This window comes from Oncorhynchus kisutch, linkage group LG13, assembly GCF_002021735.2.
Source record: "Oncorhynchus kisutch isolate 150728-3 linkage group LG13, Okis_V2, whole genome shotgun sequence".
Lineage (NCBI taxonomy): Eukaryota > Metazoa > Chordata > Actinopteri > Salmoniformes > Salmonidae > Oncorhynchus > Oncorhynchus kisutch.
The window spans coordinates 27926655-28215012 of record NC_034186.2 but is presented as its reverse complement, the minus strand read 5'-3'; the positions used below and the strand labels follow the sequence as shown (position 1 = coordinate 28215012).

At 43.6% G+C, this 288358-nt stretch overlaps 9 protein-coding genes and 1 non-coding gene across 22 annotated transcripts in view; 6 read left to right on the top strand and 4 right to left on the bottom strand.

The window, feature by feature from the left end:
• LOC109902667 (predicted GPI-anchored protein 58) overlaps positions 1-3222 on the top strand; it is a 10407-nt gene extending 7185 nt beyond the window's left edge. Inside the window, exons 4-5 of the mRNA XM_020499227.2 lie at positions 607-770; positions 973-3222. Of these exons, the coding sequence (XP_020354816.1) occupies positions 607-770; positions 973-1017 (209 nt within the window). The 3' untranslated portion in view covers positions 1018-3222. The remainder of the gene's footprint in view (positions 1-606; positions 771-972) is intronic.
• Positions 3223-3312: 90 nt separating this feature from the next.
• LOC109902668 (uncharacterized) lies at positions 3313-8268 on the bottom strand. Of its 9 annotated transcripts, none has more exons than XM_031785936.1 (12): positions 8168-8268; positions 7200-7281; positions 6956-6998; positions 6678-6841; positions 6467-6548; positions 6146-6344; positions 5936-6009; positions 5706-5782; positions 5490-5590; positions 5315-5403; positions 4978-5124; positions 3313-4319 (listed from the first exon to the last, which is right to left on the bottom strand). In XM_031785936.1, the coding sequence occupies exons 2-12, from the start codon at positions 7263-7265 to the stop codon at positions 4162-4164; spliced, it is 1200 nt and encodes a 399-aa protein (XP_031641796.1). In that variant the 5' UTR covers positions 7266-7281; positions 8168-8268; the 3' UTR covers positions 3313-4161. The 9 variants fall into 9 exon arrangements, with proteins under 9 accessions (XP_031641796.1, XP_020354821.1, XP_020354818.1 ...); XM_020499232.2 differs by having other exon boundaries at positions 8172-8267; XM_020499229.2 differs by having other exon boundaries at positions 7200-7319; positions 8168-8216.
• Positions 8269-8296: 28 nt separating this feature from the next.
• mmachc (metabolism of cobalamin associated C) lies at positions 8297-10715 on the top strand. Its single transcript, XM_020497572.2, has 5 exons — positions 8297-8430; positions 8803-9003; positions 9526-9678; positions 9854-10030; positions 10262-10715. Exons 1-5 carry the CDS (start codon positions 8341-8343, stop codon positions 10412-10414), a joined length of 774 nt encoding a protein of 257 aa, XP_020353161.1. The 5' UTR covers positions 8297-8340; the 3' UTR covers positions 10415-10715.
• Positions 10716-21388: 10673 nt separating this feature from the next.
• Positions 21389-21504, bottom strand: LOC116353189 (U5 spliceosomal RNA). Its single transcript, XR_004202557.1, has one exon. It is a non-coding gene; the product is annotated as a U5 spliceosomal RNA (small nuclear RNA).
• A 9066-nt stretch (positions 21505-30570) lies between these two features.
• On the top strand, positions 30571-74865 carry lrrc52 (leucine rich repeat containing 52). Its single transcript, XM_020499663.2, has 2 exons — positions 30571-31922; positions 71692-74865. The coding sequence occupies exons 1-2, from the start codon at positions 31274-31276 to the stop codon at positions 72018-72020; spliced, it is 978 nt and encodes a 325-aa protein (XP_020355252.1). The 5' UTR covers positions 30571-31273; the 3' UTR covers positions 72021-74865.
• Positions 74866-93219: 18354 nt separating this feature from the next.
• Positions 93220-100701, top strand: ccdc190 (coiled-coil domain containing 190). The gene is made up of 5 exons (XM_031785932.1): positions 93220-93460; positions 94318-94518; positions 96676-96878; positions 96994-97126; positions 99321-100701. Exons 2-5 carry the CDS (start codon positions 94451-94453, stop codon positions 99844-99846), a joined length of 930 nt encoding a protein of 309 aa, XP_031641792.1. The 5' UTR covers positions 93220-93460; positions 94318-94450; the 3' UTR covers positions 99847-100701.
• Positions 100702-116091: 15390 nt separating this feature from the next.
• LOC109902669 (protein zyg-11 homolog) lies at positions 116092-127960 on the bottom strand. Of its 2 annotated transcripts, XM_020499234.2 has the most exons (18): positions 127533-127960; positions 125880-126045; positions 125476-125687; positions 122141-122458; positions 121821-121934; positions 121603-121719; positions 121371-121511; positions 121062-121238; positions 120844-120908; positions 120616-120715; positions 120460-120510; positions 120135-120296; positions 119945-119992; positions 119556-119753; positions 119425-119477; positions 119229-119326; positions 118936-119115; positions 116092-118849 (listed from the first exon to the last, which is right to left on the bottom strand). In XM_020499234.2, exons 1-18 carry the CDS (start codon positions 127533-127535, stop codon positions 118833-118835), a joined length of 2220 nt encoding a protein of 739 aa, XP_020354823.1. In that variant the 5' UTR covers positions 127536-127960; the 3' UTR covers positions 116092-118832. The 2 variants fall into 2 exon arrangements, 1 of the variants encoding a protein (XP_020354823.1); XR_004202361.1 differs by having other exon boundaries at positions 118936-119326; positions 127533-127956.
• Positions 127961-127983: 23 nt separating this feature from the next.
• On the top strand, positions 127984-129788 carry coa7 (cytochrome c oxidase assembly factor 7). The gene is made up of 3 exons (XM_020499235.2): positions 127984-128380; positions 128582-128722; positions 128987-129788. Exons 1-3 carry the CDS (start codon positions 128275-128277, stop codon positions 129427-129429), a joined length of 690 nt encoding a protein of 229 aa, XP_020354824.1. The 5' UTR covers positions 127984-128274; the 3' UTR covers positions 129430-129788.
• A 4347-nt stretch (positions 129789-134135) lies between these two features.
• On the top strand, positions 134136-280544 carry ralgps2 (Ral GEF with PH domain and SH3 binding motif 2). Of its 4 annotated transcripts, none has more exons than XM_031785928.1 (19): positions 134138-134271; positions 175228-175333; positions 175671-175772; positions 180863-180913; positions 195245-195328; positions 198790-198879; positions 199029-199121; positions 200406-200532; positions 255080-255217; positions 255289-255379; positions 255525-255728; positions 255896-256047; positions 261538-261592; positions 262025-262102; positions 263146-263251; positions 264377-264469; positions 273816-273921; positions 276039-276130; positions 276208-280544. In XM_031785928.1, exons 2-19 carry the CDS (start codon positions 175286-175288, stop codon positions 276235-276237), a joined length of 1740 nt encoding a protein of 579 aa, XP_031641788.1. In that variant the 5' UTR covers positions 134138-134271; positions 175228-175285; the 3' UTR covers positions 276238-280544. The 4 variants fall into 4 exon arrangements, with proteins under 4 accessions (XP_031641790.1, XP_031641788.1, XP_020354825.1 ...); XM_020499236.2 differs by having other exon boundaries at positions 134139-134271; positions 175668-175772; XM_031785929.1 differs by lacking the exon at positions 262025-262102 and having other exon boundaries at positions 134139-134271; positions 175668-175772.
• Positions 203714-251192, bottom strand: angptl1a (angiopoietin-like 1a). Its single transcript, XM_031785931.1, has 7 exons — positions 250884-251192; positions 230227-230486; positions 229818-230146; positions 229269-229560; positions 206183-206376; positions 205156-205426; positions 203714-204943 (listed from the first exon to the last, which is right to left on the bottom strand). The coding sequence occupies exons 2-7, from the start codon at positions 230432-230434 to the stop codon at positions 204756-204758; spliced, it is 1482 nt and encodes a 493-aa protein (XP_031641791.1). The 5' UTR covers positions 230435-230486; positions 250884-251192; the 3' UTR covers positions 203714-204755.
• Positions 280545-288358: the final 7814 nt, after the last annotated feature.

Here is a 288358-nt window from a genome sequence, read left to right as displayed (position 1 = left end):
GTCTAATAAAACCACACACACTAAACCTAAACGGTCCAGTCGTCAGTCCCATGACTGGCTATGTCACTTGCCAGACAGAGAGATGATTGTGGGGTGGTGGTGCTGATAGTACCCTTAGATGTTTAGGAGGGAGTGTGTGTGTGTGGGGTGGGGCAGACTTGTGCAGGGAAACAAAGAACAGCATAGCTTTTGTTGGGATGCCAGTTCAATGCTGGGTGCATCAGTTTAGTCCTATGCCCAGAAAGCCCCGGGCTTGCTCGCTCTCTCTGCCACGACCCTACAATCAAGTCTGTCTTATTCTCTTTGTAAGACATCCTGTTAATAGCTTGTGTTTATATTTTATAATATGATATATTCAATATTTTAATATATTATGTTATATATCACAGGAGGCTGCTGAGGGGAGGACGGCTCATAATAATGGCTGGAACAGAGCAAATGGAATGGTATCAAACACATGGAAACCATGTGTTGGATGTTTTGGATACCATTCCACTAATTCCACTACAGCCATTACCACAAGTCCGTCCTCCCCAATTAAGTTGCCACCAACCTCCTGTGGTATATATGTATATATAGTATAATATGTTCCCCTCACCCGAGCAGGGGAACCAGTGTTCCATAGTGGTGGACCTGCCCTGGACCCTCTCCTAGCTGGACTAGTGTCCGTCTTCATCGTCACTGCAGCCATCATCACCCTGCTCCTCTTCATCAAACTGCGACGACGGGATCAGCGGCCTGAGTTCCGCAGGCTCCAGGACCTGCCTATGGTGAGACAGTAGAACACAAGTGGTTAGGTGACGAGACAGTGTAACGCTTTAATAAGACCTGAAGACTTGCGTAAGCATCAGTCTTCTTTTGTGAGCTATTACACTAAGTAGCCATTGTTAGCATTAGCGTTTACTTCACTCACCACCTGTCATCTTGACCAGCGCTCACCATTTACATCCTGTTGTGTTTTCCCCTGTTTAGGATGATATGATGGAGGATACTCCCCTGTCCATGTACAGCTACTGATGATGATGGAGGACACAGTCTGACCTGATGGAACAGCCAGACCCCCACAGACCTTCTCCCTCTGAACTGGGGCTGCGTCTCTATAGTCCAACCTGGCCTTCTCTCCTTGTCCCCTGTCCTCATATCCTTTCTTTTATCCGCACTGACATGAGACGTGGACTGGTGAAAGCCAGTTGCTGATAGGCATCCTCCATATTGCTTTTATCGACCCTGTGTTTTCAAATCAGTGCAGATGGAGGAGATGAGGAGAGGGAGGCGCCATTTTAGACCATTGAGATGCATCCCTGGCGTTCCCTCACCACCTTTGTGTCTCTGTGAGCAACAGGGGGTTTCTGTGTGAGTGTGACCAGCTCTTTTCCTGGTCTATGTGGATCCGAAGTTTCATCAGCAGCATTCCCACTTCTACATTCTACCTTCTATATTCAAGCGTGCACTCTGTCAGCTGTGTTTTGGTTGAGTGTTCGGTAACGAGGGATCCTCTCTTTCATCACTAGTTAGAGGCTACTTGTGCCTGGCTATATAGTGTTGTACAGTACGGTTGCACTTTACGTTACAGAGGACATGTATGTGTGTGTGTGTCTGTGTGTGCGTGCGTGTCTGTGCATGGTTGAGCGAGCATGCACGTGCGTATGTGGGGTGGGGGGGGTGTGGTTTGGGGGTATTTAAGTTGAGCGTTTCCATGGAAACTAGTTCCTCTCTAAAGATCCTGCTTGTTATTGTTCATTTTGTTTCTCTATTGGGAGTCTCTGGTGGTGTTAGTTCATTGGGCTAACACAGCCTTGTGGCCTGCAGACAACCTGGGTTCAAACCTGGTCAGTCACACTTGTAAGGGGGAGGTTGTCTCTCTGAGTATCTTTAGTACATTTATCTTTATATAAAGCCTGAATGGACTCTTCCACCCCACTAGAGCTATTTACAGAGTACAATACAGAGAAAACCATCCTCAATGGCGGCTCAATACATTCCATGCCTGTTAGAATTCTACATTTCAAAGCACGTGTTGTGAACTCTTAGGGCTGGTTTGTCTGTTACTGTAGTTCTCACAGCCAGGCCCAGACCTATGTTCTAACATGTCTTAGTGAGGAAGAGCCTTGGGCAGATTCAGCAGCAGTGTTTCCAACTGAATTTGGCCAGTTGTCTTTCAATACAATTCATTCATTGGTTTAATCATGTAGCTACCTGACATGAGGGTAACCTGTTGCCCAAGTCAGTCAGTGCTAGCCGCTACCATTAGCATGCAGTCCATTAACTGTCTCAAGGGAAGGGGACTCTGATAAACTACTCCATGAACACAGACATTGTAAATGTATAGCACGAGGTCAGAGAGAGAAACTCTTTAATGTGAGGCTTTTGTGACATAATGAGCATAATGCTCCATTGATGTGAGGGGAATGCAGTCTGTGTGTTAGTCTGCGTGTGTTAGACACACAGGAGAAAAGAACACCCCCTCCCTACCCCAACCTCTATTGGGGAGACTTGAGTTGAAGCCATAGGCCTGTATTGGAGACAGTATATATGGCACAGACAAGGGGGTATGGCACAAAGCAGGATCAAAGAGTTGGCCAGCTACATTTCATAATATTCTGAATTAACTTTACATTCCAACTTCATAAAGGTAGACTTGAAATCAAACGACATGGTATAATTGACTCCAAAGTTGACATTTTTAAACAAATTACAAAAGCAATAGTTATGTCTATTTCTGAATATTTGTCAAAGTTAGCTAATTTAGGGCTAGATTAAATCCAGACTGCTGAAGATACGCGTTATAGCGCGATTGATATGTAAAGGTAATTTCCAATTGAGCCGACGTATGTTGCGTTTCCCGTGAATGGAGTCTCCATGAATGCGGAACCATTGCCTTTAAATTTCAATCACGCTATAGTGTAGATCTTCCACGGTCCGGATTTAATCTAGGCTTTAGTGTTCCTGCTTGGGCTACCAGATTAGTTTGTTGCAGACTCCGCTGACGTTTGTTGTCTTGCCAGTTATCTGCATCAACGGGACTTAAGTCAGAGTTGAAACAGAGTGGTTCTATTTGACTCCATGTGGAGTGGAATGGTAGTTTATTTGCACCCATGTATTAGTAGTCCCTTATATGAAGTGCCAAAAAGTTAACTGGTTGTATTATAAGGTTGATATGTTTTACTGTTTGACGTCGATTCTGGAGTGATGATGTTTTTTGATTAAAGATATGAAACCATCCTCGTTCCTCTCTAATTACAGATCTTGGTTGTTGGGCTGCGGTGGCTGACGCACGCACACACACACTAACAAAAGTAACTACAACAAATGAACTATTTTATTACAGCTCTTTATCCAGAATTTTATTGCAGAAGCCCAAAATCATCACATTTGTTTTACAGGCCGTACAGTGAGTCAATGTAACATTTAAACAAGCAGCGGTCTAGTACTTGGCTGTGTGTGATAGAACTGTAAGAGAAAGCCCTGAATCATCCACATTAAAACTTGTCATCACTATCTCACGCCTTCCCCATTGCCCCCTCCATTAACCCCCCTCTCCCCAGCCCATCTGTGGTCCCTCACCCCGCTCCCCACGAAGGGGAATGGAGCATCTGGCTAGACAGTCTCTAACTGCTGAAATATTAAACAGACCGACTCATGTTACATGGCACGACTTGTCTGTGGTCCAAAGGCGAGGGGGAAGAGAGGCCTGGGCTGCATTTCAATACTTTACAGTAAATAGATAAAAATACAGTACCAAATAAGAGAGAGCACCTCACTGATTTGCATCAGCCTTAGATAGTAAAAGTAAACATCAGTCCACCATATGTTTTATTAACGGACTCAAAAACACCAGTGATCATCAAGTTGTATATCGTCAGTGAAATCAAAGCTTTCCCCAGATGTAATTCATTAAGACAATCACAGAATGCTGCCACACTGTTGAGTTAAATACTATTGGTGTGTAATGCAAAACACTATTGTACACCTTTTCCCAAAAAACACTGACACAAGACAGAGCATAATCTCACAGGAGTTTTTAAAATAAGGGGCTTTCTTTTTCTCAAGCAGAGTTCAGCCTTTTCATCATCCTCTTTAGTCAGGGTTTGAGGTTTGTGCCCAAAAACTTCTCAAAGAAAGAACTCATAGCATTCTAGAACACTGGCATGACAAAGCCTCTCAAAGGTCATTGAGGCTGAGGTCGGGGGGGCTGTCTGACCCCAACTCCAGGTTTCCATCATCATCATCATCATCGTCCAGGCCACTTCCTGGTCCTCTGAGGTCATTTCCTGCAGAATGGGAGCTCTGATGTACCCGAGGTACTGCTAGAGGAGGAGCTGAAAGAGAGAAGAACTGTCAACGTGTGTGTATGTGTACTAGTCCCAAGGGTTTTAGCAGTAGTGTTCCCGTAAGAGAGATTGGGATCAGACCTCTAAATGTTTCCCAGAGCAATTGAGGCACATGCGGACAGGATAATTAGATTAGATGATGCCACACACACACACACACATTACAGGAAGTGTTTAGGATCCCAACCAAACACACACACGTTTCTCAAACTGCTGACCAGCAGACATGGATGGAGAGGAAATGAGGGATTCTCGGTCCTCTCCTCAGGCAAGCAGAGTTACAGTCAGTCACATAACACACATTCAATGGAGGTCACTGGTGTGTGTCTTACATGAACCCACATCCAAAAACTACAAGAGTTCACTCTTCCTTTGTACTAGATCTATGGTGCGAACACACAAATCAGGTAGGCACGCATGCACACACAGACACATGTACACTGTTAAGCCAGCCTCCTGTTCCTTGGTGAGTCAGACATGTTGTGATGAGTCACTGAAACGGTTAGATCTACAGCCCAAATGTACATATGTGGTGTGTATGGGAGAGGGTTACAACACTTTCTGTTCCTCTGAAACAAACTGGACCCATAATGGGACTCATTCTGCTCCTCACTGACAGGAGCAAAGTGTGAGTGTGTGAGTATACCTGTGTCTCTGTCATCCAGCCAGGACAGGTCATCAGAGCTGACCTCAGCCAGACTGGGGGTGGGACTGAAGTCGTCAGAGTCCGAGTCTGGCGCCGCCTTTTGACCCCTGGCATCTTTACAGCGGGAGAAGGCAGCTAATGCTGGAACTGGAAGGGGGGTTAATAGACAAACAGGGTTATACTACTCAGGTGAGTAGATGTGTGTGTGTGTGTCTCTTACCTGCTGTGTGTAGTGTAACAGTAGGTGTGTGTCTCTTACCTGCTGTGTGTAGTGTAACAGTAGGAGTGTGTCTCTTACCTGCTGTGTGTAGTGTAACAGTAGGAGTGTGTCTCTTACCTGCTGTGTGTAGTGTAACAGTAGGTGTGTGATGTCTCTCCCGGAGAATCAGACTCCTGATCTCATCCTTCAGCTCCGATACAGTTATCCTGCAGGACACAGTGATAGCATTACACACACACACACACACACACACACACACACACACCACACACACACACACCACACACCACACCTGATCTGGCGGACCTCCTGCTCTGTGTGTGTGTATTGAGAAACAGTCTTGGCCAGGTCAAAGCTGTGGTTTCTGTAGCTGTCTGTTAGTTCCTCTAGTGTCTGGGGAAAGGCAAAGTATAGAGGTTAGAGGTCAGGAGACAGAGAGAAAACAAGTCACTCAAATTACCTTCTTTAATTATTCAATCGTTAATTTAATTCCTTCATTCATTAATACCTTGCAGCTGTGTTCATACTGCCTCCTCGTCTCTCTGGCCTCCGACTGCTGAAGAAACATGTCCTCCTCCTGCCTCCCTGTCACACACACACAAATACAAACACACATACGATGAAAGAAAAGGAGTAGGAGTAAGCGAGACTGTGCTTGCCCTCTCAACAGCTCTGAGTCTGAGACATGTGTAGTCCTGCAGAAAAAAAACTGAGAACAAGACTGTATGTGAGACTCACTGAGCTGGGTTTTGAGTGTGTCCACCTCTCTCCTCAAATGATCCAACTCCTCCCTTCGCAGCTTAGAGCAGAAACTATAAAAGGACAACAATCAGCTTTCACCAAACCGGTATGGTCCATATTAAGGGCTAATGGTTGATTTGGTGTTGGGCTACACATACAATAATGATCACCTGATCCTCACAGGTGAGTAAAACCCTGCCCCCTCACCTCTCCTCCAGGTTGCCTTGTGATGTGGCTCTGGTGATGTGCCTTCTCAGAGTGCTGAGCTCACGGCCCACATCTCTCCTCCACTGGTCCATCCTTCTCTCCACTTCTGGACTAGTCATCCCTGACCCTCTCCTCTCTCCATCCCTTTCTTGTTCCCGCTCTCTCTCAGTTGCCTGCTCTCGCAGCCTGCGAACCTCATCTGAGAGATAGAAGAATAACACATCTACAATATTCGATCAACAAATCAATCACTCAACCAATCAGGATTGGTATATTGAGCAGTAAATGTTAGTGTTGTGTGATAACGATAGGTGTATGTACCTTGTAGTGCCTGTATGTGGCGCTGCTGAGAGTGTCTCTCTCTGTCCATGTCATGAAGACTTTGGGTCAGAGACTCTATGGCCTGGCAACCATTAGAACAAAAAGATTAGGAGGAAGAAGAAATTAGCTAAAATGTAGGGCTATTTATGCACCGTTTATGTAATAAAAATGATAGTTATACATGAACACAAGTATGCGCACACGCACGGACCTGGCTCTGGATCTGCAGTTGTGATTGGACGGCTGCCAGGTCTGCCCACTGCACAGCGGAGGAGGGAGGGGGGAGGAGAGAGATGGAGGACTTGGGGAGAGGGGGGAGACGAGGGAGCTCCAAATTTGACACACTAGCCACCTCCCTGACTGGATAGAGATCTACTGAGTTAGCGAGAGACAGAGAGGATAAGAAGGAGCAGAAAAAGAGGAGGAATCACCAACAGAGAAAGTGTGTCACAGTCAGCCATCTTAAAGACCACAGAGATCTCCCCTCACCTTCTCTTCCTTTTGGATAATTCCCTGGCGTGGTCAGTCTCTCCTGGGGAAACATGAACCCCGTCAACACACAGTGGGGAAAGTACATAGGGTATTTATGAACTTCAATGTTTCTATCATATACTGTAAAACTAGAATCTAGCTAACTGCTAGGAATCAGCAGTCAACTCTTCTGATGAAGCCCTTGGTAATGCACTGCCACGTATGCATAATTATGTTATAGTGCCATCTACTGGCTACTCACCCTCATCTTGGCAACACTGCCATCAGCTGCTGAGAGGATGGAGCTCAGCTGGTTGTCCCAGTTCATCTCAGTCAGGGTTGCTCTACTCAAACCATAGGACAAGGGTGCCAAGACTGATGTCTGAGTATTTATGGCACAAAAGTTATAGCACTTGCCCTCTACCTGCAGGGTATCTTGTCCATGCTCTGCTCAAACTGTCCCTCTAAATCCCTACATAATCCAGTATTCATTCATGTGTTCTTCTGCCCACATCTCCACTGTCAACTTTTTCATCTCAAGTGAAGTTTTATTGTACACAAGTACAGTGAAATGCCTTTATTGCTCTTTCCCTACAATGAAGTAATCAATATCAGTAGTACTGTAAAAACCATTTTTAAAAACAAGCAAAATGATAAACAAATAAATGAAATAGATATGGTACACGCATGAGATTAGCCATTGCATTGGCCAGTATTTTATAACTAACGTGTGATGCTGTAACTCTAGACGAGTTGGTTGGTTGCTGAATGATGATGAGGTGGCTAACACAAATCAATGACACTTCATTGACAGATGAGTTAACACAGCTAATAGTCGCTAGCTAAGTACCGTTGCAGGTGGCTTTGTGTTTGTGTTGTTGCTAACGTTGCGTTCGAATTTGACAGTCAGAGGCATTGTTTGCAATGCATGATTGACTGGCTAGTTAACATTCACCCTAGTGATTTGTTTATACATTGAACACGATGGCGACGTTCGCATTACTGTTGATTTGCCCATGGCACCAAGTACTCAAAATCACAAATCAATCAGTGCATGAACAGAAAGCTGGCTAAAGGTCGATATTTCAGCGATGGATGAAACAATTCAACGGTTGGTTAACATTACAGAACATAATATACAATATACATTATTAAAACATTGAGCAGAAATGTACATTATTATTATTATGATTATTATTATTATTATAAGCTAGCTAGCTAGCTACTTACGTACTGTCCTGTTCCACTTTTAAATCCTCGACAACGTGATTGCGTATTATTTGTTGCCCTAATGGGTACTGGGTATTGTAGTTGATAGATTAAATACTTACAACGCGGAAGTAAGAGAGTCACGTGATAGAGAACACTATTTCCCACAAACCAACACATTTCAACATTCAGTGATGGCGCTGCCCACGGTCAATGTGGAAGATGTGAGAAAAGCTTTGAGTAATCATCTGTCAAAGTTGGGGTTTGAAGTTTATCCACTGAAGGTAACGTTAAGGCCGCTGTTCCATTCGAGCTATTTGTTAAAAGAATTTGCGTCAAACTTTAAACGTGGCCCTTTTTTAAATATTGTCAGACTGTCAGTGAACGTGTCGTCAATTGTTAAACTAGTGAAGTTGACAAGCTCCAATTCAAAGTTCGTACACGCTTTCTCAGCCATGCCTTGTTCATATGAAAATGATAAAAGCAGACCATACTCGACTGTAGTCTGCCAACAGGTTTGGGACTTATGGCACAGGTGATAGTATATCTGTCCAATAACGACAGGGTTGTTGAAACGTGTCCCTTCCTGGCTGTTCCCCCTCAATTGCTACAAAAGTTACCCACATTTTTATTCTTTGTTGTGCATGTGTTCCCAGATTGGCTGGTACAATGTAGTCCTGCCCCCCTCTCTCCATCTGTCCTACCCTGATGACACCCTGGGAGCGGTGGTGCTCAGCACTCCAGCCATGTTTGAACAGGCCTTCCTGCCCTTCATGGAGAGCAGGGGCTGGAAGGGGGTGTCTGCAGACCCCATAGACCAGTGTGTCAAACACTGCATCAACAACACAGTCTCTGAGGTGGGTGGGGGGGTGGGGCGTCACTCACTGCATAAACACCTGGGGTGTTGATGGAGTGATGTTGAAAAACGTTTTGAAACAGTTTACTCCAAAAGGAAAATGTTTTGCAACAAAAAGAGTTTGTATTGAGAAAAATTCAGGTAGGTCGTCTCTCCCCGTTTCGTTCCGTTTACTCTGTTTGCTTCCGTTTAGATTTCATTACAAGACTTAATTAACACAGTCTCTGAGGTGGGTGGGGGGGTGGGGCGTCACTCACTGCATAAACACCTGGGGTGTTGATGGAGTGATGTTGAAAAACGTTTTGAAACAGTTTACTCCAAAAGGAAAATGTTTTGCAACAAAAAGAGTTTGTATTGAGAAAAATTCAGGTAGGTCGTCTCTCCCCGTTTCGTTCCGTTTACTCTGTTTGCTTCCGTTTAGATTTCATTACAAGACTTAATTAATACACACACCCTTGGGCCACACTTCACATCACTCTCTCCCCTCTCTACCTCCCCCCATCTCTCTCTCTCCCTCCTGTAGTGTTTTCCAGGTCTGAAGGTAGATGTGAGTTATGACTATGAGATGCTGCCCAGCAGGAAGCCCAAGTTCCTGGCCCAGAGCGCTGCCCATGTGGCGGGAGCTGTGTACTACTACCAACGCTCCGACATACCTGACCACCCCTGGGGGGAGAAGGTGAGTGACAGGTCCAAAGGGGTTATTCAGTCATTAATTTACTAATAAATTGATAAATAGGGTGCTGTATGTTCTTTGGTTCACAGATGGCCAGTCATTTGTATTACTTATAAAACTATTTATACTACCTCTTTGTCTTCCTCTCCCCCCTCCCTTCCTCTTGTCACCTCTACAGAAGATGTTTGGTGTGTGTATACACCCGCGTCTGGGGGGCTGGTTTGCTATCAGAGCTATGTTAGTGTTTGTTGGGTCTGAGGTGGGTTCGGAGCTGCAGCAGACAGCTCCTCCAGACTGTGTTCCTACCAGGGAGGATAGGATACAGCTACTGGAGGACTTTAACCTCAGATGGCAGGTAGGATTTACACTGTATACTATAGTAATAACTATTGATCAATAATATGGTTGGCAGATAGCCCTGCTACAATATACTGGATTAATAAGTATAGATCAACAATAAGGATAGCATGGCAGGTAGGTCTGCAACTATATACTGTCTATATCAATAATGGGTGCAAATGATGCATATTAATAAATATAATTATGTATGATTCATTTAAAGAGAATATATAATCTGTGTTGACAGGACTGGAGTTACAGAGATATCGTCCCCCCAGTCCAAACCTACTCCCAGAAACAGAGAAAATACTTCTCCACCCCCCCAGCCCAGCGACTAGACCTGCTCACAGACTGGGGCTACCTGACCGGGGGAGAAGAGGACAACACACAGGAGAACTGACAGATGATAACAGTGAGAGGAGACGCTACAGTTAGACTTGGCTGGCTCTGAACTAACTGACTCTGGTATGGTTTGAGGCCATTTTGGACATGCAATCCCTACATGCTCATTGGTACTGTGGTCTTTCTGTATTCACAGACAGTGTTCCACTGTGAGAGCTAATGTACTTTATCTGCCTATTGGCCTATGAAGCTACTATAATGTTTAGTGTTAGATGGTAGAGTGAAAAGAGATCTTTCATGGAAAAGCAACAATAGTGCGTTTAAATGTGGTAAAGGACTTAATAAATGCACAAACATTTGTTATTGTTTTGATAATTTTTCAGTTGTACTGTGAAATGACAAGTTCTCATTTGCAACTGCGACCTGGCCAAGATAAAGCATAGCAGTGTGAACAGACAACAGAGTTACACATTGTGAAAACAAACAAGTCAATAACATAGTAGAAAAAAAAGAATCTATATACATTGTGTGCAAAAGGCATGAGGAGGTAGGCAATAAATAGGCCATAGGAGTGAGGAGTGAATAATTATAATTTAGCAGATTAACACTGGAGTAATAAATTATCAGATGAACATGTGCAGGTAGAGATACTAGTGTGCAAAAGAGCAGAAAAGTAAATCATTTTTTTTTTAAAACAGTATGGGGATGAGGTAGGTAAATTGGGTGGGCTATATACCCGATGGACTGTACAGCTGCAGTGATCAGTTAGCTGCTCAGATAGCAGATGTTTAAAGTTGATGAGGGAGATAAGTCTCCAACTTCAGAGATTTTTACAATTCGTTCCAGTCACAGGCAGCAGAGAACTGGAAGGAAAGGCGGCCAAATGAGGTTTTGGCTTTAGGGATGATCAGTGAGATACACCTGCTGGAGCGCATGCTACGGGTGGGTGTTGCCATCGTGACTAGTGAACTGAGATAAGGCGGAGCTTTACCTAGCATAGACTTGTAGATGACCTGGAGCCAGTGGGTCTGGCGACGAATATGTAGCGAGGGCCAGCCGACTAGAGCATACAAGTCGCAGTGGTGGGTGGTATAAGGTGCTTTAGTGACGAAACGGATGGCACTGTGATAAACTGCATCCAGTTTGCTGAGTAGAGTATTGGAAGCTATTTTGTAGATGACATCGCCGAAGTCGAGGATCGGTAGGATAGTCAGTTTTACTAGGGTAAGTTTTGCGGCGTGAGTGAAGGAGGCTTTGTTGCGAAATAGAAAGCCGATTCTAGATTTGATTTTGGATTGGAGATGTTTGATATGAGTCTGGAAGGAGAGTTTGCAGTCTAGCCAGACACCTAGGTACTTACAGATGTCCACATATTCTAGGTCGGAACCATCCAGGGTGGTGATGCTAGTTGGCCGTGCGGGTGCAGGCAGCGAACGGTTGAAAAGCATGCATTTGGTGATAACGAAGGCTATGTTCTAATCCTGCCCAGTTCTCCCGTAGTCTACTGATGCCAGGAACAGTCCCACTAGAACAATGTCTCCAAATGTGCCACTTCTGGGACGACACACACATGTTAAAGCTTGTGTGTTGTCTTATCTCCTGTGGTGTATATGTGCGCAAACACAACCCTACTGAATAGCCACACCAACCCCAGAGTACTGGCCAGATGCTGCGACACATACACACAATGGTTAGCACCATTTCATCTCCTAACTATGAATACTAATCATCAAGCTAGCATAGTTTACTGAACCACCCCTACTATACAACCTATACTATTTGTGTGTTGTTGTACTCACAGAATGCTGCAGGCCTCCGAGAGCCAGATGGACAAATAATGTAGGGATACAGTAACATTCACAATTTACTCCCTTTGTTATACACCCTCTTCTCTGGCCAGCACAGTTGTATTCTAGTTGTTAAATCATTTCTGTAGTGCAGCCTTCCTCACTCATTCTCTCTTGTGGCTAAGCCCTCTGGTTAGGTTGTCTATAGCAGGGCAGTATGTAATTCATGTGGAGCAAGGTTCAATTGAACTCTACACTACCCAGCATACCAAAATTGGTTCCGTGAAAGTTCCCAGAACATTCGTTAGGTTGCGGCAAATGTTCTCATAACACAAAAACGGTCCAGTTGTGCTGATGATTATAAAATGTTTATATAACATTCACTTGATGTTGAAAGAATGTTCCCAGGACGTTGCGCTCACATTTTGTTGCCGTAGTATGTTCTAAAAACACTACTTGTGCATTGTTATTACATTAACTGGAAAACGTAATGAGAACGTTTGGGGACTGTTCCAGATGTTTTGCACAACATGTTTGTGAATATTAGAGGAGACAATTCCAAGGGTATTTCATTTAAAACTAACAAAAGAAATGGTTATCAAAACATTCTTATATCATTCTTGGGATGTTATGATCATAATGTTAGATAAAACTAAAACTTAATGGGAATCTTAGCACATGTCCTGGGAATGTTCCTGGTTTGCTGTGTACATTCTGTCATCCACTGTGCTTTCCATGGCAGCCATCTCAGTTTTAAAGAGCCTTATTACCATCCTTTACAGTACTGCGTGCAAAATCTCTGGGGTGAAAGGTGTGTGCACGCACACACACTCACCTGCAGTCATACTAGTCATGCAAGATCATTATTAATGGGTACACAGTCTAGGGTGTGTTTGCTCTGCCATAAATACACCACTGATAGGCCTGACTGATTCGAACCAGGGACTGTAGTGACGCCTCTTGCACTGAGATGAAGTGCCTTAGACCGCTGAGCCACATGAATAAATATATTTCAATGAGTGAAGGCTCCTCAGAGGAGGAAGGGGAGGATCATCCTCAGTGAATTTCATAAAAATAGTGAAACAATGAAAAAGGTTATCCTTTTCCTGTAGATACAACTATACCAAATATATCCATGTCACCAAATAATTTATTAAAATACACTGTTTTGCAATGGTCTAGAGAAGCCTCAGCAGCACACTGTAGGATAGCACCATGATGTAGCTGGAGGACAGTTAGCTTCTGTCCTCCTCTGGGTACATTGACTTCAATGCAAAACCTAGGAGGCTCATGGTCGTCACTCCATTCCATAGACTTACACAGGACATCCTCCAACCTATCAGAGCTCTTGCAGCATAAACTGACATGTTGTCCACCCAATCAAAAGGTCAGAGAATGAATCTAGTACTGAAAGCATAAACTACAGCTAGCTAACACTGCAGTGCATGAAATATGGTGAGTAGTTGACTCACAGATCACCAACCATTTAGAATCCCACCGTACCTTCTCCGCTATGCAATCTGGTTTCCGAGCTGGTCATGGGTACACCTCAGCCACGCTCACGGTCCTAAACAGTATCATAACCGCCATCGATAAGAGACAATACTGTGCAGCCGTATTCATCGACCTGGCCAAGGCTTTCGACTCTGTCAATCACCGCATTCTTATCGGCAGACTCAACAGCCTTGGTTTCTCAAATGACTGTCTCGCCTGGTTCACCAACTACTTCTCACAATTCAGTGTGTCAAATCGGAGCGCCTGTTGTCCGGACCTCTGGCAGTCTCGATGGGAGTGCCACAGTGTTCAATTCTTGGGCCGACTCTTTTCTCTGTATACATCAATGATGTCGCTCTTGCTGCTGGTGATTCTCTGATCCACCTCTATGCAGACAACACCATTCTGTATACTTCTGGACCTTCTTTGGACACTGTGTTAACTAACCTCCAGACGAGCTTCAATGCCATACAACTCACCTTCCGTGGCCTCCAACTGCTCTTAAATGCAAGTAAAACTAAGTGCATGCTCTTCAACCGATTGCTGCCCGCATCTGCCCGCCTGTCCAGCATCACTCCTCTGGATGGTTCTGACTTAGAATATGTGGACAATTACAAATACCTAGGTGTCTGGTTAGACTGTAAACTCTCCTTCCAGACTCACATTAAGCATCTCCAATCCAAAATTACATCTAGAATTGGCTTCCTATTTCGCAAACAAAGCATCCTTCACTCATGCTGCCAAACATACCCTCGTAAAACTGATCATCCTACCGATACTTGACTTTGGCGATGTAATTTACAAAATAGCCTCCAACACTCTACTCAACAAATTGGATGCAGTTTATCACAGTGCCATCCGTTTGGTCACCAAAGCCCCATAGACTACCCACCACTGCGACCTGTACGCTCTCGTTGGCTGGCCCTCGCTTCATATTCATCGCCAGACCCACTGGCTCCAGGTCATCTATAAGTCTTTGCTAGGTAAAGCCCCGCCTTATCACAGATCACTGGTCACCATAGCAGCACCCACCCGTAGCACGCACTCCAGCAGGTATATTTCACTGGTCACCCCCAAAGACTATTGCTCCTTTGGATACCTTTCCTTTCAGTTCTCTGCTGCCAATGACTGGAACGAATTGCAAAAATCACTGAAGCTGGAGACTCATATCTCCCTCACTAACTTTAAACATCAGCTGTCGGAGCATTGCACCTATACATAGCCCATCTGTAAATAGCCCATCCAACTACCTAATCCCCATATTGTTTTGTTTTTTTGCACCCCAGTATCTCTACTTGCACATTCATCTTCTGCACATCTATCACTCCAGTGTTTAATTGCTATATTGTAATTACTTCGCCTATTTATTGCCTTACCTCCCTAATCTTACCTCATTTGCACACACTGTATTTCGATTTTTTTTCTTCTTCTATTGTGTTATTGACTGTACGTTTGTTTATTCCATGTGGAACTCTGTGCTGTTTGTGTCACACTGCTTTGCTTTATCTTGGCCAGGTCGCAGTTGTAAATGAGAACTTGTTCTCAACTGGCCTACCTGGTTAAATAAAGGTGAAATAAAAGTACAAAAAATAAAAGACAGAGAAAGACAATAGTTGAACAGTTTTGAACAAATTCATTTCTTTCAAAATTAAGGACAAGTGAGAGGGAGAGCTATATTTGGTTGTATTTTTTTAAAACTTTCACTTAGTTAGCGAATGCAGCTAGCTAGTTTAGCCTACTCAAACATGGCATCAAGGGATGTTATGTTAGCTATCCAACACGGGAAGTTTTCCAAGTCAAGGTAAGCTTTTTGTTTATTCATTTATTGCAATCGGAGCCCGCCTGTGTAACTGCTTTCTGACTGTACTCTGTACTGCATGATTGTAGCGGGTTTACTAAGGCCTTAGTTCTAGTAGCTATGTTGACTATGACATGACAATGTAGGCTGTGTGTAGAGATTAGTGGTCATGATATGAAGGTTTGGCTTGGAAAGTATTTTTCACCTGGTAATAGACAGCTGATGGGTTGTGCACTGAACTCCACAAGCGAGGGGGAAAAGGTGAGAGGAGGAGAGCGCGTAGATAGTTGCGAGAAGGAATTATACAGTATAAACAATGAGCAAAGTGATCATGCTGTTTTTTGTGGCTCCTATGAAAGTGAACTGTGTTTGCGTGTGATCAGGGGTTTATTAATTCTGCCAATTCGGTTAAAATGTTTCTTAAAGAGAACAAACCGGGTTAAACATACCTGAATGTGTCCAATAGAAACTCTTGTTTGCAACTGTTGGACTAATGATTGCACCCTAGATCAGCTAGATGCAGGCAAGAGTGTGCAATTTTGCTATTGAATGTGTCACTGCCTGTCACCTTGACTACGGACAATTCTCTCGACCTGTGCACCTACGTTGTAAACTTTAATTCACAGGCTAGGTTGTAGCAATCTCATTTTGGGGAATATTCAGAGGTGGAAACTTTCCGTGGGAATATATGGGAATTAAAGAAAATAGATGAACATTTATATATTAATACCATTTAAATGTAACGTTTTTTGCATTGGATATATTTACCATATCATATGGAGACAGAAACATAAACCTTATCATAAGTAGACATAATTGAGAATTATTAAATCCTTCCAATAGAAATAAAAGAAACAATTTTATTACAAAATGAACTTTAATTACATTAGTTGACTTCACATGGGATGATTTCACTGAACATTCAATATTTCCTTTCTTTTGTTGATCTCCAATGATCCACCGCATCTCGCAAAAACGATAGTCTGGAAACTAAAACTTTGGTTGTCTTCCACTCAGGCTTCCATGTCTTCTCCCTGGACCTCCTCAATGTCCACATCTTGAACATCAGACTCGGAAGCTTCATCTTCACTGTCACTTTCCAACCTTGTTGAGGATGGCTCGTTGTCAAGCTCAAAAAGCCTAAAATTTGACTGGATGGCCACCAATTTTTCAACCCTTGTATTGATCAGCCTGTTGCTTTGGTGTGTGTTTTTTCCCAAACAAGGACCAGTTGCGCTCTGAGATGGCTGATGTTGGTGTGGATTTGGAGGATGATGGAGGCAACAGGGGAAAGAGCCTCAGATCCACAAAGTCCCTTCCACCAGGTGGCTGATGAGATATGTTGGCACGACTGCCATATTGCATCTCCATCCCAAAGCCCTTGCTTGGAAGTGTACTTCACCAGACTGCCAAGAACCTTGCCCTCATCCAGGCCAAGGTGGTGAGACACGGTGATGACACCATAGGCCTTGTTGATCTCTGCACCAGTCCGAATACTCTTGCCAGCATACTTGGGGTCCAACATGTATGCTGCAGCATGTATGGGCTTCAGGCAGAAGTCTTCACGCTTTTTGATGTATTTCAGAATGGCAGTTTCCTCTGCTTGGAGCCACAGTGAAGTGGGCAGGGCAGTACGGCTTCCTTATCTTACATCTGTCTGAACATCAGACAGGATGGTATTGTCTCCCCCAATCTGTGCAATGGCTACTGCTATAGGTTTCAGACTGCTTACCACTCTCTCCCAAAATACATCATCCAGGAGGATCCTCTTGATGGGGCTGTCCATATCGACAGACTGGATATGGACATTTCTTGGAGAGACTCCATCCCCTCCAGGAGACGGTCAAACATGATGACAACACCACCCCAACGGGTGTTGCTGGGCAGCTTCAATGTGGTGATCGTATTCTTCTCACTTCGCTTGGTGAGGTAGATTGCTGCTATAACTTTGATGACCCTTCACATACCTAACCATTTCCTTGGCTCTCTTGTATCCATTGTTTTCAGTGCCAAGATATCCTTGAGGAGCAGATTCAATGCATGAGCAGCACAGCCGATGGGTGTGATATGAGGGTAGGACTCCTCCACTTTAGACCAAGCAGCCTTCATGTTTGCAGCATTGTCTGTTACCAGTGCAAATACAGTGCCTTGCGAAAGTATTCGGCCCCTTGAACTTTGCGACCTTTTGCCACATTTCAGGCTTCAAACATAAAGATATAAAACTGTATTTTTTTGTGAAGAATCAACAACAAGTGGGACACAATCATGAAGTGGAATGATTGCAGCTCATCTGCAATGTAGAGACCTGTGTGTCTGTTTTCCTTGTGTCTGTGCTCTTGTAGAATACCGGTTGAGGGGTGGAGATGATGTAGTTAATTATTCCTTGCCCACGAACATTCGACCACCCATCAGAGATGATTGCAATACAGTCTGCTTTCGCTATGATTTGCTTGACCTTCACTTGAACTGTTGAACTCTGCATCCAGAAAAGGAGTAGATAAAGCATGTCTGGTTGGAGGGGTGTTTGCTGAGCGAAGAACATTCAGAAATCTTTTCCAATACACATTGCCTGTGAGCATCAGAGGTGAACCAGTTGCATACACAGCTTGAGCAAGACATTCTACATTTCTCTGAGTACGTTCCTCCATTGAGTCAAAAAAAACTTCTGATTCCAGGAGGACCATAAGCTGTTGCTATCGATAAGGTGTCTGATTCATCATTTCACCTCGAATAGAAGTAGAGGGACTTTTGTCAGAAGTTGCTTGTTGTGAGTGCTGAGGGAACTTTATGCACTTGCCCAGATGAGTCTGCATCTTTGTTGCATTCTTCACATATGATTTGGCACAGTATTTGCAAATGTACACAGCTTTTCCTTCTACATTAGCTGCAATGAAATGTCTCCACACATCAGATAGTGCCCGTGGCATTTTCCTGTAAAGAATGTAAAAAGAAAAATACAATTCCATGTACAGATAAGTAGTTAAGCTATTAGATTAAACAACTCATTTTGTAAGATAAATGTTTTAAAATTAAACATGTATGGAAACAGGGGAATTAACACTCCTCAGTTAGCAGGCTCAAGCAAGCTGAAACTAACTAGCAGAACTTGTTAACAAGTTAGAAATGATTTAAACACACTTTGCTGTAGGCTACTATTTACTAGTTAACAAAAAATCATATATGTCATATAAAATATATTCACCCCACCCAGTATTATAATCAAAACTTACCAGAAAGCATGTAGCCTTGACTCAGACAGTGTAGTAGCGTGGGCTCAATAACATCTCATTAGTGTGCAAGATCTTGAGAATCAGCTGTACATGTCATGGAAGAGTGCACTGTGCATGCAGAGGGTTGCAATTCCATTGAATTGGGGATAGTTTAACCAAAATATGCCACAAAACCTAGAATTGCCTTGTGTATCCCACAAAAAGGTTACATTTTTAGCTAACTTTTTTTGATGAATTTAAGCAAAAAATCCCCAAATTCCCAGGCCTAACTTCCCATTGAAAAATTCCGGAAAAAGACCGGAAAGTTTTCCGATCCTTTAAAACCCTAGGTACAGGGAACATTTGAGTATCATGTATTGACCTAAACCTATCAATGTTACATTGAGCTGGGTGAATGGAATATGAATGACAGTCATCCAATATGCTGTAATAGAAATAAGGCCATGCTCATAAAATAAATCCTCCTTTCTCATCTTAAATTGTACGGACCGCCACTGATTTCTCTTGTGCAATCAAAACATGGGGTTTCATTTTCACTCTGTACTCTATTTTAACTCTATATGTCTTTTTAGACCAATATAAATGATTCCCCCTTAAATCACCATTTGATCTCATCCATTTAGATTCAACTGCCCATATAATAAAAATCTAAAACGTGAAAGAGACAATTTACATGAATTGTAAATTAATCAAATCTTAAGTGACCAAATCCATTTCTGAGTAATCAATAAAAAAAAATACCAAGAGATCATACATTTGGTATTGGTTTTATATGGAAAATAATTAGTTTTCAATAACCAAATGTGTATTTTAATGTTTCTTTTGGGAGATATTTATTTATTGATAAGATTGTATTTTTTTATTTCTGTCACACACGATCTATGCTTCAAAGCCTTGGAATGAAGAACGCTTAATTTAGGAATGCATTCTAGAACAATTTGTCAATGAGTGCCATAGAGTTGAGTCCTGGGTAACTACATACATGGAGTGTGTCTGAAGTAGGCATGTCAACAGAACTGGGAGGATCAACAGAAGTGGGTGTATTGAAAGTTAAATCAGCCACTTGGGCAGATTTGTTGCCACTCAAGACTGTTTTGCGTGGCTGATTGGGCCGCATGATGAGTCGATTGCTGAATACTTAACACTTTTTCTAACCTCAACTTCCTCCTAACCGGCCACGTTAATTATCCTGACCTGCTATGCATTTTTGCTCACACAAACCCGTAACCTCATTTTCTTAACCTGCTGTGCATTTTAGCTAAATCGAATGCCCGAGCTGACAAGGTAAAACATCTGTTGTTCTGTCCCTGAACAAGGCACTGTTCCCTGGTAGGATGTCATTGTAAATAAGAATTTGTTCTTAACTGACTTGCCTAGTTAAATAAAGGTCCATTTAAAAAAAATCATAGAATTTAAATAGGATCTCTATGATCGCCATCTAGTGGCGACGTCACAATATCAATGTAGATTATTGCATCAAATTATGAATTGATAAGGAATGCTCATGTTTCTTGAATTGCTTGATTGTACAGTTAATTATTTCAGCTCTTTAGCAGTATTCAGCCCAGTTTTGCAGTTTTCAGCAGTGATGGAAAGAGTACCGAAATAATCTACTCAATTAGAAGTACTATTATTTTAGTGATATTTTACTCAAGTAGAAGTAAAATTACTGGTGTAAAGATAATAATAATAATAATAAATAAACTACTTATAAAAGTAAAAAGTAGCTCATTTTAAAGTACTCAGTAAAAGTAAACGAGTGATATAAACTGTAAAAAAAACAGCTGATGTTGATAATTAGCTAATTTAGCTGAGAATTGTTACACATGATACTTTCCATGCCTTAAATTGAAAAAGGAAGAGTAAATTAATCTACAGTAAACTAAGTACATTTATTTTATCTGTATGTTTAAAAAAAGTCAAATATACTGTTAACATTTTCAAATAAATTCTGCATTCAAGGAATTCTAATGCATTTATAAATCTATACAAAATAAAATGCATAAACAAAGTTGCCATACTTCAATATACTATTTACGCCTCTGTTACTTATTCCTTGTCCATGGGACTGGCTGACATTCACTCAATCACCCATTCACACTCTTTCCCTAACTCACTCCCTCTTTCACTCACTCCACCAGTGGTGGAAAGAGTACTGAAATATCCTACTTATGTGGAAATACTGTTACTTTAATGACATTTCACTTAAGTAAAGTAAAATCACAAGTACTCGGAAAAGCTACTCAATTACAGTAATGAGAATAGTTGTAATTAGTTACTTTACACCTCAGTTAAGTTTTCAGTATAGAAACCTTTTCTTGCTGTTTTACTGGTCTCCTGGTGATACATTGGAGCAAATATGGACTCGACATCCATCCAACGGTCTTCATGGGTCGAGTGTTAACTTGATGAGCAGGTAAGTGTCATTATACAGCAGATGGAGAAGACCTGTCCAGGCATAAGCGACAAAAGCGGTTGCTTAGTGTCCCAGGGCGCCAAAAATATGTAGAGCTGTAGAAAGCTTGCTTTACAACTGCAACATTTTCTCTAAGAAATTAACTTTAAAACGTACAATGGGGGGGACAACCATGAGCTGTGACGTCAGATGGAAGTTCACAAATGCAAGACAGTATGTGGATACAGCACACAGGCAAAACACTAAATCTCAGAGGATAATCACAAAGACTGGAGCTGTGAACAGTTTGTTATTAACAATTATTGGAAGCCCAGCCGTGAGGCCAGGCATCAAAAAATTTGTTGATACTCATAATGTTCCTCTCCACGGAAATCTTTAGTAAAAGGCGAAAGATTTATGCGATCTGAAGAGAAACCAGAGTGTACTGCTGACTGTAAGGACACTGTTCCGACCGAGTTCTCGGCCTTACTATTCACAATTGTGGGTTAATGGAAAACAACAACAAAAATCTTAAAATCGCCGATACAACACACACAGATATTACAGTTCCCCAATACAAATTAAGAGTTAAGTGTTATAAGTGTCATTGCTTGGTAAGTTCATTCATTCTTTACACAGACGAAATGCACGCTGGGCATTATCAGATCACTCCCTGGTTTGCCCCGTTCAGTCCTAAAAAAATAGTATAATCTGCAACGCCAGCGTAATTTCAGCAAAAAGGAGAACATCTTTGTCTTAAAAGTTTAGCTACCATCAAAAGTCTACTTTCAAAGTTAGAAACAATTTGCCACCGGAACGAAATACTATAACACTTCTACATCGAGCATGCGCCGTTGAGACCCGCAAGCAACTTGTTCACAAACCAGGCGTGAGAAGCAGGGAGGAGCGGCGGAAAAAAATATTAAAATCAGAACATTTAACTGGTGGGCTTTACAATTGCGTGTAACCGCTGTCTGCAACAATGTGTCAATTTAGAAGTCCAACAGTAACTCAACGAAGAAAACGTTTTTTTTGTTAAATAGTCTAGCAACCTGTTAAAACAGTTGTTTGATTTATGGATTACCTACTACCCTGAAAAACACAGCAAAGCATTGGATATCGCTTAATTAGCTCACTAGCCCAATAGGCCTAAAGAAAAGTCTACCCAAATCACTTAAACACAATTATTTTCAAAGGCAATACCTTATGCTGAATGGCTTCTTATTCAATTTCTACTTAAAATCAAATTGTTTTCTAGGAACATGGATTTTTATATATAATATTGCTAAAGCATGTTAACATGGTGCATTTTTGGGGCAAACTAAATTCTTCATGAATGGATCACTAGCTGTGATGGTTACATTAACAGCTTTGATTGATTTTATAAAGTGCACTTCTGCTTTGTCCTTTAGATGGCATCATCCCATTCACAATAACCTGGCATTCTACAGTCGCTGTTACTGAATTTTACTCCACACTCTCTAGAGTAACTCTTTACCCATAACAGTCGGCCTTCTCTCTCTCTCTCTCTCTCTCTCTCTCTCTCTCTCTCCTCTCTCTCTCTCTCCTCTTACTCTCTCTCTCTCTCCTCTCTCTCTCTCTCTCTCTCTCTCTCTCTCTCTCTCTCTCTCTCTCCCTCCCTCTCTCTCTCTCTCTCTCTCTCTCTCTCTCTCTCTCTCTCTCTCTCTCTCTCTCTCTCTCTCTCTCTCTCTCTCTCTCTCTCTCTCCTGAATCAGCAGTTCTCCAGCTCCATGCAGCAGCCTGCAGAGAAACAGAGTACTGGACTTAATTATACATCCACAACTAGCCCTTGCCTTTCTCTATCACTTTCTCCCTCTCTCTCTCTCCATTCCCTCTCTGTCCCACAACCAGCCGCTTGCCTTTCTCGATCACTCTCTCTATTTCCTTCTCTCTCCCCTACGACCAGCCCTCTGATTCTATCTCTCTCCCTCTCTCACACACACCAGACAGACTGACAGGCATGCACACACACACCAAACAGACTGACAGGCATGCACACACACACCAAACAGACTGACAGGCATGCACACAAACACCAAACAGACTGACAGGCATGCACACACACACCAGACAGACTGACAGGAATGCACACTCAACAGACAGACTGATAGGCATGCACACACACACCAGACAGACTGACAGGCATGCACACACACCAGACAGACTGACAGGCATGCACACACACACCAGACAGACTGACAGGCATGCATACACATACCAGACAGACTGACATGCAGGCACACACAAACCAGACAGACAGGCAGGCAGGCAGACAGACTGTCTATCTGTCATCCAGGTGTTTATTGGTCATCTATCAGCAGGTAGCCTCCATAAATCCTCTAACATAGTTTCATCTCATCTGAACATGAGTTAATACACAATCTGGAGCAAGCCATGCACACATACTTGTTTGAGACAATGCACTGTGTTGAGGTAAGGGTTTTCCGTGCGGCTGCCCCCGTCTAGTCTGACAGTGAATTATTAAACACGTCTTTGCAGCTTACGCATTTATACAGCCCACCTGAGTCCAGTGACACAACAAATGCCAACATGTGTGTGTACGTGCGTGCATGCGTCTGTGTGTGTGTTTGCCCTCACTGCATGTGATATCAGTTAGTTTCCACCTGTATAACCTTTTTTAAATCTGTATTGCTGGAGTACACTATGTTAAAGACACTATAGCGGAGAGGAGAGTGTGAAGGTGCGCTTGTGTGTGCGTGCGTGCATGTGTGTGTGTGTGTGTGTGTACACTGAACTCTCCCTGCAGGGTTACCCAGTGGAATTCTATGAGTGAATCTGAGAGGGATCTTTGGTTTGGACTTGCATTGGGTTCAGTGTTTTTTTTTCTTCTCCTCTGCTGGTGAACTTTTGAGTGTGTGTAATGTGCACCTGAATGGAAAACTTAGCAAGACTGATAATTGCTGTGTGTGCCTATGCCTGTGTTTGTCGTGCTTGTCTGTGTGTGTGCGTGTGACACTGATCCTGATGTCCTCTCACTGACACAGCCAGTCTGCCTCTCACCAGGACACCACCAGCCCTGCTGACAGACAGACAACACATTAAATGCTAACAGGACATGGCAGACACACCACAGACTGGGAACCAAAGAGAGAGAGCGTGACTCACTGATCCTTGCTAAGTGACCTTAAGACAGAGACTGACCTGCAGAGACTCAGAGAGGCTCTGACACTGACCTCAGACCAGCCAGAGGTGACAGGAATGATACCACACAGCAAAGACACAACCCTATGTCAGAGAGAGGAGGATGTGGAGGAAGATGAGGAGGAAGAGGTGTGTCCTGTGTGTTTCATTGAGTTTGACAGTTGTCTCCACCCGCCTTCCACATTACCCTACGGTCACACCTTCTGTTGGCCTTCCCTGCTGCACCCTAGCCTGGCAATGTCAGGACGGACATACTGGCCTCTCTGCCGACACTTTCTGGGTCCACTTTGTCTCAACCTGCTATTGGCTGTGGCTTCTCCAGTGGGCTGGGTCCATTTCCTCTATAGTCCCCAGTGTCAGTAACAGACTGCAGTACTCAGGGGGAGATAAACATAGTCTCACCCGTCTCCACACCCATTACTTATTTTTCTTCTTCTCTCTCAACTCTTTCCTTTCCCATTTTCCCTCATCTCACCCTCCTCCTCTCCTCAGACCCTAGCCCCCTCTAGGGTATCGAGTTCTAGCCAGGGAAGAGGTTGTGAATGTGGGGGTAGGACTCTCTGTATGCTGCTGTAAAGCTTCCATTCAATCAAAGCCTTAGGCTGGAGTAGGGAGGGAGGCCAAGTGAGAGGGCACGATGTTGGGTCTGAGTCAGACAGCGAGTGGCCTTTCTGTCAGGGGGATTTCACTGCTCTGCTCAGGGCAGATCTCTCTCTTTCTACAGCATGACTGACCCTCACGTCTGAACTTTCATGTGAGACATATGAGACTGTAACTCCACACACATACAAACGCACTTAGCACACACACCTAAACACCTACACACACAGAAGATATACACGCGTACTCCCTCGCACACCTGGAGCTTTACGGTATGCTTTATGCATGTCATTACTCATCTGGTTATCCATACAGAGAAACAGAGCATGTATTCAGACACTGGTTCATCTGTTTGTATACAACCTCAGAGCATATGAAACAGTGGTGCCTGCCTGCCGCCCGGTGTTTGTGGGGGTTGGGCTGGTGTTATGGGAGCGCATTCTCCACCAAACTAAACAGAAACAGGGAGCACTAGATTAACATACTCTGATGAAACCGTGGAACACACACGCCGCTCATCTGGGCTAGGGTGCTGGTCTACACACGTCTATACTAATGAAGTCTGTGTTTTCCCAGAACTGCTACCTATTATTCACACAGATGGAGGATTTAGCCAGTCAGCAGAACATTTGGGAAATGTTTCACATCAAACTACCTTTATGAGGACCAAACCGGAAACTATATCTGAATTACAGTAAAAGGAACAATGTTATGATCATGGGTTTACTAGCTACCCTAGGTCTTCTTAAGTGGCCTGTGCATTGCTCTTCAGCTCTGGATTAAATAAACCATTTCCATGCTGTCGGCTAAATAAACAGTCTATCTGTTTGGTTTGTATGCATTACATTTTCTCTGATCACAGACAATGTGCTGTCTTGTAACCTTGTATGTTTCTTCTATTGCAGTGATTATGTATAGTGTGTAGAGGTATAGTGCAGTGTTTAATGTATAGTAGTGTATAGTCTAGACACATATATTGCAGTTCATGTTTAGTGTAGTAATCCGAGTGAGTGATAGACGCAGTTGCTCCTCTTCCAATTACATTAGAATGATGGAGATGAACACATGCTCACAAAGACAAGAGTCAGAGCCTCAAAGAGAACAGGAGGGAAAGAGGAACGGAGATGTAGAGAAGAGAGATAATTACTCAGTTAGAACCAAACAAAGAGAGAAAGAGCTGTATTTCTCATTTTGAAGAGATTGAGTGAAAGGCAGAGATAGATAGAGGAGAGGGTGAGTGATGACTCTCTCCACCTCCAGTAAGGCCAGCAGAGTGGACCCCTTCAGGCCTAGTGCCAGAGCCAGCATCGTCCCTGTGACAGACGGCACTGCCCCCACCTTCATTAAATAGTGAAGACGTCTCACTGCCCAACTCACCCGACACCCTGACAAACACACACACACACCCAGACACACACACATATACCCAGAGACACACATACACAGACACCAAAAGGAAGAGAGAGGGTTATCAGCCTGTAGTGGGTGGACTAGACGATGGAAGGAAAGCGAAGCATTACTGTAACTGTACCTTAATAGACGTTACACAATCATATGAATCACTGGTATACTGTAAGTGTTTATAGTTAAGGGGTTAGGGTTGTGACTATTCCACGGCAGTCTTTTAGATACTGTTATGTGTGTGTGTGTGTGTGGGGGGGGGGGGTGTTAACTGTAACTGTATATGCCCTTGCTGTTAATACTGTCCATTAGCAATAAAGCACCGTCATAATAATAATAATATCTCTACCATGCCAGAGGGTGGTGTCCTATTACTGCTGGATACTAGGTGTGTGTGTGTGTGTGCAGCCAGTGCAAAAGATCCACTGCAAAATTTGACATCCATCCAGGTAAGCAGGACATCAGGAGATGACTTCGAAACCAGCCGCGAGGGCCAACAGTGGACGTTATTACCATCACGTAGGCTTGAGTTCTGGACGGGGTGGTGGTTGGGCATAAGCTGCGAGCTCTGGCTCTGAGGGTCGCATTTTCAATAGCAGATCTAGGCACTCTTTCATATATTGTTTTTACCTTAACCCTTACCTTAACTAGGGCTATTGCAGTGACCGTATTATCGCCACACCGGCAGTCACTAGTGATGAAGGCAGTCAAATTCCACATGACCATTTAGTTACGGTAATTAGGCTTCTCCAAACTCTGTTGCTGCTGCTGGTCATTAGTAGCCTACCAAACTTTCTAACTGCCTGGTACTCCGTACTCTATTGTCGCTCTAATCACTCGGCCATCAATGTAAATATAATCAAATATCTAATCAAACACTTCATGAGAGCCCCTAAGCTCATGTTGTGCAACATTGGTACCGTAGCGCCAAGTCTAGGTCCAAGATGCTTCTAAACAGCTTCAACCCCCAAGCCATAAGACTCATGAACATCTAGCCAAATGGCTACCCAGACTATTTGCAGTGCCACCCCTCACCCCCTCTTTACACCACTGCTACTCTCTGTTGTCATCTATGCAGTCACTTAAATAACTCAACCTACACCGATCCTCGACTTCGGTGATGTCATCTATAAAATAGCCTCCAACACTCTACTCAACAAACTGGATGCAGTCTATCACAGTGCCATCCGTTTTGTCACCAAAGCCCCATACACTACCCACCATTGCGACCTGTACGCTCTCGTTGGTTGGCCCTCGCTTCATACTCGTCGCCAAATCCACTGGCTACAGGTTATCTACAAGTCTCTGCTAGGTAAAGCCCCGCCTTATCTCAGCTCACTGGTCACCATAGCAGCACCCACTCGTAGCAAGCGCTCCAGCAGGTATATCTCACTGGTCACTCCCAAAGCCAATTCCTCCTTTGGTCGTCTTTCCTTCCAGTTCTCTACTGCCCATGACTGGAACGAATTGCAAAAATCTCTGAAGCTGGAGACTCACATCTCCCTCACTAGCTTTAAGCACCAGCTGTCAGAGCAGCTTACAGATCACTGCACCTGTACATAGCCCATCTGTAAACAGCCCATCTATCTACCTACCTCATCCCAATACTGGTATTTATTTATTTATTTTGCTCCTTCGCTCCCCAGTATCTCTACCTGCACATTCATCTTCTGCCAATCTACCATTCCAGTGTTTACTTGCTATATTGTAATTACTTCGCCACCATGGCCTATTTATTTCCTTAACTTACCTCATTTGCACTCACTGTATATAGACTTTTTGTTTTCTTTTGTTCTACTGTATTATTGACTGTATGTTTTGTTTATTCCATGTGTAACTCTGTGTTGTTGTATGTGTCGAATTGCTACACTTTATCTTGGCCAGGTCGCAGTTGCAAATGAGAACTTGTTCTCAACTAGCCTACCTAGTTAAATAAAGGTGAAATAAATAACATGTACATACTACCTCATCTAACCGGTACCACCCTGTATATAGTCTCACTATTGTTATTTTACTGCTGCTCTATAATTACTTGTTACTTTTATTCTTATCTGTATTTTTTTTTAACTGCATTGTTGGTTAGGGGCTCGTAAGTAAGCATTTCACTGTAAGGTCTACACCTGTTGTATTCGGTGCACGTGACTAATAAAATTTGATTTGATTTCTATAGGCTATGTAATTGTGGGAGAAAACAACAGAGTGATGGCCGCTAATAAAAAGAGGAGGATCAGCTTTCTATAGACTAGGCCTACTATATTTATTTCTCAACTTTCCTAATATTAAGCACATTGCTTATCTTTACAATCTGGCATGAAAATAAACCACGGGGAAAGGCGTCATCCATTCGCTAAGTGCAAAGATTACATGTATTTTTTTCCACTGCCCCTTTCGATATGCATGATAATGGTTCATTCTACATCAGAACAAATGTCACACATATATTACTTAGTATATGAAAATGATGCCCAGCATAAGAAACACATCTTTTTTAAATAATTTGTTCAATCATGTAGCCGAGCTCATATGTTTTAATAAGATTTGTATCACAACTAAAGTGGCCAAATAACAAATTAAAATGAAGGACATGAATCCGGTGTAGAGCTTAACTTGCATATACTGTATAAGCAGCGCTTGAGTTTTAAGTTTGGGGAAGATCATTTTTTACTGTAACTGTGACTAGTGTTTTTGTACATGTGGACAGTTCATCTAATATCTTCAATATGCACCTCGGAATTGGATAAGGATGCGGGCAGTTGCGTCCCCGATGTGTCTGTCTTAACTTGTAGCCTGTTAGAAAGACCAGATCAGTTGACGGAGAGGTGTGTGTGTGTGTGTGTGTGTGTGTGTGTGTGTGTGTGTGTGTGTGTGTGTGTGTGTGTGTGTGTGTGTGTGTGTGTGTGTGTGTGTGTGTGTGTGTGTGCGTGCGTGCGTGCGTGCGTGCTATAAATTGAATGTGTGGATTTTTGTATTGTGCATTACGGCCACAAAGAGGCATTATCAAGTGCTTGTCAAATTGTGAATAAGAGACTATTGGAGTTTGTCCAGCCTGCGCAAAACACTAAGCACTTCAAGCAACTTTTTTCTAATCATCATTAGTCTCTCATCAAGCTATCCTACAATGTATTAAAAATCTAAACATATAGCCCAATGTTTGTAGAACAACTAAAGTTACATTAATAACTCTAAATTAAGCATAAAGGAGTACCTATTTCTTTGTTAACCGCTTGACACAGAATAGAAACCTCAAATCATTTGGAGAAAATATTGATATTTTATTCAGCTTTGTTCAATTCTATTCTTCATACTATAAAATAATGCCATGGAATTCTAAGCAAATCTTGTCTGCTAAATGAACTAGCGTAGCCCACAGCCATTTGCATAGCCACATCAGGACCAAACATAGGGACAACTCAGAGTACTCTTTTCTTTTGAAATAGACTACATTTTCTTTTTTATCATGCTTCTTCAGACCTGTCTAAAATAAATAATGGATTTATTGTGAAGGTGTTGGCTATATTACATGGATTTATTAGACTTTTTAAAATGTAAGCCAGAAGATGCTGAATGTGTTGTTAATTAACGCTCAATTACCGTTAGACCAACAGTTATTTGCTTGACAGTCACAGGCAGCGCCAAAGCCCTAACCTTAATCATTCAAAATTCATCCCTAAACTTAACCGTGGAGTTGATTTTGTTTTAACCCTATCCCAAATTTGATGTTTAGGGACACTTAGTCTTACTTTCTTACCTACAGTATATCTCCCTGGCATATTACATCATTTATGCAGCAGCATATAAGACATTTTTGGACTCACCTTGTTGTAATGTGCTCACTTGAACAGGAAGGTGGTGCGGTACGGTGGTCCTTCGTGGGTAAATTTTGTCATCAAAGAAAAAGAGACCGTGTTTGTATGCGGCTTTATTAACTCAGTGATATATATGTTTTACATTGTTTTCAAACTGATATGTGACTCATATTAATGCAAAAATAGCATGCAAATCAGGCAAGCCCCCCCCCCCCCCCCCCCCCCCCCCAAAAAAAAAAGAATATATATATATATATATATATTATTATTTTTGTTATTTCTATTTTGATAAAAGCCACACCTGCCCTGAATGACGGGGCGCCACTGTATGGCTCCCCCAGTGATTTTACCCATGTGCCCCTACTGAACACCTGGTTACGTCACTAAGTTGTGTGGCAGCGAATCACACACACAGTCTGACTAAGAGACTGCTGACACACACACACTGCAGCCCCCCCCCCCCCCCCCCCACCACCACCACCACCACCCAGCTGCAAAAAGAGAGAGCGAACGAGAGAGAGCAGAGCAGCGAACACACACATGCAGCCAGACCAGCCGAGCAGGCAAATGAGGGATGGACGCACTTCCATTCGCGCTCCGGAATAACGGATTAGCAAGTGACATCGCAGAACAGACGGTGATTATTGAACTATTACAAATCCATTAAAACAGGCAGTATTACACACCACTCTCTTTAGTAGGAAGCGCAGGAATCACTTCCTGGAATTTCACCATCCAGCAGTTTGGAAACTATAAACGAACAATGCATTCTGCCGCAGACAACTAACTTAAAATAAATACATACCGAGGCAATAACAGAAAAGAGTGACAGACTCTCTTTTATCAAATATTTCTCTTCTCTCTCTACTCTCCTTTCAGGAGAACCTGATAAGCCTCAGCGATTCTCACCACCCGACCAGCGCGTCCGTCAGTAGGGTCACCTTCGTAATTAACACGGGCGCCTTGTGGACGTGCGTGTGAGTGAGCTAGAGACCGTTATCCATTTGGAGCGAGAGGGGAAGAAAGAGAGTCTGGATATAACCACTATCCAATCCTCCAGACAGCAGCAGAAGCCGCAACCGGACTCGGTCCTCCAGAGTAGCCATCTAGCCGCACCCCCAGTCCCGCAGCCCCATGCAGGATGCCCGGAGGGGAGCGCTGGTCCTGGGGTGTCCTCCTGGTCCTACTCAGCCCGAGTTCATGACACCCTGGGCTGCTTCATCATGCGTCTCCTACCCGCTCCAAGCGCTCACTCTCTCCGGCTACTCTTTCTCTTTATCTTCGTGATGGGGGTGGCCCCTTCCCCGGCTCTTACAGCAGGCTGCCCTGACAGGTGTGTGTGTGACGACCAGCTGGTGGTCCAGTGTGCCGGGCAGGAGCTCACCCTCTTCCCCAACGACCTCCCTCTAGCTACCCGCCAACTCATCATCTCCAACAACCGCATCGGAGAACTTCCAGCATTGCAACTCAATTACCTGTCTGATCTAGTATACCTGGACGTCAGCAACAACACCCTGATGGAGATCTCAGAGTCCACCTTCGGGAATCTCCGGAAGCTGGCCTACCTTGACCTGTCCTTCAATACACTGACCCAGATCGAGGACCGGACGTTTGGACCGTTGTCTAGCCTTGTGATGCTACGGCTAACAGACAACCCGGGGCTAAGTGAGATCCACCCGGATGCGTTCTCAGAGAACATGGCTCTGCAGGTGCTGGATGTGAGCAGGAACAACCTGACGACGCTGAACATCAGCTCTCTGATTGCCCTGCCCTCTCTGCGCTCCATGGGGCTCAGTGGAAACCCCTGGAGGTGTGACTGCGAGACGGAGGACCTCTGCCTCTGGGTCCAAATAGAAGGATTCAAGTTCCAAGGTGAGAATGGGGATGGAGAGGTCAAGGGGGCTTTGTGTGTGCGAGCATGTGAACCACTGTACAGAAAGCAGGATTCAAGTTTGGGGATTTAAGTGATTCTGTTTGTTTATAGAATATGGGTGACCTGTGCCAGTGTCTTGCTCATGTGCTCCTATAAATGTCATTTTATTTGCCTACTGTCTTTAATTCAGCTGCAATAAATGTCTAGCTTGACAGATGTTCAGAGAAAGTGCAGTCCTAACACTCAGGTGGTGTAGATGGATAAGTTATTAGACCTATAGCTTAGACTGTTGACCTGCACTGTGTGTTTTGTTGTTGTACCATTCTGGCGAGTAAACAGGCAGTTGTCCTCTGCTGGGACGTAGAGCCAGAGATGCTCCAAGGTCTTATCACTGCTTATCGTCGCATCAAGTCATTTAGCTAATTTGATGGTGGGCGCTCAGTCAATAGTCCCTGACTGACAGCCCACTCAGGGACGCCAGCACTGTTTTCACAACACACACACACACAGAGTCAGAGCTAGAGCCTGAGCCAGGGTGAGTAACATCACAGGAGCACAGGGATTGGTTTGGAAGTCTCAATGATCAGAGGACTTCCACACCCCATACACAGACTCTCACTCGTTCACTCTCCCACTTTACTCTGTCACTCCCTCCCTCTCTCTCCTCTCTCCCTCCTCTCTTTCCTCTCTCTCTCCCCCCCTCTCTCGCTCCCTCACTCTCCTCTCTCTATTTCTTACACCCTCTCCTCTCTCCCTCCCCTCCCCAGTCTTTCCCTCGCTCCTTCGCACCTGTCCTTCACATCACACCAATGACTCTCCCAAAACTCTGCAGATATGCAGACATTTTCATCCTCAATGTCTATTGAATTTCCACACTATCTTTGCCAAGAGAGCAGGACTGAGAGGAGGCCTACAACGACATCATCGCTTCTCCTGTCAGTTAGCCTCCTCTCAGAATAGGATCCTACTGATTTAGGTCTACTAAAGAGAATAGAACAAGTATAATAGCCCTACTCACTGGAGGATAGTAGTCTAATTACTGGCACACAGATCAGTGGAGCATCCCACCATTCATCTACTATGTGAGAATGTAGCCTTCATGAAGAGCGTTGAGCATTTTGGTACAGGGGCTTGTCGGTGTTCCAGGTTCAAGCCTGAGAGGCCAGGGTAGAGGTACTGACTAAGTCCACTATCAGTGTCAGCGCAACTCTCTATCTGTATCTGTGCCATTGGTTCTCTCCTCCACATCTCTCATCACTCCTCCTCTCTCGTCGTTCTTCTTTGACCATTCACCCTCCATGCAGCTGCATCAGGTCCTGGTTACAGGGAGTTACTGGTACTTTGAACTTGACCAGACACCATGCAGAGAAAGAAGGGATGAGATATTGTTTTTATGTACAGTAATGTTGAGATGAAGCATCTCTCCCTTCTCTCTCTCCCGTAGTATGGGATTACATGGATGTCTATTGATATTGCAGCCATATCCATGTACACTAACCAGAGTGACAGTCGGAGGAGAGGGAATGGGGTCAGGAGAAGAGGGTGCGTGTGTGTGTTTGTTAGCGGTTGGTGTATGCGACTGTGTGTCTTCGTTGTTTAAGATGTCTCATGTTATGACTGCAGGGCTGAGAGTGTAATGTAAAGAGATTCCCGGTGTCTTTAGCTCGTCCTGTGAGTGTGTGCGTGCATCCGTGCGTGCGTGTGTGTTCCACCTGGGCTCCCCATCTTCTAGCACGATTAATCAGAGCCCATTCAGAATTTGTCCCTTCCCCTCTCCTCCCCCTTATCTCACTACTGTATGCTATGAAAGGGATTCATCACGCTAGCATAGCAGATGTGAAGTAGCTAGCCAATTATACAGTGACGTCACCTTCCCTGAGAAGCCTCGGCCAACCAAGAACATGGTTAGCAAGCTGCTTGGGGTGTATGTTGTGTTTTTGTGAACGGGGGTTCACGTTGCGGATTGGCCGTACAGGGATAGACTCGTGTTACACTTTCTGAAAGGAGAAGGCTCCCCAACAAACTTTATTTAGTGTGTGTGAGCGTGCATGCGTGCATGTGCTCGCATGTCTGTTCTTTGGTGGAAAAAGTACCCAATTGTCATACTTGAGTAAAAGTAAAGATACCTTAATTAATAGAAAATTACTCAAGTTAAAGTGAGTCACCCAGACAAAAACTACTTGAGTAAAATTCTAAAAGTATTTGGTTTTAAATATACTTAAGTATAGAAAGTAAATGTAACTGCAAAAATATACTTTAGTATCAAAAGTAAAAGTATAAATAATTTCATATTCCTTATAATAAGCAAATCAGACGGCTCAATTTGGCTCAAATGTGAAAAGTACACTATTTTCTTTAGGAATGTAGTGAAGTAAAAGTAGTCAACAATATAAATAGTAAAGTAAAGTACAGATACCCCCCAAAACATGACTTAAGCAGTACTTGAAAGTATTTTTACTTACTTTACCCCACTGCGTGTGTGTAAAGAATGTGTCACTTGTGTCCGTGTTAACATGTATTTACACAACCAGCCAACAAAGTCACAGAGTGCCGATGGGGAGAGAGAGAGACCGTAAATCATTCATTATGATCAGCAGTCAATGATACCTTGAACAACTACATACATTATTAACCAGATGGAACAATCTTTGGATTCCCTGCATTGTTCAATATTTTATTTCTTTAGAGTCTAAGACGTTGGTTGCTAAGCTGACATGTAGAATTGTTTAAGATGGTCATACTATGGATAATTTAGCTAATTGGTTTGGAATTTTAGGAACCTTTTAGGTATAAAAAAAATATATAGATTTTGGTCTTTACTACTAAAGCCCATGGAAACGCATTGAATACATGCAGGTAGCCTGGCGGGTAGGAGCGTTGGGCCAGTAACTGAAAGGTTGCTAGATCGAATCCCAGAGCTGACAAGGTAAATATCTGTCGTACTGCCCCTGAGCAAGGCAGATAACCCACTGTTCCCCGGGCGCCGAAGACGTGGATGTCGATTAAGGCAGCCCTTCGCACCGCTCTGATTCAGAGGGGTTGTTTTAAATACGGAAGACACATTTGTGTTGAATGCATTCAGTTGTACAACTGACTAGATATCCCCTTTCCCCTAACACATTCATTAATGGCAAAAGGGACAGTTAACAAATAAATCATAAGAAAAAAGGTTTTTAAGCGTCTGTCCTAAATCTTGGAGATATGAAACAACTCAGGAAATATATATACACTACCGTTACATTTTTGGGGGTTACTTAGAAATGTCCTTGTTTTTGAACGAAAAGCTTTTTTTCCCTCCATTAAAATAACATAAAATTGATCAGAAATACAGTGTAGACAGTAAATGACTATTGTAGCTGGAAACGGCAGATTTTTAATGGAATCTCTACATAGGCTGACAGAGGCCCATTATCAGCAACCATCACTCCTGTGTTCTAACGTCAACAGTGAAGAGGCGACTCCGGGATGCTGGCCCTCCAGGCAGAGTTCCTCTGTCCAGTGTCTGTGTTCTTTTTCCCATCTTAATCTTTTCTTTTTATTGGCCAGTCTGAGATATGGCTTTTTCTTTGCAACTCTGCCTAGAAGGCCAACATCCTGGAGTCACCGCTTTACTGTTGACATTGAGACTGGTGTTTTGCGGGTACTATTTAATGAAGCTGCCAGTTGAGGACTTGTGAGGCTTCTGTTTCTCAAACTAGATACTCTAATGTACTTGTCCTCTTGCTCAGTTGTGCACCGGGGCCTCCCACTCCTCTTTCTTTCTATGTGAAGGGAGTAGTGCACAGCATTGTACGAGATCTTCAGTTTCTTGGCAGTTTCTCGCATGGAATAGCCTTCCTTTCTCAGAACAAGAATAGACTGACGAGTTTCAGAAGAAAGTTTTTTGTTTCTGGCCATTTTGAGCCTGTAATCGAACCCACAAATGCTGATTCTCCAGATACTCAACTAGTTTTATTTCTTTTTATTTCTTTTTATTTCTTCTTTAATCAGGACAACCGTTTTCAGCTGTGCTAACATAATTGCAAAAGTGTTTTCTAATGATCAATTAGCCTTTTAGCTAATTAGCTAATTCAACGTGCCATTGGACACAGGAGTGATGGTTGATGATAATGGGCCTCTGTACCCCTATGTAGATATTACATAAAAAATCAGCTACAATAGTAATTTCCAACATGAACAATGTCTACACTGTATTTCTGATCAATTTTATGTTATTTTATTGAACAAAAAAAATAGATTTTCTTTCAAAAACAAGGACATTTCTAAGTGACCCCAAACTTTCGAACGGTATTGTACATATGACAGCTTCGCACACTCTTGGCATTCTCTCAATCAGCTTCACCTAGAATGCTTTTCCAACAGTCTTGAAGGAGTTCCCACATATGCTGAGCACTTGTTGCCTGCTTTTCCTTCACTCTGCGTTCCAACGCATCCTAAACCATCTCAATCGGGTTGAGGTTGGGTGATTGTGGAGGCCAGGTCATCTGATGCAGCACTCCATCACTCTCCTTCTTGTTTAAATATCCCTTACACAGCCTGGAGGTGTGTTGGATCATTGTCCTGTTGGAAAAACAAAATATAGTCCCACTAAGCCCAAACCAGATGGGATGGTGTATCACTGCAAAATGCTGTGGTAGCCATGCTGGTTAAGTGTGCCTTGAATTCTAAATAAATCACAGAGAGTGTCACCAGCAAAGCACACCCACACCATCACACCACCTCCTCCATGCTTCACGGTGGGAACCACACAGTCCTGATTCATGCAGTCCCCTCTGAACAGATGATGCTGAGATTTGTCTGTTACTTGAACTCTGTGAAGCATTTATTTCGCTGCAATTTCTGAGGCTGGTAACTCTAATGAACTTATCCTCTGCAGCAGAGGTAACTCTGGGTCTTCCTTTCCTGCGGTGGTCCTCATGAGCGCCAGTTTCATCATAGCTCTTGATGGTTTTTGCAACTGCACTTGAAGAAACTTTCAAAGTTCTTCAAATGTTCCGTATTGACTGATCTTCATGTCTTAAAGTAATGATAGACTGTCGCTTCTCTTTGCTTATTTGAGCTGTTCTTGACATAATATGGACTTGGTCTTTTACCAAATAGGGCTATATTCTGTATACCACCCCTACCTTGTCACAACACAACTGATTGGCTCAAAAAAGAAGGAAAGCAATTCCACAAATGAAATTCTAACAAGGCACACAGTTAATTGAAATGCATTCCAGGTGACTACCTCATGAAGCTGGTTGAGAGAATGCCAATAGTGTGCAAAGCTGTCATCAAGGCACAGGGTGGCTACTTTGAAGAATCTCAGATATAAATATATTTTGATTTGTTTAACACTTTTTTGGTTACTACATGATTCCATATGTGTTATTTCATAGTTTTGAGGTCTTCACTGTTATTCTACAATGTAGAAAATATTTAAAATAAAGAAAAACCCTTGAATAAGTAGACATGTCTGTAACGGCAGATCTCCTCTTCGTCTGAAGAGGAGTAAGGATCGGACCAAGATGCAGCGTGGTAAGTGTAAGATTCCACACTCCAAGACTGCTTCCATCACGTGGACTGGGATATGTTTCGTATTGCGTCAGACAACAACATTGACGAATACGCTGATTCGGTGAGCGAGTTCATTAGAACGTGCGTTGAAGATGTCGTTCCCATAGCAACGATTAAAACATTCCCAAACCAGAAACCGTGGATTGATGGCAGCATTCGCGTGAAACTGAAAGCCCGAACCACTGCTTTTAATCAGGGCAAGGTGACCGGAAACATGACCGAATACAAACAGTGTAACTATTCCCTCCGCAAGGCAATCAAACAAGCTAAGCGTCAGCATAGAGTAGTATAATCTCAATTCAACGGCTCAGACACAAGAGGTATGTGGCAGTGTCTACAGTAAATCACGGATTACAAAAATAAAACCAACCCAGTCACGGACCAGGATGTCTTGCTCCCAGGCAGACTAAATAACTTTTTTGCCCGCTTTGAGGACAATACAGTGCCACTGACACGGCCCGCAACTAAAACATGCGGACTCTCCTTCACTGCAGCCGACATGAGGAAAACATTTAAACGTGTCAACCCTCGCAAGGCTGCAGGCCCAGACGGCATCCCCAGCCGCGCCCTCAGAGCATGCGCAGACCAGCTGGCTGGTGTGTTTACGGACATATTCAATCAATCCCTATACCAGTCTGTTGTTCCCACATGCTTCAAGAGGGCCACCATTGTTCCTGTTCCCAAGAAAGCTAAGGTAACTGAGCTAAATGACTACCGCCCCGTAGCACTCACTTCCGTCATCATGAAGTGCTTTGAGAGACTAGTCAAGGACCATATCACCTCCACCCTACCTGACACCACTCCAATTTGCTTACCGCCCAAATAGGTCCACAGACGATGCAATCTCAACCACACTGCACACTGCCCTAACCCATCTGGACAAGAGGAATACCTATGTGAGAATGCTGTTCATCGACTACAGCTCGGCATTTAACACCATAGTGCCCTCCAAGCTCGTCATCAAGCTCGAGACCCTGGGTCTCGACCCCGCCCTGTGCAACTGGGTACTGGACTTCCTGACGGGCCGCCCCCAGGTGGTGAGGGTAGGCAACAACATTTCCACACCGCTGATCCTCAACACTGGGGCCCCACAAGGGTGCGTTCTGAGCCCTCTCCTGTACTCCATGTTCACCCACGACTGCGTGGCCATGCACGCCTCCAACTCAATCATCAAGTTTGCGGACGACACAACAGTGGTAGGCTTGATTACCAACAACGACGAGACGGCCTACAGGGAGGAGGTGAGGGCCCTCGGAGTGTGGTGTCAGGAAAATAACCTCACACTCAACGTCAACAAAACTAAGGAGATGATTGTGGACTTCAGGAAACAGCAGAGGGAACACCCCCCTATCCACATTGATGGAACAGTAGTGGAGAGGGTAGTAAGTTTTAAGTTCCTCGGCGTACACATCACAGACAAACTAAATTGGCCCACCCACACAGACAGCATCGTGAAGAAGGCGCAGCAGCGCCTCTTCAACCTCAGGAGGCTGAAGAAATTCGGCTTGTCACCAAAATCACTCACAAACTTCTACAGATGCACAATCGAGAGCATCCTGTCTGGCTGTATCACCGCCTGGTACGGCAACTGCTCCGCCCACAACCGTAAGGCTCTCCAGAGGGTAGTGAGGTCTGCACAACGCATCACCGGGGGCAAACTACCTGCCCTCCAGGACACCTACACCACCCGATGTCACAGGAAGGCCATAAAGATCATCAAGGACAACAACCACCCGAGCCACTGCCTGTTCACCCCGCTATCATCCAGAAGGCGAGGTCAGTACAGGTGCATCAAAGCTGGGACCGAGAGACTGAAAAACAGCTTCTATCTCAAGGCCTGTTCTATCAGACTGTTAAACAGCCACCACTAACATTGAGTGGCTGCTGCCAACACACTGACTCAATTCCAGCCACTTTAATAATGGGAATTGATGGGAAATTATGTAAAATATATCACTAGCCACTTTAAACAATGCTACCTAATATAATGTTTACATACCCTACATTATTCATCTCATATGTATATGTACAGTGCCTTGCGAAATTATTCGGCCCCCTTGAACTTTGCGACCTTTTGCCACATTTCAGGCTTCAAACATAAAGATATAAAACAATATTTTTTTGTGAAGAATCAACAACAAGTGGGACACAATCATGAAGTGGAACGACATTTATTGGATATTTCAAACTTTTTTAACAAATCAAAAACTGAAAAATTGGGCATGCAAAATTATTCAGCCCCTTTACTTTCAGTGCAGCAAACTCTCTCCAGAAGTTCAGTGAGGATCTCTGAATGATCCAATGTTGACCTAAATGACTAATGATGATAAATACAATGCCACTTTGTTTACATACTCATCTCAAATGTATATACTGCACTCAATACCATCTACTGTATCTTGCCTATGCCGCTCTGTACCATCACTCACTCATATATCTTTATGTACATATTCTTTATCCCCTTACACTTGTGTCTATAAGGTAGTAGTTTTGGAATTGGTAGCTAGATTACTTGTTGGTTATTACTGCATTGTCGGAACTAGAAGCACAAGCATTTCGCTACACTCGCATTAACATCTGCTAACCATGTGTATGCGACAAATAAAATTTGATTTGATTTGATTTTAAATTAAGGTGATCTGATTAATACCATAGTGGAGAGTAGAGAGTGTGACGGTGCGCTTGTGTCGGCGTGTGTGTGTGTGTGCGCGTGCGTTAAGGAATTATTCAGCCTAGTTGATGTGATGAAGAAAGGTCAACTATTCTTAGTCAACCTCTCTCTCTCTGCCAGATATAGCTGTCTTTCTTCATACATCTAAAGAGATGCTGATTTTTATTTTTTTTACCAAACAATAGAAGTGCTTGAAGTGGAATGAAAAAGTGGCCGGTACTCATTTAAATAATATTTTAATCATGTTTTACAGCCGGTATTCTATAAGAGTTGCTACTGGTGAGCACCAGTCCGATTCAACAACTGAGGTTGACAGAAATGTTGTTTTTAGCCATTTTGCTAAAGGAAGAGCTGTCTTCTTACTTCAGTTCAGCTACATGACATTTGTTTGGAGGGCAAAAGGGCCTTTTCTCAGAATAAGCAATCAAGAGCATAACCACATCAGTGGCTCTCTCACACACATGTAGTACACAAACACACACACAAACAAGCATTCATGCACGAGCACACAGTACAGCTACTCACACACATCCATCCATAATTCTAAGAAATTTGTTCTGCATCGATGAGGTTGGGAGGAAAGATTAAAAACAGAAAGATAAAAGTAGAATCCTCCTCCTCCATAGGATTACCATATGTACACACACACACATGGCGCACACACACACAGTCATAATTGGGGTGTTATAAATAGCTGTGTTTACAGTCGGAGCAGGAGTCTGCCTTCCAGGTTAATACGTCACAACCCATATCAGCTCTCTCTCTCTGTCTGTCTGTCTGTCTGTCTGTGTGTGTGTGTGTGTGTGTGTGTGTGTGTGTGTGTGTGTGTGTGTGTGTGTGTGTGTGTGTGTGTGTGTGTGTGTGTGTGTGTGTGTGTGGTACTTGAGTATGTTATGAAGTGTGTGTGTGTGTGTGTGTGTGTGTGTGTGTGTGTGTGTGTGTGTGTGTGTGTGTGTGTGTGTGTGTGTGTGTGTGTGTGTGTGTGTGTGTGCGTGTGTGTGTGCGTGTGTGTGTGTGTGGTACTTGAGTATGTTATGAAGTGGTGGGACTCTGTTATCTGACTTCATTGCTGCTTTCTCTGAGTTGAGACAGATGAGGGAGAGAGTGTCAGTGATTATGTTTCAGGAACGTCATTTTTCCAGCACTCCAGTGAAATGTAAATGGTCTTGTATTTAGCTCTGCTGTGTGTAATAATTTGTCTGGAATGCAGCCGGTGATTTGGCACAGTGCAGCCCAGCTCTGCTATCACACAGCAGCTCTAGGTGTTCAAGCCAATGTGTGCGTACTGTGTGTGTGCCCACAAACATGATTTATGCTTGTATGTTAGTGTTTGTGTGTGTGTTACTAGCTTGCTTGCTTATTTGTATGATGAGTGTGTCTGTCCACACATAGAGGCTCTTTGGTTTTACTGCTCAGTGAGTGTCCGTTCGGTTGGTCTAGTCCAACCGAACCGCTACGACTGGCACTGCTCACTCTGTCAAGGTCACACACACAGTAATGGAAGGAGATCATGGTTAACCATCTAAAACTGCTAAAACGTGTGTGTGAGTGTGATCCTGAGTCATAGCTGCTTCAGTGTAGACTCAGCAGTATTGACATTACTCTACTCTGCAGCATACACACCCATTTAGCTTTTAGCATACTGTAGTCTGCTACTATACTCAGATGTCCCAGGTTCCAAACCTGCCGTCAGAACTGGAAAAAGGTGGCACACTGACATTCAATTGTATTTCATAAGAGGTGCTGGTATTAAAGCAGTAGGCTATTCGAGATTATTGTTCTCCACAGCAATCAGCACCAACCCACTCTAACATTTATGGTCAGACAGTCCAGTGTTGACAGTACTTAGACCTCAACAGAACCAATTACCCTTCTAACTCACCAGTAGACCACGATATGCTGGTTGTGACTTTAACTTTTGTTAATTAACTTGGGGTCAGACTTCAGGTTGGGGGTCAGAGGTCAGGGATCAAGGTAATCTGCAACAGTATGAGAGGTGATCAGTCTTGTTATTTTCCTATTATGTATTGAGCCAAGCATTATTGAGCCTGTAGTATTAGTATGGGACTTCAGCCTGTAGGTTTATTCAGGGTCATGTTATGTAACCTTATGCATCTCTCCCTATTAGTCCAGTTATTGCTGCTGCTGCTCTGTACTGTGGAGCCAGGAGTTAATTTAACAAGCATGTTAATGACTACTTTACCCTAGATTAGGGAGGGAGGGAGGGAGGGAGGGAGGGGGGGGGGGGGGTGGCGGGGGAGAGAGAGCGTGCATGCGGGTGTGAGTGTGTGCATCACTGCTTTTGGATAATAACCTTGTTTGCTATGTTTTGAAGATGAATTATTGCTACAAAATTCAAACAATATGACCTCATTACCAGTTCAACACAGACTGTCTGTTGCACTGAACACGAGCCACTCTCAGATGGAGGTCAGCAGCAAGGTATCAACCCAGGGAAATAGAAAACAAAGATCAGCACTGCTCTTATTTCTCCTACTATTTACTGACCTGCTCCCTGGACACACACACATGTAAACACACGCTTGCACGCACATATTCATGCACGTACACACACACACACACACACACACACACACACACACACACACACACACACACACACACACACACACACACACACACACACACACACACACACACACACACACAGCCCTGGGACCAAATCAGATCCTCAAAAGTTTCTACAGCTGCACCATTGAGAGCATCCTGATGTTGCATCACTGCCTGTAATGGCAACTGCTCGGCATCCGACCGCAAGACACTACAGAGGGTAGTGTGTATGGCCCAGTACATCACTGGGACCAAGCTTCCTGCTATCCAGGACCTCTATTCCAGGCGGTGTCAGAGGAAGGCCCTAAAAAGTGTCAAAGACTCCAGCCACCCTAGTCATAGACTGTTCTCTTTGCTACCACACTGCAAGCGGTACCGGAGCACCAAGTCTGGGACCAAAAGGCTTCTAAACAGCTTCTACCCCCAAGCCATAAGACTCCTGAACATCTAATCAAATGGCTACCCAGACTATTTGCATTGCCCCCCTCTTTTATTCTGTTGCTACTCTCTGTTATTATCTATGCATGTCACTTTAATAACTCTACCCACATGTACATATTACCTCAATTACCTCGACAAACCTGTGCCCCCGCGCATTGACTCTGTACCGGTTCCCCCAGTATATAGCCTCGCTATTGTTATTTTACTGCTGCTCTTTAATTATTTGTTACTTTATGTCTTATTTTTTTGTATTTTTCTTAACTGCATTGGTGGTTAAGGGCTTGTGAGTAAGCATTTCACTAAGGTTATAGTCGGCGCATTTGACAAATCAAATTTGATTTGACTGGTCATTTGAAAGTGGTACACTTCACAGGGCCAGTTTAGCATGACAGTGACTGTTCAGGGGTTAATAGTAATAATAGCCATTCCAGCAAACATTCCAAGAACATTAGCTACAATTCCCATTAAGTTCTAGATATATAAAACCCTAACATTAGAATGATAACATCCCATCCCATCTTTTTTGATGTTTTAAATGAAATATCCTTGGAATGTTCTCCTAACAGTCACAAAAATGTTGTCCAAAAATGTTGTAACATCCAGCGCAGAACATTCTGTCACGATCGTTTGTAGAGAAGGACCAAGGCACAGCATGAATACAGTTCCACATAATTTATTAAAGTGAAACTAATAAACAAAGCAAGAAACAAACAACGAACCGTGACTACAGAGATGCTACATACACTAACTCAGAATAATATCCCACAACCCACAGGTGGAAAAAAGGCTACCAAAGTATGATCCCCAATTAGAGACAACGATTACCAGCTGCCTCTAATTGGGAATCATACAAAATCACTAACATAGAAAAACAAAACTAGAACCCCACATAGAAATAATAAACTAGACTAACCCCCCAGTCACGCCCTGACCTACTCCACCATAGAAAATAAGGAATCTCTATGGTCATGACGTGACAGTACCCCCCCAAAGGTGAAACCAAAAGGGAGGGTTGGTGCAGGACGAAGAACCCTCTCATCCCGCGGATCCGCCAGCATCAGGGCGGACCGTGCGGGCCGAAGAACCCGCTCATCCTGCGGATCCAGCCATGGACCCAGGCTGAACACTGTGCCTGGACTGGACCTAGATGCCGAGGAAGGCTCCTGCCATGGAGCGGGACTGGACGCCGTGTTTGGACTGGACATCGGCTTAGAGGAAGGCTCCTGCCATGGAGCTGGACTGGACACCGTGTTTGGACTGGACATCGGCGCAGAGGAAGGCTCCTGCCATGGAGCTGGACTGGACGCCGTGTTTGGACTGGACATCGGCGCAGAGGAAGGCTCCTGCCATGGAGCTGGACTGGACGCCGTGTTTGGACTGGACATCGGCTTAGAGGAAGGCTCCTGCCATGGAGCTGGACTGGACACCATGTTTGGACTGGACATCGGCGCAGAGGAAGGCTCCTGCCATGGAGCTGGACTGGACACCGTGTTTGGCCTGGACATCGGCTTAGAGGAAGGCTCCTGCCATGGAGCTGGACTGGACACCGTGTTTGGACTGGACATCGGCGCAGAGGAAGGCTCCTGCCATGGAGCTGGACTGGACACCGTGTTTGGACTGGACATCGGCGCAGAGGAAGGCTCCTGCCATGGAGCTGGACTGGACACCGTGTTTGGACTGGACATCGGCGCAGAGGAAGGCTCCTGCCCCGGAGCTGGACTGGACACCGTGTTTGGCCTGGACATCGGCTTAGAGGAAGGCTCCTGCCATGGAGCTGGACTGGACACCGTGTTTGGACTGGACATCGGCGCAGAGGAAGGCTCCTGCCATGGAGCTGGACTGGACGCCATGCTCGGACTGTGCATTGGCGCAGAGCAGAGCTCCTGCCATCCCTCGTTGAGGGATGTTCCAGACTGTTGACCGTCGCTGGAGGTTCCGGATCTTGGACCGTCTCGTGAGGTTCCGGACCTTGGACCGTCTCGTGAGGTTCCGGACCGGGAAACGTTGTTGGAGGTTCCAGACGCCGGAAGCTCCGGACTGGGAACCGTCGCCGGAAGCTCTGGACTGGGAACCGTCACCGGAAGCTCTGGACTGGGAACCGTCACCGGAAGCTCTGGACTGGGAACCGTCACCGGAAGCTCTGGACTGGGAACCGTCGCCGGAAGCTCTGGACTGGAGATTGTCGTAGGAAGCCTGGTGCGTGGGGCCGGCACTGGTGGTACCGGTCTGGTGACACGCACTTCAGGGCGAGCGCGGGGAGGAGGCACAGGACGTACCTGACTGGGAAGGCGCACTTGAGGGAGAGTGCGAGGAGCAAGCACAGAACGTACCGGACTGGGGACACGCTCTTCAAGGAGAATGCGAGGAACAGGCAAAAGGACGTACCGGACTGGGGACACTCACTTCAGGGAGAGTGCGAGGAAGAGGCATAGGACGTACTGGGCTTAGGAGGCGCACTGTAGACCTGGTGCGTAGAGCTGGCACAGATGGTGCCGGAACGATGACACTTTGGGGTGGGGCACATGGGGTGCTCGCACGGTGAGTGCCGGGAGCTGGCGCAGGACGTACTGGGCTGTGGAGGCACACTGGAGACCTGGTGCGTAGAACTGGCACAAATTGTACTGGAACGATGACACACTCCGCACGGTGAGTGCGGGGAGCTAGCACAGGACGTACTGGGCTGTGGAGACGCACTGGAGACCTGGTGCGTAGAACCGGCACAAATTGTACTGGAACGATGACACACTTCACACGGCGAGTGTGGGGAGCTGGCGCAGAACGTACCGGGCTGCGGAGGCGCACTGGAGACCTGGTGCGTAGGGCTGGCACAAATTGTACCGGAACGGTGACACACACTTCAGGGTGTGTACGTGGAGGAAACACAGGACGTACCAGACTGGGGAGGCGCCAGATGCGTGAAACCGGTGCAGATGACACCGGACTGGTGTCACGCTCCTCAGCACACCCGCTCTGCAGCACTCTCATCGCCACCACCTCTCTCCGGAATCTTTCGTTGAGTTCCTCCTTCGACTCCCTGACGGTCTCTGGCTCATTCCTCGGCTCCGCCGACCACCCCATGTTCCCCCCCCAAAAGAATTTGGGCTGTCTTTTGGGCTTACTCTGTGGCCGTGAACCCCGGCATCGTCGCTGTCCTCTCTTCTCTCCCTGCGTCTGCTTCCACGGAAGGCTTTCATCTCCAGCCATAATTTCCCCCCAAGTCCAGGATGTCTTCTCCTCCTTTATCTCCTCCCAAGCCCAGGATACCTTCTCTTCCCGGGCACGATGCTTGGTCCTATTGTAGTGGGATATTCAGTCACGATTGTTTGTAGAAAAGGACCAAGGCACAGCGTGATTACAGTTCGACATCATTTATTAAAGTGAAACTAATAAACAAAACAAGAAACAAACAACGAACTGTGACTACAGAGGTGCTACATACACTAACTCTAAATAATATCCCCCAAAACACAAAACAACTGTCCAGTTGTGTGGATGATTATCCAGCTGAATGTAACTACATGTAATCTACATAATCCCCAAAAGTAATTATTTATCATGAGAGGGTCATAAGCAATAACTAGTAATGCTGAAAGGAAGGTTACAATCTCACCTTTCTGGTAAAATGTTTTAAAAATTGCTGAGGTGTAGTCACTTTTGAGGACACAATCTCAAGTACCCAGGACAAATGTGTTTTATGATGTATTTCCTAGTCAACAAGACTGTATGAAATTACTTAAATGCTTTCTAAATATTGTATATTCAAGTTATTCAAATTATAAAATGACTAACTATAAGATTTCACCTTCCTTATAAACTCAGCAAAAAAGAAACGTCCCTTTTTCAGGACCCTGTCTTTCAAAAATAATTCGTAAAAATCCAAACATCTTCACAGATCTTCGTTGTAAAGGGTTTAAACACCATTTCCCATGCTTGTTCCATGAACCATAAACATTTAATGAACATGCACCTGTGGAACAGTTGTTAAGACACTAACAGCTTACAGACGGTAGGCAATTAAGGTCACAGTTATGAAAACATAGGACACTAAAAAGAGGCCTTTCTACTGACTCTGAAAAACACCAAAAGAAAGATGCCCAGGGTCCCTGCTCATCTGCGTGAACATGCCTTAGGCATGCTGCAAGGAGGCATGAGGACTGCAGATGTGGCCAGGGCAATAAATTGCAATGTCCGTACTGTGAGACGCCTAAGACAGCGCTACAGGGATACAGGACGGACAGCTGATCGTCCTCGCAGTGGCAGACCACATGTAACAACACCTGCACAGGATCGGTACATCCCAACATGACATTTGCGGGACAGGTACAGGATGGCAACAACAACTGCCTTAGTTACACTATGAACTCACAATCCCTCCGTCAGTGCTCAGACTGTCCGCAATAGGCTGAGAGAGGCTGGACTGAGGGCTTGTAGGCCTGTTTAAAGGCAGGTCCTCACCACATCACCGGCAACAGCGTCACCTATGGGCACAAACCCACCATCGCTGGACCAGACAGGACTGGCAAAAAGTGCTCTTCACTGACAAGTTGCGGTTTTGTCTCACCAGGGGTGATGGTCGGATTCGCGTTTATCGTCGAAGGAATGAGCGTTACACCGAGGTCTGTACTCTGGAGAAGGATCTAGGTGGAGAGTCCTCCCTCAGGTGGTACCCTTCCTGCATGCTCATCCTGACATGACCCTCCAGCATGACAATGCAACCAGCCATACTGCTCATTCTGTGCGTGATTTCCTGCAAGACAGGAATGTCAGTGTTCTGCCATGGCCAGCGAAGAGCCCAGATCTCAATCCCATTGAGCACGTCTGGGACCTGTTGGATCGGAGGGTGAGGGCTAGGGCCATTCCCCCCAGAAATGTCCGGGAACTTGCAGGTGCCTTGGTGGAAGAGTGTGGTAACATCTCACAGCAAATCTGGTGCAGTCCATGAGGAGGAGATGCACTGCAGTACTTAATGCAGCTGGTGGCCACACCAGACACTGACTGTTACTTTTGACCCCCCTTTGTTCAGGGACACATTATTCCATTTCTGTTAGTCATATGTCTGTGGAACTTGTTCAGTTTCTAGAAACATGGACTGACTGAGCAGAGATTACAATCTGGCAGTGTGGAAGTGGCAGGACTGAGTATTTCTATTGGTCTTGATTATGGAACAGGTTGCAGCTGGTTGGGATCTGCTCTGACTACAGCACACCTCAAATCAAATCAAATCAAATGTAATTTGTCACATACACATGGTTAGCAGATGTTAATGCGAGTGTAGCGAAATGCTTGTGCTTCTAGTTCCTTCAATGCAGTAATAACCAACAAGTAATCTAACTAACAATTTCTAAACTACTGTCTTATACACAGTGTAAGGGGATAAAGAATATGTACATAAAGATATATGAATGAGTGATGGTACAGAGCAGCATAGGCAAGATACAGTAGATCTTATCGAGTACAGTATATACATATGAGATGAGTATGTAAACAAAGTGGCATAGTTTAAGTGGCTAGTGATACATGTATTACATAAGGATGCAGTAGATGATATAGAGTACAGTATGTACGTATGCATATGAGATGAATAATGTAGGGTATGTAACATTATATTAGGTAGCATTGTTTAAAGTGGCTAGTGATATATTTTACATCATTTCCCATCAATTCCCATTATTAAAGTGGCTGGAGTTGAGTCAGTGGCAGTGTCAGTGTGTTGGCAGCAGCCACTCAATGTTAGTGGTGGCTGTTTAACAGTCTGATGGCCTTGAGATAGAAGCTGTTTTTCAGTCTCTCGGTCCCAGCTTTGATGCACCTGTACTGACCTCGCCTTCTGGATGATAGCGGGGTGAACAGGCAGTGGCTCGGGTGGTTGTTGTCCTTGATGATCTTTATGGCCTTCCTGTAACATCGGGTGGTGTAGGTGTCCTGGAGGGCAGGTAGTTTGCCCCCGGTGATGCGTTGTGCAGACCTCACTACCCTCTGGAGAGCCTTACGGTTGTGGGCGGAGCAGTTGCCGTACCAGGCGGTGATGCAGCCCGCCAGGATGCTCTCGATTGTGCATCTGCAGAAGTTTGTGAGTGCTTTTGGTGACAAGCCGAATTTCTTCCGCCTCCTGAGGTTGAAGAGGCGCTGCTGCGCCTTCTTCACGATGCTGTCTGTGTGAGTGGACCAATTCAGTTTGTCTGTGATGTGTATGCCGAGGAACTTAAAACTTGCTACCCTCTCCACTACTGTTCCATTGATGTGGATAGGGGGGTGTTCCCTCTGCTGTTTCCTGAAGTCCACAATCATCTCCTTAGTTTTGTTGACGTTGAGTGTGAGGTTACTTTCCTGACACCACACTCCGAGGGCCCTCACCTCCTCCCTGTAGGCCGTCTCGTCGTTGTTGGTAATCAAGCCTACCACTGTTGTGTCGAGTTGAGGCGTGCGTGGCCACGCAGTCGTGGGTGAACAGGGAGTACAGGAGAGGGCTCAGAACGCACCCTTGTGGGGCCCCAGTGTTGAGGATCAGCGGGGTGGAGATATTGTTGCCTACCCTCACCACCTGGGGGCGGCCCGTCAGGAAGTCCAGTACCCAGTTGCACAGGGCTGGGTCGAGGCCCAGGGTCTCGAGCTTGATGACGAGCTTGGAGGGTACTATGGTGTTGAATGCCGAGCTGTAGTCGATGAACAGCATTCTCACATAGGTATTCCTCTTGTCCAGATGGGTTAGGGCAGAGTGCAGTGTGGTTGAGATTGCATCGTCTGTGGACCTATTTGGGCGGTAAGCAAATTGGAGTGGGTCTAGGGTGTCAGGTAGGCTGGAGGTGATATGGTCCTTGACTAGTCTCTCAAAGCACTTCATGATGACGGAAGTGAGTGCTACGGGGCGGTAGTCGTTTAGCTCAGTTACCGTAGCTTTCTTGGGAACAGGAACAATGGTGGCCCTCTTGAAGCATGTGGGAACAGCAGACTGGTATAGGGATTGATTGAATATGTCCGTAAACACACCGGCCAGCTGGTCTGCGCATGCTCTAAGGGCACAGCTGGGGATGCCGTCTGGGCCTGCAGCCTTGCGAGGGTTAACACGTTTAAATGTCTTACTCACCTCGGCTGCAGTGAAGGAGAGTCCGCATGTTTTCGTTGCAGGCCGTGTCAGTGGCACTGTATTGTCCTCAAAGCGGGCAAAAAAGTTATTTAGTCTGCCTGGGAGCAAGACATCCTGGTCCGTGACTGGGCTGGTTTTCTTCTTGTAGTCCGTGATTGACTGTAGACCCTGCCACATACCTCTTGTGTCTGAGCCGTTGAATTGAGATTCTACTTTGTCTCTGTACTGGCGCTTAGCTTGTTTGATAGCCTTGCGGAGGGAATAGCTGCACTGTTTGTATTCGGTCATGTTACCAGTCACCTTGCCCTGATTAAAAGCAGTGGTTCGCACTTTCAGTTTCACGCGAATGCTGCCATCAATCCACGGTTTCTGGTTAGGGAATGTTTTAATCGTTGCTATGGGAACGACATCTTCAACGCACGTTCTAATGAACTCGCACACCGAATCAGCGTATTCGTCAATGTTGTTATCTGACGCAATACGAAACATCTCCCAGTCCACGTGATGGAAGCAGTCTTGGAGTGTGGAGTCAGCTTGGTCAGACCAGTGTTGAACAGACCTCAGCGTGGGAGCTTCTTTTTTTAGTTTCTGTCTGTAGGCAGGGATCAACAAAATGGAGTCGTGGTCAGCTTTTCCGAAAGGAGGGCGGGGCAGGGCCTTATATGCGTCGCGGAAGTTAGAGTAACAATGATCCAAGGTTTTTCCAGCCCTGGTTGCGCAATCGATATGCTGATAAAATTTAGGGAGTCTTGTTTTCAGATTAGCCTTGTTAAAATCCCCAGCTACAATGAATGCAGCCTCCGGATAAATGGATTACAGTTTGCAAAGAGTCAAATAAAGTTAGTTCAGAGCCATAGATGTGTCTGCTTGGGGGGGGGATATATACGGCTGTGATTGTAATCGAAGAGAATTCTCTTGGTAGATAATGTGGTCGACATTTGATTGTGAGGAATTCTAAATCAGGTGAACAGAAGGATTTGAGTTCCTGTATGTTTCTTTCATCACACCATGTCTCGTTAGCCATAAGGCATACGCCCCCGCCCCTCTTCTTACCAGAAAGATGTTTGTTTCTGTCGGCGCGATGCGTGGATGAAACCTGCTGGCTGCACCGCCTCCGATAGCGTCTCTCCAGTGAGCCATGTTTCCGTGAAGCAAAGAACGTTACAGTCTCTGATGTCCCTCTGGAATGCTACCCTTGCTCGGATTTCATCAACCTTGTTGTCAAGAGACTGGACATTGGCGAGAAGAATGCTAGGGAGTGGTGCACGATGTGCCCGTCTCCGGAGTCTGACCAGAAGACCGCCTCGTTTCCCTCTTTTACGGAGTCGTTTTTTTGGGTCGCCGCATAGGATCCATTCCGTTGTCCTGGTTGAAAGGCAGAACACAGGATCCGCTTTGTGAAAATCATATTCTTGGTCGTACTGATGGTGAGTTGACGCTGATCTTATATTCAGTAGTTCTTCTCGACTGTATGTAATGAAACGTAAGATGACCTGGGGTACTAATGTAAGAAATAAAACGTAAAAAAAACTAAAAACTGCATAGTTTCCTAGGAACGCGAAGCGAGGCGGCCATCTCTGTCGGCGCCGGAAGTTTCGCCCACACAATCACACACACAGAGAGGGAGAGAGCACTGGGGGAGTGGCGCAGGTCAAGTAGACACCAGATGAGCACTAGAGGGCGTGGCAGGAGCAGATGTGACAGTTGTTTTGTTTAAAATCTATAAATTATTTTACATGAATGGCTATAAATTGATCTCTGAATGTGCTACCGTGATGACACCACTCTCTCCTGCTGCGCTACAATGTAAGGATTGCAGGCATGTGTTTTGTCAGTGACTGTGACGTAGGGTTCAGCCAGGAGTTGGACAGTCGGAAGAACAAATTAAATGGTCGGAAGGACATCCCAGCTTCAGGTAGTTTCAGATTTCACATCCTACATCACACAGGCTCAGCAAATATACTACTATGTCAATGGGAACCAGGGCTATCGCTTAATGCAAGCCATTTCAATCTGAGGTGTCCACAGGTCAATTTATAAGCGAAAATGTCGGCCGGAACCAGTACCAGAACCACGCAGGTCCGCTAAACAGGGGAATTTAAACAATATTTCTGCCTCCCAAGTGACGCAGTGGTCTAAGGCACTGCAGTGCTTGGGGCATCACTACAGATCCGGGTTTGATCCCGGGCTGTGTCAAAGCGAGGCGTGACCGAGCAACGCACAATTGGCCCAGCATTGTCCGAGTTATGGGTGAGTTTGGAAGAAAATATCTACAGTTTTAAGAAAATATCTACAAAAAAGTAAGAGAAGAATAACAAATAATTAAAGAGCAGCAGCAAATAACAATAGCAGGGCTATAAACAGGGGTACCGGAACGGAGTCAATGTGCGGGGATATCGGTGTCGAGGTAATATGTACATGTAGGTAGAGTTATTAAAGTGACTATGCATAGAGAGAGTAGCAGCAGCGTAGAAGGGGGGGGGCAATGCAAATAGTCTGGGTAGCCATTTGATTAGCTGTTCAGGAGTCTTATGGCTTGGGGGTAGAAGCTGTTAAGAAGCCTCTTGGACCAAGACTTGGTGCTCCGGTACCGCTTGCCATTCGGTAGCAGAGAGAACAGTCTATGACTAGGGTGGCTGGAGGCTTTGACAATTTTAAGGGCCTTCCTCTGACACCGCCTGATATAGAGGTCCTGGATGGCAGGAAGCTTGGCCCCGGTGATGTACTGGGCCGTGTACAGTCGTGGCCAAAAGTTTTGAGAATGACAAATGTTAATTTTCACAAAGTGTGCTGCCCCAGTTTGTATGAGGGCAATTTGCATATACTCCAGAATGTTAGGAAGAGTGATCAGATATATTGCAATTAATTGCAAAGTTCCACTGCATTTCAGCCCTGCCACAAAAGGACCAGCTGACATCATGTCAGTGATTCTCTCGTTAACTCAGGTGTGAGTGTTGATGAGGACAAGGCTGGAGATCACTCTGTCAAGTTCAAATAACAGACTGGAAGCTTCAAAAGGTGGGTAGTGCTTGGAATCATTGTTCGTCCTCTGTCATCCATGGTTACCTGCAAGGAAACACGTGCCGTCATCATTGCTTTGCACAAAAAGGGCTTCACAGGCAAGGATATTGCTGCCAGTAAGATTGTACCTAAATCAACCATTTATCGGATCATCAAGAACTTCAAGGAGAGCGGTTCAATTGTTGTGAAGAAGGCTTCAGGGCGTCAAATAAAGTTCAGCAAGCGCCAGGACCGTCTCCTAAATTTGATTCAGCTGCAGGATCAGGGCACCACCAGTACAGAGCTTGCTCAGGAATGGCAGCAGGCAGGTGTGAGTGCATCTGCACGCACAGTGAAGGTGAAGACTTTTGGAGGATGGCCTGGTGTCAAGAAGGGCAGCAAAGAAGCCACTTCTCTCCAGGAACAACATCAGGGACAGACTGATATTCTGCAAAGGGTACAGGGATTGGACTGCTGAGGACTGGGGTAAAGACATTTTCTCTGATGAATCCCCTTTCCGATTGTTTGGGGCACCTGGGAAAAAGCTTGTCCGGAGAAGACAAGGTGAGCGCTACCATCAGTCCTGTGTCATGCCAACAGTAAAGTATCCTGAGACCTTTCATGTGTGGGGTTGCTTCCCGGCCAAGGGAGTGGGCTCACTCACAATTCTGACAAAGAACACAACGATGAATATAGAATGGTACCAACACATCCTCCGAGGGCAACTTCTCCCAACCATCCAGGAACAGTTTGGTGACGTACAATGCCTTTTCCAGCATGATGGATCACCTTGCCATAAGGCAAAAGTGATAACTAAGTGGCTCGAGGAACAAAACATTGATATTTTGGGTCCATGGCCAGGAATCTCCCCAGACCTTAATCCCATTGGGAACTTGTGGTCAATCCTCAAAAGGCGGGTAGACAAACAAAACCCCACAAACTCCTAGCATTGATTATGCAAGAATGGGCTGCCATCAGTCAGGATGTGGCCCAGAAGTTAATTGACAGCATGCCAGGGCGGATTGCAGAGGTCTTGAAAAAGAAGGGTCAAATAATGTTGGTCCTGGTCAGTTCCTGGATGGGAGACCAGATGCTGCTCGAAGTGGTGTTGGAGAGCCAGTAGGAGGCACTCTTCCCTTTGGTCTAAAAAAATATCCCAATGCCCCAGGGCAGTAATTGGGGACACTGCCCTGTGTAGAGTGCCGTCTTTCGGATGGGACATTAAACGGGTGTCCTGACTCTCTGAGGTCATTAAAGATCCCATGGCACTTATCGTAAGAGTAGGGATGTTAACCCTGGTGTCCTGGCTAAATTCCCAATCTGGCCCTCAAACCATCACGGTCACCTAATAATCCCCAGATTACAATTGGCTCATTCATCCCCCTCCTCTCCCCTGTAACTATTCCCCAGGTCGTTGCTGCAAATGAGAACGTGTTCTCAGTCAATTTACCTGGTAAAATAATGGATAAATAAATAAAATTGAGTCTCTGCATCAACTTCATGTAATTGTCAATAAAAACCTTTGACACTTATGAAATGCTTGTAATTATATTTCAGTATTCAATAGTAACATTTGACAAAAATATCTAAAGACACTGAAGCAGCGAACTTTGTGGAAATTAATATTTGTGTCATTCTCAGTCATTCAGTCAACTTTTGGCCACGACTGTACACCTACTCATTCAAGGATTTTTCTTAATTTTTTACAATTTTCTACCAGAATAATAGTGAAGACATCAAAACTATGAAATAACACATGTAGTAACTAAAATAAGTATATAAATGAGATTCTTCAAATAGCCATCCTTTGCCTTGATGACAGCTTTGCACGCTCTTGGCATTCTCTCAACCAGCTTCACCTGTAATGCTTTTCCAAAAGTCTTGGAGTTTCCACGTATGCTTAGCACTTGTTGGCTGCTTTTCCTTCACTCTGCAGTCCGACTCATCCCAAACTATCTCGATTTGGTTGAGGTCGGGGGATTGTGGAGGCCAGGTCATCTGAGGCAGCACTCCATCACTCTCCTTCTTGGTCAAGTAGCCGTTACACAGCCTGGAGGTGTGGTGGGTCATTGTCCTGTTGAAAAACAAAAGCCCAAACCAGATGGGATGGCGTATCGCTGCAGAAGGCTGTGGTAGCCATGCTGGTTTAGTGTGTCACTGACAGTGTCACCAGCAAAGCACCCCCACACCATCACACCACCTCCTCCATGATTTATGGTGAGAAATCATCCGTTCAGAGATCATCTGTTCACCCACACCACGTCTCACAAAGACAAGGAACCAAAAATCTCCAATTTGGACTCCAGACCAAAGGACACATTTCCACCGGTCTAATGTACATTGCTCGTGTTTCTAGGCCCAAGCAAGTCTATTTTTCTTATTGGTGTCCTTAGTAGGGGTTTCGTTGCAGCAATTCGACCACGAAGGACTGAGTCACACAGTCTCTCCTGAACAGTTGATGTTGAGACGTGTCTTAGTCTTTTACATGAACTCTGTGAAGAATTTATTTGGGCTGCAATTTCTGAGGCTGGTAAGTCTAATGAACTTATCCTCTGCAGCAGAGATAACGCTGGTTCTTCCATTCCTGTGGCGGTCCTCATGAAATCCAGTTTCATCATAAAGCTTGATGGTTCTTGCGAATGCACTTGAAGAAACTTTCACAGTTCTTGAAATGTTAAAGTAATGATGGACTGTCTTTTCTCTTTGCTTATTTGAGCTGTTCTTGCCATATTATGGACTTGGTCTTTTACCAAATAGGACTATCTTCTGTATACCCCCCCCCCCCCCTACCTTGTCACAACACAACTGATTGGCTAAAAAGCATTAAGATGGAAAGAAATTCCACAAATGAACTTTTATCAAGGCACACCTTTTAATTGAAATATATTCCAGGTGACTCCAGAGGGTAGTGAGGTCTGCACAACGCATCACCGGGGACAAACTACCGGTGCCGACAATCTGATTCCACACTTCAAGATTGCATTCGATCAGGTGGATTGGGATATGTCGCATTGTGTCCAACAACAACATTGACGAATACGCTGATTTGGTGAGCGAGTTCATTAGAAAGTCCATCGGCGATGTCATACCCACAGCAACTATTAAAACACCCCCAAACCAGAAACCGTGGATTGATGGCAGCATTTGCGCGAAACTGAAAGCGCGAACCACTGCTTTTTACCAGGGCAAGGGGACCGGAAACAAACAGTGTAGCTACAGTGCCTTGCGAAAGTATTCGGCCCCCTTGAACTTTGCGACCTTTTGCCACATTTCAGGATTCAAACATAAAGATATAAAACTGTATTTTTTTGTGAAGAATCAACAACAAGTGGGACACAATCATGAAGTGGAACGACATTTATTGGATATTTCAAACTTTTTTAACAAATCAAAAACTGAAAAATTGGGCGTGCAAAATTATTCAGCCCCTTTACTTTCAGTGCAGCAAACTCTCTCCAGAAGTTCAGTGAGGATCTCTGAATGATCCAATGTTGACCTAAATGACTAATGATGATAAATACAATCCACCTGTGTGTAATCAAGTCTCCGTATAAATGCACCTGCACCGTGATAGTCTCAGAGGTCCGTTAAAAGCGCAGAGAGCATCATGAAGAACAAGGAACACACCAGGCAGGTCCGAGATACTGTTGTGAAGAAGTTTAAAGCTGGATTTGGATACAAAAAGATTTCCCAAGCTTTAAACATCCCAAGGAGCACTGTGCAAGCGATAATATTGAAATGGAAGGAGTATCAGACCACTGCAAATCTACCAAGACCTGGCCGTCCCTCTAAACTTTCAGCTCATACAAGGAGAAGACTGATCAGAGATGCAGCCAAGAGGCCCATGATCACTCTGGATGAACTGCAGAGATCTACAGCTGAGGTGGGAGACTCTGTCCATAGGACAACAATCAGTCGTATATTGCACAAATCTGGCCTTTATGGAAGAGTAGCAAGAAGAAAGCCATTTCTTAAAGATATCCATAAAAAGTGTTGTTTAAAGTTTGCCACAAGCCACCTGGGAGACACACCAAACAACATGGAAGAAGGTGCTCTGGTCAGATGAAACCAAAATTGAACATTTTGGCAACAATACAAAACGTTATGTTTGGCGTAAAAGCAACACAGCTCATCACCCTGAACACACCATCCCCACTGTCAAACATGGTGGTGGCAGCATCATGGTTTGGGCCTGCTTTTCTTCAGCAGGGACAGGGAAAATGGTTACAATTGATGGGAAGATGGATGGAGCCAAATACAGGACCATTCTGGAAGAAAACCTGATGGAGTCTGCAAAAGACCTGAGACTGAGATTTGTCTTCCAACAAGACAATGATCCAAAACATAAAGCAAAATCTACAATGGAATGGTTCAAAAATAAACATATCCAGGTGTTAGAATGGCCAAGTCAAAGTCCAGACCTGAATCCAATCTAGAATCTGTGGAAAGAACTGAAAACTGCTGTTCACAAATGCTCTCCATCCAACCTCACTGAGCTCAAGCTGTTTTGCAAGGAGGAATGGGAAAAATGTTCAGTCTCTCGATGTGCAAAACTGATAGAGACATACCCCAAGCGACTTACAGCTGTAATCGCAGCAAAAGGTGGCGCTACAAAGTATTAACTTAAGGGAGCTGAATAATTTTGCACGCCCAATTTTTCAGTTTTTGATTTGTTAAAAAAGTTTGAAATATCCAATAAATGTCGTTCCACTTCATGATTGTGTCCCACTTGTTGTTGATTCTTCACAAAAAAATACAGTTTTATATCTTTATGTTTGAAGCCTGAAATGTGGCAAAAGGTCGCAAAGTTCAAGGGGGCCGAATACTTTCGCAAGGCACTGTATTCCCTCCGCAAGGCAATCAAACAAGCTAAGCGTCAGTATAGAGACAAAGTAGAGTTGCAATTCAACGGCTCAGACACAAGAGGTATGTGGCAGGGTCTACAGTCAATCACAGATTACAAAAAGAAAACCAGCCCCGTCGTGGACCAGGATGTCTTGCTCCCAGACAGACTAAATAACTTCTTTGCTCGCTTTGAGGACAATACAGTGCCACTGACACGGCCCGCTACCAAAACCTGCGGACTCTCTTTCACTGCAGCCGACGTGAGTAAAACATTTAAACTTGTTAACCCTCGCAGGGCTGTAGGCCCAGACGGCATCCCCAGCCGCGTCCTCAGAGCATGCGCAGACCAGCTGACATATTCAATCAATCCTTATCCCAGTCTGCTGTTCCCACATATTTCAAGAGGGCCACCATTGTTCCTGTTCCCAAGAAAGCTAAGGTAACTGAGGTAAATGACTACCGCCCCGTAGCACTCACTTCCGTCATCATGAAGTGCTTTGAGAGACTCGTCAAGGACCATATAACCTCCACCCTACCTGACACCCTAGACCCACTCCAATTTGCTTACCGCCCCAATAGGTCCACAGACGACGCAATCCAACCACACTGCACACTGCCCTAACCCATCTGGACAAGAGGAATACCTATGTGAGAATGCTGTTCATCGACTACAGCTCAGCATTTATCACCATAGTACCCTCCAAACTCGTCATCAAGCTCGAGACCCTGGGTCTCGACCCCGCCCTGTGCAACTGGGTACTGGACTTCCAGACGGGCCACCCCCAGGTGGTGAGGTTAGGTAACAACATCTCCACACCACTGATCCTCAACACTGGGGCCCCACAAGGGTGCATTCTGAGCCCTCTCCTGTACTCCCTGTTCACCCACGACTGCGTGGCCATACACGCCTCCAACTCAATCATCAAGTTTGCGGACGACACTATAGTGGTAAGCTTGATTACCAACAATGATGAGATGGCCTACAGGGAGGAGGTGAGGGCCCTCGGAGTGTGGTGTCAGGAAAGTAACCTCACACTCAACGTCAACAAAACAAAGGAGATGATTGTGGACTTCAGGAAACAGCAGAGGGATCAGCCCCCTATCTGCATCGACGGGACAGTAGCGGAGAGGGTAGTAAGATGGTTTTAAGTTCCTCGGCATACACATCACGGACAAACTGAATTGGTCCACCCACACAGACAGCGTTGTGTGAAGGCTGAAGAAATTCGACTTGTCACCAAAAGCACTTACAAACTTCTACAGATGCACGATCGAGAGCATCCTGTCGGGCTGTATTACCGCCTGGTACGCAACTGCTCCGCACACAACCGTAAGGTTCTCCAGAGGGTAGTGAGGTCTGCACAGCGCATCACCGGGGGGAAACTACCTGCCCTCCAGGACATCTACACCCCCCGATATCACAGGAAGGCCATAAAGATCATCAAGGACAACAACCACCAGAGCCACTGCCTGTTCACCCCGCTATCATCCAGAAGGCGAGGTCAGTACAGGTGCATCAAAGCAGGGATCGAGAGACTGAAAAACAGCTTCTATCTCAAGGCCATAAGACTGTTAAACAGCCACCACTAACATTGAGTGGCTGCTGCCAACATATTGACTTAACTCCAGCTCACTTTAATAATGGAAATTGATGTAAAAAATGTATTACTAGCCACTTTTAACAATGCCACTTAATATAATGTTTACATACCCTACATTACTCATCTCATATGTATATACTGTACTCTATCATCTACTGCATCCTGCCATCTTTATGTAATACATGTATTACTAGCCACTTGAAACTATGCCACTTTTATGTTTACATACCCTACATTACTCATCTCATATGTATATACTGTACTCGATACCATCTACTGCATCTTGCCTATGCCGTTCTGTACCATCACTCATTCATATATCTTTATGTACACATTCTTTATCCCTTTACACTTGTGTGTATAAGGTAGTAGTTGTGGAATTGTTAGGTTAGATTACTCGTTGGTTATTACTGCATTGTCCGAACTAGAAGCACAAGCATTTCGCTACACTCGCATTAACATCTGCTAACCATGTGTATGTGACAAATCAAATTGGATTTGATTTAATTACGTCATGAAGCTGGTTGAGAGAATGCCAAGAGTGTGCAAAGCTGTCATCAAGGCACTTTTTTGGTTACTACATGATTTCATATGTGTTATTTCATAGTTTTGATGTCTTCACTATTATTCTACAATGTAGAAAATATAAAAAATTATGAAAGAAGATGAGAGAGTAGCTGTTCTTAAACTTTTGACTGGTATGGTATATACTTTAAAACAATATCTATTTTTGTGTGCAAAAAACATTGACCTGATGTTACAAGAACATTCCCAGAACACATTTCGTCTGTTCTTTTAAGGCTCCCAGAATGTTTCATTAGGTTGTGGGAACAGTCTGCTGGGAACATTGTGGGGACATCGCAAAAGATATGTGTCCAAAACACAAAAACTGTTCAGTTGTGCGGATGATCATACAATGTTAAATTTAGGGTGCAAAAAGCATTCACCTTTGTTATAAGAACGTTCACTGAAGAAATGTTTCAGTTCATAAAAGTTCATAAAACATTTCTTTATGTTGTGGGAATATTGTTGGGATATGACAGGAGATTGTGCTGACGTTCAGATAATGTTTGTATCAGGGTGCACAAAACATTCCTTTGATGTTGCAAGAATATTGACAGAACTGAGTTCAAAGGTTCTCAGAACATTTAATTAGGTTGTGGGTGCATTACAAGAGAGAGGTTCCCAAAACACAAAATATGCTCAGGTGTGTTAACATTAATACAATGCTTAAATTATGTTGCATAGGACATTACCTTAATGTTGTAAGAATGTTGACAGAACACCTGGTCTAAGTTCTTTAAAGGTTCCCAGAACATTTCATTAAGTTATGGGAGTTGTCTTGGTTGTTGCAAGAATATTCTTGTGATATTCATAAAGGTTGCACTGAACATTCCCACAATGTTGCCCAATGTTCTGATGACGTTCATAGCATATTTGTTTTATGTTTAACATAAGATTCCATTGATGTTCACGCAATATACATTTTACCTTCTCTTAGAGGTCCTCAGGACATTTAAAGAACATTTCTAAAGTGTTATTGAAGTTTTACCTACTAATACCACAATATTCTCAGCATGCAAATTTGTAGCTCGGTAAAGCAAATTGGAATACACCCCTAATATGCTTCACGGTTGGGATGGTGTTCTTCGGCTTGCAAGCCTCCTCCTTTTTCCTCCAAACATAACAATGGTCAATATGGCCAAACAATTCAATATTTGTTTCATCAGACCAGAGGACATTTCTCCAAAAAGTACAATCTTTGTGCAGTTCTTAACCGTAGTCTGGCTTTTTTATGGTGGTTTTGGAGCAGTGGCTTCTTCCTTGCTGAGCGGCCTTTCAGGTTATGTCGATATATAGGACTTGTTTCACTGTGGATATAGATACTTTTGTACCTGTTTCCTCCAGCATATTCACAAGATCATTTGCTGTTCTGGGATTGATTTGCACTTTTTCGCACCAAAGTACGTTCATCTCTAGGAGACAGAACGCTTCTCCTTCCTGAGCGGAATGACGGCTGCGTGGTCCCATGGTGTTTATACTCGTGTACTATTGTTTGTACAGATGAATGTGGTACTTTCAGGCTGACTTCTTTTGATTTTCCCATGATGCCAAGCAAAGAGGCACTGAGTTTGAAGGTAGACCTTGAAATACATCCACAGGTACACCTCCAATTGACTCAAATTATGTCAATTAGCCTATAAGAAGCTTCTAAAGCCATGACATAATTTTCTGGAATTTTCCAAGCTGTTTAAAGGCCCATGTCACGACTCCCGCCGAAGTTTGCTCCAGTGCCTGTTCGGGGGGGTGCTCGACGGTCGTCGTCACCGGCCTACTAGCCGCCACCGATCCCTTTTCATTTTCTGTTTAGTGTTTGTTGCACCTGTCAGAACTGTTTTGGCTATTCTTTTTGTTATTTTGTATTCAGTGTTCAGTCAGAAATAATATTAACACGTACCATGCTGCACCTTGGTCTTCACCTTCTTCCTCTGAATGCCGTTACAGCCCAGTCATCTTGGTGTAAGTCAACTTCTGACCCACTGGAATTGTGATACAGTGAATTACAAGTGAAATAATCTGTCTGTAAACAATTGTTGGAAAAATTACTTGTGTCATGCACAAAGTAGATGTCCTAACCGACTTGCCAAAACTATAGTTTTGTGGAGTGGAGAAATTTGTGGAGTGGTTGAAAAACGAGTTTTAATGACTCCAACCTAAGTATATGTAAACTTCCGACTTCAACTGTGTGTTGACAACCTGCAGGGCCTGGTTCTCAAGCCAGGTTTTTTATCCTCTGCACCACCAGGAAAGCTCTACTATTTGTTCAGTATATAGCCATGGCAGTATGTTCAATCAGGAATTCATTGTTTCTGTTTTAGCCTTAGACATTACTAAACCAGGAAAATACTGCTACCTGGGTTATTCACCATCCCTTTATGTGCTGCATACTTCTGGGCACATATTTACAAGGTATCCAAGACTCTGAGTGCGGATCTAGGGTCACTTTTGATTTTCAGATGATAAAAAATAGAACAGGGGCGTCAAGCGTCTCAAAGTAGGGATTATATCGGGTGCATAAAAAAGTGGAACAGTCCATTTTTACAAAGTTTATTTTTTTTTATGTTAGTCTAAATTCTGTATGCTATTTGGTTAACAACATTGGACAAAAATATAAATGCAACATGTAAAGTGTTGGTCCCATGTTTCATGAGCTGAAATAAAAGATCCCAGAAATGTTCCATACGCACAAATATCTTATTTCTCTAAAATATTGTGCACATTTGACATCCCTGTTCGTGAGCATTTCTCCTTCACCAAGATAATCCATCCACCATAAGCTCCAATGTTATTTTAGAGAATTTGTCAGTATGTCCAACCGGCCTCACAACTTCAGACAAAGTGTATGGCATCGTGGGCGAGCGGTTTGCTGAAGTCAGCGTTGTGAACAGAGTGCCCCATGGTGGCAGTGGGGTTACGGTATTGACAATGACACAATTGCATTTTATCGATGGCAATTTTGAATGCACAAAAATACCGTGACAAGATCCTGAGGCCCAACAGATGCGTAACTGTATTTCCAGTCATGTGAAATCCACAGATTTATGGCCTAATGAATTTATTTTAATTTACTGATTTCCTCATGTGAACTTTAACTCAGTAAAATTGAAGAAATTATTGAATGTTCCGTTTATATTTTTGTTCAGTATATTTTTCCAACTATTTAGCAGTCTTATGGCTTGGCGGTAGAAGCTGTTCCGGGTCCTGTTGGTTCCAGACTTTGTGCATTGGTTCCGCTTGCCGTGCGGTAGCAGAGAGAACAGTCTATGACTTGGGTGGCAGAAGTCTCTGACCATTTTTAGGGCCTTCCTCTGACACTGCCTGGTATATAGATCCTTGATGGCAGGGAGCTCGGCCCCAGTGATGTACTGGGCTGTACACATTACCCTCTGTAGCGCCTTGCAGTTGGATACCAAGCAGTTGCCATACCAAGCAGGGATGCAGCCTGTCAAGCCCGTCATGCAGCCCGTCAAGCCCGTCATGCAGCCCGTTAAGCCCGTCATGCAGCCCGTCATGCAGCCCGTCATGCAGCCTGTCAAGCCCGTCATGCAGCCCGCCAAGCCCGTCATGCAGCCCGTCAAGCCCGTCATGCAGCCCGTCAAGCCCGCCATGCAGCCCGTCAAGCCCATCATGCAGCCCGTCAAGCCCGTCATGCAGCCCGTCAAGCCCGTCATGCAGCCCGTCAAGCCCGTCATGCAGCCCGTCAAGCCCGTCATGCAGCCCGATGCTCTAAATGGTGCATTTTCTTGCTCTCTTCACAACTGTGTTGGTGTGTGTGGACCGTGATAGATCCTTAGGGATGTGGACACCGAGGAGCTTGAAGCCTCAACCCGCTTGACCCTCCGTCATGGGTGAACATGGAGTACATGAGGGACTAAGCACTCACCCCTGAGGGGCCCCCTGAGAATGTTGTGGTAATGTTAGGTCAAACTTACAGTGCATTTGGAAAGTATTCAGACCCAGTCCCCTTTTCTACATTTTGTTACGTTACAGCCTTCTTCTAAAATTCATTCAATTATATTATTTTCTTACCGATTTACACACCATACCCCATAATGACAAAGCGAAACGGGTTTGAGACATTTTTGCAAATTTATAAAAAATAATTAACCTTATTACATAAGTATTCAGACCCTTTATTCAGTACTTCTGAATACTTTCCGAATGCACTGTAAATATAACATTTTCTAAATGTTGTTGAAATTTCCTGTGAATCTCCAGGACAGCTGAAAATGTGTATTGCGTGAAATCAATGGAATATTGTGTTTAACCTAAAGCAAATATGCTATGAATGTCATAAAAGCGGACTTATTTGGAAATTGTGCTACATTGGGGGAATGTTCTGTAACATCCCAGACAACTCCCATAACTTCACTCAATATTCTGGGAACCTTAAAGAACTTAGACCAGGTGTTCTTTTTAAAATATATATTTTATTTAATATTTTATAAACAATACAAAACATATACATACAAACGACAATATCAACTATATCTCACCTTCCCAGACCCACAAGCACACACACCTCCATCTCCAGCTCCCACATCACTTTCCGCCACATGGCCTGAAACGGCACCATTTATTTTCTCTCCATAGCACAAGGACTTAAAATATTGAATTAATAGATCATTCTTCCATTGTGTTATGATTGATTCATTTCCACGTTTTTAATATAGTTTTTTTTCAAGATGAGTGAAGAGGAGGATCATCCAACCCATCGGGTATATCCTTACATTATGTCTGATGTATAATAAATTCTATACATTAGTTTATACTGGACGAAGCTTACATTTTCGTTAACTGTCATTTCGTTAGTTATGCTGCAACTTTCCCTCCATCTTGTGCCAACATCAGTTATTTTTAAGTCTTTGTTCCAATAGTTCATGTTTTTTTCTAAGAGATTGTCAGTTGGATCTGCTCTCTGCAAGGTTTTCTATGTCTTCCACATCATATGAACATCCTTTTCTGACTCAAATAGGATTTACTCAAGGTTGCTCTGATTTCCAAAAGATCTCAAATCAAAATGTCATGATATGGAACTTTTAAGTTGCATATATTTGAGACTATCTACATTGGTCAGTCGAAAATTACTTTTGAATTCTGTCATGGAAATAAATGTACTTCCTGTTACCAAGTCATTTATGGTTTCTATGCCTTTAGTTTTCCATGTGGACCAATTTATAGGTGAATTCTGAAAGCTATCCAATGATTGTTCCATAAAGTTGTGTTTTTCGGAAATGATTTTGGATCTTGTAGAATAGGTTTCATTTTCTTCCATATTGTCATAGTGAAATGTGTTCTAGGAACGTTCTTGTAACATCAGGTGAATGTTTTTTGCACCCTAAAATAAACATTATAGAATAATCTGCACAACTGGACAGTTTTTGTGTTTTGGGAACATACTGTATCCTTTGCGATGTCCCCAGAATGTTCTCACCAGACTGTTCCCACAACCTAATGAAACATTCTGGGAGCCTTTAAAGAACAGATTAAATGGGTTCTAGGAATGTTCTTGCAACATCAGCACCACTAAACACTTTTTGTCTTATGAGAACATATGCTGAGACCTAACGAATGTTCTAAAAACTTTCACAGAACCAATTCTGGTTTGCTAGATGAGTCATGTTAATAATGATACTACAGGGCTGAGGGGACAGGTGGCTCCTCCTGGATTGTATAGATAAAACATGTATGTAGATTGGTGTACAATACAATCCAGTCTGGATGTGAGTTACTAATAAACACTGCTTCTTCTTCTACTCAGGGTCAGCCATCCAACCATACTATGGTAATGATGATTAATAGTATAGTCCTGTCACAGCTTTCCAGTAGGGTATGAGTACATTGAGGCCCTGGAAAGATGACACTCTCTCTCTCTCTAACCTGTGCTGTGGTTTTCAGTTGTGTGAAGATAGAAGAGGAGTCCGACAGTCACTCTAACTGATGTTGTGTTTTAGCAGTAGTATGGAGTAGCTGAAAGCCTCTTCAGTGTGGGAGCTGTTGTATAAGTCAGTCTCCTCATGGTTGTGTTATAAAGAGAGATACTGACAGTGAAGCACAGTGGTTTGGTTCATTCTCTACGTGGGCAGAGATTGACAGAGAGAGAGAGAGATTGACAGAGAAAGCTAGAGAGAGAGAGAGAGAGAGAGAGAGAGAGAGAGACAGACAGACAGACAGACAGACAGACAGACAGACAGACAGACAGACAGACAGACAGACAGACAGACAGACAGACAGACAGACAGACAGACAGACAGACAGACAGACAGACAGACAGACAGACAGACAGACAGACAGACAGACAGACAGACAGACAGACAGACAGACAGACAGACAGACAGACAGACAGACAGACAGACAGACAGACAGACAGACAGACAGACAGACAGACAGAGAGAGAGAGAGAGAGAGAGAGAGAGAGAGACAGAGAACTATACAGAAAGAGAGAGATGAAGAGACAAAGAAAAACAGACAGAGGGAGATAGCCTGAAACAGACAGTGGACCATCCATTCTGGGGCGTCTGTTTGTAATGAAGATGAGATGGCCCGGTTGAGTGGTGGCTGTGATGTGATGTGATGTGTGGATGGGGGTGGGGGTAAGGGGGCACAGCAATCCCGTCTCCCCTAGGGCTGAAGCAGGCGTGTGCGTGCATGCAAGAGATGACGGGTTGTCAACGGGACAAGGCCCCTCACAGATTATGACAGAGTGACGCGAGGGACAGCCAATGTGATCTAATACACACTGGAGAGAGCGAGAGAGATGGAGAGAAAGAGGGATAGAGAATGGGAGAGTGGAGGGAGAAGGAGAAAGGGAATGAGATGAGATGAGCAAGAGGGAGAGAGGAAGATCCATAAAGAGCCGGTGTGAGTGCAGGTTTTTGCTCCAGCCAAAGAAGTAACCCTGCAATGGATGTTACAGTTCCATTATTATGTCAATCATCTGATCGGTTCACAATCAATAACAAGTTGCGGAATGACAAAGGACCAAAACCATACCATGAGCTTCAACTACTTGCTCCTGGCCAACTGAGCTGAGTTGGTCTACCTCATATTTGTCTGTGTGCCGGGGCAAGGTAAGGACTAAGCACATCCTGCCTAATCAGAATAAGAACTTGCATAATGTTGCCTAGCTAACTCAACGTCATCATGTGCCAGTCTATTTCTGCCCAGACAGGCAAAGCTTAGGTTACAATCCATGTCTGATCTGCTCTGTCGGATCCTGACCTGCATTAAACTCAGAGCAAGTCCCTGACACATACATACACACACACACACACACACACACACACACACACACACACACACACACACACACACACACACACACACACACACACACACACACACACACACACACACACACACACACACACACACACACACACACACACACACACACAGACACACACACACACACACACACACACACACACGCACACCTGTCCAATCAGAGATATTAGACAGCTGTCCTCAGCTACAACCTCATGGCCTTGTTGAATATAGGATGCATTTCGGTTGGATATGAGAGATGTCCTTGATTAACCATTTAAATATATCCAGTTTATATGGAAGAGCTGATTGTGGATTTACACTATAATACATGCTACATGACTACCGAGGGCTACAGATATGACACTGTTAGTGCTGGGGGTCAACTCTACAGTTAGTCTCTCTCTCTTCTCCTCTCCCATACTCAGCCAGGTCAAATGTGATACAAGACAGTATTCAAAGTCCGTCCATGTCTGAGGACGTTGGGAGATGACATGGAAACTGGCCACTAGGGACAACAGTGAGCGCTATTATCCTCAAGTGGGGGTGGGGGGCATACGCATCTGCCTCTGATTCCAAAGGTTGTGAGTTTGAATCCAGCAATACAAAGCTGTTTTTTATATTTTTGTTTTTAGCCTATCCCAAACCTTCTGCCCAGTTGGAAAGCTGAGGTTACCCTCCATGTCTGATCTGACCTGCTAACCTTAAGAATGTGGAGTTAATGCCTAAACTTAACCTTAAACACGTTGAGATTTGACATTCGGAACAGCTTCTAAATTGTCATTTGAGAAAAATGGATCAACGTCTAATTCTGACATAAGATTGTGAGAGCTGATAGCACATAGCGTTCTGTCTCTTTCTCGCTCTCTCTCTCTCTCTCCATCATTCACCCCCTCCTTAAGACCCCTGTCGCTATTGGAAGAGGAGTGCAATTTAATTAACATCATTAACAGTATGAATCCATCAGTGCCCCGTTCACAGACACACACACACACACACACACACACACACACACACACACACACACACACACATACACACACACGCAGACATGAACACACGGACACATGCCCTCAGGCACGCATATGTGCACACACACACACACACTTTAATGTCTAGGAAGAAGAAAATAAAAGTTCTCTGTCTTCTTTTTTGGAAAGGACAAGTAAATGCAATTCAACATGAGAAAGGGATAGTGGAGGGAGGAGAGATGGAGGGAGTAGAGATGGAGGGAGGGGGGTTGAGAGAGAACTGAAATTATTAGGCAGTGCATATCCAGTTCTCTCTGCATATCCAGTCTTCCTCATCTGACACCTTCCCACTCTCTCCCTCCCCTCTCTGGGAGGATCAGCCAGTGACAGAGGTGACCCAGTCTGTAGGGTCTCCTCTCTCCTCACACATCACTGTCTGTAATGGTTTGATTTGACAGAGGTGATCCAGTCTTTAGGTTCTCTTCTCTCAAAATACACATCACTGTCTGTAATGGTTTGATTTGACAGAGTTGACCCAGTCTGTAGAGTCTCCTCTCTCAAAACACACATCACTGTCTGTAATGGTTTGATTTGACAGAGTTGACCCAGTCTGTAGGGTCTCCTCTCTCCTCACACATCATTGTCTGTAATGGTGTGATTTGACAGAGGTGACCCAGTCTGTAGGGTCTCCTCTCTCCTCACACATCATTGTCTGTAATGGTTTGATTTGACAGAGTTGACCCAGTCTGTAGGGTCTCCTCTCTCCTCACACATCATTGTCTGTAATGGTGTGATTTGACAGAGGTGACCCAGTCTGTAGGGTCTCCTCTCTCAAAACACACATCACTGTCTGTAATGGTGTGATTTGACAGAGGTGACCCAGTCTGTAGGGTCTCCTCTCTCCTCACACATCATTTTCTGTAATGGTGTGATTTGACAGAGTTGACCCAGTCTGTAGAGTCTCCTCTCTCAAAACACACATCACTGTCTGTAATGGTTTGATTTGACAGAGTTGACCCAGTCTATAGGGTCTCCTCTCTCAAAACACACATCACTGTCTGTAATGGTTTGATTTGACAGAGTTGACCCAGTCTGTAGGGTCTCCTCTCTCAAAACACACATCACTGTCTGTAATGTTTTGATTTGACAGAGGTGACCCAGTCTGTAGGGTCTCCTCTCTCCTCACACATCATTGTCTGTAATGGTGTGATTTGACAGAGGTGACCCAGTCTGTAGGGTCTCCTCTCTCCTCACACATCATTGTCTGTAATGGTGTGATTTGACAGAGGTGACCCAGTCTGTAGGGTCTCCTCTCTCCTCACACATCATTGTCTGTAATGGTGTGATTTGACAGAGGTGACCCAGTCTGTAGGGTCTCCTCTCTCCTCACACATCACTGTCTGTAATGGTGTGATTTGACAGAGGTGACCCAGTCTGTAGGGTCTCCTCTCTCCTCACACATCATTGTCTGTAATGGTTTGATTTGACAGAGTTGACCCAGCCTGTAGGGTCTCCTCTCTCCTCACACATCATTGTCTGTAATGGTGTGATTTGACAGAGGTGACCCAGACTGTAGGGTCTCCTCTCTCCTCACACATCACTGTCTGTAATGGTGTGATTTGACAGAGGTGACCCAGTCTGTAGGGTCTCCTCTCTCCTCACACATCATTGTCTGTAATGGTTTGATTTGACAGAGTTGACCCAGTCTGTAGGGTCTCCTCTCTCCTCACACATCATTGTCTGTAATGGTGTGATTTGACAGAGGTGACCCAGTCTGTAGGGTCTCCTCTCTCCTCATACATCATTGTCTGTAATGGTGTGATTTGACAGAGGTGACCCAGTCTGTAGGGTCTCCTCTCTCCTCACACATCATTGTCTGTAATGGTGTGATTTGACAGAGGTGACCCAGTCTGTAGGGTCTCCTCTCTCCTCACACATCATTGTCTGTAATGGTTTGATTTGACAGAGGTGACCCAGTCTGTAGGGTCTCCTCTCTCCTCACACATCATTGTCTGTAATGGTGTGATTTGACAGAGGTGACCCAGTCTGTAGGGTCTCCTCTCTCCTCACACATCATTGTCTGTAATGGTGTGATTTGACAGAGGTGACCCAGACTGTAGCGTCTCCTCTCTCCTCATACATCATTGTCTGTAATGGTGTGATTTGACAGAGGTGACCCAGTCTGTAGGGTCTCCTCTCTCCTCACACATCATTGTCTGTAATGGTGTGATTTGACAGAGGTGACCCAGACTGTAGGGTCTCCTCTCTCCTCATACATCATTGTCTGTAATGGTTTGATTGACAGATACAGTGGCAATGGCAGCAGCCTCTTAGTCCCTTAAGTTGTGATGAGCAGTAGGATGAAGTCAATTATACACACTGATTTAAGGTCAGAAAAAAAATCTAATGACGAGAGAATAAGAGCGAGAGAGAGAGAGAGAGAGAGAGAGAACAAGATAAAGAGCAAGAGAGAACTGGTGTTTAATTTGTCTCTGCTCATTTTCATCTTTTTTTAATTAGAAGCCAGCTGTTAACAGATGCCAAGAGAAGGAAAACAACACTATCTGTCCTTGTCTTGTGTTTCTATGAAGGCTGGTCAAATGCGTGTGTGTGTGTGTGTGTGTGTGTGTGTGTGTGTGTGTGTGTGTGTGTGTGTGTGTGTGTGTGTGTGTGTGTGTGTGTACTAGATGTGTCCCAGACCTGCATTACCCTGAGGAAATCTATAGTGTCTACAGATCATTTGTCACTAAGGTTATTACAGCTTTGTGTGAGTGAGTGTGCTGCATTGTGGTCATTTCTATTATTTCCCCCCTCTCTTTCCCTTCTACGTCCAACAAGCTCTATTATTTCCCCCCTCTCACTTCAGAATTAGACGTGCATCCATGTTACTCAAACTTCAAATGTCGTAGTGGTTAAGTTTATGCATTAACTCTGAATGGTTAAGGTAAGCGTTAAGGTTTGGGATAGGCTTAAAACAGCTTTCTATCCCTGAATTCGATCTTGCAACATGCATCCTCCATCCCTGTCCACAACGCCCTAGCATTGAAGGTAACAGAGCTCACTGTTACCCCTATTGGCCAGGGGCACTAGGGAAGGAGGGATTTTCTTCCGACAAGGGTCAGACAGCTAAATCTCTCTTTTCTCTCCTTCTCTTGAGATGGCTAACTCTTTCTTTCTTATCTCTCTCCTTCTCTGTAGACGAGGGCCAGACAGTGTGCCAGGGGCCTGCAGAGCTGTCTGGGCAACGGCTGGCTGAAGTGGGCATGCAGCTGAGGGCAGACTGCCACCAGGGCCTGGGCTACTGGGACTACCTGTTCTTCATCGCTATCGGCTTCGTCATCTTCAGCGCCGGCACCGTGTCGGCATGGGTGATGGGTGTCCTCATGGTGCTGTACGAGAGATACAACAAGAGAAAGGGGGAAGACATGGACAGTGATGACGAGGAGGAGAGACATATGGGGGGAGGGATGATGGGGGGAGGGAATCAGGGGAATGGGGATGTGAATAAGCCTTGCATGCAAGTGTGATTGAGTTATGAGGAGGAGGGGGAGAGGAAGAGGGGATGGGACTCTGAACAGCCGGAAGAGAAGAGGCGAAAAAGGCAGAAGAGGAAGAAGAGAGGATACGAAGAGCTATGGAGTGAGACGGAAGGACACTGAAGAAAAGAAGAGGAATGGAGTCATTTGAATAAAGGACACTGGGACTTTGTACTCTGTAGAAAGACAGTCCTGTCTTTCAGGACAGACATTTTACCCCGTGTGTGTGTGTGTGTGTGTGTGTGTGTGTGTGTGTGTGTGTGTGTGTGTGTGTGTGTGTGTGTGTGTGTGTGTGTGTGTGTGTGTGTGTGTGTGTGTGTGTGTGTGTGTGTGTGTGTGCGAGTGAGAGAGAGCAATAAGGGGAAATAGGCCTTCCACTTCAGGACTACAGAGTGACTTCTGAACTATTAAGAGCAATAAGCCCCCCACTGTTACATCACACACACACACTCATCACAGATGGTAAGAGCTGGTTTCTCTGGTAAATCAAAAAGACCCTGGAATAGTGAATAAACCGGTACACACACAGTTTGTAAGTCTACAGTATGTTAATATTCTAGTTCTGCCCAGAGTTAGCTACGGTAACTGGGGCAGAACCATTGCACAGCATCTCTCTCACCAGGGGGAACAAGTGATTCATAGGTCTAGACAAACCCTGCCCCTCCTCTGTCTCCCCCACCTCCCTTCTGTCCACCTCAAACTCTTTAGCACAGAGCATACACATGAGAATAGTGTGTGTGTTAGCCAGGTTATTTCCAGTGTAGTTGATGAGAGCAGCAGTGTGTGTGTGAGCCAGGTTATTTCCAGTGTAGTTGATGAGAGCAGCAGTGTGTGTGTGAGCCAGGTTATTTCCAGTGTAGTTGATGAGAGCAGCAGTGTGTGTGTGAGCCAGGTTATTTCCAGTGTAGTTGATAAGAGCAGCAGTGTGTGTGTGTGAGCCAGGTTATTTCCAGTGTAGTTGATGAGAGCAGCAGTGTGTGTGTGAGCCAGGTTATTTCCAGTGTAGTTGATGAGAGCAGCAGTGTGTGTGTGAGCCAGGTTATTTCCAGTGTAGTTGATGAGAGCAGCAGTGTGTGTGTGAGCCAGGTTATTTCCAGTGTAGTTGATAAGAGCAGCAGTGTGTGTGTGAGCCAGGTTATTTCCAGTGTAGTTGATGAGAGCAGCAGTGTGTGTGTGAGCCAGGTTATTTCCAGTGTAGTTGATGAGAGCAGCAGTGTGTGTGTTTATATGTGGGCATAGAGCATTAGGAGGATGTCAGCACTACGTTTCACTGGGTGGGTAATTTGTAATCACACTCCGTGTCCCTGCCTACTGAGACGCATCCACACTGACACACATGCACTCCTCTCAAGGGCACAGCTAAAGTCAGACCCTCAGGCCTGGAAACATTAACACCCCTCTTTCCATCCATCTTTCCATCCCTCTCTCCATCCCTCCACACGCGGGAGATGAGTCCATAGCTGTCACTACATGCACCCACACATGCGAACAAGCAGGCACACAAGCAAGTAGACACTCACATACTCATGCACACACACAGACACTGACACACACACATTAACATACGCACACAGACACACACACATTAACATACGCACACAGACACACACACACAAACATACGCACACATGCACAGACACAGATACACAGCTCAATTGTCAAAGCTTTAGCTGGTCAATATCAGATGATAGATTTATGAGCAGCTAAACCATCTCAGCAGACTCACAGCCTCAGGACAGATTAGACTGCTGTTCAGGTGTCTGTTCCATGTATTGGGGGGCTGATTTTATGTTGACAGGGCCAGAAGGGGTACGTGTTAACTCCTGAGAGGACAGAGCAGGGTATAAATACTATCACTGAAGGAGCAACAGGATCAGGGGGATTTGGGGTGTGTAAAGGGTGTAAGAGGTGTGGGGGTAAAGGGTTTGAGTCCAGTGGTTGGTATGTAAGGGTGTAGAGAGGTCATGTAGGGGGGGTGTGTTTACAAATGGAAGGCTTGGGTATGTGTGTGTGTGTGTGTGTGTGTGTGTGTGTGTGTGTGTGTGTGTGTGTGTGTGTGTGTGTGTGTGTGTGTGTGTGTGTGTGTGTGTGTGTGTGTGTGTGTGTGTGTGTGTGTGTGTGTGTGTGTGTGAGGGTTCTCTCTCGGTTACAGAACTGTTGTTGCGCAGTGAGTCGCCAAGGGCAATGTACTAGAATCTTGCTGATGTCAGCAACTGACCAATAAGAGTATCCTCTGGCACCTGAGGCCCCCTTTCATCCCCCGAGAGCTCTGTGTGTCTGTGTGTGTGTGTGTGCATGCTGTGACCTCAGCCAAGGTCCTGTGAGTGTATCATTGTGTGTGGCTCTTGCTTCTGGTTGACTCAGGGGTGAGGGGGTTGGTATATTAAACAGCCATCAACGTTCATGCATTGTTGCAGAACGTCATGATCTTGCCATCAGATAAGGGCTGCATCTCAAGTCTACAGGGGCTTCCTCTACTTGTCTCCTCTCCTTCATATGCACTAGTGCTTCTCTAGGGACTTGAAATGAAGGAGACGAGACAAGAAAAGGAATCTTAAAACTGTAAACTGTTGCACCTGAGGAGAGCCGTCATAGAAACCGATTACTGATAATAATAATAATAATAATAATAATAACAATATTAATCCTGTTCAGATCCGAGAGTAAAAAGAGAGAAGTAGATCTCTGTCTTAGCGCTGTCAGTGCCATCAATAATCTAGTGATATTGGTGAAATGATCCAGTTACTTACGTGTCCTTAAAAATTGCCTTTAACAAATTACAAAAAAACTTTTCGTTGTGTTCAAATGTGTAGCATATTAAAAACTTTATAGCTTATTGTTTTATTGTTTTTTACTTTCCTAAAACAATAATTGTCCACCTTACGGTTCAGCTGTCCAAGATTAGAGCACTAAATCCCCCAGGGCATGACATGCAGACAGGCAACTACACCAAGGTGTCCAATGTGGATGAATATTATAAAAATAAGTATAAAGGAAGAGAAGGTTAGGCCTTAGAGAGGCCGAGAAATGTTCCCGACACCGACATGCTTTCTTTATCCTTGTCAGGCTACTGTTATACAGATAGGCTTACAGAAGGAGGCTAATTGGTTCATATTTCTTTTTATAAAGATAAGCATTATATTGTTAGATTAAAGGAGTAACTTTGGTAGGCCTAAAACATTCTTCCTCACCTCAAGTTCAACTGTCGGAGAGAGTTGGAGCTCCGGTGCACACTGCCTTCATAGCCCTGCAGTAGCTAAGCCTGATAATAGACATACCACACCAAACCTTCATAAAATACCAACTGGTTATTACATTGCGGCAACAATTTCAACGATTTTAAGGAGTTACAGTTCATATTAGGAAATCAGTCAATTGAAATGCATTCATTAGGCCCTAATCTATGAATTACACATGACTGGGCAGAGGCGCAGCCATGGGTGGTCCTGGGTTGGCATGGTTACACTTGGTTTATTCAGCTTCTTGATATGCCACACTTGTCAGGTGGATGGATTATCTTGACAAAGGAGAAATGCTCACTAACAGGGATGTAAACAAATTTGTGCACAAATGTTTAGAGAAATGAGCTTTTTGTGCTAATATTATGTATTTATAATATTATTATGTATCGGGGGATCACAGAGCTGGTTACACAGACACATACTAGGAGGCCTTGCTTCACAGATCTCTGTCCTATAATGAGCTGGTCCAGACAGAGATGACTGCGCGGACGTGAGGAGACAGCCGGTGTGTGTGTTTGTTTTTTGTGTGTCCAGTCTGTTCTGGAGAGTTCTGGTTTCAGGCAGTCCACTGAACCATTATCATACAAGTTGGATACGCACACATTGCTAGCGTCTGGGTAGGCTCGGAGAGAAGAGCAGGCTCAGAGATAACACATGCATTTCTCTCTCTCTCTCTCTCTCTCTCTACTTCCCAGTGTCATTCTCTCACATCTGCTACTGTGAGGCTCTAATCTTTCACACCTATCTCTCTCTCCCTATCCCTCTCTATCTCTCCTTCTGTATTCATCTCTGTCTCTCTCCATAACTGGGGGCAGAGTTGTACTCAACAACACATCTGTGTGTTTTTGGATTTACTGTCCTTGTGTGGACCAGAAGTCCTCACAAGAATAGTAAACAAGGAAAAGTGGAGACATTTTGGCCCCCACAAGGCAAAAAAGGCTATTTTAGACTTACAGCTTAGGTTTAGGGTTATTGTTACGATTAGGGTTAAGAGTTAGAGTTTGAGGTTGAGGTTAGGGTTAGGGGTTAGGGAATATAGGATTTTGAATGGAAATCAATTGTTTGGTCCCCACAAGGATAGTAAAACAAGTGTGTGTACGTGTGTTAGCTGCAAGGACAGTATCAGAGCGTGAGTATAAAGCACAGAAACCATCTAATGCAATAAGTCAATTACTCATCCTGCCACACACACACACACACACACACACACACACACACACACACACACACACACACACACACACACACACACACACACACACACACACACATACACATACACATACACATACACATACACATACACATACACATACACACACACACACACACACGTCATCATCAAGGAGGGGGAAAGCTAAAAACAACTATTGCTCTTGTCCACACACACTTCTATGGTGACTTTACGTTCAGCACACATACACTTTGCACAGCATACCAGTCAGACATTACAGGAAAATCTAGTTGTCTGCAGTAATCCTTTTGATTGCTTGTCCTCGGATGGGCCTCAGTGGAGAAAAAGGGAAAATGGAGAGAGAGATATAGAAAAGGAGAGATGAGAGGAACCACTATAAAATTGACTTCACAATATACAGTCTGCTGTAGGAATGAAAAAGTGAAATGAATGTCCATTACGTAGCAGTGTTTTTCAACTAAATGATGTTATTTCATGAAATAGCACATTTGGTTTGCATGGTGTGAACCTGAGTATGGAGAGGAAGAGAGAGAGAGAGAGAGAGAGAGGACTACCCCTTCAACTGCTAACACCACAACGGTTATTTGACAGGCTTACAGAATCTTCTTGTTACTGGTGATGTACAACCTGTACACACGCTGTCCTTACCAGTAGAAACCAGTACCCACATAGACACACACACACACAGACACACACACACACACACACACACACACACACACACACACACACACACACACACACACACACACACACACACACACACACACACACACACACACACACACACACACACACACATATACACACACACACACACATATACACACACACACATATATACACACACACACACACATATACACACACACCACTCTACTACTGTATGACTCTACACATGATTGTCTTTTGTCTACAGCAGTTCCAGCTATGTAAAACTGCAGTAACTTATATTAAGTCATATTGTATCTTTTACTATTATTAAAGGATGTTTATGAACGTGTTTTCTTTTTTCCCCTTTGTGGATTCTGTCATTTCTTAACTTGTTGAGTGTAGGGGGCAGTATTTTAATGTTTGGATGAAAAACGTACCCAAATGAAACTGCCTATTTCTCAGGCCCAGAATCTAGAATATGCATATAATTGTCAGATTAGGATAGAAAACACTCTAAAGTTTCCAAAACTGTCAAAATATTGTCTGTGAGTATAACAGAACTGATATTGCAGGCGAAAACCTGAGGAAAATCCAACTAGGAAGTGCTGTTTTTCCTGAAAGCTCTCTGTTCCATTGCATGCCTTCATTACATTTAAAGGGATATCAACCAGATTCCTTTTCCCATGGCTTCTACCAATTGTGAACAGTGTTTAGACATTGTTTCAGACTTTTCTTTTGAAAAATGAGTGAGAAAGATGACATCGCGGCAGTGCATAGCTGGGTGCCAGCAGCGTTTTGCATGCGCAACAGCTTGGAGCAGACATTTTCTCTCTCTCTCCTATACAGTCCAGGTTGAAATATTATCGATTATATATTGTAAAAACAACCTGAGGATTGATTATAAAAAAACATTTGACATGTTTCTACGATCTTTACGGATACTATTTGGAATTTTCGTCTGCCTCGTCGTGACCGCTCGAGTCTGTGGATTTCTGAACATAACACACCAACCAAATGGAGGTATTTTGGATATAAAAATAATCTTTATGGAACAAAAGGAACATTTATTGTGTAACTGGGAGTCTCGTGAGTGCAAAACATCCGAAGATCATCAAAGGTAAGCGATTCATTTTATTGCTTTTCTGACGTTTCTGATCTACTTTGCTGCTAGCTGTTTGTAATGTTTTGTCTGCTGAAACGCTTGGTTTGCTTTCGCCGAAAAGCTTTTTTCAAATCTGACACGCCAGGTGGATTAACAACAAGCTAAGCTGTGTTTTGCTATATTGCACAAAATATTTTTAGTAATTTAATTTGAATTTGGCACTCTGCAATTCAGCGGATGTTGACGAAAATGATCCCGCTAATGGGATGGGTGCGTCAAGAAGAATGTGAAACTACCACTATGTCAGCCCAATGTGGCAAGGAAGGGAGAGAGGGAGTGAACAGAGGGCAGAGGCATGATTGATTTAGCCTTTTAACACCCTGGTACTGGAGAGTGTTAGAAATGTGGAGGGAGGGAAGGGAGTGGGGCGGGAGTGAGGGGAGGGCGGGAGGTAGGGGAGGAGAGAGAGTGAGAGAAGGGGTCTGATGAATAAGGGAGAGAGAAAATTGGAGAGAACAAGAGGCAGAAGGGATGTAGAGAGAGAGAGAAGGGTATTGGCTGCCTTCATAAAGGTGGTGAGAGGAGCTGTTGTCCTCTGTCTCTACACATACACTCATCCCTCTCCCCATACTTATCTCTATCTTCCCCTCTCTCTGTACTTCTCACACTCCCTGTCTTTCTTCTCCTTCTCCTGCTCTCTCGTACTCTATATGTGTCTGTATTGATACCTTTACTGCACCAAAGGGATTCTCCCTCACATTATAAACCCAGTCACCCCTTATCTCTTCTCCCCCTCCCTTGCTCTCTTTATCTTTCTCTCGCTTTCCTCTCTTCACCTGTCTGGCAGCATCTGTATTTTTATTATCTAGCGTCACCTGCTCCAGGATGGGTCAGACACTGCAGTGGAGCCTCCTCCATCCTCACACACACACCCATCCAACCACACACAAGTGTGGACACACACACACACCCACCTGATCATGCGGACACACACACACAACACAATGTGAAGTATCTGCAATCCTCTTACACACACTCTCTCCACCATGCAGTATACACAGCCATCCTTTTTCCCTATTACATGTGTGTGTGTGTACGTGCGTGCGTGCGTGTGTGTCCGCGCAATTGGGTGTGTGTGGTTGGGTGGGTGTGTGTGTGTGTGTCCTGGCCCTATGTCAGTGTGTGATGTATCACTGAGACTGTAGGCTGTAAAGGAGGAGAGAAGACCAGACATGACAAGCCAATGCCAGAACGCCAGGCCTGGGATGTGCTGTCAGATAATCATCATGCTCTTTATGCTCCTTGACAGCTGGATGTGTCACCAGGGCAGAGACCCAAAACAATGCATGGCTGCATCTCTATAGTCTAACATTCTTCTCCTCTCCCCTCTCCTCTAATTCCTTTACACTGGATCTGACAGAACTGAACAGCAAAATCCTGGTAAGTACACCCATCAAATTGTTTTCTTCTTGCTAGGGTTTTCAGATCAGCGCAGGTGAAGGAGAGGAGATAAGAAGAGGAGATAAGGAGAGGAGACCACTCTGGATGATGGACACCATCCCCGCTGTAGATTTGGAACAGCCCATCAGTAACCTGGTAGCCATTGACCCTCCAGGACCAAGCCATTAAACCCGAGGGGAGAGGGGACCGTGGCGGGTCAGTCATACTGCAGTGAGGGCTGGCATACAGCACCACAGGGTTATCTGGAAGCCCCATAAAATATAAAAAATACAGCGTTTTCATTCTAACTGCGGTAGGCTTTGTCATGTTGTCACGAACCCCGCTTCCTGAGTCTGTGTTTGCCTGTGTTTCTGTCCTGGAGTGTGTTTCCGGTGTCCTGGAACGCACCCTGTCTGGTTGCCGGGCAGATTAGCTTGTTGGGAAATCGATGTTCACCCGCACCTGTATCCCATCAGTAATCTGCACACCTGTCCTGATCATCACCTCTCCCCTTCAAAAGCTCTGACCTGACATCCATTCCCTGCCGGATCGTTAGCCATGAACAGTATGTTGTGCCATAGTATCAGCCTCAAGTTGGATAGAATTTGTTTTGTTGTTTTGTACGTCTTGCTTGCCTTCAACTTACCTCTGTTTGTTCTGTCTTCAGTTACTCACCCGGATCATTTACCCCATTCCCGCCTGGTCATCGGAGGATTCCGCTTCCCCATTGGATCCACCTATTTACTCCCATCAACTCACCACCGCTGCCCGCTACGCCACCTGGATGTATCTACCCACTCACATTCACTTGTAAATAAATACTCACCTTCTTCCTACTCTCCTTGTCCTGGTCTGCTTCTGGGTTCGATTTTGAAGAAACGTGACACATGTGGAGTGTGGGGGGGGGGAAAGGTAGAGTTTGTTCTACTCTAACCCCATCCTATTGTCCCAACAGGATTCTTTCTCTCCTGTCTCCTGATTTATATGTACATATCCTTCCTTCAGCAGACCACCCATTCTGGGGAGTTACTGCACTCACACAGACCTGCATTTCACAGGTAACATACACTAGCTAGGTGTCGAGCAGTAGAATTGTGGGAGGCTACTGACAGACAGAAACCGGTACCTGTAGAATGGGGGCTGTTGAGCTGAGGAAGGTGAGCATGTCACAGATGGCATCATCATTACCATCATCATCATCATGGTGTTTCTCTGACCCTTATTATAGCAGCTCTGTCATATTAAAGAGCCTGAGTCCTACTGTGACCTCCGACTCATCATCACAGGACACCCCCTGGGTCCCCTCTACCTCACCCTCCTCACCCCTCTGCCTCCTCCCTGCCTTACCCTTATCCCTCTGCTTCCCCCATCATGCACAAACACACACGCACACACACTCACACACACACACACATAGAGACACACCTCCTCCTTCTTGCCTCCCCCTGCCTCCCTCTCTCAATTCTATTGCAGGTTGGCTCGTGTCGACACCTTTCCAGATTTGGATGCCTTTGATTGAGAATTCCCCACCTCAATCTCCTCAGTTCCCATACTTAGCCCTCCCAAGGGCTCTCTGGAGCTACTCTGACGCACACAGACACATACATAAGCACTCTTGCACATGCACACACCTTTCTGTTTCACTGTGACCTTAATGAGGTCTAATCATGCCTCTCTCTCTGTCCCCCCCCCCCCCCCTCTCTCTCTCTGCCCCTCTCTCTCGATTCAATTCGAGGGCTTTATTGGCATGTTAACATATTATTATATTATATTATATTATATAATGTTAACATTGCCAAAGCAAGTGAAGTAGATAATAAATTCTATAAGAATTTCTAAGCAAACAGCTGGAGGCAGGGCTTTCTCCTATAGAGCTCAATTTTTATGGAACGGTCTGCCTACCCATGTCAGAGACGCAAACTCGGTCTCAACCTTTAAGTCTTTACTGAAGACTTATCTCTTCAGTGGGTCATATGATTGAGTGTAGTCTGGCCCAGGAGTGGGAAGGTGAACGGAAAGGCTCTGGAGCAACGAACCGCTCTTGCTGTCTCTGCCTGGCCGGTTCCCCTCTTTCCACTGGGATTCTCTGCCTCTAACCCTATTACGGGGGCTGAGTCACTGGCTTGCTGGGACTCTCTCATGCCGTCCCTGGAGGGGGTGCGTCACCTGAGTGGGTTGATTCACTGATGTGGTCATCCTGTCTGGGTTGCCTCCCCCTTGGGTTGTGCCATGGCGGAGATCTTTGTGGGCTATACTCAGACTTGTCTCAGGATGGTAAGTTGGTGGTTGAAGATATCCCTCTAGTGTTGTGGGGGCTGTGCTTGGCAAAGTGGGTGGGGTTATATCCTTCCTGTTTGGCCCTTTCCGGGGGTGTCCTCGGATGGGGCCACAGTGTCTCCTGACCCCTCCTGTCTCAGCCTCCAGTATTTATGCTGCAGTAGTTTATGTGTCGGGGGGCTAGGGTCAGTTTGTTATATCTGGAGTACTTCTCCTGTCCTATTCGGTGTCCTGTGTGAATCAAAGTGTGCGTTCTCTAATTCTCTCCTTCTCTCTTTCTTTCTCTCTCTCGGAGGACCTGAGCCCTAGGACCATGCCCCAGGACTACCTGACATGATGACTCCTTGCTGTCCCCAGTCCACCTGACCGTGCTGCTGCTCCAGTTTCAACTGTTCTGCCTTATTATTATTTCGACCATGCTGGTCATTTATGAACATTTGAACATCTTGGCCATGTTCTGTTATAATCTCCACCCGGCACAGCCAGAAGAGGACTGGCCACCCCACATAGCCTGGTTCCTCTCTAGGTTTCTTCCTAGGTTTTGATCTTTCTAGGGAGTTTTTCCTAGCCACCGTGCTTCTACACCTGCCTTGCTTGCTGTTTGGGGTTTTAGGCTGGGTTTCTGTACAGCACTTTGAGATATCAGCTGATGTAAGAAGGGCTATATAAATTTGATTTGATTTGATAATAAACAAAAGTGAGATAAACAATAAAAATGAACAGTAAATATTACACTCACAGAAGTTCCAAAAGAATAAAGACATTTCAAATGTCATATTATGTCTATATACAGTGTTGTAACGATGTACAAATAGTTACAGTACAAAAGGGAAAATAAATAAGCATAAATATGTGTTGTATTTAAAATGGTGTTTATTCTTCACTGGTTGCCCTCGTGGCAACAGGTCACAAATCATGCTGCTGTGATGGCACACTGTGGTATTTTACACAGTAGATATGGGAGTTTATCAAAATTGGATTTGTTTTTTCGAATTCTTTGTGGATCTGTGTAATCTGAGAGAGGTATGTGTCGCTAATATGGTCATACATTTGGCAGGAGGTTAGGAAATGCAGTTTAGTTTCCACCTCATTTTGTGGGCAGTGGGCACATATCCTGTCTTCTCTTGAGAGCCAGGTCTGCCTACGGTGGCCTTTCTCAATAGCAAGGCTATGCTCACTGAGTCTGTACATAGTCAAACCTTTCCTTAAGTTTGGGTCAGTCACAGTGGTCAGGTATTCTGACACTGTGTACTCTCTGTTTAGGGCCAAATAGCATTCTAGTTTGCTCAGTTGTTTTGTTAATTCTTTCCAATGTGTCAAGTAATTATCTTTTTGTTTTCTCATGATTTTGTTGGGTCTAATTGTGTTGCTGTCCTGGGGCTCTGTGGGGTCAGTTTGTGTTTGTGAACAGAGCCCCAGGACCAGCTTGCTTAGGGGACTCTTCTCCAGGTTCATCTATCTGTAGGTGATGGCTTTGTTATGGAAGGTTAGGGAATCGCTTCCTTTTAGGTATTTGTCGAATTTTACAGCTCTTTTCTGGATTTTAGCAGTGTCGTGTCTTTGGCATCATTAAATTGAAGTCTGTTATTTTATCAAATCGATTCTCTGTAATTATTATTACGTGATTAAACTAATCATGTAAATGTAATTAACTAGGAAGTTGGGGCACCAAGGAAAATATTCAGATTACCAAGTTATAATTTTCCTAATATAACTCTTCAGATATTTTAATATCTGATCAATTAGTTTGCTTTGTATGTATCTAAGTTTTGTTTGGTCAGGGTGTGATCTGAGTGGGCATTTTATGTTGTGTGTCTAGTTTGTCTGTTTCTGTGTTTGGCCTGATATGGTTCTCAATCAGAGGCAGGTGTTAGTCATTGTCTCTGATTGGGAACCATATTTAGGTAGCCTATTTGGTGTTGGCCTTTGTGGGTGATTGTTCCTGTGTTAGTGTTTGTGCCACACGGGACTGTTTTGGGGTTTTCACTTTGTTGTTTTGGTTATGTGTTCATGTTCAGTTTTCTAATGAAAAAACCATGGACAACTACCGCGCTGCATTTTGGTCCTCTCCTTCAACAGAAGAAAACCGTGACAACTGAATCATCCATACACCAATTGTCTTAAACATTTCTTTACTAACTAACTAAATCATCACAGAAATGCATAAACAAACAAACAGTAGATATGGTTACAAGGAAATGATAGGGAGGTTCCCTAGTGGGCTAAACCGATATGACGGCTTGGTGGACAAAGGGAAGTGGGTGTGGACTGAGAAGGGCGCGAAAGACAAAAAGGAGTCACCTCACAGTTGATAATTATATTAATTGAAATGCTAATCCTTTGCACATGAATGCTCACTCATTCGGGAATAATTGCAATCAATATATATTTACGCTCAGTGTGTCGTCGTGATCTCTGTTGGAATCATCCGTCTTTTTGTCGGAAAGTTCATCCGAGCGTTTCTCTGCTTCCCTGAAGTCTTTCGTGGATAGAATGGATACCTCAGAGTACCATTCAGAAATGTTCTTATAGAATAGATGTTTTGGCTGTTGTCGGTCTTCGCATCCCAGGTTGACATAATTTCTAGCGGCAGACTAGTAATTAGTATCTAAAATTTGCTCTTATTCTGTCAGGATCGATAGTCTCAGAGTTGAACCATTTCCACCAAATGTTCCACGTGGTATGGTTAAGAATTCAACAACCATTGAAGCGTAAACTGAGGTTTTTGTGGTCTCTACTCAAGCCTTTGCCCCCTCAGCTGACCGAGGTATGCACGGTCTGAAGAGGATTTCTACAGGTGGGGGTTTTATTCGTAAAAGTAGAAAAGGGCTGTCCCATGAGCCAGATCATGACTGTGCTGATGGGGGCGGGCCAATTACTTAGTTAAACTTGAAAGGGAATACAATTCTCTCACATTAACAGTTTAAAATCACATTACATAATTTCACAATAGTTTCATCTTTACTCATTCATTTGATACAATAATTAGACGCAAACCTCATAATGGAGGCTCTTGTATAAACAGAGTTATGGTAATGTGGCTGTATCGTCTTTCATGAGGTCACAAACATGAAACAAAACGGACTGGTCATAGCTGGCTTCTCCGCCGACCGTTTACACATTCTTCAAAACATGGATATTGTTCAGTTCTCAAGTTCTGCGATGTAGAAGAAGTTCCTTTGTTCTCTCTATGTGTCTCTTTCTGCATGGCCAGGGGGAGAGAGTCTCCTCCAGGAACTTACGACCTGAGATAACAGAACCTGGGTGTAGGAGAGGAGAGAGGAGGAAGCCACTAGCTATACCCAAAGAGGGCCACGTCATGACAATGGGTATCGGCCTAATTCTGCTCTGCATGCATTATTTGGTGTTTTACGTTGTACACAGGATATTTTTGCAGAATTCTACATGCAGAATCTCAATTTTGTGTTTGTCCCATTGTGTGAATTTTTGGTTGGTGAGCGGACCCCAGACCTCACAACCATAAAGGGCAATGGTTTCTGTAACTGACTTAAGTATTTTTAGCCAGATCCTAATTGGTATGTCAAATTTTATGTTCCTTTTGATGTCATAGAAGGCCTTTCTTGCCTTGTCTCTCAGCTCGTTCACAGCTTTGTGGAAATTACCTGTGGCGCTGATGTTTAAGCCGAGGTATGTATAGTTTTTTGTTTGTCTGTCTCTCTCACACACTCTCTCTCTTTCTGTGTCTTCCTCTCTCTTTTGCTATCTCTCTCTATCAAGAGATAGCTCTCATTCAAAATGTTCCTCAGTAGCCTACTGTATCTATGTGTGTCTTAATTCTCATCCATTTATGTTTGATTAATTCATGTCTGTCTCATGAGCTTCTACTGTTGACATTTAGATTAAGCGTGTTCTTAATGTACTGGTTAAATACACTAGGACAACAACAATATTGCTCATTACAGATTCATTCCACAACAGAATGCATCCAAGCAAGCATTATAAAAATAAAATGACAAAGAACTGAAGGAAGTACAGTTTTTACTCTAGTTAAATAATTACCTTTTTGTTGAAGAAAATTGTAAAATCGAATCACACTGCCAGATTATAATGAGTTTTATGGCATTTTTTTCCCACAGAATTTGCCCCATGAAAATGTCACCCCAGATACATACCATACACACAAAAAGGAATTCCAGCCATGTCACATGAAGAGAGAGGGGGAGAAAAAGAAAGAGCGAGACAGAGGTATAGAAGAGGTCCTGAGTGAGGAGGGTTGAGTGCTGAGAGAAGGGCCTGAGAGTCTGGGTCAAAATACAAAGATGAAAAGTAAACATTGTAAATGTGCTGCTGAGCCAGAAAGTCAGTGAGCTTAGGAATATACTGCTGTGTGATGGATGAACTATTGATGCTACATGCACGTATGCATGCATACACACACACACACACACACACACACACACACACACACACACACACACACACACACACACACACACACACACACACACACACACACACACACACACACACACACACACACACACACACAGATAGCCAGGAATAGTGTTGTAGTGTGATGGATGGGCTCTTTATCATAGAGGTGTAGTTTTAGTCCTCCCAGAGGAGGCTGGATAAAGTGGCCATTTACAATGGTGAGCATAAAACACACACACTAAAATGCAGCTAAGCTGGCACCACTAAGGGTTTCACATCTGGACTCACATTATGGTGTTTGAGTATATGTGTGTGTGTGTGTGTGTGTGTGTGTGTGTGTGTGTGTGTGTGTGTGTGTGTGTGTGTGTGTGTGTGTGTGTGTGTGTGTGTGTGTGTGTGTGTGTGTGTGTGTGTGTGTGTGTGTGTGTCTGTGTGTGTGTGTGTGTGTGTGTGTGGTGTGTGTGTGTTTGCCTAGACTGCACCGAGGGTCCTGCAGGACACTCACTGTAAAGTTTCCTCTCTGTTTCTCCCCATCCACCTCCATCCTTCCCCCTTCTCTCTACTAGTCTCACTGACCAAACACACCTCTGGCCCATTTCCTCTCACTCTTTTGCTCTCTGTCTCTCTCTATCTATATCTCCCTTTCTTTCTCTTCCTCTCTGTCTCTCTCTGATAAGACTACTGCAGCGGCAAACATTCTAATTATCAGTGGCGACCCGTCATTCAGGGCAGGTGGAGGAGAGCCAAAATATTTGGGGGGCTTGTCTGTTTTGCATGTTATTTTGACATTAATACGAGTCACATATCAGTGGCAAATAATGTTTAAAAAAATACATTATTGAGTTATTAATAAAGCCACATACAAACATGGTCTCTCTTTTGTTTTCTTGAGTAAGGCAGCTCCAACATGCAGGTGTTTCAGCCTAGCTCAATGCTTTCTTTGGTCGTGGGGCAAGCCAGCAGAAAATACAGTGTTGCACCATGATTGGCTCAGTGTTCTGTCACTCATGGGGACACTACGTCACCGCCAACTCTAAGGGTTGACATCAAAAATTCTATCCCCTTGGGTGCTGCCGTAGAGTTACATTGGAAGTGCCCATCCAAGAAGGCTCAAGGTAATTTGCCACAGATAAAATTATGTCAAATCACGTTATATGTACAGTAGCTATGATTGGACTGACCATATCAATATAGTACTTTCAAAATCTTAGCTAGCAGTCATCATCATGAATCAAGTTGACAATCTACTGGCAAATGTAGGATTAAAGATAAGACACATTCAACAATGAGTGTTTTGGAAGGAATCAGTGATAGAGGCTGTATGGTCCCAAATCTGGGAATAAGGGACTCTTTTCTAAGATTAGAATTATAAACATTCAACATTGGCCATGCTGTCAATGAATTATGATTTGTGCCACGCTCAAAACAACTGTTAACCCAGAACTGCGAAAACTTGACTTCAGTGAGTTCAAGACAACTGGGAAGTCGGGAATAAACGAGCCCCGACTGGGAAAATGTGTTTTGAACGATCATCCAGCCTCTTCCTAGAGCAACGACCTGAAGGTCAATGACGCCATCATGATTCAATCTTGGTTTTTCAGAGATACTTGTTTTGAAAACACCATAAATCCAGAGAATGCCAGACTTTGATGACAAAATTTGCCCACAAAGGACCGCCACGCCACCTTCCTGTTCAAGTGAGCACAGCACAACTAGGTGAGTCCAAAAAGGCATTGTATGCTGCTGCATAAATTATGTAATATTCCAGGGAGATACGTATGCTGTAGCTAAGAAAGTAATACTAAGTGTATGTTGTGTAGTAAGATGTTAAAAGCCCACGTGCCTCACCCTAATCATTGGTCTATTTACACCTCTGAATTTTGAATTTTGAACTCTGTTCTGACTTGGTGGTGCACATGTAGCCTGTAACCTATTTTAGAAAATTGTCATCATAGAATATTGTATGAGCTTTCATTGTCTGCAAAAATTCCCCCTTTATTTATCCTACGGTTCTGACTTAGTGTACAGGGAGAACACTGTAAGAATGACCCATTTTCTAAATCCTGTCACTGTACATATCAAAAGTGATAAACAAATAGTTATTTTGACTATGTCTGTCCTAGCTTGCTCATTAATTTCTTAATCGAAATTACATATTATCTCTTATCCATTTGTCGTCCCCTTATGCCATAGTTTGTACATTTTAATTGTCATTAGAAACCACATTTGTTTAAGCAAGTCAGCCATATCTGCTATGTTTATATATATATATTTTACCCCTTTTTTCTCCCCAATTTCATGGTATCCAATTGGTAGTAGTTACAGTCTTGTCTCATCGCTGCAACTCCCGTACGGACTCGGGTGAGGCGAAGATCGAGTGCCATGCATCCTCCGAAACACAACCCAACCAAGCCGCACTGCTTCTTGACACAATGCACATCCAACCCGGAAACCAGCTGCACCAATGTGTCGGAGGAAACACCGTACACCTGGCGACCTGGTCAGCATGCACTGTGCCCGGCCTGCCACAGGAGTCGCTAGTGTGCGATGAGACAAGGATATCCCTTCCGGCCAAACCCTTCCTCACCCGGATGATGCTGGGCCAATTGTGCACCACCCCATGGGCCTCCCGGTCGAGCCTGGCTCGAACCCAGTGGCCTTAGACCACTGCCTTAGACCACTGCGTTACCCGGGAGGCCCAGCTATGTTTTTTTTAAAGGCAGTAAATGAGGCTGAATGAACTGTTTCGCTGCTAGACAAGGCTCCACTGATAACCAGGTGTAGCAGTAGTAAGATGTTGGGACCTCTGTTGGGCCAGCTTTACAGTATGTGCTGTAGGCCCAAACAGTTTGTGGGCACCGTTTGTCATCGTTATAGTGCAATTAATGTATTGTTTAGTGTTGTGTTGTGTAGTGCAATTAATATATTGTTTAGTGTTGTGTTGTGTAGTGCAATTAATGTATTGTTTAGTGTTGTGTTGTGTAGTGCAATTAATGTATTGTTTAGTGTTGTGTTGTGTAGTGCAATTAATGTATTGTTTAGTGTTGTGTTGTGTAGTGCAATTAATGTATTGTTTAGTGTTGTGTTGTGTAGTGCAATTAATGTATTGTTTAGTGTTGTGTAGTGCAATTAATGTATTGTTTAGTGTTGTGTTGTGTAGTGCAATTAATGTATTGTTTAGTGTTGTGTTGTGTAGTGCAATTAATGTATTGTTTAGTGTTGTGTTGTGTAGTGCAATTAATGTATTGTTTAGTGTTGTGTTGTGTAGTGCAATTAATGTATTGTTTAGTGTTGTGTTGTGTAGTGCAATTAATGTATTGTTTAGTGTTGTGTTGTGTAGTGCAATTAATGTATTGTTTAGTGTTGTGTTGTGTAGTGCAATTAATGTATTGTTTCGTGGCTTTGCTGGCATACATCCCACTTCTTTCTTTTTTTTTTGCCCCACCAAGGTTTCCATGTTGAAATCGCCACTGCTTATTACTCATCTCATTACCGCACCACCCCAGTCTACCACCGTTACTGTTGCTCACGTTCTTAAGTTTTTGTGTCTTTTACTTTCGTTTTTTTACAGCAGCTTCAAACAGCTGAAAATACAATATTTTTGGTGATGGGAAATATGTTTCACAGCGGTTTAGATAGTACAATGATTCTCTACACTACACTATCTTATTTTGTCACATAAACTGAAATTAGGCAAACTATTAGAGCTTTAGCAACCAGGAAATTACGGAGCGATTTATGTATAGTGCAACTTTAATCATCTCTGTCCTCCTTATCCCTTTACATATCTCTCTCTCTCTCTTTCTCTCTCTCTCTCTTGCTCTCTTTCTCTGTCTGAATCACATACAAAGACACACCGATCAGTGGCAGTCAGTGCCGTTTAAGATGGGGGACAACGATTTTTATTTTTATGAGCATGGCATTATTTCTATTCGAGCATATTGGATGACTGTCATTCATATTCCATTCCCCCAGATCAATGTAATAGCGATAGCTTTAGGCTACTACATGATACTTACATTTAACCTATACCCATTATAAGGTTGCTACAACCTAGCCTATGAATGAAAGTTTACAAGGTATGCTAGGTAAACAGGTCGAGAGAAATTTGAATAGTCAAGGTGACAGACATGTACACATTCAATACCACCTTATGCACTCTTGCCTGCATCTAGCTGATCTACGGTGCAATCTAGTCAAACAGTTGCAAACTTGATTTTCTATTGGACAAATTCAAGTATGTTTATCCCCATTTCATTCCGTTTGCTTCCATTTATGAAAAGTTTTTCAACAGAATCGGTGAAATGAATACATCTCTGATCACACGCAAACACAGTTCACTGTCATAGGATCCACAATACATACAGCATGATCCCTTTGATTGTTGTATAATTGCTTCTTGCATCTACACACTCTCCTCCTCGCTCTCCTCCTCTCACCTTTTCCCTTCAATGCACAACACATCAGCTGTCTGTGACCAGGCAAAAAACCTTTCCAAGCCAAACCTTCATACCATAACCGCTACACACAGCCTACATCATTATCACCATATTATAACGTCATAGTCAACATAGCTACTAGAACTAACGCGCTAGTAAACATGCTACAATCATGCAGTACAGTGTACAGTCAGCAAGGATTTTAGCTGTTACACTGACGGGCCCAGTTGGCAATAAATTTGTAAAACCAAAAGCTTACCTTGACTTGGAAGACATCCAGTGTTGGATAGCCAGCTAGCTAACATATCCCTCTCTCGCTGCATTCGCTAGCTAGCTAAGTAAGTGAAAGTGAAAATGAAAGAAAAAAAACAGAATAAAGTTAGCTCTCTCTCTCCCACTCGATTCTCCTTCATTTCTTAAGAAATTAATTTGTTCAAACTGTTCAACTGTTGTCTTTCTCTCTCTCTCTTTGAGCCAACTACTCACCACATTTTATGCACTGCAGTGCTCGATTCATTCTCTGATCCTTTGATTGTGTGGACAACATGTCAGTTCCTGATGCAGAGCTCTGAGGTTGGAGGATGTCTTCTGAAAGTTGTCATAATTACTATATAAGTCTATGGAAGGGGTGAGAACCACAAGCCTCCTGGGTTTTGTATTGAAGTCAATGTAATGTACCCAAAGGAGGATGGACGGAAACAAGCTATCCTCCGGCTACACCATAGTGCTACCCTACAGAGCTCTGTTGAGGCTACTGTAGACCTTCATTGTGAAACAGTGTGTTTTAATCAATTAATTGGTGATGTGAATATATTTAGTATAGTTTCACTATTGACATTTTTCTGAAATTCACTGAGGAGGATGATCCTCCACCTCCTCCCCTGAGGAGCCTTCACTGACACACACATACACACATAACAGATAGCCCTGCCTGCGACCAAAACCAATGTCATCCTCGGCCTAAGATGTTGGTTTCTCCTGTGGGAGACCAGAGTTCTGATCCCACCCTTGACACACGCACACACAGCACAGATAACAGGCAGCAGAGTGATGGTGTGTGGTTCAGAGCTGAACAGAGCAGGGTCAGGTACGGTGCTAGAGGCAGCAGCTAAAAACAGTGTTTTACCGATCGATATGAGATAAAGAAGAGGAGAGATACAAGTCTGTGTTTCATCTTTTCCTCCATATGGGCCTCCCTCGTTCCTCCTCTCCTCCCGAGATGCTTCGCTATTGATTCGACATGAGAGGAGGGTGAGGGAGTTGTGTGTTTGTGTGTATTTGGTTTTACTATCCTTGTGGACACAGAAGTCCCACAAGTAAAACAAGTACAATTCTGACAAATCTGGACATTTTGCCGGTCCCCACAAGGAAAAGGGCTATTTTAAGTTAGGGGTTATGTTTAGGGTTAGGGTTACAATTAAGGTTATGTTTACAATTAGGGTAAACATTTAGGTTAGGGTTAGGGAAAATAGGATTCAGAATGGGAATCAATTGTTTGGTCCACACAAGGATAGTAAAACAAGTGTGTGTGTGTGTGTGTGTGTGTGTGTGTGTGTGTGTGTGTGTGTGTGTGTGTGTGTGTGTGTGTGTGTGTGTGTGTGTGTGTGTGTGTGTGTGTGTGTGTGTGTGCATGTGTGTGTGCATGTGTGTGTGTGTGCATGTGTGTGTGTAAAACAAATGAAATACTGTGGAACTTGTATCATTCCAATAATTTTCTCTAAATAACAGCTTACAAAACAGGTTTCCTTTCCTGGACAGTTTGACATCCCATCACTGACTGACCCAAATCACCCTAATCCATCCATAAACCCCATGGCCTGCCCTGCCTGGGTTAGAATAGAACCACAGCCTCAGCCTATCACCCAGATTACAAGGAAACCCCTCTGCAATCACAGCATCTGTCAAGAGGTCCTGATCCTTATAGCACACTGCTGTTAATACAAGGTTGCTAGTTCAAACCTTATCCTTGCTGATTGATTCCCCTACATTTCTTATAATAGATGCATCTGACCGTGATGACAGGTGATGGTTAGTTGCAGTTTAGCACACAGCCCTTATTGGGGCGGCAGGTAGCCTAGTGGTCAGAGTGTTGGGCCAGAAGCCAAAAGGTTGCTAGATTGAATCCCTAGCTGACAAGGTATTCATTTGTAGTTCTGCCCCTGAACAAGGCATTTAACCCATTGTTCCTAGGGCATCATTGTAAATAAGAATTTGTTCTTAACTGATTTGCCTAGTTAAACAAAGGTTAAACTACCCTTTATTTTCCCATGCCAGCATAACTTGATATAGGCCAAGGTCAATGCCTAGCGTTGCACTAGTCTAATAGTGCTTTCAAACCACTATCAAGTATTTTGCATAAATCTCCTAACTCTGTTCCTCTCCCTCTGGTTTCCATGGTGATCTAGAGACTGACACTGGTTAAATAGCTTTGTCCCGAGACCTCGTTACGGATAGTTACATCATGGTTGGTAAAGGGTGCGGGAGAAATCCTCGTTCTCCCCGCAGAAATACTGACATTCTATCGGACATGGTTCTTTCATAAACTAGGTCTATATGTCATAAAACAAAACGCAGTTATTTTGCAGTAATTCCGGAATATACACTACTATCGTGCGTATCATCTGTTATGGATACAGAAACATTGTAATTTTCTTCTGGCACAATCTGCCCTCAAGGGAAGTTATCATGTGAGTTTTACAGAGTGAAATCCTCCTTTGTTATTTTCTTCCCTTGTGGTTTTGTAACAAACGTTTTATTTCCAACAGCAACATATGTGAGTATGGTGGAGGGATATTGACCATTTTGCTGTGTGTTATATCTTACATTTTGGATCGCCTGACTGATGGGTACATTATATACGGTACATTTTGAAGGATCCGCGCAGTGGCGCGCACTTTCTATTCGGGCAAATCCCTCTTGTAGTGTACATTTGATTTATCAAAGCCTACACCATGTATAATTGAAATCATTTCTAAATGGTAACATCGTTTTTTTATGCTTGTGCTTGATGGTGTAATGTAAGAGTTCTTACAGTGATTCTGTGTGATGTGAAAGTTTGAAGTGTAGCCTACTCCTTCCTGTAAGTGCTCTCCAGTTGTATCCTGCTCTAGCTCTCTGGTAGAACCCAGATTGAGGCGTGGGAGTCCAGCATACAATACTACAGAAGCCTGTAGAACCACTTTGTGTGTGTGTGAGTGTGTGTGTGAGAGAGAGAGAGAGAGAGAGAGAGAGAGAGAGAGAGAGAGAGAGAGAGAAAGAGAGAGAGAGAGCCATCCATAAGCGAATTGAAAGAATATGAACATCTCCACTGCCTCTCTGCCATAATTATCACCATTTAAAATGCTAATTTCCTCTCTCCTGCAGGTGCCCAGACAGTGTATGAGACTAAATTGCTTGTCATAGCCGGTCACTCAAAGCTAATGACTGCCTCTGCTCTCTCATTACGCCTGTTGATGGTGAATTATGGCCGCTGTTGATACAAAAGGGAATTTATGCCAGGAACTCAACTCTTTCTAAGCAGATTCTCCTCCTCTTCCTTGTGCAGGGTTCATTCCAGCCCACTGGAGCTAATAGAAGCAGAGAGATGGAGATGATTGTGTCCTGCTAGAGCCTTCTTGCTAATGTAGCCTCCCTGTGTGTGAGGGTACTACTCCGTCTACTAAGAGGTTCAGACTTTTATGGCACAGGTGGTGGTGCACTTACCTCGCAACCATAGTGTTGCTGGTTCAAGCTCTGAGTGTCAGAGGTGGGTTTTCTGAGATATTTTTTGATTGTTTATTTAAATTTTTTTTATTTATCTATTTGACTTTCTTTGGCAATGTAAAAATATTTTTCCCATGCCAATTAATCCCTTTGAATTTAATTTCATTTAATTGAGAGAGAGAGAGAGAGAGAGAGAGAGAGAGAGAGAGGATGTGTAGATGCTTATAGCCCATGGGTCTGGTTAGCTGCGACAGTGTGTGAGATACCCATGTTGCACTTGGGGAGTGGTAATGCAAAATACAGTGGGTGGACAGTACTGCACACACACACACAAACCCCACAAAAACCTGGAGGGAGTTGACTGCTTTGATGGGAACATCAGTCTCACCATCAGACACTGACCAAAGCAGGCTGTGCTACGTGGGAAGAATAAGCTGGGCTGTAGATACACACACACACACACTTTGATAAAACACAGGCCATGCATAAATCTCTCGCTCCTTCTTTATCTCTGTTCCACACTCACACATCTCTGCTTTCAAACTACAGCACCAAAACACTATCTGGTGTGCGTGCTCTCTCTCTCTTTCGAGAAAAGGCCACACACACACATACACACACTTCCTGTTGGGGTGAGTCAGACCCCATGGAGAGTAATGATGGGCAATGATTACATTGAGTCAACAGTCAACATGATCTAACAGCCCAGCATAGCAACACCACAACACAAGAAACATATATATAGAGAGTGGGTGGGGGGAGAAAGAGAGAGAGAGAGCACGAGAAGGGGGAGAAAGTGAGAGAACAAATACACACGCTCCGTGTTTGGAACTATGTCAGTGATGGTGATATGTCTGTGTGTGTACTTGGGTGTTACATGCAACCATACACAATATAGGACGAGTGTAAAGCATGTTTTAACATGATCTGACTGTAATTCATAAATAAGAGAAGGAAAACTGCAGTGAGAAAAGGATTAAAGAGACGAGTGACATGAATGAAAGAGACAGATGAAATGAATGACGTTCTGTACGGTACTGTATGAGATCTAATGCTTCCGTACAGTGTATAGACTGTATTATAGACTAACTGTATAACTGACGTGTAAGAGTTGATGGAAGTGGCACATACAGTATAGTGTTAATTGGCAGGCCTGTTTTGCCCCGTCCATAACTTACTACTGAGACCTACAGGAGCCAGGCCCCCAGTCCCTCAGTCCCCCAGGGCCTGACCAGGGATGTTACTGATGCAGCTAATGGTAAACATACAGGAAACACCATCAAGGCAGAAATAAAACCTTCAATACAACACCTTAGACCCATTGGGCATCAGATCAATCTGGAGGGAATGCTATTTGAGTCCGAAAAGGATGTTCATATGATAGGTAAGATAAAGAAAATCTTGCCGAGAGCCTATCCAGCTGACAATCTCTTAGGAAAAAGTAAATAAACTATTGGAACCACAACTTAAAAATAACTGATATTGGCACAAGATGGAGGGAGTGTTGGAACATAACTAATGACATGACAGTTAACGAAAATGTATGTTTAATCCATTATAAACTAATGTATAGAATTTATTATACAAGAGACAAATTTCACAAATTCTACAGCACAACGGCAGAGTCATGTCTCAAGTGTAAAACTAACAATGACTCAATAATCCTTCTGGGAATGTTCTAAAGACTAAAAGTTATGGGCGGATAGAACGTTGGCTGTCACAAGTATTACAATGTAAATGTACTTTTAAGACATGGCATATGAGGGTGCAGTTAGATACCCTATGGGTTGGATAATACTTGTCTTGTCAATCATCTAGAAAAATGTGTACTTTCCTCCGTCATTAACACACTGGAAAGGTCAAACGCTTTTTTATCTAAATGTTGAAGGTGCATGGGTGACAGAGAAACATAATGGTGCAGTTTGAGGCCATGTAGCGGAGAGTGATGCTGGAGATGTGAGTGTGAGCATGTGGGTCTGGCCAGGTGGGTCTGGGCAAGATATAATGCAAAGAAAAAGTATTACAAAAAATGTAAACATCGTACAAAAAAAAAACCTAAATTAGCACCTTCAACCTCTCAGTGTAATGGCTCATTTGTTAGACTGACAGATGTAGGGATGCAGGTTGTCACCCAGGTGATCCGATCTTTCAGTTGTACAGTAGCAGACAGTATCTAACTCTATGTATTTATGTATGTCAGGAGGTGTGAGAGAGCCATGCGTGGTGGTGGTGGTGGCAGGGGGCTGTGGCAGGGCAGCGAGGCCCGAAGGAGAGAGGAGCACAGAGCTCAGGCTCGCCTGCAGGGGGGGTTACAGAGACTGGAGCAGGCCACGAGCTACCACCTCAACACACTCACCACAGAACAACGAAGACTACACAGAGACATGCTCAACATCAGGACCGGTGAGAGAGATGCTTGTGTGTGTGTGTACGTGTGTGTGTGCATGTGTCTGTGTGTGTGTGTGCGCGTGCATGTGTGTGTGCGTGTGTGAGCTGACCTGTACCTGTGTGACCCCAGGTAACCCCTGGAGGAGGAGCCTTCACCCTCTGGTGTCGCAACCTGTCAACCCTGACCCCTCCCATCTCTCCATGCCCTGCAGGACTACCCTACCCACAATCCCACGGGCCACCAGAGACCCAAAGAAACACAGGTGAGCTCTTCACATCAGAGATAAACCAAACATGTTTAAATCACTGTGGGTTCCTGTCTCAGGCAGACTGCGTCAGCTCAAAGCCACAGGGCAATTGCTTTACTTCACGAGATGAAACAGCATGAAGTTTTTGCTGTGCAGTTTGCTTATTTCTTTATGATGACAGCCTTACAGCCTACAGCCCTACCCCAGTTTATTACAGAGCTACCACAACACTGTCAACTGTACAGTGAAGCTGGGACTCTGTTTGTTAAAGGGTTAATGTAACATGTTCATAGAAGAATGAAGCTAATCTGTGGAGTGCTAGATTATATAACAGGACCTTCATAGGGCTAATCTAATCCTGGCCCAGATGGTTGAGAGAAGAACTGACAGGCTGTCAGGTTAACCTTGGCATTAGTACTTGTCCTTTCAGTTTCTTTGATAATTTCACTTTAGTTGCTGTGAAAAAGCCAAGTAAATACAAGTATAGAATGTCAGTGTTGACTAATCAAAGCCCTGATAATAAATTATCTCTGGAGATGGCCAACCCTTCTTCAGGAGAGCTATACCCTCCTGCATGATTTTGTTCTATCCCTGCTCTAACACACCTGATTATTCTAATCAGCTGCTCACCAGGATGTTGATTAGCCAGAGCAAAAGCATAAGTGCATAATCAGAAGGGGAAGTGCTTTCCAGGTGGAATGTTAGCCAGCCCAGCATTTGGCCAACTGAAAACATTTTGCAACAGTAACATCTATTTATTTTTCCAACTCAATGAATGCACGAGAAATATCTATAGAGTTTAAACTTTAAAGAGAAGATCACATGCCATTCATGGGTTGCACAGCAAGATCAGTGAGTGGATGTGCACATTTTTCAAGATTACAGTATATCTCCCTGTTCTTCCATGCAGAAATTGTATCCATGTGTTTGCACTGTCATTGCATATCTACACATGTAAAGTTATGGGATGGTAAAGTTATGGGATGGTAGTGTGTGTGTGTGTGTGTGTGTGTGTGTGTGTGTGTGTGTGTGTGTGTGTGTGTGAGTGTGAGTGTGAGTGTGAGTGTGAGTGTGAGTGTGAGTGTGTGTGTGTGTGTGTGTGTGTGTGTGTGTGTGTGTGTGTGTGTGTGTGTGTGTGTGTGTGTGTGTGTGTGTGTGTGTGTGTGTGTGTGTGAAGTAACTTCACTGTATGTGGGAATAGGATTTTTCTGTGTGCATTTGTGGGGAGGATAGGGTGATGGTGTGTCTGCCTGACTGTATGCTTGTATGTGTGGTTTCCATGAGAGTTTGTGAACCCCCCAGCAGCAGGCTGATTGGTGGATGGGGATTTTAAGCAAGCGGACTGGTTAATTATGCTAATCAAGGGGGCAGATAACGAGACGCTTAAAACCTCACTCTGAGATACACACAAACACACACACAGCACTCTGTCAATGTGGGTTTGACTATCATCCTCTTGAGAGAGAGAGAGAGAGAGAGAGAGAGAGAGAGAGAGAGAGAGAGAGAGAGAGAGAGAGAGAGAGAGAGAAATTAGCGTGTGTGTGCGTTTGAGAGGCATTCAAATTATAGCTCATATCCCATATCTATGCATATTCTATTGCTTCATACCCCCTTCCCCTCTCTCCTACTGTTAGGCTGCTGGGCTTTCCCCTCTCTTACTGTTAACTAGTGTATGTGGGCGGTTTACAAACACTGTTTTATACTACTCTACATACAGATACTGCTTCTCCAGTGATGTGTGTCGCGGTTTTTCTCTGTGCTGTGGCTTGGCAGGGATCCATGCTGGCTCTTTTAACAGACTGATTCTAAACTCATTTTCTTTTATGATGTGCATCCCTCTGCCAACTTCTAGTGGATTTATAGTCCCCTTCCTGGTTTCATTTTTTTCTTTCTCCCTCCCTCTATCTCTTTCTCTGTTGTTCAATGCAGCATTTTACTGAATCCACAAAGCAGGCCCCTTGTTTGTTTGTGTGTGTGTCTGGGTATGATTGTTTTGTTGTCCAAAAACATTTGTTATAGCCAATAAACAGACACTGAGACACAACATGGTGACACAAGGTGGATACTGATAGTTTGTTGTGTGTGTGTGTGCGTACGTGTGTATGCATTTGTGTGTTGTCTGACTGATTATCTCTATTTCTCTCTCTCTCCCTCTCTCTCTCTCTCTCTCTCTCTCTCTCGTACTCTGTCTCCCCCCTCATTGTCTCAGGTCAGTGAAAGCTGTGTGTGGGGGAGTGTCTGGTCTAGCTGCACTCCAGGCTCGGGTCCATGACTTCCTCTGCAGCTCTGCAGACCCACAGAGACAGGGGGCAGAGAGCTCAGTGGCGCCACTCTGCCTGCCAGACCTCAAACTGCAGCCTGCAGCAGAATTGACCAGCACTGGGCTGGGGGAGAGAGGGGAAGTGGAAGGGAGGGAGGGGAGAGCTGAGAGAGAGAGAGAATATGTGAGGGGGAGAGAGGGGAGGGCAACGAGAAAGAAGGAGGAAGAGAACGGGAGGACAGACAGAGACAGAGAGAAAGAGGAGTATTATCCTCTCCCTCCTCCCCCCTCCGACGTCCTCGCTGCTGATGGTCGGCCCAGAACGCTCCACCTCCTGCCTGATTTCAACCAATCACTGGCCGAGGCTCGTAAAGCTCGCTACATCCGTTACCGAGGTCGACCCCCCTGCGAGAGGGAGCTGTCAATCACTGAGATATTCGCCAGGGGCAACACAGGTTCCATCCACAGATTCTGAAAAGAGAATAACCCTGTAAAACAGAACAAATCCTGTGAGTGTGGCTAGTAGTGTGTGACTTTTCTTTTAACCTGGGACCTCCGTGCATGTGTTAGTCCATTAAGCAAAAGCCTTAGTATTTGCTCGGGGAGCTATAGCAAGTCTTCAGGTCTCAGGCAAGGTTACTCATCATGCGACCGTGGTTCAGCAAACCACTTCCGTTATATCATGGACACCTCCATAAACATTAGATCCATTCCAACCTACTATGTTTGGACTACATTGTGTCATACTGAACAGGGCTTTGGTCGCTGATACACCTGTTCTGTGCCAAACTGACAATGCATCTTATTCAGTGTTTCTATTTTATTAGGCAAGTTAGTTAAGAACAAATTATTATTTACAATGACAGCCTACCAGGGAATAGTGGGTTAACTGCCTTGTTCAGGGGCAGAACAACTGATTTTTACCTTGGGGATTCAATTCAGCAACCTTTCGGTTACTGGCCCAACGCTCTAACCACGAGACTACCTGCCACCCTGTGAATTTATATCTGTGAATGTAGCATTTGAGATTTTCTCAATGTGAAAGTCCATAATATCTATTGTGTTAAATCATGTACCTGATTGAAATTCTCAATGTATGTAAAGTATAATGTTTAAAACTGTTGGCTCATGAATCATGATTTATCGTAATAAAATAGAGGCCATGAGGTGGTTGCATCAGTGCCTCTGTAGTGTGTGTGTGTGAGGAGAATGCCCCCTGGCGACAGCTATAGATATTGGTTTACATTTATTGCCATTCAATGACCATAAATACTTATTTATTTAGTATCACAATGTTATGATAAACCTATATATATATATATAAAGAAAAGGTATGTTCTGTGGTATTATTAATATTGTATGAAATCTATTGTTTTAAGCCATGGACAACTCAGGCTTTATGCTTAGTCAGTGTTGTGTGTCAGTAACCAAGGCGACGAGTGCGTCCAACAATGAAAAGAGAGAAAAAGAAGAGGAGGGTGACCAAACAGGTTGGAGTACGATTTAGGAGGCTCAACTTTGAACTTTGAATTAGTCGTATGTACAGGGTACACATGGTATACATAGTCTAATGAAATGCTTACTTGCAGATTCCTTCTTGACAATGCAACAACAATAAGAAATACTAAAACCTAAAAATACAAACGGCTCAGTAGACTAGAATAAACATTTTAGCATACATTTATAGTCCAATATTTCCATGTGTTTTGGGCAAGGGGGTATTAGGGGACAAGTGTTTAAATGGTGCATTATTTACCAATAATAATAAGGCTGGTAGCAGCAGAACATGGTGGGTGTAACATGAATGCAAATGCATATGTGTGTGTGTGTGTGCGCGCACCCGTGTGTGTGATGTCTTCTGTTTCTGTGTGTCTCCCATAGGAGCTGATCTGAAGGAGAGAGCTGAGATGAACCACTCTGACTCCGATCTATTTGTTCACGGACTGCTCGGTGGGTGGTGTGTGTGTGGGCCAGGGTCTTCCCCCAGACTAGTTTAGCCTTCAGCCTGTTCTCATGCTAGTACATCTCACCCCCATCCTCATAATATGTAATGTTATGATATGGGGGTAGTTTAGTGTTAGCACACAGTTAGGCAACACACTGCCAGGATACACTTCCACACTGCAGGCTGCAGGTTTTTCTTTGGCGGCCATGAGGCCTTTTGTTTGTTTTGTGTTTGGGCATGTCTTTGGTATTTTTCCTTTTTTGTACATATTTAAGTTTCGTCACCATCTGAACAAATAATAATCTGCTTGGACTGGCCGATTAAGAGGTCAAAAAGGAGCTGGCCCTGGACCTAAGGTAAGGTGGCAGTCGCTTACACTTATTACTCACATTTATGCACAACAAATATATTATATTTATGCACAGGATGAGCCTGCAGGAAGGGTACCACCTGAGGTTGGAGTATGGCTTCCCTGTAATGCACATTGTTGAGATTGCCTGCACATCAAATAAATTAGCAGGCTATTTATTGGTTTCATAACAATCACTAGATCTGTCTGATCTCTCCACATGGTGTTCTACTCTCTGGGTGTTGCGTTGCTATGGACATTGCATTGCTATGACAGCCACTTTGCCCATGCCAACGGTTGTCATGGTGGATGGCTTCGCCTTAGGAGGGGGTCTGGAGCTGGCGCTTGCCTGTGACCTTTGCACTGCCGGTCAGTGACCTCTAACCTATCACCATAGCCAGGCTGAAACACAGTTCCATACCGACAGGGGTGATAGTAAGCTGGTCCGGTACAGCGTCCCGGCAACTTAACGGTAAAACATGAGCCTATCACAATAATTACACAAAATGCCAAGAACTATAGACTTTAACACCATTAACATTACTTAATGTCAAAGGCATGAAAATGTACGAATTGACTTGAAACCGAGTGGTCTACGCTTCAAATGATGTTGTGGTTCGACAAGAACACTTTGCCAAGGCGGAGATGAGTGGCCCATCCCGAGACGCGCACGGACAGCAGTGGACGCATCAATTTAGACTACAAGTGTACGCCTAATGACAATCGCAGAATGCCATTACAATACACGTTTAGGAGTTTTGTAAAATGCTTATTTCCCGTCATCAAATTGTGGTAAATAACATGCATCCCTTCTCCCCATAATATCAAATGATTGTTGTAAATCACGTAACACCATGTTCTTCTAATAAATCACATGGCCAGAAGTGAGCAAAGTATCTCGGTATATAGGGGTGAAGATAGATAAAATGTCTTATTGGTATGGGCCTCTTCCTATAAACATTTTGTTCATAGCCTAGGTGTAGTCAGAGAATTACATATATAATTCATTTCATATAATCTCTGTGGGACGAGTAAAGATGAACAAACAACCATTTAATGATGTTCTCATCTGATTGTCAATCACTTTTAAAAAAGTGCTCTCTAGGCTACCTGTGAATCTTCGTTCACTCACAAAATAATTCAAGCATCCAAATAGTGCATTTAGATTAGGGGAAATGAATAGCCCGATAATAAACATGATAACCTGAAAAACAAAGTAAACAAACAAATGAAAATAGAAAAAAACAACCATTAGAGGGGTATAAATCGAAGTCTCCAGTCTACTTACATCTGCTGCTTCTGCGACAGACTATCCTTAAACCAAAGAATTGAGGTACCGTATCGACACGTTTTTTAATATATTTTTTTATCTGACTCGGCTAGCGATAAATAAAATGGTTATTTTGATATTTTTTTTATTTAGTATTGACCGCTGATCTTGATTAATCTATAGGAAGAAATTAGTTGGTGATACGTAGTTGGCATACAATTATTTGTAGGCTACTGGAAATCATAGTCTTGATCTTGTGAATTAATGATGCACTTTGTCAATCTCTCTGCCAATTCCGGGTTGCTAAAATTCTAATAGTTCACCTAATTTCAGTTTGTGACAAAACAAGCAAGTGTAGAGAATCGTTGTACCATCTAAACCACTGTGAGATACATTTTCCATAACCAGAAATATTGTATTTGTAGTTGTTTTAAAGCTGTTGTAAACAAGTAAAAGATGCAAAAAAGAAACTTCAGCTTGGGAAGCAACTTCTTTCTTTATTTACACATTTTTACATTTATGTGGTTATTAAGTATGCTGGTCTATGTCAAATCACTGACTGTTTATGTTTCAAGTTCAGGTCTTTTAGGTTTATCTTTGTGGTGATCTGTCTAGTACAATCACAGAGATAATCAAATGAATCACAAATTCAAATCAATTAAATTAAATTAAACATTTAAGCATTAATTGTGTGTTGGTGAAGCAGCCCACTAAACAACAGACTGAACTGACCCTGGCCCTGACCCTGAACCTAGTAGTTTCCCCAGAATGCCTTGGGCAGCGCAGTGAACCAGAGTTCAGTGACGTGTCAGAACAAAGTGCACAATGGAATGTCCGATTCTGACTAGAAACTCTTTAAATTATATGGCAATGGGGGACACTAGTCAAAGGTGAGGGACACCATTACACCTGTATCACTATGCATTTGTCCCATTTCAAATGTCATTTTAATTGTCTTGTGTTTGACATTCAGAACCCCCCCATCTCTGAATTAGCCTGGCTGGCGCGACCCACATGACTCACAGCGCAGGGAGAGCTTTAATCACACTAGGCTGGAAATTAGGCCGTTCATGCAGTATTCGCTCAGAAATTGTGAAACGGGTTTGATTGGTTCTTGCAAATGTTTATTTTCTGAGGTTGAGAATTTGAAAGGATTTGAAAATCCAACCGTTGAAATGGAAGTGAGGGGGGGTGTTACTCTGGGGCTGTGCATGTGGGTGTTTGAATGAGAAAGACACAGCGGAGAGCCAACCAATAATTATTATTATTTTCTTGTCTGTATCAAGCAGCTCACTTAATGTCAGACTGAACTGTGACTCTGAACTTGTATCCATGTGTCCCCAGTAGGGCTGAGCTGACGAGTGAAGTGTCCACACCAATTTTCATTATGGAATCAGCTGAGAACCCCAGTGAATTGTGAGACTCTACTACAATTGTATCACAATGCATGACATATTATATGTTGACAGTTAAGTACCAGGGCACATATATGTAAAGCGTAGGAATGAACATGCACCTGTGGAACGGTCGTTAAGACACTAACAGCTCACAGACAGTAGGCAATTAAGGTCACAGTTATGAAAACTTAAAACACTAAAGAGGCTTTTCTACTGACTCTGAAAAACACCAAAAGAAAGATGCCCAGGGTCCCTGCTCATCTGCGTGAATGTGCCTTAGGCATGCTGCAAGGAGGCATGAGGACTGCAGATGTGGTGCGGGTAATTTATTACCATGTCCGTACTGTGAGACACTAAAGACAGCGCTACAGGGAGACAGGACAGACAGCTGATGGTCCTCACAGTGGCAGACCACGTGTAACAACACCTGCACAGGATCGGTACATCCGAACATGACACCTGCGGGACAGGCACAGGATGGCAACAACAACTTCCCGAGTTACACCAGGAACGCATAATCCCTCCATCAGTGCTCAGACTGTCTGCAGTAGGCTGAGAGAGGCTGGACTGAGGGCTTGTAGGCCTGTTGTAAGGCAGGTCCTCACCAGACATCACCGGCAACAACGTCACCTATAGGCACAAACCCACCGTTGCTGGACCAGACAGGACTGGCAAATAGTGCTCTTCACTGACGAGTTGCAGTTTTGTCTCACCAAGGGTGATGGTCAGATTCGTATTTATCGTCTAAGGAATGAGCGTTACACCGAGGCCTGTACTCTGAAGCGGGATCGATTTGGAGGTGGAGGATCCGTCATGGTCTGGGGCGCTGTGTCACAGCATCTTCGGACTGAGCTTGTTGTCATTGCAGACAATCTAAACGCTGTGCGTTACAGGGAAGACGGCCTCCTCCCTCGCGTGGTTTCCTTGCCGCAGGCTCATCCTGACACGACCCTCCAGCATGACAATGCCACCAGCCATACTGCTGGTGGCAGTTCTGTGCGTGATTTCCTGCAAGACAGGAATGTCCGGAGCCCGGATCTCAATCCTATTGAGCATGTCTGGAACCTGTTGGATCTGAGGGCTAGGGCCATTCCCCCCAGAAATGTCTGGGAACTTGCAGGTGCCTTGGTGGAAGAGTGGGGTAACATCTCACAGCTAGAACGGGCAAATCTGGTGCAGTCCATGAGGAGGAGATGCACTGCAGTACTTAATGCACACCAGATACTGACTGTTACTTTTGATTTTGACCCCCCCTTTGTTCAGGGACATATTTCTGTTAGTCAAATGTCTGTGGAACTTGTTCAGTTTGTCTGTTGAATCTTGTGTAAATATTTGTATGAACATATGTTAAGTTTGCTGAAAATAAACGCAGTTGACAGTGAGAGGACATTTCTTTTTTTGTTGAGTTTAGTTACACTTATCTAATGTATTCTAGTACAATCATTCGTGATTGAATTGGTCAAATTCTATTCACCAAGCCCAACGTTCAGCTATGAATGACAGAGTACTGTATGTGCTCAGAGTAAAGTATGAGGTCCTTATCAGTGTCACACCCTGATCTTTCACCTGTCTTTGTGCTTGTCTCCACCCCTCACCAGTTGTCTCCCATCTCCCCGCATTATCCCCTATGTATTTATACCTGTGTTCTGTCAGTTGCTAGTTTGTTTTGTTCGTCAAACCTACCAGCGCCCCCCCCCCCCCTTGCTCCAGTCTGTTTCTAGTTCCTGTTTTCTAGTTTTGACCATTCTGCCTGCCCTGACCCTGAGACTGCCTGTCGTTCTGTACCTTTTGGACTCTGATCTGGATAAATTATCTCTGTCTGCCCTTGACCTGTCGTTTTGCCTGCCCCGTGTTCTAGTAATAAAGGTTTGTTACTTCAACACTGTCTGGGTCTTCCCTAAAACGTGATAATCAGTCCCATTTCAGTTGCTTTCTTTTTGATTTACTCAGGCACATCCTAATCTCTGAAAAGTTAGGAATTCTGAAATGTTAAATAATTGTGATGCTGTCAAAACATTTAAGCCTGAGTGATATGCATTTGATTTCCAAGCTATCATCTTCTTGTTTTTATCTTCTGGTGTGTGTTGGTGGAGCAGCCCATTTAACACAAGACTGAAATGTGTTCCTGGCCTTAGCCTGTCTGGTACCCATTATTAGCCCACAATATGATCTCCCTAAGGACGCAAAGGTGTCACGTTCTGACCTTTATTTCCTTTGTTTTGTATTTATTTAGTATGGTCAGGGCGTGAGTTGGGTGGGCAGTCTATGTTTGATTTTCTATGATTTGAGGATTTCTATGTTTCGGCCTAGTATGGTTCTCAATCAGAGGCAGGTGTCATTAGTTGTCTCTGATTGAGAATCATACTTAGGTAGCCTGGGTTGCACTGTTTGTTTGTGGGTGATTGTCTATGTTAGTGGCTTGTGTCAGCACAGGTCTCATTTGTAGATTCACGGTCGTCATTGGTTTATTGTTTTTGTATAGTGTTGCAGTGTTCAGTGTTTTCTTTATTCAAATTCACTATGAACACATACCACGCCGCATTTTGGTCCTCTGATCCTTCTCGCCTCTTCGGAAGAAGAGGAGGAAATCCGTGACAAAAGGTGAGAGGTTCTACTACACCTCTATCTATGCATGATGTTCAGCGTAAAATGCCCGAGGCGATTTTAATCCCATTTCAATGGTCTCGATCTTAAATGTGAAGTGTTTTAAACAAAGCCAACATTTCTTTCAATTTGCAGAACGGATTTGAGGAAAAGATCTAGAAGACTGAAAATTCTGTTCTTTGTACATTTTTTACTTTGTTATTAATCTTATAGACCAGCAGATGTCACACTCATTGGCATCTTTAGGATATTTGATAGTCAAGTCATACATTGATAAGTGTCTCTTGGTGCATTTCAATCGATAGGTGTTAACTCTTGTTTTACTGATGTGTTGGCTATTGATCTGTTTTTTTTTTCTTCTATCACTCCAGTGAGATTCATCGCTGATCTTTTGAGGGATGTGAAACATGTCACATCAGTTAGACATCATATCACTGAGTACAATTTCAATCTGCCTTTCCCTATTCTAAATCCAGAACGGCATCATGTCCCACATACCGTGTGGTACACCATTTTCTAACTTCTAAAACATCAGGTCTCAAATGTAAACTTTACCCTCTAGTATTAATTAATGAATGAACACCATATTTAAGTTTGGTTTTATTTGTTGACAAGCTTTCACTAGTTCAGACCATGTAGACTGAGTTTTATGTAATTGTGGTTTTGTACTGTCACGTATGTTTTATAGTCTATGAACGCAACATGTAAAGTGTTGGTTTCGTGAGCTGAAATAAAATGTTCCATACCCGCACAAAGCTTATTTTGATAACTTTGTGCACACCTTTTGTTTACATCCCCGTTAGTGAGCGAGAAATGTTCACTAACAGGGATGTAAACAACTGTGTGCACAAGGTTTTATTGAAATAAGCTTTTTGTGCGTATGGAAAAATTTATTAAAGCTTTGCCAAGATAAATCATCCAACTGACGGGTGTGGCATATCAAGAAGCTGATTAAACAGCATGATTATTACATAGGTGCACTTTGTGCTGAGGACAAAAGGCCACTTTAAAATGGGCAGTTCTGTCACAATGCCGCCGATGTCTCGTTTCCAGGGAGTGTGCATGCAGACTGCAGGAATGTCCACCAGAGCTGTTGACAGAGAATTGAATGTTAATTTCTCAACCACCATTGTTTTAGGGAATTTGGGAATTACGTCCAACCGGCCTTACAAATGCAGACCACTTGCAACCATGCCAGCCCAGGACCTCCACATCCGACTTCTTCACCTGCTGGATCGTCTGAGACCAACCACCTTCAGATCCACGCCCCAACCTTTTTATTATTATTATCTTTTTTATGGTGTCTGTGACCAACCGATCCATATCTGTATTCCCAGTCATGTGAAAACCATAAATTATGGCCTTATGACTTCATTGCATGAACTCTAACTTAGTAAATTCTTAAATTGTTGTGTTCTGTATATGAATGTAGGCTTGGAGTATGTGTCTGTTTCGCTCAAGGCAATTTGCATATACCCCAGAATGTTATGAAGCGTGATCAGATGAATTGCTATTAATTGCAAAGTCCCTCTTTGCCATACAAATGAACTGAATCCCCCCCCCAAATTCCACTGCATTTCAGCCCTGCCACAAACGGACCAGCTGACATGTCAGTGATTCTCTCGTTAACACAGGTGTGAGTGTTGACGAGGACAAGGCTGGAGATCACTCTGTCATGCTGATTGAGTTCAAATAACAGACTGGAAGCTTCAAAAGGAGGGTGGTGCTTGGAATCATTGTTCCTCCTCTGTCAACCATGGTTACCTGCAAGGAACACTTTATATTTTTGAATTTTTACCCCTTTTCTTTACCCCTTTTTCTCCCCAATGTCGTGGTATCCAATTGTTAGTAGCTACTATCTTGTCTCATCGCTACAACTCCCGTATGGGCTCGGGAGAGACGAATGTTGAAATTCATGTGTCCTCCGATACACAACCCAACCAACTGCTTCTTAACACAGCGCGCATCCAACCCGGAAGCCAGCTGCACCAATATGTCGGAGGAAACACCGTGCACCTGGCATCCTTGGTTGGTGTGCACTGCGCCTGGCCCACCACAGGAGTCGCTGGTGCACGATGAGACAAGGACATCCCTACCGGCCAAGCCCTCCCTAACCCGGACGACTCTAGGCCAATGGTGCGTTGCCCCACGGATATCCCGGTCGCGGCTGGTTACGACAGAGCCTGGGCGTGAACCCAGAGTCTCTTGTGGCACTGCTGGCGCTGCAGTACAGCGCCCTTAACCACTGCGCCACCCGGGAGGCCCACGTGCCGTCATCATCACTACTCTAGGCTACTGTGGACTGTGGAGTAGTGCAAGATTATATAAGGTTAGGATTCAAGTAAATGTAAATCACTTACAAATACACAAAGGTGGTAGCAGGAATTGACAGAGCCGGACACTTAAGGCAGGGAAATACCCCCTCATGATGTGTTGAGTAAACCAAATTTAAAGGATGTGCCAAGTAGGACACTAGCAAAACCCTGCTTATAAGGAGGATCCTCCAGAGCAGTGGTGGTCAGTTTCTTAAATTGTTTTTAAAACTTTCACGACTATTGCTTATCTTGATCGACGCTTGTGATGATATTGTTGCTGGTCTCAGGGACATAGTTACCCTCCTTATCAGCCTTCTTCCGTAGAAGGTAGGTAGGTAGGTTCCTAGGGAGCCACAACAAGATGTGTCAAGAGGAGAATAATGAGTCTCTGTCCACATACACCCAGTGCACTGTATTAAAAAGTAATAGGCCTATACTGGCTCCCTGCATTGTCACTGACTTAAAAAGAGGCTATGCATGTACATAATTTACCCCATAACAAGCAAGTCAAGCTGAGAGGGGCTAGCCATGCAGGGTAATGAGTGGTTGTGGTAACTACACAAGATCTGTGAGAAACAACTTCATGGATATTATTTTTATTAGTGGAGGCTGCTTAGGGGAGGACAGATCATAATGGCTGCAATGGAGTCAAAGAATGGTATCAAACACATCAAAGGTGTGGTTTCCATGTGGTTGATACCACTCCAATGACTCCATTTCAGCCATTATTATGAGCTGTCCTCCCCTCAGCAGCCTCCACAATTCTAATGTACAGTATATTACATTTATATTCTGTAGCATCTGAGTTACACACATACATACATATAAGTCTAAATACAGGTAACTGCCAAAATAATGGGAAAGCTTGAGTAAATGAGTGAAACAAATTATATTGAAAGTAGGTGCTTCCACACAGGTGTGGCTCCTGAGTTAATTTAGCAATTATCATCCTGTCATGCTGAAGGTTATGTTTAAAATGCTGTCATGGCAGAGGATGACAATGCCCCAATCCACAGGGCATGAGTGGTCACTGAATGGTTTGATGAGCATGAAAACAATGTAAGCCATGGGGGTCTGTCACCAGATCTCTAACCAATTGCGCACTAATTGGAGATTCTAGAGCGGCACCTGATTTTATTAGTCACTCTCACTCCGATATATTAACATGGCGTAAGTCATGGCAAAATGTGTAGAATTGCAGGAAATTGGCTTTAAAACGGCAAAAAATAATAATCCACCCTATGGCTAAATGTGTATAATTGCATCAGACTTGCTTTAAAACTGCAACATTTTCTCTACGCCCCATGGCAAAATGTGTAGAATTGCAGGAAATTATATTTTATATTCTTCAAAGTAGCCACCCGTTGCCTTGATGACAGCTTAGCACACTCTTGGCATTCTCTCAACCAGCTTCATGAGGTAGTCACCTGGAATGCATTTTGATTAACAGGTGTGCCTTGTTAAAAGTTAATTTGTGGAATGTTTTTCCTTACGGCCAATCAGTTGTGTTGTGACAAGGTTGGGGTGGTATACAGAAGATAGCACTATTTGGCAAAGACCAAGTCCATATTACAGCAAAAACAGCTCAAATAAGCCAAAGGAATTGACAGTCCATCATTCCTTTAAGACATGAACGTCAGTCAATGCAGAAAATGTCAAGAACTTTTAAAGTTTCTTCAAGTACAGTCGCAAAACCATCAAGCGCTATGATGAAACTGGCCTCCATGAGGACCGCCACAGGAAAGGAAGACCCAGAGTTACCTCTGTTGCAGAGGATACGTTCATTAGAGTTACCAGCCTCTGAAATTGCAGCCCAAATAAACGCTTCACACAGTTCAAGTAACCGACACATCTCAATATCAATTGTTCAGAGGAGATTGCATGAATCAGGCCTTCATGGTCGAATTGCTGCAAAGAATCCACTGCTAGAGGTCACAAATAAGAAGAAGAGACTTGCATGGGCCAAGAAACACGAGCAATGGACATTAGACCAGGGGAAATCTGTCCTTTGGTCTGATGAGTACAAATTTGAGATTTTTGGTTCCAACTGCCGTGTCTTTGTGAGACGCAGAGTAGGTGAACGGGTGATCTCCACATGTGTAGTTCCCACCGTGAAGCATGGAGGAGGAGGTGTGATGGTGTGTGGGTGCTTTGCTGGTAACACTGTCAGTGATGTATTTAGAATTCAAGGCACACTAAACCAGCATGGCCACAGCATTCTGCAGCCATACGCCATCCCATCTGGTTTGCGCTTAGTGGGACTATCATTTGTTTTTCAACAGGACAATGACCCACCACACCTCCAGGCTGTGAAAGGGCTATTTGACCAAGAAGGAGAGTGATGGAGTGCTGCATACCTGGCCTCCACAATCACTCAACTTCAACCCAATTGAGATGGTTTGAGATGAGTTGAACCACAGAGTGAAAGAAAAGCATCCAACAAGTGCTCAGCATATGTGGGAACTCCTTCAAGACTGTTGGAAAAGCAGTCCAGTTGAAGCTAGTTGAGAGAATGGCAAGTGTGCAAAGCTGTCATCAAGGGTGGCTACTTTGAAGAATCTAAAATATATTTAGATTTGTTTAACACTTTTTTGGTTGCTACATGATTCCATATGTGTTATTTCATAGTTTTGATGTCTTCACTATTATTCTACAATGTAGAAAATAGTAAAAATAAAGAAAAACCCTTGAATAAATAAGTGTGCCCAAACTTTTGAGTGGTACTGTATAAGTCCACTTAACTGAAATGTTGAAGCTTTTTTATTTTGACCCCATTTGGTTTGTTATTTAGGTGAAATGCTTGTTGATGATTTGGCATATTTTAGGCATTTTTTTGACAGTCCAATTTTTTTTCTTAATTTAGTTTTTTTCTTACTTATTTTAAAGCACTTTTACATGATTCTATCATATGGAGTGCAGCTGTACATGCTAATGATAAGCACAAACAATCTTGATTTATTTGTACATCAATTAATTTAGTTACCAGCAATGTGCAAACTATATGTTGTATGTCAATTCTGAGAGAAATTTGCATTTTTGATAACTCTGAGTCTATTATTATTTTTTAAATAATTTGTAAAACAAGCATATTTAGTTGCCATTTGTTTAACATTTTTAATTGGAAATAATGTTTAATGTTTGAATGCTAAATGTATTTAAACATTTAACATGATTTCACTCTCATTTTGTGTTTTTCGACTCTGACCGACACATAAGTTAGTCTATACTCCCACCGTTGCTTAATGACAAAGCCAAGCGGACCTTCAACTGTCTTGTGTGTGTTTCAGCCTACTCTGCACAGATGGGTTTGATTGAGAAGACACAGGGGCTAATCCCAGGGGCTAATCCCAGGGGCTGGTAAGATGACCAAAGGTCAAATGCATGCACACATCACACACACTCTCCCATCACCCCCCCCCCCCCCCCACACACATTCTCCCATCACATCCCCACACACTCTCCCATCACATCCCCACATACTCTCCCATCACATCCCCACACACCCATCACTGTCTCTTTCACACACACACACACACACACACACACGTACTCCTATCACATCCACACCACAGGAGGTCGGGAGGACGAGCTCGTGGTAATGGCTGGAGCGGAATGAGTGGAACGGTATCAAATACATTAAACACATAGCTTCCATGTGCTTGATGCCATTCCATTTACACCGTTCCAGCCATTATTATGAGCCGTCCTCCCCTCAGCAGCCTCTACTGATCCACACCCATAATTTACCATCATGAAATCGTGTTTTTTGCATGAGTTCAGCCTCATTCTCTCTCTCCCTACCTCCTCTCCTGTAGGGGGCAGTCAGTGTCCCCCCAGAGCGGTGGGCTTTGCCCTGGCTAAAGAGCTGATCTTCACTGGTAGGAGAGTGGATGGACAGAGGGCTGTGGACATCGGACTGGTCAACAGAGCTACAGAGTAGAACCCAGATGGAGACGCTGCCTATTGATACTACCACAGGTTAGACGCACGCATACACACTAATACACGGGAGATGCAGTGGAGGCTGCTGAGAGGAGGATGGCTCATAATAATGACTGGATAGTCAGTTGGCTAGCAACAAGGACAAGAAGCTGCCATGAGGGGAAACATATTCGGCTGGTTCCAGCTAGTTGTATCTTGTTCTTGATACCATGTCTTGTTTTGATGTGTTTTGACTGATTTAATATCCATGCTAATATGGCAAAGAAACAACCCTTCTATAGCTAATCTCATGCTTTTTGACACATTTTGCCAAGCGGCTGAGAGAAAATATAGATGTTTTAGACTTAATTTCCTGCTAAGGCAAAATTTCAGGGGTGTGTGATACGCCAGTGCCCTTCTCCTCCTCTCCAGGCATCTGTCAGTTCAAATTTCTCTCACTCAATCTCAGATGCCAGCAGTTGACAGGGGGACCTCGGCAGTCAAGTGGAGAAACAGTCCACAAATAACATATGCACACACACACAAACTAGTTATTTGCAGTCGCACAGCTTGGAGGACATATTTATGTATCTGAGAATGTTTTAGGACGAAAAACCATACTGATTGTTTTCTCCATTCCACAGTGATGAGTGATTGACGGCTATACTGAGAAAAAATATAAACGCAACATGCCGCAATTTCAAAGATTTTACTGAGTTACCGTTCATATAAGGAAATCAGTCAACTGAAATAAATACATTTGGCCCTAATATATGGATTTCACATGACCCATGAGGCAGGGGTGCAGCCATGGGTGGGGCCTGGGAGGGCATAGGCCCACCCACTGGGGAGCTTGGCCCAGCCAAACAGAATGAGTTTTAACCCACACAAATAATTTATTACTAACAGAAATACCCCCAGGTTTGAACCGGGGTAACCTGCTAGCTAAAGTCTTGCCGTTTGTATGCCTTCAGAAAGTATTCCTACCCCTTGACTTATTCCACATTTTGTTGTTACAGCCTGAATTCAAAATGGATTCAATATATTTTATTTCACCAATCTACACACAATACCCAATAATGACAAAGTGAAAACATGTTTTAAGAAATGTTTGCACATTTTTGTCAAATTTAAATACATATCTAATTTACATATGTATTCACACCCCTTTGCTACGACACTCCTAATAGAGCTCTGGTGCATCCATTTTCCTTTGATCATCCTTGAGATATCACTACAACTTGGAGTCATGTGGCCAATTCAATTGTTTGGACATGTTTTAGAAAGAAACACACCTGTGAATGTCAGAGCAGAAACTATACCAAGGAACTGTCCATAAATCTCAGAGATAGAATTGTGATGAGGTATATATGTAGGGAAGAGTATAAAACCATTTCTAGAGTGTTGAAAGTTTCCAAGAGCACAGTTGTCTCCATCATTGGGAAAAAATATCGAACTACCCAGACTCTGCCAAGAGCTGGCCGTCCGACCAAACTGAGAACCAGGCAAGAAGGACCTTGGTCAGGTAGGTGACCAAGAACCCAATGTCTCCTCTGACAGAACTACTCTTTGGCCTGAATGCAAAGCGCTATGTCTGGAGAAAACCAGGCACAGCTCATCACCCATCTAACACCATCCATACCGTGAAGCATGGTGGTGGCAGCATCATGCTATGGGGATGCTTTTCATCGGCAGGGACTGGGAGACTGGTAAGGATAGAGGGAACAATGAATGGAGCCAAATACAGGCAAATCCTTGATGAGAACCTGCTTCAGAGTGCAAAAGACCTTAGACTGGAAGCATAGATATACTTTCCAACAGGACAATGACTCCAAGTATACAGCCAAACCAATGCTGGAATGGCTTCAGAACAAGAATGTGAAAGTCATTGAGTGGCCCAGCTAAAGCCCAGACTTGAATTCCATTTGAAAATCCGTGGAAAGACTTGCTATTCACTGCTTCTCCCCATTTAATTTAAGAGAAGAATGGGAGAAAATCCCTAAATCCAGATGTCCCAAGCTGATACAGACATACCCAAGATGACTCAAAGCTGCAATGACCACCAATGTATTGCCTCGGGTGTGAATACTTATGTAAATGAGATATCTGTATTTCTTTTAATACATTTGCTACAATTTCTAAATATGTTTTCACTTTGTCATTACGGGGTATTATGTTTAGATGAGTGAGAAAAAACATCTTTCATCCATTTTGAATTCAGGTTGTAACGCAAACATTTTTGGAATAAGTGGTGTGAATACTTTCTGAAGGCACTGTAGACTCAGAAAAAGGGTTCTCCCTCAGGGACAGCCAGCGAACCCTCTTAGAACTATTTCTCACAAATGGTTACGCATCATCACACAAGCATTTCTGTGGTCCTTCGTTCTCACCCCCAGTGTGGTCTCCAGGCCCCCATCGTTGTGAGGATGGCCAAGGAGGCTCTGATCAGAGGCATGGAGGTGCATCAGCTTCTCAACACAACCTTGTGTTCTAAATGGTCTAATGATTGATCGATCAATTAATCATCAGTCAGACACATCCCAGCTCTCACACCCTGTTCATTAGTGCTAGTGGCAGGTATGTCTGTAACCTGTCTGTGTGGGTCTGTATCTCTCAGGTGGACGTCACATCAGGGATGGCCAGAGAGGATGTGCTAAGCCAGGGTAAGAGATCAACTGGTAAAATGCCCATGTGCATTGTCCGTGGTCAAACTGTAGTGGTATATCATGTCTCTTTCTCCAGCTGATCCTGACACAAGGGCATGGCTGCCTTTATAGAGAAGAGACCCCCACTCTACAATGGAGAGTAACACACATGGAGGGTTGTGTTTGTTTTTTAATCTGCAGTTGTAATATATTTTAGCATATGGATCAAGGATGGCTTTTGAGAAAGTAAAACAGACTGCCAGTTTACAGCCAATGGGGGTGTACATTCTTTATTTCAGAAACATGAAAAAATGACCCTCAGCAGAAAAATGGCATCTTAGCAAATGGCCTTCCCTTTAGAGACACCCCACTCCGTTTCATGAAATACCCATACAGAAAGAGGAAACTGTCACATTAGGGTAAATGCACAGACAAGACTAAACTTTCCCACAGCTTCAATCATAGTGAGAGGACAACTCAAATGTAATATTCTGTCAGTATAAATGTAGAAAATACTGACTTTAGTTTACAGTTCAGTTTGTTCTGTGCATTTCTCTTAATGCCATAGAGAATAGATACTTTGACCCATGCAGTGGTAGCATGCACATACAATGTGTAGGCTGATTTGAAATCAAGCATGTGGAGATTTGCCAGCAGGCATGAAATGTAGTTTCAACCGCCATTGCATAGAGAATGAAGACGAGATCAGTAGCATATATCATTATTAGTCACAACCAGGCTCATGCTCAGGAGGGTGCAATGTACAGACCGTTGCAGATAGACAGTTTTGTCATTTTGACGGCAAGGAAATAACATTTTTAGTGCGGCCCTCAAAAAGCGAATGCAGCCCCTGGGGCAAAATGAGTTCAACACCCCTGGGATAGGCGTCTTTTTGGGATTGCGCTACTCTCGCTGCCTCTCCCCTTAATCGCAGAATTCAACTCAGTTTTGCCTCCTACGTTTTCTTTTGTACCTCCTTTTGAAATAAACAACAAAACATATTATATTGTTTCCAACACTTTAAACCAATCATTAAAGACTGTACTTGAATATGGGAGATGAGAAACTACAAACACTTGTCTGGCTATAGTGGCTAGCACTTAACTCTAAGTCCTCCTGACTTCAGAGTCTGGAATGGCTCTTTGAGGTTGACGGCACAATGTGTCGATAATGAAGGGGGCTGTGATTTTACTGGTTGGTTCTCCTCTTTCTCACTCAAACACCCAGATGCACAGCCCCCGAGCGTCACCCCCTTCAACTACAACAGTTGGATTTTCAAATCCAAACGAGGTCTCAAACCCAGAGGGGAAAAAAACAAAAACATTGAGAAACCATAAAACCCGTCACAATTTCTGAGTGAATATTGCATTAACGAACGGCCTCCTTTCCAGACCAGGGAAGTTACAGCTCTCCCAGCGCTGTGAGTCATGTGGGCCATGTCAGTACAAACACTCCCCCTAGCATCAAACACACACTCACCTATACACTGATCCAAATACGCAAGCATGCACACAGACCAGCAACCATGGAAGCACATAACTTATTTTCTTGAGTTCTTTCTTCCTACTGTGCAAAGTCGTATATGTATTCTGTCTTAATGTTGACCAGTATATTTATTGCCATTTTTGTCCACAAGGGAAACAACATTACTATTAACATAATTTTTATAAACCAGGAGAACTCAAATCTTGTCCTGGAGGTCCACAATACTGCTGGTTTTCATCCTAACCCTCTAAATCAGGGACTGATTCAGACCTGCAACTCCTGGTGAGTATACACTGTGGCAAAAATGTATCCATAAATGAATTCATACATTTATAATGATCAATTAACTACCACAGACAAAATAACTATGGACTGTATTGTGGACCTCCATGTCTGGATTTGAATAGTCCTGCTACAAACTGGGTGAATCAAAAGATCATTCAGACAAACTTGAGCATGCTGGGAAATCACACCGTCATGTGCATATATTAGCTAATCAGCCCGAGGGGCTGGACTCTCAACCCCAGAACTGAGCTTTAAGGCTGCTACACACTTTACGCAAACGCAGCAACAGCGTTGTTTTCTAGGTACTTCTACATACTTTTGTGCGGATCCAATTTGGGAATGGCCCGTATATGACGCCCCATCGCTGTTTGCGTACGGTATGTAGTGCCCTTTAGGGGCTGAATCCAAACTTGGTGCGCCTGCAGAACTCCAACCATGAATCGATGTCAATGGTGTTAATTGATGTTGATTAGTGGCCCTTTCAGAGTCCAACAGGAAAGAAACAGTTAAACCATATAGTTCAACTGGTTTTCTATTCATGCTATGGACGCTGTTAACCAACAACTCATGCTTGTCTTAAGGTTTATTTTTCTTTAGTTAAATCAATCATAATTTCCTTATCCCAACAGTAGTACACTTAGTCATACTGTTGCTTTTGAACCAAACAAGAAAATAAATAACAGCAAGGTATGTGTTCTCTCATTCACTTTACAGCACCACCTTGTGACAGGGTCTTTCCTCACCCCAGTTTAAAGGCGCCCACATACTAGGTTTGGTTTACGCCAAGTAGAACTCGGCTCGGGGAAGCAAACGTCTGTGCCTCGCATACTCCCTTTAAAGACTTTTGCTTGAAAAATCTCCCTCTTGAAACGCCGTAGCAACATAGCCACCTGCTCAATAGTCAGAATTAATCTACGAAGAATCAAGGAATCTGTAAATCATTTTGATAAATTTGGTGCAGTATTTCTCAAGTGAAAAATGTGCATTCAAACTAGGTTCACTGAATGACAAACACTTCAATGAAGAATCCCGTAGTACTGTTGACTTTGGCTTGCCTCAAGAACACATTTGGTGCGCGAACAACTGGAAAAAAAACCTGCGAACTCCAATATAATCAGAAACGTAAAAATTTGCCGCAAACTGTTTCGACTGGGAAGCATGCGACAGGCTTAATGAACATGTGTGAACACACACACACCTCTTCCTGGACTCTTGTCTTGACATTACAGGTGGAATGGGTTCTGATCAGGGTGTATCACTCTCTGGAGGAGAAAGACAGAGCAGTTTAATTTACTTTTAACATGTTTTGAAATCACACACACCAGAAATCAGTGTGTGTGTGTCTCACCTTTGTGTGTGTGTGGGGGTGTTTGTGTGGTCTGGCCGGTGCGAGCCTGGTGGCGCTGCAGGCTCTCCAGGATGCCATCAGTCAATCGCATGACATCTGCGTGTGTGTCGGGGTGTGTCTGGACCTTTTCCAGCTGCTGCAGACCTCCCTCCTCCAGCAGCATACTGCAGTACCGAGGGGCTGCAGGAGTCCAGAGAGAGTACACTCACATTGATGACGCACAGAGCAGAATATACTGAAACGTAGGACAGGTAGAAAACTATTAAGCTCTATATGGAGTGTGTGTGTTTCACCGTTCTTGCTGCAAACATGCTGCATGGCCCAGGCTGCCCACAGCTGGACTCCTGGGGTGTGGAAACACTCCAACAGGGGGAAAAAAGGGTTAAAGGACCTACAGAGGGGGGGGGGGGGGAGATCATTAATACTCAGGCTGCATCTTAATAGTTTACAGTGGCTTCCTCTCCTCGTGTGTGTGCATGGAGGTCTTACCTGTAAGCCACCATCTCACACTCTGGGGTCTGCCACTTCAGGATGGCAGAGTGCTGGAGGAGACACAGAACACGAGACAATTATTACACACACACAGGTGGTATAACAACTCACAGACCTCCCCCACGTACCAGTTGTTCTAGCAGGTCAGACCTCAGTGTGATACTGAGTGTCCATGCAGCCTTTCCTCTGGAGGTGAGGTGGGCCAGTATCCCAGCAGCGAAGTAGGACACCTCCACCTCAGGGCTGTGGAGCAGGGAGCAGATGTGATCCAGAAAGCCCTGAACCATCAGCTCCTCATGCAGCTCCCCGACCTCTGCTATGTTGTTCTGGAGCGAGACAGAGCCACACAGTCAGTTCTTCCACCACTTCAAATGGGATGATTCAAACATAAAACAAATCGGTTTCATCAGTAGTTTGTCTCTGCTGAATTCACTACGGCTAGCCCCTACGACCACAAACCAGGGTTACTGACCAGTAGAATAAATACACTGTCAGTCAAAGGTTCACTATGACTCACCAGCAGCCCCAACACCTTCTGCTGGATGGAAGACTCCGAGGGGAACGACTACAGAGAGAAAGACAGGGGACAATAAAGAGGCGTGAGTGAGTCAACTTGCACTTCAGGCAGTAAGAACGTCAGAGAGAGAGTGTTGTAACTAGCACTTTGATGAACAGCTCTAGGGTCTGTGAGTATGTGTGTGTACTACCTCCAGAACTTTAATGAACAGCTCCAGTCCCTGGTTCTCTATAAAATGGCGGCAGGTGGTTGGTGATTCGTCGGTGAGGTTCCAGAGCGCGCTCAGTGTGAACTTGAGGGTGGCATCCACCCCGCCCTGAGTCGCCTTCTGACGCACAATGTGGAGGAGTTGCTGCAGAGAGAGAGAAAGAGGGAAAGAGAAAGGGGGGGATAGACAGAGAGATTGTGACAATTACTGTATTTATTTTTAAACACTGCAGACAGCGATTATTTTGATTGGGAAGGCATGTGCCAATGGCCAGCTGTGTGAATGAAGGATGTTTGAACAGTCTCACCTTCACTATGAACAGCTCTGCTCCCAGCTGGGCTGTCTGCTCTGTAGATAACTGTATAGGAAAACACACACATCAGCAAAGACCAAACCTCAAACACATTTCTAATACCATATTTGACACACACTCAGACATGTAGGCACACACACACACCCCTACCTTGGCAGCCAGTATAGAAATGATAGCCACAGCCATCCTCTGCATGTTCTGGTCCTCATGGTTACATAGCCACTGCATCACCAGCTTAGCAGCCTCAAACCTGGATTATAGACCACACACATACACAGTACAAAGGATACATGCATTGTACATACTACGTCTCTCATGAGACACAATCTTAAAGGATGAATACATCTACAGTCAAAGTCATACAATGTGTATACCTACCTGTTGAAGGGGACCTCCTGCAGTATGCGGTCACTGCACAGAGAGAGAAGGCAATTCTTTTGCAACTGGAGAAAAAGGATCCAAGATGGTGGTTAGAGCCAAAACAAAACCCCACTCAAGCCTGGTCCAGAAACAGCCCCTAGCCAGTCTGTGTTTACAGATGGGACGAACCTGGATATGTGTAAACAATATGGAGGAGAAGGTGAGTGTGTGTGTACCTGTTGGTGGTTAGGGAAGGTCCTCATGGCCTCCAGCAGTAGTTGAGTGACTGTGCCAAGCAGTCTAACAGGCATGCCCGCTGCCAGGTCCTGCTTGGTCAGGTTAAACACACACGCACTGGCTGCCAACTGGACGTTCAGGGTGGCAGGGTGGTTCTTCATCCCCAGTATTACCAACTAGAGACAGAAGGATCGAGGAAGAAGAGGGAGTGACTCATTACTTTATAAAAATGTGGACACAGAGCCATGCTGTTGTAAGATGTATTTTGAGGTAAAGGGTAGAGGAGACATTACACAATGTGTGTGTACCTTGAGTATGTCAGGCCGTGGTTTCTCCATGACGTGAGTGAGACTGAACAGATGAAACAGAGCCTCTCTGACAAAGCCGTCTCTCTCACTGTAGCGAAGCAGCGACTCACAGATCTGAGTCTCATTTGCCTCTCCTGTCACCTGCCAAACAGAGGACACATACATAGCGTGGTGCTCAGTCAGTATTGCTGCTTCCTCTACAAAGACAGAGAAGAAAAACAGTGAAACCCACCTTGAGGATGCCCTCTCCATTGAGGAAGTCAGAGAAGCCAGCATCTGTAGCCAGCAGACCAACAAAGGTCATCCCTGGACGTTCCTCTACAAACGCCTTGACCGCTGCATCTGTCACCTGGCATAACACACACACACCAGGTAAACACTCTACACACACAGCTGCAATACACACACTCACAACTCGAGCCAACTCCACTCATACTCTGTCTCCAGTACCTGTTTGCGTCCAGACACATCCAGAGAGACCAGAGCAGGCAGGATCCCAGGTTCGCCCAGCAACTGACGAGCCACGTCTGATGTGAACTGTTTATCATCACTGATGTCCAGGTGCTGCATAGGTAGGTTTTCACACATCCACAAAAGCATGAGTATCAGAAATAACACTATTCGAGCACCACAAGTAAACGTCAGGGATAGGGAACAATCACAGTGCCGGAACTAGAAAAAGGTTTAAGAAACTTCACTCAGCGATATATATGCTTTTTATAGTGGAGCAAATGAATACAGAACTTGAGCTAAGAGTTGTCCCCATCCACCTGCAGTGCCTCCAGTTGTCCAATGACAGCCAATAGCTGTGCGGTGCTCATCTCCAGCCTCTTCAGCTGGTGTAGTGTTAGTGACCTCAGCCTCTCCCTGAGGCCCAGTAGAGGACTGAGGTTGGTTACTGAGGTGTTGGACAGGTCCAGGCTCTCCAGGCGGGGTAGGGAACACACGTCAGCCAGCCCAGCATCGTAGAAGTCCACATTGGCCAGGGAGAGGGAGCGGAGCCCCTGGAGAGAGCTGAAGCGGTGATGAGATGGTTCCTCCAGAGAGGACATGGTTAGACCTGTCAGGACCAACCGCTGTAAGCTCTCCTGTGGGGAGGAAGAAGTTGGAGAGTGAGGGAGGGAGAGTGTTTGCGGTTGTCTGTCCCTGCTGGAAGCGCTCTTATCTGTGTACACTGCATTCGGAAAGTATTCAGACCACTTGACATTTTCCAAATATCTTTACGTTACAGCCTTATTCTAAAATCGATCAAATAAAATGTTTTCCTCATCAGTCTACACACAATACCCCAGAATGACAAAGCAAATGTTTACCTATTTTATATTTAAAAAAGATATATAAATAATAAAGTTACAGTGCCTTGCGAAAGTCTTCGCCCCCCTTGAACTTTGCGACCTTTTGCCACATTTCAGGATTCAAACATAAAGATATAAAACTGTATTTGTTTGTGAAGAATCAACAACAAGTGGGACACAATCATGAAGTGGAACGACATTTATTGGATATTTCAAATGTTTTTAACAAATCAAAAACTGAAAAAATGGGCGTGCAAAATTATTCAGCCCCTTTACTTTCAGTGCAGCAAACTCTCTCCAGAAGTTCAGTGAGGATCTCTGAATGATCCAATGTTGACCTAAATGACTAATGATGATAAATACAATCCACCTGTGTGTAATCAAGTCTCCGTATAAATGCACCTGCACTGTGATAGTCTCAGAGGTCCGTTAAAAGCGCAGAGAGCATCATGAAGAACAAGGAACACACCAGGCAGGTCCGAGATACTGTTGTGAAGAAGTTTAAAGCCGGATTTGGATACAAAAAGATTTCCCAAGCTTTAAACATCCCAAGGAGCACTGTGCAAGCGATAATATTGAAATGGAAGGAGTATCAGACCACTGCAAATCTACCAAGACCTGGCCGTCCCTCTAAACGTTCAGCTCATACAAGGAGAAGACTGATCAGAGATGCAGCCAAGAGGCCCATGATCACTCTGGATGAACTGCAGAGATCTACAGCTGAGGTGGGAGACTCTGTCCATAGGACAGCAATCAGTCGTATATTGCACAAATCTGGCCTTTATGGAAGAGTGGCAAGAAGAAAGCAATTTATTAAAGATATCCATAAAAAGTGTTGTTTAAAGTTTGCCACAAGCCACCTGGGAGACACACCAAACATGTGGAAGAAGGTGCTCTGGTCAGATGAAACCAAAATCGAACTTTTTGGCAACAATGCAAAATGTTATGTTTGGCGTAAAGGCAACACAGCTCATCACCCTGAACACACCATCCCCACTGTCAAACATGGTGGTGGCAGCATCATGGTTTGGGCCTGCTTTTCTTCAGCAGGGACAGGGAAGATGGTTAAAATTGATGGGAAGATGGATGGAGCCAAATACAGGACCATTCTGGAAGAAAACCTGATGGAGTCTGCAAAAGACCTGAGACTGGGACGGAGATTTGTCTTCCAACAAGACAATGATCCAAAACATAAAGCAAAATCTACAATGGAATGGTTCAAAAATAAACATATCCAGGTGTTAGAATGGCCAAGTCAAAGTCCAGACCTGAATCCAATCGAGAATCTGTGGAAAGAACTGAAAACTGCTGTTCACAAATGCTCTCCATCCAACCTCACTGAGCTCGAGCTGTTTTGCAAGGAGGAATGGGAAAAAATTTCAGTCTCTCGATGTGCAAAACTGATAGAGACATACCCCAAGCGACTTACAGCTGTAATCGCAGCAAAAGGTGGCGCTACAAAGTATTAACTTAAGGGGGCTGAATAATTTTGCACGCCCAATTTTTCAGTTTTTGATTTGTGAAAAAAGTTTGAAATATCCAATAAATGTCGTTCCACTTCATGATTGTGTCCCACTTGTTGTTGATTCTTCACAAAAAAATACAGTTTTATATCTTTATGTTTGAAGCCTGAAATGTGGCAAAAGGTCACAAAGTTCAAGGGGACCGAATACTTTCGCAAGGCACTGTAGTTAAGTAAGTTGAGACCCTTTGCTATGAGACTCAAAATTGAGCCCAGGAGCATTGTTTCCATTGATCATCCTTGAGATGTTTCTACAACTTGATTGGAGTCCACCTGTGGTAATTTCAATTGATTGGACATGATTTGGAAAGGCACACACCTGTCTGACCAAGAACCTGATGGTCACTCAGACAGAGCTCCAGAATTCCTCTGTGGAGATGGTTGTCCTTCTGGAAGGTTCTCCCATCTCTGCAGCACTTCACCAATCAGGCCTTTATGGTAGAGTGGTCAAACGGAAGACACTCCTCAGTAAAAGACGACAGCCCGCTTGGAGTTTACCAAGAGGCCTCTAAAGGACTCTGATCATGAGAAACAAGATTATCTGGTCTGATGAAACAAAGATTGAACTCTTTGTCCTAAAAGCTGAGCGTCACGCCTGGAGGAAATCTGGCACCATCCATATGGTGAAGCCTGGTGGTGGCAGCAGCATACTGTGGGGATGTTTTTCAGAGGAAGGGACGGGGAGACTAGTCAGGATCGATTCCAAGATGAACAGAGCAAAGTACAGAGAGATCCTTGATGAAAACCTACTCCAGAGTGCTCTGGACCTCAGACTGGGGCGAAGGTTCACCTTCCAACAGGACAACGACCCTAAGCACACAGCCAAGAGAATGCAGGAGTGGCTTCAGGACAAGTCTCTGAATGTCCTTGATTGGCCCAGCCAAAGCCCAGACTTGAACCCGATCGAACATCTCTGGAGAGACCTGAAAATAGCTGTGCAGCGACGCTCTTCATCCAACCTGACAGAGCTTAAGAGGATCTGCAGAGAAGAATGGGAGAATTCCCCAAATACAGGTGTGCCAAGCTTGTAGAGTCCTAACCAAGAAGACTCAAGGCTGTAATCGCTGCCAAAGGTGCTTCAACAATGTATTGAGTAAAGGGTCTGAATGCTCCTTTTTCACTTTATAAATGTGCAAAAACCTGTTTTTGGTTTGTCCTTATGGGGTATTGTGTGTAGTTTGCTGAGGAAAAAAACCTATTGAATCCCTTTTAGAATAAGGCTGTAATGTAACCAAATGTGGAAAAGGTCAAGGGGTCTGAATACTTTCTGAATGCACTGTATGTTTACCTGGCAGTGTTTGTTGGAGGCCAGTCCCTGTAGTATGTCAGAGATGGTGAGGTCAGCGTTGACCCTGGCAGCGTCCAGCTCCAGCAGGCGGTGAGGACAGAGTGCTCTCTGGAATGCCTCGGCAGAGATACGAGCAGTCCGGATACACGCACGACGCAGCCTTAGGTACTCACAGCTACGAAACACTCCCACTGTACTGTCATTCAACAGACCTGAAAACAACACCCACACATTTTTTGTTAGAGCTGGGCTGGGACAAATATCACCCAATGACTGGAAATAGCCCATTACTGCTCTAGACACTGAATTAAAGGCCTGTTTCGTGTTTTTGTACTAATAATCAAGGTAAGGATCTGAGCTTGGATCTGTGACCACTGACTACTTCATGTTCGTTGCTCACTTACCTTCAGTGGCCATTTTAGCTAACAGCTGGTCAGCTAGCTCCTGGGGGAACAGTAAAGAGTCTCTGAGACAGAGAGATCCATCGGCGTGCTTCACACAGAACTTCTCCAGGTTCCCACTCACGTAGGACAGACACAGGTCTGTCAGAGATGCCGGGGACGCCTCGTCCTGGAACACACACACACACACACAACATTAGACACTTACACTACATGACCAAAACTATATTGACAACTGCTTGTCAAACATGGGGATTAATATAGAGTTGGGATCCCCTTTGCTGCAGTAACAGCCTCTACTCTTCTGGGAAGGCTTTCCACTAGATGTTGGAGCACTGCTGCAGGGACTTGCTTCCATTCAGCATTAGTGAGGTCAGGCACTGACATTGTGCAATTAGGCCTGGCTCGCAGTCGGGATTCCAATTCATCCCAAAGGTGATCAATGGGGTTGACAATCAGGGCTCTGTGCAGGCCAGTCAAGCTCTTCCACACTGATCTCAACAAATCACTTCTGTATGGACCTTGCTTTGTGCACGGGGCATTGTCATGCTGAAACAGGAAAGGGCCTCTGTTGCCACAAAGTATGAAGCACAGAATCGTCTAGAATGACCATGTATGCTGTAGCATTAAGATTTCCCTTAACTGGAACCAAGAGACCTAGCCCGAACCATGAAAAACAGCCTCAGACCATTATTCCTCCTCCACCAAACTAAACAGTTGGCACTATGCATTGGGGGAGGTAGTGTTCTCCTGGTATCCATCAAACCCAGATTTGTCCGTCTGACTGCCAGATGGTGAAGTGTGATTAATCAATTCAGAGAACACGTTACCACTACTCTAGAGTCCAATGGCGGCGACCTTAACACCACTCCAGGCAATGCTTGGCATTGCGCATGGTGATCATAGGCTTGTGTGTGGCTGCTCGGCCATGGAAACCTCGAAGCAACATCTGCACAGTAACTGTTCGTCATGAAGCTCCCGACTAAAGGTTATTGTGCTGACATTGGACAGACGGTTTTTACTCGCTACGTGCTTCAGCACTCGGTGGTTCTGTTCTGTAAGCTTGTGTACACTGAGCCATTGTTTACAGTTGGCCGGGGAAGCCCTGGCAGGGCATACATTTGACGAACTGACTAGATGAAAAGGTTGCATCCTATGAAGGTGCCACGTTGAAAGTCACTGAGCTCTTCAGTAAGGCCAATATTTGTCTATGGAGATTGCATGGCTGTGTGCTCGATGTTATACACGGGTGTGGCTGAAACAGCCGAATCCACTAATTTGAAGGGGTGTCCACATACTTTTGTATATATAGTGTATGACAGCACTCCCAAATGGAAAACCAAGCATATGGCCAAAGTTAAAATGGTCGCCAATGAGACTTGATACCCATAACTCCCGGGAGGTAGAGTATGTCTGGAGTGGTGGGCTGTTGTCAAACCCCAAAATAACGAGCAATGATCGCTAGATAATTATCCATCCTCCTGAGCTAAAAAATAAGAAGATTTAACTAGTTAACGACGTGGATCAAATTTCAGCAGATATCTAACTAAGACTAGTTAGCTTGCTACTGGTATGCATTGTTCGATGCCTTGCTGGTCCTTGTCAACAATGCACGACAATTAAATGCTAGACATTGATATCGAAAACAAAACTCACCATTTTCAAAAAATTGCAGGCTTGACTCCCGACCAAAGATCAATATCGCTATTGGTCTCTACCTACGCCGAGTGGTCTCGGTTTCCCTTGTTAATTTGCTACTTAGCTAGCCTAATCTTGCTGGATTATTTTTTGCAAGGTGATAACTAGCTATCTAGGGTTCTAACGTTAGCTACAAGCTAGCTAACTTGTTGGTACCGAACTAAAATAGAAAATCGATGTTCCTGGAAAACGATTAATATAGTTGTGAAAATGTTTCGACTTCATTTTCAAACCATGTCCGTTAGTTAACCTAGGCTGAAGGCTGACACTAATCTAAATCTACACACATACTTTTTTAAATTTAGGGTGCTAAATCAGCTTTAATATTGCAGATAGATTGTAGCTCTATTTTTGTTGACAGACCGTAAAAATAAATAAAAAAGTGACACAGGAAGTACATCACCGGTCGATGGGGCGGGACTACGGAAGCCCTTTCATGTATATTACAAAACCAGGAAGAAAGTAGCAGGAATGAGCATCTCTACCTTTTTTATTCCAAACGAAAATAGATTATAATTCACTGCATGTCCGTCACATTGTCCACTATCAAGGTGATCTCTAAATACGCGTAATTTTTTTTTTCAACGGGACCAGACGAGCTCTTTCTTAAATTGTTACCTCATCAGTTCAACACCAAGGTCACAAGGAAGTTCTGGACTTTTTAACACGTGTTGTTTTCGGACACTGCACCGTTTGAATCATGTCTGGACTGATAAACTTTGAGGACGAAAAAGAGGTGAAGCAGTATTTGGATAACATAGGTGTGGAATTCAGCTACCAGTGTTACAGAGAGAAGGACCCTGAAGGTAAGGAGCGAAGTGCACTGTCCTATACAGTGCTGAAGGGAGTGATGTTAAGCAAATGGTCCATCATTTGCTGTTCCCTAACTGGGGTTCTGAACCACTGATTGTGCTTGGTGTTAAGGTGTCTTTATGCCTCATGTAGTACTATAACCTTCACACCGTCTAACTCATTATTGTGGCTAACCTCGTGTATTCTGCTGCCAGGGTGTCAAAGGCTTGCTGACTACATGGAGGGAGTGAAGAAAAACTTTGAGTCGACAGCCCAGGTGCTCAAACACAACTGTGAGACTAATAAACATGGTGAAAGCTGCTACAAGCTCGGGGCTTACTATATCCAAGGCAAAGGTACAGAACTACACCACTGAACTTAATCCTATTCACTAGCAGATTACAACAGCAAAGCCTGAAACAATTTGCGTTTCTCAACTAGACAAGTAAAATATTTAAAGATTTGATTAGAGAAAGAGTATGGCTTTGGCTTGACAAATGTTTTAAGACAAGTCATCTTATTAATTAGAAATATTAGGATGATAAGTACTGATAGACAGAGAGACCCTGAATCCATCCCCCAAGTGGTCAAGCGCAACATGTTCTAAATCTCTCTATCAGGGGGATTTGCAGAGAATCTGAAAATGGCCTACTCCTGCTTCATGACGGCCTGCAGCAGTGGCGGTAAGAAGTCTGTGGATGCGTGTCACAACGTGGGTCTCCTCGCCCATGACGGTCGAGCCATGGAAGCCGGCCCTGACCCGGGGGTGGCTAGGCAGTACTATGAGAAGGCATGTACAGGGGGGTTCGCACCCTCCTGCTTCAACCTTAGTGCCATGTATATCGAGGGCTCCCCGAAGCAGAGTAAGGACATGGGCCTGGCTCTGAGGTATGCCACAAGAGCCTGTGAGCTAGGACACGTCTGGGGTTGTGCCAACGCCAGTCGTATGTATAAACTGGGGGACGGGGCTGAGAAGGACGAGAAGAAAGCAGAGGAACTTAAGAACAGGGCAAAAGAGCTTCACTTCCAGGAGAAAGAGAGGCAGCTCAAGTTTGGGGAATGAAGTGGTTGGTCAGAGGGAAGTCTCTTCAATAAATCTTTGTTCCAAAGGGGCAATTTGTTTTGAATGATTGTTCAGGGTCATGTTGTGCTTCCTCTTGGGCAGTGTGTGTAACCTGACATGCTACATAGACATGACTGCTTAGTGCTGGCCAAAGGTTGTGTGTTTCACGTGTGTGTTTTAACCTGTGTGGATGGTTTATATGTTGCTTCGTAATACATGTACATGTATTTTTTTCTCTATGGGGGACCGACTCTGTCAATATGAGATTGTCCATCTCGACATGTACACATTCTCAGTCCAACACATCTGCCTGAAAATTGACAACAACTTGACCTGATTAAAATTAGTTCCCACAAACAGCTCAGTTCATGTGGTGTCATTATAGTTAGGAATCCATGATGGAGAGTATCTCATCCTATATGGAAAGTGAGAAAAGGGTGCCGTTCATAGTTGAGCGTGTCACAATGCAGCAATCTGGGAAGTAAATTGGTTCTGCCACTAGATGGAGTCCAAGTCAAGGAAAATGAGTCTGCTATGGGGTATGGCAAATCTACTGTATTGGTTAATCAGGGCTGGTGTAGGAGTTTTATTTTCTTATCTTTCATTTGCTCATCCCCCTCTGTGCTGTGTTCAAAATATAATAATCAGATGGGACTGAGTAGAGAGTTAAAATGTGTGGTATTATAGCAAATTTCTTGCTATTTTGCCATGAGGCTGAGAGGACATGTTGCTGTTTTAGAGGTCTGAGATTCTTAAAAGACAGGACAATCTGAACTTTTCCCCACAAATGTCTTTATTAACAACATTTGAAATATTTTTCGATAGACCAAAGTACCGTGTAAAGGAACATCTTTTATTTTATATACCATAAAAGGCATTTAATTTGTACAATTATTGTCCAAGTGTTTAAGCCATTTTGCCACAACTTTGGAAGTATGCTTGGGGTCATTGTCCATTTGGAAGATCCATTTGCGACCAAGCTTTAACTTCCTGACTGATGTTGCTTCAATGTATCCACATAATTTTCCTGCTTCATGATGCCATCTATTTTGTGAAGTGCACCAGTCCCTCCTGCAGCAAAGCACCCCCACAACATGATGCTGCCATCCCTGGTGCTTCACGGTTGGGATGGTGTTCTTCGGCTTGCAAGCCTCCCCCTTTTTCCTCCAAACATAACGATGGTCATTATGGCCAAACAGTTCTATTTTTGTTTCATCAAACCAGAGGACATTTCTCCAAAAAGTATGATCTTTGCCCCATGTGCAGTTGCAAACCGTAGTCTGGCTTTTTTAGGCGGTTTTGGAGGAGTGGTTTCTTCCTTGCTGAGCTGCCTTTCAGGTTATGTCGATATAGGACTCGTTTTACTGTGGATATAGATAATTTTGTGCCTGTTTTCTCCAGCATCTTCACAAGGTCCTTTGCTGTTGTTCTGGGATTGATTTGCACTTTTCGCACCGAAGTACTTTCATCTCTAGGAGTCAGAATGCATCTCCTTCCTGAGCGGAATGACGGCTGCGCGGTCCCATGGTGTTTATACTTAATTACTATTATTTGTACAGATGAATGTGGTACCTTCAGGCGTTTGGAAATTGGTCCGAAGGATGAACCAGACTTGTGGACGTCTCCAATTTTTTTTTCTGAGGTTTTGGCTGATTTTCTTTGATGTCAAGCAAAGAGACACTGAGTTTGAAGGTAAACCTTGAAGTACATCCACAGGTACACCGCCAATTGACTCAAATGATGTCAATTAGCCTATCCGAAGCTTCTAAAGCCATGACATCATTTTCTGGAATTTTCCTAGCAGTTTAAAGGCACAGTTAACTTAGTGTATGTAAACTTTTGACCCACTGGAATTGTGATACAGTGAATTATAAGTGAAATGATCTGTCTGTAAACAATTGTTGGAAAGATTACTTGTGTCATGCACAAAGTAGATGTCCTAACCGACTTGCCAAAACTATAGTTTGTTAACAAGAAATTTGTGGTGGTTGAAAAACTAGTTTTAATGACTCTAACCTAAGTGTATGTAAACTTCCGACTTGAACTGTATATGTGAGGTCCTTTAGTCAAGCAGTGAATTTCAAACACAGATTTAACCACAAAGCCCAGGGAGGTTTTCCAATGCCTTGGAAAGGGCACCGATTGGTAGATGGGTAAAAAAATGAAAAAGCAGACATTTAATATCCCTTTGAGTATGGGGAAGTTATTAATTAAACTTTGGGTGGTGTATCAATACACCCAGTCACTACAAAGATACAAGCATCCTTCCTACTTCAGTTACCGAAGAGTAGGTATTCCCAAACTGGGGTTCGTGCAATGCCGTCGGAGGTAAAGCCAAATAAAAATGTGATTACCATCAAAAAAAAAAAAAAAAAAAAATATATATATATATGTTTTCACATTTACAAGCAGTCCATTTAGTAAGTCCTGCGTCCATAGAGAGACACACCAGCTCTACTGGTAGTACTGCCACTACCAGCAGTACTACACCTGCACCTGTCGATGACACAAGTTGTTCTGCTTCCACGAGCACATCCAATGCTATCATCAGTAATTCTTCATTTGTTGTTAGCCCAGCTAGCATGAACACTGACAGTTGTGAATCTCATGCAGCCGAAGAGCGACTGCCCTCTTACCCGGGAAAGCACTGAACAACAGACGGATGTTGGACCATCGAAGAGGTGCAAATATGATGAGAACTGCATTGATTTGGGGTTCACTGATATTGGGAGTAGTACCTTTCCTCAGCCACAGTGTGTTATATGTGCAAAAGTACTATCTCACAACTCAATGAAACCTTCACTCTTGCGCAGACATTTTAGAAACAAAAAAATGCCAATTTGAAAAATAAGCCACAGGAGTTTTTTGAGTGAGAATTAACACGACTTTCGAGTAGTAACACATGTATAAAAGCAACAGATACCATTAATAAGAAGGGGCTAGAAGCTTCTTATATGGTGAGCTACCGAGTGGCTAGGACAGGCAAGCCCCACACTATTGTGGAGGACTTAATTCTTCCTGCTGCCCTGGATATGGCTGGGACAATGCTGGGGGAAAAGGCCAAAAAAACTATAGAGACAATGTCGTCATCAAACAACACTGTTTCACCACGCATCAGTGACATGGCAGATGTTTTGAAACAATTACTGCTTCGCATACAAGTCAGTGAATTCTATGCACTACAACTGGATGAGTCAACAGACGTGGCGGGCCTGGTACAGCTCCTGGTATATGTTTATGGGGGTCAAATAACAAATACATCCTCTTCTGCAAACCACTGGGAACCAGGACAACAGGAGAGGATATTTTTTTAAGTACTGGGCAGCTTTGTGACATCAAATGGACTTTGGTGGTCAAGATGTGTTGGTATCTGTACTGATGGTGCAAAAGCCATGACAGGGAGACATAGTGGAGTGGTAACACATTTCTCCCGACGCCACTTGGTTACACTGCAGCATCCACCGAGTGGCTCTTGCTGCCAAGGCAATGCCTGACAGCTTGAAATATGTTTTGGATGCTACAGTGACAATGGTTAAAGCAAGGCCCCTGAACTCTCGTGTATTTTCTGCACTATGCAATGATATGGGCAGCGACCATGTAACATTTTGCAACATACAGAAGTGCGCTGGTTATCTAGGGGCAAACTATTGACACGCTTTGTTAATTGAGCGACGAGCTTAAAGTTTTCTTTACTGACCATAATTTTCACTTGTCATTTCATTTTATTTTTTCTCGTCTGAATGATCTGAATCTAGGATTACAGGGACTCTCTGCAACTACATATAATGTGTGGGACAACATTCTGGCTATTATTAAGAAGTTGGAGCTCTTCTCTGTCTGCATTAACAAGGACAACACACAGGTCTTTCCATCATTGTACGATTTTTTGGGGGCAAATGAACTCAAGCTTATTGACAATGTCAAATGTGATACAACGAAGCACCTGAGTGAGTTGGGTGCGCTATTACGCAGGAACTTTTCTGAAATGGATGACACAAACAACCGGATTCGTTATCCCTTCATGCCCTGCCTCCAGTCCACTAACTGATATCTGAACAAGAGATCCTCATCAAAATTGCAACAAGCGGTTCTGTGGAAATTTGATTTAATCAGAAGCTACTGCCAGATTTCTAGATTGGGCTGCGTTCAGGGTATCCTGCCTTGGCAAATCGCACTGTTAAGACACTGATGCCATTTGCAACCACGTACCTATGTGAGAGTGGATTCTTGGCCCTCACTAGTATGAAAACTATATACAGGCAGACTGTGTGTGGAAAATTATTTAAGACGGAGACTCTCTCCAATACAACCCAACATTGCAGTTATGAGCATCCTTTCAAGCACACCCTTCTCATTAACGTGTGGTGAGTTATTCACAATTGTTGATGAACAAACAAGGTTTTAAATGTAAGATGGTTAAATAAAGAGTAAAATTATTGATTATTATATTATTATTTGTGCCCTGGTCCTAATAACAGCTTTTTGTCACTTCCCACGAGCCGGGTTGTGACAAACTCACACTCAGTTTAAGGTTTCATAAACACATCGTATAGTGTGTGTGGCAGGCTTACAAAAAGCTTGGAGAATTTTGAAAATAATAATGAACAAATGCTGTACAATACAGGTGTGAAAAGCTGACTTTAAAAAAGCTTCTGGCACCAGAAAAGGCGAGGGCGGGAGAACTAGCTAAACCACTCCCATTTGCCGTGTCTGCTCAACCCTCATTCAAAACAGATCACAGCTGTTGCAAAGCACACTGCCTTTAGGCGCTTCTGAAATCTGCTGCCACAACGAAACGAGTGTTTCACCCGAAAAGAGGGACCTGGCACCCATCTCAGTGTGGTGAGTGTTCTATGTCTGTTTTCGTAAGCTATTATAGGTGTAGCAGCTTCCCTGAATCTACATCATTTTGCGCGGAAGATTAGCTAACGTTAGCAACTGGACTAACGTAAGCTTTCTATTTTGAAGGTTAAAGTAAAGAATTGAGTTGAATAGTATTATCTGTCGCGGTAACTAACTAGCTAGTTCTCGCCCTCATTGTCTTATACAATGTTCTCGTCTTGTCACACAGTAGTCAACGTTTTTTTGCTAAGTTAGCTAGCTAGCCTGTGACCTAACTAGTTAGCAACCGCCATCTAATCTCGTTGCAATTTGTGCTTTGTAGGTTAGCCAGTTAGCTTGTTAATAACGGTGATTTGCGCGTGTTGTTCCCGGCGTGCTGTTAGCGCTTAGCTAATGACCACTGAAACGGCCTCGTAGCTTTGCTCAGGACTCAGAACCCGCCCAGATCCGGGGAGGGTATTGGGTGGGGCGTTCATTGGGGTTTTATTCACACCCTTGGATTTAAACATAACTAGTTATCGTTTTATTTTTTTGTTCACTCCTGCTACGTTAGGTTACTGCTGTGGGAGGGTAGTCTGAAAAGCCACAACACCTTGTTTAGGGAGATGCAAAGGCCTTTAGTTTATACACGTGTAAGAATCATCAACCTAGTCAGACAGCCGTTTCAATACGAATGGATTAATATTTAATGGCGGGTTGGCATCAACATCGTGGTGTCTGCCTCTTGTAGGATATGTCGGCATCAGTGTTTCTCTCGCTAGCTAGCGCTACAGCAATATACCAGTTAAAAAAGCATGACCGTGGGTCAATATAATTGATCCCAAAGGGTGATAGTGTTCGTTGGCTAATTAGTATGTTATTTGTAATGCACAGTCAAGGACATCTTATGTCCCACATCATTAGCTATATGAGCCATGTTTCATTGTTGTCTTAATTATATTTTATATATTGCTAGCCAAGTCACTCTGGCTGGGCAAAGCCAAAGAGACTACATAGCAACACATTTCAGTCAAGCCTACACAGGCCATGCAGGCCAAATTCCGTTTACCCAGTAAAAAACATGCCTTCATCTACTCGCATTTTCATCGAAAATGACCCATGTGCACCAACGTATGAATTTCATAGTAGCATATCAAATTGGGTGTCAAATGACGGCTAAATCTATATTATTGGGAAATGAAGATATACATTTAAAAAAATATATAGACTTTTATCTTGGATTTATAAAAAATATATCATTAGTAAAGACTTGATTTCTGGATAAACGGATGCAAAGGGGTTTTCTGAAAAGATTGACCGGAAAGCCTTAAAAGGTATCGAAACATAATGTTAACGTAAAGACCCCTGCCTACCATTATCAACACTTTAAAAAAGTATTAAGTTGAGTATATTTTAGTTTAGAAGTTGTTTATCTGATGTAAATTCAGGAAATATTGCATTGTACCTTCTAATTCCGTTACCAAAAACCCACATCTTTAAGATCATTTCTAATTTCTCTCCCTCATGAGGAGGAGGATAATGAAAGTTCAGAATTAACAAGAAATGGTAGACCTACCAATTAGTTAGTGATTTTACTTATATGAATTAAGTGATTTAAAACTCATAATTCCATTACTGGTAACCCAAAAAATCTGTAATTGAATACTGCAACGGAATTGGCTACATTGGGAAATCATAATAGTCACAAACCACAGTTGGGTCACTTGTAACTGTCCTCCCCTCCACTGGCATACTGTTATCTTCAGCAGATAACGGTTTTCTTTCTGTTGTCTGGTGGTCAAACGAGTAGTTTTAAAACAGTCTGGACAACCCCTTCTTCTCTCTCACGCTCCAGTTAATGTCACCTCTTACTGACACTTTCCCCCTTTCCATTTGCTTTAACCAGCATCACCCACTGCACACTGACTGTTGAAAAGTAGTTCACTCTGGCCGTGATGTTAATGTCCAGACGGACCAGACTGGACAAAATCTGAACCTGTCATAGACGTATGTTTCACAAGTTTGGACAGCAGAGTACTGTACTGTATGCTATTGTGCTCTGCTGTGATGTCCATTCTTGTGAAATATTACATTTTCTATCTATAATTATGCATTTCTGTGTAGTACAGATCAGGAACCCATGATGTAATTCCATTACCGGGTGTAAATCCACTTCACTTAAGTAAGCATTTCACCGTTAGTTTAAACATGTTGTTTTTGAAGCAGGGGACAAATACAATTTGATTTGTAGTTAAATAACCAAAAGGGATATTTTCAAACTCAAGCTGCCCTTTTTTTCTGCAGACATCTTTGAATCTGAATTCGGAGAATATATATTTTTTTAAAGTGTTTGAATAACGTGGTCGCATAAAAACCGGAGTGAAATTTTACCGTAATATCGTTACCAAAGTTTAATCTGCACAGTTCTACTAAATTAGTTTTGGTACATTTATTTGTGTGGAGGAGGGGAGTGGTCATGTTAGAGTTCAGAAATCTGTATTTTAAAAATGTTCACCTGCATTTTATATTGAAATTCAAGTGTTTTGTTTTTGCTTCAATAGAGTTATCAGGGGCATGCAACTATACTTTTCCTTGACAGAAAATACATTTGTGCAACACATTCGTCAAAGAATCTTCATTCATTAGGGCTCCCAAGTGGCACAGCGGTGTAAGCCACTGCATCTCACTGCAAGAGGCATCACTACAGACCCTGGTTCGATTCCAGGCTGTATCACAACAGGCTGTGATTGGTCCCAGCAGCACACAATTGTCCCAGTGTCGCCTGGGTTAGGGTTTGGCTGGGGTAAGCCGTCATTGTAAATAAGAATTTGTTCTCAACTGACTTGCCTAGTTTAAATAAAGGTTAAGAAATCACTTAATCAGATGACCACAGATGTGAACGTTACTTGGCCAGCTGCCACACAAGTAAATGTGCCTACAATAAAAAAGCATGGTGTTTTTTCCAAGAATGATGCATGGTCGTCATTTCTGTTTATCATAGAAAGAATGTAGCCAGCTACATTTCTTAACTTAGTCTTTCCATTTACCAGAGAAAAGTAGACTGCACTGAGAAGAATAGTGGAGAAAAGTAGCAACACACAGCGTTCTGACTGATCTGCTGATAGAATGCCCATTCCTGAATTCTCATCCGTGGAGGAGTGAAACTGAAACGCAGTATTAGTCTGAGCAGAAATTACAATTAGAATGATTTTAGATCTGCCTTTACAAAATGCTGCAAGATATTTCTTATGCAATTTGCTTCTATGTGAAACGTGACCTGATAAAAATTATTTGGTATGTTCTTGTTTGGCAGGGTAGCCTAGTGGTTAGAGCGTTGGACTAGTAACCGAAAGGTTGCAAGTTCGAATCCCCGAGCTGACAAGGTACAAATCTGTGTTCTGCCCCTGAACAGGCAGTTAACCCACTGTTCCTAGGCTGTCATTGAAAATAAGAATTTGTTCTTAACTGACTTTCCTAGTAAAATAAAGGTACAATTAAAAATGTTTCTGTTTTGACACATTTTACTCATGTATATTTTACATGTGTGAAATGTATTTCTTGCTCATCCCAAGTCCCCCAGAGACCCCATTAGAGAGTGGGGTCACAGCCAAGGTCAGCCATTATCAAAGGTGACCCTGGAGCAAGTGGGCTTGCTCATGGGCACATCAACAGATTGTTCACCTCATCGGCTCTGGGATTCGAACTAGCAACCTTTCGGTTACTGGCCCAACACTAACTGCTAGGCTACCTGCTGACTCTCGTTTACAGTGACAATAGAGTAGACAAACTGTGTGAGATGAGTAAAGGGTTTGTGTAAATATGGAAAATGTCCTTTAGGCCGCACCATGTTAAATAGCCCACCTGCTAAAGTGTTCACTGTATATAAAAAATTAAGACGTGCAGTTAAACAGTGTTCCACTCCCTGGGCAATGAATGAGTTGCTTTGGTGTGAGGCTGAGCTTTGGTCTCAGACATGAAGAATCAAAAGTTTGATTTTTATCAAAGTGATTGAGATGTTGGTTGTTTACAGAAGTGTTCCCATATCTTTGAGAGACAATCAGAAAGGGCTTTAATATTCTCCTGTTTGTTTCTGCTCCCATTAACGCGTGCGTCAAACTGAATGTCATGATAGTTTGTTAACACAACAGAGTGAGCATCTGGCAGAAGGCTAATCCACAGTTACTCTGCTGCTGCCCGCAGGACTGTTTGACAGCTGCCATTCTTTCTATCTGTAATTATAAGTGTTGGTTTGACACAGGAATATTACAGCTAAAAGCTTTGTTTTGCTGGCCAGTGCTGATCTCATGCAGAAGGTGGCTGCTATATAGTGTACAGTATAGTCAGAGCAGACATATTGGGCACAGTCAGAGATTTGATCAAGCGTTAGAGATTCCGGTGAAACTTTAATTTACTATCTTGCATCAGTGTCTCATCATTTAAACTGACTTGTTTGCTTGAATTGGCCTTTTTCCGATCACATTTTTGCACAATACCCATGTGTGTATGTGCTACAAGACGTGCGTCAGACTCAGATGTCTGTGCCCTGGTCTGTCTCAGGTTTCTGTGTTTTGTCCCTTGTCGGAGGGACTTTCTCAAGTACTTTACGTGTCCTCCTGGTCCATGTGTGTCTGTCTGTGTCTCTGTATTGGTATTTTAAATTAAGCTGGAGGCTGGCTCGTCTATGATGGCTTTAGCCGACATCACAAATGATGCACGCTTTTCAACGGGGCAGTAGTCCATGAGTTGTTGTGATTCTGGATGGCCAGATAGCGACAAACAGTAGTTTCATCTAGTTCTTGATACCAACTGTGACTGTATTTGAGACAAGTGCTCATTGTGCAAATTTGACGAAAAAAAGTTTACATGCTGTCAACAATCTAAGCCAACCCTGTCTATCTTGCCCTCTAGTTTTGCGCGTGTTTGGTTTTTGTTGCTGAACAACCAACCCAAGACAAGACAGATTGCAGAGTAGTCATACAACTGACTGACTGAAGACATGAGGGGGATCTTCATCCTACTCAGTCTTTTTCCTTCTGGCCTGTGTCATTAAGTCTAACTAGACTCAATGGTCCAACAGCAGGAGGTTTCTCTCGCTATCTCTCCGCCTTCGTCTGTCTATTCCACTGACTGACGCTGCCTGTCCCTCCTGTCGCCCAAGTAACGTCTGGTGTCAGGTAAAGACAGAACTCACAAAGCACCTTTTTGTTTCCTTATGATCCTACAATGTTCCATCATGTCACTTTAAAGCCCGTTTTGGACTATTCATATCTGTGGGAGACTGGTAGGTTGTGTGACTGGGTGTATGTGGGGTGTCTGATGGTGCTGGCTGCCTACTGAAGTGGGTGTCTGTATTGATAATGCCTGACTGAATGAAGGGGGGTGTATGCGTGCAAATGTGTGGACCGGAATGTGTCACTGTGATAGCAGAAGGTTACGTCTGTTCTGTGCCCATGCCCCGTGGTCGAGGGCCCATGGGGTCCTGTAACCAGTCTGTCTGCCAGCTTAGCTGTTGGGATGTCACTCAGGAGAATGTTTATCGACTTTCACTTCCACATATCACAGTAGGGTGGAGACTAATCACGGTTTACATTGAGCAATGACAGACCAGTCTTTGAGCAATTAGTACCCTGGGCTCTTCAAAGCCGACAGACTATCCTATCTTCCTTCCTACGTCAGCAAGACAAAGGAGCTGATCGTGGACTACAGGAAACGTAAGGGTGAGCACACCCCCATCAATGGCGCTGTGGGTCAAGAGCTTGAAGTTCCTCGGTGTCCACATCACTAAGCAATTAACATGGTCCACACAGTTGTGAAGTGAGCGCGACAGCTCCTCTTCCTTCGCAGGAGGCTGAAAAGATTTGGCATGGCCCCTCAGATCCTCAAAGTTCCACAGTTGCACCGCTGAGATCATCTTGCCTGCCTACATCACCACCTGGTACGGATACTGCAAGGCACCCGACCGCAAGGCGCTATAGAGGGTGGTAACTGCAGCTCACAACATCACTGGGGCAGAGCTCCCTGCCATCCCGGACCTCTATACCAGGCGGTGTCAGAGGAAGGCCACGCAAGGCATAGACTGTTCTCTCTGCTACCGCACGGCAAGCAGTACCAGTGCACCAAGTCTGGAACGAACAGAGCACTGAACAGCTTCTACTTCCAAGCCATAAGATTGCTAAATAGCTAATCAAATGTCTACCTGCTGCTGCCTTATCTATTCTGTTGCTTGGTCACTTTAACCCTACATATGTACATACTGTACAGTGCCTTCAGGAAGTAGTCACATCTCTTGACTTATTCCACATTTTTTGTTTTTACAGCATGCATTAAAAATTGGATTCAATGATATTTTGTCACTGGCTTACACGAAATACCCAATAATGTCAAAGTGGAATTATGTTTTTAGAAAAGTTTACAAATGAAAAGCTTAATACCTTTTTGGGATAGGGGGCAGCATTTTCACTTTTAGATAAATAGCGTGCCCAGAGTGAACTGCCTCCTACTCTGTCCCAGATGCTAATATATTATTATTATTATTAGTAGTAGTAGTAGTAGTAGTAGTAGTAGTAGTAGTAGTAGTAGTAGTAGTAGTAGTAACAGTAACAGAACTCATATGGCAGGTGAAAACCTGAGAGAAATCCAACCAGGAAGTGGGACATTGAGGTTTGTAGTTTTTCAAAGCTTGTCCTACCGAATTGAGATATGTATAAAATTGCACTTCCTACGGCTTCCACCAAATGTCAACCGTCTTTAGAAACTTGAATGAGTATTCTACTATAAAGGAGGGGCTCAGTCAGTGGTCTGGCAGAGTGCCTTGGTCTCATGACGTGCTCTCTCGACAGATTTACCTCGCGTTCCAGTGCTTTTCTACAGACAAAGGAATTCTCCAGTTGGAACATTTATTGATGTTTTATGTTAAACATCCCAAAGACTGATTCCATACATCGTTTGACATGTTTCTAAAGGACTGTAAGGGAACTTTTTGAGTTTGTCTGGACGAAGTGCCTGCGCCTCATGAAGATGGATTACTGGGCTGAACATGTTAACAACATGTGGCTATTTGGACATAAATTATGGAGCTTTATGGAACAAGTCAGTCATTTATTGTTGAACTGGGATTCCCTTCTGATGGTCATCAAAGGTAAGTGAATATTTATGGTTTTATTTCTAACTTTGTTCACTCCAAAATGGTGGATATTCCTCTGGCTGTTTTGGGTTCTGAGCGCCGTTCTCAGATTATGCTTTTTAGGTAAAGTTCTTTTTGTATTCTGACACAGCGGTTGCATTAAGGAGAAGTCTATCTTTAATTCTGTGAATAACAGTTGTATCTTTTATCAATGTTTGTTATGAACATTTCTTCAAAATCACCGGATGAATCAAAACATTACTGCACATAACGCACCAATGTAAACTGAGATTTCTGGATATAAATATACACATTATTGAACAAAACACATGTATTTTGTAACATGATGTCATCTGATGAAGATTATCAAAGGTTAGTGATTAATTTTATCTCTTTGTGCTTTTTGTGACTCCCCTTTGGCTGGAAAAATGCTGTGTTTTTTTGACTTGGCTATGACCTAACAATCATATGTTGTGCTTTCACTGTAAAGCATTTTTGAAATCTGACACGATGGGTAGATTAACCTCACTAGGGTATGTGGGACGCTAGCATCCCATCTGGCCAACATCCAGTGAGGTTGCAGAGCGCCAAATTCAATTACAGAAATGCTCATTATAAAAATTCAGAAAACAAAACATATTTTACATAATCTTTAAACCTAACTTCTTGTTAAACCAACCACAGTGTCATATTTATAAAATGCTTTTCTGGTGAAAGCATACCTAGCCCAGAACATACATAGCCCAGTTAACAAATGATTACAAACAGTAACCAGCCAAGCAGAAGCGTTACAAAACTCAGAAATAGAGAGAAATTTAATTCATATGGTGTTAATCAGAAGACATTCATTTACTCAAATGTTCCTTTTGTTCGATGAAGTCTCTTTTATATCCAAAAACCTCCGTTAGCGCGTTTTCTTCAGTAATCCACAAGCTCAAACTCGGTCAAAACAATCAGACAAACAATTAGGATTTTATCAGTGAAGTTCATTAGAAACATTTCAAACAATGTTTATATTCAATCCTCAAGTTGTTTTTAAGCCTAAATGATCTAATATTTCAACCGGACAATAACTTTGTCAATATAAAAGGTAAACAAGAAATGCACATGTGCCTGAAAAAACTCAGCGTCATGTTAGGGTCCACTCGTTCAGACTGGTCTTACTCCCTCATTTATAAGAATACAAGCCTGAAATGATTTCTAAAGACTGTTTACATCTAGTGGAAGGCATAGGAACTACAAATTGAGTCCTATGTCAATGGATACTGTAATGGCATTGAATAGAAAACTACAGAACCAAAAAAAGAAACTACTTCCTGAATGGATTTTTCCCAGGTTGTCGCCTGCTAAATCAGTTCTGTTATACCCACAGACACTATTTTAACAGTTTTGGAAAATTTCGTGTTTTCTATCCAAATCTACCAGTTATATGCATATCATATCTTCTGGGCCCGAGTATCAGGCCGTTTTAATTTGGGCATGCTTTAAATCCAAAATTCCGAATGCTGCGCCCTACCCTAGAGGTTATCTTTCATTTGCTGTATTGGACTTGTTAATGTGTGAAAGTGACATATTTCTAAGAAATATTATTGAATTTTGCGCGCTGCCTTTTCAGCGGAATGTTGCAGAGGCCGCCCTAGAAAAGGTTAAAGGTCTTAAGTCATGTATTCAACCCCTTTTGTTATGGCAAGCCTAAATCATTTCAGGATTACAAATTTGCTTAAGTCACATAATGGGTTGCATGGACTCACTCTTTGCAAAGTTTTTTATTTTAATGAGTATCGCATGTCTGAACCCAGGGCCTAAAATGTATATATTCTTTTGGTCCTCCAGCCCCTGTAGCATGTAGATCAAAACAAAAATACTAATATAAATTTCATATTTATTTCACACTAAATATTGTTGGAGCCATAATTACATTAAACACGTTTTTAAATAAGATGACCATGTTTTGTAGTGTTTCTAAAACAAGAATGTATGAGTAAGAAGTAATGTGGTGTATTGATCAATTTAATTACATTTTAATTAGTCTTTTAATCAAAAATATCAGAGACCGCATGTTCAGCTTCCTCTTTAGGGTGGGAGGTTACCGTGTGTGATTTGGGATCTGACTAGGTCGTCTCATTCGCTATCAGTTGAAGGAGCAAACTCAAACTAACATTGAAAAAACAACGGAGCCTGTGAAAAAAACAATGTAAATGGCTAAGAACCACAACAGTCTCATTTTGTAGACTACCGAGTAAATTATACCAACTTTTATGCCTGTGCATGCGCAGTGCCTCCAAAAGTATATCCATCAGCACTTCACTCATTGCACACAGCTCCCCTGCGCGAGGTGGGATATAGGATTTCTATTTCTTTGTGCAATTAGCATCTATGAAACAAACTAGCAGAAATACTTTGAAAACAGCTGTGCTCATACTTTTGACTTTATATTTACAAATGTAATATTTGCTCTGTACAGCCTTGCAAATTGACCACCCGCCAATGTGGCTGTTGAAATGGACATTCTTAACCGCCCCCTCCTGTACTCCCTGTTCACTCATGACTGCATGGCCTGGCATGACTCCACCATTTAAGTTTGTTGATGACACAAGCCTACGCCTGATCAACGATGAGACGGAATATAGGGAGGTGGTCAGAACCCTGGCTGTGTGGTGCAAGGACAACAACCTCTCCCTCAACGTGCTCAAGACAAAGGAGATGATTGAGGACTACAGGAAAAGGACGACCGAGCATGCCCCCATTCCCATCGACAGGTCTGTAGTGGAGCAGTTTGAGAGCTTCAAGTTCCTTGGCGTCCACATCACATCATTCCTATTTCGCAACAAAGCATCCTTCACTCATGCTGCCAAACACCCTTGTAAAACTGACTATCCTACCGATCCTTGACTTCGATGTAATTTGTGATTTTTATTTTTTTTGTAATAATGACAATTACAACAATACTGGATGAACACTTATTTTAACTTAATATAATACATCAATAAAATCAATTTAGCCTCAAATAAATAATGAAACCTGTTCAATTTGGTTTAAATAATGCAAAACCAGCGTTGGAGAATAAAGTAAAAGTGCAATATGTGCTAACGTTTCAGTTCCTTGCTCAGAACATGAGAACATATGAAAGCTGGTGGTTCCTTTTAACATGAGTCTATTCCCAGGTAAGAAGTTTTAGGTTTTAAGTTAAAGGACTATTTCCCTCTCATTAACCTTTGACTATTGGATGTTCTTATAGGCACTTTAATATTTCCAGTGTAACAGTATAGCTTCCGTCCCTCTCCTCGCTTGAACCAGCAACACAACGACAACAGCCACCACATCGAAGCGGTGTTACCCATGCAGAGCAAGGGAAACAACCACCCCAAGGCTCAGAGCGAGTGAAGTTTAAAACGCTATTAGCGAGCACTAACTAGCCAGCCATTTCACTTTGGTCACACCAGCCTAATCTCGGGAGTTGATAGGTTTGAAGTCATAAACAGCGCAATGCTTGACGCACAACGAAGAGCTGCTGGCAAAACGCACGAAAGTGCTGTTTGAATGAATGTTTACGCGTCTGCTTCTGCCTACCACCGATACTTGTATGCTCAGTCAGATTATATGCAACACAGGACACGCTAGATAATATCTAGTAATATCATCAACCATGTGTAGTTAACTGGTGATTATGATAAGTTTAATGCTAGCTAGCAACTTACCTTGGCTTACTGCATTTGCGTAACAGGCAGTCTCCTTGTGGAATGCAACGAGAGAGAGGCAGGTCGTTATTGCGTTGGACTAGTTAACTGTAAGGCTGCAAGATTGGATCCCCCGAGCTGACAAGGTGAAAATCTTTCGTTCTGCCCCTGAATGAGGCAGTTAACCCAACGTTCGTAGGCTGTCATTGAAAATAAGAATGTGTTCTTAACTGACTTGCCTAGTTGAATAAAGACTAGATAAAGCTGGGGGGAAAAATCATCAAATCTGCGCCCAAAAATACTGATTTCCGTTTGTAATGGAAACTTGAAATCGTCCCTAATTAATCATCCATTCCGATTAATCGGTCAACCTCTTTTTATTGCCTTACCTCTTTACTTCATTTGCACAAACTGTATACAGCTTTTTCTATTGTTATTGACTGTGCGTTTGTTTATCCCATGTGTAACCATGTATATAGCCATGCTATTTTTTTTATACTTGTCATTGCTATTCGTTATTTACTTACAACCTCATGCTAATCGCATTATCCTACGTTAGCTCAACTGTCCCGTGGACAGGACACCAATCCCGAAGACGTTTTAACCAATTTTGGTTTTTAATTCGGGGCCGATAGACAAGTTCCTTACTTTCTTCCACTTGCCTCATTCATTTTTTGTGGTAAGCCTATACTGTAATTACAGCATTAACGCCAGTCATATTTTGACAAATATATATATAATTAATATTAACATCTAAAGGTTTTATTCTGTCGCACAGATGAGTGAGAAAAGCCAGTGCCTGTTGCACACCACAACATCAACATGTATAGCCTACTGCGGTGCACACATTCACTGCTTATGTGAAGAAATAATTTATGAACATTTTTAAGCTAAACCTTCAGCTCTGTTGCAGAAGCCTCATTGCTTTTAAAGGTATTGTTGATGTACAGTGGTTGTATGAATTTGGAATCTATCCCACAACTGTCCCAGAGGTCTGTTTTTGGAATATTTATTTCTGACACAGAATGACAAGCTGACCAATAGATAATGTTGGGTAACTATGGGGGATAGTAGATTGACATGGGCTAATGCTCTTTCTGTTCTCTACTCATCTTGTTGCCAGAGGAAATGTCTAACTTCAATATGCGCCTCGGAATTTGATAAGGACTTGCACCGTACCATCCCTGACGTATCGGTCTTCACTTGTAGGCCTTCTTCGGCGCTGCGACTCCTGAGGACACGATCTCATGACGTGCATTGGCTAATACGAATTGAGATCTGAGAGAGCCATGTGTGATAAGTGCTTCGGAGCAGGGCGATTGGCAGCCGGGAGAAGCAAATTATAATTATTATATTCAGTCCAAAGACATAATGGCCACTGGCTGCAAAGCATGGATTATTTTTTATATGGGCATTACTGCCGCCGGGAATTTCGAGACCTGGTAAGTAATCATTTCACTGTTAGTCTACACAGCATGTAACAAATAATTATTTTATTTGTGTAGAAATGAACCTGGGTATAAACATTTATTTTCCACAAAGAGAACCAAGCCTGGAATACTACTCCTGTGTCTATCATTAGAGACCCTCTTGGCTTGCCCAGATTTCCCTTTTAGAGCCTCAGCTTACCCTGTGAGGGAAGTGCACCTATTTGAAGTGAACTGGAAGCCCCTTTCTCCAGATTTTCTTTGTTGTACTACTCTACTCAGTCTCCCTGGCCTGTATAGGAGGTGTCAGTTTATAACATAAATTTGTGCTCCGTCTGTAGATATCTTCACACCCCAAAGAGCACACAGACACACAGTTGGGAGGGAACCTGACCAAGATGGTGTGTAACATGTTTTACATCCTGATGGGCACATGTCTAGCAAGGGATTCTCCAGGGACCTGTGATGCCACTGTTCACACTCAAGACCAATGGGTGGAAGTAGTAACAATCACTTTACTGGGCATTCCTACTCACTGCACTGACTTTAGCTTGGGCTCTGAAATGCAGACGACCGCAAAAACCCGCAGTGAGAGAAAGAAAGACTTGGGATTGAAAACAGTTAAGCTTACTCCTGTATTGACACTTTAATCTCCCTCCTTCTAGAACCCATGAAGGCCTTACCTTGGGTAGTAACCACCCAGCCCTCTGTCACCCTGCAGTGTGTCTGGTCCCTGTGGCTTGGCTCACCACTGCTGGCCTATCTGGGTGAGCTGAGCTGTTAGCTGGTTGTGTCATGGAAAGCTGTGAACTTGGTCCAGAGCCCTGAGAGAGGATCATCAGATAAAAGCTCAGCTCACTGTCTGCCCTATAGAGCCAAGGAGGACGCACGCACGTGTACACACTACGCTTTGTCCTCTTCTTCACTTGTGATATCCTCTCAGGTTTACTATGGGCCTGTGATTTTAAAGAAAACGACACTTACCACCTCTTTCCCCACCTCTGTTCCTTCCCATGCTTTCTCTCTGCCTGTTGGGTATAGATATGCAGTGAATGTTGATCGTGTGTCAGAAACTTGAGATGACTTGTGTGTCACTGAGATTCATTCTGAATGGAGCGAGACGAGATGGCAGAAGTGTCTATCACAGGCATGACCACTGAGTGTGTGTGTGTGTGTGTGCTTCCTCTACAACTGAGGCATGTTTGGACAAGCAGGGACCTGGATAAACATGCTCTTCCACTCTGAGGAACGTTTCTGGAAGTTTCTTTAGTATCCTTTTTTTATTCCTTTTCTATTTTGCCATATTTTTAACCGAGCTGTTTCAAGTTCTGAACCTACAGTGCATTCAGAAAGTATTCCGACCCCTTGACTTTATCCACATTTTGTTGCAGCCTTATTTTAAAATGGATTGAAAAAAAAGATTACATTATTCTACACTCAACCCCATAATGACAAAGCGAAAACAGGTTATATATTTTTTTGCAAATTTGATTAATAATAAACAAATTATTTATTTAAGTATTCAGACCGTTTTACTATGAGACTCGAAATTGAACTCAGGTGCATCTTGTTTCCATTGATCCTCCTTGAGATGTTTCTACAACTTTATTGGAGTCCACCTGTGGTAAATTCAATTGATTGGACATGATTTAGAAAGGCACACACCTGTCTATATAAGATCCCACAGTTGACAGTGCATGTCAGAGCAAAATCCAGCCATGAGGTTGAAGGAATTGTCTGTAGAGTTCCGAGACAGGATTGTGTTGACGCACAGATCTGGGGAATGGTACCAAAACATTTATACTGTATTGAAGGTCCCCAAGAACACAGTGGCCTCCATCGTTCTTAAATGGAATAAGTTTGGAACCACCAAGACTCTTCCTAGAGCTGGCCGCCCAGCCAAACTGGGCAATCGGGGTGAGAAGGGCCTTGGTCAGGGAGGTGACCAAGAAACCGGTGGTCACTGACAGAGCTCCAGAGTTCCTCTGTGGATGGGAGAACCTTCCAGAGGACAACCATCTCTGCAGCACTCCACCAATCAGGCCAGACGGAAGCCTCTCAGTAAAAGGCATATGAATGCCCGCTTGGAGTTTGCCGAAAGGCACCTAAAGGACTGACCATGCGAAACGGGAATTCTAAAAACCTGTTTATGCTTTGTCATAATGGGGTATTGTGTGTAGATTGAGGGGGGGAGAAATGTTTAAATAATTATAGAATAAGGCTGTAAAACAATGTGGAAAGAGTCTAGGGGTCTGAATACTTTCCGAATGCATTGTGTAATAACATTTTACGGACACAGTATTAGTTGTTTTCAATCCCACCCTTGAGCGCCACTCAACCCCTCCCACCTATCTCTGAACACCATCCATTTTTTATTTCTGTTCATGATATATTTTTCAACTTTAGTTTTCTTTGTGTGAAAGGGGGAGGGGAGGCTGGGAGACACTGGTGGAAACAATGCCGTGCCTATTTAAAAAAAGAAAAAAAAGAGAAATTCAATAGAAATGAGTGTTTGGAAGGCCATGCATCCTGTATGTACTTGTCTTCTGTGAGGAGAAAAATACATTAATATTGTGTGCGTGTGGCCCCTGGCCATGTTGCTCTGTAGGAGAGGTGGCCCAGAGAGCGGTTTGAGCGGCTCTTTCAGGGAGGGAGAGAAAGAGCGAAGGGATGAGAGGTGTGTAGCGGTTGAAGAGATGCAACTGTTTGTTCAGGCCGCAGCTGTTGCTCCTCTTCCATTAGACAGTGTCGTCGTCGTCGTCCCCCCACACACACACACACACACACACACTCACTCACTCACTCTGACAGAAGCGTACAATGTAACATTGTTCTGTTCTTTGTGGGAAAGAAGAAAGGATCAATCCATCATGACTGTGTGATGGAAAAATAACAGGCCATATATACTGCCGCCCTCTGCTCTGCCTGCTTTTATTCCAATGAGAGGGGGCTCTACTGCTCTCGCTCCTCTTCCTGTTCTCCCCTTTTCTGAGGTTTTATACAGATCCTCTTTCGTGTGTGTGTGTGTGAGAGCATGCATGAGCATTTGGGTGTCAGGCTTTGTTCCTTTCCAGCGTGCAATGTGCACTCTGACCCAGTGGACTCTGAGAGCAAACACTTGTGTGTGTGTGTCTGTGTTCCCCTCCACGGGTATAATAATAATAATACCCCTTTTGTACACAGACCCAAATCTCAGTCATTTACCATGCCTGCTTCTTTTTTGTTGTTGGTGTATCTGAAAAAGGTGCTATGTCCTCATTAGTTATACCCACATGGGTGATTGAAAGATTAACTGTTTTGCCGGTCGTTGTGGTAATACTATGGAAGTTTAGATGCCAATCACCATATAAGTTCAATGATGAAAAAGCCGGGAAGGAGGAGAGATGGCTAGAAATGATTCGTTTGACCGTTTTATGTGTGGATTAATTGTCGGAGTAGAGGACCTTGTGCATTTCAGGTAAAATAACAACTCAATGTTTATATCCCAGGACAAATTTACTAGCAACAGCAAGCTAGCTAAATTGGACAAATTAGATAGCTTGCACTTGCTAACTAGCTAAATTGCCATACATTTTTTTTATGCTTTCCGACCTGTTCCCAAAAGAATGTACCATTTTTCAACAATGCAGAGTTAAGATCAATTGAAATAGACACGAGGAATAAATACACAGTGATTACCGACTAACAAAACAAGTAAAGGTAAAATTGCTATATAAAGGGAGAACCAGTACTGAGTCGATGTGCAGGGATACGAGGTAACTGAGGTAGCCATGTACATATAGGTAGGGGTACATTGACTAGGCAACAGGATATATATTGTGTGTGCACAGTTAGTGCAAGAGCGTTAGAGCAAAAAAGGTTCAATGCAGGTAGTCCGGGAAGCCTTTTGATAGCTATTTAGCAGTCTTGTTTTAGTAGTCTTATGGCTTGGGGCCTTTTGGGCCTTCCTCTGACACCGCCAGGTATAGAGGTCCGGGATGGCAGGAAGTTCGGCCATCCGTAGAAATTGTTGTCCTGGCATCACACTGCCAGTCCCTATAGGCTGCCTCGTCGTCGGTGATCAGTCCTACTACCATTGTCATCAACAAACTTGATGGTGTTGGAGTCGTGCGCAGTCGTGGCTGGACAGGGAGGACAGGAGGGGACTAAGCACACACCCCTGAGTATGCGTCCTCCTAGTCCTTTTGTGAATGTTAACCTGTTTAAAGGTGTCACTCACATCAGCTACAGTAAGCAAGGTCACCCAGCCGTTCGCGACAACTGGTGTTCTCATGCATGGTTCAGTGTTGCTTGCCTCGAAGCAAGCATAGAAATTTGCTAGCCCTGCTACATCCGTCGAGCCTTGTAGCTGGCGTAGGATTTGTACTTATTCTTGTATGGATGCTTTGCCTGTTTCACTCATCAGCGGTCATAGCGGTTTTTCTTATACGTGTCCGGATTAATGTCCCACTCCTTGAAAGTGGCACTTCTAGCCTTTTAGCTCTGTGTGGTTGCTGCCTGTAATCCATGGCTTCTGTGGGGACAACATTGTCGATGCACTTATTAATGAAGCTCGTTACTGATGTTGTTTACACAATGTTATCAGATGAATCCCGGGACATATTCCAGTCCTGCAGCTTAGTAGAAAAACCAAATAGTTGTATAGCCATGTCTTATTTCCACTATGTCTTGGAAACACAGGATATTACAGTTTTAGGACCTGTCGGCGGGAAAGTCTCGAACTGAGCTTATCCAGTTTGTTCTCCAGTGACTGCACTCTCGCAAGAAAAACCGAGGGCAGTGGCGGTCTACATGCTCAAAGGCATAATCTCGTCATGACGCTGCCTCACTTGCCTCTTGCACCGCTGCTTCCTCTTTCGAGTCCCGTGATCAGGGTCTGGTCTGAGGTAAGCAGAATGTCTGGAGCTGCAGACTTGTTGAAGTAGAAATCTTTATCTAAATCAAGGTTAGTGATTGCTGTTCTGATGTCCAGAAGCTGTTTTCGTTATAGGAAATGACGCAGTTTTGGTCAGGAGCCCGTGACATTGGAGCTATCCACTGCAGCGCTATCTCTCTGACCCAGAGTTTTGCTTAGTGATGCAGCTTCAAAGAGGAGTTGCTACACATTGTAGAGTCTGTTCCACTGCTTTGTTCATACTCCTGACTAGTGTCAGTACTGTTGCACAACTATTTTACGCATATGTCAACACCGCTACACTAAGTAAACTCTGATAGTGCAATTTTAAAGACATGTGCAGTGCACAGAAACAAGTGCAAGTCTTAAGTTTGTTACTTAGTAGTTGTGTGTGACTAGAAGTGGAAAACATCACCCTTAGCCTTTCCAATGAATGTGTAGTTGGGACCATCTGTGGCTATTTAGCTGCTCCACTACCTCCCAACAACGTGGGATAGAAAATAAATAACAAGAGGGGGAGGGTGCTGAGTTTCAAAGGAGCTCAGAGGGAAGGATGAGTGGAGGGTCACACACACCACTTATCTTTCTCCAGCTCATAAAGCGGTCCTAACCCAGCTCTTATTATAGACCCATGCAGAGATAGGGCCAGCAGGATCAGAGCTCTACATGCTTCTACAGTGATGCATGCTGGACAGTTTTGGTCAACATGGAAAACACACAGGAGGTCATATAGGGAGTGTTCAGCTACATCTCTCTTGTTTTCCTTTCGTCATGGGCACAGATTTGCTGATGTTATCGCAGGTGCAGCGAAATGCTTGTTTCTAGCTCCAACAGTGCAGTAATAACACCTAGCAATCACATAATCCCCAAAAATGAATGAAGAAATATCAAAATGAGCTGTGTGTGGACAGTATATGAATATAAGCTGTAGTTCTTGAGGATGAACCATGACTAGAATACAGTGTGTATATACAGTTGAAAGTGGAAGTTTACATACACCGTAGCCAAATACATTTAAACTGTTTTTCACAATTCCTGACATTTTAAATCTAGTAAAAATTCTGTCTTCGGTCAATTAGGATCACCACTTCATTTTAAGAATGTGAAATGTCAGAATAATAGAGAATTATTTATTTCAGTGTTTTATTTCTTTCATCACATTCCCAGTGGGTCAGAAGTGTACATACACTCAATTAGTATTTGGTAGCATTGTCTATAACTTGGGTCAAACGTTTCAGGTAGCATTCCATGAGCTTCCCACAATAAGTTGGGTGAATTTTGGCCCATTCCTCCTGACAGAGCTGGTGTAACTGAGTCAGGTGTGTAGGCCTCCTTGCTCACATGCTTTTTCAGTTCTGCCCACAGATTTTCTATAGGATTGAGGTCAGGTCTTTGTGATGGCCACTCCAATACCTTGACTTTGTTGTCCTTAAGCCATTTTGCCACAACTTTGGAAGTATGCTTGGGGTCATTGTCCATTTGGAAGACACATTTGAGACCAAGCTTTAACTTCCTGACTGATGTCTTGAAATGTTGCTTCAACATATCCACATAATTTTTCTGCCTCATGATGCCATGTATGACTCAAATGATGTCAATTAGTCTTTCAGAAGCTTCTAAAGCCATGACATCATTTTCTGGAATTTTACAACCTGTTTAAAGGCACAGTGTATGTGAACTTCTGACCCACTGGAATTGTGATTATAAGTTCAATCATCTGTCTGTAAACAATTGTTGAAAATATTACTTGTGTCATGCACAAAGTAGATGTTCTGACTGACTTGCCAAAACTACAGTTTGTTACAAGAAATTTGTGGAGCTGTTGAAACACTTAGGTTGGAGTCATTTAAAACTTGTTTATGTAAATTTCTGACTTCAATTGTACATATAAAGGGGGAAAAACGGTATGTGAACATAATTATAGTGACCAGTGTTCAATGACTATGTACGTAGGGCAAAGCAGTCTCTAATGTTCAAGGCAGGGTATTGGGCGGAGGGTGTTTTAACTGTGTAATGGCTTGGAGATGGAAGCTGTTTATCAGTCTCTCGGTCCCAACTTTGTTGCACCTGTACGGTCTCCTTCTAGATGGTAGGGGGGTGAACAGGCTTTGGTCGGGTGGCTGAGGTCCTTTATGATCTTCTTGGCCTTCCTGTGACAGCCGGTGCTGTAGATATCCTGGAGGGCAAGCAGTGTGCCCCCGATGATGCATTGAGCTGACCGCACCACCACCTGTAAAGCCCTGTGGTTATGGATGGTGCAATTGCCATACCAGGCAGTGATGCAACCTGACAGGACACTCTCAATGGTGTGCATCTCTAGAAGTCTCTCTACCGTTTCCTGTAGTCCACGATCAGCTCCTTCGTTTTGTTTCGCCATTGTTGGTAATCAGGGCTATCACTGTGTCGTCAGCAAACTTGATGATTTGAGGTGAACAGGGAGTACAGGAGTGGGCTGAGTGCGCACCCCTGTGGTGCCCCTGTGTTGAGAATTTGCGTAGCAGAGGTGTTCAGGGCTCAGTATTTTAAGGTGTGTCCAGGGCAAGTTATAATATAGATTTCAGTTGAATGAATGGCCAGGTAAAAAAAATTGCGCACACACACACATCAAACAATAACTCCAATCAGATGGCACGGCTGTGCATTGTTGACGTTGAAAAAATTGCCTGTATTCTTATTTGCTCCAGCCTTTTTCAATAAATGTTATATTTACACAAAGCAAGAGAACAATGTAGACGGCGCTAAGAGTCCCGCAAAATATCTGGTCCAAAAAGAAAATGTATCGAATGGTCTGGACCAATAGCCAGTCGATTTTTCTCTCCATTTGATATGAATTTGACTTTGCTTATTAAGCCACTCTTTCAGTTTAATGCATGCTAGGTTTCTTCTACCAAAGAAAGCCTAGAACTCCCGTTTGATAAAATCTGTCAATGTTTTTGAATAAGGCCTAAAATATTAATGAAAGGTTAAGAACAGACAATAGCCGATATAAAAATCTAATGAGACATTAGAACAATTATACGGCAGGAAATGATGCATAAGAATAGTTTGGATAGTTTGGAAAATACTCTTTTTCATAAGTGTTTAATGTTCTAAAGATGCAGCTTTTTAAATGGTGGTAATTATGAAAGTCAGAGTCTAAGCTATTCTCAGTCACAGATTTATTTTTAATTACATTTTAGGCCACAAGAAGTGAAATTGAGCAAACAATATCAAGATGGAAAAATCTGGGGAGTTTAAAGAACTGAATCTTCAAACTTTTTCCTCAGCTGACAGAACTGATGCGTTGTTGGCCTAGGCCTATTAACATAATATTCTAGCAATGTGCAACCTGCCAAGGCCTAATGAGAGTGCAGGAGGAGGCAACAATCCTTATCCGTTTATAATTATCCATTTCTGAGGACGACAGTTTCTTTGCAGCCCATGATTTACAACGATCACGATGCATAGCCAGCGAGGTTCAATCTCCACTTTTCAGCGCACACAGAAAGCCAGATAGGCCTAGGCTACTACACATCTCTTTTGTGCCACAGCGCCAACAGCGTAGAATAGGCTATTGGAAAATATTTGTCTCCACTAAATATATTTTGTCACTAGCTAGGTTTCTGTCTAATGGCGACCGATTTTTTTTTATTTTATTATTATTTGTTGTTGTGACTTAAAAAATCAACATAAAACCAATATGCACATTTTACCACCAGAAATGTTTCCTTCCAACTGACCAGTTGCAGGTAAAGGTTGTGCGTGGTGACTTGGTGCCCATAAAAATACCTTTTGCAGTTAAATTCCCAAATGCCAAAATAAAAGTTAAATGTGTTTCCATCACATTCTCAACTCTACTGACGGGTCTCGCAAAAAATGTTGCGTTATATAGGCAGTGTGCCCACTCTGGTATTAGCATGTACGCTCTAGCCAACAGCGATAACTGAGATGTTGTTGGCTAGAGCACACGTATAGCCTGCAATATCATGGACAAAAGAGCAAGATTTATTTCTCATAAAATGTATTTACCTTTTTATTTAACTACGCAAGTCAGTTAAGAACAAATTTCTTATTTTCAATGACTGCCTAGGAACAGTGGGTTAACTGGGGCCAAACGACATATTTTTACCTTGTCAGCTCAGGAATTCGATCCATTGCTCTAACCACTACCTGCCGCCCAAGCAAGGGGCGTCACCTTGCACTTTCACCACTCTGAAGTTCATCATAATTTATTTAATCTATAACTTAATGAACTGCATGCTTTCCTGATGAGTCATAACGGGAGGACAACACGTCAAATCAAATTTTATTTGTCACATACACATGGTTAGCAGATGTTAATGTGAGTGTAGCGAAATGCTTGTGCTTCTAGTTCCGACAATGTAGTAATAACCAACGAGTAATCTAGCTAACAATTCCAAAACTACTACCTTATACACATAAGTGTAAGGGATAAGGAATATGTACATAAAGATATATGAATGAGTGATGGTACAGAGCGGCATAGGCAAGATACAGTAGATGGTATTGAGTGCAGTATATACATATGAGATGAGTATGTAAACAAAGTGGCATAGTTAAATTGGCTAGTGATACATGTATTACATAAAGATGCAGTAGATGATATAGAGTACAGTATATACATATGAGATGAATAATGTAGGTTATGTAAACATTATATTAGGTAGCATTGTTTAAAGTGGCTAGTGATATATTTTACATCAATTCCCATTATTAAAGTGGCTGGAGTTGAGTCAGTGTCAGTGTGTTGGCAGCAGCCACTCAATATTAGTGGTGGCTGTTTAACAGTCTGATGGCCTTGAGATAGAAGCTGTTTTTCAGTCTCTCGGTCCCAGCTTTGATGCACCTGTACTGACCTCGCCTTCTGGATGATAGCGGGGTGAACAGGCAGTGGCTCGGGTGGTTGTTGTCTTTGATCTTTATGGCCTCCTGTGACATCGGGTGGTGTAGGTGTCCTGGAGGGCAGGTAGTTTGACCCCGGTGATGCGTTGTGCAGACCTCACTACCCTCTGGAGAGTCTTACGGTTGTGGGCGGAGCAGTTGCCGTACCAGGCGGTGATACAGCCCGACAGGATGCTCTCGCTTGTGCATCTGTAGAAGTTTGTGAGTGCTTTTGGTGACAAGCCGAATTTCTTCAGCCTCCTGAGGTTGAAGAGGCGCTGCTGCGCATTCTTCACGATGCTGTCTGTGTGGGTGGACCAATTCAGTTTGTCTGTGATGTGTACGCCGAGGAACTTAACTTACTACCCTCTCCACTACTGTTCCATCGATGTGGATAGGGGGGTGTTCCCTCTGCTGTTTCCTGAAGTCCACAATCATCTCCTTAGTTTTGTTAATGTTGAGTGTGAGGTTATTTTCCTGACACCACACTCACTGTAGGAGGAGTGTGGAGGATGGACTGTAGTCTCGTCGTTGTTGGTAATCAGGCCTACCACTGTGTCGTCCGCAAACTTGATGATTGAGTTGGAGGCGTGGGTGAACAGGGAGTACAGGAGAGGGCTCAGAACGCACCCTTGTGCGGCCCCAGTGTTGAGGATCAGCGGGGTGGAAATGTTGTTGCCTACCTTCACCACCTGGGGGCGGCCCGTCAGGAAGTCCAGTACCCAGTTGCACAGGGCGGGGTCGAGACCCAGGGTCTCGAGCTTGATGACGAGCTTGGAGGGCACTATGGTGACGGAAATCTCTGAAACTGGAAACACTTATCTCCCTCACTAGCTTTAAGCACCAACTGTCAGAGCAGCTCACAGATTACTGCACCTGTACATAGCCCACCTATAATTTAGCCCAAACAACTACCTCTTTCCCAACTGTATTTAATTTTTATTTATTTATTTATTTTGCTCCTTTGCACCCCATTATTTTTTTTTATTTCTACTTTGCACATTCTTCCATTGCAAAACTACCATTCCAGTATTTTACTTGCTATATTGTATTTACTTTGCCATCATGGCCTTTTTTGCCTTTACCTCCCTTCTCACCTCATTTGCTCACATTGTATATAGACTTGTTTATACTGCATTATTGACTGTATGTTTGTTTTTATTCCATGTGTAACTCTGTGTCGTTTTATCTGTCGAACTGCTTTGCTTTATCTTGGCCAGGTCGCAATTGTAAATGAGAACTTGTTCTCAACTTGCCTACCTGGTTAAATAAAGGTAAAATAAAAAAATAAAAAAATAAAATATGGTGTTAAATGCCGAGCTGTAGTCGATGAACAGCATTCTCACATAGGTATTCCTCTTGTCCAGATGGGTTAGTGCAGTGTGGTTGAGATTGCATCGTCTGTGGACCTATTTGGGCGGTAAGCAAATTGGAGTGGGTCTAGGGTGTTAGGTAGGGTGGAGGTGATATGGTCCTTGACTAGTCTCTCAAAGCACTTCATGATGACGGAAGTGAGTGCTACGGGGCGGTAGTCGTTTAGCTCAGTTACCTTAGCTTTCTTGGGAACAGGAACAATGGTGGCCCTCTTGAAGCATGTGGGAACAACAGACTGGGATAGGGATTGATTGAATATGTCCGTAAACACACCAGCCAGCTGGTCTGCGCATGCTCTGAGGGCGCGGCTGTGGATGCCGTCTGGGCCTGCAGCCTTGCGAGGGTTGACACGTTTAAATGTTTTCCTCACGTCGGCTGCAGTGAAGGAGAGTCCGCATGTTTTAGTTGCAGGCCGTGTCAGTGGCACTGTATTGTCCTCAAAGCGGGCAAAAAAGTTATTTAGTCTGCCTGGGAGCAAGACATCCTGGTCCGTGACTGGGCTGGTTTTCTTTTTGTAATCCGTGATTGACTGTAGACCCTGCCACATACCACTTGTGTCTGAGCCGTTGAATTGAGATTCTACTTTGTCTCTATACTGACGCTTAGCTTGTTTGATAGCCTTGCGGAGGGAATAGTTACACTGTTTTGTTTTCGGTGATGTTTCCGGTCACCTTGCCCTGATTAAAAGCAGTGGTTCGGGCTTTCAGTTTCACGCGAATGCTGCCATCAATCCACGGTTTCTGGTTTGGGAATGTTTTAATCGTTGCTATGGGAACGACATCTTCAACGCACGTTCTAATGAACTCGCTCACCGAATCAGCATATTCGTCAATGTTGTTGTCTGACGCAATACGAAACATATCCCAGTCCACGTGATGGAAGCAGTCATGAAGTGTGGAATCAGATTGGTCGGACCAGCGTTGAACAGACCTCAGCGCGGGAGCCTCTTTTTTTAGTTTCTGTCTGTAGGCAGGGATCAACAAAATGGAGTCGTGGTCAGCTTTTCCGAAAGGAGGGCGGGGCAGGGCCTTATATGCGTCGCGGAAGTTAGAATAGCAGTGATCCAAGGTTTTTCCAGCCCTGGTTGCGCAATCGATATGCTGATAAAATTTAGGGAGTCTTGTTTTCAGATTAGCCTTGTTAAAATCCCCTGCTACAATGAATGCAGCCTCCGGATAAATGGTTTCCAGTTTGCAAAGAGTCAAATCAAGTTTGTTCAGAGCCATCGATGGCATCGCTTGACTTGAAGTTTACTTCGATATGGTTATTATCTAAATATTTGCACAAAAGCTTTTTCACGTTCATTTTACCGACACAAAAATAATCACCCTATTAGCATATTTAGTTTTGTTTCGGTTTCCATCAGGCCTGTCATGATTTTTTTTTTTTACCAACGTGTACTTCACGTAGGTCTGTCTCCAACTCAACTGTTTAAAAAAACAAATTGTCGACCAAGAGTCTTCTGTTCTTTCAACTAATCAATTGGTCTAAATTTTAAAGTGTATTTTTCCATATAGACACCCATGTTTGAATAAAATTAACTATATATATATATATATATATATATATATATGCTATTTTGCCTGATGCTTTAAGCACTGCAATTAAACATCAAGACCCACAAATTACTAAAGAGGGAGCCAGAGATCCAATATAGCCTAACCAGAAGAACCTGTTTCCGAGTCCTCCTGCTGCTACTGGCAGTTTTTGTCGTTACTCTCTTGGAGTTGCTGGTAATAGGCTACACCAGCAGTCGGCAACAATTTTCGATTTGGAGTGCCAAGTTATTGTACCATTTCTACTGCTCTGTGTGCCAGTTATGATATTCACATGCACATTTTTGTGGAACATTTCATTTATAAGTCTTCATATCTCAAACTCGATGCCATGTGGTTAATGAAAATTCTATCTAAATGAAAATGATACAAGTAGTAACTTCTATTGCCATTGCCAATATGTAAAAATATGCTTACATAAAGCCAACATATAAAAACATTGCAGCCCGTAGGTAGAAAATATCCAGATGATTGAAATTCTGTTTTTTAAATAAGAATCCTATAAATCACATTTGTCTATGCATGACTGGTTTGCAAGGAACTTGAAGCATATTAACTTGGATCTGGGAGCAAACTTGCAACATTGTATTCTGGGCCCTCAGTTTCTGACACCAGTGAGCTCTGGACAGACGGCTGTAGGCTATTTGCGCAAGGGATAAGAGGCAATCAGGTAGGTCATATCAGAGCATGACATTTCTTCCCCTTTCATTCTGTGTGGTTATCAAAAGTGAGAAAACTGGAAAGATTTTTCAAGTAGGCTGACAATAGTTCCTCAATGTATTCTCAATGGATGTAAAAACAGACTTTGTTTAACCTGCTTTTTGCGGCAAAGAAAAATGCTTTGAAGTTCCACAGTGATTGTGAGTTAAGACAATCAGAAATAGTATCAGATCCCCAAATGGGCACATTTTATAAGTCTACATTTGCGCACAGACCAGGTAGCCTAGGCCTAGTTCTATACGTAATTGGGTGCGTGTCCTTACTCAAGATTGACAGGAGCGCTCCAAACTAAAGACACTAATTTGAAACTCCTAAATGGAATAAAATGAACTAAAACGTTTTCCTCAAGTGTAGCCTAGGTTGTGTGCTCTGCAAACAACGTGTCTACTCCTACAATGACAACGACGGTAAGACTGTAATAATAAGAATACTATACTGAATTCATTAACAGAAATATTAGTAACCAAACTAACATTGAATATTAGAAATTATGGTATTTAACAGTAAATGTGTTACTGGTGATACTAGTGTGCCATCCCAGCGGCCTCTGCAATGGATTAGTCCTTCATATTTATTTTTGGTAGGATGGTTGCTAGGGAACGAGAACATCGTCTATGGGCGGCAACCTCCTGTGTAGGTCACTCATTTTCAGTCACCCTTTGGCTGATGGTGTTACACCTCCCTTATTTTTTTGAACTTAAGCTTGAGGACAAATTTTTAATTTAAAAATATTTTTGTTATTATTTTTCTTCCCATAGGGCAAGTGGCAAAAAAAGTAAATGTCAAGCCCTGGAGTTGTTTCCTACCTTCACAACTTGGGGTCGGCCCGTCAGGAAGTCCAGGACCCAGTTGCACAGGGAGGGGTATTGACATAATACCCTGAGCTTAGTGATGATCTTGGAGGGCACTGGTGTTGCAAGCTGAACTCTTTCTCTTGTCCAGGTGTGCAGTTCAATGGTGATTGCGTTGTCCGTGGACCTGTTGGGGCGGTATACGTATATCTTACCGGGTAAGATGTAGGTGATATGATCCCTAACTAGCCTCAAAGCACTGCGGGCGATTTAGTTCAGTTACCTTTGTTCCTGTACCCAAGAAAGCAATGGTGGACATCTTGAAGCAAGTGGGGACAACAGGCTGGGATATGGAGAGATTACAGACACTCAAACACTCCAGCCAGCTGGTCTGCACATACTCTGATGTGTGTGCCCAAGCTTCATTGGAAGGGAGGAAATGATACCGCTTCCACAGGCTTTACCGTGCCTGTCAGTACCAGAGCCATGGCATTGTTCTAACTCAGCCTGTGAGTAGGGAGAGATGGTGTGTGTTTGAGAGAAAGGGAAAGTGTCTTTTACAGAGAGAGAGTGTGTGTTTTAGACGGGTGCCTGTGTTTTGTCAGGTTCCAGCACGTCGGCCCTCTAAAAGGCTATTCCACCCCAAATCCCTGGGGCCCGACTGGCACCTTATCCTGGGAAAAGGATGGTGTGGGTGTTACCCAGGTAGGGTGTGTGCTGTTACACTTGGTAGCTATTTGAACGTGAATGGCCAGGCTATGATTAGATTTCTCTCTAATAACCTATTTTGCTCCAGCGCAAAGCCCGTTGTATCTATTCCTTGACAAAAGCAGACACGTGCGGTCTGTCTGTCATCTTGTTAGACACACCAGAGTTAAAATGTCTGTTAGCTAGCTAGTAGTGTTGAGCTATTCGTGCTTTTGAGGTCCATTCAGTTTGGGTTAGATTATTTAAAAATAATTGCCGGTGTCGATAATTTAAAACGATAAATGAACTATGCATTATTTGGGTTGACTGCTGTAACACAGATTCTTTTTTTTGATACTCGTGCATTGAGGTGACTGCCCATTACTGCTATTCACTTACTAACCATAATTTATTCACATTACTATAGTTTAATACAATATTTCAGTTATATTATGTTTGTGTGCTATTCTGCTTTAACACGTTTTTTTTTAACACATTTAGATTATAAGCCTGAGAAAGAATAACGTGTTTTGCTCAGGCACCTGTGAGAGGCCCATTGTAGCTGTTCCTTGACAAAAGCAGACACACCTGTTGTCTGTCTGTTAGCTAGCTAGTGAACCTAAGACCTGTCTGATGAGTTATCTGTATAGTTGCCAGTTTCCCCCTGTGCTCCCTACTAGTGTTTCCCCCCCCACACTTTTGCTCAGTGTACACATGCTGCTCTTCCTTCAGAAAGACATGCATCAAAACTTTTATTAATTTGCACAATTTCTCATTTTATTTTGCTTGAAAATGACTACACATCGAAAATGACATTTGGTAGCAACTAGCTATGCTTGTATAGCTTTGAGCTGGATTTGTCTGTCTTTGCTATTTTATATTTGTTGTCGCTCGTTAGCATTGAGCCAACAGTATCTGATTTCTCTACTTGTTTGTGCTAATTTTATTAACCCATGGGCCTCTGACCAGAAGGCTTTCTTGCGTTTTTAGCGCCCCCTTCTGTGCTATGCGATTAATACAGTAAATCCCAGGATGAGAGAAGGATTGTATGACGATGAAAATCTGGATACCCCCCAAGCCTAATGTTTATCACTAATTAACCATTTATTCACATTACTTTAATAAAATGTTTTAGTTGTGTATTGTATACATTTTTTATTTGATTTCAATCCAAGTCATCATCTCTATAGAACTGCTGCCTATGCGCTCTGACAATTTCTGTAGTTCTGCAAAGTAAGGTATACTTTTATGACTGCTGAATACAAACTATTGATCACTTAGAATATGTATTTTCAGGTAGGGATCTCATGAACAGGGTTGCCGTGTCTTTTTATTCCAGCCAAATTGGGATACTTTGAAGAAAATGTATTGGTTTTTGGGCTACTTTGGAATTGCATGGCGGCCACCATGGCTATGGCTTAAAATAGAAATTTCACTGTGACCTGCTGCTCCTGACTATCAGGCAGTGACGCAGCCTGTTTCTGATTAAGGAGTAGGGAGGGCCGGAGGGGGGTGTGTGTTGACTGAGCGATGCAGCTTAGCCTTGAGGAGACAGCAGCATGCATGTTTTACCAGTTGTAGGTAGGCTATTTGTCATTATGGAGACACGTATTTCCAACACTTTTTCCATTAAACATATTAACACACTAGAATAGATGCGTGTCTAGAAATGACTGTGACAAAGCACAGGAAAACGACTAGGAGCTCTTAGAGTGCATTGCAAATATTCCCTCGGAGGTGGATTAAACCACATTCTGTCTGTCGATTTTCCTTATGGAAAACCGTATCAAGTGAAGGGTTTTACACATGCTAAATTCTTGGGTCTCGAGCGCAGTACGAGTGGAAATTTGAAATGGAAGTTATGGAGCTCCCTCGTGTGCGTCTGTAATTGGGAGAAGTTCACAAGGAAACTGACATTTACATTTTAAAAATTTATTTCACTTTTATTTAACCAGGTAGGCAAGTTGAGAACAAGTTCTCATTTACAATTGCGACCTGGCCAAGATAAAGCAAAGCAGTTTGACAGATACAACGACACAGAGTTACACATGGAGTAAAACAAACATACAGTCAATAATACAGTATAAACAAGTCTATATACGATGTGAGCAAATGAGGTGAGAAGGGAGGTAAAGGCAAAAAAGGCCATGGTGGCAAAGTAAATACAATATAGCAAGTAAAACACTGGAATGGTAGTTTTGCAATGGAAGAATGTGCAAAGTAGAAATAAAAATAATGGGGTGCAAAGAAGCAAAATAAATTAATTAAATACAGTAGGGAAAGAGGTAGTTGTTTGGGCTAAATTATAGGTGGGCTATGTACAGGTGCAGTAATCTGTGAGCTGCTCTGACAGTTGGTGCTTAAAGCTAGTGAGGGAGATAAGTGTTTCCAGTTTCAGAGATTTTTGTAGTTCGTTCCAGTCATTGGCAGCAGAGATCTGGAAGGAGAGGCGGCCAAAGAAAGAATTGGTTTTGGGGGTGACTAGAGAGATATACCTGCTGGAGCGTGTGCTACAGGTGGGAGATGCTATGGTGACCAGCGAGCTGAAATGTGGATAATGATACAGTTGCATTTCTTGGCCATCAATTAGCATATTAATTCCTATGCAGGCTACTGTAGCCTACCATTTTATACAATAAATATGTTGAAGAGATGATGATATCACTGGAGTCAATTTGTGCCACTTGTGTAGCCTACCTGGAGCTGGCAAACATATTTAATAAATAGCCTTTAACTTCAGTTCATTGTTGTTGTAGCCTTGTGTTATTATGCAATTATTAGTGGCTATATTTATTTAGAGAAATCGTAAGTTAATGTGACCATGATCACAATTGATATGTCGCAATTGCCGATCAGTTGATAGACTGCATGAAATTGAAGGTAAATCAGTCAGATTATGCTACAGGTAAAAAAAAAAAAACACTGGCTGTTGTTGACATGCATAGGCCAATTCAGTTCATATCCATATTTTTATATTTGATTAGGTGATTTGAAATGACAACCCCATCCTCAGTAGTCTGTTCCAGCAGGCTATTGGGCAATGGAAGCACTTCTCACCTCGAAGTTGCCTCGCTGTTCATGTTGAAAAAAATGAGTGGAACTAAGCAAGCTGCTACGTCATTATTCTTCCATATTTCCTAGGCTTCTCAGGGGCACTATGCTACCTGCATTTAGCTAACCAAATTGAAACGTTGGTCAATTTAGTAGTTTAAAACCTCCCAAAATAACTAACATTTCGGTTAATCGCTCAGCACTACTAGTTAGTGAACCTAAGGTGTGTCGGTCTCTGTTAGACAACTTCGGTTCCCTAGTTGGCTAGCTAGTAGGGATGTGCATATCGCATATATCTGCCTTTCAAGACGATTCGATCCGTATCTAAGTACATGGGCTCCGATACATACAGGAACAGTACATTTCAGTTAGAAATTCGGTTTGAGTAGGGGAATGAATTGGTGCGATATGATTTGATGCACTCACATTTGTTGCATAAACACATTATTTTCTATAAAAAAATCTGCCGGTCATGAGCTGGGCCTCTGAGTTGACTTCTGTGTGTGTTAGGGCAGCACAATTAATCAAATTCAGATCAAAATTGCAATTTTGAGATGTGCAATAGCCATATCCCAAGCGGCTGATATGTTCTCTTTTCTATGACACTGTTAATACAACAAAAACTAGACGATGGTACAACCTCCAATGAGAGACGCAGGATTCTGTTCATTCACGATCTACATGCACATCTACATGATTGATTTCGCAAGTTAAGTCTCCCCCAGCTAATTTATGTTTGATTTAGCAACATCCTTGTTTGTGTGTGCCCGGTCTGCTGTGCTGCTCTGCAGTCTGTTGCCTCTCAGCGGCGCCGCCTCCGCTGGCTGCTGCGTGCGTGCGTGTGTGTGCACCGCCTCTCCATGCTCCTTCCCTCACCACTCTTCCTTCTAGGCTCTGGGTCCTTTCCCCGCTGCTGCTGCTGAAGCGAGTGAAGTGATTTTATTAAACTAGTTCCTTGTTGTTAAAGTTGCAATATGTAACTTCTTTGCCGACCTGACCAAATTCGCATAGAAATGTGGGGTTTATAGATCTCATTCTCATTGAAAGCAAGTCTAAGAAGCGGTAGATATGTTCTGTGCGCTATTTCTATGCTTTCCGCGTTTAAGTTTTTGCTCCTTTTACTTTCGATTTTGCACACCAGCTTCAAACAGCTGAAAATAACATATTTTTAGTAATAGCTTTTAGTAATTTCACAGCAGTTTAGATGGTACAATGATTCTCTACATGATGGATCTTTTTCACAAACTGAAATTGGGCAAACGATAGACACAGCGAGGCTTAATGTAAGGCTACTCCCATGTAATGTCTTAACTTTGGCAGACTAATGACACTTGTCGTTTCAATAAATGTATTCAGTGGCGTCACGTGTTATTAGCATACTTGGCTGTCACAACAAATTATTTGCATGGTACTTATTCTGCCACTGCCAGTAAAGCTGTTACATTATACTTAAGTCTGTTTGTTTACCCCAAGTTTTTTCACCGGTTAACTTATGCTAGTTGAAGTTAATCTTGATCTAATTTGCTAGTCTTAGATATGTCTTGTAACTATACTGAACAAAAATATAAACAACATGCAACAATTTCAATGATTTTACTGAGTTAGAGTTCATGTAAGGAAATCTGTCAAATGAAATAAGTTCAGTAAGGCCCTAAACTATGGATTTCACATGACTGGGCAGGAGCCTGGGAGGGCACTGGGGAGTCGGGCCCAGCCAATCAGAATTGAGTTTTTTCCCCACAAAGGGGCTTTATTACAGATAGAAATACTCCTCAGTTTCATCAGCTGTTTGTGTGGCTGGTCTCAGGCGATCCTACAGATGAAGAAGCCAGATGTGGAGGTCCAGGGCCGGTGTGGTTACACGTGGTCTGCAGTTGAGGCTGGTTGGACATGTTGCCTAATTCTCTAAAATGACATTGGAGGCACTGTCTACAAAAGGCATGGATTTTTTTTATTGGGCATTACAGCAGCACACAGGGGATGCTGCCGGGAAATTAAAGACATTATACATTTCTTGTCAATTTGTGAATGAGAGGTTGAAGTGTGTGCATCCTGAGCACATAAAGCAGAATTCATGCCTTTTCATGCAACTTTTTTCAAATCATCATCAGAAGGACCTTTCATTGTTAGAATGTATTAAAAATCCAAACATATAGCCCAACATTTTTATCACAACTAAAGTTGCATAATTAATTAAATGTAAGCATATATGAGGACCCGTTTCCGCATCTGCACACTCCCTCAAATCGTTTGGAGAAAATATCCTTTCCATTGTATTCAATGGTATTTCATAGTATTTCATACTATAAAATAATAATGGACTAGTGTTACCCACAGCCATATGGCATGACCAGATCAGGGCCTAACATAAGGACAGCTCAGTATGCTATTCTGTTCTTCTGAAATAGACTACATTTTCTTAATGTTTCTTTAGACCTGTCTAAAATAAGTCATGTATTTATTGTGATGGTGTAGGCTTTATTACATGCATTATTAGACAACATTTCCGCTCTAGGTAGGACACACACATTCCACACTATCTCTGCTTTGAACTGTCAATTGATTTCAGGAATCAGTCACCGATATTGGGTAACCACTGCTTAGTCTGTTGGTCTATGTTGAACAATGATATTACTGCATCTGACTATGAAGAGATGGTGACTGACTGACTGATTTTGTCAACTGCAGTCCAGGAGAGGTTGTTCCTATATCTATAGCGCCATGGCTCAATATGGGATCAATGAGGTGTCACACACACTCACACCTTTGTGAAATTTCAGGACGTTTTGGGGAGTAAAAATGTTTGACAATTAAGTCCTATTTTCCCTAACCCCGTAAGTTTAAAATGGCATTTAAAAAAATTCAGGGCATGAAAAAAAGTTTTCATACCCTTTCAGGACATTGGGGTGATTTGCTAGGACATCCGGATAAGGTTGGAAAACAAGTACACACACCAGGGCGCCAGACAATTTGGCGCCAGACAACGTGACCGAGAAGATTTTGATTTACTGGGTATTTGAGAAATATACCAGACATCCATATGCTTTGGGTGCGAAACGCATTAGAGCGTCCAGCCACGGTGCTCTAAATCACATTTAGATTATTGTAATTCATTTTAACATAGTAGAAATTAGTCTGTAAATATGACAGGTGTTATTGAAAAGCAAAACATTGCCTCTCTTCATACCTGCGATAAATAAATGAATATTTTTTTTTTTAAATAAAATAAACATTTAGCCCAGAAGAACAAGTTGCCTATGCAGTAATAAAACTTCAAATATAATAGTTGTTTATCTTCTGCGGGAGTAAAAATGGAAATGCGTGCTCACACAACTAACACGTTTCCAAGCATTATTAGCCTATGAAGTATATTTGCCTTTGACGTTGGAGCATATCAACTGGTATAGTATTTCCATCAATGACTAAAAAGCTTTATTTTGCAATGGATTTGTATTTTATTTTTGTTGGTCCAAAAGCCATGACACACACACACAGAGGATCACAATGGCCTTAATAACGTCCCTGCTATTGGTATTCATGTCAGCTGAGCCTGATAGCTAGAGGCAATATGCATTTAATGTTGTGATGGGAGTGGGATGGGGTAATGCTGCTGTTATTAACCCACATTATTCTAAAGGTAAATAAATATGAATTAGGTGACTTTTTGACATAATCCCTTTTGATTGAAACAAACCTTTCCATACATGTTTGCCCAAGTGACTTTGGACCTGAATGCCAGAACTTTCAGGAGATGTAGGTCCTCAAAGTTGCCCCATTTTGCATATCATGCCATGAGACATCAATGTCTTCATCACTCGAATAGTTCAACGGTTGAGTTTGATATCATTTAAAAGCTCACAAGCTCACACATTTTTAGATCATTGACATTTTTAAAGTAATGTTTTTTTTGTATAAAATAATGAAATGGTGACAACTAAGCTTTTAAATGATTTAAATCGCAACTGTTTTATGTAGTGATGGAGACATGGATACATTTATGTAGTGATGGAGACATATGAATGTTTGGGCATTCAGATCCAAAAAGTCACTTTCTGACAACTTCTACAATGGGCCAATATGTATGGAAGGTTTTGTTCAAATCAAAAAGGGTGTTGTCAAAAAGTGATTGAATTCAAATGGATTTACCCCTAGTTCTAGCTTCACTTGACAGTTGACTGTCTCACTGATATGATATCGGCTTGGAACGTTGAAGTTGGATGCTTAAGGATCCTTGATGTTCTGCGTGTCTGTAGTGTAGACAGATAAAACCCTGTAAGACTCATAAAGGAGCAGATGGAGTTCTCAGCCGGTTTCCTAGGAGTACGATTCAGTGACCGCTCTTCTGGCTATTGTTCCCCTGCCTTATTACTTCACACATTACCTGACTGTTGTGGAGAGTCAATCTGTACTGACTGCTGCTGCTGTACCACATTTCCTCCCTCTATTCCTTCTTGTCTGTCGCTGAGCTCCAGCCTCCAGTCTTCAGCAGGAGAAGCTGGGATGAGGCCAGGCTGGCTGCTCCCCTGTGACCCACAAATCAGGCCAGACTTGTGCACATGTTACACACACAGTGTGCACAACTCACACGTGACAGCCTTCTGCTCTGGGACCCTAACCTCTTCCTCTGTCTGTCCGTCTGCATCTATTAGTTTTCCCCCTCCATAGGCTGCTGGTGTCAGGATCTGTAGAAAGAACCCGGTTATGGTCTGAGTGTTGGTGTCAGTGTTGGTTTATCATAGATGTGTCTGTGTCTCACTGGGGGAATGTGCCACTGCCAGGCTAGGAGAGGTGAGGAGAACAGACTGGCTGCACAGCCTGAGCTCTAATTATCAACCGGAGAGGGGGACCGGGAGGGGATAGGGTGCCTGTGTCTGTGCCCATGCATGTGGCTAAAAAAAGCCAAATCGCACTACCAAGGTCAGAGCTACTGATTAGGGACCAGTGTATTTTTTGCAAATGGGCTGGAGCCAGGCTAACAGCAAGTCGTGTGTGTGTACATCTACGTGTGTGCGTAGATAAGTACGTAGATGTGCGCACACACATGCGTACGTAGACGAGCGCACACAAGTAGGTAGGTCTACCTGGGCAGGCGGGCTTGGGCGCGTCTACCTGGGGTTGTTTGAGTGTTGTGATAGTGTGTTAGAGCAGCACAGACTCTCTACTTCTCAATCTTCATCACCATCATACTTTTCAACACCAGGGACTGAAACTTCACAGCCATTGTGGCTTTATGCCCTGATCATTTCCACTATCAGCTGTCAATCATCCATCTCTGTTAATGTTCTCCAGTGACCTCCTGTTACTCCCACTCAGTCAATAGTAACTCTCCCCTGGGGCTGGCCTTTTTAAACCGTCTGTCTGCCCTTGGCCAGTCTGCCCTCCCATTGGCTCTTGCTGCCTGTCTGTTGCAGATTATTAATAATCATGTTTCACTGGGATGCTGAGGTGTGTGTGAGGCAAAGTCGTCATTTGGTTTTCGGTCTGTAGAAAAGCACCATGGTTGCTAGGAAACCAAGATGCAGGCAGGTGGCGTGAGCTGCCTTGGCAAATGACTGGATTCTGCAAACTGTGTGTGTCCCCTCTAGCTGTGTTGCCATAAAATGCTCACATAGATGAGACGGCCTACTTGATGAGGGTCTCTCTTGGGACCAGCAGCCCCCTTTTCTAATGTGAATCTGAGCTTCCTTTCCCACTCAGTGAGCTTCCTTCCCCCTGGCTCAGGGGGAACCAATGGCATGTTAAGTGATGGTGTGAAGAGGCTTTCACTGTGGATGGCGTGTGCTCAGACACCGTCCTGAATAACAGGACACTCACACCTCTCTTGTGCCCCTAACCTGCTGTGTGACAGTGTGTATCGACCTGCTTACAGTGGCAGGCATGCAGCCACATGCTGTGTGTTTGAGTCATTATTGTGTGTGACTGGCTCAGTTGCCCCTCTCAGCTCCTGTTCAATTCTCCCCCGACTGACAAAATGAGTTCTGAGTTTGCCTAGGCTACATGTTAATGTCACTGTTACTAACTGTTCAGCAATGGCACTTGATGAAAATTGACTAATGTTGATGCTATTCACTCTGGCTGTAAGACTATAAAAGAGATGTATGCTATCATGTATTTCTCAGTGTGCTCAGCACAGTGAGTACACTGACCCACTTTGGGCCTGTGCAGTCTGCACAGTTTATAAATGCATGAGACTGGCTCGCATAGACACACACACAGTGCTGCTTTAATGCTCAATGTTTCTACAACTAGGCTTATCTGTCTGCAGAAATGAAAGCTTATTAGAGATGCATATGATTTACTGTGATCTGTGGGATTTAGCTTAGTGTGAGTGTATGAGAAAAGCCACACATTAAGGGTGTCATAGACCCTGTCCTGCACTGCTGGGGGACTGCTGGCTATAAGACACTCACAGCTTTTCACTGACACGCATGACCTCACACTGTCACATGCCTGTTCATTTACTGGATGTCTGTCAGTGGCTGTTCTTTCTCTGTGGGTGTGAGGCCTCTGTTGTCCTCACGCACAGGCCCCGTATTTGTAAATACACACACCCTGAGTAGAGGCAGATGACCATATGGTTTTCAGTTTCAGCTAATTTCTGTTGTAGAGGAGCTCCCTGGGGCTTAGAGGACAAGATGGGCACATGAGAAGGAGGGAAGAGACCGGGCCCACTGGCTGAAGAGCTGAGGGTGAGGAGAGGTTTGTTGAGTGACAGGTCAACAGGAGAGGGAGTGAGGGAAGGTCAGCATTTTAAAATGTGTATTTTTCCATATAGACACATGCACTGAGATTGTCTGATGCTTTCAAATGCACTGTCTGATTAACACACAAATGACGAGTGAGTCCGACCGCAATAGATTTGATTGTGTCTGGTCGGTCTGAAATGACAGTGACTGACTAGCACCCGTTGTCTCCTCCTGCTGTAGCGACCACCACAGAATATCAAGTGTTTATAGTGTTGTCTCTCTCTCCTCCCTGCTGCAGTCACCACCACAGAACATCAACAGTGTTTACCATGCTGTCCATGTTGCTGAAGCTGCAACGTAATTACAAGTTCTGTTACCAAAATCACTCATTTGTTTAGGAAAAACATTCCCTCAACTCTTGCTCTCGTTAAGTGACATGTATGCATGTGACCAATAGGCTATATGTCAGGCTCTATCATAATCGCATCAATAAATTGGTTATAATGAACTCAGAAAACGTACACATTGACAGAAATGGATGCAGAGGCTGTGACAAACTCAAAACGGGGGAATGTTCACTGGTTGCTCGGGAGGGAATGGGGAAGTCGGATGTGTGGAATAAATTTGACTAGTTGTGGAAAATACTGGAGATCAAGAAAAAGGACCAAGCTGGAGATGAAGAAAAAGGACCAAGCACTGCGTGCATATTATGTGTGCCAAACAGGTGCTGTTAAATTATATTGTCATATTTCTGACCATTTGGAACAATGTAAACACATTTATTACAGCAAAGACTAAAAACATGGCATAAATTCCTATTTATTGTTTACGCTAATTATTCAATTGATTTTGTTTTAAAACTAAAATGCTTGATTGCATTTAAAATCATGACTGACTCGTATGCTGTGTGATGCCATGAACGAATGAATGATTGATTGGTACAGTAGCCTATATAACCATTGAAATATAGGCCTAAGTGAGTTACGGTATTAAGACTAAGCAGGATGCGCTCTTAGGCCTGCAGCCCGATGGTGGTTTTTAAAGGCTGCTATCCTAAGCCTGCTAATTATGACATTACTTATTATTGTAATGATGATCATAATAGTAATAATAACAATGAGAGAAACAAAATGGAGTGTTATTATAAATAGTTTTTCTGACAATTTGTGGTTGTCAGTAGACAAACAGTAGACAAATTTGTGAAATTGTTCATCCGGCATGTAGTTGTGTGAGGCTTGGTGCTCACAGAATCAGTAGGCTATTAAACAAACTCCGTCTTTATTTATGGATGATTTATAAAGGCACTTTTTAACTTAAGCTATTGATTTTTAGACCTAATTAAAGTTGGCTTCATCTCTGCTCACTTTGACAATTAAGGCAAGGGCTGTTTTCTCGTCTCCTAACTCTGCTGCTGCCTCTGCCACATTGTTCTCAGGGCTGTTTTCTCGTCTCCTAACTCTGCTGCTGCCTCTGCCACATTGTTCTCAACACCATTATGCTGTTTAACTTTGCTATTGTTCACATAGCAACTTGGTCTAGGAAAAGGCGCCAATACAACACACAGCACATGGATGTTTCAGAACGGGGAACAGCAACCGCAATCCAATGCGGGAGAAAGCACGTTTTTAATCAAATATAATTTTTAGTAGTGTTTGCAGCATTGTTCTTACTTAATATAACCATATACAATTTCAGTAGCTCATGTCTCAGTGATGGACTGTGCCATCCCCACAGCCTACACAATGGAATAGTCCACTCTGACAGGCGCCAATCAAACAGGTGTCTTGTACACCACAATGTTTTTTTTTTTTTTTTTTTGGTTGCTGCTCGACTAGAGATCTCGGTCAACCAAACAATGGACCAGTCGACTAAATGGGGTCAGCCCTACTGGAAATAGTACAGTGTACTGAAGGGTTTTACTGCGAGACAGGGCGGGAGGGCATCGAGCAGGGCCCTCAACCCTGTTCCTAGAGAGCTACCCTCCTGTAGGTTTTCGTTGTAACAAACCAGATTCAGTTTATGAACCAGCTAATTATTATAATGTGCTAGATTAGGGTTGGAGGGAAAACCTATAGGATAGCAGCTCTCCAGGAAGGGGGTTGGAGAGCCCTGGGATAGAGAACAGGGGAGGGGATTTAGAGGGACTTGCTAGGCCTGGCTGTTGAGTCAGGATGATGAGTCATTGTGTTTCCAGGGGCCCCAATCTTTCCTCTTCAACACTTCCCCTGCTACATGCCCCAACATGAGGCTTTATCCCTCTACCCCTCCTCTTCTCCATTCAGGAGCTGTCTGGTTCATCTCCGGATTGCTCAGAGGCAGGAACATCAGCTGATCCACACATTCCCAAATACAAAGCGCATTATCCAACAGTCACTCGACCAACTGGGATCTAGGAGGGGGTGATGTGTTCATCAGAGCTCTGAGATGCTGTGTTAATGTGGACTCATCTCTGTGTGTGGCTCTACTTATCAGCAGCCAGATTAATAGATCAATATTTTTTTTTACCCCTTTTTCTCCCCAATCTCGTGGTATCCAATTGGTAGTTAGTCTTGTCTCATCGCTGCAACTCCCGTATGGACTCGGGAGAGGCAACGGTCGAGAGCCATGCGTCGCCCGAAACGCAACCCAGCCAAACCCCACTTCTTCACAATGCCCACTTAACCCAGAAGCCAGCCGTACCAATGTGTCGGAGGAAACACCGTACACCTGGCAACCGTGCCTGGCTCTCCACAGGAGTCGCTAGTGCGCGATGGGACAAGGACATCCCTGCCCGGCCAAACCCGGGCGACGCTGGGCCAGTTGTGCGCCGCCACATGGGTCTCCCGGTCGTGGCCGCCTGCGACAGAGCCTGGACTCGAACCCAGACTCTCTAGTGGCACAGCCTTAGACGACTGCACCACTCGGGAGGCCCAGCAGCCATATTTGTGTTTATGACGTGTTATAAAATATTTTTATGATGTCAGGAAAGTGTATTTAATCAACCGGGTGTATTTTCTACCCATTTTTGTACTCTGAGCCTTGGAGTGGTTGTTTCCCTTGCTCTGCATGGGTAACGCTGCTTCGAGGGTGGCTGTTGTCATTGTGTTCCTGGTTCAAGCCCAGGGAGTAGCGAGGAGAGGGACGGAAGCCATACTGTTACACTGGCAATACTAAAGTGCCTATAAGAATATCCAATAGCCAAAGGTTAATGAAATACAAATGGTATAGAGAGAAATAGTCATAATTCCTATAACTACAACCTAAAACTTCTTACCTGGGAATATTGAAGACTCATGTTAAAAGGAATCACCAGCTTTCATATGTTCTGAGCAAGGAACTTAAACGTTAGCTTTCTTACATGGCACATATTGCACTTTTACGTTCTTCTCCAACACTTTGTTTTTGCTTTATTTAAAACAAGTTGAACATGTTTCATTATTTATTTGAGGCTAAATGTATTTTATTGGTGTATATATTAAGTTAAAATAAGTGTTCATTCAGTATTGTTGTAATTGTCATTATTACAAATAAAATAAAATAAATTTGCCGATTTTAATCGGTACCGGCGTTGAAAAAATCATAATCGATCGACCTCTAGTCTCTACTGCTCCTGCTGTCTCTAGAGAGTTGAAAACAGCAGGTCTGGTGAACAGGTCAGGGTTCCATAGCCGCACTATTACATTGGGGGGGGGGGGGGGGGAGAAATTGTCATCCTCTGGGGTCGTAGCATAATAATGGCCTACGCAGCATTTTTATACATGACCCTTTAAGCATGATGATGTTAATTTCTTTATTAACTGAGGAATCTCACCTTTGTGGAAGCACCTGCTTTCAATATACTTTGTATCATTAATTTATTCAAGTGTTTCCATTATTTTGGTAGTTACCTGTACCTTAGCAACAATCTTTCTCGTCTCTGCTCATCCTTCTTGTCTCGTGTGTTTCTCTCTCGCTCTCGTCTGTATCTCTCTCCACATCTGAAGTGAATTTCTTACCAGTTTCATCCACAAGGTGGCAGTGTTGATCCAGGGTCTGATAAATTAAGCATTCGATTTTTACATTTGAGTCATTTAGCAGACATGGGTTTACATGTAGTTTCTCTCTTGTCATTGTAATTGTTTGTGTGTCCAGAGTGCACACACTGAGGATGAGGAGTGGTCTCCTGCACTAACAGACTGATGGTGTGGGAATGATGGACCTCCCCAATGGCCAATCAAGCATCACCACTGCCTCTGAGGTGAGACACACACACCTTTATCCCCTAAACTCCTTACATTCTAATTATTAACATTTTGGCAATGAAGCCCTTTATCTACTTTCCCAGAGTTAGATGAACTCGTAGATACCGTTTTTAGTACATAAAGGAAGTAGGAAAGGCCTCTTGCCAAAATCTTGAAGTATCCCTTTAATTTCTGTGTCCGTGCAGGGCTTGAACATAAGTGCACTGTAGTGTTCCCCCAGGAGAGGTTTGGGAAACACTGATATAAAGAGCATTGTGGGTGTCAATCAAACCCCTATTTCTTTGAGCTTTTAGTTTCCCATGTTCCCTGTCCTAACGTGCATGTTTCCAGAAGAGCAGCAGCTCAGAGTCTCTCAGTGAGAAGGGTTCTGAACTGAAGAAGAGTTTTGATGCCGTCGTCTTCGATGTCCTGAAGGTCACCCCGGAGGAGTATGCAGTAAGTAGCTACCTATCCAACATATTGTGTTTGTGTGTGTAAGGAATATTACTTATGTGACCGTGAGACACAAGAGGGAAGGGGAATGACAATGATGCATCTGGGACAGTCTTTGAGAAGGAGGTGTAAGTGGGTGAGTTCAGTAAGAATTGATGTGTGTTGGCAGGAGGGGACACTCGCCCTAATTTCCTCTGACATGCTCAATAGAACAAGGCCTATCTAAAAGCTACAGCTCCCAGCCTCAGATGGATCAAAACAGTCTGCCTTAATATCCTAGACAGTCAGTTTCCATGACGTCAGACAACATAAACCAGCTCACTGCGTATTATAGACGATCACTCTGTAGAGTATAACGAATGGCCTGTCATTTACCTGCTTTTCCCTGAAAAGCCAAAGCGCTGTATATTATTTATTGGAGATTTAGATCCATTGTCTGACTGGTTTTTCTGCAGACGGTACGGTTAGAGCATTACTGCAACACCTCTGTTTTTTGATGTGATTAGTGCAGCAGCTCCTTATCGCTGACACAGGTCCTCTGGTTAAGTATTTAGGAAGATTCCATACTCTATGTTCTAGGCATAACTCTAGTTTGAGCCACTTCTCACTTTTGGGAGTCCCCTCCCCTGCACTACCCAGCTAGACAGACAGGGAGCACTACCCTTTCATGTTCAAAGATCAAATAGGGGGTGCTTATATTTGTCCTATTTCACAAATGTGAGAGTGTGTAACCTGTACAAGTGTATGGTGTGAAATGGAAATGTGTTTTTTGTATATCCCACTCTACCTGAGAGCAATTAGGGGTAAGGGCAATTCCACGGTAGCGAAATTATGATTTAGGAGCTCTAATGCTATAATTATATAACCGGCGTTTCGAATGCCAAACTGTCTTAATCAGGGTAATTGTTTTAAATGTATTTCAAACGAATTTTGTTTAACAAACCATACAAGTACTACTTTTACATTTTCCACTGAAAAATGTACATAAACTAATTTAGTGGAACATCTGTGCAGAATTAATCTAAAATCTCTCCGGGTTGTATGCGGCCACGTTTTCCTAAAACTAAATATTCGCTCTGAATTAAGATTCATAGGTGTCTGCAGAAAGAATGGGGTGTCAACTATGACATGGCACCTTGAGTTTGAAAAGATATATTTTGGTTATTAAGTAAGTGAAGTGAATTTACACCCGATAATGGAATTACATCATGGGTCCCTCATCTGTACGATACCGAAATGCATAATTATGAATATCAATGACATTCTCAAGTTTGGATAACACAGTAGAGTACAGTACAATCCAGCAGAGTAGAGTTCAGTGCTGTAGATAATACACTTATGTGAGAACAAAAATATAAACTCAACGTGCAACAATTTCAAAGATTTTACTGCGTTGAAGTTCATATAAGGATATTAGTCTATTGAAATAAATAAATTAGGCCCTAATCTATGGATGATTTGGAGTACAGATGTACATCTGTTGGTCACTGACCCCCCCCCCCCCCCCCCCCCCCCCAAAAAAAAAACAATACCAGGAAATTACATGGATCAGGAAATCAATTAGTATCTGCTGTGACCACCATTTGCCACATCACCTAATCTTAGAGTTGACCAGGCTGTTGATTGTGGCCTGTGCAATGTTGTCTCACTCCTCTTCAATGGCTGTGCGAAGTTGCCGGATATTGGCGGGAACATGCTGTCATGTGCGTCAATCCAGAGCATCCCAAACATGCTCAATGGGTGACATGTCTGGTGAGTATGCAGGCCATGGAAGAACTGGGACATTTTCAGCTTCCAGGATTTGTGTACAGATCCCTGTGACATGGGGCTGTGCACGATCATGCTGAAACGTGAGGTGATGTCGGTGGATGAATGGCTTGACAATGGGCCTCGGGATCTCGTAACGATATCTCTGTGCATTGAAATTGCCATTGATAAAATGAAATTGTTACACGCGGTTACACATTGTGTGCGGTTGTGAAGCTGGCTGGACGTACTGCCACATTCTGTAAAACGACATTGGAGGCAGCTTATGGTAAAGAAATGAATGTTTACCTTCTCTGGCGATCGCGGTGGTGGGCATTCCTGCAGTCAGCATGCAAATTGCACGCTCCCTCAACTTTTCTGTGTGACAACTGCACATTTGAGTGGTCTTTTGTCACCAGCACAAGGTGCACCTGTGTAATGATCATGCTGTTTAATCAGCTTCTTGATATACCACCCCGTTCAGGTGGTTGGATTATCTTGGCGAAGGAGAAATGAATTTCTGCACAACATTTGAAAAATAAGCTTGTTTTTGAGTATGGAACATTTCTGTGATTTTATTTCAGCTCATGAAACATGGGACCAACACTTTACATGTTGCGTTTATATTGAACCTTTTCAATGTATTGTACTACAGTGCTTTTCAACGTCCATGGACGTTTGTTGTCGGTCAATTCTCAGTGGGTGAGGCTGCTGGTTACAGGAAATGGAGGTGTGTCGAGCTGGGAGAGGTGACATTAGCTGGATAGTGAGAGATGGAGGGGTTGTCCAGATTCTGACTAACACTTTTTAGTTTGACCAGCAGACAACAGAAAGACACAAAACAATTATGAGCTGAACATAACAGTATGTCAGTGGAAGGGAGGACAGTAGCAGGTGACCCAACTGGTGTGTGATTGTGACAACTAATAATAACTCTTTGTAGATTGTTCAGTTGCAGTATTTCCGTTACTGGTTTTTGGGTAATTCCATTACCAATTTGGTAACTGAATTGGGAGTTTTAATCACCTTCAAATTCATTAACAAAATTGAAATCAGTAACTAATTGGTCGGTCAACCATTACTTGTTATTTCTGTAAACTTTTAACCTCTCATGAGAGAGAGGGAAATGAGAAAATATCTTAAAAATGCTAACGGAATTACAAGGCAATCTTAATCTTAAGGAATGTGAACAATTTCTTAAACTAAATATAAGTGTTGATAATAGTTGGTAGGGGTTTCACTTCATAATTATTGTTTTGATGTATTTCTGATAGCCTTTGGCTTTTTCTGGTAGATGTTTTCTGAGACCCCTTTTCCATCTGTTTATCCAGAAATACAAGTCTTTTTACTTAAGCCACATTTTTTTTGGTATGGTTGAAAAATGTATCTACAGTTGAAGTCGGAAGTTTACATACACTTAGGTTGGAGTCATTAACTTGTTTTTCAACCACTCCACAAATGTCTTCTTAACAAACTGTAGTTTTTGCAAGTCGGTTAGGACATCTACGTTGTGCATGACACAAGTAATTTTTCCATAATTGTTCACAATTCCAGTGGGTCAGAAGTTGACTGCCTTTAAACAGCTTGGAAAATTCCAGAAAATGATGGCATGGCTTAAGAAGCATCTGATAGGCTAATTGACATCATTTGAGTCAATTGGAGGTGTACCTGTGGATGTATTTCAAGGCCTACCTTCACACTCAATGCCTCTTTGCTTGACATGAGAAAATCTAAAGAAATCAGCCAAGACCGCAGAAGAAAAATTGTAGACCTCCACAAGTTTGGTTCATCCTTGGGAGCAATTTCCAAACGCCTGAAGGTACCTCGTTCATCTGTACAAACAATAGTATGCAAGTATAAACACCATGGGACCACGCAGCCGTCATACCACTCAGGAAGGAGACGCGTTCTGTCTCCTAGAGATGAATGTACTTTGGTGTGAAAAGTGCAAATCAATCCCAGAACAACAGCAAAGGACGTTGTGATGATGCTGCAGGAAACGGGTACAAAGTATCTATATCCACAGTAAAAGGAGTCTTATATCGACATAACCTGAAAGGCTGCTCAGCAAGGAAGAAGCCACTGCTGCAAAACCACCATTAAAAAATCCAGAATACGGTTTGCAACTGCACATGGGACAAAGATCATACTTTTTGGAGAAATGTCCTCTGGTCTGATGAAACAACAATATAACTGTTTGGCCATAGTGACCATAACAATGGAGGAAAAAAGGGGAGGCTTGCAAGCCAAAGAACATCATCCCAACCGTGAAGCACCAGGGGTGGCAGCATCATGTTGTGGGGGTGCTTTGCTGCAGGAGGGACTGGTGCACTTCACAAAATAGATGGCATATCTATAGGGAGGAAAATTATGTGGATATATTGAAGCAACATCTCAGGAAGTTAAAGCTTGGTCTCAAATGTGTCTTCCAAATGGACAATGACCCCAAGCATACTTCCAAAGTTGTGGCAAAATGGCTTAAGGACAACAAAGTCTAGGTATTGGAGTGGCCATCACAAAGCCCTAACCTCAATCCTATAGAGAATTTGTGGGCAGAACTGAAAGCATGTGCGAGTAAGGAGGCCTACAAACCTGAATCCGTTACACCAGCTCTGTCAGGAGGAATGGGCCAAAATTCACCCAACTTATTGTGGGAAGCTTGTGGAATGCTACCCAACACGCTTGACCCAAGTTAAACAATTTAAATACCTTGCTACCAAATACTAATTGAGTGTGAGAACTTCTGACCCACTGGGAATGGGATGAAAGAAACAAAAGCTGAAATAAATCATTCTCTCTACTATTATTCTGACATTTCACATTCTTAAAATAAAGTGGGTATCCGAACTGACCTAAACTGGGATTATTACTCTGAATAAATGTCAGGATTTGTGAAACTGAGTTTAAATGTATTTGGCTAAGGTGTATGTAAACTTCCGACTTCATGTATGCCTTCATTTCCCCAAAAGATGTAGTTTTTTTTAGCATTCATTTGACACCCAATTTGATATGCCCTTATTAACTTAACGTGTTGGTGCTCGTGGGTCCTTTTCGATGAAAATGCCCTTGAGTGCCTTTCTCAATGGCAGATCGACAGATTTTTGAACTAGCAGCCTTTCAGTTACGAGTCCAACGCTGTAACCGCTATGCTACTTCTCCCCAAAATATGGGATTTCTCCTGGTTATTCTGGAAGTATTGAATAAAGTTTGGAAAGCACTGCAATGATGTCTGGTCAACTCTTCATTCCAAATCTGTGGCCCAAATTACAGCTCCGCATCTCCCATTCTCCCCTCTCTCTGTCTTCTTTCTCTGTCTTGTCTCTCTCTCTCTCTGTCTCTTTCTCCAGGGTCAGATCACACTCATGGACGCTCCAGTGTTCAAAGCCATCCAGCCTGAGGTGCGTTACAGTACAGGACCGTCTGTTTTTTTCCACCCCTGCTTCTCCTCTTACACACTTCACACACACACACACACACACGGAGTATATGTTTTACTATCCTTTTGGGGAACTGTTTTCCCTAAACCTAATCCTAACCTTACCCCTAAACTTAAATAGCCTTTGTCCACGTGAGGACGTGCACAATGTTTAACTATCCTTGCGGGGACTTCTGGGGATTTCCAGTACCCATGAGGATAGTAATACATGCCCGCACACACACACACCAACTCTCTCACCCTTAAATGGCCTCTGTGAAAGCCAGTGTATGCGCTTCCTCTCTGTAGCCTTGTTAAGAGAGTTGACAGGCCTCAGGGCTAACAAGTGTTTAGGTTTGGCCACAGCCGACCGGTTGAAGCAGCAACCACACCACCGCCACTCTGGCCAGATGCAACTAGGAATCACTCTTGGTTCTGATTGGTTAGCAGTGTAGGCCTCATTCCACCTATGCTCAAGCTACATTTGGCCCGTGTTTAAGTTAGAAATTGAAGTAAGGATTTATTTTAATCCTTAAGAGGATACCTCTTCGGGATTGGTGTCCCGTCCATGGGACGGTTGAGCTAATGTAGGCTAATGCGATTAGCATGAGGTTGTAAGTAACAAGAACATTTCTCAAGACATAGACATATCTGATATGGGCAAAAAGCTTAAATTCTTGTTAGTCTAACTGCACTGTCCAATTAACAGTAGCTATTAGTGAAATAATACCATGCTATTGTTTGTGGAGAGTGCACAATTTTGAACATGAAAAGTTATTAATAAACAAATTAGGCACATTTGGGCAGTCTTGATACAGCATTTTGAACAGAAATGCAATGTTTCATTGGATCAGGCTAACACTTTGCACATGCACTGCTGCCATCTAGTGGCAAATCTAAATTGCAACTGGCCTGGAATAATACATTATGGCCTTTCTCTTGCATTTCAAAAATGATGGTACAGACAAAAATACAAAATAACGTTAGATTATTTTTCTTTTACCAGATCTATTGTGTTATTCTCCTACATTACTTTCACATTTCCACAAACTTCAGTGTTTCCTTTCAAGTGGTACCAATAATATGGTACCATCCTTGCAGATCCTTATGAAGAGGTTTTAAATCTGAAAGAATTGAACATGGTTGTTTAGCAATGATCAACAACCAGTTTGACAGACCTTGAAGAATTTTTTTAAAGAATAATGGGCAAATATTGTACAGTCCAGTGTGCAAAGCTCTTAGACTTACCCATAATGCCTCGAAGCTGTAACCACTGCCAAATGTGATTCAAACATGTATTGACTCGGGTGTGAGTACTTATGTAAATGTATATTTTCAATACATTCGCAAACATTTCATTTTGTCATTATGGGGTATTGTGTGTCGATGGGTTAGTGAAAAACAAATCTAATTTTGAATGTGTGGAATAAGTCAAGGGGTATGACTAGTTTCTGAAGGCACTGTACATTTACTGTTCTTTTTGACAAATCTGTTAACGAAATCTGACAATACTTTGGATACATTCAGTAACACGAGAAGAATATTCCTGGAAAATGTGGAGTAGGTGCAACATAAGCCAACTAATTGGCTAGTTCGATTGAGAGGGAAACCAGTTAGTCCTAAGTGGCCACAAGAATGCACTGTTCCTAAGTCATTTCAATGCACTTTTATGACTCAAAGAGGAGTCTTCCACTTTAAGGTGCTTTGTGGAGCTTTCCAAGCTGTGCTGTTGCGGAACTAGAGCAAGCGCACTTGTAGTTTTTTTGTTTGGAACACTACACTATCCCCACCCTCACACAACCACTGTAGTTTGCGCAATCCAAAAAATTGTAAATTATCCATTGCAATCTGGGTCAGGTGGGCATAATTGGAAATCCTATTCCATTGCCAACATGACTAGCTAACTTATAAAATACAACATTAGTGTAAGACGTTCACAATGCAATTCAGGGAAACCGATCGTAGTTTTGGTGCACATAGAAATGCGTCATGTGTGCATTCAGGTGTGTGTGGCGTGCTACATTTTCTTCACAATAGACAAACCGGCTCTTTCTGTTCAGAACAACCCAGGGTATCAGGCCATGTCATCTTGTAACTGTACATCAAGCATAGTGATCATAAACATTGATTGTACAGATATGGAAATGTTAAGTGCACATTTGGACTCACAGGTGTTTGGCTAGCTTATATGACATCAAAGCGGTATTTATTATAATCCTCAATCTCATCTTTCAAAATACATGGAGTACTCTTAATTTACAGAATTTCCCTTACTCAGGCAACCAAAAATGTGCTAAAGTTGCCCAATTAGTGTGAGGGATTGGGGCAACTTGTCACGCGAGGTGCTCAAGTTCAGTTCGGCTGTCAGTCAAATCCCATAAAGCACTGAAGCGCAAAGCCAGAGCTCTGTCATGTATAGCATTTTACTGTACTGGCGCTGCGTTCCAATTTAGGCATTTGTTAGTGCCCAAATCTGCAATTTTCAACCCATACACGAGGAAAAGGTTAAGAATATGATCATGATTAAGATTGGTGGTCAAAATGGATTTGTTGCTAGCCTGTATGTTGGGACATTTCTGGCTGCCTTAGCCCTCCTTTGAATCACCTTCCAATGAAAGGCAGTTTTACTGTTGTCTCTGTTGGGGCCATTCCACAGCTCTGCTACCGAAGGATTTATAGAGACTAACATGCCCTTGTTTTCTGTTCTGCTTGACTGCACACAGACTGACTGACTGAGCTTTATAAGGCATTTGATGATCTCTCCTCACATTGAAACCCAATGTAGTGCTCTGGGCCCTTCGCTTTTATGAGTGCTGGAGAGGGAGATGGAAGGAGGGGAGAACAGTAGGGGGGGGGGGGGGAAGAGAAAGGATGGAGGGAGAGCAGAAGTGACATTTAAATAATGTCGTTGGGGGGGCAGGGAAGAGGGCGACAGTAGAGGTAAGTGGGATGGATGGAAAGGAAAGAGCAGAGTGACCCTGTGTGTGTTGGCACAGACCGAGGCTCTTACTGCTCTGTTTCTCTCTGATTGTGTGTGAAATAGCTCCGTAATACAGGGGCATTGCTGAGCTGACATCAGCTGCAATTTCTACTCCTGTCACTCCTTCTACTCACATCTAGAATGGGGGAAAACATGTGTGTCTGTGTGTCCTGTTATATCACTCAGTGGTTTATCTGAATGTATGAATATGAAAATGGTGAATGGGATGTAGTTTGTCTGTCACATTAAAATACTGAGTTTATCTTTTAGTGTTCTTTAAATTATGTCCTGTTATGATACTGAAATGTATTGTCCTTCTGCTACCACTCTGGAAACAAGCCACGACTAGAGCCTGATCTCTGACTGTCTCTCACAGCGGCCAAATCCTTACTGGAGATGTCTAACTCATTTTTGGGGGAACTCTCATTGACGGCAGTACAAATAAGTCAGTTACGCAAGTTTGTGTTGAAAATCTCATCGAAGAATTTTAATGGTACATGACATGGCACGTTTTATGTAGCAATGAAAGTAGGGCTGTGACGATACCAGTATCAATTTTTTTCCTTGTCAACAATGAAACCCCCAAACTCTTTGGTCCTTGTAAAAACCTAGCGTATGTGAAGTATTGTGTGCTATAGCTTGGAAAATAAATAAAGGTGACTCTGACATGTTTGTTTCCAACATTAGGGCTGTTTTCTGAAAAAAGTTAAATCAGCGTCGTGTTTTGTTTCCTTGCCGCAATACTAACGAGTCTCGCAATACTGGTATCGTCCCGGCCCTAAATGAAAGCTGATACTACTAATATTAATAACGTTGTCCAAACTAAGACTTGGCACAATACATGGAAGTCTGTTTTCCATGAAGTGATGCCTTGAAAGTCTTATCCAGACCAGTGATGCACTAGTTTAACCGTTTAACCGTGGATCACTTATCATCTTTAGTCTGTCTCAACTGTACCTTTTTTCTCACAACACCAGACCCTCTAAGACATTAATGTTGACGTCTTGCATGAACTCAGCAAATAAAGTAACGTCCGCTCATTGTCAACTGTGTTTATTTTCAGCAAACTTAAACATGTTAAGTATTTGTATGAACATAAGATTCAACAACTGAGACATAAACTGAACAAGTTCCACAGACATGTGACTAACAGAAATGGAATAATGTGTAACTGAAAAAATGGGGAGTCAAAAGTAAGTCAGTATCTGGTGTGGCCACCAGCTGCATTAAGTACTGCAGTGCATCTCCTCATTGACAGCACCAGATTTGCCAGTTCTTGCTGTGAGATGTTACCCCACACTTCCACCAAGGCACCTGCAAGTTCCCAGACTTTTCTGGGAGGGAATGGCCCTAGCCCTCACCCTCCGATCCAACAGGTCCCAGACGTGCTCAATGGGATTGAGATCTGGGTTTTTCGCTGGCCATGGCAGAACACCGACATTCCTGTCTTGCAGATAATCTCCCACAGAACGAGCAGTAAGGCTGATTGCATTGTCATGCTAGAGGGTCATGTCAGGATGAGCTTGCGGGAAGGGTACCACATGAGGGAGGAGGATGTCTTCCCTATAACGCACAGCGTTGAGATTGCCTGCAATGACAACAAGCTTAGTCCGAAGATGCTGTGACACACCACCCCAGACCATGACGTACCCTCCACCTCCAAATCGATCCCGCTCCAGAGTACAGGCCTCGGTGTAACGCTCATTCCTTTGACGATAAACGCAAATCCGACCATCACCCCTGGTGAGACAACCACGACTCATCAGTTAAGAGCACTTTTTGCCAGTCCTGTCTTGTCCAGCGACGGTGGGTGTGTGCCCATAGGCGACGTTGTTGCCTGTGACGTCTGATGAGGACCTGCCTTACAACAGGCCTACAAGCCCTCAGTCCAGCCTCTCTCAGCCTATTGCTGACAGTCTGAGCACTGATGGAGGGATTGTGCGTTCCTGGTGTAACTTGGGCAGTTGTTGTTGCCATCCTGTACCTGTCATGCAGGTGTGATGTTTGTATGTACTGATCCTGTGCAGGTGTTGTTACACCGTGGTCTGCCACTGCGAGGATGATCAGCTGTCCGTCCTGTCTCCCTGTAGTGCTGTCTTAGGCTTCTCACAGTACGGACATTGCAATTTATTGCCCTTGCCACATCTGCAGTCCTCATGCCTCCTTGCAGCATGCCTAAGGCACGTTCACGCAGATGAGCAGGGACCCTGGGTATCTTTCTTTTGGTGTTTTTCAGAGTCCATAGAAAGGCCTCTAGTGTCCTAAGTTTTCTAAACTGTGATCTTAATTTCCTATCATCTGTAAGCTGTTAGTGTCTTAATGACTGTTCCACTGGTGCACATCCATTAATTGTTTATGGTTCATTGAACAAGCATGGGTAACAGTGTTTAAACCCTTTACAATGAGGCTCTGTGAAGTTATTTGGATTTTTACGAATTATCTTTGAAAGACCGGGCCCTGAAAAAGGGATGTTTTAGTTTTTTGCTATGTTTTATAATTAGTAATGAACAAATAAGTAACTTTTTCCTACCAATATTTTAAGCTGTCTTTGTCATTGGTTACGCTGTAATAATGCTTTTATAACAAGGTTCATGAATGCTATGACCCTCATTGGGAAAGCAGGCAGCAGAGCTATCTAGCCGTTAGTTTGACTATTGCGTCATGGAAAAAATTTAATCTGCTGGACTGTAAGTAGAAGGCAGCAGTATATCTGTATCAGCAGTCTGGTATGTTTAATCTCATGTTATGGCGTAATATTCTCACTGGGCCGTCTAACTTCTTAACTGTAAATAGCTCTGTATAATGAGATATGACCCGAGGCTTTATATTGGTATCGCTGTTTTTAGAATATACTTCTAATCAGCATAAAACACATTGTAACTGTGTGTGTGAGTGCATGTTGGTTGCATTGAAGAGCAGACCACTTGGGATCGGCCTTCTCATAGCAGAGTGATTAAATCCAACATTATTGCTTTTATTCCAGGACACTGGCCCGTTAACAAGAATGTTTTTTCCAAAACTGCCGTGTCTGCCTTTGTGGGATTACAGCAGACATGACTATTATGGTTGTGATGCAATATGCATGAACATGTGGATGGAGGTGAGCCTGAAATGAAGGCTTCTCCCTAGAGGCAGCAAGAGAGGTGGAGATAGATGGTGCTACTCACAGCCATTATAGTGCTACTCACAACCAAGCCACAGAGAGAAGAATGTAATGGACTGTTTTATCTGTAGTACTGTGAGTGTCTTCTCTTAGATGGCCATGTCTACCTGTCCAGTAGAACAGGGAATCATCCTCCATCTATTCATCATGTGTCCTGCTCTGAATGATTCACCTCACGGTGTTCTCCCAGGTATCAGTGGTAGCTGGTAGGCCATAGGAGGAAGAAGAAGAAAATTACAGTGACATCCAGGACTGTCTCCCTCAACAGCTGCTGGAGCTGTTTTCTGGGAAATGGAAAAATGTTACAAAAAAGACTGGTTCATAGAGAGGGAGGAAAGGGGAGAGGGATGGAGGGAAAGAAAAGTTGTTGAGCTGCTGAAAACATGTAACTGAAGCAATGTCTAGTTTACAAGTGTTAAATTCAAAGTTAGTTCTAGCAGAGGCCTGTGTTTTTTGTTTTGCTTAGAGGAGTGTGACATGGGTCTGACTGGATCCTGTCTGGAGAACGGGCAATGATACAGAGGGGAGAGGATACTCCGGTAGAGGCCGCAGACAGACCCCTGGCTCAGGAGATGGGTGGTGCCCCACTAGACCCCGTCACCTGCAGATATCACCTCATCCTGTATCTCTGTCCTCTCTCTCTCCCCCACCCCTCCATTTCTCTGTAGCTCCGTCTCGCTCCATATGCTCAGTGATGGCTGTCTGTTCTGGGGCTGAAACATGAACAGAACATGAGAGGAAAAGTCATGTTTTTACCCTGTGGTTACATAAACAGCATTAGAAGTAAATTATGTTTTGTCAGGAAGAGATTGTTTTGGCTTGTAGGGAAGCGGCATCACTGACATTTTAATACGTACCACTGAGATGTATGCCACTTCTCTTAAAGTCTGTACCCACCACACACAGACACTCACTGGAAATGTAATACACACTCAACTTCTAGTTTAAACATGGCACACACACAGGCAGTGTGTTGCTTTTAAAAACAGAGATTATCTGAGTACAGCATTTCAGCTTACTGTGTGTTTATTTGTGTCCACTCACTTCCTCTTCTACCATTTTATGAGCCATGACATTACCTGTATGGAAAAGTGAACAGGGCCTGGTTTCCCTCTAGCGATGGAACTTTCCTTCAATATAATTGAAATAGGTCTATAGCCTGTTGTTTAAAAACTGAGTGTACAAAACATTAAAATCACATTTGATTTGTCACTTACATGGTTAGCAGATGTTAGTACGAGTGTAGCGAAATGCTTGTGCTTCTAGTTCCGACAATGCAGTAATAACCAACGAGTAATCTAACCTAACAATTCCACAACTACTACCTTATACACAAGTGTAAAGGGATACAGAATATGTACATAAAGATATATGAATGAGTGATGGTACAGAGCGGCATAGGCAAGATGCAGTAAATGGTATCGAGTACAGTATATACATATGAGATGAGTAATGTAGGGTATGTAAACAATGTGGCATTGTTTAAAGTGGCTAGTGATACATTTTTTTACATCAATTTCCATTATTAAAGTGAGCTGGAGTTAAGTCAATATGTTGGCAGCAGCCACTCAATGTTAGTGGTGGCTGTTTAACAGTCTTATGGCCTTTGAGATAGAAGCTGTTTTTCAGTCTCTCGATCCCTGCTTTGATGCACCTGTACTGACCTCGCCTTCTGGATGATAGCGGGGTGAACAGGCAGTGGCTCTGGTGGTTGTTGTCCTTGATGATCTTTATGGCATTCCTGTGACATTGGTTGGTGTAGGTGTCCTGGAGGGCAGGTAGTTTGCCCCCGGTGATTCGTTGTGCAGACCTCACTACCCTCTGGAGAGCCTTACGGTTGTGGGCGCAGCAGTTGCCATACCAGGCGGTGATACAGCCCGACAGGATGCTCTTGATTGTGCATCTGTAGAAGTTTGAGTGCTTTTGGTGACGAGCTGAATTTCTTCAGCCTCCTGAGGTTGAAGAGGCGCTGCTGCGCCTTCTTCACACCGCTGTCTCTGTGGGTGGACCAATTCAGTTTGTCTGTGATGTGTACGCAGAGGAACTTAAAACCATCTTACTACCCTCTCCACTACTCTCCCTCTGCTGTTTCCTGAAGTCCACAATCATCTCCTTTTTTGTTGACGTTGAGTGTGAGTTTACTTTCCTGACACCACACTCCGAGGGCCCTCACCTCCTCCATGTAGGCTGTCTCGTCGTTGTTGGTAATCAAGCCTACCACTGTAGTGTCGTCCGCAAACTTGATGATTGAGTTGGAGGCGTGCATGGCCACGCAGTCGTGGGTGAACAGGGAGTACAGGAGAGGGCTCAGAATGCACCCCTGTGGGGCCCCAGTGTTGAGGATCAGCGGGGTGGAGATGTTGTTACCTACCCTCACCATCCGGGGGCGGCCCGTCAGGAAGTCCAGTACCCAGTTGCACAGGGTGGGGTCGAGACCCAGGGTCTCGAGCTTGATGACGAGTTTGGAGGGTACTATGGTGTTAAATGCTGAGCTGTAGTCGATGAACAGCATTCTCACATAGGTATTCCTCTTGTCCAGATGGGTTAGGGCAGTGTGGTTGCGATTGAGTCTTCTGTGGACCTATTGGAGTGGGTCTAGGGTGTCAGGTAGGGTGGAGTAGTCTCTCTCTCAGCACTTCATGATGACGGAAGTGAGTGCTACGGGGCGGTAGTCGTTTAGCTCCGTTACTTAGCTTTCTTGGGATTGATTGAATATGTCCGGAAACACACCAGCCAGCTGGTCTGCGCATTTTCTGAGTACGCGGCTGGGGATACCGTCTGGGCCTGCAGCCTTACGAGGGTTAACACGTTTAAATGTTTTACTCACGTCGGCTGCAGTGAAGGAGAGTCCGCAGGTTTTTGTAGCGGGCCGTGTCAGTGGCGCACTGTACTGTCCTCAGAGCGAGCAAAGAAGTTATTTAGTCTGTCTGGGAGCAAGACTTCCTGGTCTGCGACGGGGCTGGTTTTCTTTTTGTAATCCGTGATTGACTGTAGACCCTGCCACATACCTCTTGTGTCTAAGAGAACAGCTTGCTGCACCGACTCCAATAGCGTCTCTCCAGTGAGCCATGTTTCCGTGAAGCAAAGAACGTTAGTCTCTGTCTCTCTGGAAGGCAACCCTTGCTCGGATTTCATCAACCTTGTTGTCAAGAGACTGGACATTGAGCACCACTCCCTACCATACTACTTGCCAATGTGCCCGTCTCCGGAGCCTGACTAGAAGACCGCTTCGTTTGTCCCTTTTACTTCGACGTTGTTTAGGTTCGCTGGCTGGGATCCGATCCATTGTCCTGGATGGCAAAACACAGGATCCGCTTCGGGAAAGTCATATTCCTGGTTGTAATGATGGTGAGTTGACATTGCTCTTAGTTCCTCCCGACTGTATGTAATGAAACCTAAGATTACCTGGGGTACCAATGTAAGAATTAACACGTAAAAAAACGAAATACTGCATAGTTTCCTAGGAACGCGAAGCGAGGCGGCCATCTCTGTCGGCGCAGGAACATCCTTTCCATGACGTAGGCTGACCAGGTGAAAGCTATGATCCCTTACTGGTAACACTTGTTAAATCCACTTAATCAGTGTAGATGAAGGGGAGTAGACCGGTTAAAGAAGGATTGAGACATGCATTGTGTATGTATGCCATTCAGAGGGTGAATGGGCAAAACAAAATATTCAAGTGCCTTTTGAATGGGGTACAGTTGTAAGCTGTGGTGTAAAAATACTTGAAAGTACTACTTAAGTCGTTTTTGGGGTATCTGTACTTTAAATTACTATTTATATTTTTAACAACTTTTACTCCAGTACTTTCCGAAAGAAATATACTTTTTACACCATACATTGTACCAGTTACATCTTGAATGCTTAGCAGGACAGGAAAATTGTCTAATTTACTCACTTCTCAAGAGAGCATCTGTGGTCATCTGATGCGGTGGACTCACTAAACATAAATACTGGCGTGTCCCTGTTGGCGTGTCCCTGGCTATCAGTTAAAAAGCATCTAACGACACCCTTAATTGTTCTACGAGTGGTGTGGAGCAGCCGTTACATTACAAGCGTTTTCAAGTGCAACATTAACGATGGTTTGATTAACGATGGTGATTTAACAATGCTCCTACAAAGGATATAGCGATGAACTTAGCCTGAAGATGCTTTTGGGAAACCGGCCCAGGACAGTAGTAAAACATACACTAAAGGCATTATGGACGCAGTGTCTCTGGGAAACTCATCTCCTACACATCACATAAAACTAGGTATGTAGGGATGCATACATATTCACAGGATATGAGCTAACCACCATAAGACTAGCCAATATGGGGCTGGAATGTAGGGCTTCTCAGCTGTAGCTAATCCCCCCCCCCCCCCCCCTCACTCTCTCTAACCCCCTCATCCCACTCTTCTCAGCTGTATCTAATGCCCCCCCCCCCTCACTCTATCCCTCATCCCACTCTTCTCAGCTGTAGCTAATGCCCCCCCTCACTCTCTCTAACCCCCTCTCTCTCCCTCATCCGTAGCTAATGCCCCCCCTCTCTCTCCCTCATCCCACTCTTCTCAGCTGTAGCTGATGCTCTTTAGGTCCACAGGGTGTGTGGCGCTCCAGGTTTTTACTGTGTTGACTGAAACAAGGCCCAGAGCAGAGAAGTGGCGGTGGTATCTCACATGAGCTCAGCTCTGTTAGTGGTTTGGCAATAATTAATTTCGCTGTGTGTACTTGAAAATGCATGCTGTGGACTCATCTGTGTGTTAGCCAGAGCTGTGTACTTTACTGTATGTCTGATGTAGCGATGGAAAGCTTTGAGGTGAGGGTAGGGCTGGGACCAACCAACTGCCAAGGCAACCAGTGCCTTTCAAGTAATGATTCAGAATTTGTTGTAAAAAGCTATTTTTCTGCTTTACTCTCAGTCATTGGCACCAATTCAACAATGTTATGGCACAGACATGACCACGTGACAATTGTAAGTAACGCAACAGCTATGTTGTAGGTTAATATCATTGATTGATTCTGGCTGATTGATTCTGGTACTTGATCTCTAGGCCATGACGATGTGGAAACTAGCGAAACCCATCTAAGAAGGTTTTTACAGAGTAGATCTTAGTCGCACAATTTTACGTCTAACTATATTTGGTGCAGTATTTCTCAATGAAAAAAATTGCATTAAAACGAGTAATCTCGTCATTACTGAAGAATCCTTGATGTTCAGTGGCGAGCCTGGGGCCTGGGCCTTCAGTGAGGTCCTACACAGTCCCACCCGAATTAATCCACCTCTTATTACCATCATTATGATACCATGGCTCTGGACACTGTACATTTAGACAGAAACGCAGTATAACTATGCGTTGCGTCGCACCCAAAGCAGTTTCACCGTGATGATAGACACATAAATAAAAGAAAGAAAACAAATCATTTGCAACAGGCTATTTGCCATTTTATTTTGTTAATATATAGGCTATTTAATATTAACGAAATAAAATGCGAAACATACATACAAAGCATTTGATTTTTTATTAAATGTGTATGCCTACTCACCAAAGACTGATTATTTGAACACAAAATCCATCCTCCTTTCTTTCCTCAAGAAGACTTCAATGACTCAGTCAGTTGTACAGTCGATCTGTGCGTTTTAGTTCCACCAATAAGTCATTTTCTATCGTCATGGAGGCTAATGCTGAAAGCCGAGTCTGTCCAGTAGCATTTCTGGAATACGTTTTGATTCCCTTTAAGGTTGAGAATGACTGCTCGACAGAAGCCGTGGACACAGGGATAGTCACTGTCACACATGCCAATGTGTAAAGTTGCCCCATGTTCTCATTCAGATTTTTCTGCTTAAGGAGATCAGAGGAACATTCCCTTCAAAATCAGTCATAGCATACATTACAGTCAGTTCTGTTTTTAGCTTGTATAGGTCGAACAGTGTTCCGTGACTCTCTGTTATGCTGGAGAAGGCTGTTTGCGTGATTTTCTTTTTCTTCCGGTAGGTCTGAAAGTGCTGGGGGTCCAGGAGGGAGAGAAACATTAATTTTTCGTGGTCTTGAAATCTGTTTCGTATCTGGCAAAGAATGTTGTCCAGAATATTGCTGTGGAGTTGTTGGTAGTATGTGCGAGGGTCTCCTTGTGCTGGGCCTCTGCGTGCGCTGGGTGAACTTGAGATGCGTGCTGTGTCATCGTAGATTTGACTGAACCCGCGCCTCTCTCGCTCAATTGTAATAATAGGCATTCCCAGCAGTGCAGTTTGCAGTGCTTCTCGGAGCCTGTGAGCCATTGATGGCGCTCGTAGTTGGAACTTTGAAAGTGGCGAACGAACCCCTTTCCCGCCTGTGACAGGCTTTGTAGTGTCGGCGTCGGGCGACCTCTCCTTACAGGGAGGAGGAGATCCTTTTCTTGAAAAGTTTGTCTTGAGAATGGCGTTATAATTATATCCTCGACCAAATCGATGTCTTCTCCTCCTTCTGCCATTGTGGGTTGAAAAAACAGCTTAGTAGTACGCAAATTCATTTGTTTATCAAATTCAGTTTCCTAGTTCTGAGGTTCTGCATAGACCTGCCCATATAGGACCTGCCTCTCAATATTGGTAATCCAATCAAAAGACGAGCACGCACTACGCCTGCTAGCTGGCTCCTGTGTAACATTGGAGCCAGCCAGCAGGCATACAATAGTCAACTCGAAAGCTGATTGGTTGACACTAAATTTTAATTTCCATTCACTTTAAGCTACAAGCGCCCGCACTGTTAATTCTGAAGGCCTGAGGGCAGATTTTAGACCCCTGGCAACACATGATGGCTGAATATGATTGGATAAAAGATCTAACATAAAGACCAGCCCTCCAAATCTCAACCTGGGCCTGGAAGCAGTGCAACCAAGAGGTAAGATATGAAATGAAGAGTATAACTCTTACTCTGGGGAATAATTTAATACATATTTGTGGGAAACTATATATTCAAAAATATATATATTGTGATGTTTAGGCCAGCAGAGAAGGCCTTGCTGGCCCTGACGGCTCACCACTGCTGATGTTGAACAATCACAGACGAAAGGGTGTAGACTTGTTCGGGCAGACAAAAAGGTTGTCTGCCCGAACAACCGGAAAAAAACCTCAACGAAGTCCAAAACGAATAAAAACATCACAATGTCATCATATATGCACCAACTCATCCGAACTCTTTTGGCTGGGAGGCATGCAGATGCCTTTAGTCAGTCTCCCAATGGCATATCCCAAAAGGGAGCCTTTATTAGGAGATGGGGAAGGAGAACACTGGAGGCGTGAATAACAAGAGCGGGATAGAGGGGTTGAGAGACAGGTAGAGGTGAGCGCATGTTTAAAGAGGAGTGTAGGTTAACTGAATGAGTCGTAAGCGACTTAACTACTGGGCTCACACACACACGGTTCTCTCTTAGTGGTGTGGAGTCTGTCAGGGCAGCAGTGTAACAGTTTACTGAGGCCTGCTGAAAGCTGCTGTCAGGAGGCTCTGGACTCCTCACCACCTCGCTCTCTCTCTCCACTCCGACCCGCCAACTTCTACTTGTTCCCCTTCAAACACACATAGGGACATTGCGTATGTTTCTTTGTGACGGCTCACTGGCCTGGGGAGGCGTGGTGGAGGAGGTTGCCTCCAGACAGCCAGTTTTAGAGGAGGTCATCAGGAGAGTAGTTCAGCTGATTAGTAGAGATTACACCACATTTTCCTACTCTTCAATCAATTTGTCCCTGATAATATCCCTGGACCCTGATCCAGTCTGCTGTGCCCAGAGAAGTCTCTCTTCCCCTGCTGTCTGTGTGTGTGGTCTCGGCCCTCAGGGCTGGTACAGGGTCTGTCCAAGGGCACCAGTATCTGATTACTGGGATGATTGTTCACCCTCTGCTCTGAGGAAGCACAAGGGGGTGCAGAGTTTGATAGATTTGATTTTAATTTATTCGGTAGTTAAAAGTAGTATGCTGTTCAGCTGGAGGGAACGTTGGTGTTTCTATATGCCCTGTACACCTCTCTCTGAACTGTTAAGAACAAACTGGGTTTGTCTTTTGTGGAGAACATTAACTCTTTACTATGTTCAAGACCAACTGTGAAAGTTGTTTAAATCTGTGTGTGACTGCTTTTGGATCTGTTGTGTGTTTTGGGCGTGTCATGTCAATCTGACAGACACACACTATCACTTAACTGGGTGTTTGTGTGTTTAGGAGCTGTCGAGTTGTGGCTGGAACAAGAAGGAGAAGCACAGCTCTGCTCCCAATGCTGTGGCCTTCACCCGCAGATTCAACCAGGTAACACACACACACAGAGAGGCAGGCAGAAAAGCGGGGGGTGGACAGGGGGCGTAATGTACCCCTAGAGCTGAGTAATGAACCTTCAGTCTTGGCTAGCAGGTAATGGAGCGATTACATCCTCTCTTCACCACATCCCAAATCATCCCCTCTTCCCTAATCCTTTGTTGTGGAGCTTGGAGGATGTCATGGTAACAAAACGTACCTCCTGCTGACTTGTTGACTCATCTCCTATAGGGAACACGCACTCAAACCCCAGCTGTCTCATTGTTTAGCCTCATCAGACTGATATGGCTAATGAAGGCTCAGAAGAGACCTTAGACTCCTTCCCTCACTCTCTCTGGTGTTCAACTGTTTGGACACATTTCTTTGTGGTCTGAGAATGCGTTTGTGCATGTTTTGTGTGTGTGTGTGGCCCGCACTCTCAGTGCCCTGTGAAGTCATCCACAGGAAGCCCTCTCATGACGCACAGGCGGGCCTTCACCTTTCATCCTGCTCTTTCTGCCCCTTCCCTCTCTCCAACCTCCCCAGTCTCTCCCTGCCCATTTAAGTGTCTTTAAGACCTTGTGGTCTCCGTATGAGATGTTAGAGGAATGTGTTTCTGTGTAAACTTCCCCATTTCTAGGCTAGCCCAAACAGCCGTTACAGATGTTAGTTCACTGTACACCACAGGGCTGGCCGACAAGCAGCAGGCAGACGGGCATCAGCGAAGGAAAGTGAGCCTTGTGAATAATGGGACTTGGACAGGGAGAAGAGGCAGTCCCAGAGATGCTCCAGTCTTTGTACTCTTCCTTTAACTCTGTTATTGGTAGCAGTCTTTGGACGACAAGGGGAAGTCTGCGTTCTTTCAGTCTAATACTGCTCAAGTCTAAATCAACCCGTAGCTAGCTCCATACTGCTTAGGTATGACTTCATGTTTATCTGAAAACCCTGGATTAATGGAAGCAGTAAGGTAATTGTTCAACCTTGCACTCTGATAAAGTTTTTGGATTGAGTGTATAGGTTGGTATGACTGGAGAGGGGTAGCTGTTGAGTGGGATGTAGTGGGGAGTTGGGTACAGGGATGGAGAGGGGTGAAAAGGGGAAGGGGGGTGTCAGGGTTAGAGCTAATGAAGGTTGAAGAGGGGTAGAGAAGGTTCTGGGTGGATGGTGCCTGAGAGGAGGCTGTTTCCTAAACCTAGTCCAGTTTCCCATAATGTAGGATCATACTCTTTAGGTGGGTCATAGCCAGTACTACCGGGTGGCTACTTTAGACCGGGTCATGGTTTGAATTACACTTCAGTTTGTTTAGTGAGTCACTAGAAGTAGTTTTTGTTCTATAGATTTTTTTATTTTATTATATCGCTGTGAATGTTATTTAAGGTGACATTTGTCTTATATTAACATTACATTTGAAGGGGGGGGGAAAGTGTGCGTTTCGGGAATGTTCTCTCGTGTAGCCTACCAGGACGTTTAGAATTAATGTCATCTCTAACAAACACTCACCAGACAAGGTTGAGCTAGTGATGTTTAGGTATCTAGTCTAGACCTATACAAATGTTGAAGGCATCAGCCACTAACCTAACCCGAGCCAGGCCCAGCTGTAGCCTCTCTAGCACTCCTTACCCAGGCAGTGAGAGAGGGAGCTATCGTAAACTGCTTTTGAGGGACTCAGCCATATTGCAGAGCTAATCCACAGCTATCAGCTGGTGTCTCTGTTCCATACTATTTATGATGAAACAGCAGAGCTTTATAAGACCATAAACACCACAGGAAAGACAACTAAGAGCCTCTGCTTTTTCCTCTGGGCTGTAGAGTGCACACACATCGACACACGCAGAGAGAGACAGAGCACCTGTGTTGTAACAGCTGCCAGAAGCAACGGGGTGATTTACAGTGACAAGAGGACAGTGTAGTGGCCATATTGGACAGGCCTATAAACCTTCTCTGCTGGGAGTAGTATTACAAGGCTGCTGCAGCTTTAGTTTGGATATTATATGAGACTTTAGTGGCTTATAATATCATCACTGACCGCTGTGTCTGCACTGCACCTGTGACTGAGGGCAGGTGTTTCCGTGCTAGAGGGAATAGCTTGTTCAGGTGAACAGTACTGCCTCGCTGTATTATGGGATTAGTTTTATTAGTGGATCTCCATTCTCTCCTCTGTCTCTCTCTGTCTGCTGGTCTTTCTTTTCTCTCTCTTTCTGTTATTTACTGCAGTATTTTAGATTCTAGCCTGTGCCTCCTGTTTACTATTCCCTTCGTCTTGACTTCCATGGAGCAAAAACACAGACTTTTCTGAGAAGAGGCACTCAAACCAGATGCAGGCCAGTGAATAACTTGACATTTTGAGTCAAGGTGCATGGACATCTCCTGAGCCAGAGGGTAGTGTAGTGGTGTGACTGTCGCACCAATTTTAGGACCCTTTTGGTGTAGTTCATAGCATGCTAGGATTTAGAGTTGTTGTTGGGCTGTTAGAGAAAAGTGATTTTCCTACCCTGCAACACTTCAACCACTCTAATATCTTACGTGACTGACCCACAGTGCTATACAGATCCACCTGCAGTTAGCTAATATCTCACACTGTCCCTCGGTGTGTGTGTGTGTGTGTGTGGGGGGGGGTTTGTTAACCAGAGCAACCCCCTTCCCAGCTTAAGCACAACCCTGCACCGTACAGTAAAACCAGTCTCACACACACACACAACCTCTCTAAAGGTTTGGAGATGGGAAGAGAGAAAGTGAGTGGGAGGAAGAGCGTGACTCCTGGAGAGATGGAGATAAAGCCAGTGAGTGGGAGAGTAGGCAGTGTAAGTGAGTGACGGAGAGTTAGATAAGGGGAGCTATGGTTGCAGAGGTGAAGACTTCAGGGACCATCGGTATTGTGTATAGTTGATGACATTGATGTCTTGGTCTATTACACAGACAGGCTGGACCTATTTCCTTTGTCCTGTGGTTAGGTGACATCAGCGCTCTAGATCTCTCATCTTGGATCTGCCCTGATCTCTCTCTCTCGAACAGTGTACAGACAGCTGTAGACTATAAAAGACTCAGGAGGCCTGATATCAGCTTATTCTTTCCCCATTACTTCTCATCTTTCTTTCCTCTCATGAAGGCTGTTGGACCAGATGCTGACTGATTTATTGACCTTATTTGCTTTGCTATGAGAGGAGATCCGTGCATGTGTGTGAGAGAGCTCTTGGCCAATGGCCATTGATGACTCGGTCCGATCACTTTGTTCTGTCTGGGGGTTAACACAGACAGACAGACAGACCTCATTCACTCACAACGTGTCAGGAACCAAGGCAGGAACATTGTACGGTACCTGATGTTAAATGGCTATTATGTTTAGATCTCAGCCAGCAATCACATTTGAGTGTGTGTGTGTCTTTGTTGGGAAGTGCTCCTTAACCATCGGTCTGCTTTTTGTTCAGCACTTTGTGCTATGCATTTATTGCCATTGGTTGATTGTTTTGTTTCTCCAGACGACTTTCTGGGTGGTGAGGGAGATCCTGCATGCTCAGACCCTGAAGATCAGAGCTGAGGTACTCAGTCTCTACATCAGAACTGCCAAGGTACACACACTGTACTCTACTGCTTATGCTCTACAGTAGTACTTTGTGAAGCAAGAACCACAGATTTGTGATTCATATTCACGAGTGGACAATAAATATATAGTAATGTGAAAGTGTGTGTATTCATCTGTGTTCTCTGTTCCCAACAGAAACTGTGTGACATAAACAACCTGCATGCAGTGATGGCTGTGGTGTCAGGCCTACAAAGCGCTCCCATCTATAGACTCTCCAAGACATGGGCGGTGAGTTACTGTGTCCCTGCAGCTCAAAACAATGATCTCGAACAGCTCTCTACAACCAACTGAGATGTGTTGACGGTGTGAAGAGCAATCGCATATGTAAATGGTCCTTCTCTATTTCACCAGTTATTACACTGTCAATACATTGCTGGAATATGTAATGGTCGTGTGTATTGGAAGCATCTGTGCAGAAACCTTAGATCAGAGAAATTTGCAAGAGGGAGCGGTCTGATTCTGATCCATCCACAGACTGACAGAGCCTTGGAGATTAGGGCTGACATAATGACATACTGATGCGGTGATGTCATGGTGGAAATGTAATATTAATGTGAGTGATATAAACCCCAGTAGTCAGCAGTACACACAGCAGACAGCCAGAAAAACCTCTGGACCACTAGACCTGCCTGGCCAGAGAGACCAGCACACCTGCTCCTAGTCAACACACACACACACTCTCTCAAACACACTGTGGATAACTTTAGGCCGTGGCCAGAGCAGAACTTATCCCTCACCCAGAGCTCCTGTGGATATCATCAGTAGTGTTATCACGACGTCTCCTGAGATCCTGCTGAGCTGTTATGACAACTGTTGCAATGTGACTTAAGCATTACGATGATCATACCAGATGCATCGCTATTTACCAGCCACGTTTGGAAGTGTTTTCCAAACAAGCACGTAGAGAGAAAGTTTGCCAAGTGCGAAAGAAAAGCAGTGCTGCTCTCGAATCAGCTTTTGCCATTCAAATCTTACCTTAACATTGGAGTTATTCCACAATACTGATGACAAATCAGCCCCTAGAGCGGTATTACCACCTATGACTGCAAATAGGCTATTGAGGCGGCTTATCGTGCTTACCCGATAATAATGCACTAAATCAGATTGCATGTTATTGTGTTCATGTTGTCCCTCATGAAACACATTGAGGCAAAAATTAGACAGTAGTCTTGTTGCAAAATATAACTCAATTGATTGAACATGAAATTGATTTCAATATGATTGAACTTGTAGATACTTGCTAGTATCATGGCAAAGTAACAAAACCCAAAGCTAATTTAACTTCTATAGGAAAACAGCCCTAATGTTGGAAGTAAACATCGTTGTTGTTATCCAGAGTCACATCAATTTATTTGTTCAAGCTATAGCACATAATATTTTGAAGAACCATTAAGTTAGGTCTGCTTCGTGTTTCAGTTTTGCCATGGTAAAAATATTGCGATACTGGTGTTGTCACGGCCCTAGTATGTTTACAATAACTCAACTCAAACATTTCTCTGTCTGTCTCTCTAGTTGTTGAGTCGGAAGGACAAAACAATGTTTGAGCGGTTGGAGTATCTCATGGCCAAAGAAGACAACTACAAACGTCTCCGAGACTACATACGCAGCCAGAGCATGAACTCCTGCATACCATACCTGGGTAAGACACACACACACTTCCTATTTTAAAGTGACGTTTTCACGAGTCCCCCATATTATGTCCCCAGCAATCACCGATAACCACAATCAGCTGCACCCACTGGTAAAAGGCATCACAATTTACAGTATACGGTCACTCCACCGTATATTTGTCACTCCACCCTTTTTATGTTTATTTTTCCTCTGCTCCACCCTTTTTTGTTTATTTTTCCTCTGCTCCAGCCTTTTTGTGTATATTTCCTCTGCTCCAGCCCTTTTATGTTTATTTCCTCTGCTACATCCCTTTTATGTTTATTTCCTCTGCTCCATCCCTTTTGTGTGTTTATTTCCTCTGCTCCATCCCTTTTGTGTGTTTATTTCCTCTGCTCCATCCCTTTTGTGTTTATTTCCTCTGCTCCGTCCCTTTTGTGTTTATTTCCTCTGCTCCGTCCTTTTTGTGTTTATTTCCTCTGCTCCATCCTTTTTATGTGTGTTTATTTCCTCTGCTCCATCCTTTATGTGTGTTTATTTCCTCTGCTCCATCCTTTTTATGTGTGTTTATTTCCTCTGCTCCAGCCTTTCCTCTCTGGAAGCTGGCAGCCAGACTGTCTGAGCACTAACAAAGCCCAGAAATCCCCTGTGAACTACAGCACCATCAATCTTTCTCTCTCTCTCGGTCCTTCTCACTCTGTCTCTGTCTGTGTGGTTGTTTTCCTGGATTTTATTGTAGGTCTGTTTTTTTCTACCTGTGTTCTTTGAGGGCTAGATTGAAGGTTTCCTGTTTTATTAAAGCTAAAACCAGACTTCACTCATGTTTTTGGTTCCTGTTGTGGTTCATACAGGATGAATGTGAAAAGCAGGAATCTCTCTCGCACTCTCTCACTCTCTCTCACACACACACACACACACACACACACACACACACACACACACACACACACACACACACACACACACACACACACACACACAGGTGTTAGGGGTTTCTCAGCTCTGTAAAGACAAGAAGTCAGATTGGTGCATGCTGTTTCACAGCATTATATATTTGCATGTATCTTCACACTGTGTGTTTGTGTAGAGATCGAGTCATGCTGGTGTCATTTCTGAGCACATTGCATTACGTTTCTCTTTATAGCCTGGCCAGCATCCCTGTCAGAGGCTTTATAGAAGAGAAGTGAGGAAAGTAATAAAACAGAGAGCTAAAACAGTGTGTGCGCACAGGCACATGTGTTTCAGAGTACAGATCTATGTTTTAGGTTTTGTGTGAAAGTTGTGTAGGGTGCTAGGCTGAGCTGCTCTGGCAGACTGGGGGGGGGAATGATGCTGTGTGTGTTGTACAGCAGATCTGAAACGCATTAATACTCGGTCATTCTCTACTGCCATAATTCTACCACGTCGTTAGAGAAAGAAACTGAGGGAGAGGATGAGAGAGCGAGGGAGGCACAGTGCTGGCATAGAAGCAGCCATATCCTAAAGTGTGTGTGTGTGTGCAGTGATTTATTTACTTCCCTCTGATTGTTTTCATGGGCTGCGTTCACATAGGCAGCACAATTCTGATATTTTTTCCACTTAATTTTTTTAACCTATCAGGTCAACAGACAGATGAGTGAAAAGTGTGCGTGTTCCGTTTCTGTGTCTTCAGTGGAACCCTGATCCTATGAGAGCTCTTTGTCCACCTGTGATTGTCTCATAAACAAGCAGTAAAGTAGAGGTTTGTTCATCTGAGTGTGTGCAAATCAGAGATGTGTAATACTTATAGTACAAACAGGCAAACAAGCTTGCTCTGTTAACAAGAGTTGTTCTCATTTGAGGTAGCTGCTGTACCTTACAAAACCCCTCCAGTCTCTTTCCTCCAGCATCTTCACAAGGTCCTTTGCTGCTGTTCTGAGATTGATTTGTACTTTTCGCACTGAAGTACGTTCATCTCTAGGAGACAGAACATGTCTCCTTCCTGAGCGGTATGACGGCTGCTTTGTCCCATGGTGTTTATACTTGCGTACTATTGTCCGTACAGATTAATGTGGTACCTTCAGGAGTTTTTAGAAACTACTCCCAAGGATGAACCAAACTTGTGGAGGTCTACAATTTTATTGATTTTCCCTTGATGTCAAGCAAAGAGGCACTGAGTTTGAAGGTAGGCCTTGAAATACATTCACAGGTACACCTCAAATTATGTCAATTTGCCTATCAGAAGCTTCTAAAGCCATTGCATCATTTTCTGGAGTTTCCCAGGCTGTTTAAAGGCACAGTCTGTGTATGCAAATGTCTGACCCATTGGAATTGTGATACAGTGAATTAGAAGTGAAATAATCTGCTTGTAAACTATTGTTGGAAAAATGACTTGTCATGCACAAAGTAGATGTCCTAACCGACTTGCCAAAACTAGTTTGTTAACAAGAAAGTTGTGGAGTTGTTGAAAAACGAGTTTTAATGACTCCAACCTGTGTGTATGTAAACTTCCGACTTCAACTGTATGTCTTTGTAAAACTGGAAATCTAGTATTTTACATGGAACGAATGTCCCCCTCCTTCCTCCTGTCTTTTTTCACCCCCCTTACCCTTTTCTCTTCTGTGTCCTTGTCCTTTTTGTCTTCCATCTAGCCGCTATGTTCATGCCCTCGCTATGTTGATCTGTCTGTTAATCTTTCGTTTCCCCTCTACTTCAGTATCATCTTTCCCTATTTTCTTTCTCTCCCTCCATTTTTACATCTTTGTAGCCCAGACTACCAGCTCTCTTTTGCTCGCTCTCTGAACTACAATCAATCAAATGTATTTAAAGCCCTTTTTTACATCAGCAGATGTCAGAGTGCTATACAGAGACCATCCAAAAACCCCAAACAGCAAGCAATGCAGATGTAGAACTACAGAAATGTGGTTCTCATTGTTCCTCCTCTCCTTGTCTTTAGAAAAGTGTTCCTGTCCTCCTTCTCTCTCCCCCTCACTTCACCTCTACTCTCCACGGCTGCATTCTTTCATTATGAACTTCTCCATAGAAGACTCATCCTCCATTTTTGCTACTTCTCTGTTCCTTACAGCTCATTCATACAGCGCTGTAATCAAACATAAAATGTAAATGCCAGCTGTGACTGAGCAGGCGTACTAGTGTGACTGACTGTACACCATGTTCACTCAATGTCCTGGCTGTTATTGTCTGTTTGCCATGGTGTGGTTGAAGGAGAAACAGACCAGGTGAGTGAGGCGAGAGGGTATTTAGAAACCGTTTTATTTAGTATTTAACTACATGGAAAGTGATGGCAGAGCGTGGCAGGTATTTACCTCCGTCAACTTGACGTTTGTCTGTACTGATGGGTGTTTTCAATTTTTGTATTTTTTACTGGAATAAACAGAAAGGCCATACCAGGGTTAACTTGAGCAGGGCGTGACTGACTATACTCATTATAAATGTGTTGATAAATAACAGAAGGGGGAGACCATGGAGGAAACATTTGGCTTCAGCAGAATCATAAGTCTTAAATTAACTCTCGCAAATAAAACCAAATATATTTACATACCAAAGCGAGCTGGGCTGTTCTCACATCACAAAGCACATTGTTACAATCTGTTTCCTCTCTGTGGGAACCCCGAAACAACAAGCCAAAACAAAGCAAGAGAGAGGGGGGGTGAGTTAAATGTACATGAAGACTGTACCAAGTCTTGTCAGCCTGGGGGGGGGGGCATGCCTCTCAACCCTTTGAGTACGCTGTGAAGAAAGGCATTCACTAGCAACAGACCCAGCTAGAGACGAGCAAAATAAAACTGCAAAATGAACCATTTATTTTCCAGTCAACGTGTGAAATAAGCATCTGAAATTGCGAATGTAACCACCTTCATAGCGACCATACAGAGTATAACATAGTGACTGTTGTAGAAGGCTGTGGCAGCTAGCTCTGTGTTAGAGTTCATACTTTGTCTGTCCACTGCTGTCTTTCACAGCCCTATCATATGGCTGTCTGACCATGCTAGAGGACTCATAGAAGCACAGCTGAAACAATAGCAGAACGCTGTGTCATCTTCCCTTCAGAGAGGCTGAAGAAGAACCAGGGTTTCCATGAAGCAGTTTGATTTGGGATTTGGGTTTCGACAGTTAAACAGCTTCTCTGCTCCGCTTAAAAATGTAAGAAAGGAAAAGAATGTGAAGATGATGGGTAGCTTGGTGGAGAAGTTGAGACGTCACGGGGTGGGAGGGTTGGGATTAGGATGGGTCAAAGGTCATGGCATAGATAGTGGGGTGGAGACTGTTCCAGGCTCAGTCGATAGGTCGTATCATTATACGGACAGACTTGAGGGAGTACGATCCGCCTCCGTACTCAGCCCAGAAGATTCCATCCTGGAACTTACTGCGGTAAACCCCTCCGCTGTACCACACTCCATTCAGGTTGGTCTGACCACAGGCGTTGTACCACCAACCTCCCTTATGGAAGTGGGCACAGTTACCTAGCGATGGGAGAGGAGGAGAGAAAGGCTTAGTGGTACAGGAATATTCTAGTGGTAGTTGTCACTTGAGCAGAGATGTTACAGAGATGGACCACAGTACAGAGAAGCTTGAGCAACAATGTGCTTGGGAAACTGTAGCATAGCAGTGTGTTGGTGTACTAGTACAGTAGTGTACTGGTATTCTAGCGTACACTGTTTTTCCCTTGTTTTACCTGAGAAAGCATCCTTGTCCCTGTCCAGCGTGGTGAACATTTTCCCATTGTGGCTGCTGAGGGAGTCTCCAGCGTTTCCCTGGTAGGTGCCCAGTCTCAGGCGGAAGCCCTCACTCTCAGGCTCCAGGCGGAAGCTGCTGTACTCAGCATACACCTTCTTCCCCACCCAGTCCTCCAGCTCTACCAGCAGCCTGTAGTCTCCCTGCTTTGCCAGGTTAAAGATGTTCTCCAGACCCAGCCAGTATTCACCGTCTATGTTCCCAAAGCCTTTCTGTAGGGGGAGAGACACAGCAGGTTATATTATATATGCTTTCCAGGTTCCAAGGGTTTCTAGTAAATGGTTAAAGGTTTGGGAGTTGTGTGGTGGTTGTGTAGTTTCACACCTAAAGCATTTAGAATGTTCCGGTCATCCACCAACTAGCCTAAACGGCAGCAGTTTTTCTAGTCAGGAGCAGAAGGAACCCCACCTCTATCTGCAGACAGTAGATACAGTCACGCTCAGAGGACAAAAATGGTTAGTCAGTCGGTAGACTCCACTAATGTTATTTCAAGCCACATCATGTTAAAGGAAGCCAAACCTTCAGAATCAATGGAACATGTTGAATCTCAGTTGGAGACGATAATGTGTCAAAGTTCTGCCTCTGCTTTCCCAGTCAAGGTGAATTAACTGGCTGTGGCTGGGGAGAAAGACTATGGGGGCTGCACAGATACCACACACACAGACGCACACATTGGCAGGGCCAGGTCTTTCTCCAGAGTGATGGAGTGTGTTAGCAGCCTAGTGTGTTGGCGGAATGGTGTTGGTTATGTAACAAAGGAGGGGAGATTAGGGGGACGTGGAGCTTCCTACATCAGCCCCTCCCTGTCCCTGCTGGGGTCACAGCTGATTGGAGGTTTGAGGGAGAGGGCTGGACTTTACAGGCCATGGGTTAGCTCCAATGGCTCAGTGGTTAACAATAGACCATTGGATGCAGATACTTTTGTTCTCTCGGTGTGTGTCAGTGTGTGATCGTCTGCGCTACACCACCTTGTAGTTCTCCCAGTTCCTGAAGAAGTTGACCGATCCATCCTTCCTTCTCTGTAACACGGTCCAGCCTCCGTTGTCTAAGCTGTGTTCACACCAGGCCTGGATCAGCTGTTCATTACTCTCTGCCTTCAGCAGGTACATCCCACTGGTGCTGTGGCCCGCCTGGCGCACCTGGTAGCAGTCCTTAAACGGACCTGAGAGAAAGGAGAGGGGGGAGGGAGGAATGGGTCAGTGCCTGCGTCGTCATAGCCAATGTCTCTACTCTGTTTGTCCTTCAGTGCTGCTTCTATGACAACATCCTCTTCACTAATCACCAAACCATATCCTGCCTCAGGTGAATAAAATGCCTTCTTTCATCACAGACACAAAATACATTATGTAGCGTTCGCTGAGGAGAGAGGCAGGGGGGAGGAGAGGCGGGGGCAGGGGGGAGGAGAGGCGGGGGCAGGAGAGAGGGCACCAAAGATGGTGCCAGAGAGAGGAGAGGTCATGAGCAGATGAGCTCCTGCATTTTTCAGCATGTTCTTCATTTTTTTTTAGATTTAGATAAACTTTAATTTTTTTGTCAGGGACATATACAGGATGCTACCCTGTACAAAACAACCTTCACTCCAAATCAAAACCTACAACCTGATTTTGGACAGAATTACAGAATCACCTGAAAGGTTTACAACTACCAAAGATTATTATTCCAAAACTATACAGAAAATGCTCTGGAAAACAACAGAAACCTGAAAACACCATCCAACCTGGAACTGAGTTAGTAATGTTTAGTCTAAAGCTACATTTTATTTCCAAAAGCCAAGAAGAAAAATACATACTTTACTTTATAAGGACTGAATGCTAAATTAATGCTGCCAAGCTTGATACAACTTCAATTAGCACTGACGTGTGAAGTGAGAGGTGTCAAAGCCCTTTCCATTGTTGGGCTAGAGTTGCACAGTCTACTCCAACCAAATGGAGAAGCCTTAGAAGCTGCCTCCCGCTGTTCAGAGGTAATTAAAATACAATGCCCTGTGTATGTAAAGAATGATAATACACGAAAAGAGCACAAAATGAAGCTCCTTATGGAATATCAAGACACTTTTTGCTGACTATTATAAAAATGGAAACTATACCCCCACCCCGAACAGGTCAGACCAGACCTCTTCTTAATATAGCCCAACAGCGGAAAGTCAACCTCCCAGCACAGTACTACTCCCTCATTGAAATGAAGGATACATTTACCCAGCTGGAGGTAAGGCAGGTGGAGGCAGGTGTTTACACTACACTCAGCACAGACCCAGACAACAGTCCAGCACAACAACACCCCCTTAACCAGACCCGGAGAGCTGGAGGTGGAGAGAGACATATCTGTACTCTGGACTAGAGGTCGACCAATTATGATTTTTCAACTCCGATATTGATTATTGGAGGACCAAAAAAAGACGATAGCAATTAATCAGACAATTTTTAATTTTACATTTTTTAAATTTGTATATATTTTTTTAAATCTATGTATTTGTAATAATGACAATTACAACAATACTGAATGGAATGAATACTTTTTTATTTTAACTTAATATAATACATTAAAATCAATTTCGTCTCAAATAATGAAACATGTTCAATTTGGTTTAAATAATGCAATAACAAAGTGTTGGAGAAGAAAGTAAAAGTGCAATATGTGCCATGTAAGAAAGCTAACGTTTAAGTTCCTTGCTCAGAACATATGAAAGCTGGTGATTCCTTTTAACATGAGTCTTCAATATTCCCAGGTAAGAAGTTTTAGGTTGTAGTTAGTATTTCTCTCTCTACCATTTTGTATTTCATATACCTTTTGACTATTGGATGTTCTAATAGGTACTTTAGTATTGCCAGCCTAATCTCGGGAGTTGATAGGCTTGAAGTCATAAACAGCGCAATGCTTGAAGCATTGCGAAGAGCTGCTGGCAAACGCAGTGAAGTGCTGCTTAAATTAATGCTTACGAGCCTGCTGCTGCCTACCACTGCTCAGTCAGACTGCTCTATCAAATCATAGACTTAATTATAATATAACAACACACAGAATTAAGAGCCGTAGGCCGTTTAATATGGTCAACTCTGGAAACATTTCGGAAACAAAACGTTTATTCTTTCAGTGAAATACGGAACCATTCCGTATTTTATCTAACAGGTGGTATCCATAAGTATAAATATTGCTGTTGTATTGCACAACCTTCAATGTTATGTCATAATTACGTAAAATTCGGGCAAATCAGTTCGCAATGAGCCAGGCATATACCCTGACTCTGCGTGCAATGAACGCAAGAGAAGTGACACAATTTCCCTAGTTTAATATTGCCTGCTAACATAATTTTTTTCCAACTAAATATGCAAGTTTAAAAAATATATACTTCTGTGTATTGATTTTAAGAAAGGCATTGATGTTTATGGTTAGGTACATTCGTGCAACGATTGTGCTTTTTTCACAAATGCGCTTTTGTTAAATCATCCCCCGTTTGGCGACGTTGGCTGTCTTTGTTAGGAAGAAATGGTCTTCACATAAGTTCGCAACGAGCCAGGCGGCCCAAACTGCTGCATATACCCTGACTCTGTTGCACACAATGCAAGAGAAGTGACACAATTTCCTATTTAAAAGAAATTCATGTTAGCAGGCAATATTAACTATATATGCAGGTTTAAAAAATATATACTTGTGTATTGATTTTAAGAAAGGCGTTTATGGTTAGGTACACATTGGTGCAACGACAGTGCTTTTTCCGCGACTGCGCTTGTTAAATCACCCGTTTGGCTGTGATTCAATGATAATGTAACAGGCACCGCATCGATTATATGCAACGCAGGACAAGCTAGATAAACAAACTAGTAATATCATCAACCATGTGTAGTTAACTAGTGATTATGTGAAGATTGACTGTTTTTCATAAGATACGTTTAATGCTAGCTAGCACCTTACCTTGGCTCCTTGTTGCACTCGCATAATAGGTAGTCAGCCTGCCACGCAGTCTCCTCGTGGAGTGCAATGTAATCGGCCATGATCGGTGTCCAAAAATACAGATTACCGATTGTTATGAAAACTTGAAATCGGCCCTAATTAATCGGCCATTCCGATTAATCGGTCAACCTCTACTCTGGACTGTGGTGAGACAACTTCAACAGGAGAAGGAGAAAAACAGAGGACCAGACTGCTGGAGGAGAGAGTGAAGGGGATGGTGTGTGACAGAACAACCCATTAGAGAGGTGGCCACCCCCGCAGAGAAGCCTGCAGAACAGCCCACCTCAGCTCCTGACAAAAGTCTCAACACCACAGCAGAACAGTCCACCCCGGATCCTGACCACGTCGACATCACAGCGAGACAGCGCCCCCCCCCCCCACACACACACACACACATGCACCCACTGAGGACATAGTCGTGCCCAAAATTTTTGAGAATTACACAAATATTAATTTCTACAAAGTTTGCTGCTTCACTTTAGATATTTTTGTCAGATGTTACTATGGAACACTGAAGTATAATTACAAGCATTTCATAAGTGTCAACGGCTTTTATTGACAATTACGTGAGGTTGATGCAAAGAGTCAATATTTGCAGTGTTGACCCTTCTTTTTCAAGACCTCTGCAATCTGCCCTGGCATGCTGTCAATTAACTTCTGGGCCACATCCTGACTGATGGCAGCCCATTCTTGCATAATCATTGCTTTGATTTTGTACGAATTTGTGGATTTGTTTGTCCACCCGCCTCTTGAGGATTGACCACAAGTTCTCAATGGGATTAAGGTCTGGGGAGATTCCTTGAAAATTTATATTTGTGTCATTCTCAAAACTTTTGGCCACGACTACACAAGAAACAGATTATACTGCTTATGGACTCAAATGGGAAATGTATACAAGAAAAACAACATTTTTCCAAACAGTGTGTCTAAACTCTGGTGTCCAAACACCCAGCGCACCCGAGACCTTCTGCCTGAGAACCAACTAGGTTCACCCAGCCACATAATAATACACACAGGCACAAACGACTTGAGAGCACAGCAGGAAAGGGAGTGATTGAAAAAGCTTCTTCTACTTTCCCCGATGCACAAGTGCTTATATCCACCCTGCTACCAGAAATATCCTGCTACCATACAGCTGTTAAACAAGTATTTCCTGTGACTGTGCCTCAAAACCAAATGTTTACCTGGCCCACCACTCCACTCTGGACTTGAACAGCCATAGGTAGACCTATGGCCAGGTCTACCTATACAAGGCAGCAGTGCCGCCCCTTCCCCCTGACCTATGCATAGAGGACCCACGCTAAGAGGGCCTACATCGACCACATAACCCCCCCCCCCCCCCCCCCAAGTCAACCATGCCCACATTCCATTTAGGCACCCTCAGATCAGATCTATGGCCCCCATGAACACACCCTTACAAGAGGGCCTCATCATGGAAGTCACACACATACGCTCAGGCCATGAGCAGGCAAACAGGCCTAACCCCCACTCTTACACTAGCCCAATGGCATGTACCAGATTCTCAGCCACACACGACCAAACACACGTCCAACAACATTGGACATTTTATGGAACACAAAGCCTTCACTATCTCATCCTGGAATATCCAAGGTCTGAGGTCATCTGCCTTTGGCCTAAAGAGCAGGAACCTGGACTTTGTCGAAGACATTGAAATACAGACATTGTCATCCTACAAGAAACATGGTACAGAGGAGATGGACCACCTGGTTGCCCTCCCTTGTCCCTCTCCCTCCCTTGTCCCTGCCCTCTTGTCCCTACCCCCATTGGCCCTCTCCCTCCCTCTTGGCCCTCTCCTTGGCCTACCCCCCCTTGGACCTCTCCCTCCCCCTTTCGTCTTGTCCCGCCCTCCCCCTTTTGCCTTGTCCCTCTCCCTCCCCCTTTCGCCTTGTCCCTCTCCCTCCACTTTCTCTTTCCCTTGTCCCTCCACTTTCTCTTTCCCTTGTCCCTCTCCCCTTGTGTCCTTGGCCCTTTAACTCGCTCTCCCCTTCTCCCTCGCTCTCCCCCCCTTGGCCCCCTCTCCCCTTTTGGCTCCTTCGGCCCTCTACCCCCTCGGCCCTCTCCCTCCCTCGCTCCCCCTCGACCCCCTCCCTCCCTCCCCTCAGCCCTCTCCATTTTTCCCTGCCATCAGGCCTTTCACTCTGGACTCTTTCCTCTTCAGTCCTTTCAACTGCCAATAGTCCCAGCATTCTTAGATTAGGAAAGTGCTGCTCTGCCTGAAGGAACTTTAGACTCACTCATGTGACACACACACACACACACACACACACACACACACACAACACTTAGACTTTACACTGGGGGCTATTTTAGTTGGTTATGGTGCCAGGTTTCCTTCAGACGTGACGCTTGGCATTCAGGCCACTGTGTTCTTGGGGACCTTCAATGCAGCAGAAATGTTTTGGTATCATTCCCCAGATCTGTTCCTCGACACAATCCTGTCTCGGCGCTCTACAAGCTATTCCTTTGACCTTATTGCTTGGTTTTTGCTTTGACATGCACTTTCAACTGTGGGACCTTTTTTTTAGGCAGGTGTGCCTTTCCAAATTGTATCCAATCAATTGAATTTACCACAGTTGGACACCAAGTTGTAGAAACATCTTAAGGATGATCAATGGAAACAGGGTGCACCTGACCTCATTTTCGAGCAAAGACTCTGAATGCATATGTATATAAGATATTTCTGTTTTTCATATTTAATACATTGGCAAAAAATTCTAAAATCCTGTTTTCACTTTGTCATTATGGGCTATTGTGTGTAGATTGCTGAGGATTTTTGTTTATTTAACCAATTTTAGAATAATGCTGTAACGTAGCAAAATGTGGAAAAGGCAAGGGGTCTGAATACTTTCTGAAGGCACTGTATATGGAAAAATGAGTTTAACCATTTTGACCAATCGATTGGTTGAAAGAACAGGACATCTGTTAACCACTTTTTCTTTTTTTCTTTTCTTGAAAAGCTCAACAGTCCGTAACGATTTACAAGCATTCCCAAAACATGATGCACAGTACTCCGTAATGTGTTGGATTGGATTTGCATTCAAGACAAAAAGTAAATTGCTTTGCCACATTTTTTGCAGTATTAATTTAGTGCCTTGTTGTAAACAGGATGCATGTTTTGGATTATTTGCATTTTGTACAGGCATCCTTTTTACTCTGTCGATTAGCTTAGTATTGTGGAGTAACTGCAATGTTGTTGTTCCATTCCCCTGTCACAGCCATTAAACTCTGTAACTGTTTTTTAAAGTCACCATTGGCCTCATGGTGAAATCCCTGAGCGGTTTCCGTCCTCTCCAGCAACTGAGTTAGGAAGGATGCCTGTATCTTTGTAGTGACTGGGTGTATTGACACCATCCAAAGTATAAGTAATACCATGCTCAAAGGGATATTCAATGTCTGCTTTTTTTACCCATCTACCAATAACCGGCCTTTGCGAAGCAGTGGAAAACCTCCCTGGTCTTTGGTTGAATCTTTTTGATATTCAGTGCTCGACTGAGGGACCTTACAATTACCTGTGTGTGGGGTACAGAGATGAGGTAGTCGCCATAAAATCATGTTAAACACTATTGCACACAGAGCGAGTACATTGCAACTTAAGTCCAAGATGGCGTAGCAGTCAGGCGTCTTGTAACATTTTGCCTAATGTTTAAACCGCGTTAAAATAAATAAATAGATAAAATAATAAAATAATAAAATTCCATGACAATGTAGAATAATGGTCCTATTACGTATGTATGACCACTAGGGCTTGTTAATGAAGCTCTATCTACTGCAACCCTTTCCAGCCACAGAACGCAGCTACAGTAACATGTTGATAGCTACAATTGGTAACTTTTCAGACAATAAAAAAAGTGACAATTCTGCTCTGGCATAATGTTCATTATTTGTTTTCCGTAACAACAAGTGTCGCTGATTTGATTAGCTGCTGTTTTTATATTGTTGGGGGGGGGGGGGTGATAAGCTTTAATATTGCAGATTGTGGCTTCCGTCAATGTAATTGTCTGCATAATTTCCTATCCCCCATTTATAGAGTACCTACCAGTACAGTTTGGAAACACCTACTCATTCAAGAGTTTTTCTTACACTTTTACTATTTTCTACATTGCAGAATAATAGTGTAGACTAACTATGAAATAACACATATGGAATCATGTAGTAACCAAAAAAGTATTAAACGGGTCAAATATATTTTAGATTCACCCTTTGCCTTGATGACAGCTTTGCACACACGTGGCATTGTATACAGTGCCTTGCGAAAGTATTCGGCCCCCTTGAACTTTGCGACCTTTTGCCACATTTCAGGCTTCAAACATAAAGATATAAAACGGTATTTTTTGTGAAGAATCAACAAGTGGGACACAATCATGAAGTGGAACGACATTTATTGGATATTTCAAACTTTTTTAACAAATCAAAAACTGAAAAATTGGGCGTGCAAAATTATTCAGCCCCCTTAAGTTAATACTTTGTAGCGCCACCTTTTGCTGCGATTACAGCTGTAAGTCGCTTGGGGTATGTCTATCAGTTTTGCACATCGAAAGACTGAAATGTTTTCCCATTCCTCCTTGCAAAACAGCTCGAGCTCAGTGAGGTTGGATGGAGAGCATTTGTGAACAGCAGTTTTCAGTTCTTTCCACAGATTCTCGATTAGATTCAGGTCTGGACTTTGACTTGGCCATTCTAACACCTGGATATGTTTATTTTTGAACCATTCCATTGTAGATTTTGCTTTATGTTTTGGATCATTGTCTTGTTGGAAGACAAATCTCCATCCCAGTCTCAGGTCTTTTGCAGACTCCATCAGGTTTTCTTCCAGAATGGTCCTGTATTTGGCTCCATCCATCTTCCCATCAATTTTAACCATCTTCCCTGTCCCTGCTGAAGAAAAGCAGGCCCAAACCATGATGCTGCCACCACCATGTTTGACAGTGGGGATGGTGTGTTCAGGGTGATGAGCTGTGTTGATTTTACGCCAAACATAACATTTTGCATTGTTGCCAAAAAGTTCGATTTTGGTTTCATCTGACCAGAGCACCTTCTTCCACATGTTTGGTGTGTCTCCCAGGTGGCTTGTGGCAAACTTTAAACAACACTTTTTATGGATATCTTTAAGAAATGGCTTTCTTCTTGCCACTCTTCCATAAAGGCCAGATTTGTGCAATATACGACTTATTGTTGTCCTATGGACAGAGACTCCCACCTCAGCTGTAGATCTGTGCAGTTCATCCAGAGTGATCATGGGCCTCTTGGCTGCATCTCTGATCAGTCTTCTCCTTGTATGAGCTGAAAGTTTAGAGGGACGGCCAGGTCTTGGTAGATTTGCAGTGGTCTGATACTCCTTCCATTTCAATATTATCGCTTGCACAGTGCTCCTTGGGATGTTTAAAGCTTGGGAAATCTTTTTGTATCCAAATCCGGCTTTAAACTTCTTCACAACAGTATCTCGGACCTGCCTGGTTCTTCATGATGCTCTCTGCGCTTTTAACGGACCTCTGAGACTATCACAGTGCAGGTGCATTTATACGGAGACTTGATTACACACAGGTGGATTGTATTTATCATTAGTCATTTAGGTCAACATTGGATCATTCAGAGATCCTCACTGAACTTCTGGAGAGAGTTTGCTGCACTGAAAGTAAAGGGGCTGAATAATTTTGCACGCCCAATTTTTCAGTTTTTGATTTGTTAAAAAAGTTTGAAATATCCAATAAATGTCGTTCCACTTCATGATTGTGTCCCACTTGTTGTTGATTCTTCACAAAAAAATACAGTTTTATATCTTTATGTTTGATGCCTGAAATGTGGCAAAAGGTCGCAAAGTTCAAGGGGCCGAATACTTTCGCAAGGCACTGTATTTTCCCCTAACCCTAGCACCCCTCCCCTAATTAGAGTAAACTAATGAAAAACAACACTTAGGCTTCTACTTCCAGCTTATACATACTATATACATTTTACGAACACAGTATATTATACATTAGTTATCGTGTTATTTTTAGTCCACTTCACTTCACACTTCAGCGCCACTCAACCCCTCCCATCTATCTCCGAACATCTATTTGCCAAATATTTTTCAACTGCTGTGGTGTTTCACAACAGTTCTGAACCTTTCTATTCTCATAATTTCTAAAGATTGTAAATGAAAGATACATGTTTTTGCTAAGATTATATTATTGTTCGATTTGACTATGACTTTTCAAATCACAGAGCAGTACTATTTGCACAGTTGGCTCCAAGTAAATGTTGTAATTCTACAGCCATTCCTGAACCTGTGACCAAAAACAAGCTACCAAATCAAATAATCTTGTGGTTTTCTTCGCAGCAAAATCTGCAGAGCTGGGATGGTTTTATCATATAAAAAAAAATATATAAATATAAATCCCTGTCTTAGGTCAGTTAGGATCACCATTTTATTTTAAGAATATGAAATGTCAGAATAATAGAGTGATTTATTTAAGCTTTTATTTCTTTAATCACATTTCCAGTGGGTCAGAAGTTTACATACACTCAATTAGTATTTGGTAGCGTTGCCTTTAAATTGTATAACTTGGGTCAAACGTGTCGGGTAGCCTTCCACAAGCTTCCCACAATAAGTTGGGTGAATTTTGGCCCATTCCTCCTGACAGAGCTGGTGTAACTGAGTCAGGTGTGTAGGCCTCCTTGCTCACATGCTTTTTCAGTTCTGCCCACACATTTTCTATGGGATTGAGGTCAGGGCTTTGTGATGGCCACTCCAATACCTTGACTTTGTTGTCCTTAAACCATTTTGCCACATCTTTGGAAGTATGCTTGGGGCCATTGTCCATTTGGAAGACCTATTTGCGACCAAGCTTTAACTTCCTGACTGATGTCTTGATGTTGCTTCAATGTATCCACATATTCCTCACCTCATCATGCCATCTATTTTGTGAAGTGCACCAGTCCCTCCTGCAGAAAAGCACCCCCACAACATGCTGCCACCACAGTGCTTCACAGTTGGGATGGTGTTCTTCGGCTTGCAAGCTTCCCCCTTTTTCCTCCAAACATAATGATGGCCAAACAGTTCTATTTTTGTTTCATCGGACCAGAGGACATTTCTCCAGAAAGTACGATCTTTGTCCCCATGTGCAGTTGCAAACCGTAGTCTGGCTTTTTTTATGGCGGTTTCGGAGCAGTGGCTTCTTCCTTGCTGAGCTTCCTTTCAGGTTGTCGATATAGGACTCAATTTACTGTGGATATAGATACTTTTGTACCTGTTTCCACCAGCATCTTAACAAGGTCCTTTGCTGTTGTTCTGGGATTGATTTGCACTTTTCACACCAAAGTACGTTCATCTCTAGGAGACAACGCGTCTACTCCTGAGCGGTATGACTGCTGCTTTGTCCCATGGTGTTTGTCCTTGCGTACTATTGTTTGTACAGATGAACGTGGTACCGTCAGGTATTTGGAAATTGCTCCCAAGGTTGAACCAGACATGTTGAGGTCTACAATTCTTTATTTTTTTTTAGGTCTTGGCTGATTTCTTTGGATTTTCCCATGATGTCAAGAAAAGCACTGAGTTTGAAGGTAGGCCTTGAAATGCATCCACAGGTACACCTCCAATTGACTCAAATGATGTCAATTAGCATTTTAGAAGCTTCTAAAGCCATGACATCATTTTCTGGAATTTTACAACCTGTTTAAAGGCACTTAGTGTATGAACTTCTGACCCACTGGAATTGCGATTATAAGTTAAAGAATCTGTCTGTAAACAGTTGTTGAAAATATTACTTGTCATGCACAAAGTAGATGTCCTAACTGACTTGCCAAAACTAGTTTGTTACAAGAAATTTGTGGAGCTGTTGAAACACTTAGGTTGGAGTCATTTAAAACTTGTTTATGTAAACTTCTGACTTCAATTGTACATATAAAGGGGGAAAAACGGTATGTGAACATAATTATAGTGACCAGTGTTCAATGACTATGTACGTAGGGCAAAGCAGTCTCTAATGTTCAAGGCAGGGTATTGGGCGGAGGGTGTTTTAACTGTGTAATGGCTTGGAGATGGAAGCTGTTTATCAGTCTCTCGGTCCCAACTTTGTTGCACCTGTACGGTCTCCTTCTAGATGGTAGCTGCAGTACAGCGCCCTTAACCACTGCGCCACCCGGGAGGCTTATAAGTGAAAAAATCTATAAACAGTTGTTGGAACAATGACTTGTGTCATCCACAAAGTGGATGTCGTAAACAACTTGCCAAAACTATAGTTTGTTAACCTCTTAACTTCTTTGCGCTACCCATCCCGTTAGCGGGATCATTTTAGTCAGCAACCGCTGAATAGCATAGCGCAACAGTCAATTAATATTACTAAAAAATATTAATATTCATGAAATCACAAGTGCAATATTGCAGAACACAGTTTAGCCTTTTGTTAATCCACCTGTCTCAGATTTTGAAATGATGCTTTACGAAAGCAATCCAAGCGTTTGTGTAAGTTTATCGATAGCATAACATCATGTACACTTAGCATCAGGAAGCTTGGTCACGAAATCAGAAAAGCAATCAAATTAATCGTTCACCTTTGATCTTCGGATGTTTTCAGTCACAAGACTCCCAGTTACACAAATGTTCCTTTTGTTCCGTAAAGATTATTTTTATACCCAAAAATACTGATGTTTGTTTGTCGCGTTATGTTCAGAAATCCAGAGGAAAGAGCGGTCACGACAACGCAGACGTATATTCCAAATAATATCCATAATTTCCACAGAAACATGTCTCACGTTTTTTATAATCAATCATGTCTTTTTTTAAATACACTGCTCAAAAAAATAAAGGGAACACTAAAATAACACATCCTAGATCTGAATGAATGAAATATTCATATTAAATACTTTTTTCTTTACATAGTTGAATGTGCTGACAACAATCACACAAAAATTATCAATGGAAATCAAATTTATCAACCCATGGAGGTCTGGATTTGGACTCTAAATTAAAGTGGAAAACCACACTACAGGCTGATCCAACTTTGATGTAATGTCCTTTTAAAACAAGTCTAAATGAGGCTCAGTAGTGTGTGTGGCCTCCACGTGCCTGTATGACCTCCGTACAACGCCTGGGCATGCTCCTGATGAGGTGGCGGATGGTCTCCTGAGGGATCTCCTCCCAGACCTGGACTAAAGCATCTGCCAACTCCTGGACAGTTTGTGGTGCAACGTGGCGTTGGTGGATGGAGCGAGACATGATGTGCTCAATTGGATTCAGGTCTGGGGAACGGGCGGGCCAGTCCATAGCATCAATTCCTTCCTCTTGCAGGAACTGCTGACACACTCCAGCCACATGAGGTCTAGCATTGTCTTGCATTAGGAGGAACCCAGGGCCAACCGCACCAGCATATGGTCTCACAAGGGGTCTGAGGATCTCACAAGGGGTCTGAGGATCTCATCTTGGTACCTAATGGCAGTCAGGCTTCCTCTAGCGAGCACATGGAGGGCTGTGCGGCCCCCCAAAGAAATGCCACCCCACACCATGACTGACCCACCGCCAAACCGGTCATGCTGGAGGATGTTGCAGGCAGCAGAACGTTCTCCACGGCGTCTCCAGACGGTCACGTCTGTCACGTGCTCAGTGTGAACCTGCTTTCATCTGTGAAGAGCACAGGGCGCCCGTGGCAAATTTGCCAATCTTGGTGTTCTCTGGCAAATGCCAAATGTCCTGCACGGTGTTGAGCTGTAAGCACAACCCCCACCTGTGGACGTCGGGCCCTCATACCACCCTCATGGAGGCTGTTTCTGACCATTTGAGCAGACACATGCACATTTGTGGCCTGCTGGAGGTCATTTTGCAGGGCTCTGGCAGTGCTCCTCCTCCTCCTTGCACAAAGGCGGAGGTAGCGGTCCTGCTGCTGGGTTGTTGGCCTCCTCCACGTCTCCTGATGTACTGGCCTGTCTCCTGGTAGCACCTCCATGTTCTGGACACTACGCTGACAGACACAGCAAACCAACTTGCCACATCTCGCATTGATGTGCCATCCTGGATGAGCTGCACTACCTGAGCCACTTGTGTGGGTTGTGGACTCCGTCTCATGCTACCACTAGAGTGAAAGCACCGCCAGCATTCAAAAGTGACCAAAACATCAGCCAGGAAGCATAGGAACTGAGAAGTGGTCTGGTCCCCACCTGCAGAACCACTCCTTTATTGGGGGTTTGACTTGGAGTTACATTGTGTTGTTTAAGTGTTCCCTTTATTTTTTTGAGTAGTGTATATAATCGATAATATATCAACCGAGTGTGTAGGTTTTTCAATAACAGCGAGAGGAACAATGGCAGCTTTCTCAGTTGAGCAAAAACGGACTCTGAGAGCCTGCACCTATTCACTTACGCTTTGATCCTTCACGCTAATTTTTCAAAATAAAAGCCTGAAACTATGTCTAAAGACTGACATCTTGAGGAAGCGATAGGAAAAGGATCTGGTTGATATCCCTTTAAATGGAGCGAAGGCAGGCTATGGAACATGGTGCTTTCATTATAGAAGCCACTTCCTGATTGGATTTTCCTCAGGCTTTCACGTGCAATATCAGTTCTGTTATACTCACAGACAATATTTTTACAGTTTTGGAAACTTTAGTATTTTCTATCCTAATCTGACAATTTATATGCATATTCTAGTTCCTGGGGCTGAGAAATAGGCCGTTTCAAATGGGCACGTTTTTTTTTGTTGCCAAAAACGAAAATACTGCCCCCTACACGCAAAAGGTTAAACTTCTCTAGGGTCAGAATTTTGGATGAAAAGCTTGCCCAAATAAAATTAATCACTAACCTTTGATCTTCATCAGATGACACTCATAGGACATCATGTTACACAATACATGTATGTTTTGTTTGATAATGTGCATATTTATAGCCACAAATCTCAGTTTACATTGGCTCGTTATGTGCAGTAATGTTTTGATTCCAAAACATCCGGCGATTTTGCAGAAATGTTCATAATAAACATTGATAAAAGATACAGCTTTATTCACAGAATTAAAGATGGACTTCTCCTTAATCCAACTGCTGTGTCAGATTTCAAATCTGAGAACGGCGCTCAGAACCCAAAACAGCCAGAGGAATATCCGCCATTTTGGAGTCAACAAAGTTAGAAATAAAACCATAAATATTCACTTACCTTTGATCTTCATCAGAAGGCATCCCAGGAATCCCAGTTTTACAATAAATTACTGATTTATTCCATAAAGTCCATAATTTATGTCCAAATAGCCACTTGTTGTTAGCGTGTTCAGCCCAGTAATCCATCTTCATGAGGCGCAGGCACTTCGTCCAGACAAAAACTCAAAGTTCCGTTACAGTCCTTTAGAAACATGTCAAACGATGTATGGAATCAGTCTTTAGGATGTTTTTAACATAAAACATCAATAAAACATCAATGTTCCAACCGGAGAATTCCTTTGTCTGTAGAAAAGCACTGGCACTGAATCCTCATTCAAGTTTCTAAAGACGGTTGACATCTAGTGGAAGCCGCAGGAAGTGCAACTTTATCCATATCTCAACGTGTATTCGGTAGGCCAAGCTTTGAAAAACTACAAACCTCAATGTCCCACTTCCTGGTTGGATTTTTCCTCAGGTTTTCGCCTGCCATATGAGTTCTGTTATACTCAGACATCATTCAAACTGTTTTAGAAACTTCAGTGTTCTCTATCCAATACTACTACTGCTGCTGCTGCTGTTGCCGCGGCGGCGGCCGCCGGGTGTGTGTGTATATATGTGTGTGTGTATATATATGTATATATGTGTATATATGTGTATATATATGTACACATATATATATGTATGTATGTATATATGTATATAATGTATGTGTATATGTATATAATATATGTATATATATAATATATGTATATTATATATATAATATATGTATATATATAATATATGTGTGTGTGTGTATATCTATATATATATATATATCTATATCAGCAAAAAAAGTAACTTCCCTTTTCCAGGACCCTGTCTTTCGAAGATAATTTGTAAAAATCCAAATAATTTCACAGATCTTCATTGTATAGGGTTTAAACACTGTTTCCCGTGCTTGTTCAATAAACAATTAACATGGAATTGTGGAACGGTCATTAAGACACTAACAGCTTACAGACGGTAGGAAATTAAGGTCACAGTTATGAAAACTTAGAACACTAAAGAGGATGTTCTACTGACTCTGGAAAAATACCAAAAGAAAGATGCCCAGCTTCCCTGCTCATCTGCGTGAACGTACCATGGGCATGCTGTAAGGAGGCATGAGGACTGCAGATGTGGCCAGTGCAATAAATTGCAATATCCGTTCTGTGAGACGCCTAAGACAGGACAGACAAGTGGACAGGACAGACATCTGATCGTCCTCGCAGTGGCAGACCACGTGTAACAACACCTGCACAGTATCGGTACATCCGAACATTACAACTTCGGGACAGGTACAGGATGGCAACAACTGCCCGAGGTACCATAAGAACGCACAATCTCTCCATCAGTGCTCAGACTGTCCGCAATAGGCTGAGAGTGGCTTGACTGAGGGATTGTAGGCCTGTTGTAAAGCAGGTTGTCACCAGACATCACAGACAACGTCATCACATATGGGCACAAACTCACCGTCGCTGGATCACGCAGACTGGCAAAAAGTGCTCTTCACTGACGAGTCGTGGTTTTGTCTCACCAGGAGTGATGGTCGGATTTGCGTTTATCGTCGAAGGAATGGAGCGTTACACCGAGGCCTGTACTCTGGAGCGGGATCGATTTGGATGGGAGGGTCCGTCATGGTCTGGGGGCAGTGTGTCACAGCATCATCGGACTGAGCTTGTTGTCATTGCAGGCAATCTGAACGCTGTGCGTTACAGGGAAGATGTCCTCCTCCCTCATGTGGTACCCATCCCGCAGGCTCATCCTGACATGACCCTCCAGCATGACAATGCCACCAGTCATACTGTTCATTCTGTGCATGATTTCCTGCAAGACAGGACTGTCAGTGTTCTGCCATGGCCAGTGAAGAGCCCGGATCTCAATCCCATTGAGCACGTCTGGGACCTGTTGGATCGGAGGGTGAGGGCTAGGGCCATTACCCCCAGAAATGTCCGGGAACTTGCAGGTGCCTTGGTGGACGAGTGGGGTAACATCTCACAGCAAGAAATGGCAAATCTGGTGCAGTCCATTAACTTAATATAATACATAAATAAAATCTAATTAGTCTCAAATAAATAATGAAACATGCTCAATTTGGTTTAAATAATGCAACAACACAGTGTTTGAGTAGAAAGTAAATGTGCAATATGTGCCATGTAAAAAGCTAATGTTTAAGTTCCTTGCTGAGAACCTATGAAAGCTGGTTGTTCAATATTCCGACTTATTCAATATTCCCAGTTAAGAAGATTTAGATTGGAATTATGACACAGGACTATTTCTCTCTATACCATTTGTATTTCATATACCTTTGACTATTGGATGTTCTAATAGGCACTTTAGTATTGCCAGCCTAATCTCAGGTGTTGATAGGCTTGAAGTCATCAACAGCGCTGTGCTTCAATCATTGCTTTGAGCTGCTGGCAAACGCAGGTAAGTTTGAATGAATGCTTACTAGCCTGACGCTGTCTTCCACCGCTCAGACTGCTCTGTCAAATATCAAATCATAGACTTAATTATAATATAATAAACACAGAAATATGAGCCTTTGGTCATTAATATGATCAAATCCGGAAACTAATTTAGAAAACAAAACGTTTATTCTTTCAGTGAAATACGGAACCGTTCCGTATTTTATTGAACGGGTGGCAACCCTAAGTCTAAATATTGCTGTTACATTGCACAACCTTATGTCATAATTATGTGAAATTCTGGGAAATTAGTTTGCTACGAGCCAGGTGGCTCAAACTGTTGCAAATACCCTGACTCTGTGTGCAATGGACGCAGGAGAGTTGACACAATTTCCCTAGTTAATATTGCCTCTGTCCAGTGTCTGTTCTTTTGCCCATGTTTTATCTTTCTTGGCCAGTCTGAGAGATGGCTTTTTCTTTGCTACTCTGCCTAGAAGGACAGCATGCTGGAGTCGCCTTCACTGTTGATGTTGAGACTGGTGTTTTGCGGGAACCATTTAATGTAGCTGCCAGTTGAGGACTTGTGAGGCGTCTGTTTCTCAAACTAGACATTCTAATGTACTTGTCCTCTTGCTCAGTTGTGCACCGGGGCCTCCCACTCTTTCTATTCTGGTTAGAGCCAGTTTGCGCTGTTCTGTGAAGGGAGTAGTACACAGCGTTGTACGAGATTTTCAGTTTCTTGGCAATTTCTCGCATGGAATATCCTTCATTTCTCAGAACAAGAATAGACTGACGAGTTTCAGAAGAAAGTTCTTTGTTTCTGGCCATTTTGAGCCTGTAATCAAACCCACAAATGCTGATGCTCCAGATACTCAACTCGTCTAAAGAAGGCTTTATTGCTTTTTAATCAGAACAACAGTTTTCACCTGTGCTAACATAATTGTAAAAGGATTTTCTAATCAATTAGCCTTTTTAAAATGATAAATTTGGATTAGCTAACACAACATGCCATTGGATAACAGGAGTGATGGTTGCTGATAATGGGCCTCTGTACGCCTATGTAGATATTCCATTAACAATCAGCCGTTTCCAGCTACGATAGTCATTTACAAAGTTAATTGTGTCTACACTGTAATTCTGATCAATTTGATGTTATTTTAATGGACTTTTTTTTTTTTGCTTTACTTTAAAAAATAAGGACATTTCTAAGTGACCCCAAACTTTTGAACATGTTGATAGTGGACAATTTTGTTTTACTCCTCTTGACAATTTTAATACTTCCTGAGAAATATTCATTATTTACCATTTTACACCTAGGATTACTATAAATAACTAACGCATTGTGTAAGAGATTCTCCAAAACTGAAATATTACAAAGAAGGTTTTGTCGGCGTTTAAAAATCCATAGTGTAGACTTCCAACAACTACCCTGACAGACAAATAAACATGGTGTAGGTGAGGCACTTTCAGGGGGCCACATTCCATTATGTCTGAAAATGGTCATCAATAAAGGCTACCGATAGATGGCCTACTGTAATTTCATATTATGAGGCAAAAATTAGTAGGCTACCTGGTACTCGCAAGACTGTCCCAAAGATACCTCTGTATCCCGGTGACATCAGTGCCATGAATAGGATAGAATATTCTGCATGCAACAGACCAAAGACTGAACACACACTTGCATCATTAGCGAAGAGACCGAGCAGGCAGGCCTGCCCACTGGGGAGAGAGAGGTTGGGGTAATCTGCATCTCGCAATTTCTTGCCTTGCAAATTAACCGACGTTTCCTGAAGTTCACCTCTTCCTCTCTGGTTTTATTTGAATTACACAAATGTCCATTTTATAGCCTATCGACTATAACAAAGAAAATGTTTTGCGATAAATGCACTGTGATTTTAAGGGTGGGGTCATGAAACAATGTTTTTCGGTTAGGGGTTTTTCTTAATGTTAAGTATCCCAACTTTGTTGAAACATTTTAACGCTTTAATGTTCACAGCCCTACCTATTGACCTGGCACAGTAGTTGTGGCCCTACAGTACTCCCAGCTGAAGGGTTTATATAAGGCAGACGCCAGCTGGCCCACAGCAGGCCTGAGAGTGGCCGATTTAGAGACGGGTAGTGGCAGTTTGACCTCGAGATTAGTCTGACTTTCCTCGCCATTACACTTTACCCAAAGACCGACCAGAGATTCTTCTTTCCTCCATAATCAAATGCTCCATTTGTCTTCTCAGTTTCACCTCACTATTTCCCCAGGACATGGCCCTAGCTCATTATTCCAGTGAGTGACAGTTGCAGTAAGTTCATTGTCAGCCATCTGTTTGTTTAAACCCGCTCTGCGGTCTTCAAACCACCATGGTCAAATCTCCAGTCATAATAAAATGCTCTTTCCCTATCTTTCAGAGGTATTTCCAAGATGTATTATCACCCTGCAAATTGGTTTCATGCTGAAAATGATCTTGCTCACATGGGAGATGTGTTTTTGTGGGCACTAGTCAGGAGAGAGTTGAGTCGGGTCTCTCAGCTTTCTGCAACTGATTACGGCTTCTGACTGTAATCTAGGCCTGTAATCTAGGATTTGAATAGGTATAGTGTACAGTGCATAGTCCCAACCCTTTGCCCAGTCTTCACATTTTGCTTCCTTAAAATTCTTTCTAAAAAGGGATTACATTGCATTTTTCCTCTACACAACCTACTCAGCATTTTCAAAGTAAAAGAAAGAGGAAATTAGTTTTTTTTAAACAATTGTGGAAAAGTACCCAATTGTCCTACTTGATTAAAAGTAAAGATACTTTTATTCGAGTCATTTTCTATTAGTGAGTCACCCAGTAAAATAGTACTTGAGTAAAAGTCAAAGTATTTCACATTCCTTATATTAAGCAAAGCAGACGGCATGATTTTCTTGTTTAAAAATGTTATGGATATCCAGGGACACACCAACACTGACATCATTTACAAACAAAGTGTTTGTTTAGTGAGTCCGCCAGATCAGAGGGAGTAGGGATGAATAGGGACGTTCTCTTGATTAGTGCGTGTAGTTGACCATTTTCCTGTCCTAAGCTTTCTAAATGTAACATACTTTTGATTGAGGGAAAATGTATGGTGTAAAAAGTACATTATTTTCATTAGGAATGTAGGAATGTAGTTGAGTAAAAGATCTAAAAAGTACAAATACTTTAAAGTATTTTTACTTTACACCACTGTAAAAACATTAATATATTTCTTAATTGCTTATGTCTTCACACCCAGAGTTAATTTTTAGTAGAATTACCTTTGGCAGGCTTTTAGAGCTGTGAATCTTTTTGAATAATAATATACCAAGTTTTCACAACTCTTAGTTTGTTTCTGTTCAAATTGCTCAAGCTCAGTAAATTTGGTTGGGAATCATTGATGGACAGTAATATTCAAACTTTGGCTCTGATTTGAGACGAGACCACTCAGGAACATTCAGCACCTCTTGGAAAGCCATTCTGGCATTCAAATGTGTGTAATTGTTTCGATGAAAAATAAAACTCCCAGGGTTAGGTTTTCAGAAGTCTGAGGGCTTTTCCTTTTCCTTTTTACATGTGCTTTACTCCTTTCATATGGATTTTTACAAACTCCCCAGTCCCTACCCATAACATGATGCTGCCAACACAATACTTGAAAATTCTGAGGGTTTCACTCTGTGTTGTATTGGTTTTTAATTTAGGCCAAAAAGTTAATCAAATCATATCAAACTGTATTCGTCACATGCGCCAAATACAACAGGTGTAGTAGACCTTACCGTGACATGTTTACTTACAAGCCCTTAACTTTATTTATTGAACTGCATTGTTGGTCAAGAAAATGTTTACTAAATAAACTACAGTAAAAAAACAAATAAGTAACACAATAACGAGGCTATATACAGGGGGTACCGGTTTGTCAAGGTCATTGGTACATGTAGGTAGGGGTAAAGTGACTATGCATAGATAATAAACAGTGAGTAGCAGCAGTGTAAAAACAAATGGGTGGGTGTCAATGTAAATTGTTGGGTGGCCATTTGATTAATAGTTCAGCAGTCTTATGACTTGGAGATAGAAGCTGTTAAGGAGCCTTTTGGTCCAAGACTTGGCACTCCTGTACCGCTTGCCGTGCGGTAGCAGAGGGAACAGTCTATGACGTGGGTGACTGGAGTCTTTTTACAATTTTTTGGGTCCTTCCTCTGATACTGGCTGATATAGAGGTCCTGGGTGGCAGGGAGCTCGGCCCCAGTCATGGAGTGGGCCACACGCACTGCCCTCTGTAGCGCCTTGCAGTCAGATGCCAAGCAGTTGCCATACCAAGTGGTGATGTAGCCAGTCAAGATGCTCTCGATGCTGCTGTAGAACTTTAGGAGATTCTTAGGGCCAATGCCATATCTTTTCAGCCACCTGAGGGGGAAGAGTCATTGTTGTGCCCTCTTCACAACTGTGTTGGTGTGTTTGGACAATGATAGGTCCTTAGTAATGTGGACACCGAGGAACTTAAATCTATCAACCCGCTCCACTACAGCCCCGTCGATGTGAATGGGGGAGTGCTCAGCTCTCCTTTTCCTGTAGTCTACGATCAGCTCTTTTGTCTTGCTGATGTTGAGGGAGAGGTGGTTGTCCTGCACCACCGCCGGGTCTCTTTATCGATAGCCTAGCATAGCATTATGCCTTGCTAGCAGCAGGCAACCTTGTCACAAATCAGAAAAGCAATCAAATTAAATAGTTTACCTTTGAGCTTCGGATGTTTTCACTCACGAGACTCCCAGGTAGATGGCCAAAGTTCATTTTTTTTCCCAAAATATTATTTTTATAGGTGAAATTGCTCCGTTTGTTCTTCACATTTGGCTGAGAAATCGCCTGGAAATTGCAGTCATGAAAAGGGCGAAAAATATTCCAAATTAGCTCCATAATATCGACAGAAACATGGCAAACGTTGTTTAGAATCCATCCTCAAGGTGTTTTTCTAATATCTATTCGATAATATATCCGTCGGGACAATTCGTTTCTCAGTAGGACCGATTGGAGTAATGGCTACCTCCTGTATTTTACGCGAGATTCACCCTGGGAGCCATCATGTGACCACTTACGCAATGTAGCCACCTACGGCTATTCTTCAACATAAATGCGTAAAACTACGTCACAATGTTGTAGACACCTTGGGGAATACGTAGAAAGCGTAAGCTCATTGATAGGACATTCACAGCTCAATAGGGACTCATTGGAACGCAGCGCTTTCAAAATATGGGGCACTTCCGGATTGGATTTTTCTCAGGCTTTCGCCTGCAACGTCAGTTCTGTTATACTCACAGACAATGTCTTTACAGTTTTGGAAACGTTAGTGTTTTCTATCCAAAGCTGTCAATTATATGCATATTCTAGCATCTTTTCCTGACAAAATAACCCGTTTTAAAACGGGAACGTTTTTCCCCCAAAAATGAAAATACTGCCCCTAGAGTCGCAACAGGTTATTAAGATGCTTCCACCAAGTATTAACACCGGAGTGTGAAGACATATATGCAAACAATACATGCTTATTTCTTAGTATTTTGGAAAATGTTCTGTCATTTTGGTTTCGCTTTGAAAATTTAGGTTGTGTAGATCAAGATGCAACTTTTTTTTGTATCCCGTTATAGATTACATTTTAAACATAAATGAAAAGACTATGCAAGGGTTGTGTGGACTTTTACTAGCGACTGTATTTTATATATATATATATATATATATATATATATATATATATATATATTTCACTTATTGGCCTTTTTATGTTCTGTTTTCAGTGGTGTGGGTGTCTGGTCAGGGATTAACTGCAGGTAGAGCTGTCTTTATCCCCACTGTATGTCTGCCTGGTCTCAGAAAAGGCTTCCTTAAGCTGGCCCGTACGCCAGAATATGCTTGCATCATCCAGCCAGAGGTCAGGTTATAGCCTGGCTCTGACCAGCCAGCTGTGTGAATGTGTTGCGTGTTTGCCACTGAGTGCCTGCTCAGTGTTACACTATTCTTTATCTCAGTTTGTATATCTGCCAATCCTCACAAAGGCCCATTTAAGCCAGCACTGAGTTTAGTCCGGCCATACGCCCAGAAATACATATTTACTCCCAGAGCGCAGATTAACAGATACTCTCAGGTCCCAGTGTAATTCTCTAGAACTCACTCCATATACACGAGCACAAGCATGCGCACGCGCACACACACACCAGCAGTAGGTTATAGCCAGTCCAGCTGTCCCAGAGGCACTGAGAGGAATGTGTGATCTCACTGCGCTGTCTGTCCTGCCAGGGATGAACCCACTGGACCACAGCCGGCCCATTGTCCAGACTGTTTCCCCTTTCACCAGGCGTTCATCAAATTACATGCACCATTGGCCGCCGCAATTCTAATTTAGCGTCTCTGACAATTAGACATGTGAAATGTCTGACCGGCGTACTGTGAGTTTAGCTTCTGCCTAATTCAGAAATTGCCATACCAGCACTGCTTCCAACCAACTCGACATGCTCTGGTAAATGGACACAATTATTCAGTCTTTGTCTCATTAACTCTAACCACCCCTCCCGGGGTTATTTGGTACGTACCGTCTGAGGTGAGCGTGCCCTGCGGTGGCGGTGGGTTGAGTCCAAATGGAGAGGCGGTGGGGGAGTCCATGCGTGACCCCCGTGGGAATGCCCGGTTGTTGTGATCCCTCTGTATCTCGTTGGTGAAGCGGCTGTTGACGGGGATGTTCTCTGGGACCACCTGGACCAGCGGGGGGACCACCTGCATCTCACTGCGCCCCAGGGTCCGCAGACACTGCTCCTCCAACGCAGCAATCAGCACAGATTGGTTGTTCACCACCCCCGCCATCGCTGCAAAACGCCCTTCCAGCTCCTTGTGGCAGGAGAGAGAAGTTAACATAAAGACCAGAAGTGTCTTGATATATTTCTAACAGATATTTTAGCAACATTACATGTGCTATAGGCACATCTAAATATTGTCCCCAGCTATATTAAGTGAGTGCTGGCCTTCTAAAGTTCCATATTATAGCAGTGTTGTTCTGCTTCTAGCACACTCCTTCATTCGATTTCACCTCTACATGAAAGTAACATTAACCACGTTGCGTTTCAGTTCCACCTTGGCGTTCTAACCTTGTAGCGCGAGGCTAGCCTCAGCATCTCTGAGGTGACGTTGAGAACCCGGTTCTCCAGCTGGGCCAGCTCCAGAGAGTTGTCTCTCTTCCTGATGATCTCGTGAAGCAGCTGCATGTAGAGCTGGGTCACCCTGGAGTTCATGTTCCTGCTCTCCTTCCTGAGCAGCTTCATCTCGTTCACCATGTTGCCGTCCACGTCCACCACCAGCTGCAGGGTCTCAATCTCCCGTCTCTGCTTGAACAGCACCTCTCTTACGTCAGCTATGTCCATCCGTGTCACACGCTCCTTGTCCGGCTCGGGGCCAGTTGCACTGGCACAGATGGGGCCTGATGATGGGCATTAGATTAATTCGAAGTCACGTGACAAGATGTAAAATGGACGTCTTCACAGAAGACTAAACACTGACCTGTGATCTTCTGCTGGGGAATCAGAAAGGTGTAGGAGCACTTCTTGATGTCTTCTGTGGGAGTTCGTTTGGCCCTGAGCAGGGGATATTCCTTGGTTTCTCTAGCCTGTCTGGAGCCCCTGCACTGGCTCTCCTCCAAGAAAGAGAGGCAGAGCAGGGCACACAGGCTCCACGACACTCCCTGCCTCACCCCCACCACACCCTGCATAGTGTACTTCTACTGGCTGTCTGGATGACTCCTGGACTTCCTCTGGGCTTCTCTGCAATTGATGAAGGAACATGAGTTGGTGTGAAGTAATGGCTTACTGTTCCCAACAATGAACAATTAGATTGTTGACAACAAAGTACCAGGAGTGCTGGTCATGTATATTTTATCCCTAAAAAGGGAAAATAGTTTGGCAGCAGAATCATTCATAACAACAAAGCAGGATGTGAAGACTACACGTAGCTTGCACACACAGGGTTGGAATTCAACAAATGTTTACAGCTAATTACTAGCAGACATTCCCTCAGTCAGAAGTAATAGTCAGGCTTGCCAACGGTGGACATTTACAGTATACAACTTAAACACCAGGTTGGGGTAGACGTTATGTGAATGCCCTGGCGGAAATGGTCAATGATCGTCAATGATCCCTAAGGCAGTCGATTAGTCATGTGGCAGAATGATTCCCAATAAGATGTTTTAGCACTAAAGCCAGAAATTTCATCCAGAACAATACTCTGACAAACAGGGTTTGTGTAATGATCTAAAACCAAGCAGTAGGAGGGCTAGCTGGTCTCACAGGGAGCTGGGGAACAAATTGCTGTTCAGTCATTCTGCAAGAGGAGGTCTGGATGTCTGTTCTCTGTCAGAGCTGTTTCCTAAACACCCAGACTGCTGAGTCCCCTGGCCTTCCCTGGTGCTGCAGGGCTCTGAGACATACTTCCTCTCCCTGCAGATGGGGCTGTGTTAACAGGATAGTTCTTTGAGCGAGGAGAGCTCTGGCTGGCTTCTCCCTCCCGGACTGACCCAAACTCTCCACCCCGCCCCACTACCCCCCTCTTAACACCTGGCTGTACATCCTAAGCCTGTTCTGGCTCCTCCTGCCAGACAGGTTTTGTAAACACGCACCACGAGGCTCTAGACACGAACACACACACATATACACACACACACACACACAAAACACCCAGACACACTCGCACACACAGACCGTGGCACCACAAGGCTCCAGACACCAAAGCTCACAGGTATGTTAAGTAGAAAATGTAATTTACCTCTGGTGTCTGATGCCCCCAGCCCTGCCCACCACTCTGCCCTAGTTCCCTGGCCCTGCTCAGAATCCTATATCCTCTCTCAGACCCCCATTGTGGTTTCTGTCTCTCTGCTGGTGTTTGATTCTCATCAACACCTCTCAAACACACAGCTCCATTTTACACTGAGTTTGGCCTATGTAACAACACTACCCAACACCCCAACCCTGAAACTGGGGCTCTGTGTGGCTCCTGTATGATGCTGTTGTGGATCGTCAGACCTGGAGTCAAATCTGTCACTTAGATCAGTAGTGTGGAATAGATTTTAATTAGGGACGATTTCACGTTTTCATAACAATCGGAAATCTGTATTTTTGGTCACCGATTTGGCAGATGCTTTTTTTTTTAACCTTTTTATTTAACTAGGCAAGTCAGTTAAGAACACATTCTTATTTTCAATGACGGCCTAGGAACAGTGGGTTAACTGCCTGTTCAGGGGCAGAATGACAGATTTTTACCTTGTCAGCTCCGGGATTCAATCTTGCATTGCAACCTTACAGTTAACTACTCCAACGCTCTAACCACCTGCCTCTCATTGCACTCCACGAGGAGCCTGCCTATTACGCGAATGCAGTAAGAAGCCAAGGTAAGTTTCTAGCTAGCATTAAACTTATCGTATAAAAAACAATCATAATCACTAGTTAATTACACATGGTTGATGATATTACTAGTTCATCTAGCGTGTCCTGCGTTGCATACGCAGGGTGATGATTTAATTGTGAAAAAAGCACAATCGTTGCACGACTGTAACCATAAACTTAACCATAAACACCAATTCCTTTCTTAAACTCAATACAGAGAAGTATATATTTTTAAACCTGCATATTTAGCTAAAATAAATCCAGGTTAGCAGGCAATATTAAACAGGTGAAATTGTGTCACTTCTCTTGCGTTCATTGCACGCACAGTCAGGGTATATACACAACAGTTTGGGCAGCCTGGCTCATTGTGAACTAATTTGCCAGAATTTTACATAATTATGACATGACATTGAAGGTTGTGCAATGTAACAGCAATAATTAGACATATGGATGCCATCCGTTAGATAAAATACGGAACGGTTCTGTATTTCACTGAAAGATTAAACGTTTTGTTTTCGAAATGATAGTTTCCGGATTCGACCATATTAATGACCAAAGGCTCGCATTTCTGTGTTATTATGTTATAATTAAGTCTATGATTTGATATTTGATAGAGCAGTCTGACTGAGCGATGGTAGTCAGCAGCAGGCTCGTAAGCATTCATTCAAACAGCACTTTAGTGTGTTTTGCCAGCAGCTCTTCCCTGTGCTTCAAGCATTGCGCTGTTTATGACTTCAAGCCTATCATCTCCCGAGATTAGGCTGGTGTAACCGATGTGAAATGGCTAGCTAGTTAGCAGGGTGCGCGCTAATAGCGTTTCAATCGTCACTCGCTCTGAGACTTGGAGTAGTTGTTCCCCTTGCTCTCCATAAGTCTAATTATCGCTTTTGTGGAGCGATGGGTAACGCTGCTTTGAGGGTGGCTGTTATCTATGTGTTCCTGGTTCGAGCCCAGGTAGGAGCAAGGAGAGGGACGGAAGCTATACTGTTACACTGGCAATACTAAAGTACCTATTAGAACATCCAATTGTCAAAGGTATATGAAATACAAATGGTATAGAGAGAAATAGTCCTATAAATACTATAACTACAACCTAAAACCTCTTAACTGGGAATATTGAAGACTCATGTTAAGAGGAACCACCAGCTTTCATATGTTCTCATGTTCTGAGCAAGGAACTTAAACGTTAGCTTTCTTACATGACACATATTGCACTTTTACTTTCTTCTCCAACACTTTGTTTTTGCATTATTTAAACCAAATTGAACATGTTTCGTTATTTTATTTTTAAGTTCAAATAAGTGTTCATTCAGGATTGTTGTAATTGTCATTATTACAAATAAATAAGAATTGGCCGATTTAATCGGCATCGCCTTTTTTTGGTCCTCCAATAATCGGTATCGGCGTTGAAAAATCATAATCGGTCGACCTCTAGTGTGGATACTGTGAAATGGAGCCTGTTTGTGTCAGTGTATGTTAGGGAGCTGATCCAGTACTGTGTGAGAAGTGTCTGCGTAGAGTGCTTTTCTTTATTTCACTGGCTGTGTGTTAGTCCAACAGCAGATTCCCCTGACAGCGTAACCAGGTTCTGTATCCTGTATACTCACTGCCCTGTTAATGGCTTTAGCATCTTCAAGCTCTCCACACACACACACACACACAAGGAAGGGATCACTGCCATTACCTCACTTTCCAACCAAGGTGCAAAAATGTAAGGAGCAAACTGAAGGAAAGAGGAGGTTCAGCAAAATGTGAAGGACAATGGAACTCTTTCAAAAAAAGATTATTTATTTCTGAAGGTAGCACACCAGGATTGAGGTCAGTTCCAGAGATTTTGAAAAATATAGAATTACAAATTTTCTTCATTAGCTAGGTTTCCATCCAATTGGTGACATGTTATACATACATACATCACACACACTACCGTTCAAAAGTTTGGGTTCACTTAGAAACGCCTCAAGTCCTCAACTGGCAGCGTCATTAAATAGTACCCGCAAAACACCAGCCTCAACGTCAACAGTGAAGAGGCGACTCAGGCATGCTGGCCTTCTAGGCAGAGTTTAATGAAGCTGCCAGTTGAGGACTTGTGAGGCGTCGTTTTCTCAAACTAGACATTCTAATGTACTTGTCCTCTTGCTCAGTTGTGCACCCGGGCCTCCCACTACTCTTTCTATTCTGAGCCAGTTTGCGCTGTTCTAAGAAGGGAGTAGTACACAGCGTTGTACGAGATCTTCAGTTTCTTGGCAATTTCTCACATGGAATAGCCTTCATTTCTCAGAACATGAATAGACTGACGAGTTTCAGAAGAAAGTTTGTTGTTTCTGGCTATTTTGACCCTGTAATCGAACCCACAAATGCTGATGCTCCGGATACTCAACTAGTCTAAAGAAGGCCAGTTTTACTGCTTCTTTAATCAGGACAACAGTTTTCAGCTGTGCTAACATAATTGCAATGATTAATTAGCCTTTTAAAATTATAAACTTGAATTAGCTAATACAACGTGCCATTGGAACACAGGAGTGATGGTTACTGATAATGGGCCTCTGTACGCCTATGTAGACATTCCATAAAGAAATCTGCCATTTCCAGCTATTCACAACATCAACAATGTCTACACTGTATTTCTGATCTATTTTAATGGACAAAAAAATGTGCACTTATTTCAAAAACAACAAAGAAATTAAGTGACCCCAAACTTTTGGACGGTAGTGTATATTCTAAAATCCGCATAAAGACAATATGTGCGTATTCCCAGCAGAGATGTTTCCATCAAATTGACTTGTTGCAGATGAATGGCTGTATATGACGTACAGTAGTGCACATAATACCCTTTTCAGATTAAATTCCCAGGTACCGAATAAAAAATACAAGTTAAATGGGTTTCAATCGCGTTTTCAACTCCTATCTGCGTGCTGTTGGCTAGAGTGCACGTATAGCTTACATCCCTCAAACTCAACTCTGGACCTCGAAGTCAGTTCCACTGCTTATTTTCATTGTTCCCCTCTAATCAGGGACTGATTTGGACCTGGCACACCAGGCGGGTTCAATTAATTATGAGCTGGAACAGAAAACCAGCAGGCTCTGGACCTGTTGAGTACTCCTGGCCTACATGATGAGATTATTATTATTATTATAGACAAAATAGTGAGATTATTTGTAATTTTCAAACTGCAGCCAAGCATTGATTATCATGTCAACAGAAAAATATCCTTGATATTTATTGAAAGGAGCATCAAGCTCATCACCTTGAATTTCACAGGGTGGTGAAAGTGCATCATTCATATCTGTAGCCTGTTAAACTGCATGCTTTCTCAACTAGTCGTAGTGGGAGGACCACACGTCATCGTGTGACTTCAAGTTTACTTCAATATGATGATGATTATATCTATTTGCGCAAAAAAAACATTTACACTGACATTTCTCACATGATTCATTTTACAGACATAAAAAGATCCCACCTTGTCTAGTATGTTTTGTCTACATTTGGAAAGTTTTAATCAGGCCTGTGACTTTTCTTTATCTGACATGTACTTTACTCACAAAAAGGTTGGATGAAAAGCATACACACACACACACACATCACTCTCTCAAGGCAGCTATACTGATCAAAAATATAAACGCAACACGTGAAGTGTTGGTCCCGTGTTTCATTTGACTAATTTTGTTATGTGAAATATAACTCAATAAAATCTTTGAAATTGTTGCATGTTGCGTTTTATATTTTTGTTCCGTGTAGTTTTGCAGCTCCTTCATCCATGCCCATATTGCGCCATTATCAGGCTCCCTCTGAGAGAGACTGCAGGGGCAGAGGTGTCTGGAATGTGACAGGTAGTATTATAGGACAGACTCACTCGCAATCCTCATCTCGATTTTCTGTTCTCTCTTTCTCACATGCACGTTTCTCTCATCCATCATGCTTGCACTCTTGCTCTCTCTCCCCTGAGTGTCACTGTTTTTTTTTACTCTTCATCTGTCTCTCCCCCTATGCTTTAGGGTCATTTTTTCCCCCTCTGTGGTGGTTCTTAGAACTAGAACACCAGAGGAAAGACATTCCAAGTTGTGAGAGAGAGGAGTTTTACTGTACCTTTTTTAACTCCATACAAACCAATACACTACCTGTCATTGTCCACTGTCATTACATTCTGTCTCTGCCACTCTGTCTGTACACTAAGTAAAGCACAACACAACAGTAGGTCTTCCAGACCAGACCTGTCAGTGGTTAGTACTCTGTGCCCTAACACCTAGTGAAGGCCTACAGGAAGTGCCTGTCTGTAGCAAGGGGCAGAATGTAAACAGAACCAGCTCTACTGAGTCAGCTGCAGACTACCTCCCAAATGGCACCTTATTGCCTATTTAGTGTCCTACTGTCAACAAGGGCTCTTGTCAAAAGAAGTGCACTATAGTGCATTTGGAAAGTATTCAGACCTTGAATTTTAACACATTTTGTTACATCCTTATTCTAAGATGGATGGAAGTTTTTTTCATTTTTTTCATCAATCTACACACAATAGCTCATAATGAAAATTCTCCCATTCTTCTCTACAGATCCCCTCAAGCTCTGTCAGGTTGGATGGGGAGCGTTGCCGCAGAGCTATTTTAAGGTCTATCCAAAGTTGTTTGATCGGGTTCAAGTCCAGGCTCCGGCTGGGCAACTCAAGGACATTCAGAGACTAGTCCCGAAGCCACTCCTATGCTGTCTTGGCTGTGTGCTTAGTGTCGTTGTCCTATTGGAAGGTGAACCTTGACCCCAGTCTGAGGTCCTGATTGCTCTGGAGCAGGTTTTCATCAAGGAACTCTGGTTTCATCAGATAATCTTGTTTCTAATGGTCTGAGAGTCCTTTAGGTGCATTTTGCCAAATTTCAAGGGGGCTGTCATGGAAGCCATTCCTCAGTAAAAGCCCCCCCCCCCCCCCTCCCCCCCGATTGCTCAGTTTGGCAGAGAGGCCAGCTCTAGGAAGAGTCTTGGTGGTCCCAAACTTTTTCCATTTAAGAATGATTGAGGCCACTGTGTTCTTGGGGACCTTCAATGCTGCAGAAATATTTTGGTACCCTTCCCAAAATCTGTGCCTCGACACAATCCTGTCTCGGAGATCTACGGACAATTCCTTCGACCTTATGGCTTGGTTTTTGCTCAGGCAAGCACTGTCAACTGTGGGACCTTATATAGACAGGTGTGTGCCTTTCCAAATTGTATCCAATCAATTGCATTTACCACAGGTGGACTCCAATCAAGTTGTAGAACCACCTCAAGGATGATCAATGGAAACAGGATGCACCTGAGCTCAATTTCAAGTCTCATAGCAAAGGGTCTGAATACTTATGTAAATATTATTATTTTATTTTTTTATCAATTTGAAAAAAATGATAACCGGTTTCACTTTGTCATTATGAGGTATTGTGTGTAGGTTGATGAGGAAAAACATTTATTTAATCAATTTTAGAATAAGGCTGTAACTTAACAAAATGTTTCTGAAAAGGTGAAGAGAAGTGTCTCTTTCAGTAAGACATGCAGGCCAGATTTAAATCTCAGTCCAACCAGAGCCGATTAAACCAAATCAACTCCGACCTGCACAACACACCCAGCGCCGCATAGCTGACGAGGGAGGTAAATACAGACTGACTGTTAGATGGAGAGTTGGATCTGGAAGAAGTGGGACATGCACTACTCCTCTTCCTGGCTGTCTCCAGAACACTCCGCCCCAACAATCACCTACAGTATAGTATGGATGTAACACTGTTATACCTCTCTTCTGACTTGCTCTCTCGCTGTCCCTTTTCTGTCCTCTCCTCCCTCTTTCTGGGTCAGTATTGAGGCTGTAGTAGATAATGGGTAGTGACAGAGGTGAGGGAAGATGGACAGACTTGGGAAAGCAGAAAACATAGCCAGTTAGAAATCTCAACCCTTTCTTTCCCTTTCTCCCCCTTCTCAACTAAATTTAATAAAAAGAGAAGTATTATTGGCTCAGGCACCACAGCGGATGGTTTGTGTATCCCCTAACAGATGTCGCAATGTCCAACCCCAGACAAAGGAAAACTAGCTTAGTGGTGTGTTGTAACTGTGCCAGTATGTTCTGAATCTCCATTACCCAGCCTTACATGATGGAAACAGTGACCTCCATCAGTCTCTCTGGCTGCTCACCTTGCTAATGATTATTAATAGGCAGCTGACCTATGACTTTGGCCACAAACCTCTGCTTCTCTCTCAGCCATATACTCCCGCTCACTTACACACACATGAGCTGTTAATGGAGAAGTAACAGGACAAGAGACACTCAACATCTCGCCCTTTCTCTCTGTTAGGGTATTACTGTATTAGGGCTGTCCCCATTTAGTCGACTGGTCAATTGTTTGGTCGATAGGCTGTTGGTCAACCAAGATTCTTTTAGTCCAGCAGTCGCAAATATTTTATGGGACATGAGACGCATGTCTAATGGTCCAAGAATAAGGGGAGTGTGGCTCCAGAATGTGCTCGCTTGCCATTTTGTGCATATTCATTGAAGTTATGAGCTGTCTCAATTCCCCATTACCGGTAATGCCCATAATTTATCATCTAACGTTTGTTTGGTTAAAGTCATGTCTGTTTGCGGAACTCTCAACCCATGCTACACTTGTGAGAAACAAGTATTTTTGGGGGGGCTGTTCTGGCTACTGTCTGACAATCATGAATGAGAAGGATTGTGTTATCGCTGCTGCTAGCAACCAGGGTTAGAGTTAACTAAATGTTAAAGTGGTAGAGGCGTAATTAGGGATGTGCACGGTTTGTCAAATATCCAAACTGATGTTCGTATTTGAATACTTGTGTGTTCTTTTAGCAAGCGCAAAAAAGTATAGAGGCCTATTTTAACCTGCTTTTTAACACTGGAAAGTGTTTTTCAAAATTAAGTGGAGTGATAGTTCACTAATGAAATAAATACAAGACGGAATAAAATTACGCAATTAAAAGTTAGCGGAAGGAGTAGGCTACAACGAGCAACCAACCGGTAGGCTGTTTAATTGAATGTGGTTGGGGAGAATGCGCAGCATGTGACCTCAGAAGCCTAGCTAGCTTTATGAACTACAATCTGTTACGAACAGAGTGGACTAGGTTTTGTAGACTTTACCCTTTGTCAAAGTTTCAGAATATTGCGTTGTTTAGGTGTGCAAGGGCGAATTCAGAGTAGTCGTTCCCTAACGGAAATATGCAAATACGCCAATAGGATCTCGCTACCTCATGCGTTGCTCTGCCCACCTCCTTGCTTGTTCTGCAAACTGATTTAATTTGCTCCCATTGGATACCACAGCCTGTCGTTTATGTTGGGTTAGTTATACACATCTTTTGTTATATGGGATGATAAAGAACACTGGCTGCTACAAGTTAGCTAGTCTTGGATGTAGCAGAGTTGCCTTGGGGGTCTCTCCCTCCGTCTGCTCGCTACAAACACTGCTCTATATAACTTCCGGCTGCAGCAATAGAGCGCCAGCCTCTCCCTCGCACATCAGTGCTCAGGTTATTAAAAACACACTATTTAATAACCACACGTATTTGGCAAAAATTTATAATACTATTTGAATAGTGAGATATATATATATATATACGTTCCTAAGTCATATATAGATATATAACATATAGTTGAAGTCGGAAGTTCACATGCACTTAGGTTGAAGTCATTAACTCATTTTCAACCAAATTTCTTGTTAACAAGCTATAGTTTTGGCAAGTCGGTTAGGACATCTAATTTGTGCACAAGTAATTTTTCCAACAATTGTTTACAGACAGATTATTTCACTTATAATTCACTGTATCACAATTCCAGTGGGTCAGACGTTTACATACACTAAGTTGACTATCTTTAAACATCTTGGAAAATTCCAGAAAATTATGTCATGGCTTTAGAAGCTTCTGATTAGGCTAATTTACATAATTTAAGTCAATTGGAGGAGTACCTGTGGATGTATTTCAAGGCCTACCTTCAAACTCAGTGCCTATTTGCTTGACATCATGGGGAAATCAAAAGAAATCAGCCAAGACTTCAGAAAAAAAATTGTAGACCTCCACAAGTATGGTTCATCCTTTTGGAGTAATTTCTAAATGCCTGAAGGTGCCACATTAATCTGTACAAACAATAGTACGCAAGTATAAACACCTTGGGACCACGCAGCCGTCATACCGCTCAGGAAGGAGACATGTTCTGTCTCCTAGAGATGAACATACATTGGTGTGAAAAGTGCAAATCAATCCCAGAACAACAGCAAAGGACGTTGTGAAGATTCTGGAGGAAACGGGTACAAAGTATCTATATCCACAGTAAAATGAGTCCTATATCGACATAACCTGAAAGGCTGCTCAGCAAGGAAGAATCCACTGCTCCAAAACCGCCATAAAATAGCCAGACTGCGGTTTGCAACTGCACATGGGGACAAAGATTGTACTTTTTGGAGAAATGTCCTCTGGTCTGATGAAATAAAAAATATAATTGTTTGGCCATAATGACCATCGTTATTCTTGGAGGAAAAAGGGGGGAAGCTTGCAATCCGAAGAACACCATCCCAACCGTGAAGCACCAGGGGTGGCAGCATCATATTGTGGGGGTGCTTTTTGCTGCAGGAGGGACTGGTGCACTTCACAAAATAGATGGCATCATGAGGAGGTAAATTATGTGGACATATTGAAGCAACATTTTCAAGACATCAGTCAGGAAGTTAAAGCTTGGTCTCAAATGTGTCTTCCAAATGGACAATGACCCCAAGCATACTTCCAAAGTTGTGGCAAAATGGCTTAAGGACAACAAAGTCAAGTTATTGGAGTGGCCATCACAAATCCCTGACCTCAATCCTATATAGACAATTTGTGGGCAGAACTGGAAAAGCGTGTGTGAGCAAGGATGCCTTCAAACCTGACTTAATTACTCCAGCTCTGTCTGAAGGAATGGGCCAAAATTCACCCAACTTATTGTGGGAAGCTTGTGGAAGGCTACCCAACACGCTTGACCCAAGTTAAAGGCAATGCTACCAAATACTAATTGAGTGTATGTACACTTCTGACCCACTGGGAATGTGATGAAAGAAATAAAAGCTGAAATAAATCTCTCAACTATTATTCTGACATTTCACATTCTTTAAAATAAAGTGGTGATCCTAACTGACGTAAGAGTGTGCAAAGCTGTCAAGGCAAAGGGTGTCTACTTCGAAGTATCTCAAATATGAAATCTATTTTGATTTGTTTAACACTTTATTTCATAGTTTTGATATCTTCACTATTATTCTACAGTATAGACAATAGTAAAAATAAAAAACCTTAAATTAGGTGTGTCCAAACTTCTGACTAGTATGTATGTATGTATGTATGTATATATATGTATGTATATATATATGTATGTATATATATATGTATGTATGTATATATATATGTATGGGGCTTTTTATAGCTACTGTTTACAGGCCTCCTGGGCCATATACAGCGTTTCTCACTGAGTTCCCTGAATTCCTATCGGACCTTGTAGTCATAGCAGATAATATTCTAATCTTTGGTGACTTTAATATTCACATGGAAAAGTCCACAGACCCACTCCAAAAGGCTTTCAGAGCCATCATCGACTCAGTGGGTTTTGTCCAACATGTCTCTGGACCCACTCACTGTCACAGTCATACGCTGGACCTAGTTTTGTCCCATGGAATAAATGTGGTGGATCTTAATGTTTTTCCTCATAATCCTGGACTATCGGACCACCATTTTATTACGTTTGCAATTGCAACAAATAATCTGCTTAGACCCCAACCAAGGAACATCAAAAGTCGTGCTATAAATTCACAGACAACACAAAGATTCCTTGATGCCCTTCCAGACTCCCTCTGCCTACCCAAGGACGCCAGAGGACAAAAATCAGTTAACCACCTAACTGAGGATCTCAATCTAACCTTGCGCAATACCCTAGATGCAGTTGCACCCCTAAAAACAAAAAAAATGTCTCATAAGAAACTAGCTCCCTGGTACACAGAAAATACCCGAGCTCTGAAGCAAGCTTCCAGAAAATTGGAACGGAAATGGCGCCACACCAAACTGGAAGTCTTCCGACTAGCTTGGAAGGACGGTACCGTGCAGTACCGTAGAGCCCTTACTGCTGCTCGATCATCCTATTTTTCTAACTTAATTGAGGAAAATAAGAACAATCCGAAATTCCTTTTTAATACTGTCGCAAAGCTAACTAAAAAGCAGCATTCCCCAAGAGAGGATGACTTTCACTTTAGCAGTGATAAATTCATGAACTTCTTTGAGGAAAAGATTATGATTATTAGAAAGCAAATTACGGACTCCTCTTTAAACCTGCGTATTCCTCCAAACCTCAGTTGTCCTGAGTCTGCACAACTCTGCCAGGACCTAGGATCAAGAGAGACGCTCAAGTGTTTTAGTACTATATCTCTTGACACAATGATGAAAATAATCATGGCCTCTAAACCTTCAAGCTGCATACTGGACCCTATTCCAACTAAACTACTGAAAGAGCTGCTTCCTGTGCTTGGCCCTCCTATGTTGAACATAATAAACGGCTCTCTATCCACTGGATGTGTACCAAACTCACTAAAAGTGGCAGTAATAAAGCCTCTCTTGAAAAAGCCAAACCTTGACCCAGAAAATATAAAAAATTATCGGCCTATATCGAATCTTCCATTCCTCTCAAAAATTTTAGAGAAGGCTGTTGCGCAGCAACTCACTGCCTTCCTGAAGACAAACAATGTATACGAAATGCTTCAGTCTGGTTTTAGACCCCATCATAGCACTGAGACGGCACTTGTGAAGGTGGTAAATGACATTTTAATGGCATCGGACCGAGGCTCTGCATCTGTCCTCGTGCTCCTAGACCTTAGTGCTGCTTTTGATACCATCGATCACCACATTCTTTTGGAGAGATTGGAAACCCAAATTGGTCTACACGGACATGTTCTGGCCTGGTTTAGATCTTATCTGTCGGAAAGATATCAGTTTGTCTCTGTGAATGGTTTGTCCTCTGACAAATCAACTGTAAATTTCGGTGTTCCTCAAGGTTCCGTTTTAGGACCACTATTGTTTTCACTATATATTTTACCTCTTGGGGATGTTATTCGAAAACATAATGTAAACTTTCACTGCTATGCGGATGACACACAGCTGTACATTTCAATGAAACATGGTGAAGCCCCAAAATTGCCCTCGCTAGAAGCATGTGTTTCAGACATAAGGAAGTGGATGGCTGCAAACTTTCTACTATTAAACTCGGACAAAACAGAGATGCTTGTTCTAGGTCCCAAGAAACAAAGAGATCTTCTGTTGAATCTGACAATTAATCTTAATGGTTGTACAGTCGTCTCAAATAAAACTGTGAAGGACCTCGGCGTTACTCTGGACCCTGATCTCTCTTTTGAAGAACATATCAAGACCATTTCGAGGACAGCTTTTTTCCATCTACGTAACATTGCAAAAATCAGAAACTTTCTGTCCAAAAATGATGCAGAAAAATTAATCCATGCTTTTGTCACTTCTAGGTTAGACTACTGCAATGCTCTATTTTCCGGCTACCCGGATAAAGCACTAAATAAACTTCAGTTAGTGCTAAATACGGCTGCTAGAATCCTGACTAGAACCAAAAAATTTGATCATATTACTCCAGTGCTAGCCTCTCTACACTGGCTTCCTGTCAAAGCAAGGGCTGATTTCAAGGTTTTACTGCTAACCTACAAAGCATTACATGGGCTTGCTCCTACCTATCTCTCTGATTTGGTCCTGCCGTACATACCTATACGTACGCTACGGTCACAAGACGCAGGCCTCCTAATTGTCCCTAGAATTTCTAAGCAAACAGCTGGAGGCAGGGCTTTCTCCTATAGAGCTCCATTTTTATGGAACGGTCTGCCTACCCATGTCAGAGACGCAAACTCGGTCTCAACCTTTAAGTCTTTACTGAAGACTCATCTCTTCAGTGGGTCATATGATTGAGTGTAGTCTGGCCCAGGAGTGGGAAGGTGAACGGAAAGGCTCTGGAGCAACGAACCGCCCTTGCTGTCTCTGCCTGGCCGGTTCCCCTCTTTCCACTGGGATTCTCTGCCTCTAACCCTATTACAGGGGCTGAGTCACTGGCTTGCTGGGGCTCTCTCATGCTGTCCCTGGAGGGGGTGCGTCACCTGAGTGGGTTGATTCACTGTTGTGGTCATCCTGTCTGGGTTGGCCCCCCCCCCCCCCCTTGGGTTGTGCCGTGGCGGAGATCTTTGTGGGCTATACTCAGCCTTGTCTCAGGATGGTAAGTTGGTGGTTGAAGATATCCCTCTAGTGGTGTGGGGGCTGTGCTTTGGCAAAGTGGGTGGGGTTATATCCTTCCTGTTTGGCCCTGTCCGGGGGTGTCCTCGGATGGGGCCACAGTGTCTCCTGACCCCTCCTGTCTCAGCCTCCAGTATTTATGCTGCAGTAGTTTATGTGTCGGGGGGCTGGGGTCAGTTTGTTATATCTGGAGTACTTCTCCTGTCCTATTCGGTGTCCTGTGTGAATCTAAGTGTGCGTTCTCTAATTCTCTCCTTCTCTCTTTCTTTCTCTCTCTCGGAGGACCTGAGCCCTAGGACCATGCCCCAGGACTACCTGACATGATGACTCCTTGCTGTCCCCAGTCCACCTGGCCATGCTGCTGTTCCAGTTTCAACTGACCTGAGCCCTAGGACCATGCCCCAGGACTACCTGACATGATGACTCCTTGCTGTCCCCAGTCTACCTGGCCATGCTGCTGCTCCAGTTTCAACTTCCACCTGACTGTGCTGCTGCTCTAGTTTCAACTGTTCTGCCTTATTATTATTCGACCATGCTGGTCATTTATGAACATTGAACATCTTGACCATGTTCTGTTATAATCTCCACCCGGCACAGCCAGAAGAGGACTGGCCACCCCACATAGCCTGGTTCCTCTCTAGGTTTCTTCCTAGGTATTGGCCTTTCTAGGGAGTTTTTCCTAGCCACTGTGCTTCTCCACCTGCATTGCTTGCTGTTTGGGGTTTTAGGCTGGGTTTCTGTACAGCACTTTGAGATATCAGCTGATGTACGAAGGGCTATATAAATAAATTTGATTTGATTTGATTTGATTTGATGTATATATATATATGTATATATGTATATATGTATATATGTGTATATATATATATGTATGTATGTGTATATATGTATATATATATATGTATGTATGTGTATGTATATATATATATGTATGTATATGTATGTATATATATATATATGTATATATATATATGTATGGCCTCCGTCTTTCACCTTCATTTTGATTGAAGTCATCAGATTTGTGTACCTGTTATGCCCAGCAATGATTGATTGGAGCCAGGTTCCATCTATATGTCAGTGTTCTGTCTGATGGATAGCAGCACCAGGAAGAGAGGCCATATTTGGAAGCTATTTTATTAATATTTTTTTAGACTATGCATTTCCCAGCCTGACATTTCCAGCTTCCAATGTCCCATCTGGCCTTCGGACTTTCCCAGTCTGCTTCCAAAACCCCCAAACACACAACACATCCATCTCCCGAAAGAACAGAGAGAGGAGGAGAGAATAGAGGGATCAGGGAGAGGATGCTTTAGCACAGTTGTAAAAGGTTTACTACAAACATGGCCCTGTCAGAACCCTACTGTTCACACACAAACTTGTTCCCCCCCCTCCCCACAAAAAAGCAGTTCTCGCAATTGCTCGCTCTTGCTCCCTCTTCACACACACACACAAACGCACCATTTGCTCTGTCTCTCACACGCACCCTCAACATGTTAGCAATTACTTGGAACAGTCAGAGAGAGCAAAGGATCAACATTCCAGGCAACCTCCACACGCTAGACACCATGTCATACTTACAACTAACTGATAGAGCCAGAGATTGAAGATGTGGAAGAAGGGAGAGAGGGCAGGATTTGGGGAAAGTGGGGTTATAGTGGTCACCTCTTTCTGAGTAGGGTGATTTAAGTCATGGTGTAAACTAGTGCTGGAGGAAATGATGAGAGCGCGAGACCAAAGGGTTTATGACGTGGAAGTCCATCTAAACCAAAACTGTAATTGGTCCTGTAGGATGAAGAGGAAGACTGAGGGAAGGAGAGGAAGGCGTTTTAACAATATGGTTTTGGGTCTCTGGTTGGATCTCCCAACCCCAGAATGTCTTAAGAGACTGGAGTCAATGTTTTGGTTCTTATATTGTGTTATTTTTTTATTTTACCTTTATTTAACCAGGTAGGCTAGTTGAGAACAAGTTCTCATTTACAACTGCGACCTGGCCAAGATGAAGCACAGCAGTTCGACACAAACAACAACACAGAGTTACACATGGAATAAACAAACATTCCGTCAATAATACAGCATAAAAAATCTATATACAGTGAGTGCAAATGAGGTAAGATTAGGGAGGTAAGGCAATAAATAGGTCATGGTGGCAAAGTATTTACACTAGCAATTAGACACGGGAAAGGTAGATGTGCAGAAGATGAATGTGCAAATAGAGATACTGGGGTGCAAAGGAGCAAAATAAATAAATAAATGCAGTATGGGGATGAGGTAGTTGGATGGGCTGTTTACAGATGGACTATGTGCAGTGATCTGTGAGCTGCTCTGACAGCTGGTGCTTAAAGCTAGTGAGGGAGATATGGGTCTCCAGCTTCATTGATTTTTGCAGTTCGTTCCAGTCATTGGCAGCAGAGAACTGGAAGGAAAGGCGGCCAAAGGAGGAATTGGTGTGTGTGTGTGTGTGGGAGGACTGGAACCCTAGTTGAGTTTCAGTTTCATATGTGGGAGTCTCAGCATAGTAGGGTGTGGCCCCACTCTGCCTTCACCCCACCCCAAAATCAATCACTCTCAAAGTTCCCTCGTGGGATTCACCATGTTTGTGTCTACAAGGCTTCCCTTACTCTCTCCATCCCACACACACACAGTGTCTTCTGACTCTTGGTTTGTGTGTGCCTACTGTCTTTTCTCTCCCTCCTCTAACTCCTTTGTTCCTTCTCTCTCCTTTCCTACCAGAGTAGTTTTGACTCCACACACTCAACTCCCCTGTTTGATTCTCTGTTAACATTTAACAGATCTTTGAATGAGCTCTTTTTGTCTGCTACAGTATATCACCTTCCTCTCCTCAAGCATATGTTCTTTCCACTGGTGCAGGTAACTGATAGTTATGGAGTGTTTTATTGTAGTTCATATTGTTTTAAAGTGGAGCTGACTGCGTTGCAGAACTACTTTGCAGATATGAAACAATCATATCTGTCAAAAATATTAAATTCCCAGTTAATAATTATATTGTTTAAAATTAAGTTCTATTTGACCGAAAATGCCTTGACGTACAGTGAAGCATTTTTGGCAGAATAGATGGATGCAGTTCAGTGCATGATTAATATAATTCATCAATACATTTCTTGGTAGTCAAAAAATATTACTATCAGGCTGTAAATCACAGCTGGCCTGGTACATTGTTTCCTGCCTGCACACATTCAGGATCAACTGTTCCAGTGACTCAATATTTTGAAACAAAAACGGACACCTGTAACTAAAGCTGGGAATGTCAATACAATCAAACTAGAAAGAGCAATGATCACAAATCAGTCATAACGGGGCTAATAGGCTAGCACACGTGTCGAACACCGGGCCTGCCGGCATAAATGACTCTACAGCTAGCTAGCTGCTGGGCGGGATGTCATTGGAGGAGTGGGTGAGTTACCAACTTTTTCCCCTTGCAGTTCTGTAGATGGCTACAGCTAGAGATTCAGTTGTCATTTTGGTTAGCAAGCAAGAAATGTGAATCACTTTGCTTGCTAATGCTGAACTTGAACAACTGTTATCCACAGTTGGCATATCTCTTAGTTGTCAATCAGATGTATTTGGCATCGATCAAATTGGCATCGCTCCCCATTCATTTGTCAAAACGTAGGTTAGGACAAGCATGCTTTGGAAGGCAAGCTGCAGAAGGACGAGCGGCTACTATTCCCTTCCGTTTATCAGTGCAATTTTGACGGACAACTAGCTGAAAAAGTGTGGGAGGGTTTATGTATGGTTCCCTTGTTAGATTTTTAGCTCATCTCGCTCTGGTCTGGCTAGTGTTAGTTGTTGATCTTGTTGATGTGCATAAGCAACTGAGGGAGAGCGAGCTTACCTTTTTACATGGTTGTTTGACCAATAGGACTGTGACGTTTCTAAATGTAGGAGGACTCCCGAGGTATTTACCGAACTCTATTCAGGTGTATTTTGTGGCTTTTGGCGAATGTGTTCTAATGCTCTAAAGTCGCGCTGTTGCTATGCCTGTAAACACAGTCCAGTTAAAAGTGAATGATGGCAGGCCTGTGTGGCAAATGGCCTATTTGCATAATGTCCTACTGTAGTTCTGATTTGGCTATTGCTATAGAATTTTCAAATGCCTTACTATATGGAATTCTAAACATTCTAGGAATTTGAAAATGGCCACATCGAAGTGCTCGCTTGTCCCCCCCCTCCCCCAAAAAATTCCGGGGTGGATTAACAGATTTTAAGATTTCATGTTGCTTCATAGGTGATGGATTACAGGCTCAGAGGACAAAGCTGTGTGTGTACCTATACTTGTGGGGACCAGAAGTCCCCATAAGAATAGTAAACAAACATTTACCAACTGGGGACATTTTGTTAGTCCCCAGAAGTTCAAATGCTATTTTATTAGCTCCTTTAGGGTTAGGGCCTAGGGGTAAGGTTAGGGAAAATAGGATTTTGAATGGGACTGAATTGTGTGTCCCCACAAGTTCAGTTATACGAGTGTGTGTTGTGGCTGGGTAAACCGCTTGTGGTCAGAGCGAGAGCCGCAAACTGAATACCTGTTGTGTTTGTGGGCTGACTGCAGTGTGTTTAAGTTGTTCAGATTCACATATGAATACACCTATTCCTCAAAAGTCTAAGTTTGAATCGTCTCCAACACTTGGATGTCAAGTCTCGTTTGTGCCGGGAATCATGAGCTTGTGTGTATCTATTACTGAGGTAGGGAAGAGTGATGTTTGGAAGACAGTAGGGGTCTCGTTGGGGCCGTGTGTGGCCCCTGTGGTGTGCAGCACAGGGAGCACCCCACTGTGAGGTATAGTTTTGATTGGCCCCATGCCTGCTGTTATGGCCAGCCAGCTCCACTAGCTGTCTGTCTGTAGTTTAACTACAGGACCTTCACAAGCCACATAACCTAAAATTGTTGATAAGTATGGGTTAGGGTTGTTGTAGCCAGAGTGCTCCCCCCCCCCCCCCCCCCTCTTTATCCCTCTCTCTCTCCCATATCTCTATCTCTCCCGCTGTCTCTGTGTGTCAGTCAGATGAGTTAGTGCTGTGATTTACTCTGATTTATCGATTGTTGAAAAACCTGTCACAAAACATTTTCAGAACCTCTAGGCCTGCCCTCATTATGTTTTTAAGATCTGCTTTAGCTGTTAGGCCAGTTCACATAGGCAGTCTTATGTGAACTGTTGCTGTGCTCTTACGTTCCTATCCCCAGTCATACAGCATTAACAGATGTGTATCCAGAGTGAGCGGAGAGTTTTCCATGGATCTCACTTGACAGCAGAGCATGTGTAAGTGAAGACAGTTGAACCTAATTGTGAGTGGCGACCGATATTATAAACGTTCCAAGCCCCGAGTGTCAGTGTGAGGTTTAGAGTGGTTTCTATCTGATGTCTGGATGGAGGGTTGCGTTGTAGGATGATGTGGTCAGAGTAGAATTATATTGTATTATCAGTGTTGTTTTTCTTCAAACGACACCATGAATGGAACCTTCTATTCATTCAGAAACAACTCCATTCGCTATCGATTGTCACAAAATGCGTGCGTGTGATAGTAACATTCAGCCACACACTGTAGAGTGTATCACCACCTCATTATGTTGACTTATTTATTTAACCCTAATCTATCCTGGTTAATTTAACAACCATTTCTCATTCACAGGCAGAGAGGATATTAGGAAACCAAAGCTTAACAGGAGCAAGGGTCCACACACACACACACACACACACACACACTACATCTCTGATCTCGCCATCTGACCTTCTCACTTACTCACACAATAGAATTATGGAAAAACTACAGCTCGACCGAGAGAAGGAAGTTACTCCAGTGAAATACAGTAAATGTCCACTGACTCATTGCTGCTCCCTATATGCTTTTTATTGATCTAGGCTTGTCAGTTAAGAACACATTTTTTATTTAAAATGAAGGCCAAACCCTCCCCTAACCCAGACGACGCCCTATGGGACTCCCGATCGCCTGTTGTGATACAGCCCGGAATCGAACCCTGGTCTGTAGTGATGCCTCTAGCACTGTGATGCAGTGCCTTAGACCACTGCACCAGTCAGGATACTTGAAAGGTAAAGTTTCTATATCCCAATAAAGGCCCAGCAGCAGTGAATGGACATTTACAGTGTAGCAGGTTACCTGTTGCTGAGCTCCTGTGTGTAGCTAGTTCCCTTGACATCCACATGCAGCCCATCTGTCTCAGGCTCTCTGTCTAAGGAGTCCTTCTCACTCACTGTACAGAGTCTCGCTGTACATAAGCCTCAAGGTAAAGCTAGACCGATCTAGATACCAGTCCCCTGGAGAAACAGCGTTGCTAAACTCCCCTGATTCTTCTTCACCCAGAAAATAACTGCTAACAGAACGTTCTAACCTCTCCTGCAGAGCAGAGCTCTCCCAGCTGCTCACATAGCTACACAGCACAATGCATGGAGTGAGAAAGCAATCCTCAGTGAGCCTCGGTGCTCCAGTTCAGTCCCCTCAGGCTCTGCTCATCTACACTTCTCCCATCTTACACAGGTGCTCACCTCTGTCATGTGGTTAGATCTCCGGAGCTTCAGAATCCAGAAGCTTGCTGTTGGAAGCCTGCTGCCCAGCAAAGTCCCCTCCCTGTGGGCTCAGTGAGGCTGGCGTTAGGGTTTAGAGCTGGAGCTCTCTGTTCATGACTAAACTACCGGTTACTTCTACTTACTGAGCTCTGGTTCCTCAAGGTTTTCACAAATGATTGGCTGGAGAGGGAAGGGAGGGAGAGAGGAGGGTTTGGAGGAGGGAGGCTGTTTTTCCACCTCCTTTTCTCCCTGTTTCTTTTGGTATGCCCCAGCCCACCTCTGATGTCACTGGTCTGAGAAAAAGAGAGTGAGATATCAGAAGAAGCTCCCCCTAAAATATGTTTTTTTAAGGAAAGATGTAGGTAGTTGGAGAAACTTCTGAGTTCAAGAATCAGTTTGACTTTCTTTGTTTGGGGCAGACACACACACAGGTCCAGGTCTTCTCAGTAACCCACATCCCACTACTACTCCAAACTCACCAGCCTCTGTCTGGCTTACTCCTCTGTGCTTAAACCCCTCTGTGTGATTCAGAGACTCCGTCCATCCCTTCCTAACCCAGCCTGTAGTGATAGGGTTTATGCTGTGACAGTAATTCTGATGTCGTTGTCTCAGGGTTTACAGGAGCTTCCTTTAGACACTATGTAATACAGACCGCTATGCACGAGTGGGTGTTTGTTGGTCACACTACTTTGTAGAGAGATGCAAAGGAGGCTCCAGGTGTATGGAGAGACCCTCTTCCTCACCTCCCCTATCCCTCCCGTTTCCTCCCCTCCGACCCTCGGCCATAGGAGATGTCAGAAAGAGGGAGGGGGGACTAGTTGATAATTAAACCCACCAGTTCTATTCATGCACCACACATTTCCAGATTGAACACTGGAATGAGAAGAGGGGGATCAGAGGAGAGGAAAGTAGGAGAAGGGGGACCTTTTTCCCCCTGGGACTTAGTAACGGCTTCCTACTCTTGTCCTATATTTGTGAGTCCACACACACACGTTCTGGGCAGACTTCACTCTTGCATGACTAACTGTAGTCATCCGTCTGACACACTATGAAATTACCAGTAATGGCGGTTAAGCCTTCGTTGTCTCTCCCTCTCCTTCTCTCCCTCTCTCCTTCCTTCTCTCCCTCCTTTCCTCCCCTTCTCTCCCTCCTTTCCTCCCCTTCTCTCTCTCCTTTCCTCCCCTTCTCTCTCTCCTTTCCTCCCCTTCTCTCTCTCCTTTCCTCCCCTTCTCTCTCTCCTTTCCTCCCCTTCTCTCTCTCATTTCCTCTCCTTTCCTCCCCTCTCTCTCTGCTTCTAATCAGAGTTTGATGGTATGACAGGCTCTATGTTCCGTGGTGCTGGGCGGGAGATAAATAGAACGGCGATAGAAAGCAGTAGAGAGGAGAATAGAATGACAGATATATGGAGAGGGGGGGGGTGTAGGAATACAGCGTGATGGGAGAAAGCGACAGACAGTTAAATGGTGCTGTAAATTAATCTCAATTTCCAGAGATGGAAACCAGCTACTGCCTTTGTCGCCTAATGATAATATTTATGTAATGAGAGGCTGAGAAGCTTAGAGCTGTAGTACTGTCAGGGAGATGGAGACATCAAGAAAGAGAGTGAGTTGGCTGGGCTAAGAAGAGGAGTGAAGAGCATGTCATTACACAGTGCCTACAGAAAGTATTCACACCATAACGTCCAAGTGGAATTATGTTTTTAGAAATGTTTACTAGTCAATAAGTATTCAACCCCTTTGTTATGGAAATCCTAAATGGCATGGACTCTGTGTGCAATAATAGTGTTTAACATGATTTTTGAATGACTACCTCATCTCTGTACCCTACACATTTATCTGTACAGTCCTCAGACGAGCAGGGAATTTCAAACACATTTATTTATTTTACCAGGTAAGTTGACTGAACACATTCTCATTTACAGCAACAACCTGGGGAATAGTTACAGAGGAGAGGGGGATGAATGAGCCAATTGTAAGCTGGGAATGATTAGGTGGCCATGATGGTTTGAGGGCCAGATTGGTAATTTAGCCAGGACACTGGAGTTAACACCCTTACAATAAGTGCCATGGGTTCTTTAACGCCCTCAGAGAGTCTGGATACCCGTTTAACGTCCCATCCGAAAGACAGCACCCTACACAGAGCAGTGTCCCCAATCACTGCCCTGGGGCATTGGAATATTTTTTAGACCAGAGGAGGAACACCACATCTGGTCTCCCATCCAGGGACTAACCAGGACCAACCCTGCTTAGCTTCAGAAGCAAGCCAGCAGTTGGGATGCAGGGTGTTATGCTGCTGGCAATACATATTCAATCACAGACCAGGGAGGTTTTCCCAATGCCTCGCAATGAAGGCACCTATTGGTAGATGGAAAATACTTGAGTATTCCTTAGCGCATGGTGAAGTTAATAATTACACTTTGGATGGTGTATCAATACACCCAGTCATGGCAAAGATACTTGCATCCTTCCTAACTCCGTTGCCAGAGAAGAAGGAACCTGCTCAGGTATTTCACCATGAAACCAATAGTGAATTTAAAACAGTTCTGGAGTTGAATGGCTGTGATTGGAGAAACTGAGGATGGATCAACAACATTGTAGTTACTCCACAGTACGAACCTAAATGACAGTGAAAAGAAGGAAGCCTGAACCAAAAATATATATATATTACAAAACATGCATCCTGTTTGCAATAAGGCACTGAAGTAAAGCTGTGGCAATGAAATTAACTTTGTGTCCTGAATACAAAGCATTATGTTTGGGGCAAATCCAACACAACACATCACTGAGTACCACTATTCATATTTTCAAGCATGGTGGTGGCTGCATCATGTTATGGGTATGCTTGTTATTGGCCAGGACTAGGGAGTCTTTAGGATAAAAATAAACAGAAGAGAGCTAAGCACAGCCAAAATCTTCAAGGAAAACCTGGTTTAGTCTGCTATCCAACACACTGGGAGGCATGCACCTTTCAACAGGACAATAACCTGTTGAGGACAATAACCCACTTGAGTTGCTTACCAAGATGACATACAGTTTTGACTTAAACCGGCATGAAAATCTATGGCAAGGCTTACAAATGACTGTATAGCCATGATCCACAACCAACTTGACAGAGCTTGAAGAGTTTGAAAAATAATAATGTGCAAATATTGTACAATCCAGCTGTGCAAAGCTCTTAGACTTACCCAGAAAGACTCATAGCTGTAATTGCTGCTAAAGGTGATTCTAACATGTATTGACAAGGTAATCAAGATAAAATGTGATTAAAAAATATATATATTTTTCTTCCACTTTTAGAGTATTTTGTGTAGATCGTTGACCAAAAAATCTAATTAAATTCATTTGAATCCCACTTTGTACAACAATGTGGAGAAAACCGAGGTATGTGAATACTTTCTGAAGGCACTGTATACAGTATAGTTAAGACCATCACTCAACACTGATGTTTGTGTATATATGAATGACTAAAATGTGTGTGTTGACTAAGGAGTAGGGCTTAGTCAGTATGTGGTCTGGAATGACCTCTGCTCCCTGGTGTTGCTTTGAATCCTACCTCGGTCAGATGGGCCGTGTCTTCAGTTGGCTGGAACAACAGAGGTCTGAGAAATGGAGAGGCAGGGAGAGAAGTAAAGATTGGTTGGTCTGCAGGGCAAAAGTTTTTCACTGAGTCAGCAGTTTCTGTTTTCTGTTTACGTTCATGTTTGTGTGTGTTTTTGTAAGAAAGTAAATGTTGAAGTGATGTTAGTTCCTATGACAATGGCGAAGGTACATAAAGATGTCAGCCCCCATGTACTTACCACAAATGCCTTGTTTGCTAAGTTCGCCATATTGTACATGGCTCTTGTTACACTTTTTTTGTAAAGGCGTTAGCTCACTACACATGATCTCAATTCTAGCTCCAAGATGGTGGCAATTTGAAAAAACAACTAGATTGTGCTGTTTTACTGGCACATTGAACCATGTTGCATGCCTTTGTTTAGCACTACCCACAGAGTTCTTAAACTATGATGTCATATCTGATTCCTCCATCTTTATGCACCTTCGCCATTGCATTTGTTACTCTAGTACGTGTTAGTGTTCCAGGATTCTACTTAGCCTAGCATCTCTTGTATTTAACAGTGTTTACCCATGACTGTCTACAAGTCAGACTGTTTCCCCCTCTCTCACTCTCTGTAGGGATGTATCTGTCTGACCTGACATATATAGACTCAGCGTATCCCTCTACTGGCAGCATCCTGGAGAATGAACAGAGATCCAACCTCATGAACAACATCCTGAGGATAATATCTGACCTGCAACGCTCCTGCACCTATGGTACATGCGCGCACGCACGCACACACCACTCCCTGCTCCATACCCTAAGACTAATTTCTCTGTCTCTGTAGATATACCAGTGTTGCCTCATGTCCAGAAGTATCTCAACTCAGTCAGGTACATTGAGGAGCTACAGAAGTTTGTGGAGGATGACAACTACAAGTGAGTAGTGGCTCTGTTACATTAATGGAGTTTGATAAGGTGACATTTATTGGAGGTCATAATCAGGTGTGTTTAGTGTCTGCTTCAGGTGTGTTTAGTGTCTGCTTCAGGTGTGTGGCATGTGGTCCTCATGGGTTGTGTTCAGGTTGTCGTTGAAGATTGAGCCAGCCACCAGCACCCCTCGCTCTACTGCCTCTAGAGAGGACCTCGTAGGTCCTGACGCTTCTACGTCTCCTCTCTGTGGGCATAAGGGCCCCATTGCAGACGGAACCAAAATCCCTCCCACGCCCCCCTCCCCTAGGAACCTCCTCCCCTACGGACACAGAAAGTGTCACAGCCTGGGCTACAAGTGAGTCACCTCAACACTGCGTACTCACTTTAGCTCACTATAATATCCATTACCCCATCATCGTCTGAATTGTATGCCATAATCACCCCTATGAGCTTTTTTTAGGGGGTTTGCAAATTTTACTGCATTGGTATCATGTTTTTAATAGTTATTTTGTTTCTCTGTAGTTTTATCCATAAGATGAATACAGTGGAGTTTAAGAGCGCTACGTTCCCCAACGCTGGTTCTCGTCATCTATTGGACGACAGCGTCATGGAGAGCCACACCCCTGCAAGAGGACAAGCTGAGAGCTCAACGCTCTCCAGCGGCATCTCACTGGGTTAGACACACAACTGTGTTTTGATTCCTGTCTGTTGTTTTATTGAATATTTGAAACATACAATAGACTTGAGTGAAGCAACTCAACAACTACATCACAGTATCATCTAACTGCCTCCCATCCAGAGCGACACACTGAAGCAACCAGGGTCAAAACCCTGCTCACGGGCACGTCAACAGATCTCCCACCAGCCCTCCAAGATCCCCCCCCTTCAGTTCCACAAGATCTGCCCCTCAACCATCCAAGACCTGCCCTTACATTTGCCCCCCACTGAGAAAAATAAACAATAAATAAATACAATAATTCCATTCCCAAGACCCCCAATGCACCAACAACCAACAAAATGAACAAACGAGCGAAAAAAGACCAAGGAAACAACAATGCAAAAAACAAAAGACATCAAATCTAGGACAACAAAAATCATAACAGCTAGGCGAAATGAATATGTTTTAGTGCATGTACAGTGGGGCAAAAAAATAAAAAGTATTTAGTCAGCCACCAATTGTGCAAGTTCTCCCACTTAAAGACTTTTGTTATTGACCAAATACTTATTTTCCACCATAATTTGCAAATAAGTTCATTAAAAATCCTACAATGTGATTTTCTGGATTTTTTTTCTCTGATCTTGTCTCTCATAGTTGAAGTGTACCTTTGAAAATTATAGGCCTCATCTTTTTAGGTGGGAGAACTTGCACAATTGGTGGCTGACTAAATACTTTTTTGCCCCACTATATGGCACTATTTACGTGTGTGTCCGTGTGTGTGCATTTGAAGGAGGGTGTGTGTATTTTGCATGTGTACAAACACCTGCACAGCATCAGCCTCAGGCAAAACGGAATTAACTTAAACAACACTGCCCCTCAGTGTCATTCAAACATACTTTTTGTTTTATTTTGACGTAATCTTTTAACTTATATTTTGACTGTTATTCTATTATTCTGTTACCCTCAACTCCACTCCCACTTGTCTCCAATCCCAACCCTCAGCTTCCCTCAGTCCCTCCCACCCATCTCTGCTGGCCACCCTCTTTATATTTCTATGCACCATATATCTTTCAAATATGCTGTGCATAGAATTTCAATCTGTCTAATCGAATAGAATCCACAGAGTGCGAGTTGAAGATCAATACTTTTACAACGAGAATTAGTATATTAGTAATTGACTGACCTGGTCTCTCCAGATCTCCTAACACGGAACCCAGACCGGCTGCACGCGTGCGCCATCGTGCATAAATGTATTTTTTGTTCCACTACACCAAACGCGATCATGACACGCAGGTTAAAATATCAAAACAAATTCTGAACCAATTACATTAATTTGGGGACAGGTCGAAAAGCATTAAACATGTATGGCAATTTATCTAGTTAACTTGCACCTGCTAGCTAATTTGTCCTGGAATATAAACATTGAGTTGTTATTTTACCTTAAATGCACAAGGTCTTCTACTCCGACAATTAATCCACACGTAAAACGGCCAACCGACTCGTTTCTAGTCATCTCTCCTCCTTCCAGGCTTTTTCATCTTTGAACTTATATGGTGATTGGCATCTACACTTTTACCACGACAACCAGCAAAACATTTAGTGTTTCAATCACCCACGTGGGTATAACCAAAGAGGAGATGGCACGTGGGTACCTGCTTCTATAAACCAATGAGGAGATGGGACAGGCAGGACTTTCAGTGCGATCTGCATCAGAAATAGAAAGTAATTATATTTTAGCTGTTGGCAACACAGACGCTCGCGAGCAGTGTGGGTGCAATAATTGAATAACATGGATTTCTACATTTATTTTGCGACGCTCGTGCACGCTATGTGTCTGGTCTGGTCAGCATGTAACGGTACTATTTCTAGGGTCAATTTTAGATCAATGTTATGCATTTTCAGCCATTCCTGAATCTGACACCAAAAACAGGCTACCTGTGGGCAATACCAAAATAAATGGTGTATTGATTCTGTATCCTCACAACCAAATCTGAAGAGCTTCGATGATTTGTATGCCCCAAATATTCAACGTTTTGTTGGTGGCAAGAATTCTATATAATCATTTTAGATGAAAAGCATGAAGTCTTGAATCTTACTTACATTTTATATATCAACTCGTACACCCTGTACCATGGAATCGGTACATCAAAAATCTCTTCCCAACTATTTTGCAACCTATATAGCAAAGTTGTCAATATCCTGATCCTCAAATGACACTGGCATACATTCCTATATATGCTATTTTTATTCCTCTGCCAGTTTTGATCATTTATATTGGGCAGAAATACCAGTTCCCTACCTCCTCCCGCTGCCACCTGCCGCCTCCAGTTTGGGGGTACAATTAGTTGTGATCTTGGATTGAGCAGACCTTCCCATATAATTCGGATTACTCCATGAAAGACAACTCTACCATTCCAATTTACAATATAATTTAAAAACAAAATACACTTTTCAAAAATCTTTCCCATAAATACCAGTATTTTATCAACCAGCACATTTGAGTTCAGCCGTAATATTTGTTCTATCTTTTCAGGGGGATGAAATTCTAATTGTAGCCAGCTCTGCAATGCTTGTTGGAAAAGGAATAGGGGAAGAGATGAGAAGAAAGGAGGGTTAGTGACTTAGCAGCAGGAGCTTTCACTACTATGACCCCTGACCTATACACCCTGACCCCAGCCCCACGGCAGCCACCACTGCCTTAAAATATCATTCGGAGAGTCATAGATGACTCTGTCTTCAGTAACGAGTTTATGCCAATTATTTGTGCTGGAGATTCAGGAAGAATTTGGGTTCATTTTTCTCCATATTCCTTCCAGTTTGCTTTCTTTTTGTAATAGATTACATTAGATCGTTCTTGAATAAGTTCCTCAAGTTCTTTTTGTTTTTCCTCATTATTATTATTATTATTATTATTATCATTATTATTTTGTATCATTTTTATTGCTATCTACCTGTATATTAGTTCATGGATTTCCCTTGTTAGTCTTGTTTCTTTAGCCAGAAACTGCTTTTTTATTATGGATGAATATTGAATTGAATGACCTCTGAAGGTACATTTTAAAGGTATTCCAAACAATAAGGGGATTTTCTGAACATATATTGAACTGGAAAAATTCTGTTCTAAATTATTCTGTCTTAGTTAAAAATAAATTGTCCTCCAGTAAACTTAGATTAAACATCCCTGTCCATGTGGAAATTATGTGAAGGCCAATTAGATGATGATCCAATCGCATTCTGTCTCCTATTAATGTTTTTAACCTTTGATGCAAGAGAGAAAGAGACAAAGTAGTCAAGATGACCAGCGTAATTTAGCCTCCATGTATATCTCATAAGTAAAAAAATAAAAAAAATAAAAAAAATGTTTAGTCTCCAAATATCCACTCGTTCTAATGTGTTTATAATATTTGTGATTTCCTTAGGGATAGCCCCCTTTTTTCCAATTTTAAATGACATACCCAAATCTAACTGCCTATAGCACAGGCCCTGAAGCAAAGATGTGCATATTCTTGGGACCATTTGAAAGGAAACACTTTGAATATAACACAATAGATCTGGTAGAAGAAAATACAAAGAAAAAAACAACCAGTGTTTTTTACAACCATCTTTGAAATGCAAGGGAAAGGTCAGTTATAGCCATCACTCTGGTTGTAATTCCGATAGTGTCCACAAGATGGCAGCAGTTTATGTGCAAAGTTTCAGATAACTTGAAGTATGACTCGAGACTTTTAGTGTGAAGTCCCCAAGGTATATTTGGGCAAATCGTGAAGGAGACATTTTAGTTCATATTCAATTTTTCTGCAAGAATATCGTCAAATCTGTATGCAAGTATTAGTAGCCATATTATAAGTTCAACATTTTGCAAAACAACCAGTTTTCATAACTTCGTAACTCTGAATATTCTTATTTTTGTCCGAAATTAAAAGGCATGCTGTTGCTACATTTTACGCATGCTGTTGCTACAAGGTTAGTTGCTAACATTTTACGACAAGTACATGGTTTCCGGATACTCCCGTAAAGCCCAGCTCATTGGCCATCTAGCTAGCTTTGTTTGACCCTGATTCAAGTGATCAGCGTGCCATGAAGGCGTCGCCCTCCGACCAAATATGGTGTCCTATAGGATATACTACACCCCTAATAAAATATTGAAGTCTTGTTACCTTCTAGGATCTCTGAGGAATAGATATGAACGTGATTTGACTCGTTGAAACAACGTTTAGGGTGAGATTTTCAAAGATTCCTTTCTTTGCAAACTGAACGAGTGGAAATACAAAATCGATTGTGCATGCTATATGGACCTTTTTAGGATATGAAAAAGGATTTTATCTAACAAAACGACACTTCATATCTCTGGCACCCTTTTGGATGATAAATCAGAGCAGAATTTCAGAATCTAAGTACACATTTCACAGAGGTGAATTTATCAAACATTGTGGTGAAAACTTTTGTTAGGAGCTCTCCTCAAACAATAGCATGGCATTTTTTCGCAGTACTAGCTACTGTAAATTGGACAGCGCAGTTATATTAACAAGAATTTAAGCTTTCAGCCGATATAAGACACTTATATGTACCGACATTTGTTGTTTCTCTAAAACCTGTGATTTTGGCATAACGCACTGCATGATTTACAACTGTCCCGTTGATGGGACTCCTGTCCTGAAGAAGCTTTTAACAGGCACGGTGGTGACTTCCTTCACGGTCCATTACTTAACACTGTTATAGTCTCCCATCATAATGATTTGATCATTTGTTGCCTGTAAATTCAATAAATTGGTATAACATTTTTGTTAATTAATATCGTCACACCTTTTGAGTTACTTTGTACATGACAGAAAATTATTTCACCACCCATACATTCCTTTTTCCAAACAATTTCATCTAAGGATGTAGTGAGTTTCCTGTAAACAGTATGTTATATTCCTTTTCTTTTAGCCACATAAAAACGGATATTTTTTATCATCTGCTAAACTGGTACAATTATAACTAGCTATGCTTATTCCCTCCTTACCATAACTAGATACTATTCTCAGTCTAAATCTGCAATAATTAGCGCTTGTAAAGTTACTGCCATGAGGTATTATGACAGTCAAAATTAGAGATTTCAAATGTTTGATATTTACAATTCAAGAAACGGGTTCTAGCAATATTCGTTTTATTCCCTTGCCTGTTTGCCTGTGAGCCAATGCCACAGATGTTAGAAAATTGAGACAAGATATTATGTGTGTGCTAAATCTGAGTAGGTTGTGTATGATATTGGATGTGATTTTAGTGAGTGTGTATGATGTCTTAATAAGAGTAAGACTATAATGTGTGATGTCCAAATAAATAATAACCCAGACAATTTGCATGGTTGCGTGTCTATGTGTGTAACATGTACTGCGTATAGCCTTAATATTCAGGATGATAATTGTAACTCCTATCATATCACCACCATAGTTGCATCATAATTACCTTTAACATCCTTCCTGTCTGTTGACTTTGACAGTAACATGTCTCTGTCTGTCTGCAGGGAGCAGTGAAGGTTCAGAGCTCAGCGAGGAGATGTCCTGGCCAGCCTTTGAGAGGTAACAATCTGTACAGACACACAGGTCTTTGAGGTCTTTGACCAAAGCTTAGCCTACAGGCAAGCAGCACTTGCTGCCTTCTGAGCCGCTCTCTCCTAGTCTCTCTCCATGCTAGTGTGACAGAAGTTTTTTGTTAATGCCTAGGCTTCAGCTCAGTGGGCGAACACAGTCTTGACGTATTGAGGTTCAAACACAGTAACAGGTCACAGAAGCCCTTATGTCCCACCGTCCGTTGATCTGTACCAGAACAACCGTCCTGAAAGAACCTGAACAACCGTCCTGAACCCAACCCTGACGCTTTGCCAAAACGACAACAACCTTAACCTTTACAACCTTAACACTAATCTGAACCTTTACAATGAGCCAAGCTGAGAGAACCCAACCTTAACAGTGTTCCGTGCCTCCACCCTGTGCCTGTCCCACCCTGAACAGGACTCGGTTCTATCACTCTCTGGGGCCTGTGACCCGCGTGGCCAGAATCCCCTACAGAGGAGGCCTGAGGCCCAGCAGGTACACACACGCATTGCGCCCCTACTCCTCCTCTGTGCCCCTACTCCTCCTATACACCCCTCTCAACCATCTCTCCACCCTGCCATCTGCTGTCCCCATATCCCACAGCTCCTATCTCTGCCTGGGGCCAGTGTGCTTGTGTGTGTGTGGGTGGGTGGGGGGATTGGTTCTTCTATCTTCTAAGTCCCAACAAGTATAGTAAAACAAGGGAAATTCTCCCTTGTGGGGACATTTATCACGTCCCCATGAGGACAAACACTATTTTAGGCTTAGGGGTTAGGGTTATGTTCGGGGTTAGGGAAAATAAGATTTTGATTGGAAATTAATTTTAGGTTCCCACGAGGATAGAAGATCATAACGTATGTGTGTGTGGTATAATCAGGTGGTGGGCCTCTGTGGGTGATTCTCCGTTTAAACCAGACCATTTTAGCAACACTCTTGCTCTCCCTGTATGGCATATCTCACATACATTTTAATGACTTGTTTACTGTTCAAACATTGATATGGGATCGTCAATGAATCATTATGTTGACCCTGCAGGTTTTGTTAGAAGTGACAGATTCAGAATGTTCCAGTAAGTTCCCAGTGTCATACTGCTGGGAGCTCTGCTCTGTCAGTCAGGGATGACCTGCTATACACTTCTATTCTAGCTCCATACAGTTATGATGGATTGTGTTCTCTTCTCTCTAATGCTTCACTGGTTTCCTTCTTGCTCCCACTGGCTGCCCTCTTCTTACTCTCTGTGATCACAGCCAGACAGACTCTGCACTGGAACCTTCCAGGAATATATTGAAAGGAAAATGCATCTGTGGAATTGATTCAAAGCAAACCAAATACTGCTGCTACACAGTTGATTGAATTTGCAGATAGGTCAGTTCAGATATTGATTAATGAGGAAACTTCCCTACAGATTCCGACTGGCCATACTTCAGACAAAGTGCTTTTCGTATTTCTGTGAGTGCATGTCTGTTTATGTCCTTGTCACGGAGTGTGCGTCTGTTTGTGTTTCTGTGTGTGTGTTGTAACCCTGTGTTCTGCTGTAGCTCGGCAGAGTCTGAGGAGTTAGCGGTGCACCTGTACCCTGGAGCCGTCACCGTACAGGGAGTCCTACGACGCAAGACTGTCCTCAAGGAGGGCAAGAAACCCACGGTGAGAACATACACTACCACACACACAGAACATATTGTATTTACAGAAGGAACACCAAAACGTGTACTGTACAGACAGAGAAGGACATATACATGCACACACACATACAGCCAGCCATCTGTTTTGTCAGGGTTGTCCCTGTAGCTGTGTGTTGATGGTGAGAGCCCAGCAGTGCTGTAGAAACACTCAAGACTAAGCAAAACAGTACACCTCAGAGACTAATAAATACATTCAAACCACCAGCTCCCTTTTCTCTTTCTCTCCCTCTCCCTCTCTTCTGTTTCTCTGCCCTTTCACTGTGGTACCCCTGTTCTCCGTGCTCTTTCGCTGCATTCCTCCTGCTCTCTATCGCTTCCCTCTCTCCCTGCTGTATCTCAGCTGTCTCATCTATTGCTGTCATCCTGACTGTTATTTGTGTTTAATGAGCTTCTCTGCTGTCGCTCTGGGATGGAAACTCATCTGGACATGGTTATATGCCTGAGGCTGGCAGAGCTGACCATAAGGCTACGTAAGGGTAGCATAAGGTTTACAGTAGGTGACATAAGACCTGTTTTCTTTGATATAACAACTTCTCGGCCTCTGTATGATTCCCTCTTTCTGTCTTTTTTTGCATATGCACGCAACACACGCACAGTCAGAGCCACACTCCATTAGTCTTTTATTACTCTGTGAGCCTGTGTTTCCTCTCAGCAGGTCTCGTTTAGAGCAGACATTTTATTCTCCAACCAACCAGGCCTGGAAAAAGCTCATACTCTCTCTCTCCGTCCCGCTGTCTCTGTGTTGCTCTACATCTCACTTGCTCCATATTTACTTCTTTGTCCCTGTCTCTCTGCTGAAGCAAACAAGCGGCAACAGAATTATATCTGTAGTCAACATAACTCACAGATTTCCACTATAACATCTATTTATATTTGCGTCTGTACTGGTCTATATAGTAGCCTAAACTCTGTCTTCAATAATGGACTACTGTTATAAGCATATCCTATTGATTTATGTGTACTGTATGTTGCCCTGAAACTAGTTGTATGTATTTGGAGTATCTTTAAAGTTGTATTGTATTGATAGACTGGTGTTAGTGACTATTGCGTATGACCTATAAACCCTGACCTCTGACTGTGTGTATAGGTAGCGTCGTGGACCAAGTTCTGGGTGGCTCTGTGTGGAACTCAGCTCTACTTCTACCCTGCCAAGTCCCTAAAGGCCACAGAGAGAAAGCATGTAAGTCTCTCTCAGCCCTCCCACTCTACACCTCCCTCCCTCATACCATCCCCTTCCACACACGCTGGGTCTCCAGACCTGGCTGTTGCTACCTCATTGTTCCAGTGTGATAAATCCAGCCAGCAAAGGGAAAGTGGGAGGGAGTGAGAAGGTGTGTGTGGACAGTATCAGTTTGACAGGGAAATAGTACTCGCACAGCAGATTTGAAACTGCACAGGAGCTCAGAGAAAGGAGAGAGCGAGAGGAATGAAAAACTAGTGGAGCGCCTGATGGAGGGATGTTGTCTTGGGACTAGGGGCTAGAGCAGTGGGTGGGGATGTTGTCATGGGTCTAGGGGATAGAGCAGTGTGTGGGGATGTTGTCATGGGTCTAGGGGCTAGCGCAGTGGGAGGGGATGTTGTCATGGGGCTAGAGCAGTGGGAGGGGATGTTGTCATGGGTCTAGGGGCTAGAGCAGTGGGAGGGGATGGAGGGATGTTGTCATGGGTCTAGGAGCTAGCGCAGTGGGAGGGGCTGTTGTCTAGGGGCTAGAGCAGTGGGAGGGGATGTTGTCATGGGTCTAGGGGCTAGCGCAGTGGGAGGGGATGTTGTCATGGGTCTAGGGGCTAGCGCAGTGGGAGGGGATGTTGTCATGGGTCTAGGGGCTAGCGCAGTGGGAGGGGTGGGGATGTTGTCATGGGTCTAGGGGCTAGAGAAGTGGGAGGGGATGGAGGGATGTTGTCATGGGTCTAGGGGGTAGCGCAGTGGGAGGGGAGGGGATGTTGTCATGGGTCTAGGGGGTAGCGCAGTGGGAGGGGAGGGGATGTTGTCATGGGTCTAGGGGCTAGAGCAGTGAGGGGATGGAGGGATGTTGTCTAGGGGCTAGATAAGTGGGAGGGGATGTTGTCATGGGTCTAGGGGCTAGAGAAGTGGGAGGGGATATTGTCATGGGTCTAGGGGCTAGTGCAGTGGGAGGGGATATTGTCATGGGTCTAGGGGCTAGTGCAGTGGGAGGGGATATTGTCATGGGTCTAGGGGCTAGCGCAGTGGGAGGGGATATTGTCATGGGTCTAGGGGCTAGTGCAGTGGGAGGGGATATTGTCATGGGTCTAGGGGCTAGCGCAGTGGGAGGGGCTGTTGTCTAGGGGCTAGAGCAGTGGGAGGGGATGTTGTCATGGGTCTAGGGGCTAGTGCAGTGGGAGGGGATATTGTCATGGGTCTAGGGGCTAGTGCAGTGGGAGGGGATATTGTCATGGGGCTAGCGCAGTGGGAGGGGCTGTTGTCTAGGGGCTAGAGCAGTGGGAGGGGATGTTGTCATGGGTCTAGGGGCTAGCGCAGTGGGTGGGGATATTGTCATGGGTCTAGGGGCTAGTGCAGTGGGAGGGGATATTGTCATGGGGCTAGTGCAGTGGGAGGGGATATTGTCATGGGTCTAGGGGCTAGAGCAGTGGGAGGGGATATTGTCATGGGTCTAGGGGCTAGTGCAGTGGGAGGGGATATTGTCATGGGGCTAGTGCAGTGGGAGGGGATATTGTCATGGGTCTAGGGGCTAGAGCAGTGGGAGGGGATATTGTCATGGGTCTAGGGGCTAGTGCAGTGGGAGGGGCTGTTGTCTAGGGGCTAGAGCAGTGGGAGGGGATGTTGTCATGGGTCTAGGGGCTAGCGCAGTGGGAGGGGATGTTGTCATGGGTCTAGGGGCTAGCGCAGTGGGAGGGGATGTTGTCATGGGTCTAGGGGCTAGCGCAGTGGGAGGGGTGGGGATGTTGTCATGGGTCTAGGGGCTAGAGAAGTGGGAGGGGATGGAGGGATGTTGTCATGGGTCTAGGGGGTAGCGCAGTGGGAGGGGAGGGGATGTTGTCATGGGTCTAGGGGGTAGCGCAGTGGGAGGGGAGGGGATGTTGTCATGGGTCTAGGGGCTAGAGCAGTGAGGGGATGGAGGGATGTTGTCTAGGGGCTAGATAAGTGGGAGGGGATGTTGTCATGGGTCTAGGGGCTAGAGCAGTGGGAGGGGATATTGTCATGGGTCTAGGGGCTAGTGCAGTGGGAGGGGATATTGTCATGGGTCTAGGGGCTAGTGCAGTGGGAGGGGATATTGTCATGGGTCTAGGGGCTAGCGCAGTGGGAGGGGCTGTTGTCTAGGGGCTAGAGCAGTGGGAGGGGATGTTGTCATGGGTCTAGGGGCTAGTGCAGTGGGAGGGGATATTGTCATGGGTCTAGGGGCTAGTGCAGTGGGAGGGGATATTGTCATGGGGCTAGCGCAGTGGGAGGGGCTGTTGTCTAGGGGCTAGAGCAGTGGGAGGGGATGTTGTCATGGGTCTAGGGGCTAGCGCAGTGGGTGGGGATATTGTCATGGGTCTAGGGGCTAGTGCAGTGGGAGGGGATATTGTCATGGGGCTAGTGCAGTGGGAGGGGATATTGTCATGGGTCTAGGGGCTAGAGCAGTGGGAGGGGATATTGTCATGGGTCTAGGGGCTAGTGCAGTGGGAGGGGATATTGTCATGGGGCTAGTGCAGTGGGAGGGGATATTGTCATGGGTCTAGGGGCTAGAGCAGTGGGAGGGGATATTGTCATGGGTCTAGGGGCTAGTGCAGTGGGAGGGGCTGTTGTCTAGGGGCTAGAGCAGTGGGAGGGGATGTTGTCATGGGTCTAGGGGCTAGCGCAGTGGGAGGGGATGTTGTCATGGGTCTAGGGGCTAGCGCAGTGGGAGGGGATGTTGTCATGGGTCTAGGGGCTAGCGCAGTGGGAGGGGTGGGGATGTTGTCATGGGTCTAGGGGCTAGAGAAGTGGGAGGGGATGGAGGGATGTTGTCATGGGTCTAGGGGGTAGCGCAGTGGGAGGGGAGGGGATGTTGTCATGGGTCTAGGGGGTAGCGCAGTGGGAGGGGAGGGGATGTTGTCATGGGTCTAGGGGCTAGAGCAGTGAGGGGATGGAGGGATGTTGTCTAGGGGCTAGATAAGTGGGAGGGGATGTTGTCATGGGTCTAGGGGCTAGAGCAGTGGGAGGGGATATTGTCATGGGTCTAGGGGCTAGTGCAGTGGGAGGGGATATTGTCATGGGTCTAGGGGCTAGTGCAGTGGGAGGGGATATTGTCATGGGGCTAGCGCAGTGGGAGGGGCTGTTGTCTAGGGGCTAGAGCAGTGGGAGGGGATGTTGTCATGGGTCTAGGGGCTAGCGCAGTGGGTGGGGATATTGTCATGGGTCTAGGGGCTAGTGCAGTGGGAGGGGATATTGTCATGGGTCTAGGGGCTAGCGCAGTGGGAGGGGCTGTTGTCTAGGGGCTAGAGCAGTGGGAGGGGATGTTGTCATGGGTCTAGGGGCTAGTGCAGTGGGAGGGGATATTGTCATGGGTCTAGGGGCTAGTGCAGTGGGAGGGGATATTGTCATGGGGCTAGCGCAGTGGGAGGGGCTGTTGTCTAGGGGCTAGAGCAGTGGGAGGGGATGTTGTCATGGGTCTAGGGGCTAGCGCAGTGGGTGGGGATATTGTCATGGGTCTAGGGGCTAGTGCAGTGGGAGGGGATATTGTCATGGGGCTAGTGCAGTGGGAGGGGATATTGTCATGGGTCTAGGGGCTAGAGCAGTGGGAGGGGATATTGTCATGGGTCTAGGGGCTAGTGCAGTGGGAGGGGATATTGTCATGGGGCTAGTGCAGTGGGAGGGGATATTGTCATGGGTCTAGGGGCTAGAGCAGTGGGAGGGGATATTGTCATGGGTCTAGGGGCTAGTGCAGTGGGAGGGGCTGTTGTCTAGGGGCTAGAGCAGTGGGAGGGGATGTTGTCATGGGTCTAGGGGCTAGCGCAGTGGGAGGGGATGTTGTCATGGGTCTAGGGGCTAGCGCAGTGGGAGGGGATGTTGTCATGGGTCTAGGGGATAGCGCAGTGGGAGGGGTGGGGATGTTGTCATGGGTCTAGGGGCTAGAGAAGTGGGAGGGGATGGAGGGATGTTGTCATGGGTCTAGGGGGTAGCGCAGTGGGAGGGGAGGGGATGTTGTCATGGGTCTAGGGGGTAGTGCAGTGGGAGGGGAGGGGATGTTGTCATGGGTCTAGGGGCTAGAGCAGTGAGGGGATGGAGGGATGTTGTCTAGGGGCTAGATAAGTGGGAGGGGATGTTGTCATGGGTCTAGGGGCTAGAGCAGTGGGAGGGGATATTGTCATGGGTCTAGGGGCTAGTGCAGTGGGAGGGGATATTGTCATGGGTCTAGGGGCTAGTGCAGTGGGAGGGGATATTGTCATGGGGCTAGCGCAGTGGGAGGGGCTGTTGTCTAGGGGCTAGAGCAGTGGGAGGGGATGTTGTCATGGGTCTAGGGGCTAGCGCAGTGGGTGGGGATATTGTCATGGGTCTAGGGGCTAGTGCAGTGGGAGGGGATATTGTCATGGGGCTAGTGCAGTGGGAGGGGATATTGTCATGGGTCTAGGGGCTAGAGCAGTGGGAGGGGATATTGTCATGGGTCTAGGGGCTAGTGCAGTGGGAGGGGATATTGTCATGGGGCTAGTGCAGTGGGAGGGGATATTGTCATGGGTCTAGGGGCTAGAGCAGTGGGAGGGGATATTGTCATGGGTCTAGGGGCTAGTGCAGTGGGAGGGGATATTGTCATGGGGCTAGTGCAGTGGGAGGGGATATTGTCATGGGTCTAGGGGCTAGTGCAGTGGGAGGGGATATTGTCATGGGGCTAGTGCAGTGGGAGGGGATGTTGTCATGGGTCTAGGGGCTAGAGCAGTGGGAGGGGATATTGTCATGGGTCTAGGGGCTAGTGCAGTGGGAGGGGATATTGTCATGGGTCTAGGGGCTAGTGCAGTGGGAGGGGATATTGTCATGGGTCTAGGGGCTAGCGCAGTGGGAGGGGCTGTTGTCTAGGGGCTAGAGCAGTGGGAGGGGATGTTGTCATGGGTCTAGGGGCTAGTGCAGTGGGAGGGGATATTGTCATGGGTCTAGGGGCTAGAGCAGTGGGAGGGGATGGAGGGATGTTGTCATGGGTCTAGGGGCTAGCGCAGTGGGAGGGGATGGAGGGATGTTGTCTAGGGGCTAGCGCAGTGTGTGGGGATGTTGTCATGGGGCTAGCCCAGTGGGAGGGGATGGAGGGATGTTGTCATGGGTCTTGGGGCTAGCACAGTGGGAGGGGATGGAGGGATGTTGTCTAGGGGCTAGCGCAGTGGGTGGGGATGTTGTCATGGGTCTAGGGGCTAGCGCAGTGGTTGGGGATGTTGTCATGGGTCTAGGGGCTAGAGCAGTGGGTGGGGATGTTGTCATGGGTCTAGGGGCTAGCACAGTGGGTGGGGATGTTGTCATGGGGCTAGAAGAATGGGTGGGGATGCTGTCATGGGTCTTGGGGCTAGCGCAGTGGGTGGGGATGTTGTCATGGGGCTAGGGTCTAGCGCAGTGGGAGGGGATGTTGTCATGGGGCTCGGGGCTAGCGCAGTGGGTGGGGATATTGTCATGGGGCTAGGGGCTAGCGCAGTGGGTGGGGATGTTGTCATGGGGCTAGGGGCTAGCCCAGTGGGAGGGGATGGAGGGATGTTGTCATGGGTCTTGGGGCTAGCGCAGTGGGAGGGGATGGAGGGATGTTGTCTAGGGTCTAGCGCAGTGTGTGGGGATGTAATGGGTCTAGGGGCTGGTGCAGTGGGTGGGGATGTTGTCATGGGTCTAAGGGCTAGCGCAGTGGGAGGGGAGGGGATGTTGTCATGGGTCTAGGGGCTAGAGAAGTGGGAGGGGATGGAGGGATGTTGTCATGGGTCTAGCGCAGTGTGTGGGGATGTTGTAATGGGTCTAGGGGCTGGTGCAGTGGGTGGGGATGTTGTCATGGGGTTAGGGGCTAGCCCAGTGGGAGGGGATGGAGGGATGTTCTCAGGTGTCTTGGGGCTAGCGCAGTGGGAGGGGATGGAGGGATGTTGTCTAGGGGCTAGCGCAGTGGGTGGGGATGTTGTCATGGGTCTAGGGGCTAGCGCAGTGGGTTGGGATGTTGTCATGGGTCTAGGGGCTAGAGCAGTGGGTGGGGATGTCATGGGGCTAGGGGTTAGCGCAGTGGGTGGGGATGTTGTCATGGGGCTAGAGCAGTGGGTGGGGATGTTGTCTTGGGGCTAGCGCAGTGGGTGGGGATGTTGTCATGGGTCTTGGGGCTAGCGCAGTGGGTGGGGATGTTGTCATGGGTCTAGGGGCTAGTGCAGTGGGTGTGGATGTTGTCATGGGGCTAGGGGCTAGCGCAGTGGGTGGGGATGTTGTCATGGGTCTTGGGGCTAGCGCAGTGGGAGGGGATGGAGGGATGTTGTCTAGGGTCTAGCGCAGTGTGTGGGGATGTTGTAATGGGTCTAGGGGCTGCTGCAGTGGGTGGGGATGTTGTCATGGGGTTAGGGGCTAGCCCAGTGGGAGGGGATGGAGGGATGTTGTCATGGGTCTTGGGGCTAGCGCTGTGGGAGGGGATGGAGGGATTTTAAGAGTGGAGCAGCATCTGGTAGCACTCATTGGATAATGAGACCAAGGATATAATCCTAGTCCTCTGTGTCACTCGCAGGGTAATGGGAACCTCGTGGCAGGGAAACACACACATACAGCGCCATCTACAAACTGAGTGCAGCCTGCAGACAACTGTTTTCAAACTCTCACAAATGTTATTTTTTTCTGTAGTGTCTTAGGTTTCAGAAAGAATACTTGTATAGGACTAATATCAGAATGCTCTCTTCTCTCCTTTTCTTCTCTTCTCCCTATCTTCTCCTCTCTTCCCTCTCCCTTCTCCTTCTTTTCTTATTCTCCCTCTTCTCTCCTTCTCCCTCTCCCTTCTCTTCTCCTCCCTCTCCCTTCTCTTCCCTTCTCTTCTTTTCCCTCTCTTCTCTCCTCCCTTTCCTCTTCTTTTCCCCCTCCTTTCTCTTCCTCTCCCCTCTTCTCTTCTTCTCCCTTGCCTCTTCTTCTCCCTTCTCTTCTCCCTTTTCTTCTCCCTCTACCTTCTCTTATTTTCCCTCATCTTCTCCTCCCTCTCTTCTTCTCCCTCTCCCTTCTCTTCTCTCCTTCTCCCTTTCCCCTTATTCTCCCTTCTCTTCTATTCTTCTCTCTTCTCTCCTTCTCCCTTTCCCCGTATTCTCCCTTCTCTTCTCTCCTCTTCTCTCCTTCTCCCTATTCTCTTCTCCTCCCACTCTCTTCTCTTCTTATCCCTCTCTCCTCTTTTCTTTTCCCTCTCCCTTCACTTCCTCTCCCTTCACTTCCTCTCCCTTCTCCTTCTCTTCCCTTCTCTCCTTCTCCCTATCTCTTCTCCTTCTCATTCTCTTCTCCCTCTTCTCCTCTTCTCCCTTTCTTCTCTTCTTCTCCTCTTCTCTCCTCCTCCCTCTCTCCTCTTCTCTTCCTCTCCCTCTCCCTTCTCTCTTCTCCTCTCCTCTTTGCTCTTCTCCACTTCTGCTCCCTTCTCTTCTCCTCTTCTCTCCTCCTCCCTCTCTCTTCTTTTCCTCTCCCTTCTCCTTCTTCTTCTCCCTCTTCTCTTCTCTCCTCCTCCCTCTTCTTTTCCCTCCCCCTTTTCTCCCTCTCCCTTCTCTTCTCTACCTTCTCCTCCCTCTCCCTTCTTCTCCCCTCTTCTCTTCTTCACCCTTCTCCTTCTCTTCTCCCTTATCTTCTTCTCCTTCTCTTCTCCTCCCACTCCCTTCTCTTCTCATCCCTCTCTCCTCTTTTCTTTTCCCTCTCCCTTCACTTCCTCTCCCTTCACTTCCTCTCCCTTCACTTCCTCTCCCTTCACTTCCTCTCCCTTCACTTCCTCTCCCTTCTCTTCCCTTCTCTCCTTCTCCTTCTCTTCTCCCTTCCCTTCTCTTCTCTCCTCCTCCCTCTCTCTTCTTTTCCTCTCCCTTATCTCCTCTTGTCCCTCTCCCTTCTCTTGTCCCTCTCCCTTCTCTTGTCTTCCCCTCCCTTCTCTCTTCTTCTTTCTTCTTCTCCCCTCCCTTCTCTCTTCTTCTTTCTTCTTCTCCCTCTTCTCTTCTTCTCCCTCTCCATTCTCCTTCTCTTCTCCCTCTTCTCTTCTCTCCTCCTCCCTCTTCTTTTCCCTCCCCCTTTTCTCCCTCTCCCTCTTCTCTTCTCTTCTCTCCTCCTCCCTCTTCTTTTCCCTCCCCCTTTTCTCCCTCTCCCTTCTTCTCCCTTTCTTCTCCCCTCTTCTCTTCTCCCTCTTCTCCCTTATCTTCTTCTGCCTCTTCTCTTCTCCTCCCACTCCCTTCTCTTCTCTTCTTATCCCTCTCTCCTCTTTTCTTTTCCCTCTCCCTTCACTTCCTCTCCCTTCACTTCCTCTCCCTTCTTTTCCCTTCTCTCCTTCTCCCTATCTCTTCTCCTCCCTCTCCCTTCTCTTCTTCTCCCTCTTCTCTCCTCCTCCCTCTCTCTTCTTCTCCCTCTTCTCTCCTCCTCCCTCTCCTCTTCTCTTCTTTTCCCTCTCCCTTTTCTTCCTCTCCATTCTCTTCTCTCCCTTCCCTTCTCCCTCTTTTCTCTTCTCTTCTCTCCCTCTTCTCTCCTCCTCCCTCTCTCCTTCTCTTCCTCTCTCTTCTCCTCCCCTCTCTTCTCTTCTTCTCTCTTCTCCACTTCTGCTCCCTTCTCTTCTCACTTCTCTTTTTCTCCCTTCTCTTCTCTCCTCCTCCCTCTCTCTTCTTTTCCTCTCCCTTCTCTCCTCTTCTCCCTTCTTTTGTCCCTCTCCCTTCTCTTCCCCTCCCTTATATTCTTCTTCTCTTCTTCTCTCTTCTCTCCTCCTCCCTCTCTTCTCCCCTTCTCTTCTTCTCCCTTCCCTTCTTTTCCCTCTCTCCTCTTCTCTTCCCTCTCTCCTCTTTTCTTTTCCCTCTCCCTTCACTTCCTCTCCCTTCACTTCCTCTCCCTTCACTTCCTCTCCCTTCACTTCCCTTCTCTCCTTCTCCCTATCTTCTCCCTCTCCCTTCTCTTCTTCTCCCTCTTCTCTCCTCCTCCCTCTCTCCTCTTCTCTTCTTTTCTTCCTCTCCATTCTCTTCTCTCCCTTCCCTTCTCCCTCTTTTCTCTCCTCTTCTCCTTCCCCCTTCTCTTCTCTCACTCTTCTCTTCTCCCTTATCTTATTCTCCCTCTTCTCTCCTCCTCCTCCCTCTCTCCTCTTCTCTTCCTGTCCCTTCTCTCTTCTCCTCCCCTCTCTTCTCTCTTCTCCACTTTTTCTCCCTTCTCTCCTCCTCCCTCTCTTCTTTTCCTCTCCCTTCTCTCCTCTTCTCCCTTCTCTTGTCCCTCTCCCTTCTCTTCCCCTCCCTTATATTCTTCTTCTCCCTCTCCCTTCTCTTCTCTCCCCCTCCCTTCTCTTCTTTTCCCTCCCTTCTCTTCTTTTCCCTCCCTTCTCTTCTTTTCCTTCTCTCGTCTTCTCGTCTTCTCCCTCTCTCCTCTTCTCTTTCCTCTACTCTTCTCATCAGTTCAAGTCATCTAGCAGTAAGAGTGTGTGTGTCGTGGGGTTAATGGCCATCATGGCAGACGACCCTGAACATCCCGACATCTTCCTGCTCACAGACTCTGAACATGGTGAGATTGTGACTGTTTGATTGACAGTTAATCAGCCAATCACATACAGACATGAATGTTCAGCCAAACTACTTATCTCCATTCCTCAGATGATCTGGATGTCCTTGGTGTAGGACATCAACACACCCCATACATACTCTCTCTCACATGCGCTATACACCTATATTGTATGCAAATGTGATCACATGCATAAACACGTGTGTACCGACAAACACACACAGGTTCCTGTCTGTCTGACCCAACAGTATCCCTGTCTGCTATGTGTACTGCATGCCTGTCATATCTGAGCGTCTGTCTTTTTCTTTCTACAAACACACATATATACAGTGCCTTGCGAAAGTATTCGGCCCCCTTGAACTTTGCGACCTTTTGCCACATTTCAGGCTTCAAACATAAAGATATAAAACTGTATTTTTTTGTGAAGAATCAACAACAAGTGGGACACAATCATGAAGTGGAACGACATTTATTGGATATTTCAAACTTTTTTAACAAATCAAAAACTTAAATATTGGGCGTGCAAAATTATTCAGCCCCCTTAAGTTAATACTTTGTAGCGCCACCTTTTGCTGTGATTACAGCTGTAAGTCGCTTGGGGTATGTCTCTATCAGTTTTGCACATCGAGAGACTGACATTTTTTCCCATTCCTCCTTGCAAAACAGCTCGAGCTCAGTGAGGTTGGATGGAGAGCATTTGTGAACAGCAGTTTTCAGTTCTTTCCACAGATTCTCGATTAGATTCAGGTCTGGACTTTGACTTGGCCATTCTAACACCTGGATATGTTTATTTTTGAACCATTCCATTGTAGATTTTGCTTTATGTTTTGGATCATTGTCTTGTTTGAAGACAAATCTCCGTCCCAGTCTCAGGTCTTTTGCAGACTCCATCAGGTTTTCTTCCAGAATGGTCCTGTATTTGGCTCCATCCATCTTCCCAACCATTTTAACCATCTTCCCTGTCCCTGCTGAAGAAAAGCAGGCCCAAACCATGATGCTGCCACCACCATGTTTGACAGTGGGGATTGGGGTGTGTTCAGGGTGATGAGCTGTGTTGCTTTTACGCCAAACATAACGTTTTGCATTGTTGCCAAAATGTTCAATTTTGGTTTCATCTGACCAGAGCACCTTCTTCCACATGTTTGGTGTGTCTCCCAGGTGGCTTGTGGCAAACTTTAAACAGCACTTTTTTATGGATATCTTTAAGAAATGGCTTTCTTCTTGCCTCTCTTCCATAAAGGCCAGATTTGTGCAATATACGACTGATTGTTGTCCTATGGACAGAGTCTCCCACCTCAGCTGTAGATCTCTGCAGTTCATCCAGAGTGATCATGGGCCTCTTGGCTGCATCTCTGATCAGTCTTCTCCTTGTATGAGCTGAAAGTTTAGAGGGACGGCCAGGTCTTGGTAGATTTGCAGTGGTCTGATACTCCTTCCATTTCAATATTATCGCTTGCACAGTGCTCCTTGGGATGTTTAAAGCTTGGGAAATCTTTTTGTATCCAAATCCGGCTTTAAACTTCTTCACAACAGTATCTCGGACCTGCCTGGTGTGTTCCTTGTTCTTCATGATGCTCTCTGCGCTTTTAACGGACCTCTGAGACTATCACAGTGCAGGTGCATTTATACGGAGACTTGATTACACACAGGTGGATTGTATTTATCCTCATTAGTCATTTAGGTCAACATTGGATCATTCAGAGATCCTCACTGAACTTCTGGAGAGAGTTTGCTGCACTGAAAGTAAAGGGGCTGAATAATTTTGCACGCCCAATTTTTCAGTTTTTGCTTTGTTAAAAAAGTTTGAAATATCCAATAAATGTCGTTCCACTTCATGATTGTGTCCCACTTGTTGTTGATTCTTCACAAAAAAATAGTTTTATATCTTTATGTTTGAAGCCTGAAATGTGGCAAAAGGTCGCAAAGCTCAAGGGGGCCGAATACTTTCGCAAGGCACTGTACATACACACACACACACACACACAGTAAGTCTCTGTTCTCATATGTTCTGTATTGCGGCAGCTTCATGGCTCCTGCTGTACACAGATGCAGATGGGAGACTGAATCCCAGTTCTCTGCTACAGTGACATTTTGTGACCGTGTGTCTCTGTGTTTCCTAGGTAACACCTATAAGTACCAGGCAGGGAACAAAATGAACGCCCTGCTGTGGTTCAAACACCTCAGTGCTGCCTGCCAGAGCAACAGACAACAGGTAACAGACACACATACACACACTCACCCACACATATACCCACACCAACCAGCCCTCACACTTTTCTCTCTCTCCAGGTCCCAGCCAATTTGATGTCCTTTGAATGATTGCTGCTGAAGAGGACAGAACGATGGAGACAGAAAAGAAAGGAATAGGGGAGGAGATGAGAAGGAGGGTTAGTGACTTAGCAGCAGGAGCTTTCACTGCCATGACCCCTGACCTACACACCCTGACCCCAGCCCCACGGCAACCCCCCCCCCTACTGCCACCACTGCCTTAACTTAAGGAGCCGTGTGTGTATGAGTGTGTTGAAGCAGTGGTTAATTTGGCTGCGTAGATTACTGAATGGGGAACTACACCACTTCTCCTTTCTTATTGTCTCCTGAGTTTTTTCCAGTGGACTATCAACCTCGTGGAACTATGGGATGTCTCCTCTCCTCTTTCTTGGGATGGATGGACATTATTTATCCTTTATCCTTGTTTTTCATCACTCCCCCTCTTCTTGACACACCGTGGTCTGGTGGAAGACAGTCTGCACTTTGTAGGGCAGGACTTACACAACAACACACTCACAAACAACACTGGACTAAGCCAATGGAATGGGATTTTAAACACTTTTCTTTATCACACTTTGACTCACACACACAAGACCCCAATGGTGTCTTCACACACTTGACATGAGTTGGGCTCACAAAACTGACACTTTTCGCTCATTCACATATGCACAAATGTACACACAAGCACACACACTCGGACAAGGGGGAGTGAGCGTGTGATTGCAGCATTGTGAACATGAAGGGCTCTGATTCTCAATCTATTCCAGCAGAATCTACTCCCACACACACGTCCTGAATGTCTCCAACTGTTTTCTATTCCAGAGCCTCCCCTTCTCGGGTCTATGTATGTGAGCGCGTATGCTAGGTCACATCACCGATACCATAAACCCAGTGTCTAAGCTTTCCTCTATTCCACTGTTATGGACCCAGTTATATCTCTTTTAGAAATAGGCTTTTGGGTTACTCTCTGGACAACCGTCTGTGCTCTGTCCACTTGTTAAGGCTCTAAATTCCCCAGAACACACACACACATTAACACTAAAGACTTGAAAGCTGTGAAAAGGTGAAAGATAGAGCAGAGTGAAAGTGTTGAAGGGATACTTGGGGATTTTGGCAATGAGGTCCTTTTAACCACTTCCCCAGAGTCCGATGAAGTCATGGAAACCATTTGTATGTCTCTGTGTCTAGTATGAAGGAAGTTGGAGGTAGTTTCGCGAGACAATGCTAACTAGTGTTAGCGCAATGGCTGGAAGTCTATTGGTATCTACTAGCATGCTAACAGATACCCATAGACAGAGACATACAAATGGTTTCCATGACTTCATCGGACTCTGGGGAAGTGGTTAAAGGGGCCTCATTGCAGAAATCCCCAAGTATCCCTTCAACACCAGACAAATGATGTTCTCAACTTGTTGTTTTGTTGTTGCTTTAACATGAGTGGGAGATTCAGGTCCTGAGCTAACCTGCTTCACAACTCTAGAGTGTGTGTTTTATACACACAGACTGCTACAGACACACACACACACACACACTGCTGCAGACACACACATGACGCTATCTGGAGCCATTCAGAATTAATTTTAACGATTTTGTTTAGTGTTTTAGTTTCCTTGGTGTGCTGGATGTATTGGCAGTATTACCCTGTAGATGACATACAAATGTCTAGCTTGTTTTAATTGTCTGTTACATTTCTGTTACATTTTATTTTTGGTTTCTTCACTTTTTCTGACAATTGTATACCTTTTTTTATTTACTTGTTTTTGATTTTATTGTTGTAGTTTTTTAATGTTTTCTCACCTATGAGTTTCTCACATAGGAGTACGGTACAGACCTACTACACTCTAAGGCAGAGTTCCCTGGCAGCCTCTAGACCTTTCCCCTGGTCCATACTCCTGGCATCTTCACAGGGGTGTGCCAATGTACCAAACACATTTTATTTCAGATTTGGGAGCAAGTGTTACAATTAGAACAAATTAAATGAATATGTTTTTGGGGAAAGGAATAAGGATGGTGTAGTAACATATATTCTGATACTAGTCATCTCAGAAAGGACTTAAAGCTTTAATAGTGATTTATCCTACATTATAAACTGGGTGGTTCGAGCGATGAATGCTTATTTGGCTAAAGCCGTGGTATATCAGACCGTATACTGTACCATGGGTATGACAAAACATGTATTTGTACTGCTCTAATTACGTTGGTAACCAGTTTATAATAGCAATAAGGCACCTTGGGGGTTTGTGATATATGGCCAATATACCACGGCTAAGGACTGTATCCAGGCACTCCGCGTTGCGTCTTGCATAAGAACAGTCCTTTGCCATGGTATATTGGCCATATACCACACCCCCTCGGGCCGTATTGCTTAATTCTCTCCTGTCTCTGTCTCAACTTGATAGTCAGGTTAGGTCCTGACTTGTAACAATGATTTACATCTCCCATCTGTTCCTATAGCTATGTTTGTCTCTTTTAGTTCACATGTCTATTGTCTACTTACAATCGGAGGTCCAGCAAGTTCGCATAACATTCCTCACACCTCAAACTGACACTGTACTCTAGCAGCTAGAGACTCCATCTCCCATGGGCCTTGTGTGGCAGCTGTTGTCTCTTAGGTCCTCTAGAGGCTGAGCTAATGGGAGTAGGTAGGTAGAACTTATCCCTAACCACTGATATATAGGGCCAGACTTTTATTCACCCCCTAATGGCTTGGTGTAATCTGATCCTAGATCTGGGGCTAAGGGCAACTTCTACATACTCCATTTCAATGACCTACAGAGGCTCATTTCAGATGGTCAACTCCTCAGCTCCTGGTAGTTATCCCAGCATAACCCCACACACACACACACACACACACACACCTACAGCATCAGCTCCATTAACAGCTACGCACCAGCAGGGCTCTGTCATACACAAACGAGTGGATGAGGAAGCCAGAGAAAGAGAGGAATGAGAGGGGTAGTGTTCGTGGTACAAAGGGATGAGAGGAAAGTAATAGTATGAGTGAGTAGAACTTTTAATTGTTTTATTTTATTTTAATTATACCTTATTAAGATTAGATAGGCAGAGCCTCTAGGCTGTCATTTCCTCACTGTTGAGCAGTGTGTAGAGCTCTGTGGGAAGTGGTATGGCATATTCTATGTGGAGTGAGTATGAACAGAGAGTTGAATGAATCTAGTACAGATGGTGGGGTGCAGGAGCTGGACAGCGAAGCAATCGGACAGAAGCTGCCCACAGAAGACCAGCAGAGGCGAAAGCAGTCTGTTTCCCCTCTGTCCTCTTTTCCACTCCCATCTCTTGTCACATCACTACTCCCCTTCACCTTCTCTTTCTCCTCTGGACATAGAGGGCTTCAATGCAAGATGAAAAGGGTGAGAGATGAAATGCAAGAAAGGTATTTTCCCATGTTAGTGTAGTGTCAAACAGGGCGTGAGTGATGTTTGCATGTATACCAGTGTCATAACTAACTTACTATTAAAGGTAAAGGTTTAGGAGTGCCCTTGAGCTTTTACAATCTGTTAGGGTGGGCCTTTTTGTTTCTGAGAACTTTCTGAATGTCAAAAAGGTTTGTGAGGTTTCCACATTGTAACCAAAATGTACAAGGTTTCTGTGTCAATGTACAAATGCACAACCGTGTGTACTGTCAGTGAAGTTGCTTTTTGGATTTGTCTGCAGCTATCATTTTTATTTTCCTTTACAGTTCAGCTGAGGTGACTGGTTTACACAGGAGGGGGGTGCTGTGGTGTTGTGTGTGCGCTGTAGGAATGGAGAAGTTGCCTGTAGCCATAGTTAAGCATATTCCCTCGAAATCCTAATTTTAACCATAGGGAAAATGTATAACTGACCTTGGATCATTGTCTAGGGCGACATCTACCTACTCTACTCCATATGGCTCAGTTGGAGAGTGATGTTTATGATGTGTTGAAGACGTCACTTAGCTCTGTCCATGCCCCATGGGGTGTGTCCATGTGCCATCCCTCTACCACCTGTACCCTGACCCCGGTGAGGACCCACCCATGTCATGTGGCCCAGGTTTGCACTATGACCTCTGAACTGAGTGATGTGACCCGAGCCTCATCCAGACAACCAATAAACACTCTGCCCTTTTTATACTCTGTCCCTTTGGTTCGCTTTTATTTATTTAAACATGGTTTCAGCTTAATGTGGTGTATGAATGTGTGTGTAAGGCCAGGAATTTTGACCTTCCACATGAAATGTTAAACCACATGAACTGTTAAATGTCCTGGACAGTGCTTGTGGTTAGAAAAAAAAACTTGTGTGTGTCTAAACTGGTGTTAATACATTTTAGGTCCTGATTAACCTACAATCCTTCCTACTGAAATAAACCTACTTGAATTGTTGAACTAGTGTTTAAGTTTTTCAATTGACTTGATCTCAATTTCTCTCAATTCAATTCAAATGGCTTTATTGGCATGGGAAACATGTTTACATTGCCAAAGCAAATGGAATAGACAATAAACAAAAGGGAAATAAACAAGAGAAACATAAGTAAACATTACACTCACAAAAGTTTTAAAAGAATAGCCATTTCATATGATATATTATTGGCTACGTAAAAGGGTTGTAACAATATGAAAGTAGTTGAAGTATGAAAGGGAAAATAAACATAAAAATAGGTTGTATTTACAATGTTTGTGCTCCACTGGTTGCCCTTTTCTCATGGCAGCAGGCCACAAATCTTGCTGCTGTGATTGCACACTGTAGTATATGGATATGGGAGTTTGTCAATGTTTGATTTGTTTTCAAATTCTTTGTGGGTCTGTGGGAAATATGTCTCTAGTGTGGTCATACATTTGGCAGGCGGTTAGGAAGTGCAGCTCAGTTTCCACCTCATTTTGTGGGCAGTGGGCACATAGCCGGTCTTCTCTTGAGTGCCAGGTCTGCCTATGGCGGCCTCTCAATAGCAAGGTCATGCTCACGGAGTTGACATAGTCAAGGATTTTCTTAATTTCGGGTGCTCTGCCGCTGTGTAATCTGTTAATTTATTCGGGATCGGTGTCGCTTCCACGGGACTGTTGAGCTAATGTAGGCTAATGCGATTAGCATGAGGTTGTAAGTAACAAGAAAATTTCCCAGGACATAGACATATCTGATATTGACAGAAAGATTAAGAAGAATTTAAGCTAACTCCACTGTTCGATTTACAGTAGTTGTTACAGTAAAATAATACCATGCTATTGTTTGAGGAGAGTGCACAATTTTGAACATAGACACATTTGGGAAGTCTTGATACACATTTTTTACAGAAATACAATGGTTCATTGGATCAGTCTAAACCTTTGCACATTCAATGATGCCATCTAGTGGCCAAAATCTAAATTGCACATTGGTTGGAATAATACATTATGGCCTTTCTCTTACATTTCAAAGATGGCACAAAAAATAGAAAAAAAAACGTTTTTTCTTTGTCTTATCTTTTACCAGATCTATTGTGTTCTATTCTACTACATTCCTTTAACATTTACATAAACTTCAAAGTGTTTCCTTTCAAATGGTACCAAGAATATGCATATCCTTGCTTCAGGGAGTTAGATTTGGGTATGTCATTTTAGGCAAAAATTGGGGGGAAAAGGGTCTAATCCCTTAATTAAGGGCCAGATAGCGTTCCAATTTGCTGTTTTTTTGGTTGATTCTTTCCAGTTATCTTTTTGCTTTCTCATCATTTGGCTGGGTAGAAATGTTTTTGTTTTTGGATTAAAATGTGTTTTTCAAAATGTATATTTTTTTGTAGCCCTTTTTCTCCCCTATTTCATGATATTCAATTGGTAGTTGGTAGTAGGAGAGGTGAAGGTCTCGAGCCATGCGTCCTCCGAAACACGACCCTACAAAGCCGTACTGCTTCTTGACACACTGCTTGCTTAACCCAGAAGCCAGCCGTACCAATGTGCCGGAGGAAACGCCATACCAATGTGCCGGAGGAAACACTGTACACCTGGTGACCGTGTCAGCGTGCATGCGCCCGGCTTGCCACAGGTGTCGCTGGAGCACGATGGGACAAGGACATCCTGATGCATTGCCTTAGACCGCTGCGCCACTCGGGAGGCCCCTAAATGTGTTTCTGTCCTGGTGGTCTGTTTGTGAACAGAGCCCCAGAACCAGCTGGCTGAGGGGACTCTTCTCTAGGTGAGGGCTTTGTGGTGGAACGTGTGGGCATGACTTCCTTTTAAGTGGTTGTAGAAATGGAACAGCTCTTTTCTTGATTTTGATAACTAGCGGTATAATCCTAATTCTGCTCTGCATGCATTGTTTGGGGTTTTGCGTTGTACACAAAGTATATTTTTGCAGAAAGTCCCAATTGGGTGTTTGGCCTATTTTTGTGAATTATTGAGTGGGTGAGTGGACCCCTGACCTCACAACCATGGAGGGCAATGGGTTTGATAACTGATTTATGTCTTTTTTTAGCCAGATCCTAATTAGGATGTTGAGTTTTGTTCCTTTTGATGGCATAGAAGGCCTGTCTCACGAAGCGCCTCACTAGTTGCAGACGAAAAGTCAAAAAGTTCCTGCTACAGTCCGTAGAAACATGGCAAACGATGTATAGAATCAATCTTTAGGATGTTTTTAACATTAAACTTCAATAATATTCCAACCGGAGAATTCCTGTCTTCAGAAAAGCAAATGGAACGGGAGCTACCTCTCATGTGAATGCGCGTGACCAGCACGTGACTGCTGGCAGACCTCAGACTCATTCCCCTCTCATTCAGCCCCCATTCATAGTAGAAGCCTCAAACACGTTTCTAAAGATGGTTGAAGCCTAAAGAGTGGAAGCCTTAGGAAGTGCAAGATGACCAATATCTTCAATAGGGGCTGAGTTGAAAATCGACCAATCTCAGATTTCCCACTTCCTGGTTGGATTTTTTCTCAGGTTTTTGCCTGCCATATGAGTTCTGTTATACTCACAGACATCATTCAAACAGTTTTAGAAACTTCAGAGTGTTTTCTATCCAAATATAATATGCATATATTAGCAACTGGGACTGAGGAGCAGGCAGTTTACTCTGGGCACCTTATTCATCCAAGCTACTCAATACTGCCCCCAGCCATAAGAAGTTCATGCATTTAAGCCAATCAGTTGTGTTGTGACATGGTAGAGATGGTATACAGAAGATGGCCCTATTTGGTAAAAGACCAAGTCCATATTATGGCAAGAACAGCTCAAATAAGCAAAGAGAAACAACAGTCCATCATTACTTTAAGACATGAAGGTCAGTCAATCTGGGAGAATTTCAAGAACTTTGAAAGTTTCTTCAAGTGCAGTTGCAAAAACCATCAAGAGCTATGATGAAACTCTCTCATGAGGACCACCACAAGAAAGGAAGACTCAGAGTTACCTCTGCTGCGTTAGTTACCAGCCTCATAAATTGTAGGCCAAATAAATGCTTCACAGAGTTCAAGTAACACACATCTCAACATCAACTGTTTAGAGGAGACTGCGTGAATCAGGCCTTCATGGTTGAATTGCTGCAAAAGAAATACTATTATAGGACACCAATAATAAGAAGAGACTAGCTTGGGCCAAGAAACACGAGCAATGGACATTAGACCGGTGGAAATCTGTCCTTTGGTCAGATGAGTCCAAATTTGAGATTTTTTTCTCCAACTGCTGTGCCTTTGTGAGCCGCGGAATAGGTGAGCGGATGATCTCCGCATCTGTAGTTCCCACCGTGAAGCATGGAGGAGGAGGTGTGGGGGTGCTTTGCTGGTGACACTGATTTATTTTGAATTCAAGGCACACTTAATCCGAATGGCGACCACAGCATTCTGCAGCAATGCGTCATCCCATCTGGTTTGGGTTTAGTGGGACTATAATTTGTTTTTCAACAGGACAATGTCCCAACACACCTCCAGGTTGTGTGAAGGGTATTTGACCAAGAAGGAGAGTGATGGAGTGCGGCATCAGATGACTTGGCCTCCACAATCACCCGACCTCAACCCAATTGAGATGGTTTGGGATGAGTTTGACCGCAGAGTGAAGGAAAAGCAGCCACAAGTGCTCAGCATATGTGGGAACTCCTTCAAGACTGTTGCAAAAGCATTCCAGGTGAAGCTGGTTGAGAGAATGCCAAGAGTGCGCAAAGCTGTCATCAAGGCAAAAGGTGGCTACTTTGAAGTATCTAAAAAAATAAAAAAACATTGAACACTTTTTTGGGGTACTGGATGATTCCATATGTGTTATTTTATGGTTTCGATGTCTTCACTATTATTCTACAATGTATAAAATAGTAAAAATAAAGAAAAATCCTTAAATGAGTAGTTGTCCAAACTTTTGACTGGCACTGTATAACAAGGCAATTAGAAATGCCAGACAGGCTCATTTTTCTAATAATCAGAATAATTTAATAGTGCGCTTCTCGACCATTGATGGCCTGATAAATCCTATCCCGAAAACCTATGTGAACTTTCCTTCACATCTAAATGTGATGAATTTGTGGGATATTTCAGAGATCAGATAACAAACATTAGGCTGGGTATCAGTCAAGCAAGACCTGATGAAGTGTTGATATGTGCCTTAGCCAACCACGCTTGGACACTATGGATTTATTTTCCCTGGTTGACACAGACATGCTCACGATACCCCAACTGAAGCCTTCTACCTGCCTTCTCGATCCTATCCCCACCACCTTCAAAACAGTTTTTAATTGCATATCTGAAGAAGTGCAGGTTATTGTTAATCACATTGTTAATTCACAGGCACTTTCCCCATTGCACTAAAAACTGCTATGGTGAAACACCTTCTGAAGAAAAGTAATCTAGATTCTTAAGCTCTTTGCAATTTTCAGCCAACCTCCCATTCTTAACCAAAATTCTGGAGAATTTGGTTTTCAAACAGCTAAATTATTGTTTTAAGTGCCAACTGTATTTTTTATTTTTTTATTCCAAACTGGTTTTTATGCCCACCACAGCACAGAGACAGCCTTAGTTAAAGTGGTAAATGATCTTAGAGCCAAACACAGATGCCACACAGCTCTCTGTTCTTGTACTCTTGGATTTAAGTGCTGCGTTCGACACTGTTGACCTTGATGTCCTTCTGGACAGACTGGAGAGGTGGATTGGCCTCTCCACTCCAATTCTAAATTAGTTTAGGACCTATTTAACCAGTGGAGAGTTTTTGTCACTCTTGTTGAACATAACTCAGAAAATACATATCACATGTAGCGTTACACAAGATTTGATTATGGTTCCGGTACTGTTCAGTATGTTACCCCTTGTCAGCGTTATCAGAAAGCACAGCATTGATTTTCACTGCTACGCAGACAATACATAACTGCATTTCTGTGTCGAGTATTTTAGTTCCACTAATAAATTATTAGACTGTATTAGTGATGTAAATAATTGGATGGCTCACAGCTTCCTCCAGCTAAATCAAGACATAACCAAGGTACTTATTATTGCAGTCAAAGCACAGAGAGAGAATCTGGCCGAACATTTTAATTAATTTGAATTATCTCTATAACGATAAAATGTCAGGTAAAAAATCTAGGTGTTATTTAAGTTTCTGAACTCAATTTCAAATCGCACATTATGAATGAGACAAATGGCTTTTTACCACCTGAGGAACATCCCCACGGTGTGGTCGTTTCTCTCTCAGGCTGATACAGAGACAGTCCTCCATGCTTTTATAACAAGCAGGCTTGACTACAGTAATGCTCTCCTGTCTGGTCTACCCAAGAAAGCAATTGGTCAATTGCAAAACATCCAGAATGCTACAGCATGGGTACTGACCAAGACCAGACGGGGAGCACACATTGCATCAGTTTGAAGGTTTTCACTGGCTGCCTGTGCATTTTAGAATTCATTTTAAGATACTTCTGTTGGTTTTTAGATAAGTAGAAGCCTCTGAAATAGCCTCCCTGCAAACCTGAAGGGGGCTGAAACTTTGGACATATTTAAGACATCTTAAAGCACACCTTTTATAGCTTTGTTTTTCCTTGGGGTGCTTTTTAGTCGTTCAGTTTTTGTTATTCTTTAGTTTTTTATCCTCATGTTTGCTGTATAATATTTCAGTTTGTATTTGTTTTTTTTCGCCTGTGAAGCTCATTGTGTTGCATTCCATGTCTGAAATGTGCCGTATAAATACTATGTAAAAGTGGGATTGAGAATATTCAGTAGGACTCTCCAACCCTGTTCCTGGAAAGCTACCCTTCTGTAGGTTTTCACTCCAACCCGAGTTGTAACAAAACTGATTCAGTTTATGAACCAGGTAATTATTAGAATCAGGTGTGCTAGATTAGGGTTGGAGTAAAAACCTACAGAACTGTAGCTCTCCAGGAACAGAGTTGGAGAGCCCTGCAGTAGGGTCTGTAGAATCTGTACTGAAAATAGTGGTGGTCCCATATTTCATGAGCTAAAATAAAGATCCCATAAATGTTCCATACACACAAAAAGCTTTTTACAGACTACGTATTACCACACCAGCCCAGGACCTCCACATCCGATACCTTCACGTGTGGCTACTAAAAGTGTGGCATCGTCAGAGACCAGCCACCCAGACAACTGATGAGTATTTCTGTCTGTAATCAATCCCTTTTGTGGGGAAAAACTCATTCTGATTGGCTGGGCCTGGCTCCCCAGTGGGTGGGCCTGGCACCCAGGTGGGAGGGCCTATGGCTATGCCCCTGCCCAGTCATTTGTAATCCATAGATTAGGGCCTAATGAATTCATTTAAATTGACTGATATCCTTATATTAACTGTGAGAATCATTGTATGTGGAATATTGGTTTTTAGAGCAAAAACTATTCTGGGTGCTGCAGTAAACGTATTGTAGGGAAAACTCAGCAGGGTCTGTAGAAATTATATATCAGGGGGCTCTGAATAAAGGATTGTTGCTGGCCTTTGTGGCCAATGGAATTGGTGGAGTTAATGTGAATCATTGTAAATGGAATACATAGCAACACTTTCTACTCCACCCATTCCATTTGTTCCAATGCAACACTGTCAGCCTATAAATTTGAATATTGACTAATAGAGAGAGAACTATTCTATGTGCCGAGGTAAAAGTGGGGTTGGGAACACCCAGTAGGGTCCGTAGAATCTATATTATTTCATGGGGGACTGAGGTTTTCATGCCCAGCTACACTTTCTACTCCACCCTTTGTATTGTTCCCAATTCAATCAACTGTAGGCCAATACAGTGCATTTGGAAAGTATTCAGACCCCTAGACCTTTTCCACATTTTGTTACGCTACAGCCTTGTTCTAAAATTGATCAAATATTTTTTTTCCCTCATCAATCTACGCACAATATCCCCTAATGGCAAAGCAAAAACAGGTTTTAAGACATTTTAGCAATAAACAAAAAAACTGAAATGACATTTACATATGTCTTAATTTACATACCCTTTACATACCCTTTACAAAGTACTTTGTTGAAGCACCTTTGCCATTGATTACTGCCTTGAGGCTTCTTGGGTATGACGCTACAAGTTTGGCACATCTGTATTTGGGGGGATTCTCCCATTCTCTGCACATCCTCTCAAGCTCTGTCAGTTTGGATGGGGAACGTCGCTGCGCAGCTATTTTTAGGTCTCTCCAGAGATGTTAGATCGGGTTCAAGTCCGGGCTCTGGCTGGGCCACTCAAGGACATTGAGACTTGTCCCGAAGCCATTCCTGCGTTGTCTTGGCTGTGTGCTCAGGGTTGTTGACCTGTTGGAAGGTGTACATATATATATATATTCTGTAGACCCTAGTGAGTAATCTCAAACCCAATTTTACTTTCGCACCTAGAATAGTTTTCTCTCTATAAGCCAATATGTAATTCATACTATAGTTAGTGTATTGCATTGGTGGCATTTATTTGACCTTGGAACATGTTTTTAAACCGACATTTAATGCAAATGTCACTTAAATATAAACAAATGCGAATCATTGTTAAATACAGGTTAATGACACTTTTCTATTATTACCCTACTAAGTATTCCCTACAATACTTGTACTGCACCAGCCAGAAAAGTTTTTGCTCTATACGCCGATATGTATTCCATCACAGGAGGTAGGTGGCACTTTAATTGGGGAGGACGAGTTCGTGGTAATGGCTGGAGTGGAATGGTATCAAATAGATCAAACACGTGGTTTTATGCCATTCAATTGGCTCCGTTCCAGACATTATTATGAGCGGTCTTCCCCTCGGCAGCCTCTACTGTATACAGTGATTCG

Excerpts from the sequence above, each read along its gene's own strand:
- LOC109902668 (XM_031785936.1), bottom strand. The coding sequence starts at position 7,265 with ATGAACTGGGACAACCAGCTGAGCTCCATCCTCTCAGCAGCTGATGGC. Across the intron at positions 6,842-6,955 it reads TTATCCAAAAGGAAGAGAAG|TAGATCTCTATCCAGTCAGG; the intron begins GTGAGGGGAGAT and ends TCGCTAACTCAG. Across the intron at positions 6,010-6,145 it reads CAAGGCAACCTGGAGGAGAG|TTTCTGCTCTAAGCTGCGAA; the intron begins GTGAGGGGGCAG and ends GTCCTTTTATAG.
- mmachc (XM_020497572.2), top strand. The coding sequence starts at position 8,341 with ATGGCGCTGCCCACGGTCAATGTGGAAGATGTGAGAAAAGCTTTGAGT. Across the intron at positions 8,431-8,802 it reads TTGAAGTTTATCCACTGAAG|ATTGGCTGGTACAATGTAGT; the intron begins GTAACGTTAAGG and ends ATGTGTTCCCAG. Across the intron at positions 10,031-10,261 it reads ACTTTAACCTCAGATGGCAG|GACTGGAGTTACAGAGATAT; the intron begins GTAGGATTTACA and ends CTGTGTTGACAG.
- lrrc52 (XM_020499663.2), top strand. The coding sequence starts at position 31,274 with ATGCGTCTCCTACCCGCTCCAAGCGCTCACTCTCTCCGGCTACTCTTT. Across the intron at positions 31,923-71,691 it reads AGAAGGATTCAAGTTCCAAG|ACGAGGGCCAGACAGTGTGC; the intron begins GTGAGAATGGGG and ends CCTTCTCTGTAG.
- ccdc190 (XM_031785932.1), top strand. The coding sequence starts at position 94,451 with ATGGCACAGGTGGTGGTGCACTTACCTCGCAACCATAGTGTTGCTGGT. Across the intron at positions 96,879-96,993 it reads CATGCTCAACATCAGGACCG|GTAACCCCTGGAGGAGGAGC; the intron begins GTGAGAGAGATG and ends GTGTGACCCCAG. Across the intron at positions 97,127-99,320 it reads AGAGACCCAAAGAAACACAG|GTCAGTGAAAGCTGTGTGTG; the intron begins GTGAGCTCTTCA and ends TCATTGTCTCAG.
- LOC109902669 (XM_020499234.2), bottom strand. Across the intron at positions 121,239-121,370 it reads CACGGCCTGACATACTCAAG|TTGGTAATACTGGGGATGAA; the intron begins GTACACACACAT and ends TTCTGTCTCTAG. Across the intron at positions 119,116-119,228 it reads GCATGTTTGCAGCAAGAACG|CCCCTCGGTACTGCAGTATG; the intron begins GTGAAACACACA and ends GGACTCCTGCAG.
- coa7 (XM_020499235.2), top strand. The coding sequence starts at position 128,275 with ATGTCTGGACTGATAAACTTTGAGGACGAAAAAGAGGTGAAGCAGTAT. Across the intron at positions 128,381-128,581 it reads CAGAGAGAAGGACCCTGAAG|GGTGTCAAAGGCTTGCTGAC; the intron begins GTAAGGAGCGAA and ends TTCTGCTGCCAG. Across the intron at positions 128,723-128,986 it reads TTACTATATCCAAGGCAAAG|GGGGATTTGCAGAGAATCTG; the intron begins GTACAGAACTAC and ends TCTCTCTATCAG.
- ralgps2 (XM_020499236.2), top strand. The coding sequence starts at position 175,286 with ATGATGGACCTCCCCAATGGCCAATCAAGCATCACCACTGCCTCTGAG. Across the intron at positions 255,380-255,524 it reads GTGGAGGATGACAACTACAA|GTTGTCGTTGAAGATTGAGC; the intron begins GTGAGTAGTGGC and ends GGTTGTGTTCAG. Across the intron at positions 273,922-276,038 it reads GCTCACAGACTCTGAACATG|GTAACACCTATAAGTACCAG; the intron begins GTGAGATTGTGA and ends TGTGTTTCCTAG.
- angptl1a (XM_031785931.1), bottom strand. The coding sequence starts at position 230,434 with ATGCAGGGTGTGGTGGGGGTGAGGCAGGGAGTGTCGTGGAGCCTGTGT. Across the intron at positions 229,561-229,817 it reads GGCTAGCCTCGCGCTACAAG|GAGCTGGAAGGGCGTTTTGC; the intron begins GTTAGAACGCCA and ends TCCTGCCACAAG. Across the intron at positions 206,377-229,268 it reads GGGCACGCTCACCTCAGACG|GTCCGTTTAAGGACTGCTAC; the intron begins GTACGTACCAAA and ends CCTTTCTCTCAG.